A 287,427-nucleotide genomic window follows, 5' to 3' on the forward strand; every position below is an offset into this window, starting at 1 on the left:
TTATTCTTAAAAAGGGAATTTATAAACATTGCTTCTATGCTCCCTACTGACTGAAACAAGAGAGGTGCAAAGGGATAGAATGGTGAGTCATGTTTCCTTCCATTCCCTCCATAAATCAAATGCAGAGATGAAAACACACAAAAGATATTAAGACTAATCTTGAAAGAGTTATTGATGAAAATATCTCCAGAAAACAGAGAGAAAGTGCTCTGCATTATTGTAAATGGACACTAGCAGCAAAAATGGTGAGGAGTATTTTTATATGTGAAATCACACACAGAGTACGTATATAAACTGTACTAAAACTAGATAAAATTTTAAAATGGAATACTAAAAGGAATGGAAAAGATCTACATAAGTATTGTTTTAATTCTTACTATATCCAGTATATAAAATAAATAAATAAATAAATAATAAATAAATAAAAGAACGACACTGAAATGACTTTATATTTTCTTACTTAAGTCTCATTACCAGTTTGGTATGTGATTATTGAAGATTTCTTAATACATGTGTATATTCTGAAGGACAACTTCCTGCAGTGGCCTACATATACTTTAAGGGGGAAGACATTAACCCCTACACAAAGGTCTGGTAACAGCTTTTCCTCCTATTTTGGTCTACCAAGTCAAGCATAAATACAGAACAGACTTCATGCTGACTTGCTGCACAGATATAAATTTCCCCTATAGAATCTATGTCTATGTAGCATTTAGCTGAACACATCTCTTTTTCATTTTTCTTACTCCTACAAATTAGAAGAAATTGCTTTAGAAAAAGCTAAGAAGTGGCCAAAAAAAAAAAAAAAAAAGATACCAGTAAGAGAAAATTCCAGCCTGAATGTGCTGAAATCTAAGAAATCAAGTTCAACTAAATTAGAATGAGCTCTAAGGCATGAGAGGTGAAACAGTTTATTCCACTAAATCCAGGATGACAGGAAAAGAATCATGAGGATAGACAAGATGAGTAGAATCATTTTTCTGTTGGAGTACAGCACAGATGAAATGATTTCTTTAAAGGCCTTTTTTTTCTTTTTTCTTTCTTTTTTTTTTTTTTTTTAACACTGTGCATTTCTTCTTAAATGTGATGGTTTTGCTTGGAAATGTATCCTTTCCTTCACAGTAATCAAGCTCTTCTAAAATAAGTCTTCAATATACTAATGTATTTGGGAAAAAAAGGCTTTTGATGTTCCCTATCAGCAATATTATGAGATGAGCCACAAGATCTCTTGTCTGTGCTAAGTCCTCTCACAATTGTTTTGAATTGCCAAGCTGTTTTCCTTACTTACAAGATGAACATACAAATCCTTGGAGCGTGATGCCTCAGGAATCCAGAACATAGACGTTTTGGCATTTGATTGTGAATGTGTTCTCAGGTAACAAGAATAAAGCTGTCACCACTACACCACATTCACTCATGCTCTTGCTGGCAGGAGGCAAAAGAATAAATCCTTTCTTGCTACACAATATCATGGAAATTTAGAGAGTGGAGGGAAATGTTCTTTTTTGTCCCAATCTGCATAAATCTGGACATTTAAGGGGGAAAAAAAAAAAAAAAAAAAAAAAAAAGAATTGCTTGCTCCCCAAAATTAAATTTAATTTATTTGAGAATGTATGCTATATAAATTAGCTGGAAAATTATTCACATTTCAATACTGATGTAATATAAGAAGGGAACAACACCCCACCTGAAGATCCTATGAAGCCTTATGGAAAAGTTGGACCATTTACAGAAAGCTTTCTCGTAGCATAAATGAACCAGAAAGCCAGGCAAGCAGGCACATGCAGTTTAGAAGCAGTACAGTACTGGGCTTCTACAGCAGTGGAAAATTCATTTCCTTAAAAAAAAAAAAAAAAAAAGAGTTCATAACCGTTCCCTAATACAGGTTCCCTAATATAGTGCTATATTAAGCAATACATATAAGCAATAACAGAGATACCAAATCCAGACTTTTACAGAAACTTGATTTTTTAAATAGAGCTTTATTAAACCCCCTAACAAAAGCAAACATCTTGTGAAATTCAACAATTCCACTTTTTTAGTTACCATGACTGAACTAGGTCCAAATACCCGCAGGTAGGCACATATATGCCTATATGCAAACTTGCCCAGGTATCCCAGGTGCAGGAATTCTTAAGGCCCAGGACTACATCTATCAAAATATATACTAATATTTTTTGTGGCATGTGTTCTGCAGTACTGAAATTCAGGAGAAATATAATTTTAAACAATAACTTCAAAGACTATTTCATTGATGATTTGGAAATTAAATTATTGCTTATAAAGGGAGTTGTTCAATTCTTGCTAAAATCCCTTTCTGGGAGGAGGAAGGGGGAAGACAAAAAAGGTGGAAGACATATATTTTTCACGTAAATTCCTCATTTTTCTTGGATCGTCATATTTCTAGTATTGGGTCACATCAGCAGTCTAGTACTATTTCTACATTAAGAGCGAGCAAGCATCATTTTCTGCTCTTGACAAGCTCCCCCCTTACATGTGCCTCTTAGATGTGATGCCCTGTGTCACCGCCTAGCTCTGTGCAGCCTCTGTTTCCATGGCTGCTTTTAAAGGTTTTAAAGCCTCCTTTTCACCTGGAAATGTAAATTGGGAAACTCTATCAGGAGGATTGCCTAGTAAGTATTTTTAATCAAAAACTAAATTTTAGGGGATACATTTATAGCAAGCTTCCCTTAATACAATCCACAAAAGTTGCAAGCACATCAGTTTTGCACAAATAAAAACTGCATTTATGTGAATAAACAGGGCAATTTGCAAATACTAACTTGACCAGTCATCTGGTTCGCGTGTAGAAATGCATATTTGCTGGGTATATGATGTCTGAGTTAGCAAATTTCCACCCAAAATTATAGAACACCAGCATATTTCTGTAGCTGGATTGATGAGTAAAAGTGAAAACATTTCTAAATTTGTCGGTGACATTACAGAACAAAGAATCCCACAAAAATGACTCAAGATTCAATAGAACTTAGTTCAACAATGTCCCATTATGAACCCATATCTTCCAGAACTCTCAGAAATCAGGTTTTAAAGCAAGACTTGAAACAAACCCACTCAAAACTAGAAAAAATCACAAATAATGTTGGACAAGACTGTCCATCCTGTTGGCTGAACAACATTATTGAACTCTGACAGTTTTAGGAGACAATTGGTTTGTAGTGCAGGCTGCAGCATAAATTTGCAGAGTGTGGTGTGGAACCAGCCCTGAGATAGTCACACCTAGGGAACACCAAAGATAACCAAAACCTGAGTTTGCTTCCAGCCTTGAGCTGAAACAAAGAGGATTTATGATGCAGAAGAGGCATTTTGTGACTGGTTTGCCAGACAGGGCTGGCACAGACCTTAGCAGTGCTGTGTGGCTTGTGACACTGTTTTATCCTGAGTGTCCCAGGCTGAAGCAGCCACAGAGACTGCAGCTGTGCGAACACAGTGCTGAGAGGCAGCTTATCACACCAGCTTCTGCAGTGCTTTCAAGCAGCCGCCCTCTGGCCTGAGCTCCTTTCAACACCTAAACCCACCGCCTGGACGTGAGCTCTCCTGCAGCGCTAGTCCCTGCCTAGCAACATGTGCATCACGTGTGCAGCCAGCACCCATGCGCTGATGCCTGAACAGGCACCCAGCAAAAAAAAAAAACATCACACATAAGAGTGAGGCCCAGCCACATGAGGTTTCTGTAAGCCTCCAGAGTCGCTGAACCATGGACTGACACCAAAATGTATCTTTTGACCCTAATTGTCACAGAGACTATCAAGGAAGCTGTGTGGCCGATGGCAGCAGTTTGGGTTTGTCCCAGGTCAATACGCCATCCACCAGAGGAACTGGTTCCTGAGGAGAGTTACTGCTTAAAAAGCTGCTGGAGCTTTATGTGCACTCATCGAGCATCAACTGTTCAAATGTCCTCGAAGGATTCAATCCTGAGCCTGGTGGCACCTGGCCAAAAGCAGCAGGGTTCTCAATCAGCAGCAATTGGAAAGAGTAAACTTTCCTCCAACATGGGCACTGATGTCAGCCAGTCCTCTAGGATACGACAGATAATTTCAGTGGCATATGTCTTTGGCTAATTCTGATCTTTCCGGCACTGGCTAAAGTTATGGGGCAGTATCTGTGGAAATCTAACCTCTCAAGGACACGTGCATAGGGAAACAGATGGCTTGCAACAGACTGCTTAATCCCAAATCAAATAACAGAATCAGCACTTCAGATCAACTGCTTATATAGACACTTCTGTGAGAGTGTGGCCTACAGACAGAATCCTATGCAGCAAAGCCCCCAGAAAAGCTTATATATAAACAAAATCTAGACTTTAAACCTTTTTAAAAAACAATATACCAAAAGTATGCTATAGTTGTAAGCAAATCATTTGGTCTTTTCAGAGACAAATTACTACGTTTTATATTAACTTTTGTTAGTATAAACAAAATTTTAAAATATGTAAAGAATATGCATTTTTCTTATCCTTGCTCTTCCTTAAAGTGTCATTAAGCCTCAAGCTTCCCACTTTTACTGTCTGCTGAAACCAGTAAAAATCAACTGATGGCAAGTGAACAAAGAAAAACCCAAACAAACAAACAAAAATGTGTTTTCTTAACATTTAAAAGAATTTTGTGTCACAACACTGCACACTAGGAAGCCCAGAAAGTAAAAAGAAAAACATCTCCAGATGTGATAAACATCTGATGTTGAGAAAAACACCAGCTTCACTAATGTATGAAACTCAGCATCCCTGGCGCTACTCAATGTACTCTTAAAAATACACCAAGCTGATTAGCTGCTCGGTCACATGAATATAGACAAGAAAAAAAAAATGTTAATTTTATAACCTAGTATCTGATATTCACATTGAAGTGTTTTAAACTATCTTATTTATTCTACCTCGCTGCAGAAGTACCAGTGGAAGCCTTGGAGGCCCCAGGTCCCTTGCTGGGGTAGAGCAAGCCTAGCTCGCTCTGGGAGGTGCAGGCACATAAATACATAATCTAAATATCTTTAAAGCAATTTAATCCACAATGAATCCTCTGATTGGCAGCCACCTAGTAAATCAAATGGCACATCCTTCCAAGTAAGCACTGAACCAATTTGTCCAGCTGTTGCAGTCATGGAATCACTGCAAACTACTGCTGATGTAAAACATAGAACTGACACCCAACCCTCATTTTTTTTAGATCTATCATCACTGGCAAGAAGAACATTTAATTCCTGAATCCTGGAAACATTTTATTGATCTAAAACTCCCCTTTCAAGGGTTACATTTTCTTTTTCCAGTTCCTTCCTGAAAACTATTGCATGGTGTTACTGAGTCATCTCAAAAGCAGGAACACTTCAGCAGTGAACAAGTCATATATAAATAATGTAGATCAATAATTTTCAACATGTGGTCTGCAGACTCTTTGGGTTCACACAGCCGTACTATGTGAAAAGGAAGCCTACTACAGTAAGTTAACCTTTGCTGCACAGAGATGCATGCCTCCAACGAAAAGTACTTAGGGATCCACAAATCAAGAAGGTTATAAGCCACTGACGTAAGTAATCTGCAAGCAGTTTTAATGCTTTGTAGATTATAAGAGCCATTTCCACTTATTATTTAAACAAAATGTAGAGATATAGTGCCTAGTATTAAAAAACAATAACAATTATTTATACAATGGGAATCTAAAATTCAGAGTGGATACAACTGTAACAAACCAGAAAGTCAGGAAAAACTAAGACGTGATTTAGTGAAATATTATTTCAAAAAGTAAAATACTAGTTTTGCACCTGTTCTAGTTTTGCATAGCCCTTCATAGCTTAGCTCCCTTAAAATATCAGTTTTTCATTCTTGCTATTGACAAACAAAAACAGTAAAGAAAAAAAAAAACTGTACAGTTAGAAAAAGAGATCATCTTTGAAGGAATCAGTAGACTTAAATGCTGACAAAAAGCATACTGAATCAGTGAGCTTGTTAAATACAAACATCACTGACAAATAAACAGTCTATATTTGCTTGAAGAGCTTATAGTTTTTTTTTTCTCCCAGCACTGTTGAAGCAATGTCTGTATCTCAAGTACTTTTCACATATCAGAGAAGTGGTAAATTTCACAAAGCCTGCACTAATGTTTTGCATTTCCATTCCAAGTGAAATGCACTTCAGTAAGTAAACATGGGTATTCAATAAAACTGTTGCTAGAGACAATGGAGAAAAAAAAAAAAGGAAAAAAAATTGTTTCAAAATGCATTGATAAGTAAATCATTTTAAAAGCATTGGATAATACTGTTGAACACTGAAGGGCCAAGTCACTCAAAGCATAGAATAGGGTTAGTATGAGTTTTAGTACTCAGGTCTGTTTTTTTTTTTTTCTAATCTTCATTGTGCTTGACAAACACAAAACAAGATGCATGCATTATAATATTTCATAATTCTCTATGCATTAAGTGCATCCATTGAGAATAATCACATCCCTCTTAAGGGCTGAGAGCACACTAACCAGCATGCACATATTCTTTTTCAAATATTTCACACAGTTGGGGTGCGTGGGGTGGCAGTGGGGAGGGTTGACTTGCTCAAGAAATGTTTTGCATGACTTTGCACGCCCTGAAACCCATAGTGCGTTGGGTCTGATCACCTCAGGATTTCTATTCTCAGAACTTATTAGAAATTCATAGACAAAGTTGCTTCTCCTCTTACTGGAGCACAGCACAGGGGGTCACCATCAAGTACCACAGTCTCTGTATTCCAGTCACTAATTTAAAAATATGTCATGACTTCGCAAATGGTGTATGCACATGCTTAACTTTACATGTTACAGTCTCACTAGATTCAGCAAGGCCATGTACAGTAAGCAAGTTTTTAATGTTCAGTGCTGTAAAGAACTGTTTCTCTAAGATGATGCAAATGAAGAAATAAACAAAGTGAAGAGTGCTAATTTGTTCATTAAATCTTAATTTATCCCCTAACCTATTTCTACCCTTTCTTCACCAACACTGATCTGCCAAATCTGCCTAAAATCTTTTATATAATTAACATTTTTTAATGAAATCAATTGAAAAGCTTTGCATATTTTTTCCATAGAGTGTCCTTTTGAGATAGCAATTGTTTAACATAAGTTTACAAAAATTGAAAGGGCATCTGTGACAGTGGAGGAAGATCTTTTGATGGCAGGGTGTCTGACTATAGACAAAGAAGAACAGGGGCTGATTTGGTGTCAGCCTGTTGCTTTCCAGAACAAGTGTTTAGATCCTGGATTTCCTTTCTAATCCATCCCTCTGAATGGGACTCTTATTCTTGACCTTTTCACTGTAGAATTCCTGATAAATTATATGGGGTGGGTAGGCAGGAAAGAATAGCTCTTAGCATAAGATTAATTTTAAACATATGAAAAAAAAAATAAAAGAGCACAAGCAGATGACACTGCAGCTCACTGAACACAAACTTGTGCTGCTCTCTCAAATCAGGTTGTGCGTCACACCTCTGTGTGCTGCACCAGTTACTGCTTCTGGGACACCATCATGTTCAGCCCTCAGCAAAATGATGCATTGCAGTGGTCTATATTTGTATCTCAGTAGCAAGGTTCTCAACTATAAAAATCCTAGTTAATCAAAGATAATAAAAACATGATGTAATGTGTGTCCTGGAGGTAGAGAGAAGCTGAACAGGACACTGATGTTTCACACTATCTTAAAAACCAGTGTTCATATGCCCTCAATCAAGGAAGAGGTCAGTCTTCCAGCAAGTTTGACTTTTTTCATCTTGTCTCTCAAATTTTTCATTCCTTCTGTCTCCCAGAATTTAAGATTGAGCCAGTTGTGTTTCATCTTTTTACCTATTTCTTCCAGACAATCTAGATTTTCACACTAACTTACTGAGTGCAATCAGTTATATGTTTATCAAACAAAGACTTCTCAATACAAGAGCTAGGAATCAAGACTGGGGCCTGCCAGTCAGATTCAGCCTCAAAAATCACTTCAATCAGATTTTTCCTTTTCTCTTCAGTGCTCCCATCAAATTATGTTTGAATGGACTCTGCAGGTCATACAGATTAAGTTGAGCTGTGAGAAACAAGAAAAAGATGGGTAATTTGTCTAATGTCACTCTAATGTACCCCCTAAAGAAGAGTTAAATTTGAAGATGGACCACCAATCTGTAACAGCTTAAAATGTTCCTACTCTATAAAATGAGTTTGCCAATAACTTAAAAATGTTTGCAAATAACACAAAAAAGTAAATTACTACTCTTATTTTACTTACATCAGTGAGACTCTCACCAACCTAGGCAGATTATAAATGCATCCAAAATTTAGCTTGTCCCCTTTGTTTCTTAGGGTTGAGCCCATAACCATGGGAAATGATTTAGGCAACACCTAATACAAAAACCTATAGACTAAAATATTTTGTCCAAGATTTTTCATATTACAAAAACGTCTGTAAAGTAAGATAGAAGCCTACTTTCTGCAGTATGTTATTTTCAGATCTTTTCTTACATACAACAAAACTTTGGTTCTATTAAAGGGTGGTTGGCAAAACTCTCTACAGCCATATCCTTCGTGCCTGTGGCATAATTTTGATCATCAGCCTATTCTAGTTTGTTTCAATAAGTTTTCTTTCCACACTGACAAGCTCAGGCTTGACTGAAAATGCTTCATTCTTGTTTTCCTTACCTAGATGCCAATCACATGGATCTTTACCTGCTCCTTCCCTTTCCTTTAAAAAAATAAAATAAAATAGAAAGGACAAAGAGGGAGAAATAAGTTGAACAAAGTCTGCAAATTAAATAAAAAAGTGACCTTACTCTGAAAGCACACAAAGATTTAGACTCTCGAAACTGCCTACTGTGTACTCTACGCAGGTGCCTGTAACTGTAGGTGCCGTACTGATCCACAAGATGTTCAGCTTCCTCAGAAATTACACTGCCGTTCTTCAGCCCTTGTCAATAGTAAAATTTTCGCATGCTTTTTAGTGTAAACAGGTGGCTTTTCTTTTTTTTTTTTTGCTTTTTTTTGCTTTTCTTTTTTTTTTTTTTTTACTTTTTTTCTTTTTTTTTTTATTATTTTTCTTTTTTTTTTAATTTCCAAAAATAATAAAAAAAATATCAGAGAGCTAGTTACTGGTATGTCTTAAAATAGAAGAAGAAAAAATGTTTTTTTGGCTCTCTTTATCCCTTTAAATAGCAATATATTTTGCTGGGCAGAAAGAAAATAGGCATAACACAGGAATACTTAGCATTCAGGTTGCTTGTTTTTCTAAAATTGTTTACTTAATGCTTCTCCTCCCTCCACCTTCCCTTGGGTATCGTTCTTGCCAAGACACATAGATTTATATTCACTTTTTTCCAGTGCAACTTTTGGAAAGCTAACACGTACAGCATGCACTAAGAGCAACTTCTAAGCTGCAGGCAGAATAAAACAAATCCAAAAAGTAAATGTACCTTTGCAGAAAATTGTTGAGTGGATTTAAGTTACAACAACAAACAATAAATAATAAAGTCTTTCGAAAGCTAGAGAAGCACATGTGTCCTCTTCATTGATTTTATCACTTCATCACACACAACAAATCTGTGTCAACATGAGTGGCAAGTCTCTGAGGTAAAAAATGTACAAGTCAAGGCCATAAAAGCAGACCACATGCTTAGGAATTTGTCTATTGTAACCATAATGAGGTGGCCTGCTGTCTCTAAGGAGACAATTCATGATACAGCATATGCCCAGGGAGAAGTGAAAGACTATTTTATGAATCCAATACAGTCATCTGTAAGTCAATGAAGATTCAATTTCTTAAAGAGACAGAGAGGAAGAAAGCATTCATGTGAATAGCAGAGTCACAAATAACCTGTTTGTATGTAAGTAGATATTGCCCTGCAACAATACTCTGACCTACTGGAATCAGCATGGCTACTTGCGTGAGCTAAGATTAATCATGGAGTCCTCCAAGAGGAAGCCTTTGATACATAACATGATCTTCCATATTTACATAAATAGCATTTTCAGCACGCTATTAATCTCAACAGTACTTCAGAGGGGCTGCCAGTATTAAAACCCATATTCTGGAACATACTGAGAAATAAAAAAGCAAACCAGTTTCTTCATGTTTATACTGTGTCTTATTACCCTCCTACAACACAATGCTCACTCACTTCAGATGACCAGGCTATGCTATGGCCACTAAATAAAGCCCATACCTGTAAAATGCAGGAGAAATTTACAGCTTCAAAACTACCGGGGTACTAACTTGGAGTATCCGTGGCTGCTGCCAAAAGTGTTGCGTAAAGAAATCTGCTCAGAGAGGGGTAAGTTGTCCCATTTCACCACAACAACTGCTAATAACGAATAAAATTTCTTTATGGAGAATTGCCAGTCATCTGAAATGACATTTCATGTGTTTAATGGGCAGGAGGGGGCAGAGAGCTGAATGCAATGTTTTATCAAATATTTTACTTTGCAGACAGGAGAAAGGGGGGGGTAGAAAGGCTGAATTAAGGAAGTACGAACTGCAGGGTGACAAATAGAAAAGTATGGGGTGTTTGAAGTGAAGGGAATGGGAAGGGAACACATAGCAGAAAGTAAAGTTTCTTATTATCTTCAACAACAACAATAAAAAAAAAAAAAAAAAAAGACTTTATTTTAAAAGTCAGCCAAAGCTAAAGAGTTTTTTTAATCATTTTTCTTACAGAAAGCTACGCAGTAATGAAACATTTTGGAGCTTTAGTTTCAAATCCTGTGAATGAAGTTCAAGTCTATGGAGAGCTCTCCTAGACATTCACATAAGTTTCTAGTATCTGTAGTGAATCCTTCATTTTCTTTTCCCCCCTTATTGCAGTGTTATGTGAAATAACATTTCTGATTCTTCAGTGGTCATTCATGTAAGATCATTTCCAAACACTTTGACTCATGTATGCAGTTAAGGGAAGCAATACGAAAATCAGCTGAGTAGTTGATTATGGATTTATAGCCTATAAATGCGAGGGCATATGGTGAGACTCTAAGATGGATATCAAATGTTCACACAGCTTCACACCGATCATGAAATGAAGTGTAAAATAGGACACAAGTGACTTGGATATCGTCATTTAGCATCTGCTCCAGTTGTATTAATTCAGGTTGGACATTAGACAGTAGCAGTGGCATAACATGATATAGACAGGGCCAAGCAACTGCACACACAAGACAGCTTGATTACGTCCTGCTCAGAAATGAACTGCCATGCAGGACACCTGGGTTACCAGAAAGGCATTCCCCCTCACTGTTATGCTAGTATTAAGAGAACACAAACAATCTTTTCATCCTATCACTCCTGAATATAATCCATAATTCTCCTTACTTCCTTACAGGTGGAAGAAAAACCAGGCACCACGCCTGGTGTAATACATGCCTCAACAGTAACTCAACGTACTTGCTGTCGAAAGATACGGTTGATCATGAAATGCAAATTAAAGCTAAGCCAAGAGGAGATACCTTAAACCTCTGAAGTTTTCTTCACTTTGTCTAGACTCCAAAAGTGTCTTTGACAAGTACGATTTCTTTTTTGGAAAAGGACACGTTAACAGCATATCTAAGTTTAAAGAGTTAGAGTCTTCATGTCAGAAGCAGTCATCACTCAACATATATAGGGGAGGTGAGGGAGAGACTGCTTTCTGATGCAGTTTTACCTCAAGGCTTGTTACAAACTAGTAGCAAAAGGAAGAACTGATTACATGAAGCAAAGGGAGCAGAATCAGAACTGTTTTTGGCAGAGCGTGGACAGTAATCATTAACAGCATTTACATGAACTGTCTGGGGGTAGGTCAGAATTTCTGTAGCTTAGAAAACTGGATGGCATACAATAATGCTAAACAGAAGTGCTCATTCTTGAGGGGTTGTGGAGGAGCATTTATTATGCTGCATGTTTGTTCAGATTAGTCTCTGTAGTCCAAGCAGATGGATGTCAGTCTGTCTCTCTCACACCCCCACATCAGTAAGGCAGAAAAAAGAATATTTTGATTTAGTACTGCAAGTTTACTCTTGCCACCTGCTTTTACCCTTACCAATTAAAGTTGTTTTTACATCACAGGTTAATAATTTGGATATTTTGGAACTAGTTTCTCAAACCATCTAAACTTGGGGACTGAGTTATTCATCAAGTTAAAATAAATGTCAATAAAATGGAGAGCGAGAATTCAGTGGAATCCATAATGCAGGAGCAGTGCTGTTAGGCTGGATGGAAACATTCCTCTTTGCCTTGCAATAGTCATCTTTTTGCTTTTCTTATCCAGAATCTTTTCATCTCCCATTCTTTTGTTTCAGTGGTCTCTAGTTTTCTCCTTAATTCTTTATTTGTGAATAGCTGTGTGTTCTCACTCCTGTTTCTTCATCCAGCACAAGTTAAATAGTTCAATTTTTTAGCAATAAATGAGCTGATACTCAGTTAAGAGTGTTGTCATAATTTAAGAGATTAGTAAAACAAATGAGAGAAATTTGGTCAAGTGTTGCTGCCACCAGAGTCCCATGGATATGTGGCAGCCCCTTGTGAACACTGTCATCAGCTCTAAAACCCAGAGATCCATTATTAACTTGAAAAAGGCACTTTTTTCAGCAGTGAAAATATGTTCATCTTCTTCACCTATTTTTCTCCTATTTATTTCCCATGTTCTCCTGACTAATATTGGCCAGGATACAGCTACACATTTCTGCAGAATCCAAATGTAAGGTAACTGATTCATAACCCCTTAGCTATGACCTAATACATAGAACTCAATTCTCACATGTGTTCAGCCTTTGACAGAGGCTTTCAAAAAGACATCAGAACAGAATAACTGAAGTTTAGGTCTGAAGGACCAATCCAAACATGGTTTTCATTGAATATTAATGAAAACAGTGAATATTTTTCCAAGAAGAATTGGAAATATCAGTGGATTTTCTAGCATCTTAAAGGTTTTTCTTGAATATTTGTGTAGCTGAAGAATAGTAGTGAAAAACTTTGAACTGCTGAAGTTTCATGACTGTTAGCATGAATTAAATTTTATTGTATTGAATGATGTAATTTGCTTCTTACTTGTTATAGGGGTGTTCAAACATTTCAAACTAAGCCATTAGGGAGTAGACGCATCACAGTGACTTCAGTGAACAATCATGCAATATGAAAAACAGCATAAGGCTGATGTGAACACTTTACAAAAAAAGCAGACTGAAATTTGTTCACATAAGTGAACATAAGTACTTTTTTCCCCTATTCTTTATGCCATCTGCAAATTTGACTTATTGTTATTTTTAGAATATTTCTATCATGCTTCTATAAACAATCATCTTGATTAATAGATGATATCCCTCCATAATGAAATTGTATTAAAACACAAGTGAAGTTGGATTGTAGTGGATTTTGTATTACAAAACAATGAGGAAGCTGGAAGCTTCAACGTTGTTTCCTTAGAAGTGCATCTTCATTATCTTGTATCGTTAAAAGCAAGTTCTGCTCTAATTAAACTTCATCCTTGGTTGTTCAGTTGCTTTTGCTCATGGATGCATACCAATTTGTGTATTATAAAGAATCTTCTATTGATTCTATGAAGTTGACAATTTGCCTAATGGAGGGCAAGAATAATTTGTGACTGTGACTTCCCTTCCTTTCCAAAGTGTGCCTCTACAGAATTTGCAGATGACATATGATCAGTGCACATTAGGTTCAGAAGGAAAACATTTGTCAGCCAGATATATAATGGCCCATTTTGCAGTGAATAGATGATGTTCAAAATCTGCCAATTTTCAGGGGTCTTTTAATTACAGCTTTGATGCGTATGGTTTACTTTACCTCATATATTTACCTAACAGGTACAATAGACCTGAAATCTTTTTTTACTCTCATGTTCACCTTGCAAAGCTTAAATTTGTGGAAGCTAATCAAACATATTTCCTTTCCAGTGTGTTCTGAGAACTAGAGGTCAGAGGCAGAACTTCAATACCTAAAACTTGAAATACTAGATTGAATTAAGTACTGAAGACTTAAAGGACTGAATTGAATGCAGAGAAAAGATGGTTTAGCAATTTTTCTTGCACCTGTTTAGAAAGGCAGATTCACTTATCAGTCATGCAATGTAAGTATAAGCCTGTACACATCCTGTTTTCAAGCACTACTGACTACTCTATTAGAAATATGTATATATATATATATATATATATATTCTGTTGATTTTATTTCCAACATATTGTCAAACATAGGAAGATTTAAAATGGATTCAACACTACAATATAATTTCCTGGTTATTTCTTAATATTTGAAAACAGCAAGCTGAAGAAAATTCTTTTTAGAGAGTTAAGAAGGCAATTCACTGCCTTTCTCCCATCCTTTTATTGAGCACAATTAAGCTGCTATGTTGCTTAAGCAATTTTAAAATCTCAGCATTTAAATTGTTTAATTATCTATGAAGTAACCTCACAAAGATTCTAACATTTGTATTTCTCTGCTTTACAGAAAATATTTCAAAAATGGAAAAGCAGAAGCAGAGATTCCGTGTTGTTAGTTGCTGTCAAAGAGCTCTCTCTTTCTCTCCCTTTCTGTTGTTTCCAGCCATCCCTCTCTCCATTCTCCTTTGTTTGCTAAAGTAGCTTACTGACTGTAATAAAGGGAGCCCAAGTGTCAGCTTGAGACTGCCATGAAAACTAACATTCACATAAACCATTTTTTCTACTTTTGTTAAGCTTCTTATCAAAAGAACTCTCTCTCTCTCTCTGTCTCTTTCTCTTTTACTCTCTCTCGTCTTCTGTCCTTTTTAGGATATCTTTCTAATTTTATTGAGACTCCTCTGTTAAGGTACAGCACTATAGTTCAGTAACTATAGGAAAGTGAACCCAAAAGAGCCAGCTTGAGACTACCACAAACCATTTTCACTTCTTATGTTAACATTTCATCTCAAAGGACTCTTTTCTCTCTCTGTCAGTTGCAAGGCATCTCTTTGTCTCTATTGTGCTTACTGCGCTAAGGTGCCTCATTGACTGGAGTGAAGTGAACTCAAGCATGCCAACTTGAGGCTGGCACACATTTTTTAATTTGGTTGAAGTTGACACCCTAAGGGACTTCTAGTGTCTGAGCAGCAACACTCCTCTCCCCCTGCCCCCGCCCCATGCCTACTCCACTGAGATGACTCTAAGATATATTTGCTATAATAATGGTTTATATATTTAATTTGACAATTTAATGGATTGGAACCCCACAGATCATTCAAGGATATTTCTTTTATTCTTCAGCACCTTCTGGAGCACCTGGGATACTGCGATAAAGTGAATACCAAACTACCAAACACACACCTGCCTTCATATCTGCTGAATAGTTTAGGAAAACTTAATAAGAAGGCCTGATTTTAAAAGAATTCTTAAAGAAGTACTTTTGAATGTAAAAGACATTTTTTGTTTTTCTTGGGGGAAGGGGATAATAATAATAATAATAAAAAAAAAAATCACTTCAGCCTGCAAGATTTCACATCAACTAAAATAATCACCCTACATTTCTAAGGTATGTCCTAATCACTTTGGTTTGGCCTTTTTATAGCCGTCTTCATTCCCTTGAGGATTTACCTGTGGTGACAACTTACTGATTAAATAGAAAATAACTAAGATTAAATAAATTATGCCAACCAAACTCTTAGCCCTAAGCGGACAGATACAAGTCTAAAGATGACAAACAAATCAGACTAGACAAATTCCTGATACTTTTTCAGTTAGGTGCTATCAATAGTTTAAACAGCAATCTTTCAATACTCAAGTGCTTGAATTAACTCAAAAACAAGGAGTCCAGTGTGCAATATTTGAAGCCTTCTTTTTGGTTTGTTTTCAGTGATATCCTTAACCTAATTTCTACATCTTTCACAGCTTATGACAACGTTCAATTAGCTTAACTTCACATTTTTCTCACTCTTCTGTCTTGATAAAATAAGTCATTCAGTTTTGAATAGAAAAACAGGAAGGGAAGTATTTGATAACACTGGGTGTATCCTTCAGTTTGTTTTAGCCAAAACCCTAGACATTCCTGGCAAGAAAGAAGTATGTGTCTTAATTCCAAAATGCAGCAAAAAGACGCTTGTTTTTGCACAAATACAAGGCTGATGTTAGCGATGAATTTACTGTATGAGAAAGCTGAGCTGCAAAAATCTACACTACCTATTTTCCTTCTTTTTCTCCACATCCCCCACCCTGACCTCTCTCCAGCCTTTTTTCTGCAGATCACAGAAGAGTTTCAGGAACATGGATAATGTTGACAACAGCCAGGGCACACAATAAATGAACCATAAAAAAGTGCCACTTAAGTGTGAACACAGCAGAGATTTTGCATAGATGTTTTTACAAATTTTCATAGCCAGCTTGTCTACAACCCTTAAAAGAGAAGAAAACTTTCTACTTAAATACAATCTTAACTTTTAGAGAAAATATTGTGATTTCAGGGCATATAAAAGTTAATACCACTTCTTGTCCACTATACCCAAAAGCAGCATTGAGTACAGACACTGTTTCATTTTTAAGTCATTACCAGTAAAACCCTTAATCTTTGTTGCTACACTAGGGGCTTTTTCTTATATCCTGCTCCTGAGCATACAACCATGCAATGGTGCTAGATTCACTCAATATCACCCCAAGAGAGCAGCATTAAAAAGGTAGGCCCTTCCATATCAAAAGGGCTTTGTTTTAGTTTTTTCCATAGCACATATGGGATTCATTGTATTTGTCTTCCGGTTTCTGAAGCTTTAGAGTTTAGTCATTTTTAAGTTTCACTTTCCTACCATTACAAAAAATAGAAAGCTGATGGTTCACATATAATCAGATTCCTCTACCAGTTGAGGCTTTTAGAAAGATCAAAAATCCCACCCCACCCCACCCCCCCCCCAAAAAAAAAAAATAATAATTAAACAAATATTGTGTGAGATCTGTGAAACAGATGATCAGAAGAAAGAATGGAAGCCAGCAACATCTTCTGTGAACAAAAGTAAAGCAGCATGTTTCCACAGCTAAGAGATGAAAGCCTGTAAGTTACCCTAAGGGAAAAGAATCAGGAGAAAGGTGTAAATTTAGAGCACTGAATCTGAAAAGGAGTATAGGAAAAAGGAGTAAACATGTCTTGTAAACTTTCAGAAAGCTTTGATTTTCTCACCATGGTCTAACTGAGAATGGCTCTTGGCTACATTAAAGCTTATTAACAAAACTGAGAACTACAATTTCCAGAATAGTCAAGACCAGGGAAACAAAGAAAAAAAAATGCAAACCACCCACACCCAGCAATGACCAAGAAGTGCATAACAACAGGGGTGATGACAATTTTCTAGAAAACCTAACACGATCCAGGTACATAAAAACAGAGCAGACAGTTTCAAGAACCTAGATAATGTTGCCAACAACCAGTTGCAAATAGTAAATGAGCTGTAAAAAAGCCACATGACTTGATTGTAAACAGAATAGTAATTTTATATAGCTGCTTCATGAATTTTAATAATCAGCTTAAGTCTTTAATTTTCATATGACAAACAAAGTACTCAAAGTCACTAGTCTTCAGGAAATTAAGGAGGAAAAATAAACAAAGTAAAAAACATAATAATTCCTGTCAAGTCCATGGGCATTCTGCCATTGTTCTTAATAGAATTACCTTTCAATTACATTTTTGAAACAACCTTGGAAACAGATAGACAGGGTTTTTCTGCTTTTCACTAAAGGAATCTTAACCTTGTTTTGTGCCAGCAGAAAAGCCAAGTTTCACAAGCTATCACCAAGTGAATTGAGCATGATTATTGTTTGTGATAAAACCAGTTATCCCGGATGAAATGCTTGTGGTGCTCTTCAAGCATTATCATGCATTTACACGACACAAGAACCTTTCTGAGAAGTTTTTGAGGGTCCTCCTACTCCTCCCCCCCAAAAAAAAATATTGAATAATCATTTACTATTTACCTGCAGGAAACTCAATAAAACGTGAAAATGTGCTAAACCTCCAAACCTGTCTCTGGTAAGCAGCAAAAGTACAACTGGCCAATTTCAATCAGATTTATCTGGCGATTTTTCAAGAGAGGAAGAAGCGTGACATGAGCCCTCTGCCAGGCCTCGTGCATCTCTGTGAATATTCTGTAAACAAAAGCACTTCGGCACATCCCCAGTCAAAGTCATACCAGCTGTTGTTCTCACTGCACTTATTCTCTGCAGTGAAAGGGAAGACAAAAATCATACCACCTGGACAAAGGGTGGAAAAAAGGGGGGAGGGGGTGAACAACACACACACACCAGGGAAAGGGGATATTAATGGTTATTTTGAGAAAGAAAAATTTGCCATTCAGCAGACATTTTGATACCCTCATAAAGTACCGTCATGACGATGCCATAAAAAAATAAAACTGTATCAAGCTAGGACTTCATTTCCTTTTGATTCATACAGTTCTACCAGGTTTGTGTAAAGCCTACAGTGCTTCAAGAAACAACAGGAAGACGCATTAACTCTGCAGTAGTTCATAGAAACTTTCTATGAGATAGGAAATGTATTCATGTTGAAAATATTGAGTCACTAAGCCCTCAGACTGCATTCCAAAAGTCTACCAGAAACATTTCAATCAAGAGTGCGAGTATGTGACAGCCAGGCCATTTGGGCTAAAAAGCATTGTGCAGAATTATGTTGGCGAATCTAGCGCCCTCAAAATGACCTCATATTATGGCCATGGTATTAAGTCATGGAGAAACCTGTAAGCAAAATGATTTTTTTTTTCCAGAAAAATAAAAAAATAAATAAAGGGAAAACAAGTTCCTAGTAAGAATGCTAAACTACCCCCCCCTCTCCCAATGGAATGCTTCACTTTCATTTCCAAGTAGCAGTAAGCCTATTGACCCCCATGGTGTTATCCTTTTCACTGCTCTTGCAGTACTTTCTTTAATCTCTTGGATCAAAGATTGGTCAATAAAAATCATCTCTGCTTTTGTGGGGAGCAAACAAACTGCACCAAGTCCTATGATAATCGTAAATCTTCACTAAAATCCTTAAGAGGAAAAAAAAGTGTTGACATTAACTTTGCGCTGAAAATGATTATCTTTTTTTTTCAGAAATGAAATGTTTGGAATTATTTTGTTTTGAATCAGTTCTTATCAGTTTATATTCCTTTACACTCATTGTATTCTTTAATTAAGGAATCTTGAACCTTAAAAAAATGAAGCTAAATTATATTTACACTTTGTTATACAGTATTTCTAATCAATTGGTTTAAGTCTTAATTATAGAAAAACCCCTGGGTCCTCCACAAAGGTTAAAAGATAGGAGAGTATTTTAACAACAGGAATATTTGTTAAGACAGTTTTCAACAGCCTCCAGACTACATGGTATCCAAGGGCTTCGTGTTACACCTAAGGTATCAAATCTAATGACAATATGAGCAGGAAAAAGAATAAAAAGAAAATAAAAGCAAGGACTCCAATCTAATTTTTTTTTTCCAGAAGAAATCATCCAGAGGTATTATTTCCCTTCTACTTTAGCTTATAAACATAACTAATTTGTAATATCTATTTCAACTTTAACCTATGTCTCCAACCTGCAAGATCCATATCCAGCCTCTTATTATTCCACAACATTTCTAATATCCATCAGCTTCCTTGACATCTAAACAGAAAGAAAATGATTCCTGTTTAGCAGAAACTCCTTGAAGTCATTCATAATCACTGATCACTGCATCTTCATCTCCTCTTGGCTCCCCGCTGACCACTTTTCCCCTCTTTCGGAGTCTCATGAAAAGACCAGACAATTGTCCAGGTGATTCTGCTGCCTGGTGACACAAGTACAACTTTGAATGTTTCCATCAGGCTCCACACCCCAAGATACAGTGCCCGAAAGTATTGATATTACCTACGTCATGCACTGTAGATGCTCTCTTGCTACAACATATTTGTTGTCATCCCCAAAGTGCCTACCTACTTTACCCACGACCTGATGAAGCCCACATTACTACCAACAAGGCTGCCGCTAGTACCCGTTCCACACAGTGTTATTTGCTCACCCCTCAGGTTGAAAAGTTTCTAGCAGATTGTCACCCAAGTGCTCTTCACTAGTAATTCACATGAAAAACAATTCATGTACACAACCAGAACATTTTAGTAATAATAATAGAGAAAATTCAGCATGCAGAGATAGATCTTTTCTGAGCAGAGATCCCAGACTTGGACCTTGACTTCAGGGAGACTTAAACCAGGTCTTAAATATGCTATAAATCATGTCCTTGTTCAACAGCAATTTCCTACTTTATTTTTAGAGCTTGACACCATTTTTTGGCTCATGCTGCAAATAGATCTGGAGAGTCAACATTTTCTTTATTTGTTCTATTTGGTGCCTTTTATATACTCTGGAGTAGTATAACATGAGGCTAAATACTGCTCATAAATACTGAACTATAATTACTTTCTCATGCATTTATTGAAAGGTCAAAAGTTATTCTATTAGTGCACTAATTTGAAAAGCAAGACTTGGCTTCCTAATCCAGATCCCTAAATTCCAGAAGCCAAAGCTGAGGGAACAGCTTGTGTCCACACATTGTGCCCCTGCACTGAGGATCACAGAGATGCACTCTGCAAATCAGGTTTGTCTGTTCGATTGTCAGGGAATTCTAAAGGCCTTCTGAGGACAGACAAAGCTTAGATGAACCCAGATTATCCTAAAACAATCTTGCATTTGCTGGGTGAACAAATTCCCGATGATTTATAACTTGGAGCATGCAAGCAATATACATTTTTTGCCCACATCCTTTAAAAGGTTTTCCTCTTATCAAGGTAAAAACATTTTGTTACTTGGAAAACAGATTAAAAAAAAAAAAGTTGTTTATAAGTACCTATGAATTAAGAATTGCTATTCAAGAGACAACCTTTTGTTCTAAGATGTAGAAAGAGAGCCTGCCGGAGGTGTCCACAATAGTGTTGGTGATATTAGTGCACAGAGAAGCTAAGAAAAGGCAGCCATGCTGTCTGCTGCAGCACTGGAAATGGAACAAAATACAGTAAGCTGAAGGAAAAAAAGAGAAGAAGCTAATTCCAAGATCATTTTCAACCAAAAAAAAAAAAAAAATTTGAAAATAAGATTTGATACTTTTGCGAAGGGCAAAGCTGACATTGACTTACTAACACTGTATAGTAACCCCAGAAAAACATCTCTTTGTTTAGAGGGACTTCATCGTGATTCAAAAATAGTACATAATTTATATTTTTGCCAAATCTCAATGCATGTGACACACATACCACATAGCACAGAGCATAGACAAACACATATCTATCTATCCATAATCTTACACCATTTAGATTTCCCATACCTGATAATAGCAACTCATTTAAAATATCATGCTTTGATTTTGTTTTTTAAATAAAGCACTCAGATACTAAAAATGGAATACTTCATATAGAAAATAGGTTGTTATTCTCTAAAATTGCCTCTAATGTTAGCTGAATATTAATAAAATCCATAAACCATTAGTACATTATAGCTGCTTTGTTCTGAATTACATAGACCTTTTATGTTTATTCCTCAGTGAAAATGCATAAAAAAATGAAATCCTCTCTAATTGTGCTCTCTGAAGATAGCTGGTAAAATCATTTCTAGCAGCAATAAATCAATTGTAGTATTAAAATGACCTGCCAGGTGCATCTTCTGGGTATCAGACTAATTAAGGGAATGTATTAATTGCAACTATTCATCAACACCACCAATGTTGTTAAGTAACCCTTACAATGAATCTTTTTACCATATTATCCAGCAATGAAACTGCAGTTTGACCAAATATAAGGGATTGAACAACAATAGCAAAAAATTTAAAGAGTATGCCTAGCTTTCTTCATTATATCACTAGCAAAGAATTGGGATCAAAGTAAATCAATGAAACACAATAGAATGTAATTATATATGCATACGTAATTATATATATACATATCTCTATCTCAGTAAGTAGAGAGTTTTACCAGCTTTCAGAGACTGATGCTCTTATTTTACTGTTGTTCCCCCCCGGACCCTCCCCCCAGCAACACCTATTTTTGATATAAATAGTCATGTGTTTTCTATAGCTACAAGCCAAATGTGACTAAATTTGAATCATACTGGTCGTCACTGCAAAAGGCCATTTATTTCTGAAAGTATGGTTTACTGGCATCTTCATTATTTTTCCACCATGACTCCTTTATTACTTTAATCCATACTTTCTTATAAATGCAGATAACATTATTCCAGTATTCCATTTTGTATGGGTCACTGGTTCCTCCAGTTTCATTTTACCTGATAAATTTGAAGCTGTTCATCAAAGCTTCTGATAAATTTTGGTACTCTTCTACAAACAGAAAATCTGGGTCGCATGGTCACTTCATACATTTTAGACAAAACTTTGAAAGTTGCAGGATGTAATAAAACTACCACACAAATTCCTTTACCATGTTTGTTGTTCAGAAGTTTATAAGAGGGATATGATTATATGCTGATAGAAGGGGGAAAAAAGCATACATGTGTGAGTTCAATTAGTAAAGTACACAGAGAACAGGAAATACAGAATCAAAATCCAAAAGACACAAAGACAAAATTTGACCCTCTTTATCAAAATTTGCATTCCTCTCCCCAGTGTGTTCCAAACGCTCTAGAATAATAACAAAAATACAGAAGAATGGTCTGTATTTGCTTGCTGTATCTACCTCTTAGCTATTTTTAAGTCACCTTAACATTTCAGTTCTGAAAACAGTTATATATGTTAAATAACTAGGGCTCTTTTATTGCCAACCTCATGGCAATGGTCATACTCTGCCCTGGGTAAACCAGAGGTTCAGTAAGATTCATAGACATATACATTCAAAGATGGGCAGATGGTGAAATCAGTCAGACCTGGCACATTTGGTTATTTGACTATAAACCAATGCATGTGCACTTACACTAAAACAATGAAGCCTTATTTTTATTCAGAGAAGGAGGGGCTGAGGGAGACTTCACAGCCCTGACCGTCCTTTTGCAAAACTACTCTGCAGAAAACCCAGAGAACAGTTCTGCGTGCCATGAAGGTCACAGTACTAGGTATTGGTGATCAAAGCTGGTAGGCAAACTCCAGGAATGTCAGTGTTGCAGTGCAGATACCCCAGTAGCAGCTTGCAGCCATGCCAGGCACCCAATGGCCTTCCTTATTGCGGGTTTGAATGGTTCCAGAATTCTCAAACTGAATGAATTTGGAAGAAAATAGATATGTAGTGTAAAACACTTGATTCATTTATTTCTGATTCAAAATAAGAATGTATTTCCTTCTTCTAAAATCTGTCAAATACAGTAATTTTAGTATGATGTTATTTGCAATCAGTGACAAATTTTAAAGCCAGCCACCTGTCTCCAGTTTGTGTCAATATGTCTGAAGAAATGCTCTCAATTGCCTTTGGTATTCAAAGAGTTAGAAATAGAAGTTCACAAGTAAGATATTGTTCCTGTCTTTCCCTTCACTACCCAGACTGCTTTCTGATCTTCCTTTTGTCCTCAATCCGTTCCTTATCCCTTTCACCTCTCTTTCTCACTCTCACTCCGTCCCCTTGATCCATCAGACACAGCCAAGCTATCTGACACCTATGCCTTAAAGTAATTTTGGACAGAAGCAAAATGCCCTAGAATCCTTAGTAATCCTCCTCAGATCCATGTACTGAGCCCCGGTTTGGCTCTTTTATAGCCACAAACAGTCTTTCAGCTAGCTAGCCTGGAAACCAAAAGCTGTCTCTGTAACACAGGAAGGACAACAAGGACTGAAAGAAAATGAACCTGCTCGGGAGGAAAATCATCTTTTTCAGTGTTAACATTAATATACGCTAGAAAGAATGAATCGATCAATAAATAAAAGTTAAGGAACTCACTGGTTGCAGGAGGTAAATGGCTAGACAGTGGGTTCACAGATCAGAATCTGTCCTTTCCTCATAGCTGTGCACAATGCACGTCCTGGCACAAGACAATGGTTTCTGAACACCAGTGGTTTTGTGAATTATTGAAACAACAACAGCGTTCTGTAAGCCCGCAGAAAATGTCTTTCACCCCTTGTCATTCCCTATTGAGTCAAAGTGTAGTTTTTGACATACCAGAGTGGGATTTTTCTTTGTCCTTTTCCAGTAGAACTAAATCGAAAGCCACATGGAATTCAGAGAGGTAAATAAAAAATAAAACACACACAAAAAAAATCAATAGATGACTGCCAAAACCCTGTGGATAGTACTAAAGTCAGAGTTAAATTACCTTTCATGACTAAGCAAGAATCTAGAAAAACTGAAGGGTCTGCTTGTACCACACTTAGACACAGAGGGACTGTGCCTCAGGCTCGGGGTGCTGTAGCACTCATGCCTCGAGCACAAAAGGCAGGTTCCAGTGACAGGCTGAGGGTACTACAGCTATTTCATCTCTAGGAGGAAGAAATATTCAACAAACATATTTCTGTTTGTGGGAACTTAACAGATCCTTCATTTTGCAATCCAATAAGTTTTGGTTTTTTGTTTGTTTGTTTTTTTTGTGTGTTTGTTTTTTTTTTTTTTTTTTAACTCTCCACTTCCTCATTTCTTCACAAACCTTTCATGGCAAAACAAGATCTTTTGATACATACAGGGAACGTAATATTTGATGATCAGAAGTGAAGATCAAGCTATGATTGTACTATGATTGAAAATCACTACAGAAGATCGCCTGGATTTTTTTTGGAGGGAGGGAGGAAGGAGAAAAAAAGAAGGAAGAGAAGGAAATTGAGGAACCAGAAGCTGCCATTTCCTACTTATGCCCATCAGACTTCAGCAAGCAACAGGAGAGTAATTAAAATCACATTTCCCGAAATGTACAGTACTTTCAGTGGGGCTATGGGCCCAGTAGAAAATAAAAGCACTTTCTCCAGTTTACTATTTCACCACTTCTCTGGAAATACTGGGTTGTTAAGGTATCTGAAAACATCCAGAAGAGGGCAACAAAGCTGGTAAATACGCTGGAGGGCACATCCTGTGAGGAGAGGATGAGGACACTTGGGTCTTTCATTGGGGAGGAGAGGAGGTTAAGAGGTGGCCTCGCTGCTCTGCAGCTCCCTGAGGAGGTAAGCTGGTCTCTGCTCCCTGGTCACTGATGGCAGGACGTGTGTGGACAGTACAGAGCTGCACCAGTGGAGGGTCAGAACGGATGTGAGCAAAAATTTCTTCACTGTGAGGGTGGTGAAACACTGAAACAGGCTTCCTGGAGAGGTGGTTGATGCCCCATTCCTGTCAGTGTTCGAGAGGCATTTGGATAATGTCCCCAAAAACATGCTTTAACTTTTAGCTCTGAAGTGGTCAGGCAGTTGGGCTTCCCAGAACAGCTCAGGTTGGAAGGGCCCTTGGAGAACACTCAGTTCCAACCCCCTGCAATGGGCAGGGATGCCACCCACTAGATCAGGTTGCCCAGGGCATCATCCAACCTGGCCTTGAGCATCTCCAGGGATGGAGCATCCACAGATTCTTTGGGCAACCTGTTCCAGGGCCTCACCACCCTCTGAGTGGAGAACTTCCTCCTAAATTGGTCATCTTTGAAGGTCTCTTCCAACTGAATTATTCTATTCTAGTTTGATTGGCCACCCTGCATTTCCGAAATTCAGTTTGGCAGCTGTGTACCTGCACCACTCACAGGCTGTCTCAAGGTATGGGGTAATTATTCCTTCTCAATTATTCCTTGGCATCCCCTTAAACTCCAGGGAGGATGGGTGTCTGAAGAGTCACACCAGACCCATTCTGGTGTGATGGGGAGGAGAAACTGACCTCAGGTCATAGCAAAAGTAGTCAGGTGAACTAATTCCTGACACATCTATCTGCTGACAATGTTGGATTACATTTTTGCAAGATAAAAACAGAAGCTCACCCATTTGTTATAATTTAAGAGATCATCCATTTCTAAACCTACTAATTTGCTTTTTCTCTGTAACAAAAGAGAATTTTTTTCCTCATTTTTTTTCCCCTTCACTGTAGGAAGTGGAACATCCCTGTTACTAAGGTCTACAATACAGACATGGGCAGCCCCTCTCCTTTCCCCAAAGAAGCAATTTACAACAGTGAGAGGACGTAAGTCAGGGGATCAAACACACGAGAAGTTTAAAAGCAGGTTTTGGCTGTAGCAGTGATGCAACCTAATGGGGCCAAGAACAACTTAATGCCACACAAATCCATTTTTCTGGTAGGGCCATAAGGCTCTGAGACAGCCTGACAGCTGATTCCACCTCCCTGGGATGTTAGTAGGCAATGCTCTTTAGAAAAGCACAGCCCAGACTTAAGAAGCTTTACTCACTCTTACTTCCTTGTGATGAGTTGCAGTATGTGCCACATCAAGAGGCGAGGACTTTCAGCATTGCCATGTCCCGTGCTCCTAAGCATTAAGCTTTTGCAATAGACTGCTTTTAATGAAAGTCCTGTTTCTAAATTGAACAACTCCATTTTTACTTAGGAAAAAAAGGGAAAAGGAAAAAGACCAGGTAATATGGGCTTGGCAATTAAAAAAAAAAAAAACAGACTACCAGAAAATGATCATTACAAAAGTCATGAGATTAGACAAGCTCATGATTTTGGAAAGAACTGAATATTGACTGCTTCAGTCTGGCAATAACAGGTATTTGAGAACCTATTGTCAGGTAAGGCAGTAGGAAGCATAATTAGCACTAGATCTTTTTCTGTTTTTAACTGTATCTTCCCACAAAATTCAGTCAAAAAGTTTAGGAAGAAAAGTGTATATATATAAAGTTCTCTTTTGCTTTATTTTGCAACAGCCATTTTCAAGCATGAGCTTGACCTTGGTTTTTTGGATAACTGACTTCAAAACACATTTGCTTAGCCTGATTTACTTGTTTAGCCTGCTAAGTCATTAGCTTATTTCTCCAGTACCATAGTAACAAGGTAAAATTTTTAGTCACAACCACTCTAGACAGCTGCCAATATAGATGGCATGTAAGTACCTCATTTCCAAGGGTCAGTGCTGTGCAACAGGCCAAAAATCATGTTTCCCTGTTTTAGCTCTTTCCTACCATCCAGTCATTCAAGACACATGTACAAAGACATGAAAATATCAATAGTGTTGTGTGCATACTAACACTCTGTTCTCTTAAAAAGACATTTCACCCTAAACACTTTGTCCATAACAGTAGCAAATCCACTACAAAGCAACAACAAAATCTATATCTGTAATCTGCATTTTATCAGATTGTACTGTTACACCAACTATTAGCAATAACTGAGTTTATTAGTTTCTCTTCCTTTATCTTAATTAAAAAATAAATAAATAAAAATAAAATAAAAAGCGGTCTTTTTTTTTTTCTCTGCAATGTATCTATTAACTGTAAAAGTATCTCCTTCTTATTGTATTTGTTCCAATAAATGTTGTTCTCTCTACTTCCCTATTTTTCTTCTGTACTGTTGAGCTCTAAAAGGGGTGGTTGCTTTCTTCTGAATTGTATACAGACTTGTCTTTTACTTATGACAGTGAATTATCCTTAATATAGTTAAAGAATATACTAAATTTTCTCTTATTTTCACATTTTCATTTTGTAGCTACACTTTTTTTTTTGGGAAATTGTCATCCTTCTGATCATTTTCTTTTTCAAAAGTGCATGAAATTTAACAAGGTTTTAATTCATTAATAACTGCAATTGACAGATACACCACATACAATATAGGTATAGACAACTGTCAATCCATATAACAATCCCTTATTAATATTGAACCATTATTTAATGCTATAAAGTATATGAAGTACTCTAAATAAGCATTTTATTTTAAGCATATTTAAGATAGCTGGACTTCATTTAGTAAAACAACCATCTGTCTTCCATGCCATGAGTAGCTACGAAAAACAATTGTTCAGGACTTCAGCGGCCTTGCCCAGTGCACAAGTCAGGCTGATTTTTGCTGAATCAGGGTCTTAGTTCTAAATGATACCAATTTTTCTTTTCACACTTTAGATTTCCTCTCTTTAAAAAAGAAAAAAAAAAAAAAAAAAGGCAAGCTCAGTTTGTTTTGTTTACCTGTTCAGAAACTCTGAACTAGTAATGGAATTTCAGCCACTGAATAAAACAGGGGTTAAATTGACTTTTATCAGAAATTTTCCATAGAGTTACTTTAAGAATCATTATTAGTTCACTGTTTTAAAAATAAAATGGAAATGTATAATTTCCATGACAAAGAATAATATAACACCTATTCCTTAGGTAGTACCGTATTTGTATTTACTACCATATGCTAGAAAATATTTACAGCATCATCCGTATCGCTCATTTTCCCTGATAACAGAAAATTATCTGAGAAAGGTAAGATAATAATTCATTTACATTACTTTTCATACTGCAGAAATGTATATCAGAATAATCATGTCAGACAGCTAAGAACTTCTATAATGAAAAATGTCATTTTGAAATATTCTGGGCCAAACAAGCTAAGAAGATATGGCAATTTTAAGTGGTCTTTATAAATCCTAAAATAGTGTTGGTATTTGCATTTCCCAGTTTATATAATTAAACCTTTTTATCATGCAAAAATATTTTGCAAAAGGAAGTGCTTACAACAAAATGATTTTATTTTAGAAACAGTTAATTTTACTCAGTATGTTTTATTACTTAAGCAAAATATATTAAGTATTGCTGAAGTAAAATGTTACACTCTCGGTCCTTTTTAGTTGACGCTACTCTGACATTAGAAATCTAGCTTACATGCTAATGTCACCAGAGATACAGGTATCTCCTCATGCAAGCTGTATGTACACTTCCACGTATACACTACATTCCAACTACAAGTAAACATAAATACATTTGTATTCTTGCCTTTTGTCCTTTCCACCCTCATTTTCCTTGGTAGTCCAAACAATCAAGAATTGTGCATTTCATCTGTTGCCTGTGCCTCAATAATTATGATGGAGCTGTAAAGGAAATGATATACTCCGCAGGTGATTAAATCAGCCTAAACATTCTCCTCTCATGATTCATTGTGGCATGAATGAAGACACCATATTCTTATCCTTATATCTGTCCTGCTAATTTTCCTTAGCTTCATTATTTTTATTATTTTTATTATTTTTTTTTTGCCTGGTATCTTTGACCCTTCTTTTGCTTCCCCCCATCATCTGTCTCTCTCTTTTTTCTTCTAATTAGGCCACTTCTTTTTTTCTGTCCTTCTTGCTCCAGGTATACTTCTGTCCCTGCTCTCACCTCTTCTCCACATTATCTCTTTCTAAGCACAATACCAATGCCACATTTTTTTTCCCCTTTCTGATTTGTGAAAGTCTTTCTTTCCTCCGTCCCTGCCCAGGCTTCCTACCCCCTGCCTAAGCTTTTCCTTTCTCCTCTATTATGAGGTATGGTCTCTCTAAAGTTCACTGAGCTTTTGGGAAGAGAAAACTACAGCTGTGGTGAAACAACATAGGTTTGTCCAAAACTACTGCTGGCAATTCGATTCAGTTACCATCTTTGTTGTAAAGTAATAGTATGATCACCCTAATTACAGGAAGCATAAAACAAAATGAAATATAAGAAAATTAAACAAAAATGCCAAGACAAATCTGTTGTGGGAAATACAGAAAGCCAGGAGTTTCACAGACTGCCTAGGCTGCAAAGTTGGTTTTTAGAGGATTATAACAGTAAAACTCAATAGGAATTGCCAGACTTAAGTGGTGAGATTGAAGCATCTCTACTGGCAACAAAACTGCACTAACAAAATCCAGGTGAAGAACTACTTCTTGAGGTATATATTTGTATGGTTATAATCCTCGTGTGTAATATACAGAGGACTCTCTACACCTATTCAGTTCAGCACTCATGCTGCCTAATGTTTCAAATCACTGAGAGTTTTGTTATATTATTTTGTTTGCAGTACTACCTAAAGGATAGAATGACCGAGGAAAGCAATGATCAGTTGACAGTCATTTGCAGAGAAGAACTTAGATAAAAGCATACCTAGGAAGAGCACCATAATAGTATATTCAGTCTCATGCTTGTCTCTTGTAATATGCTGCATTAAGGCAGTTATAACATTATCAATACCTAAATTCTTTTGTAAACCAAAACTACACACCTGCACAACCTTCCTTACAAAACACCTTTTTCAAGACAACTCCTGAAAACAGATGTAGGCACTTCTACAAATCTTTCTTGATTCAGATCCTACATTTTAATTTTCATGTAGCTTTCTCATTTATAAAGACATTCCTATTTCTTCTCTCATATTTAGAATATTCTCTCCAATCTATACTGTTCAGCAGGAACACAGATTGCTACAGTACTATGTACTGCCTTATATCTTCCAACAAAACAAAAGGATGGGTAGATTCTTCTGGAAAGTTAAATAACCATAGCTTAATATTGGTTTAATGAATTGTTTTAAATGTTGCCTTTAGCTTACTTTTTGTTTTGTCTCAGAAAAGTGCAAAATAATCAGTAAAGAAGGTGTTTTCATGGATTAATAGCTTCAAAATTTTGTATCTTTTCCTTCTTGTCTTGACTAAAAGCATACAGGTGGGCAATATTTCCAAAGCTAGGTATTCATATATCCAAAAAGAAGTGGCTGGTTCTCAGAACTACTAAACACCTAAGGAAATCTTAATGACCATGTGGAACACTGTGAAAAGAGGCCATTAGTCACTAAGGTACAAAAGGTTTGTTTGGGCATCTCATTTTAGGCATTTAGTATAAGAAATGTGGAGGTGCGGAACTTCCGAGAAAGTTTATAGAGAACAAATATCTATGCATAAACTTATTAACAACTGTCCAGAAATGATTACAGCCGATGTAAGGTCTGCCATTGCTCACATTCAGTAGAAACACACTTGAAAGAAATTCAAAAGAACTAAGCTGAGAGATGTGAAGTATGAAGAATTTAGACTTTATTATTAAAAAAAAAAAAAAAAAAAAAACAAAAAACATAAACCGTCACAGGGCTAATGGAAGAACAAGATCTAACAGAGAAATTCTGGAAAGACTTTCTAAAGACTGAGAAGCAAATATATAGTATCTTGTATTGCTTCTGAATGCTATGCACTGGATAAAATTTTGTATTCACCCATAAATTAGGAGGAAAATTTGAAATCTTACATTCTAGTAGTCTAGTTGAGGCAATTATGCCATCCCACTTCAGGATAACTGTTAGCATAAACTCTTAAATATATATATATTTATATATTTTTATTTATTATTTTTATATATATAATTTATATATAATTAATATATGTTCCATCCTCTGCCCCTGTATATTTTACAGTCACATGAAGATGGTGCTATGGGGGCGGGGGGGGGGGGGGGGGGGGGAAGAGAGGAGAGAGCATTAGCACTAGCATTTCAGCAAAACTACTTTATCCTGAAAAGTTCTGCAGAAATTACACTATTCTGGTTATATTTAATTGTAACATAAAAATTAAACACCATTTACTTGATATAAAATTGTGATAGTATGTAAATTAAGTAAGTTTCAATTCATGTCTTCTTACTCACATCTGTTGGCAGTTTAAATAGTTTTAGTGTCATTAATTGTTATAAAAGTGCAAGATTTGCTGTATGCTTGCCACTTAGGACCAAAGGCACAAAAGTCTAATTGAACTAAGTAATTAGTAATTTGTCATTTCCTATTGTCAGCAATTACTTTCCATTAGAAATCCTCACTGAAAATTCTAATTTGAAGTGAGGTTTGCATTTTATTGCTGTCCATCCAAATTAGTTTAAAATTGACAGCTACATTTTCATTTAAAAATTTAAAGATATTAAATATGCTTGAAGACACTGAGGCATATTCTACCCCTTGCGTGGCAGTGATAATGTATCTGCACTCAAAAGAATGACAAGTAAAATCCAAAATATTTTTTTCTCTCAATTACAAAATATGTACTAATATTACATAGTAGGCCACATCACACTCTTGCTCATGCATGTAGCCCCCCTAATTGGTGATTTAAATGGGTGATACAGACTGTGAAGCACAAAATTACACAAGGATTCACTGGATTTCTTGTTACTTTTATTCAGGGAATCAGCAACATGTACTGAAAGTATAGGTGTAATGGAAAGGGAACTGTATACTTTCATACCTTGTCATAGAGGTTTTAGTTTTGGGTTTGCAGCAAGAGGAATTTTTCTTTTGTTATTTTTCAGACTTGTTAAAGCAAACAGCATTGACCAGTTGCTTGGCATGCAGCGGACGGCAGCACTTAGGAGAGCAGGAGTGCTGCAGGTTCATCAGATATGCACAGGGACGACTAGCCATAAGGAGGGATTTACAATTAAGATGTGTCGAACAGATACATATTGTTTTGGGGTTCACAACATGGAACAGCCAAGCAAGTGGCAACTTGGAGCATGGTGAAATGCTTCTGCTCCCCAGTCTCATCTGGTCCTGAATCTCAGGAAGAGCTAGATGTCCCAAGGGGCTAAGTGGTCCAAATTTACTCAGTTGGCAGAAAAGAAAGAATAATAAAGGTATAGATCTACCTCTGACTGACAGCTCTTTTGAGAGCAAGTTACAAGTGCTACTTCAAAACCCTAAAATAAGATCATGCTTACTGCTGTTTGACAAACTTTTTAACAGAAGTTCATATTAAATATGTTCAAGGGACCAGCTGGATGTCAGTTGCTATCCACATGTAAGCAAGCCTCTTATAAAAACACAGAAAAGATAAAAGGTGTATGATATAGTTCTCATCATGATAAAATTAGGAGAGAGAATCTGATGTGTAAAGAGTTGGCCAAGCATATAGTGATATTTTAATGTATTAATCTACAGAATTAGAAATCTATTAAGACCAGAAGACAACAGAATAGCACAATTACACATGTAATAATGGAACAGTTAAAGGTAGTATCAAGCACACTTAATGCTTCAACTGAAGTTCTATGGTATATTGGCATCTTTCTTTTTTCTTAATTTATGTGATATGATAATTAACCTTTAAATCTAGCAATGGTGATGAATTTCTCTTAGTTATTCTACATTCATATTTCCTGAAAGCACACACCTTTCACTGAAACTCTCTCAGATACTTGTAACATACATATACAGAGATCACAAGCACCCTATATTAAGGGGACATTAATTAATGTTAATTTAGAACTTAATTCGTACCAAAAAAAAAAAATAATAAAAAACCTTACTGTATCCCCATGCTTACAAAAAGTTCATCACAATTTAACACTATGAAAAACAAGAAAACTACTGATTCACCACTGATGAATAACAGATACTGTCCACAATACTTTCATACCTGGAGTACTGCGGAATCTCTCAAGTAGAAAATATCATAAGCCTCTTTCCTTAAACTGATTTAAGCACCACATTCACTTGGAATAAATTTATTCCCTCTTCAGGAGGAAAAAAAAAAAAAAAAAAAAAAAAAGAGGGTACAAAAGAAAACAGAAGGGGAAAAGGTCAACTGGACTTTCAACATAGGTCTACTGGACTGGCAGCAAGCTCACTCCCCACCCCCCTGCCCTACCACCTTCTAATGCAGTCAGTTTTACTTTGCAGTGTATTGGTAGGAGCTGATTATAATTAGGTGTTTGATATGTAGTAAAGGAAAATATGATCTCCAGATGTGTAGACTGCTTCCTAATTATGCATTTCTTAATTCCATGGGGTGTTCATAGCTAAGGTTTGGATGTATCTTTCAGAATAATAAAGACAGTAGGTGTATTACAAACCGTTATTCTGCCATTTCTGCAGCTATGTTTAATTGCCAATAAGGCACTGAACAAAACAGAGAATTAAATTAAAAGTTCAATAAACACTGATCAATATTCTTGTAAATACCAAGTCTATAAAATGATCTTCTCTTTAAATGTAGTTATACTACAGGTACTGTGTAGATGATCCACATTTGAATTTCATGCATTGCTTGAAAGCCTAGTTATGTTTCTTCCCAGTAAAAACGTTTTGAATCTAGGAATGCTGTCAGAAAAGATTATAAACCTGCCTTTATTCTTAAACTGTTGCTGTCTTCTGATTTTGCATTAGCTCACGATCAGCTGAATAAAGAAGTCATCTTCTGTCTAACATGTAAATAAATCATCAGCTCCAGTTACTTTACCGCTAGCTGTTTGTCATTCAGGAAAATAATGGTTAATCAATGACTAATCAATGAAGATGTGTAACGTATTAGTTTGCAGTCCTTCATCATCCTATTTTCCTCAATTGCCTGGGGGTTTGTGTTCAGTACTTACAGAATCGATTACAATTGTGAGTGATCATTCAGCTCATGTTGAGAGCTGTCAGCTGTGCTTTCTGCTAGGAGTTTTTACCCTCCTGTTTAATACGAGATGCTAATATTTAGCTGCATCTGACAAGCTAGATACCGTAGCAGAAAATTTTATAAGAAGTGCTTAAGTAACTAATTGCAACACTACATGTCACTTGATGAAACTAAACTTTTCCTGACTTCACAATAATCATAAGCATTACTGGCTTGCTGTGGAAAATTAAAGGAAAATAGCTGTCTGCTTGAGTCTGATCATGCCTGCAGGGAAGGTCTAAGAAAGGCAACTGACAATGATGCCTTTGTGCATAACTGCAGGGGGAAAACAGATAATTCTTCAATTTTCATATAAACTGACATTCTTCACCATATGACATTCATGTGTGAGCTCAATTTCTTACCAGAGCCACTAGAAAAGTTGGACCCACAGACTTTTGATGCAAAACAATGTAAATGAGTAAAAAAGGTTTTTATAACGAAAGTAATGTTTCACTGCTTGACAAGACTGTTTTCTTTGAAGCAGATTTAAGCTTGTCACCAACATAAGGAGAAAAGATTGGCTGTTGTTCCCACACACACGCCAAATATATTGCCACCAATGTATAGGTTTATTCACTTTAATTATTGTTTTCATACTTCTCTTAGAAAATGCATGTCAGTGGTAGTCATAGGGTGTGATGGTGGAAACTAATAATTGTTAATGTATTTCATTAAATATTTAGAACTAGCAGTATTGATTAAAACAGCGATGTGTAAGCGCACATTTCTTGTAGTTTTAGCTCCAACAGCTCCCTCTTGTGATTGAAGTGGCAAAACTCGCTTGCCTGAATCTAGCCACAGTCATGTCATGCTAAACTTACTGGCACTCTCCGCAGCCAATATTAAGAAGAAAAGAGGGAGAAAAGTTGCCTTACCAGAAAACCACACTAATACATATTTATAACACAAAATTCTCATGTAGTTCAATAATCTATGTTAATATAGAAAATTGTTCTAGAACTGTATTTTTTTTAGAGATTCATTTTAATATTCACTTCTTACAGAGACGTTTCTCCATCAATTTAGAGAATTTAACTCAGTTAAGAATTCTGATTATTTTAGGGTTCTCATAGGTTGCCTTATTTTGAACTGATGTGATAGGAAAGGTAGCAATAGATTTCAGGAAACAAATATTTTCCTACCAAAGAGACTAAGAGCTGAACTAATACCCACAGTACTGAAAATAATCAGCATCTGCTTTACCAATGCATTTTCACAAAAACATTTGAAATAAATCCCTTAATTCAAAACACTAAGCATCCCATGTAAAACAGCTACCAAGTAATGTTACCTTTCTACAGAGAAGAATATTTCCAGTATTAAATTGTATTTCTTTTTTTTTTTTTCTTTTTTTAATCCATCATCTGTATTGGAAATCAAATGACCTTTTGCAACAGATAGATACTCAGAAGTTTTTGTTTACAGAGAGATTGATATAAACTACTTATTTGCAAAAGGATCAGAGAAACTACCAGTGTATTTGGTATTATTGCATACAGCAAACCCCAAACTGATTAGTAATTAGTTACCAGCTAAGTAACAGACAAAAACACAAGGCCTAAAAGTGGCGATGATCTCCCTACAATCAAATAAGAAATAAGTATTGCAAAGGAGCAAAACTTAATGTAGCTATGTTATCATATTACCCACCACAGTTGTAAAAGCATCAAGACCATCGTCATTATATTTAGACTCCATTTTGGAAAAGTTTAGGATTGTTTGGCTAAACTGTCCCCAAGGATATGAATGAAATTCCTACCAATAGCTTGGTTATTTTTCCCTTCCCTCTTCCCTCCCCCCGAGCTTCCTATAACACACAGAAATATTTAGACAGTGGTCAATTCATCTTCAAAACATCATGAACACCAAACCCAGCTCCCAGCCCTTCAAAATTACAACACAAGCGATTCCTCTGAAATCACAAAGTAAAGGAAACAAAACTTTATATCACATATGACATTTTTAGTAGAAACTCCTATTATTTCTCATTTCTTAAGTTCATGCCAAGTACTCAAAGCACACAAATAGGCAAAACAGATCCATTCCTTCTTAGTTATCATTCAGGATCCACAGAATATCCATATTTTGTTGGACCAGTCAAGACAGAAACAAAAAAAGTGTCTGCTTATATCAAGTTCAAATTTTGAATTACCTTGCTTTGTCAGATGACTTTTTTTCCTTTTGGTCTTAAAGCTTCCAGCAACAGTAACACAATTAAGTATAACAACCAGAGTATGGTGACAATGTATGACAAAAATCTTCTCATTTGTATTTTGGCTTGTAAAAGTATATTCTGACATGTCATGAAGGTGCATTTTCTAACACACTTTCCTTGGGAGAAATTGCTAATCTTTGTATTTAAAAGAAAACATTTACTGCCAAACATCTAAACAATTACATTGCATAAGAATGACAAAATCCCTAATTTTATCAAGGCAATTGATAAGTCTTAGAAAACATGATATGATTCCTAATGCAAAGAACATTCCCGCCTGCACCCCCCCCCTCTTTTTTTTTTTAAGATATAATCATCAAAACAATGACAAATGAAAGACTCAGAAAAGGTTACGACTTGACAAAGTAACATTTTTAAAACTTGGACACCAATCAAATTGATATAACTACCAGTGATGCAACACTTTCTGACACTAAAGTCTTTACCACTGTCTAAAATATATAGAATAGCCTATTGTGATTGCTTAATGTCAACTTTTGTTCATAAGCTCTTTCATAAAAGTGAAACAGGGAAAAATGATTTAAAGCAGTTCAATTTGTCTATTTACCTTAATCTTTAACTATTCCCATATGTCTTAGCTACATGATGTATGACTCGCCATAAACCAATTTTTCAAAGATATACAAGACAGAAAGAAAAAAAAAAAAGTCAGGCTCCTAACCTTTTATGCACTGAACTTCCATAGACAGCTGGCAAAACAAAACATTTCTAGGCTTCAGAAAAAGCTGAAAGGTTATTTTGCTCTCTTGCTTTTAGGAAACATTTGCATCAGCTAAATAGGATACAGTTGAAATCTCATGGAAAAAGACTTGGAGAAAGGTCTTTGTTAATATTTGAATCAACCCAATAAATTGATGGTTGCTATTTTAATAAAAACAATTGGACTTCCGCTTGGAAAACAAAGAGTAGATTTGTGCTCTCATTTCTGAAAACCAGCCTGCAACACCATACATATCCTGCCATAAAAATTGCTTGTGGTGTAACCTCGCTTTATGGTCATATGTATAACTCTAGGCACTTAGCTTAATGACTGTTTTGCTAAGTATTTAGTAGTAACACCCTCTTTAATATGCATCAGTCTGAAGCACAGGGTAATGCAACATACTATTTTGCTTTACTTCAACATGAAATTCACTGGCAATTTAGAAAATAAGAACCACACTATAAGAGAAACATGTCTGACTTACCTAGAATGTTTGGTAGACTGGAGGAAGTCAGAAATTCATTAGTCAGCAGAAAATTTTTGTTTTGTCAAACAACTTGCATGCAGCTTTGGACCCATTTGGGCACTGGGAGCAAGCAGGATACCAGGCAGCATTATTCAGATCCTTATTGCTGCCTACTCTTTAAAAAAAAAAAAAAAAAAGCATATTTCTGTTATCGGCTAGAACACATTTTACATTTTTTCATTTGTTTACCAAGTACACAGAATTAAAAGTATAACATAATTTTCAATTTTATTTTTTTTTTATTGCATTCAGACACATATTTAAATATTTTGAATTCAAGCAAACTTCTGTATTATTAATGGACAGAATTGTGAACTTCATAGCTTAAGACACCTCCTCATATCAAAAGGAGTTAAAAGCTTTTCAGTAAATCTAGCAACAGACATATTACTGTTAATTTGGCATCACTGTGCATTTCAAAAACATTTGGTATTGGAGACAGACCAGGTAGAGATATCTCTCAATGGGAGATTAAATGTTCTAAAAGTGTATTTTCAGAAACCTGTCATAAGACCTGCTTGTAGTAAAATAAAATAATATGACGCATGCACAGCAAGAAAGAAAAAAAAAAAAAAAAAAAAAAACAACACTCAAACTGACTGTTTTAGAAAAAGAAAGAGTTTTAATCCAGAATATATATGCTTGTATATATTTTGAAAGATAGAATTAAAATGGTTGTTTTTTAAACTTCAAGTAAGCTTGAGAAACTGACTGCAGATCATGTATACAATGTAGGGTCAATGCTGTATTGAATTTCTAGACCATTTTCAGACTACCTTCTGGCAATGGAAGCATTTTGACCACTGACACTCCCTATGGGTATATCTGACTATCCTGGTACAATGCACCATTCCCCATTATTGAATCTACAACAAACTGCTGTAGGTTATTCATTGATTGAGTGTTTAAGTGTATTCTTTGGGAGCAAATGGAGAACAAAATCTGTAAACAATCACACACACAAAATCAGCAGAATTCTTCACTCTGAGATGGTTTTCAGTTTCAGCACTTAATTATCTGTATTCTTTAATAATAACTCTGTCACTTTAAATAAAGATGCACAGGAATTTTTCTTTTTCTTTTAAAAGATGCACCAAGCTACAGTGTGGAGCTGCACATTTTATCTCAGGGAAAATTAAGCCATCATTGGCCAATATGACTACATAGGGACATAAGGTTTAAGCACATCTGCCATACTTTATGCTAACATCTTTATCTAGATCAATTACAATATGCACTATCACTGTTAAATAACCAATATAGATGCAGACTGCAGCTCTATAATATTCCTAATGGAGGTTAGAACAGATATTAAGAGCTACATTTTCATAAGCTTAAGCAGTAATTGTGTGTGCTTGTACGCCTGTGCATATCTTCAATCAAGCTGTATTTTGATATCAAAGGAAAATGTTCCTTTTTTCACTTTAACCAGTGCAAAAACCTCTTTCTTTCTCACATATATAGCTTTCAGTTCATTTGTACTGCTTGTCTGCCACTATGTATTTATAGCTATTGCCTGAATGAGTGCTTCATACAGTACTAGGGAACTAAAACAAAGACAGTTGAAGCATATTTTGTCATAATTTCCACCTTTGATTTAACAAAAAAATTAAAGAGGCCATCCTGAAAATATATACAAATGACATGATCTTAGCTGATATGATTTCAGCTTGAGAAAACTGTATTTGTATATGTCACTGTAGTGACAAAGTATAATAGAAGGCTTGCATTTCTTATCATTAAGTGCTTAAGATTATGGTTACCGTAAATCTACAATGCAGTTCCTCCCATGCTCATTGCAAATGATACTACAACATTACTTTCTCTATCAAAATAACAACCAAATGCCAGGGAGGCAGAAGCCCTCATCATGTGCAGTCCTTTCTAGACACGTAGCAGAGAATTGACTGTGCTCCAAAGAGCTCAAAAGCGAGCAGTCTGGAGCAAAATACACAGCAATGATACAATGTTGAAAATAATTTTTTGTTCTGTGAACTGAACTTCAGGCTATGTTATAATTCTGTTACACTAAGGTATTGAAGGAAAATCTGCATGGTCTGCACAGAAGTTTTCAACATAAGCTGAACATAGACCAGGTTAGAAAACAAAGTGACTGATCTGTCTACAAGCCACCTACGTAAGCATATTCAATGATGAGAAAATATTAGAATTTAGCAGGACACCACAGGTATCATAATCCAGGCATTTTAGCTGCCCGTGTATTGCCAGTCAACAGTCCCCTGGGTCTTCTGATGCCCAGAAACACACATGGCTGCAATCAGACTGCAGGTTGGATCAAGGTTTTCAGCCAGGTTCCCTGGGAAAGGTCCCCTCAGAGGAAAACTTGCGTTCACAGTCAACCCAGAAGGACCTCAGGTTAGATGATCGGGGAGCAAGACTGCAGGTTGCACCGCAGAGACATCTGCAGTGCAACACAGACACTCCCAGTAGGCGCTTTTGAGTGGATGCTCAAGTGCATTATTAAATTGTGGTAGGGTATCAATTTCCTGTTTTCCTCTGCTGTCTGAAGAGGTTCAAATCCATACCTCCAACTTCCCCAGGGAACAATTCAGCCATCTGCCAGTAATCCTGGCCTACCACTTTTCCTTCCATTAATGTGGAATCACTCACAGAGGGGAAAAGAAAAATAATATATTTTATATATATCTATATATATAGATAAAGGGGACTGGGGAGATTTATGTTCAGAAATCCCAAAATACCAACCTCTAGATGCTTGCCTGCTTGCTTAATTCCATAGATGTCTAAAGATGTTCCCAGGAATGGAATTCGGTAGCATTAGGTACTTCTGCAGGATTCCTGAGCATTTTGTCTTATTCCCAGCTGCAACTTCTATGGTGAAGTCTTCCCATTGTACTACTTCTGGCTACCTGCAGATCTCTCATATACCATAGGCTGTTTGAAACAGCACAAAAGTATCTATATTTTGACACAGCCTACACTTAAGCCAGTAAGTCCATAAGGTTCTCAAGGCATCTCAGATACCAGCAGCAGTCTAACTGTATTAGCTTTCTTGTGATGCAGTGAGCATAGGCACGACATACTGACAATGTGGTTTCGTTTTTTTTAGCCTGTAGTTCAGATACCTCATCACAACAGTCTCTCAGCCACGAAGACTTACTTGTCCTGCTTCTAACTCTGTCCAGAAGCATCTTCTTTATGAACACTTAACAGTTCTAATCATGCAACCCATTGTGAAGCTGTTTTTATGAACTAAATTTGATGTATTCTGTATGAAACAGTTAATGGATGAAATACCTAAATAGTCACTGGATCAGAAAGCAGAGTATAGATTTCCCATTCCTAGAAGAGTGCTCCTGGCAGGAGTCCTGCTTGCTCCCTCCAGGCCAAGACATCTTTCCTGTAAAGGAGAGCAACCCAGATATACTATGGGATAGTGAGGTCTCTCACTGGGGATGGAGACACACATTTGAACTTGACACAGGTTTGGGTCTCTATCAGTGCTCCTCCTGCTGGACCCTCCATACCAGTGGACAAAAATTCCTTTCAGAAAAACGATAACTTCTCTTTTGTAAATAAACAATTCAAGGATCAAACACCAAGAAATAATTTAGGGTTATAAATGCAACATAGAGGTTCAGGCATTGAGAGGTTCAGTGTTTCAGATACTGCTTATAGTCATGGTCTCCTATTGACTGATTTAGATGCTTGCATAATAGGTGTCTTTGCATAAAACAGACAGGTAGATCTCAAGGTTAATGTTATCAGTCAGAGAAGCCTCAGTAGAGGTTTCATGTTGCAAATGAGGCATCTAAACATCAGATTTTGCTACACCCAATTTCATAGAAGCTGTACTGTGACTCCTAAGAGCATGTACACCTCCAAGCCCAAATACAACTGTGTAGACTATACAGAGGATTTGGAAACACCTTAAACCTCACCTTGAATCTCCTGTGGATGACTAACTTCATGTTAATTCTGTTATGTCATAGGGCTTCCTTTCAGAAGCTTTGGAAATGAGAGGTTGTCATGGGAATTTTCAGAATTCTTCAAAGCAAGCCAATAACAAAAACAGACACAGCAACAAGAAAAAGTTGGTTTTGTTTGTTTGTTACAATCAATAAAGTTCTATGGCACTTGTACTATGCTTTCCTTGTAAGCTCATCTCGTAAGGTTGGCTAAAGCTAATAAAAGCAGTGTTTAAAGAAAAACAACAAAACCCACAAACACTACATTCTAGAGTTTTCTTGTATTCTAGCTGGTAGGCGAAAAAAGAGGAACAAATTTCTTCCTCTGCATACTAAATAACTGCAATAAAGGAAAATATGTCTTTGTAAAGAGCTTTTCCTTTGGGACAGTTTTCTCTGCACATACCCATCTTTAAATTACATTAACATTGAAAAACTAGGGCATTGAGCACCCTTCTACACAAAAATCTATTATGCTGTGTTTCTCATCCTAAGACATCATGACCACACGTAATCACCTTGTCACTGTTCCAGTTTAAGCATAGCCAGAAGTTGTGTTGTAAACTATGAGAAGTGGGGCTTAGTCATTTGGCAGCAGACATTTCACTCCCCAAGTCAAATTTGTTGATAGAAATTGGCTCTGCAGCAACATTCATTTTAAAGTTGGTTTGCTATAAACACAGGGATCGTGTGATTTACAAAAAAAAAAAAAATCAAAAAGGACACATGATAAGAGAATACTGAGCCTGTTTGGGTGATCAGTTCGAAATCCAACAGGGATGCAGTGCTTGCCACTGAGGCTGCTGGGAAGAAAACACACGTCAGGAAATGACAAGGCTTAAGGTTGCACACGCTGTTTCCTGATGCATGTGTTCCAAGACAGTCTTGAAACATCCAACGGCTTTAAGTCATAATACATACTTTCTATAGGTAAACACATGTGACATCCTATGCTATGTATTCCACACAGAGACAGGCTTTTGGAGCATCCACAACGTACACATACAATAGGGAATACCAATCTAAAGCACAACAACAAAAATGCTAACAAATGTTTTCATGTTATCATTCTGCTAAATGCCCTGCCTTTACCTTTTTTGTTCCACATGAGGGAGCTTTCCCTGATGGATGAAAAGAAATTTGTACCACAGTTGCTACTTAAATCCATAAGGGAGAAAGGCTTTCCTATCTTTAGGGTGCACCACTGCCACTGCTGAAGTTACATTGCTAAGATTATCATAGACTTTACCAAACTCATGCTAGTGGGCAATGTGTTTAGGAACTGTGGCATAAAGGAAAAACAGATTAAGATTGCTTTTCACAAATAGTGAAATTCAAGAGGGAGAACAAATATTCTTCTCTTTTTCTTTTTTTTTTCTTTTTTTTTTGAGACAAGAAGAATGTGTCACACACAGAAAACTGTCTAAAGCTTGCTTAGGCAGGAGACTGCCTTGGCTCCCTGGTAATGGGAAGTTATCATCCTTCCACCACTACAGCCTATCTTTCTCATTAAGGAAAGCTTCCTCTGTTCTGAGTATGATGTCTCTGAATCTTAGTAGTAGTAAGTAAACTTTCTTCTGTAGCAAGAAAGGCCACAGGAACAAGTTTTTGAATAATGTTGCATTATTGCTACTACTGTGAGATTATGATGAGACAGATTATAAACAGAGATTATTCTCTGCTTGCAAAACTGGTAAATCCTTGTGTTTGGGAGACAAGACCTGAGAATTAAGTAAAGTAAGAATAACTCACAGTCCTACACAACAAATCTGAAAGCAAAACAACTCAGAAACAGCCTTTTGAAAGGACTGAACTTTTTTGAAAAGTCTGATGTGATGCCACCCCACTCCCAGTAAGAATGCTTTCTTTCCCCAGGAGACATTTGAAGAGAAAGAAGTTATGTTTTTGAAATTTTATTACTTGCAATTAGTAGATTTTCTGGGTACAAGATATTTTCTCAATAAATCTCTTAAGACTCTTTTCTATGTTAAAGGTTTGTTGGTCTTGCAGCTTGACAGATTTGAATGGCCCAAAATAGATTTGTTACAAGCATATATCTAATATCTTTAAGTGTTATATGATACTAAAGGAGAAAAGTAATTTTTGAAGCCAGAGCATTAAAACCAAATGCAATAACATGACTTCTATACAAACTACACTTTCTTTTCATAGAGTATAGGTGAGGTGAGAGCATTTTTTTACATTACAGATCAGAAAATAACTGTTGATCTAGAACAGCTGGAAAAAATTAGTTATTGACACATCAGTTTAGAAAAGGCTTAATATAGAATGACAAGGAAAGGGTTGCTTGTTTAACATTAGCATAACGGAGTGACACATATTGCAAATTTAATTACCTAATATGCATATTTGAAAGTTGTCTGAAAACATCCACTGATGACTTTTTGTGGCTACTGAAAAATTAGCAGCTCCAACTGCTAAGGATGCTAGAGGATGGCAGAGGCAATGCCTGCTGCTCCTAGAACAGAGAAACTGGAGGGAACACAGACACATTTTGGGTAACTGAAGTATGAGTATTACCATGGTGTCTGGTGCAGATTGTGGGTAAATAGTTCTGACAGGGGACAAAGCTTGGGAATAGGATTTCACAGACCCTGAAGAATTTTCTCTTCTTCCTTCTCCTAATAATTCTACAATTTCCAAGTGGGGGATGGGGAGGCAAATACATTTAACATTGTGGGAAATCCAGTCAAGAAATATAAGGCCACCTCCTAACTGTAGCTCTCCAAACTGTCCCTGCCTTATCCTAAGAGAAACTGGACAGAATAAACAGAGTTTGACCCTTCATTACCCTAAGAGAAACTACATAAAATAAACAGGCTGCCTGCAGCCACCTGAACACATGAGGTGAGCAGGGATGCCCAAGACTGATAAAATGTACAACACCTGGAAGCCCTGGAGCAGAGATACTAATCCATGAATGCAAACCTGAGAACAGGGCAAGGAAAAGACTCCCAGACCAAACTGCAATCTTCTCCCATGAATGAGAACTGTATATATTTTACCCCCTTACTTGTGATGAGAAATTTCTCTTCTGTTGATGACAGCACATCTACTTTGTTGTCACAGAGATACCTGCCATATGGGCATCACCAGCCACCTAAGTAATTTGGGCAAAGCCAAAGAGCAACATAAAACTCAGCAAGAGCTGTTTCAGTCTCCCCTCAAAATACATAATACTTCTGCATTGATGTCAACTTAAATATAGATAGATAGATAGATAGATAGATAGATAGATATACACACACACATATATATATGTTTGGCTGTTTGCCTCAAATAGTGCTTCCAGACATCAGGCAACACAATTCAGAAATTAGGAAGTCTGCATTGTGAAGCTATTACTCCATTTAAGTAGTTGCAAAGATTTCACTAGGACTGTTTAAATAAAAGAGTAATTGCTATCAGAATAATTCATTCTTTCCTTGTGCTTTCCGCTACCTAAATCTCTGAACGCCAAGGCATAAGATGCCCACAGTCATACAACAGGGTTGTCTCTCCCTCTAGTCTGTTGACTAGGATATTCATTATCCACATCACGATTACAGAAACAAACAAGGATTGCATGGTAGTCTTGCCTTAGTTTTTTCCAACTGTAGCACAGATGAATAAGGTAATCTTCTCTGTAACACAGACCAGAAATGGAGAAATCTCATTTAATCATTTCCCTTAAATTCAGGAAATTAAACTGGGGCCCTTTCTACCCTACCACTGTCCTGCAAAAGGGAGCCCAGAAGAAAACTGCAAATTTACAAAGCAGGCTAAAAGGGTGCTTGATTTCTTATAGATCTGAGCTAGACACTATCACTTAGAAGGAAAAAAAAATAAAAACAAAAAATTGTGTATGAGCGATCTGCTGCACAGCATGAGTTTGGTTGTGGTTACTTACAACCTGCTCCCTGACAGCTACTCATCCATTCTCCGCTCAGCGAGTCTCAGAGCAGAAGGAAACACTGTCCTGTGCTTGCTGTTAAAATTATACTCCCTTTAACAAAAGACTGGACATCAAGCATCCAGGCCTCTTAAAGTGTACATGAGTCACTTGGCTTCTTCAAATGCTCTTTACAGTACACTGAGTTACTGATCAACAGAAGATTGTTTTTCTTCATACAGACACAACTGCAAAGGGAGCATTTGTTTGAAATTGATCTCCCCAGTGCAAGTTTTAATGTGTTGTTAAACTCAGCCATTTAAACCAGAACCAGCAAAATAAAACTCTGATGACTCTTAAAGAATTTAAGATTAATGCAGGAGGAAATTACCTTGCCTAGTCATGCCTACTTTTATTAGTACCCTGCAGTTGTGTTTCATTTTGGATGTGGCAAAAGTATGATTTGAAAGTCAAGAAGGCAACCTCTTGCATTTTGTATTTAATTATTGTACACAGTACAATGCTAAAGCTGCATTTCTAGAGATTGTGGTCACGTGTTTTGCAAGTTTTACTTTAGCAAAACTGCAGTCATGGAAGTGAGAAGTTATATCCTCCCATAGCCATGCTGAAAAGTAGCAAGTGTCTTTTTGAATATGTATGTGCAATAATCAGAATACCAACACCACACAGTTCAACAGGTTTGGTGTGGTTTGCTGTTATTCTGGTTTTAGGTGGTATCTTTTTTTATTTTTTATTTTTAATGGTGAAATAGACGCAGTCTTCAAACATTTCACTAGGTTCCACTGTTTCCATGGATGGGGTACAAACTTTGAGATTATTCCTGGTGTATTACTTTCAGATTTTATTGTACTGTGTGGTTTTAAGGAGAGCGCTAGTTTCAGCTTATGGTGAGGTTGGTTTTATTTATAAGGCTGCAGCGTACAGGGAATTCATTAGCAAAGCGGGAAAACAAACTAGACCAACCGGGTTAGAGAAGTTCTGAAACATTTATCAAGTTCTTCAGATGAACTGTACTCCCCTTGGCATGTCCCAGAACGCCACGCGGACTCTCCCCAACTCTCTGCTCCTGAGAGCTACACAGCTACACTCTTGTGAAAATATTTCAGGGCCTAATCACCAGCCTCACAGCTCAAAATATTCAATGTAGGAATTAATTTTAAATTAAGCTTAAGCTTGCTGTTGTTTAGGTAGGCCCATCTATAAATGCAAAACTGAAGTGAATGAAGCAACACTGTCACTTCCTTTATACTTCATCCTTTCCTCAGTCACAACAAAGCCTCCAGAAAATGTCTAATCAAAAAAAATATATATATATACTCAATTGTAACAGGGTGGTGGAAGGAAATTCAGTGGTGAGAAACACTGAAAAACAACAACTGCTATTTCAGTGAATTCAACAGCCAAGAGAAAATGACATTTATGCTTTATGATTGTATTCAATGATTGTTCACGTGACCAAGAACTGGAAGAAACATACCAAGTAGCAATATTGTAAGCTTAAAAAAATATTTCAAAATAGTCTTTTATTCCCTTTCCAACCACCAAAACGAGAAGGAAGAGAAAGAAAAGAAACATGAGACGAATAGTAAAAAATGCTCTAAAGCGTGAAGTTCTTTCATCATGAAAGAAGCTATTACAAGCTGATATTCAAACTTCAGCTATAAATTACCCAGAACTCCTTGAAGCTATTTGCATGCATGCAAGTGTTCAGCACAAGGGGGTGCACAGGTCACCAGAGAGCCAAGGAAATGATGACTGGTGAGTCTGTGCTGACCCCTGCCTGGACCTGAGCACATGGAAGGGCTTCATAACACTCAGCAGCACCAGGCAGTATTTTTGGAAAGAAAACAAAGAGCAGCTTCTTCACCTGAAAACAGCAAATAGATTTATTTGTTTATTTTTAGGAAGGCAGGAGGTAATTACTGAAGTTGGAGTTTGGCCAGGTCATTGGTGTTAAGGTTCCTCCTCTTCCAAAAAGAGGTAACCAGGACTTTGAATTTGCAACTTGTCTGAAAGACCTGAAGCATGTTAGACAAACACTGACCAGAAGTGTAATTCTAGTTAAATTCAATGTCAAGAATGACTTAAACCTAACATGATCTGGTCCCTGAACACCTAAACTCAATGAGAAGTTCATTAGGACACTGAAAGGGATAAACTTTTGATATTTGTTTCTGTTTTACTTAGATGTCCCAGAAATTTTATGTGCCTTCACAGCAGATTGAACCTTTGTCTGAATAAAGGAAGCAAGAATATTACAAATTTATTAAATCTGGAATATTGGAGAGGGGTGGGGGACAGGAAGAAAAAGAAAAACAGAGGGAGGTAGGTGAAGGAAGGGAGAAAAATATGCAACAGCTAAAGCATACACTATGAGGGCAGAAGAGGAAGGCAGTTTCAATTACTATCAGTACTATCTTTTTATATTCAGAGTCATTCAATTGGGGGGCAGAGGGAAAGAAGAAGCTGTGGGATTTTTCAAGTGCTTTATTTAACAAATCACAAGAACGTGTAAGTGAGCATAACACCTCATTGCACGGAGCCCAAAAAGGCCACTACAGTTGTTAAGACTTCAGCAGGGTGTATGTCACACCAGAACTGCCTGAAAGCATTGCAGGTGTGAAGCAGTTTGCCACCACAAGCAACTCCCCTCTTTTTCATGCTGAATATGACAACAGTCATCAGTTCTAGGTCACTCCATGACCACCATTGCCTCTTGTTCACACCAAGATAGGAGAGTCAGGAGGCAGCTGTTACACAATAAAGCATTTGCTGTCCCAAACTCCGGCAACAGTAGTGACATGAAAACTTTCTGCTCCACTTTGGAATCAGCCTTTCCCCTCCTTGTAAATAAGAGTTCATCTTCTTAGTAGCACAGAAAGACACCAGAGCTCTTGCGTCTGAAGATGAGATAGAAATGGAGGTAAGCAGGTGCCCTGTGAAAAAGTAATTAATACACTTTCTGAGGAAATGATGAGGAATAGATTCAAATGTCCTGGATGAAGGTGAAGAACAAAGAAACCTATATCCCCTGAGTTTTCACCTCAGGACCTCAAGACCAGCCGTTCTCTCCAAGTATTATTCAATCTTGTCCTACCATAGCCAAAATTTTGTTGTGGTACAAGCAGAATTCAAGTACCCTCATGTCAGCTGAGCATCTAGTAGGATCAATGCTCAGCAAGACCTTTAAGTTTGTACAATTAAATGCACGGGCAACTTCAGCTTTGTTGTGGAATTTGAATGTAATGTGATTGAGACCATCCATTCATGCAAGATTTCTGATTTCTCTTTGTTGTGATCTCCATTGACATGTTTATGCTTTTTTTTCCCCTCCACAGAAACAGAAATTGGAGCAAGGCAGACAGGTGTTTTCTCCTTCTACACCAGGCCAGAACAGGAATAAACAGAAAAGCAAAAGAAAACAGCTAGATACATAGGGAAGAAAAAATAATCATTATATGTGACCAAAATTCACAGGCCAGGGGACTGTCCGCAGATGACAGCAACAAGGTGAATAATTCAGTTGGAAGACTCTCAACCTAGGGTACAGGAAAAGGGTGGAGCAGAGGACAGCACAGGTGGGCAACACCTGCACTGCACTGTGAGGGAAAGGCTGCACACTTGTACAAGCCCTTCCTGCATCTCACCAATTTTAAATAACAAGAGTAACTTTAAATAAGACTTAAACCCAACAGGTTGATCCTCTGCAACCTCCATCTCTCTTCTTCCCCTCCAGAGGCCAGCCTTTTTACAGAATCAGATATTAGCAGTGGAACAGATCTAGCTGATTAGCAACCTGCCAACAAAGGACACTGCAGGACCCTCAGGAGTACTTTCAGCACCTTGGTTTTAATTGTTCCATGTTGTGGAGTCCACAGCAGAACACTTATCACTACGTGCTTTCTGAAGCATTTACTTAAATTCTCCTTTTGCTAACATCAGACTGCCCTTCCTTCTTGGTGCTTGCTTGTAAGCTTTTGCCATGTCTAATATTTCATTCACATAGCCAAACTATACACGGTTACAACTGATTTTTAACTCGCCATCAAAAATGGGTTGCTCCCACATGCATATCCCCAACCAGATTTTTTCTTTATCCAAACTCTTGGTTTGTTACTGTGTCTAGGACTGAACGGCAAGAATGGTTAGATTTATCGCTGCTGTGACCTGCACACTTAGATAATTCTTAGCTTCTTGAAGATAACTTTGTATTTTTCTTTCTGCACAACTCTGGTCATATTTTTTCTTTGCAGCTATCAGGTTTTATTACATGGAACATAATCCCATCTCTTGGGACACAGTCGAAGTCAAACAGCAGAGGAAAGTTTATTTCTTCATAGTGGAAGACTTTCTTGTCACCTAGACAAAAAGTCTGTCCCTGTTTATTTGATAGAAGAACCAGAGATACAACAGCACAGCGTTTCTTGCTCCTGCATTTCCACTCCCCTGTATTTAGCTGCAATTAAGCTGAATATGCACTGCTTACCTATGTCATGAGAAAAACCCTCCACAACACATTTCTTCTGCTGTCCCAGACGCCTCATTTGCTTGGCCAAAAGCTACATCTCATTTCAGACATCAATCAACATGCATTTAATCATTCCCTTCCACAGCCTGTCAGAAGGGAGCTTGCACAACCAATAACTCTGGGGAGATGCTGTGACTGTACTGCCAAGGGATGGACAACACATATTGATGTGTAACTGTAATAAACTTGGTGGTGTTTCTGCCTATCCACATGATAGCTAAAGTATTGCTAGGTTTCCTGTCATTGCGACATGTAAGCTCACACTTAAAAGCTTCTCTCTGTACTCGAAAAATTATGATCGCCCTACAACGAGCAGGAAGCAGCCAAAAGCACTGAAAGCACAGCAGGACAGGAGAGGGGACATCAAAAGAGCAACAGTTGTGTCACAAGCCAGGTTAGCAGAGCCAGCAGGGAAACTGCACAGAGGATAGATGACATTAGATGTAATGAATTTTAAACTTTGAGAAGTACTATACAAGTTCAAAATCAGACAGAAATAGTTCAGTAGTCCAGTTTTACTCAAACTGTAAAACCTAAATACACCAAAGAGGAGAAAAATATCTCAGAAAGGAGAAGATGAGAAGAGTTAAACAATGAAGGGTGAGGCAAAGACAGACAGAAACAGGGAATGCCATACAGTATTTCTTCCGGGCACATTAAGGGTATCACAGTGTCACCAGCTAGCCAAGATGTCCAGAAGCAAAATTCCCTGAGCTCGTGCACCACACTAAGCACTCAGGAGAAGATCTGAGTCTCCAAATGCACTCGTGCACCTCCTTTCCCTAACATTGATGTTGTTATGCTTGTGATGCTCTAGTCGCAAGCAGAAGAGATGACCCTTCCTTGAAAACCTCACTTTAATCAAAACACATAAAATTAGGTATTTGACAATGGTGAGAAGTCAGACAAGTTCCAAGAACATAAGGCCTTCTTCAGGTATTTTAATTGTTCCTAACTGAGAGCAATTGCTCTAAGTTTTATTTGATTAATTTCAAAGAGGAGATGATTTAACCCCTCTAGCAGACTATTCCTGTAAGAGTTTCTCTCCAAAAACTGTTCCTCCAGCAAGTGTCTAAAGCAGTCTCCTCACGCTGCAAAACATGAGCAACTGTAGACTGCTCCACAAAAGCCCCAGGCCTCTAAATACAAAAATTGCCAGAGGTTGACACTGAAACACTACCTTGCTCACTCTCAGAGCACCTTTAGCAACCCAAGGGCAATTTGCAGATCCTCCTTTAATGCAGACTCCTTACAGTTCTCCAGCTCCTCTAGGAAGTGTGGCTCTTTCAGAAGCATGCCAAATATGTGTGCATTCTTAAGATTAAGAAGTGCCCAAACATCTGTATCTTAGACTTACCTATCAGCCTTCCTTGAAATCCCACTAAACCATTAAAATTTATACTGGCAGATGACCATATCTCAAAAGAAATTTATTCACAATTGCAGATTCTGCTGATAGCCTTTGAACCCCTTAAGTCTAAATTAAAACCTATAACTGGAAGCAAGCACCTCACAATTTATCCTTTATAAAGTAGAATCAGACTAATGATGGAGCAGTCAAGACAGAAGTTGGCAATTCATTGCCATAACTACACAACACTAAAAGTATTTATGCTTCATACAAAGCTATCCATGGTTTCAGCTATCTAGTTTATAACAAATAGTGTGAACTGCAATATGAATGGACTACTGATAAGAAGGACAGAAATACTAAGTATTGCTGCAGAATTTTTTCACGTAGGAGTCATTCCTTATCTATCATCTCAGCCCTGACATAAGGAAGAACTGAAGAAGCAAATAAGAGATGAGAGACTACCATTCATAGCTCCATGGTGACAACTGTAGTGAGAAAGTGACAATGGTTTTGTGGAACATTACAATTTACTCACCAAACTTCTACCCCCAAATATTGCCTTAATATCCACAAATGATAATTACCTGTCTCTTTCTCTGTGCCACAAGGTTAGTGACCTTGTCACCCCTCTCCTTGTTAATACCTCCCCTCTGCTCCACAGGTCCAATCACCTTTTCTTTCCAATTGCCAGATTGATAGACATAATCAAGTTAAGCTCAGAGCAACTGTTCTCAACCTGTATTTAATTTTTGAAGTTTTTTTCTTCTCTTATTTTGGACAGGAAAAGTGGCTTTGTTTTCCCAAACTTGTTTGTTCCTACCTCCAGCCCTGCAGCTATAAGTTTTCTTATAAGTCTTACCAAAGAGTTTGAGATTGGTTTGAAAAAAAAAAAAAAAAAAATTAAAATAGTCCCTATCAAAAAGCTGAAAACAATATTATAATTGCAGATTATAATAAAAACAGAGAATTTTCCAGATGTCATTGGTACACAACTATGGTTTCAAAAAAAAGAAAATCCGTATTCTACCTTATTTCCAACAAGACTTTGGCTCCTAAGGTATCTTTGCTCCCTTGAAAAGACAGCTAAACTTTCCTCTACTGTCATCAAATCCTGCTTTAAGCCAAACCGTCAGAGAGATGAGCCTTCCCTTCAGAATGCAGGGAACTGATGCCAGCCAATGTTAAGCACCCGTCAGCTGCGTATGGTTCCAGCGCTGGGCCATCAGGCACCTTCGGACAAGGTAATTCAGTGATGGGGTTTCAAGAAATCAAACTGGAATTTGTGTGTGCTGATACACACTGATCTGCTGGAAAGATCTGTGCTCTGTAGCCCCAGTGGCTCCTTGGTAACAAAAACTAACAACAATAAGTATCCTTTTGAAATTAATCATTGTACCTGCTTGTAATTCTAGAGACTTATTTTTATTTTAAACCCATACCAATGGTTCAGGGCCTTTCCCTATATGGAGTGACAAGTTGTACAGTTACTGTACTTTACTTTGTGTGCTTAAATAGTACACATTTTTAAAGTAATTCCAACATTATCAACAATCCACTCCAAATCACTTATTTGGCTTTCAATTTTAAATGCCCTGGAAAGAAAAACAGCTCTCTTGCACCCAAGCTTGTTTCTTATTTAGCCCTCAATACTTTGGGGTTGTTTTACTTCTGCTGGAAGCAACAATCAATGTGTGCTTGCCAACTTGCTTGTCACTGAAAGAAGCATCCTCATGCAAGCACCCCAACCTTTCTCAGAGCTGTAGCCTCCTGCTTTCCAGCTCTCAGCATGCTTATAATTGCAGCTGCCAACCATGCTGCTTGGTGGTGGTATTCAATGGCAGTTATACCAGCAGCAAGAGAAGCCACCAGACTCTGTGCAGCACCTGCGATATCAATAAGATCTGAACTCAGGTCTCCTGAGGTGAAAGGAGAGTGTAGCAAGCCCACCATTGTACCCAGCCCTCAGCATATTAAGATATTAATTAGTCACTTTCCTTATTATTCAGTCAAAATATGCTGGATTGAAACAAATTAGATTCTTAGCACATATTTCACACATTGGATCAAGTCTTGCAAGGGTTTTCTTTCATTATTTATAAGATCATGTGCTGTCTTCCTGCTGAAAATGAGATGGTCTGCATGAGGAAAAAGGTAAAAGAAAAGCAGAGAAATGAAAATCAGATATTCCCTAATGATATTTAAAAATAGAAATTTTGCTACTGTTACATACAGCATGTTCCATCTTTTGAGATTTAATGGCTCTCTTGTGGTTTAATGGAGAATTACTTTCAGTAATTGATTATTAAAATTTAAAATTGCTAACCATCTTCATTATTAGATGAGCGAACATGTTATCCTTGTAATTAAAAAAGCTTGAGATTCACTTTCATCCTGTTGACAGAATAGGCAGATAGGCTCAGCACTCCAGTGTGATGGTTTCAGGGTTCTTGTTTGACAAAAATAGCCAGCAAGTTATTTGATGATGAAAATACAGAACATCCACAGAGACTGAGTAAAAAATAATGAACAAAGATAAAATAATAATAAAAAGCCCTACAAACTAATTAAAGTTTTTAGTTCAAACTATCACAGGCAGAATGTATAAAGTATTTTTCAATGAATTTCACTTGGGCTTAAGAAAATAAAAATATATTATTTGCATTACAAATCCATACCATGTAACGCACTGAATTTTGTTTTGTTGTTTTCCTAGATGCAGAGTTTTTCCAGCTTGTGGTATCCAGTGCTGGACTTCCTACCTGCAGTAATATGGAGAAATGTCTGGGATGAATCTGAATACTACCATCTTCTCCCTTAAGAAAGTCTTAAACTGACTGAAGGGAAGCAGACAGGCCTATCTTGTTATCCTGGAGGGTAGGTAAGAAGTATCAGCTTTAAGACAACATCTCAATTATAATGCAAATGGATGAGAATTTGCACAAGAAAGGTAATTCTTTGGCCTTTCTATTGAAGCTACCAACAACACTTTAGGTCCTAATTTTAATGTCACAAGCAAAACACAAAAGTTGGACAAAGTACTTAATACAGATTTTTTTTTTTTTCAGTTAAAATGTACACCATCTTTCTGGAGCCACATGCCTTACGCTGTCAGTTCTTACACTTCTCAAAATGACACAAAACCATCAAAAGTCCGGGACTGTTACACAGCATCAAAGCATGAAAGTTTTCTTTCCATTCTATATATTTAATTGAAAATTCTTTGCCAGAGACCTCACTTGCATGAATCTCTTGTTATATATTTCTCCAGTTTTTACATCAAGATGAGAAAATTACCACCTACGTTGCTTATCCTGAAAAGCACAGAGAGGTTTCCACAAAATATTGCAAACAATGTTGAAAAGCAGTTTTCCCACTGTAATTAGAGTAGGAAATATGGTCTAAGTAGCATTATATTGTATGGTCTTTTTAACCAAACAGTAATACCAGCATCAAATCTCTGTAAACTATGTCTGGAACACAGTTCACAAGACCCACAGCATTTACAATACGTTCTTGTGGCTAGTTAGCTTCTTTTTTCTTCCACTCAGTTCTTGCTTGGTATGGTTTTCACCTCCTTCCAAAGCCTAGAAATGCTACTTAATGTATGTAGGTAGCACCATCTCAGCACAGCACAATCATAGACTAAGAATAATTAACAGCAGGCATAAAGGCATTGATATGCCATTCACCAGTAACACCCTGGGATGTAATGTTAACAAAACTTTCAACATACGTCATGTAGAGAATTCCCAGATCCTTAGCAGAGTATGCTCCAACATATAATGAATATCAGTTTCACTCCATATAACTAATATAGTAAGTATGTTAATTGTAAAATACATACTGTACTACTTGCTAGTGTTAAATGTGTATTCGCCTTCATTTCTGTATCCTGGAGCAGCTTACCTAGAAGCAGTCTTTAAAAGCACTACTACTGACCTTACATTAGTACTTTAAGGTGCACTACTCTGCATCCCTTGTCTAACACTACAGGAATTACACAAAGGGGGGCAGTAAACTATGGTTTGAATCACAGAGGAGGACCAAATAAACAGATATAACTTGGTGAGAGAGCCTCAGGACCCAAATATCCATGATACAGTCACACAAAGTAGCGCAAATAGCAATACTGTCGTGCAACAACAGATACCACATGTAAATGAAAACCTATGGATGCCTGTGCTTTCCTTTTCCTAAGTAACTCATCAGATTCTCCTGTAGGGAAACACTAAAACCCTTGAAATTCAGCAAAGGAAGTATTTTCATTAAATAGTTCTTAAAAATACAGATTACTCTAATTGATTATGTCATTAACTGATGTTATGGCTGGATTACAAACCTATTGTCACCCCTACATGTGATACACTGGATATCAGTTGGATGTTTGGCTCTGTGCCTGGTTTCAGCATTGGAGACCCAAACCTTCAAAGCTGGCCTTGTGTCCTTCTTCCCTCCTGAGAGTGTTTTTCCTTGTCCTTACAAGGCACTTTTGTGCTCTTATTATAGTAACAGAATACCTAAAACCTAGTGCAAAGACAAATCTGCCAGCAAGGACCAAGTAGAAACAAACTAATCAGGCAACATATCTTTTGAAAAAGTCCATTAATGTTAAACATCTTCCTGTGCTTAAATCATGCAATGTAAATGTATTGCTTACACATGCAGGAAACCTTTTTGCTTCTCTTTGCTTTGGTAACTGTTTGCTCAATCTTAGGACCAACACACATCACCCTGCCTGAGCTGCTTTCCATTCCACTAATATTCTAAATGACTACCTTATAGTAAGCAACTTTTTGGATTTTATGGTTTCACATACAGTGAAAGAGCAAAGAGAACTAATTGTTTTCCTTTTAAGTGAGTCAGCTGAAATTACGTTCAATTTAACATGGAGGTTTCTTTAACCAAGATGTGGGGGGGGGGGGGGGAAAGAAAATATTCTTAAATTTGTTTAGAAGCTGTATCAGGAGCCTATTTGTACTGACTACAAGTAGCTGCTTATATATTTTAAAGCCACCTTTTCTTGGAACAACACACGAGCATTTACAATGGAAAATTCTACATTAAGCTTCATAGAAAATGTATAGAAGGAGGGAATTTACTTTCAATTCTAATTAGAGCCTCAGAGATCTGAGAGAATACAGAAGTAGTATACAGCTTCATTCTTGTTTCTTTTGCATACAGATAAAATCTGAGGCTAGTGAAGCTTTACTACTACTATATATTATTGAAGATTACCATTACGATTTTTCATTTGTATCTACATTAACTCAGGTAATGAAAGAATACATCAGATAGTGATTAACAACTTACTTCATCTACAAGAGGATGCACAAGTCCTTGGGTTCTGCATTTGAAAGGGGTGAATTTCAGAGACTAGCATTTTTTTTTCCAGTAGCTCATCTATCTATAAATATAGACCAGTTTTGCAACTTTACAACTGAAGTGCCAGTTTACATATTGACCCAAAGGGGAAAGGAAGACAGAGTACCTTGTTTTCCAGATAGAGCCAGCAACACAAGCAGATATGATACAGCCTTATCCTACTGACACTTTTCAAATAAGCTTAGCAAATAACCTTTTAATTAAATTGAAATTTTTGTTTGATACAAATGACTTCAGCTAGTAGTTAGAATAAGCTACCACAGAACATTTTTTCTCCAAATCCAGCTATAGCCTATAGATTCTCTAGCTTAGAAGCCTATATCACAACCTGTGCAGGTATAGCAGAGCAGAGTGTCACCAACTGAAAATAAGACTTCATTAAGAGAGGTTTGCTTTAGTTTTATAATAAACTATTAAGTGATTGAAATTTTACACTTATCTTCACCCAGAAGGTTTCTGATAGGCTTTTCATTCTGTTCTTGATGCTGTTATAATTGCTAACTATAACATAGCTATCTGTTTAAAAATATCTTCGTTAAAATAAACTGTCAACTTCAGTCAATTTTGATCTTGCTGCAGGGAGTACAACCTTCAAAGACTGATAACTATCTCAGCTAACCATATTTTCATGCCGTCACAAACCAAACAATTGTTTTACTGATGCATTCAGCAAACAGGATTTGTGAAATTCCCTCAGTCGGGTTTTTCCGTTGCTTTAAATCTATACCTGCTCAACTTGCAGAATCTTCTTTAGCTCACTAAACTCCTGCAAATCCAATTCTATTACAGTGCCAGAGGGATTTATATGTGGTTTTGCTTTTATAAACCACAGGCTGAAGACAAGCAATGTTTGACACCTCTGAGAAAGCGACCCAGTCTGGCACACTGACGGCTGTGAATCAGAAGTGGGCAGATTTACTGACAGACGTGGGGAGACTTCCCGGGGCACACAGAGCTGCCGTCAGTTGCCTGCCCCCACTACCTCCAGGGAACTTAAAACTCCACACCAGTCCTGCGGCACTCATGTGCCATGGGGCAAGGGACAAGTCAAGTCTCTGAAAACAAACAAAAAAACTGCTCTGAAAGCTCCTGACATCCATTGTCTCCCTGACTTCCTGCTATCACTGCACATGGAGCTGTTCTGGACTCACCAAGGACACCTCTAAGGACATCAGGCCCCTCTCCAAATCAATACTGAGCAGCAAAAAGGAGTTTCTGGTGTCTTGGATCAAAGACCATACACATCATCCGCCCTACATACTCCCCTTCCTCTGTTTTTGTTCTCCTTTCCCCACGGTGGAGAGTAGTCAGTGGTCCTCAGCAGGGGTTTGACAGTCAGCTCCCATTTAATGAAGTTGTTTATGAGCCATAAAACTAAGCTACACATGGATTTTGCAGTGTTTTCTTTGTTTGTTTGTTTGGTTTTTTTTGGGGGGGGGATAATTAAGCCCTTTTTCAGAATCAAGGTGATGGACATACAGAACCTGACCAGCAGCACGGTGTAGGTATAGGCTAGCATTGAATGGCATGCACAGTGAAAGCAACGGTTTTTATTTGCTTTCTCTTCCAAAAATATTTTTCCTTTCTGCAATGTTTTATGAGACTTGTCACCATTTTTTGCACACAGGATCAATGAATGAGGGTGGTTTTGTTGTTTTCTTAGAGTAGTCACGCACACACTGGCTTACAGCCTCGGTAGCCACAAAATATTCCCAGGCCAACAGAAGTGCTTGGCAGCCCTCATTCAGAGCCACGGGAAACAGTATTTAAACTATGGTTATATTTTCATTTTCTACTGTTTATAAAATTTATATTTCTCCCATTCCCTACATTCACACAAGTCCTATGACTGCAGCGTCTAAATGATTGTATATGGCTTGGCACTCAAAGCTTGTAGCTCAAGGAGTGCAACAAATCTTAAATAACATACGCAGAATATTGAAAATCATTAACTATTACTACAAAAAGTCAGGCTATAGAAGTATGCTCACCTCTAAAATGCGGATATTGTTTACCCAACAAGCGTTTTGCCAGTGCTTTGTAACATATAAAATAGCTCAGGTTAAAATCGTTTGGTTTCTCAGTACCACCTTTTGCAAGAAGAGTGCTGAAAGCCTGTAGCCAGTCTCAGACTGCAGACCAGCAGCAGAGTATGTTACAGTTCCCTGCTGTGCTCAACACACTGATGTGAGAAGTGTAAGAGAACAAGCGCAAAGCTTTGCCTCTCCAGCTTTAACAGTTCTGGAGTGCCCCGTGTAACAGCCAAGACAGCAAGGTTCTTATTTAGCTAGACCAACCTAGAACCTGAAGTACCTACTGGCCAAAAGAAGGACATTATCTCACCTTAAACTAAGAAAATAAATTGAGTTATCACATTTTGTTTGGAGACAAATCAGTGCAAGATAGCCATTCGGTGGCTGCCAGAAAGAAATGAGTGCCACTTCCAAAACTGATTAGGTAAAGAACTGCAATTTCAGCAGTTGTCTTTTGAGATAGGGGGGACTGAGACACATTTGAGCAATATAAATGTCTTATTACTACACATTTGCTAAAGGCTGCAGCTCAAACAGGATTTTTCCCCTTTATGAAAGATCTTAAAAAAGACACTATTTTGATTAAAACCCAGGGAAAAGTTGATGTCTTAAGAGTAGAGGGAACAACTCCCACTTGGAACAGTAAAAAACAAAGATCCTGTTGTTCATAACTGCTCTGATCCCAGGTCATGTTAGCTTTTTGTGGTATTAGGCAACAGCTGCTTAAAAACTGTCTTTCTGCAGTCCAGGGGACAAAAACACAGCAGTGTAGATCATTACTTTTCTGATACCGTTAAAAAACCTAGGGTACAGTTGAGCTGCTAATAAAGCCTGTAAAAGCCATTTTTTAACACCCCACTTACTCTTCTGGTGTGTCTTCAAGGCACAGTTATTCCTTTTTAATCATACATTACCTGTTAGCAGCTCCTCGTGTAAAGATCCCCAGCCTCTCTGCCTTTGCTGTGTAGGAGGAAGCTATCACCCACTCTTTTAGCTTCCTCCCTCAATTCCTGCAGAAAAATCTCACCCTCCAATCCTCAAGTCACAAGCATCCCTCTCTGCTCAGGGACTGCCACCACCTATCTTCTCTCGTCTGGTTGCCCAGCGCATTTGTTTCACTCTCTCGAGGTAAAGCTGAGCAGTTTTTATGCCTGCCTGGCTGCTCAAGGCTTGCAGCCACAGCTCAGCCACCCTGGCTGCTCTGGGCCTCTTCTGCTCAGTGGAAAGGAGGTTGCTCCCTCACACCTACTTAAGTATTTCTAAAGCTTATGATCCTTTTGAATCTTTGCATCACTTTAACAGATTTTCATCAGTAAATCGAGTACGGATCTGTGACCTTCCTCCAGTCTCTCCTGCACTGGAATTTCAAGAGCAATAATTGCCACATTTTGTTTCAATAGGATTTTTACTGCTATTACATTTAAACCAAGTATGAGTTGCAAATTGCTTCTAGCCTAGGGCAGACACAACTTACTCCAGGGCTTAATACTTTATTTGACCCTAGTTTGACTTCATATCAGGATCCACAAGACTAATCAGACGGGTGGCTTCAAAGAGGCTTCAGGCATTAGCTTTTTAGGCCTTTTCCTCAGAAATTGTTCCTCTTACAACAAAACACATAACAAACAGCAGTCAGTGTAAGAACAACAGGGCAACTCTTTCCACAGGCTTTTCCTTTTTATTTCCCCAAACAAGAACACAAGATGCAAGGACCTGCAAGTCCTTTAAACACAACAGTGACCTTTTCTGAGAAGTGTTGCACATAATGCAGTACCACAGGTGCTACCAGGTGTAACACCAACATGGACAAGCAACTAAGTTACGTTCAATACTCATCAGTCCTCCTCTTCAGGAATTCTGACCACTTACAGAGTCAAGAACAAAGACTGCATCTATATATAGTAAATATGCCTACATGCAGCAAATCATATTTTGCATTTACAATAACTCTTTAATGGATAAAGATACACAGCATTTACAAGGTCTGAAAGCTTGAGTTCCTCTTGTTCAGTTCATTGCTTAGCATCGGAAAGCCTTCCCCCTGCTGCAGTTTTGACCCTTTTGCCAAAATTCATACACTTAGTATCTCATGGAGGGTGATAGATGAAGCTGCTTTTTCACCTCTGTTTGCATGCCATCCCTAAAACTCATGACATTATTAACCTCTGTTTTTCAGCTTCTAATAGATGCCACCAGAAAAACAGTTTTAATAAATGCATCCTGGAACATTTGGTTTGGAGCTAAGGTACCACATGTAAAAAGGAAAAATAATGATAAGTGATAAATGGGATAAAGATTTTAGGGAAATTTTATTGTATTTAATTAATCTACCATTTTTACTAAGTTGCTTTCAAGTGAAATGGCTTTTTACCAACTCCTTTTGAAAAGGTTAGAAGGGTATTCCCTGAGCTACAGTCATTAGCATATAGATGTCTCTAAGTGTTAATTTCTGTTTTCACTGAATGAATGTAATTTAAAATGAGGCCCTTTCAAATCAGTTAAATTTGGCCATTTGAGAAAGATAAGAAAAACGGACTCAAGCATAAACCCCAGCAAAACCTGCTTCTTAAGGATAAATATGTCACTGTTTAAGAGTCTCCCACATGCTGCAAATGATAAATTTCAGGAAAATTATGGGAAATGGCGGGTGCTAGGATTAGAGTCCTACCAGTAGGCAACAGAATCCATTAATAGGGCTAACAATGACAAAATAAAAAAGAGGGTTAATTTTATAGTTTAGTTTTTAAGAGTTGAAAATAAGCCTAGAAATTAGGAGTTGTGGCAGCTAGTTTTATACTTAAAGCAAAACTCATTGAATTTCTTCTTTTTCAGTTTTATGCAACAGAAGAATATTATAGAAACTGATCCATCTCTCAGTGAAATGAATGGTATTCCAACAATCATCTTCAGCTAGATCAGGCTCAGAAGTGTTTTTTAAGTTTTCATTTTAAAATAAGCTATTACAGGTTCAGTACAATGAAGCGTTGACGCAGCTGTCCATACAGGCATGGCATGTTGCCTATAAGAGGGTTTCCAGCACGCATATGCTCCCTTACATAACTGATACAGACAACAAATATTTGTAGTTAGACATCTCTCTCTCTATCATAAAGCCATATTCTCACCATATCATAACTTGGGGCAATTACATTTTTCCAGAGTGATCATTTCTCGCTTAATTGTCTTGTAACACAAGGGACCGGGGGAGACAGGAAACACACTTACCTTAGACAACATTTTTCCTGACAAAAGTCCTTAATGATGTAATTGGAGTGCTCCCATCCTTCTATACTTTGGAAATTAAATATGAAATGGGGGAAAACAAGTCACTCTAACCTACGTGGAGGCCACACCTGCCCTGACAAAACTACAAGGCTTTTGCACATACTTAAGTGACCATTGCCATATCTTGGCAGTCAAAATCCTCAAAATATATTTGGTCTGGATATACCAGGAGCTGAAGCATTCAGACCTGAGACAAACCATTTTCTTGGTAGCATGGAATTCCTAATGTTTGGCAGCACTAGAAAGGAAACTGGAGAGACTGCTGTTTGGTTTGTACCCATCCAAGATATTTTGAAATTACAGGAAACAGTGCAATGATCAGAAAGTCAAGAGCAAAGAGTAAGAGGAGATACTAACACCTTGTCAGCCCTCTTGCCACAAGGAGAGAGCAAGACTAGTTAGAAGACCAAGTCTGATGAAGGGAAAGTAAGTCAGACCATGAATACAAATAGTCCTCATCACACTCACACCAAAAAAATTCCCTGAAACTCAGGTTTTATCTTTTTGTTCACCACCAGAGATTAGCAGCATTCTCTTTCTCATTTTTGTAACTTCTAATATTGGTTTCATTAAGTCAGAGTAAAGATTCATTCTGCAGGATATACTAGATTGATTTGCCAAGACAGAAGTCAACATTATTTCTTAAATAAAAAATTTCTCTTTCTCTATTAAACAAGTACTGACAACTAAACATGTGCTCAACATACTATTTTGATTTCAAGTTAAGTTGTCTTTCTGGAGAAGTGAACGCCAGTGCAAGTTTTCCCCTCTAAAAACTCCAGTCAGCCCATCTCAGTCATGCTCAAGATCAGTTCTCTTGCCTCCCCCCCCCCCCCTTCCCCCCCAGCAGCCAAAAGGCCAGCTGATGTCAGCTGTAGCACAAATACAAGTCAATTTGGACTTGGACTAAGACCAGCAACATGGTATATGAAATAAATTGAACAGATGGTTACAACATTCGGCTTTGATACTCTTTTTTACCCCAGTCACTTTTCTGCATCAGACTTGCTTGAAATATGCTGATTATGCAAACCCTGAATATTAGCTCTATACTCTTTAAATAAAAATACATCCATTGCCCAATTGAATACTAGCAGCATGTAAACAGACCAGCACCCAGCTAGCTTTGCTGTGACTCATTGCTAACAAGGCCAGCTCATGCAAGTTGGTCATGCAGGGGCACTGCAAGCAACCCCAGTCTCCACACTTGGGTACAAAGTGGTCTCAGAGGGAGGAAAGGAAAACAGAAGGGACAAGGGACAGAGGAGAGGGAAGAGAGCAAGAGAAACATTTTCCATCTAAAAAAGACTTCATAAGGCTTCCCAAGTTTACACTATGTATGAACATTATCTGTGCTGTATGTTGGCTTCAGCAGTGCTCCTAGAAACATTTACCTGTAAAAGATTGAGTGGAAGTTATAAAATAATCTTCCACAGTTATAAGCAAGTCTATGCCATCCTTTCTCCAGCACTTTTAAACAAATTCTGATTTAGACTTTTATTTTGGTTTCCTTGGTAAAAGATATTCAGGAAAAGTATACTTTTCTGTGTGTTAAAATCCCTGAAAGTCTATTTGTTCTGCTGTTTCCCCCCCACATAGTTTCCATACAGTTTAAATTAATATATATATATATAAATATATTTCTTCCCATTATCTCTTCTACACCCAAAATGTAAGCATGTTTTAACAGAGTTGTAAACAGAAAAAAAAAAATATTAAGTTTTTGCAAGGCCCTTCATGTAAGCAGAACTCGTGTGCTCTGTTCTTAGTGTGTATGAAATGTGCACAGTCTTTAGAAATGCAGATAATCAAAAAAAGAGCCACTAGGGACACAAAGTAATAACATTAGCTAATGCCACACAGTAATGTTTATTTAACAAATCTGTGTTACATGCCTGACATTTCCCCTGGCATCAATTTATTTTGTTTTGCTTTTCTCTGATAGCAGCACAAATGCATTTGAAATGTAAACTTATTTTACACCTACTAAAGTGTATACACAATATAATAAAAACATATACATCTTTTTTAATATCTTATGGGAATACATACTGGAGATGTGCAGAAAACCCGACAGCCTGAATAAATGATCTAGATTATGGAAAATGTTCATTTTTAGCTTTCCCAATAGCTACTAAAACTGCAATTGTCAATGCACTGTACATCACTGCATTATGTTATTTATAAAGTGCCACAATGTGACAAAATGATGCTATCCATCAGGATCCAATCTTAACTGAAAGTGGCAGGGGAAGTGGAGCGGATGGAAAGATATCTTCGCAGCCCATTCAAACCGGCAGTTTGCAATAGTTAGAAATGGCAATTTTTAGAAGTTTCATTTACAGATCATTTGGAAAAGTGTACACAAATGATTTGATGAACTAAATTAAGAAAAAAAAAAGTTTCTACTTTGAAACTGTGTGGTAACCAAGCCATCTCATGCTCCACCTTCCTTCCAGCCACACAGTTTCATTCATGCCACTCTTGCTTTCTTCATTGATGTCCTAGATTTGTCAGCCATTCTTTTCAGGATCAGTACCTTTCTTTTCAGGATCAGTACCTTTCTTCATTTAGAAAGCCAGCCCAGCCAACTGTCTCCAATAAATCCTCTTTAATTTCCGTTCTCTTTGTTGTCCAGCGGTGTTTTATCTTTACTACCTCACCAGATTTTTTCAGAACAATGAAATCCCAAATTTTGTTTTCTGTTCTAAAACATGTTCTTCAAGTTTCATTGGACAACATTGAGAACAACATCCGATAACACACCAGGAAGGACCACATCAACTCTCTCATATTGCTTCCAGAGTAGATACAAAAAATAGATAGAAAAGTGTCATTAAATTCAACATGATGGAAAAAAAATAACCTGAAACACACACATGCAGTGACAGGCCACCAGTTAGATATTACTGCTCTAGAAAAGTCAGCTCAACACTCTGTAGAGGTCAGAAAAGCAAATAGAGCATTAAGAACCGCAAAGAAGGAAAGGGAGAACAAAAGACAAAATGTTATGTGACTTTGTAAATCCAAACATACACAGATCTTCCACTCTAAGCACAGCTCTGATAACATCATTGAAGGAAAGCAGAGAGTTGGGAAAAGCACAATAACTATGATCAGGTATACAGAAATAATATATAAATAATATATAATCAGGTATATAAAAAATTCCAAAACAAAGAGTCCAATTTGCCTCGTTTCTCTTTCCCAGCAGAGGAGAGTTACGCCCACGTCTGTAATGAAACAGTGAGGTAAAGGTGACCATGCTCACTGCTTGTCACTTACAAACATCTACAGACAGCAACTGGTAAACATATCAGACAGCATGTTTGAAAACAAAAAAAATCCTTCCATATAACAAGAATCAAAACTTTCCCTGAGATGTAGTGGAAGTGTATAAATGGGACCAAATTGGGCTGGAAACAGTTGACGGTCAAGTAACAACTAATTAAGAACTGACCAGACGCAGCCCATGAAGATGAAGTGCTCTGACAGACCAAAAAGAAATGTTGGCCTTCAAATAATGCAAATGGACCCTCCCATGCCTCCTGTTACAGGCCAATGTATTCAGGAATGGAAGAAGGTAAGTACCCTGACAGGAGGAGGAGGTTTAACAAGGAACTGTACTTACAGTGTAGTTTTGACTACACTGTGAAATTAATACTGTGAGTTTTCCTGGGTGATTTTTTTTTAAATCATCATTTAGAAAAATACCTAGATATAGAAGCTAGTTTATAACATGGGAGTCTTACTGTTATTGCTGCCACATCATAATGTGGAAGAATATACTAGGATATGCTGCCATATGGTCATATTTGCTCAGTTGCCCAGCTCTATTTTCTTCTTCAGTGCAAATGCAGCTTGTGTTGCACAAAAACAACATTAAATGAAAAGGTATTCTTCTAGGTATAATGCATAATTTAAAAATCTGCTAGCCCAGGTATAAATCACTGTTTACTTATTTGACTGATATCTCCTTTACCTGGCATAAAAACAGAATGTGGATGCTTACCCAAAGGATAAGATGTTTTGGCATTAAAAAAAAAAAAAAAAGGAAGATATCTATACGTAGGAATAGCCACAACTGACTGCCATTAGAGATACTAGCAGCACGTTGATATATTTGGTGCATTGCTAATGAGTGTTAGGATGTACACGGTACATAGGTTATACTCCAGAACATCGCCTGCGGGACACCAGTAATATTTTGGATACACCACCTTGACACTAGATGATGTTCAATAAAAAGCAGACAACCCAAAACACACCTCCTTCCTTGAACCCTATGTATCACACAAGCACAATTCTTTTCTTTCTGTCTCGGGGGATCAACAGCAAGTAAATTGGCAGATCTCAAGAACTGGAAGACACCTTCAGTAACGGATACCTAGGTTTTTTGGGCTTCCCCACACACACACGGTTCTATGTGCCCTTACCTCTTGCTCTTTGTTACCTCTCTCTGCAGAAAACTTTAATGCCGTTCAGTTAACAGAGGAAAACTGAAATTCTTACACAAGAGAAATTTTTCATCACTGTATTTACTCCATATTCAGCAGCATCATATAACAAGCCTTTATTCTTCCTTCTCCTAAAGATGTTTTTCAATGCACACGCTGGGCAATATACAAGTGTTCATGCCAGAGCAAGGAAACTGCTCTTACAATACTGACTGTAGCCTGTTGTTTTCTCTCTTCCTAGATGTCAGTGTTTTTTAGTCCTCATATAGCATCGCTCTAGTCCTTTCCCTGCCACAAAACATTTTTCCTAAACTGATGGTCACCCTTAATGGGTCTGTTACTGGCTCTATTCCAAGCTCAAAAACCTTGAAAAGTTACAGGCAAGATTCGCTGTTGGAAGTCCATGGTGTAGGTTATTATATGATCTTGGAAGCTGCAGCTGTAGAGAACGTGCCAAAGCCACTACTACTCAAGTCTCACAATTTTCTTGGGTTTCTACTATATAAAGCATCTCCTAGGCATATGTATCTAAACCAAAGGATTCATATAAGTTGTTTTTAATATTATTTGTCACCTAAAAAAGAAATCGTATTTTTATGTACTTCTATTGGGAGTTGTTTCCCTGCCCCTGCTTACGGCAAAGATACCAGAGCAGAATGTGTTACAAAATGTAAAACTGAAGCAGGAATCTAATTCAATACACAGGAAGCATAAATGCCTTGGGACTGACAGAGAACGGCTGCTGACTAGCACACTTGATTTAGATAAGAAATTTATTCTTACTCCTCTTCCTACTACCCTCAAATAACATACACATATTATCAGAGAGGTGAAAATCTGTTTGAGACCACTAATTAGAAATAAAGTAGGACTTTGCACAAACAGATTCTCCTTTACCAGATGGTTCCACTAATATTCACTAATAAAAAGCCTGTTTAAGGAGCTTATGTTCATTTAGATTGAAAGAGGCCAGAAACAGCACAATTATGTCAGCAATTAATCTCATTAGAAAGATTCTTTGTCAGTTTTGTCTGGGAACTCCGTAGCTTTTACAACTTTCCTCTGTGCAGATTTCAATTCAGCAGTGCAAGGTGCCTCACAAGCCTTCAGCAGCAGAGCTGTACTTCTGGCTGTTAAGACAAGGTCTTAAACACAATCTTATCAATATTTGAACACGCACGTATTAATGTGACTCCTTGCGGATTTACCTTATAGTTCTACCTCAGTCTTCCATTTATTACCAAAGCAAACAGTGTCTACCTATCAAAAGTTTTGAACTGCTACACTTGTACAGTTCAGTGAACGTATCAAAATCTTTATCCTAACTTCTGCTCTTACTAGCAAGTTACTGATTCATCTCAAACACAGCTCCCTCCATTAACAATTCTTTCTCTCTCCCATTCTTTACTACATCACCACTCAGTAAGGAAGTCAGAGGAACACATTTTCTATGAAAAATATTTTAATTCAAGGTTATTTTCATAATTGTCTCTTAGTAGGGAAGACAACATGGTATCAGCCATTCATCAGAAGAGCTATGGTAACAAACATTTAAGCATGAAGTACAATCTCTTCTCAAGCAAATGTAAAGTAGGACTGTGGAAAAACCTAGGAGCTCCCTGCTAAGGGACAAGATATGAGTAAGATATGCGTAATGACAAGATATAAGTAAACAGATAGTGTATGTACAATCTGGGTATGAATGGTAAACAAAAAACAATATCTTACTCAAAGAAAACAAAACAAAATCATATTTCATGTTTCATACTGCCAGAGAATTATTCCAACCCAAGGTTTTGCCCCTGCTCAGTTCCTCTCAGTCACCTGAAGACTTTTTGCTATCTTCCCATATTGTTTGTGGTGGGGCTTCTCATTACTGATCTTCATTTAAAATTCTCCTAGCTTCTGAATATCATCTTCTCTCCACCTACACAGAGCGGACCAAGCGAATCTTTCCTCCTCCTTCCTCCCACAGCAATGAAAAAACAAACCTGAGGTCACAACTGGTCGTATCTCATTCCTCCTTGGAGTCTGTCTGCACAAGCAGAGTACTCAGTCTTTCTGTAGCAGCTACACTTCTCCAAACTGTGCTAATGTCAGTCCCTGCTTTGCTGAAGCCAACTTAAATATGCACGCACCTTGAATATACTGACAGAAATATACTGAAAGAAGAGACTGTCTGAGATCTCATGTTCACATTGAAGATTTTGTATGTTCAGGCAGCATTAATAGAACAAGAGAACCTCTTCCCTAAGACTAATGCTGCAGTCAAGATATTTAAACCAACATCTCTACTCCTGGGAAACAGAGGTTCCTTGCAAAAATACAGTACATTCTAAAGACAGGTCATTTTATTTCTTTAAAAAATGAAAGAATGGTTTATTGAGCTTATTTGATACCTCAAATCATTGTGTAATGCATGTATTTTTAAAAATAATCATCTGCATTACGAAGTTTGTGACATCATGAAAGATTCTTTAAAGTATTTTTTAAACTGTCCCAGTTATATATGTGAAGACAAACTATAAAAATCAGAATGAAAGAACAATTCTTAAATTAGTACAAGGGCAGAGCAACAGCTTTTTTCAAAAATGGCTTTTATGCTGAACATGTTTGCAGTTTTCAAATTTATGGGTGTAGCTGTCAACATGTATATTCACTTTTAGAATATCGTCCTGGCTTAATGAGGTCTCCTGGAATGATTTCTTTTTATTAAAAGTTAACATGCTTATGTATCTGGTTTCCACCTTTCTACTTTTTGTTGTATCTTTCTTAAACTGCGCTACTTTTCAGCAGAGAGCTCATAGCACAGTTTAGTTTAAAACTTCATAGTGCATTCAACTACTTCAAAACTTCAAGAAACTTCCAATGAAACTTTCAAGGTACAGTAGATACTTATCTTCAACATAATAAACAACAACCTAGAAAAAACTACAAGACAACAACATTTTAGCTACAACTACATACAATCACCAAACAGTGCTACATTGTGAAAGAGAAATAAGATGTCCTGCTAGTCACCCCATCTTAGGTCACTCCCCATAGTTCTGGCTCATACCATGCCTCTGTCCACTTCTGTCTGCCTCACCATCTCTGCACCTGTCTCCAGCTTATGCTGATGCTTGTTAGGCAAGGCACAAGATTAGAGTCAAACACATACACTTCTTAGAATGAAACTGCCTGCAACGTCAGACTGCTGAGTGATGCATTCAAAGTTACTCAGTAAAAACACAGGTGCTACACAAGCTCGGAATTGTTCCATGAGACTCTGCAGGTGACTGACTCTGACAATTTTCAAATTCATACACATCCCTGCAAGAAAGCCTCATAATCATGGGTCAACCTGATTAAGACTTTTTCCTCAAAACAGCTGGAGTAGTTGTTGCTCTCTTGTCTCTTCACTTCCACTTTATCTTATCATTTATTCTTTTAGTTCTTAGGGGTTTTCAGGGTTGAAGCTGCCATGGTCAACTTGGCTAAACTGCCATAGTTCTCTATGCTCTCTCTTGGGGCTCGCTTCCTCACACCTCTTCATCATCATACCTCTCTTCAGGAGATCTTACTCTCTATTTATTTTTCTTCTATTGAACTACCCACAGGGTCTGATATGCTCTAAAGGCAATCCAATCCTCTGTAAAGGAAATGTTAAAAGGCTTTGTTACCTCAAGCCCAATTTCTTTGTCTGTACAACCTTTTATAGCAGAATTTCTCCACCATCACTTCTCTTTGAAGAGCCTGCATAACATTACATTTTTTTGAGCATAACAACTGTAAAAGCATCCTGAACAGTACATGTTCATTAATCCATATAGTACCAAGTTCTCCAGCACCCAATTCATTAACGACAGTTACAGAACCTATACTGCTTCCAGATTACATCAAAAACTTGCTAAAAAATGCAAACGAACAATGCTTTTCATGTTATAAAATAACACAATTATTTTCCTTTTTTCTTTACAATAAGTTATAGAAAGATGAAATATTTAATTGGTCAATTATTTAAAGAGAAATAGATAAACTTGTAAAAAAAAAAAAAATCTGGGAAAATGCTACATACACAGGGAAAAGATTGAAAATCTAGAAGAATGTTAATTGTTTAAGTTCCTGAAACTCCTTTGATCAACTTAATGACAAAAGCACATTCATTCCTCCCTGTGGTTCTAAGTTCATGCTAAGATGTATTGCTTTATTTCAAAATGGAAGAAGCAGAAAACACATTTCCACAGACAAAGGAGAATTTCACTTCATCATACAACAAAATCTAGAATCCATTTATTGCAGCCACATTACCCTAATCAAAGGGGTAATGCAAGTCAGCTGTACATCTTTACCATGGGGAGGCCCTTTTAAGGGCCACCTGTATGGCAGATACTGTTTGAACTAACAAAATCAGAAACAATTAGCTCACTCAGATAATTCTTTTTAGTGCCCAACTCTACAGTACTATGGAATGAGGAAATATTTTTTCAAATGTATCATGCATTTTACATTTTCACAAGGCCAAGGCCATTTCAAATATAGATTCCTACTGCAAGTCTTTTCTCGTAAAGAAGGCTTTGGGTAGTTTTGTTTTGGGTGGTTGTGTGCATGTTGATTCCCCCCCCCCCCCCCCCCCCCCGCAATACAGAATAAAAAATGCAAATAACAGTATCAATGTACAAGCATTAAATAGGAAAAACACCCCTAATTTTTAGTTCAACTTCATATACTTCTGCTCATTTACCTCAAAAATAGAGATGGGTATTGTTCGGTCACAGTGAACCCCGTGACCACAGCCCATCATTAAATATATTAGCTACAGTTTCCACTTCAGCACCAAGTGAAGTATCACCTTATTACACTTTGTGAATTTCCACAAGCCCTTAAAGTTATTTTTGACATCTTTGACTCTGATCCTGCCAACGCTCACACATATTATCTTGAGCAAACTGAAATGTATAGCATTACGCATGTGTTTGTTTGTGTGCTGTGCATCATATAAGGAATGAGGACTTCATTAATCGTTTGGTACAGAAGTGAACCCCTTTGGATGTTAGGCATATGGGCTAGAAATTCTCTCCAGTGGCTTATTATCCATTGTTGTTCCAAGTGTTAATATCTCTTTTAAAATTCTTTCCTTACCCTTCCACCCTCCTACACACATCACCTCCTTTACATTCTCCTCAAATGTCTAAAAATAACTAACTATGCATATGGTCTGAGCACCACAGCCCTATACCATGTAACTGAGGAGAGAGTATTTTAGTTTGAATAGCTGACCTCACATCCATCATCAGAGATTTTTTTTTTTTCCATGAATTACGTTCCAGAGCTCAAACAATCAACACACACCATGGATTTGGCAATTGCACAGTTCTCTAACAAATTAAGCTTTGGGGGTAAATAAATAAAGTCTGTGAAACCTGTGCATGTATTTTCTCCCACCTGCTTCCTCTTGCATGGTAAAAAGATTTCAAATTAAAAGTTTATTCTCTTTCAAGTTGTTTTTTTGTTGTTGTTGTTGTTTTCACATTAGAAATTTTCTGCTGGCGTTAATAAACAACAACAAAATCCAAACTTCTGATCCCCCTTGGGAACACATCAGCCTACCCTATATTCAGGAACACAAGAATAAGAACTCATTCATTTAGTCAGTTTCAGCGACCAGGAACAGAACTGGTAGCACCTCATTCAACATCCCCTGTTTTTTATACCATCATGCTTGTTGTAAGTAATGCTCTACTGTGCCCCTTCTCTTTCCCCAAGTAGTCAGCTAGTACAATGGAAGGGGAAGCTGAAATATGTTTGTGAAAAGTGATGTTTCAACTTAGCTCAGAGCAAGGAGAAATGCAAGAAAAGAAAGCTGTACACCTGGGTTGATGCATCTCCCACAGGACTAGAGAAATGCCTCCAGGATTACTGCCTGTTAAGGAAGTCACAGTCTATTTTCACACCACCTAAGAGGCATGGTATTTTGGATAAAGAACAATCATTTTTACTTAGACACATCCTCCACTGTGAAATTCTAACTGTGCAAATTCAGTGGCAACAGCAATACAAATACCTTCTGTGGGTCTCATTCTACAAAATGCTCTGCTCCAATTCTGCTACCTACTATAATCAGGTCTAGAAATATAGACTGCAGTTACCATAATTCAAGTTTGAAGATCAGTAAGCACAACTTAGTACTTGAAAATAAAGAGACTCAAATTTATAAAAGACAATAGAAAAAAAGGCCTTTCCACACACACCAAAGCTTATGAACCTAAGCTAAATGCATGTATAAACAATTTCACTTACCATTTGTGACTAATTCACTCTGATGCATATGCCTCCTCCAAACACACCACCAGTCACACCCAGAGCACACAGCTGTAACATGGGCATGCTCACTAGCTCTTATGAGCTCCAGTACCTCAGATCCTGGGGCTTATCAGTAGCAGTTGACGGGTCACTCCAACCTTTTCAGGAGGCAAAGGGTACAGGGGCTGCTCAAAACCTCTTTTGCACAAGGTCTGCTGAAAGAGGGGTCTCCAGGAGATACTGTGGTAGGCCCTCACCTTTTTTCAAGCTTCATCCACAGCAAGCTCCCTCAGCAATGCTGTTTGGTAGGGCTGCACTGGGCAGCACAGAAACAGAGCTGGGAGGAAAGAAGGAGAGAACTGTGAGCCACATGTGGCTTCTGTTCTCCTTCCCCTCAGATAAGGGTCACACTCCACCTCCTGGGGATGGGACTGAACCCTCAGGGCTACTCCTACCTGTCCCTGCTGTTTGGAGGGACTGCAGCTCACCATTCAGCTTCTCTCATGTCCCTGGCCTGTAACCAGCTCTTGTCACCTCCTGTTCCCTCTCACAGGGTCATTACAACCTAATACATTGTTCGTGTCCACACGTGAGAATGTTCTGGAAAGTCTCATAAGGCCTCCAGTGTTGGCTTGAGCCAGCCCTGGGGTTCCCTCAGGGCAGCGGGTGCCCAGCTGCACACCTTCCTTCACCACAGCTTCTCTGTGCCACCATTAGGCATTAGGGCTTGCTTCCCTCAGGAAAGCAAAAAGCCAGGGCCACCTTTCTGCTCCAGCTACTCCCTTAATGGGAAATAAAGTCTTTTTTTTTTTTTTTTTTTTTTTTTGGTGTGGGAGTTGAGCCCAGACCTGTCTCCTCCACAGCTGGCCTTTTGGCCAATTCTCCCTCAGCTGGACTCGGAGGTCCCACCTGCCTCCTATCCCAAGTCTGCCCAATTGCTGCCCTGGGCACAGCTAAGAGGCAGCGGCCTCTTCTCACCGCCAGGCTCAGCCCCTCTCAGGCAAACTTGCCTCTCGGGCCTGCTCCCAGGGCAGCGGCCCTGTGCCTTCAGCCTCACCTTAACGTACCTGAGCGGTTCCCATGGAAACTCTGGGCTCACACGAGTGCCTAAACCAAGCATATGCTTAAATGTTGAGGAAGCTGCAGCTTCACATGGAAACCACAGTTTAGCTTTTTACCATAAAGTTTAAGGGAATAATCTGTATTTTTAGTGTTCATAATAAAATTCTGTTTTGAAAATGCGGCTCACTAGTGGATAGAATTTTCCCAAATTGCTTAAAAGATTAATAAAATAATCATCTTAGCAGAGAGGGAAAAAAAAAACACAAACTATCCCTGTAAGGAAATCACTTTATTGCCTATACATGCGAATGAGCTGGTTTAATACTCAGGTTCACTGCCTCCTCTGCATTTAATCTCTTTCCTTTTATGTCCTACTCTGATTTTTTAAAAGACTTTCAGGCTTTTTTAAAATTAATTATACAAATCATTAGTATTAAAAAGGTAATATAATGGTTTCAAGAACAAGCTTCACAGACTATCTGCATATTTAATCATCTCTGCTAATAAATTTTTAATCACTCATTGAGTTCAGGTTCTTGTCTTGAAGCTTAACTTGATAACAAACCTAGCAACTGGTAGAACTAATTGGTACAGAGCAAGTGAATAATTTATAAGAGGAAAAAGCACTGGGTGTTCTAGAGGTGTGCAGAGACCACAAGTCACAGATATTTCTGGGAGGTAGCAGGAAAACAGTGGCTGGCAACAGGAATTTTGTGATACGCTGCTGACATCCAGAGGCCAACAGTCAATACTGTTCACGTATGTGAACCGGGCTGTAAAGCATGCTGTAAAGTCAGATTCATTAAGTTTTAAATATTCATGCATTTCATTAAAGTTAACATTAATTGCACTACCATACACATTGATTATGCATAGACCATAAGTGTTTAACCTCTGAAAGCTTGCGAGTATGTTCAAGTAATGGGGTATGTCCCATATTCAAGGATTTCAGTGAAATCTATGGCTACAAAGTTTACATTAAAAATTAAATGCATTGCAGTACTAAAGAATAGTAGTTCCAAATATCTAAACAGTAATAATTATTTTTACTAACCAAATAAAAATTGATGTAAACTACATGTTTATTTGTATTATAGGTTGCTTTTTAAAATAAAGTGATAAAGGTAACAAAAACTATATGAGACTTACTAATAAATGCTAGATCGATTTGCAAGCTACATATATTAAACAGTTAAAACTTGGAATTTGTGGCTGAGTAGCTTTAATTTAGGTGAGGATGACTACCTTCTAAACAATATAGCACCAAAAAAAAAAAAAAAAAAAAAAAAAAAAAAAAAAGCTATAAAGCTATTCCCTTAAAATAAGTTGGTTTGTATCTTAAAATTAAATGCCCCAAGTCTATTTACACTGCAGAGTAATTCTACCCCCAGGGTAGCACAAAATGCTACAACTGTGTAACCGGAATGTAACAGACAATATTTGACAGAAATGCAATTATTGAAAGACCCCACTTCTAGTTAGTTACATATGTAATCCTCTTTTATTTAATGGGTTAAAGCTCTCTCAAAACATTTAGTTTGATGAACTGAAGGCTCGCTACATGTCAAAAAATTCATTAAGTGACTTAATAAGATTGTTATGTTAAAACATTCAGAAGTTTAAAAATGTCATTTAATGTAACCTTAATTCTGGCTGTATATGTATATGTATTATGAAACACCAATGAATTAACTTTTAATCTCCTTTGAGCCAAAAAGATTTTGATTGGAAACTAAGGCACAAAGGGCACGGCCAACAAATACAATGGCAAACTTCAGAGCAATCTCTAAACTAGCTCACATCTTGAAGAGCATACCCCTGCAGGGCTAATTACCCCAGATAAAACGACGTGCTTGCAGTTACACTGCTTCTGGTATCTCTGCATGTCAAGCTTATCTCTTCCTGGTACTGCACTACACAGATATACTCACAGAAGCCTAAAATTTTAAATCAGAAGAAAATATGGAGTGTTTTTCAAACTTGGTTGCTTTGACATTGATTTTTCCCCAATTAGTTTAAGGCTATAGATTCTGACCTTCCCAAAAGTAAAAATATATTTCCTTCTTATGTAATAAATAAATAAATAAACCTTTCCAAATATCAATTGCAATTAAAAAAAAAAAAAAAAGTTCTTAAATCCTCTATGAGCTAGATATAAAATTGTCCATATTTTATAGAGAAGCAACTGTTAAGAGACAGATAGACCAGTCTGCCCAAAATAGTACTGATTTTCTCCCTGAGCTGTTAACAACTCCTGATTAGCCAATTTTCCTTGTGAAGGTGGGCTCCAAAGTGTAGTATTACTAATTACAAGCCACAGTAACATACTAAAATTCTGTTTAAACAGCATTGCTTATACCCTTAAAGAACTTTATGTTCAAACATATCTTGTGTAATATAATAAAAAACCTCACCATTTTTCTGACAAGAAAATACTAGTTGCTAGCAAGGATCTTTTAAGTCATATATCAACCACCCGTACCATTTAGCATGTTTTAAAGTAGTATGAAATATCAAAGAGGTTTTTCTGGGGTGTGGTGTATTGTTTTGTTTGCTTGTTTGAAATTAAGACTATTTCCTCCATATTTCTTCCTTCTTTAATACTGAAATGAAGCAGTAGCCTGTTAAGTGATTTACACACCAGATTATATTAGTTTAACTGTTTTGTTTTTCTAGGGCATAGTCATAATCAACCAAACAGTTCAGGAAATGTATGCAGATTTTGAAACCCTTTCAAATGTCCAAAACCCATGCTCATTAAGCAATACTTCATTATACATGTTGTTTTTTGTTTGATGGTGGGGTTTTTTGTTTGTCTGTTTGTTTTTGTGTGTGTGTTGTTTCTTCCTATTTCACTCATGAAAACTGAAAAAACAGGTGAGGATTCTTGATGGCTGATGTCCTTCCAGTACATGACATAATCCTCATATTTACCTTTTCAAAGGTGAAAAGGTACTCACTGAGTGGTTAGCTTCACTACCAATGATAGCGGCAAATACAAGTAGATGGCAAAGTTTTCACATGTCCAAGCAGACTAGAGTATACAACTCAATTCATTTCTTGGAAAATGATCTAAAAAACAGGGATGCAGAGGAGAAAATTCCTCCTTACTCTATACCATCTCTGAAATAATACAAGACCTCAGAAGTAATCCCATTGCTAAACTAAATCTGAAGAGGCTTTAATTAAACTACATTTTTGTAATTACAATTTGAAATTATATTCAAGGTTTAAGAGTTAAATTCATTAGACTGTGAAGAGTTTTACAAGGCATTTCTAATGTAATGAGCTCAGACACCACATATGTTGCATCTTTGGTACACGTTATGAAGAGTTGCTTTTTTAATGAGCTTTAAAAACTGTATTTGCATACCAGAGGAAAAGGTCAGTGATGTGTGGATCAAGTCAGTAAATTAAGTATCACAGCATTACGTTATTATGATTGCCTTCCACAGGCATACAATAACTAAACTATAGGCTGTAGTTACCATACTATTCTAATGCACCCATCTATACAACCTTGTCAGCTTATGTGCACTTGCGATGCTGTGTCTTGGGTCCATCTTACAAAGTCCTTCACCCAGGCTTCTTTCGCCTTCTTTCTCCACCAGTTCCAACAGCAGAACAGCTGGTGTGTCTGACAATCAGAGAATCAAAGCAATCAAAGGACAGAGGGGCCATATTTAGCATGATGAACTATCTCTAACCACTACTTTCCATTACAGCCTTTACCTCAGGGCCAGGTCCTGAACCCTCATAACAAGATCAAACAAAGAGAAACAGCAATCATCAGGACAGGGAAACAACTTTCATTCCGAGCCCCATTTCACTTAAGACTTTGTACAAGAATGCAGCACTATCATCCCTCTTTCAAAACAGATACCAAAAGTATTTTTAATGCCACAGTCCAAAATTTCACTCACTCTACCTTAATAGCTACCTCTTTATAGTTGGAGTGTTAGGTATTTTGTAATCCCTAAAGACTGTTTAACTGGTAGCTATTCTGAAATGTGTCACTCTGTGATAAATAATAAAATAAGCCAAGAACCAACTGCAGATAGGCTCTAGCCAGTTTTTCAGCAAGAGTAAAGTTCATTGGATTCACCTTTATTTGTTCATTTTAAGGGCCACTGAAGTTGACTCCCTTCTCAGCTCTGAAACAATCCACAGCACTTAACAGGTCTGTGTGTGGGCACGTGTTAGAGACTGTAGGTGTATGCTATAGGTGCACATACGTAGGTGTACCATTTTATGCATATTTATACATATCACAGCCAAGTGACACCCCACAGCTCTGTGTAAAGGTGTCAATCTAGTCATTAGATAAGAAAAAAAAAAACTTTTAAAGTATTACAGCAGAAATTGGACAACTCAATACAGTGGATCAGTTACAAGCAGCTTTAATGATTTTTCACTTTTTGTATGATTATCCTCAAAGTAGCATTCAAAAATATAGTGCAAAATATTTATTCATTTTATTTACAAATAAAATGTGCAGTTCAGCCTCTCCTTACCACAGTAAATATAATTCTTCCATGTGATGAACAGAAATTACGAGAAACATTTGAAAGACAAATTTCATTTTAAACCCAAGAACAATCAGTTATATTTTTGTAGAAGTTGCACAATATTTTTTTTAAAAATTGTTTTCAGTTGGGAAAAAAAAGAAGAAGAGTCCAGGCAACACTAAAGAATTACATATGAAATAACGTTTTTTAAAACATAGTTATTTTGCTTTGACAATCACAATGCAAAATTCTTACCTATACAGGTTTTTATTTTTTTTTTAATTTGGTAACTAAAACTTAGAATCTTTACAATGTAATGCTTTTTCACTTCTTACTATAGAAATTGCCTTGAGGGAAAAAAGTATTCTAGTATCTTCCTCTGCCTTTGATGAAAGAACAGATGCTTTGGTTAAAGAGCAATTCGTGCGCAATAGTGTTTTAACTTGCAAGGCAGTACTCCTTTATTAAGTTGGTAGAATTCCACTAGCTGGATGAGATCAGTAAATCTGGTCTGACCATCATCAAGGGTATAAAATAGCTTTCCATCATCTTCCAACTGTAAAAATGGAAAAACAAAATAACATCAAATCCTCTTTTGATATGGTATTTCTTCATGATTAGAATACTTGTTTGAGAAATCTTCATGGAGAACAAGGTATTGATAATCCTATGACTACGGAGAGAAGGGAAAATAAGATCAAACATAAAAAGATCAAAAATAAAGAACAAAAATCATGTATTCTTTATCTTTCTCTCTAAGACAGATACATGCCTAAAAGGAAGTAATAGTTTAGTAAGTAACAGAATACTCCTTTATTTTATGACTTTGCTCTGGAATGATAGCTAGAGTTAATATAAATATGGAGCTTTTACAAAATGACAACAAACAAGCTGCAACTTACTCATAGGTTTCACCTTTTGCTCAATTCACTATTCTGCATAACTTCTACATTTTATATCACTTATTTTTTAAGGTGCAATGTGGCTACACACTAGTGCATTGGTGTACTGGATGAAACTGTCTATCACAAAAGTAACATGCTAGATGTAGTAATATGTTGTGTAGGAGAAGGAACTGCTGCTGCTCCAAATGCACGTGCTAGAATAGATACAGGAGAAAAAGAAGAAATGCCAAAATATACCTTGAAAAACAACCTGTTCTAGATTACTGAACATTAGGTCTTGCACAATCTGTATTGCATTGCTACTACATACTGTTCTCAATGCGTTTCCTCTTCTGTTGAAGAATAAATTTAAGATATCAAGTTCTCTAATTTTCACAGTATGGGATCTCAAGTGTTTCCCAAAGATTTTCTTTCCAGCTTTTAAAACTCAGTTCCCTGCTACCTACCTCCAATACTTGTTGTACGTTACCAGTGTTAACACGACACATGTATTAATGTAGGTGAAACGATCTAGCAGGGTGTACACCCTGCTGGGGACATTTTCAACTTGAAGTAAACTAAATATAAGGGGGAAAAATCATTGAGAGACTGCATTTTTCTACTTGTTAAAAAAATCTGAAGTTCTATTTCTTTATTAACATTGAGAGGGAAAGTTTATCTTTCCTTCCCCATGGAGGGAAAAAGGCAAGGTTTTGGAAGAACAGTAAGATCTCAAGTTCCAGAAGGTAACCTTGATCTCCAACTAATATGCTACAAACTTACTGCAGTAGCACAAAAAAAAAGTCTCAGTTCTTAGAATTCTTCATTTAGAAAATCATCAGCAATTGGAAGCATAACTTTTTTCTCCTCAAAAATATTTTTCTGAACTCCTTAAAGAGTATTGTTTAATTAAAAACCAAGCAAGCAGTAAGTCAGCATACTGGACATGGCATAAGGGGATAAGGAATTGAAGGCTACTGGAAGTTACTTTACAAAAAGGAATTGAAACATGCATATATATGGAGAAATAACAGTTTCCGTACTCACATTCTCTCTCTCTGGATTAAGTTGTACTCGTTGCAGATTTCCGGCCTCCCCCCCGCTATCCCCTACCCCCCCCAATAACTAGCATGGGATAAATTGCTTTACAAGAACAATCAAATTTTCCTTCAAATCAGACAATTTTTACATTAAAGTGATACAGGTCTTTCAGACCTCAGCTCTGAGATACGATCTGTAGACTGTCAAAACAGATTCCCCATTTCTCCACAGGTCCTACATCAGGAGAGCAAAGTTTTAGCAGGCACATGTATAATTAATTCCTCAAATGCACTGCTTGCACCTGCAAAAGAACACTAGAATTGACCAGATCATTTTTTTTTTTTTAAGTGAAGAGAAGAATCATACAGGTCCATAGCAAACTGAAGACAAGTGCAGCTTCCTGCCACATCTGCTCTTAAAGAAAAAAGGGTCTGTTTCCTGATAAGAAAAAGTGGTCTCTTGAATTTGAGACTTACATAACATCCTAATGAAGCAGAGTCATACACTATTTGTACAGAGTTCGGAAAGGTTTCTAAACCATACAACAGCTATCCTAAAGTAAATACAAGAAGCGACCACAGTCAACAGAAACACAGAGATCTTAAACCTGGGATTCTGATCACTGAATATATGCTGACACTCACAAAGGAACTAGGGCATAGCTGTCACTTCTGGATGAAGGGCTCTTGCAATGCTTGTAATTAATGAAGCAAAAATCCTGGACAATTCTTTTACCTGACATTGATTCCCTCATTTTCACATTACAAATAATGCAAAAATGTTTCAGTCTTATTCTACAGGAAAGTTTTGTTTTTGTTTTGTTTGTTTTAAAGCCCTAGATAAGGAATAAAGAAATTCTGTGAATCGACTACATACATTTCTCCTGAGAAACAGCAGAATCTCCCAGATACTTCAGTAGGAATAAACAGAGGCTCAAGTATTATTTGGTTTGGAAGAAAGGTTCTCATCAAGGAAGAAGAAAAAGCTATAGGTATTCTCTACTCTCAAGCATCTGTGGCTAAAACAGATAATGTTAAACCCTTTCTTTCCTCAACAGAAGAAATCTGTAAAGAAAACTGTATAAACCTCCTCTGGAGGGAGTGGAAAGTATTGGGAAAGCCAGCCATTCTGACAGTAGAATTGGATTATATCATCAAGGAAAACTGATGAAAATATGACTTCAATTTAGGAAATTTCAGCTTGCCTGAATGTAACTGAATTAAATAAACATATCAGTTTTTTGTTACAAACATCCCCCTGAAGAAGGCAAGGACATGAATATACCACAACAGCATAAATCATGAAAAGAGGAAAACAGAAGTGTTTGACCCAAAATAAAAGTGAGAAACTTTTAAACAGATGATTCAGCGATACGCACACGCAGAGGTCATGGGCAGTCCACCTAAGCTGATGACTAAAAAGAAAGGACAATATAACTTTCATTAAAACACAATTTTCATGCCATCATGGTTGCTTCTATTCCAGTTCCAACAGATTTGTGCATTTATTCAAGGCGATTTATAGGTAAACAAAAACATAGGATTACATAGTACTAGTCAAGCTTTATAATAAATCAAACAGCAAAGCTCAAAAATGTTCAACTTTAGAATATTTATGATTCATAGCAACATAGCGATACAGGTATCAGGTATTATGTTTATTATCATCTGTATAGCAGGGAAAAAAAAAGAAGAAAAAACAACTACAAACTATAACAATTATTTGACTGTATTGGCTTACAACAGTATATTGAAAATTTTACTTACGGGTACAATTTGAAAATGCTTTATTTTTAATCCATGACTCAATGACAATACAAATGTCTTGGGGTTACTTTGGCTATCACGGACCAAGAATACCCTAAAAGAGATTGAAAATTTTCACGTTAAGGTCACTCTGGAAAGCTTTGGAAATACCCAGTTAAAACTGTTGTACATTTAAAACAGTAAGTATTGTGAGAAGCAGAGATAATCTTAATTACAAAAATTATGCTTTTAATCATTATTTCTTTGAAAATGTGTCACTTGAAATACTTTTCTTAAATTCTTCTTCACCTTGTCTATTATGTGAAAAATATGCATTTTCAGAATGAATGACACTGTAGGCGTTAGTTTTACACTGCATAGAATTACAATACATCTCTTCAGACAGAAAAGCACTCTCAAAGTTTGTGCTTTGAAGAAAATTTTTCCTTGGACTCTGACAGTCACCTAAATCACAAGTTTTATAGGGAAAACTTGAAAGGATGTTCAACAGGAAGTTTACAGAAAAGGTAATGCAAGGCATACCAGAATACTTTCCACATTTGGCCCATATTCGTAAACGTACACTCAAATCTGCACACTGATAAAATTCTCACGGAGACAGAACTACAGTCTATATATTACAGCGTAGTTACTGATAACACTGTCAATGGCCAGCACCGTCACTGCAAGTAGTTCACTGATTCCAACCAGATTATAGACATAGTTTTGCCATAATCCTGGTACGATCATCTGATGCAGATGAAGAATGAATACTATTTCATTGAATCACTGAGTTTGGACTACTGGCAGAGAAGAACAATTTCGAGGACAAAGGGAAGTACCTGATTCACAGCTTTGTAGTGGAGAGACTGAACTGTTTGTACTATGCAGGTCTGGAACAGGTATAGTTAAATGTATCACAAAAGGGAAATGGAGGGACAGTCATTGGCAAGAATTCTCCTCTTTCAGGAGTAAAAACAAATGGGCAAAGTAGACTTGCAGGTGTCAACCAAGTGAGTGCTAGTCTCCTCTTTTGTCCAACCATCTACCAGGAATGAGAGCACAAGAACTCAACAACTGTATGAAAATCAAGGATTTTTTTTTTTTGGGGGGGGGAGAGAAAAAAAAAAAAGAAAAGACAACAAAGTCTTTCAGCGAATTTTCACAAACTAACAACAAAGATCCAAACTACTGGGTATTCATTTCATCCTCAAAATTTTAAGAGTTTTATTTTTACAACAGAAGTAAGAAAATACCTGGAATTAAGAAATTTGGAGTCCATAATCATTCGTATTTCTATCAAAAAAACATTTATGTTAATTCTGAATTCTGATACTAATTCAGTTTTAAAAGATGGATAATTGTCAGCCCCGCATATGGCTAGGAAAATAAGGAAAATAGTTCCCAATACACTCAGACTCTCCTAATCAGCTCTCTCTCACCACCTAGTGGCCTCTCCCCCCTTTCCAGGACTTAATTTTTTCAGAGTAGTCATCCCTTGCATGAACTTAAATCTTTTTTTTAAGTTTGTCATTAAGACCTGGTCTTTTTTTAATTCAGGAAAAAAAAAAAAAAAAAAGACAGTATAAGAATGTGACACTTTCCCAATATACAAAATGAGTTCTCTAAACCCAAATATGGTATGGTGATCCACATTAAGCAATACACAAAGTAATGACATAGCATAGAAAAGAAAATGTATGTCAATTAGGATTTATGTTCCCATTTATCATTTCTTTTGAAGCCTACTTTCCTACTTTTTTATTGTTTGTTTGGCCAGGAGAGATGAGCAACATTTCTTCTCCTTCACATAAAAAAGATCTTTATTTACTCTTTCCTAACTCTATCCTAACAGAACTACTTTAGCCATCGAAGAACCTTTTAAAACATCATTTTATTACAAAGAAAGGACTGTACTTCATAGAATCTTAGGAGTATTGGTTGGAAGAGAGCTTTTTAGACATGCTGGATGATTCAAAAAAACCTGTTCCTTCATAAACATATAAGAAATTCTCTGAACAACCAATTGAATTTTGTCACGACCCTTTTGGTAATGTTATTATCCAATTCATCTGTTGAGTATCAATTAGTTTCCAATCCTGTCAACCACTTATCACTGAAAAGTCTTCAAACATAGGAGGGTGAAGTACGAAATCTGCAATGTTGCTACACAAATGCCTTTAAGCATGTTTCTTCTACATCTGAACAGTAGATCTGAAAATATTATTCCTTCGTAGCACACCCTGAAAGATAGTTGTTGTCTGTAATTCTGTCATTAAGTTATTCTACTACTAGGAATTCTGCAGATTCTTTATTCCTTTATGTAAGTCCCTTCACCTTCCATAAGCCATCAAGAACAGTGCATTTGTTGGTACATATGGTATTACAGAGGCCCTATCACCTGCTGTCATACATACAAGAGATTGCCCTGCTTGGGATCATTTTTCTATCTCTAAAACACCTTAAAAAGCTCAGCCTGTTTTTTTTTTTCCCCAGCAGAAACTAAAATCTTATTACTCCCATGAAAAACTTCTGTATTTATGGTGCTAATTCATTCTTTCAGCCCTTTCTTTTCTTTTAAAGAGCAAAGCATTTGTCACAAGATGTAATGTATTTGTGTCTTCATTGTATCTCAGGAGTATGCCAACATACGATTGCTCATGTTCTAATCAATTCTAAACAATCCACTCAAGAGCATCATCCTCACCAAGATCACCATGTGTATCTGTGAATAGATCCAAGAATATACCATAAACAACACTATATTAAGCAAATATTTCTTAATACCTAGCATGATATTCACTTTCTCATCTCAAATGCTATTGCTGCTTATTCCCCAGGTCTACTTGGCTTCATTTAACAATATCTATGTAGCCACTGACATACACTGAAAGATTCATCAAGTCCAAGAATGACATACTGCTCATACATACATGTAGATCATCCCCATGTCCCATCTCTCTCTTGGAACAAATGCAAAAATGAATGCACAGTACAGAACATTTTCAGGGTGATTGCCCAGGCTTAAAAACAATACCCCTGAAATTTAAAAAATAAAAAAGTCCAAATGTCCGTCCTTGCTGAGTATGGTTATCTTTGTCTTCCCTTCCTTCCCGTCTTTTTTCTTTGTTTTCTAGAACCCTTTCCACAGATGTAGAAAACAGTATTAAAGTACGCTTAATCTAAAACTGAAGGAATTTAACCAGTTACCTGGCTACAGGTACCTAACTGGAAACAGACTGAGAGAAATGCACAAGTTTCATGGAATAAGTCACTGAATAAAAAAGGCCCATGTGTACATTTAATACAGCATTAGGGACAAAAAAACAGAAATGAAAAATAAGATTTGAACATTAAATACATACCTGGTCATTTTTATTTGAATTGATATTTAAATGACAGAAAAATAAACATGAATAGTCTTACCCTAGTATTTATTGTTTACCATTAAGGGATAGTACAATTCTTACTCATTTCACAAGTAAAAGCTTTTTTTTTTCCAATGGTTATCCCTGCATAGTTCATGTTGGAATAAGGTTAGGCAATGTTTTTATGGTTTCCTTCATTCTTTCATCACTAATAAGAGACACAAAAAACACTGGTGCCAAAATTGACAGTTCACAGAGAATATTGTGCAAATACAGAGCTCAAGTGCTTGGCTCTGAGTGGACACAAGTAATCTGTCAGTGACAGAATCAAAGTGTTAGATCACCATTTTATTGCTTCCAGAAGACATAAAATAGAAACCAACTGATCCCCAGATAGCCCTATATAAAAGACATTTTATTTCTATTAGATAAGTGCAAAATCTTTCTTCCTCTGTCTCCCCCCGCAATAAAAAGTACATGAAAATAGCAGTTGTTGACTAGAAATGTGTCTCTGAAGAGTTATGTAAAGAATTAGCTTACCCATCTACAAGTCCGTGCTGCAAAATAAGTCTCTGAGCTTCATCTCTAGAGATTTTATGATGAAACCAAGACTGAGATCTGTGTATAGCTGTAGAAATAAAGATCTTTAAAAAACATATTGAATTTATTGAAACAACCAACTATTGCATTTTTCTGTACTGAATTAACTCACACGTACCCATGTTAGACATGGCAATAGGACTACCATGTGAGTTGAGTCGCAGACACCCTCTCCTCTGTGTGAGAGAAAAGTAAAGATTATTTCAAATCTTTTTTGTTAAAATCAAAAAAAAAAAAATGTACTCTGATAAAATGCTTATACCCGCCATGCTAATCCTTCTTCAACTGCAACTGAAAGGACTTCCATTGGATTTTCTATAATTCTGCTTCTGTGTCCTGAGAAATCCATTGCTACTAAAGAATTTTCTGAAATACTTCTCTGCAACAAAGAAAAATACATTTAGTGGTTGAGTTTTTTGTTTGCTTTTGTTTATTGTTTTGTTTTTAAGATCTGTGTTTTAAGAATGAATTTCTGAGAAAACATTTTAAAAATGGTGTTTCAAATATCTGCAGCATTTCCCATCACAGCCAAACTCATTACACCCTAGGGAACATTTGTAACTCCTGTATTCTACTATAAAACTCAATTTTACAGTTTGGCAGGACAAATCATGTCTTTGCATTACTGTGATGGACAACAAATACATCACTTTATCATAAATTCTATTTATACTTGTAACTATAACTATCCTTTTGCATGTTTAGGATAAGTTAGGACAAGCTAGGATACTTTTAGAAAGTTGTCCAAGTACCAGAAAAAAAGAAAATGCAAAATTATTATGCATAATCATCTTATAAACGAAGATTTGAATTATTTTGCTATGGCATAAATTCATGCATCTTATATATAAAGTTTTGCCCAAAGTTTACCAGATTTAACCACTGGAAAAAAGCCATTTCTATGGAGATTAAGTTTTATCTTACTTTTACTTCCCTTCAAGCTCTTAACTATCACAGAATGAGCACAGACTTAACAGTTATGGAATCTAATACTTTAAAAAAAAAAAAAGTTTGTCTTTTTTCCTCATAGTAAAAATTGACTTTGTAAAAACAAAAGAAAAAGCATTTCAAGCTTGACAAAACAGTCATAAAGCTCAAAACAGTTGCCAGAAACCCAAATTTATAAAACCAAGTTTAATACCAACTGTCATGTCTCAAACGTTCACTGGCACTGGTAGATCAAATAATTAAAAGAACACTCTAGTGTTCTGTAAGTGCAAGTAACATCTAGAACATAGGAGGCACAGAGTTCTGTAGAGTTAACAAAACTACTCAGTCCAAAACCTGTTTAGCTCCTGTTTAGTTACAAGCAGATTCTTCTAGCATGAATATAACTTAAAATGGAATCATAGTGCATTGTAACTGTTGACACTGTAGTCTAAAGTGCACCTGAGTAACTGTAACCTGTAAAGAACTTTGCAAAAGTAACAGAGAAGGGTAAAGAAAGAGAAATGGTGTTTCTCTAGGAGAGTGCAGGAACTCCTTGCAGATGACTTGGTTGTGAATTATTCAGAAATGAAAGTGATTCCTCTAAGAAGTGCATACATTAGCTTAAGCACTTAATTCCTGAGTTTAATTCACCAGTTATACACAAGTACAAAAAATGTACCAGGCTTAATACCAGTTATAGATTCCGCCTGCATTAGAATTTACATGAGCTATATGCATGCAGCAGTGTAAGAGGAGAGAGAATCAATAATAGCTCCCAGACCCATTATAAAGGCAGCAGCTGGCTATCGTTAGCTTCTTATTACAGACAGTAAAAACATGGTCAGTATATTAAGTGCAATTTTGAAAGCATGCTTATTAGCAATATCATAAAACAGCATTTTTGTGAATATCCATAATGACAAATGTATATCTTAGGTGCTTTAACATCAAGAACTACCATAAATGCTCAAACACCATAAAATCATCATCACAAGTTCTGGAAACAAGCAGTTTTCACCCAGTTTAGCCAATGAAAAACACGAAGTGATATAGTAATATAAATCACTCACACACAAAAAAAAGCTGAAATTAAATGATTCAAAGAACTGGGATATATATATGTGTGTGTATATATATATATATATATATATATATGTGTGTATATGTATGTATATATACACATATATATAGATATATGGGATATATAAATATAAGATATATTAAAGAAAAGGACAACCTGATCCCCAACTATCTGACTAAGGAGATGGACACAGCATCCAATATAGGGTGCTGTTCCTCCTAAACCTAAACTTCTGCCAAGTTATGGTGTTCCTCTAAAGTCCATTCAGTACTACATCAGATGAAATCCAAAATAAGTATTAAAACACTTTTGAGGGGAAAAAAAAAAAAAACACTGTATACTGAAAAGGATTTGTTAAAGCTTCTGTATTCATCCTTTACAGCATGTGTGACCTTAAACACTTTTCTTCTTTTTTAATGCATTTATGTCTCCTTCACTTTTTAAATCCTTTTTTACATTCTCTTTGACAGTGATAATAAGCCAGTAAACTCCCAAAATACTGAAGATTTGACAAAGGGGAAAAAGTCTCTTAAATTGGTCTAAACTACTCATTTTGTATTAAGTAAATTAATTAACTAGCTCTCTAGCCTGTCCTGAGGTCCCTAAAGATTTCAGCAAGCATTCACACGTACAAAGATTTGCAGGATCAGGTCAGTAGTGTAACTGACAGAAGTCACTTAAAAATAGCATGATGGCAGAAACAAAGTATTTATTCATGGAGCTACTGTGGGACATACCATGGGTGTTATATTCAAAGGGCTGCAGCCACTTCTACCTTGATATGGTTGCATGTAATTCTGATACAGCTGCATCCCATACTAAAACCAGAAAATAAGATGGTTAGCATTTTAAACTATAGACCTAAGTCAATAAACCTTTCTTACTTGCCTTTGTTTTTATTTTTTTCTTAATCATTAAAAAGCAGGGACAAATGCTGGTAGGATAAGGAAACACACAACAATGTCATTGCTGTTGCCTTCCTAAATGTATACTCTGCATTAAATTCTCACTATTTAATACACTGACTAACATTGTTTTGTCACAGACACTTTTTAAAAATATTTTTAAAGTTCCCATCTTGTGTATTCTTGTAGTTTTGTTCAACATCACCAACAGTCTCACAAAATTCAGCCAGGTTACACATGCTTAATCTTAAATTTAAATGTTTGCAGGACTCCATTGAGACATCATCCCATCCCCTAAAATGATTCCAGCAATTTAGTCTGTCCCTGTTAGGATGGATGTTCAGCTTTCGTTGTACAAAATTGATACTGCTATTTTATGGGAACCTGGAATTATGTTACTTCTCTAAATCAAGAGATCAGAATTTCACATAGTAAACTTAAGCAATAAGTTAACTCCACACAGAAAAATTACCTTAAGCAACCTAATTGCTGTCATCCAACAGGTCCTACTTTGCTCATCATCTGCACAGAGCTGTTTCAGGTCTCTGGTTCCTCCTGATTTGTTAGGCTAGAAGGCCACAGCACATTTTTTTTAGCATTAATGCATATCTTGAAGATAATACCTGTTGAAATAAAAGCCACTAATTCTCCTATTTTATAACAGACAGCTGAACATTGTTTTCAAAAACCTTAAAGAAACTTAAGCTTACCTAAAAACTGTGGCTTGCTTTAATATGTATCAGAATGATAAGCTTGTACCTTAAAGCAGAATCCATAGTTTGTTGGTGCTCCAGAAATCTTTTTGCCTGTCAAAGACATGTACATATCACTATTGCTGAATTCACAGAAAAACTGCAGATGCCTTGGCTCCTAAAAAGAAGAGCAATGTAATACAGTTAGACTATTTTTAGCTAGCCTCTCCAGATAAGAAACTCAGAGTAGCGTACTAGTTATTCTAACCCAAAATACAGTCATATCTCAGTTTTAACTGTGAAATTGTCTCAAGAAATCTAGAAAGAGGCAATGCAAAATTCACTTCCTCATGCAGAGGAAAAACACCTTATAAACTAGGCAGAGTTCACTCTTCCAGAGAGAGGGGGGGGAAAAAAAGTACAAGTGATATGATTTCTGGGAAAACATCCGTTACATTCAAGATACAGTAAAAGTAGTAGTCAGAAATTTTGAGTGCAGTATAGTTTTCAAGCATCAAAATAAAATATACTTTCAGAATTTGAATAAAATAAAATAAAATAAAATAAAATAAAATAAAATAAAATAAAATAAAATAAAATAAAAACACTGTAATAATTACTGTCCAGTAGTATTTCTAACCATTATCTCCATCCTCCGCAATGAATTAGGTCAAGGAAGAAAAATATATATATATGTTGAAGAATGAAAAAGCATCTCAATGAGTACTCTGGCATCTAACAGAAAACTCAAAAGAATGAAAAGCATGTGTTTACGTGGTTTACATAAAAGGTGTCTTATCTCTAATGTACCCTGTTTAACACAGTCAGGTTAAATACTGACAAAAATTTGAACTAGCAAAATGAAAAACAGTGACAGACTTCAAGAACTCTAAAAATCTTCCAATATAATCCTTTTATACATATGCTCTTGTATAATTTACATATTGAAGCATTGTGCCCATCTTTCAGAGCATATATTTCAAAATTTTAACAAATTTTAAAAGATACCCTGTTAACCAATTGAAAAAAAAATGTGAACCAGACTGAAGGAAAAGTTAACAGGCAAAAAAACAGCTAGTTTTTCCACATACAAGGCTTTCCCAATTTTATATCTCTATCTCTCTATATATTTTATCTACTATAAATGGAAATTCTTTTCCCTTGTCACTGTAAGATAAAATTCAAATTTCAGCTAATATTACAGCAAATAATAAATATGTATATATTTGTTCTAACTTTATAATTCTCTCCCTCTTCTTTATTGTTGTTGTTTGTTTGTTTTGCCTTACCTTAGATGTACCTTTAGTGGAAAAATAAAGACCGGATCTTCTCAAAAGAAAGAACAATTTTTTCCATGATTTTTTCCCCTGTTCCTTTGCATGCAAATAACCATGAATCTCAGGATATGTGCTGGAGCTTAGGAACATCTGAAAAAATATATCAGACACGCATTTTTCTTTTTATCTGAAACCACTTTTCTGTTTCATTAAGATATTCAGACAAGACTAAGGGGAATATACCCCTAAATTCACTATATCACAGTAGTTCAGTTATTGCATCTAATCCCATTAGAATACCTCTGTTTTAAGGCATACAGAACATTACATAACTCCAAGGTATGCAAGGCAAGTTACATATTTATATGAAACATATGGTTTGAAATGAGAGCATTAGTTATGCAATATGTTGACTTCAGCAACAAAAACAGTGTAAGAATTTCTGATCCCATGCCTCAGACCCTATTTTTATAAAACTGCAAATCAATGCTACCAACAGAAGGAAAAAATAAAAAATGTCATCTCGCCTTCCTCTGCCCATTACAAACCAGAAAAAGGAACGGATCTGAATTAAAATTCAATCAAACAAATCACAAAATCTAAATCACAAAATCACACAGGTCTGGAGAATATTGCAATTTTCAAAAGAGGAGGGAACAAAGGTCTCAGGACCTAAAGTAGTACTTAAGTGGGTGCTTCAGTTCAGTGGAGCAGAGAGGCTGGGCCAGCCACCAAGTATTTGCTGCCTGTGCTCAAGGTCATAAGGTAGAGCGTGTTTATCTGAATAAAGCTGCATTAGGAGCAAGGAAAAAGGCCTTTAAAGTCTCAGAATGATCAGCCATTTTGCCTCCAGAACCAAAAAAATAAGTTTGCACCCCCTCTACCCCCAAACCATAGGAAAGGCAGAATGATATAGATAGACAATGAAATTAACTGATGCACTGAGAGGAGCTAACTAATGCAATTCTCTTTGCTTTAGCCATTTCAACCAGAATTTATCAGAGTGCAACACAGCTGTTGTCTTGCTAAGACCAAGTACAGTTTTAGAGGACTGCAAAAGTACCTACTAAAATCTGCCAACTGTGTTAACTGCATTCTATGTCTATATAACATATTCATTTCTATTCCTCTTCTTTGAAGAAAACTACCCAGAACTATGACTCATATCTAAACATACTAACCTAGAATTCTTTAATTTCCATGCATGCAAAAGAATCTAAGTTACTACTAACCTCTTCAAAGAACCTTGCCCCAGACTGGCCTGCAGTACCTTAAAAACTATCTAGGCTCATATATGGTAGGGAAGAAGGGGTTTTCTTGCTGATTTCTGCAGTTTTCATTGCTTTGTTTTCCTCCTCTCTGCTGCCACTTCCAGAACATCTGAGCTGAGGACATGAAGCAACAGATTCCCAGGCAAGAGGCAGACTGGCTGGCACCGGACTGCAGCAAAATGATGAAGTGAATGTGATTTTGGAAGTATACCAACGTCTTTAGACACTAAATAATGGAGTCCAACCAAGATAAACAAGGTTACTTTCACTTTTATTGTTTTCCTACCTTGCAGTTGCTGCATGACAGCACCACATGTAGACTGTCCCAGGTTGATTAAATTCAGCTGTTACCAATGCAGTAATGAAGACAGGTTTCATTTGACAGGGGAGCACACAGAAAATCTAGCCCACAACTAAGAATGCATTAAGAGAGCTTTAGTGCTATTTAGTGCTATTACCTGAATAGTAAGTTACAGTAAGACCAGGTATACCATGTACCTGTACACCATTTGTACCACGTACAAATGCAGTTCAAGCTATTTCAGCCACAATGAAGCAGACAGGTCCTGGTAGCTGTTCCTGACGATCTTCCCATTTGCCACATATTAACAGGTTCACTGATGGTGAATATACAGCCTGCACTGAAAAGTACTTTTACAGCAAAACCAAAGTCAAATGGAAATTTGGGATAATCTAAGACAGTTGATGTATGTAAAACCCAAAAAGCATCTCTTTAGGCTGTATTCTCTCTGCCAAAAATGAAATGAGTGCCTGGCTCCTAGCCTGCACAAGCTCTTCCCCAGGACTCCCTAAGACCTTCCAACCAGAAGCACAATCATGAAAAACACATTTCTTTTCTTACTCAGCAGGCCAAAGTGAAGGAACAATACAAAGCTCAGCTTCAACAGCCACTGTTGTATCCACACTATCAATTCAACTAAAGTAGCAATGACTGTAGGAAAAAAAGCAATCCTAGAAAAATCTTTTCCCTTCTAAGACAACTGAGGACTGTGAGAGAAAATACAATATTTTGTATTTGTAAAGTCAAAACTATTAAATATTCCAAAGAATAAGCAGTAAAAAGATCTGCAAAGTGAATGTCTTTAATAAATATATAAAACTAAATAGAGTAGAAAAGTAAATTTTTGATTTTTCTTTTAATGGAAGTATGTGCAAGATTGAAGTTTAGTATGGGGGAAAAAGATCCCTGTTTATGCAGAGAAAAGGCAATCAAAATAGGACAAAAATAAGAAAAGTGCTTCATACAGGTGGAAGAACTGTGGAGAGTTAAATGATGATATGATGCAGACAGTGATTACTGATCACACAGTATGCAGAAATATGTTTGCACCCTCATGCAGTGAAATATACAACTTGATATGTAGGGTCTATCAAATGTCACCATGTCTTTCAGACATTAATATATGACAGCAACAAGAACCAGATTATGATATGATTTTCTGTAAAGTCAACCAACTTAAAACCAACTTGAACAACAACAAAAATTATTTTTTTTTTTGAGGAAGGGGAGTCAACAAGAAAAAAATGGAAGAGAAAGGACATTCCACATTCTCAGATGAATAGTAAAAGATTCAGAAATACTAGATGTCACTTGAACAAAATAAAGATTGAAAGCTACACAACTTATTTGTCTGTTTTCAGGTGCTGAAGGCATTCGTAATGCCTTCAACATTTTAAGTGAAGGAACAGCTATACAGGGGGAAAACGACAACATTTTTTGAGGTGAATGTTTCTTGAGCAGGTACACACAATTTTGAGATTTAAATTAGGGAATCTGTTGTTTTCCTAAGACTTTGTGAATTAAGTTTGAGTTTGATGACTCAGTCTTAAATCTACGAAGACAAGAAATGGGAACAATTAAGAGTATGGAGTAAGGAGGAGAAGATGGCAATGAAGAAAGGAATAAGAGGAAAGGGAAAAAAGGAAAGATTATATCAGTAATCCCATGTTTTCCCAAATTCTGAGCATTTGCCTTCATAATCTTGTTCTGTTTTTACCTTTCCATATACAACATTTATGCTTTATATTTGTTCAGGAAATACTAATGTTAATTTCTCTAATATATTCTACATTAGGTGAAAGGGTGTTTTTTTTTTTTCATTGCTATGGAAGATGGCTTGGACAGGTGCTATCTAAAATTTTCTAATGTACTCAGATTATACTTAAAAAGGTGTTAGAAAGAAGCCAAAGTGGTGAACACAAGATTTGAACTCTGAACTTCAAGTTTACCTACAGAACTGTGTTGATCACGTCTATTGAACAACCAAGATGGCATGGAATTTCTTACAGTAAAACCAGAAAAAAAAAAAGGTATAACAGCCCAAGTAACGTCTATTGTCTAAACTGAGGATGTCATTGTTGCATTTAAAGTGATTGACAACCTGCATAGTGGAAAAAAAAAACTGATCCAAATTAGACATTAAAAAAACTCCAAAATTGAAGAAATGTTATTTTCAGACAAAAAGAAAATGGAAGAAACCTAAGAAAAAAAAATAATCCTTTACAGTAATTGTAGAAGAAATTCTTTGACTCCAGTGAGGAGTTTACCTGCTAACTCAGAATGAGTCAGTCCTGTTAGCACGATGTTTTGCAGTCTATTCATTGGGAATACCATCTTAAATAAGAACATAAAAGGAGCTAAAGCATATATCAATTCATCCAAAATAAAAGTTACTCCAATAAACAGGCCACATTTTAAACAAGTCACAAGCCTCACTTTAAATTACATCCAGCAAGTTTCACATCTCATTAAACTAAGTGAGGAATTTGTTACCCACCTATGAGTTACTTTTTCACAAAAAATATAAATATATTTATAAATAATAGGTCATTTTATTGCTATGAGAAAGACCTCAGATTAAAATCTATATGCTACTGTGTATTTTTTAAGGCATCCAATTTGCAAAAATAACCTAAAGCAAGTTTCAAATGATCCATACTGACTACTACTAGACATGTGCATAGAATGTTGTGTCTCAGAATATTCACACTCCAATCAGCGTAAAAAAAAAAAAAAAAAAAGTATCTTGTTAAGTTAAAGATTGTCATGGCAAAGATTAAATCCCTGTCTTTGGTATACATAAATATTTGGCATATTTCAGACCTTGTAATTTTACTTACACATGCGAAACAGAAAGGACAGATAAACTTTTTGCTTGTTTTTAAGACTACTTAGATGCTCTGATTTAAAGTCATCAGGCAGAAATACTTTTGCACTTTCATTGAAAGTCAAGAAAAGCATACTTGAAAAACATTTTACTTGCTTACAGGTCAATCCACAAAAAGCTATAAAAGTATCAGAAGTGATTTTTTAATCATTTGTAAGCATTGAGTTGTTAAAATTAATGTTTCTCTTGATACCTGACCAAGCACATCACAAATAATAACGCAAGCCCATTAACTTGTCTTAATGAAAGTTTCCAAGGAAACAGCAACACACTGTAAACAATCTACTGAATAGTTTCTGCTGAAACGTGTGTGGCAGCTGCAGAATCCAAGAGGGTATTCCATACTTTGTGTCCACTAAGTTTTATTATACCAAATACAATCAAACAGACAATAGAACATCAAATAGCAACAAAGTAGATTTCATAACATTTTTTCCAAGCTAAGAAAACTGGATTTAACATTATATATTTTGAATTATTCTTAATCTGACCCAGAAGCTTTCCCCGTGTTCCCCGTATCTTATATTCTATTCCCACGACAAAAGGAGAATCTATGCAAGGGTATACATGTATGGCAAACAGTTTCATTAAAAAAAATAAATAAATACTTAAACTATCAGAGTGTTTGCTAGCAAAATAAATTAAGTTTTAACAACAAAGGGGACAACATTTGATGACTAAATTAAATGCTTGCATTAAGCTGCATAATCTCTGCTAAAAGCATGTTTTGAAGCTAGGAAAAAAAATGATTTAGGTTTCTAAAAATGATACATAGAAACCATTATGTGTCAGTTACACTTAATTTGGAACCTTTTTTTTCTTTTTTTTAAACAAACATTTGAGGGTAATCGTAAGATCCTGACTAGCATCCCCTCTTATAATGTATCAATAAGGATATAACTACTTGATATGGAAGAACACTTTGAAATTTAGTTATTTAATGTCTTTCATTTTCTGGTGAATGTTAAGGTAGAATTTATTATATGAATACAGAAAAAAATATATTTTTTAATTTCCATATTACTTTTAGTTCTACCTTAAAATATCTTGTGTTATTATGTTGCCTTCCCAATCATTCTTTATCCCCAAAAACTCACACATCGGGTTGTTGTCTTAAGACCAGTGAAAGTTCTTCTATTAATTAAATTTCCTAGTGACAAGCAAACAAGAGTGATGTGTATGTTTCCACCTTTATTACTCATTTTTCCCCTCTTTGAGAAGTAAGATGATGATCCCTGATATGGTCATTCTGTGAAATTATTCCCACTGTAAATTAAAATCTTGTGTCCACTTAAAAGATGACTAACACTGAGTGACCTACCATTTTTTTTTGGAAGGCTACAGTAGCCTTCATGCTAACAAATCATACTAGTCAGTCTAAATTTTCTACTCATTAAGTTCAACAATTTAACTCTTTTTATATCTATTTCTATCACATTACCAGTTCCTCAGTATTCTACTGTTGTGCTGCTGCTAAGTATGGGCTAATTAATTCAGTGCTGCACTTTTTAAGGAAACAGTTTCACCTGAAATACTTGATACAGGCATTAACCACTTTTACTGCCTTTTTGGCCATTTTTGCACTTTTTGAATGTGCGATTTTCTAACAGTAGTCACGTAGTAACTGACTAGAAGGGATACTCCATATTTCATAAGAAATTAAACATTTTGAGTTACACAAAATCTACCAACAGATGTGACAGTGACAAAGTGCTGTGCTCACACAAATACAGACAATTGGGAATTCCACGCTTTATTGGCTCATCATCTTTCAAAGGTTACATACCTGTAATATCCCAGAGTGACTTATAGCTGCATTGGTCTCATTTGGAAAAGATAACATATGATCTGGGAAAAAGCTCTGCAATGACAATAATTTCTATCAAAGTTCTGTAAAAAGAATTATTAAACAACATATCTCTTTAGGATGTAGAAAAAGGATGTAATATCCTTCCTAAAATTGTAACATCCTATATCTTACTTGAAAAACATCAACAGGATCTGTAAGCATGAGGATTTCATACAGCAGTGCTAGTCATATTGCAACATGCTGAAAAATACATTGTTTTCTATTGTTTTCATTACAAAGGAAACTTGGTAAAATATTTCGTAACTTCCATTAATAGAGAACATGTACTTTCAGGTTTTTTGTTTGTTTTTCTGAATTGTCTATTCTGAATGATATAAATATGAATCAACACTAAAACATGACTACATCAATATCGAGTGGTTAAAAAGTCCACATTTAAAGTGTCAATTTTATTATCATGAAAAGCTCCAGGGGTGATTTATGGCACAGACCTGCAGCTGGTGAGTTCAATATAGTCATGACCGTACATGTATGAACCAACCAAGAGTTAAGTTTCCTCAAGGTCTGGGCAGTTTTGAAGCTAGTATTCCCTTACCACCCAATGTCCAATGACCTTCATTTTTAATAAAATTGTTAATAAAATTAATAAAATGTAAATAAAATTGGTAAGGTTGATTCATATTAACACATTTCTAATAAAGCATTCTTGCTACACCATTACCACAGTACCCAGAAGAATAACTCACCAGGAATGGTAAGGACTTTGATTAGGCACAGCTGTTGGAGCTATTCACAGCTGCATGCCTGCCATGCTCCACAGCTGGTTCCACTCACTAGATAACCAATACACATGCACTTACTTTTTGAAAGCTTCTCAAGCTCAGAATTTTTCACTAGTGCAGTAGTATCTCTAATGACAGGGGAATTTACAATTTGTCCAGAGAAACACATTTGGAACAGGAAAATGCCCTCAAATCTCTTACATCTTGTGATGTCTTAATATTTACCTTTTCATCCTTTTCACAGGTAGATAATTTGAGTTCCCTTCTACTTCTCACCTTTCAAGTCCTCATTCATTTCTGTTTCTCCCTTTGACATCTGAAACAAGCTGGCCTTGTAACAGATAGTATTAGGAGTGATCCAAATACACCATGCATGTGAGTAACCAGATGGTAATTTTCTCCTGCTGAGTCAGTACTGCTTCTATGGTCTTTGCCATTAGAAAAGTTCTGAATCAGCAGCGTTAACCTTTGGCAGCATCCTTGACTTACAAGTTGTCTCTGCTCCCTTTCCATTTCTTACATATGCTAACTTCGACTTCACTTTCACTTACTCCTAATAGGTTATGGCTGCCCATGGCCTTTCGTGTCAGTTGTCATTTAGCTGCAGCTCTGAGAAGCTGCCATTGGTCAGTGCTAGACCATAACATTCAATTTTCACTTTAGCAATAAAATCATCTTTGCTACAGATGCTTCTCCTTGTACTGCTTCATTTTATATTTTGTTGTCACTTAATGGAAACTTAACTTCAAATAATTCTCATTTTGTTATAGGTCAACATGTAAACTTCAAGAAAATTAAATCCATGTCTCTCTCCTATTCCCTCATCCTCACAAAAAAAAAAGGTAAGAACACTGATACTTTAAAATTTCAACAAAGTTACTGGCCACCATATACAAGCACTGTAATATATTTCTTGGTCCCATAAACTTCCTCCCAGTTATTCCTTTTGACTTGCATTACACTAACATCTTTACACTCTGCTTGAGTGTAACAAAAAAAGACTATTTTGCAGCACCAGCAAATGCACCACTTCACAGATATAACGCTATGACTTACCACAGGATTTTTGAAAAATTCATATTTGGCATAATATTTTCTAAAATAGAATTTGTTTTCCTCTTGCATTCCCCAGTTTGACTGAACTTCCATCACTAACTCATGGTCTTCTATAGCTCTTCCTGTAAAAACAACAAAAAACAGCACATAATCTGCACCTAAGAACATAAACAGTAAAACACGAAGATGTAGAGGTCAAATAATTAAAATTACTTATGTTACAAAACATTAAACAAGCAATCTGAGCACAGCCCATTAATCAGGTGCATGTTACACCAAGTTACTGTTCCACCCCAGTTGAAATGGGCTCAACTTTAATGTCTGAGGTAGTTCATGTAGCTTTGGTTTTTTTGTTTGGTTGCTTTTTTTAAACAGAGGCAGCTCTGTTACATGACCAAATCCATAGGCTCCATGCAACAGAAGCCACAGGCAGTTCCTGCCTTGTGATGCATGGCGCAGCAGGAAGCAGACCACCTCAACAACTCATCTCTACTCACCTTGCCTGGGGTGTCTGGAATGTCTTCCTGACACCCCCTTCTCTAATGAAGCATTCATAAATTGTAAGCCGTCCACAACATGGGAAAGCTGCCTTCTCCCCTGGACCCTGCTGTCTTTTGAAGCATTTCTCAAACTGCAGATGAACATAGGGCATTTCAGCGTTTTAACGCTTTTGCACAAGCCAGAGATACTGAGAACGTTAGCAGCTGTAGCACTAACATATGCAAAAGGAACAGTAAAAGCCATGAAAAACTAAAAACAAAACAAACCCAAAGCCTACAAAGTGAGTCCTAATGTGCAGATTGGTTTTGAAATAGGTAAAGGGGAAGGGAAGAAAAGACAAAGAACTCAATTATGGGGAATACAGCAGTGGAGGTCAGAATCTGTATTCTTACTACTTTATATTGCTTCTGCAGAATAGATTCTTGAAAGAACTTTTCAATTGCCAAGCAATATTAAATGCATTTATGGGAAAGAATTTAAGAATTTTCCTGTAGATGTGTTGTGCATGCTTAAGAAATGCATACTCTGAGTAATGCAGTAGGACTACTCATATGGCTGGTTTAAGATCCAAATATATGTCTCCCTGCCAATTATAGGGTTTTAACATCCAATCTTTATCATGCTGTCAAAGGGAAAATGCAATTAAAATATAATATAAAAAACATGTAACTCACACAATTTTCTGATCACATTTCCCAGACTTCACTGCATTATCATAAGGAATTTATGAAAAGAATATAAAGAATATAAGAATCTCTCAAACTTGAGACAATAAAAACCTCTTTAGAACAACAAAATCCTGATACGAATCTTCTTTTGACACCTCTTTCACCAGTCACTGCTTCATACTTCCACACTGAGAAGTCTGGTGGACAACAGCCTTATTGTAGCCTGCAAGTCTACAAGCTTCTTCAAGAAATTTCCAGCTAGCAAGTTTAGAAACAATACACTCATACAGCTAAATTTCATCCCAATATGAAAATATCAAGCTCATGACTAGCAGAAGACAAAGTGCTCATATGATCTACAGACCAGGTATTGGAATGTTAAACTTCTATTGGGTTTAACTGAGTTTTAAGCCCAAAAAGACAGAATGTAAAGATGCTTCATGAAATTTACATTTTGTTGTAAACAGATCAAATAATGCAAATAAAAAACAGAGTAATTCAGGAAACAGAAAATACCCCCAAAATACTGAAATAAAACCAGGTATTTTAGAGGTTTGGACAGATTGTTCTACTCCAAAATATACATTTGTCAGTTGCAGGGGGAGAGACACTAAAGAACTGAAGCTCTTACTCAAAAACAGCATTTTTTCTTCCTTTCAGAGAAAGCTCTCCTCTGGGATGACATTTAAACCTCTTGCAAGCTTGGCATTGTGACATTTAGGAAAATACCATTTCCTCAAGAGTTACTTCTTGGTACAAAGATAAGGTATTCTGCATCACCCCAATGGACGGGTAAGGATGTTGATACTTTATTTTTAAGGTGTCATATTAGAGAATCTTTTACAATTGATGCAACTTATTTTCTTGACGTAACTGAAGCACTCAGTTAGTATACCCCAGAACACAGTCCTGGAATCAAATTGTCGTGTGTTGCCATAAGAAAGCTGCACCTTGGTTTATTTAGAAAATTTTTTTTGTCTTCCAGCTAGACTCGAGAGTTCCCTCCTGCCTCTCTACACTCTCTTTATTACCGCTTTCTCTAAAATGCAGACCACCTGCTACAGCCCAAAACAAAATCTTCTTAACTATGGGAAGTACTTAGAGCACACGGAAAAAGATTTAATATTGGAAAGCATGACAGGCCACATTTTAAATAGCTTCCTCTCTAGCCACCCAGTGGGGAAAAATAAATAAATAAATAAATAAATAAAATAAAAAGCAGAAAGGCCCTTGCCTAACCCTGCTGCACAGATAGTGAGTGCTTTGTGTGATTACTCAGGCCAGGGCCACAAGCAGCCTTCCGACAGGCTGCCTGGAGGAATGCTGGCAGCGAACACAGGATGGGAGACTGAAACACAGCGAGGTGCCTGGCCCAGGGCCTCTCAAAGAGGAACCTCGGAAAATAAGCCTGTTGAGCTGAGGCGGCACACGGCACCTGAGAACAGCCGCGGATTTCTGTGGATTCAGCAGCTCGGGACTAAAGGACACCTGCGGGAGGCGCGCTGCCCCTCCCAGCACCGCTGCTGCTCCAAGCCAGGCCCCGATGCGGGGCAGGCCGGCGGTGCGCGGAGCGCGGGTGCCCCCCGGCGGCACAGCGGGGCCCGGCAGCGGCCGGGGGACAGCGCCCGGGGCCGGGGGACAGCGGGCAGCCCCTCACACTGCCGCTCGGGTCCGGGCAGCGCCGGCCCAGGCTCGGGAACGGGACGCGAACAGGCCTAGCGCCCGCCGGGCAGGGCAGTTAAGGCGGGTACAGGGCTGTGGGAAGGCCGGCCGTGGATACACGGACAGCGCGGCTCCGGGGTGCCTTTTGTTTCTTCTGTCTTTTTTAACCTTGGCAGGCAGACACACCTCGCACGGCAAGGAGGGCACGCTCCAATGATGTAATTAATGTCTGTCTTGATTAAAAGCAGAACGCTGTGCTCAGCTCACTGAGATTCATGCAATCATATGTAACTCAGTAGTATTCAGACAGCTGTTAGATATTAAAGAAAATGTTCACTAATTGATGAATGAATTATTAATCACCATCATACTGGAATTTACACAGACACGCGCTCACAGTGTTTCTCCTCTTGATACCCATTCATTTAGCTTGGAAGCAGAAAAAGACTGTCCAAATTTCCACAGATATGACATATGACAGTAACAGCAAACAGTCCAAAACAAAGTCAGCATTTGAAAAATGTTTGTTCATGCTATTCATCTAGTGCTTAAGAATATACTAAATGGAAGTCGAGATCAACCTTTCAATATCAAACCTTTCAAACAAAAAACTATCAAACAGTACCATAAAAAAAAAAAAATCAGTACTATAAAAAAGAAACAAAGATATCTCAAGTTACTCCTTTCTTTGACTATTTGACTAGTAACATTGAATTCCCATCCTCACGATCTAGGAAATAATTTTTGGAGATCAGCAATTCATTTTTTTCTAAAATTATACCCAAAGCAGCTGGACCACTCAGAAGACTGCATGGTGAATGCATGTCTTCTGACCAGCACACCAACCATTTCGAGAAATTCACAGTCATAGGAAAAGCAACTTCACTGATGATTTGATATGGAAATCTTCCACTAAACCCTTCAGACAGAAGCAAACACGCTATTTGATAAATAAACCAGGAGAAACACCACCACTATGATTCTGGCATAGTTTGTCAAAAGAGAATTCTTCAGTACTTATTACACTACTTAAACACCAGCCACACTATAAATTACAGAAAACACTTCTACTATTTATACAGTAGTCTTGTCTAAAGCCATTTTTATACCTCCTCTTCTGTAGCAGTCAGTCATTTACAGTCTCGACCCAGATTTAACTGTGACCTTACTCTGAGCTGGAAGCATCTTACAACTGATACATTCAGTGCAAAAGGTTATAAATACCTTTGAAATGTTACAAAGCAAGAAAACAACAAAAAAAAAAACTGAAAAACGTTTGTGGTTGTCTTCATAGGATAAAGGAGCAGAAAAGGGCAAAAAACAGTTCCAGCTTTTGTAGTTCATCCTGTATATATGGCTGTTAAACATAATACAGGTTGAGATTCACAGTCAAGTTCATTTTACATAAATGCACAAGTTTAGATCCCCTAGATACATAGTTAGAGATTTTTTTTTAATATCTTTTAAGCATATTTTTAACATTTATTTATGCATTTTTATTTTGAATAGTAAATACTGCAGTTACCAGGTAGCAGTACAATCTTCTTTGAAAATTAGGGCATCCAAGGAATTTTCTTTATATTTTAAAATGCAGGAAGCTCCCCATAAACTTCTGTCTCAAACAACACCTTGCACAAGTTAAAACTGACCTTGAGGTTGCAGAAGAGCTGTGGTAACTCCAGCGCAGTTGCAAAGTTTAAGAATAATATGGAAATTTTGAGTGATATGAAATTCAAAACATGTATTTTTATGTCATTAGTCTTGTTAGATTTTTTTGATGTAATTCCAAATCAAAAATAAACAAAATACTGAAAAGTAGTGCTGTAAAAGCAAGCATGGTTGTCTGATTAGAGTACCAATTTAATACTACACCCTCACCCAGGCTCACCCAAGCTTCTGAATGCATCTTTTGCTGAATGCAGGCTTTCCTGTGTTCCTTTGCAAACATCCCCCTTCTCCATGTATTTAACTTGTCTTAATGTGCTGCAAAATCATGTCTATACATTACAAAAAGGTATAGAGACCATAACTTAAAATTATAGTCATAATCTGAGACCACAAATCAGTTCTTTAAACTGCATAACTGTATAATACACATAGAGGTCTTATTTGCTTGCTTTTTGTTCTTTTTTTTTTCTTAGGGAAATGCTGATGGTGTGGAAGGAGTTTAAAGAGTTCTAGCCACTTAAAATACTAAGCATAAAAGCACTTCAATGCAAGTTCTTTGATTCATACCTGGAAGTTGAAAAGAGTAGGTTTGTTTCACTTTTTAATTGGTCTTGTCCCAACAACACACTAAATCTAGTCAAATTGATTGTATTGAAGGAAAATACTGATAGCCTACTCTGATGTTGTTTCTGAAGACTGAGTTCTGTTGTCCAGAAAGGACAGCACTGTGTAACCACTTTCTGTCCTTGATGTCAGAAATTTCACTCAGATGTGTTGGGGATAACAATGATTTTATTTGCAATGAAAATATCCCAATACTTGCTAGAGGTAAGCAAGAAATACCAATGGAAGAGGAAGAACTACCAAAGAAAAGCAAGGAAAAGAAAGGAAGAATTTGCAGAGAGAACCTTAATGGTCAGTGTCTTCCAAATCACTCTTCCAGGTACAGATGAAGCAGAACAAGACAAATGTATTGTGACAAAGTTTACTTTACTGGCATGCTAACAAAGAAATAAAAAATAAATACATAAAAAAGGAAAGGAAAGAAACAGAAACGATCCCTCCGAACAAATTCACACACACTCCCATCACTCCCATTACTTTATTTCTAAGTGTATTAGAGCTATACCTTTAAATGACAAAAATGAAAATACACCTTCTTTAATGCCATACTGTTGTATAGAATGTCTTACCTAAACCTGTGTGAGTAAGGTGCTCAAACAGAGTCCAGTTGTGGTCATCAATATAGTGGTTCTTCAATATCAACAGCTGACATACATCCCTGGCTGTTATATCAGTTGGGACTTCCAAAGCTTTGCTAGTATCATCTTCACTATAAACTTTAATTACCTGCAAGAAATAAAAGTGCTGAAATATCCATGAACTTAATATTCAGTTAATCCAAGTATGTTCTTTTCTCAGTGTCATTCACAACAGACCAGAACCTATAAACATAAGATGCAGTACTAAAGACATCTGATTCTCTCTAGTGCAGTTGAGTATGTAATTGTTATTGAGAACAAAACAGTTGAACAAAGTGTATTCACTACTAAATTTGATGACTGGACATCCCTTATCACAAGACACAATATAGACTGGTCTGTCTGCTTTAAAAAAAAAAAATATTGTAATGGATAAGTAAATAAACTGCACATTCTTATATAAGCTAAAGAAGAAATCACAGAGGATAAATGGTGAAACTAAAAGATTCTGTGAATGCAGAGCTGTAGAAAGAAGTCAGAGCTAGTTGAAGGAACAGCACTTGGATTCAAGATCATCACAATTCTGTAGGTAATACAAATAAGGGATGCTACAGAGCTACTTCAAGTTTTCACTGGCAAGAATTGGAGCTATGAGTTCTATTTATTTATTTATTTTAAAAAACACATATATACACATATACAGAAACAAAACCATCAATACAGGAAAGAGTTATCATCATATTAAGACCAGGAAAACAAAAAGTCCTGAAAGACCTACATGCAAAAAACAGAGCAAAGTAGACAATTTTTATTGTTTTATCTTGGTAGTTTTTCCAAGTTTTTATTCTCTTAAGGGTGTTTGGTGGGGTATTTGGAAGGAGGCAATACAAACTTTCATGACATGTCTTTGTCCTTTTAACTTTTAAATTTCATTAAAAATTCATATTTTTCAATATTGGTACACATTTTAGAGTCCTGAAGAATTGGGTACCCACTAAGTTCTTGAAGAGGTGCACCTTTGGCTACACCTGCTCATGCTTAGTTTCAAACCAAAAGAACAAGTCTTATTGCATACAGACTGCTGGAAAGAAGATGTCAATTTAGATATTTGTTTTATTTCTCTGCAGGAGAGTGAATCAGATTAATCAGCAAGTTGGATGGAATAGACACAATTCACTAGTGTCCTATTGTCAGAAACTTTGCACAGGAACTAATCCCATTTAAGTCACCAAAAAGGGTCATTTAAGTCACCAAAAAGGGTGTGGTTTTTTGTTGTTGTTGTTTTGTTTTTAAACAAAATGATTTTAAATTCTTCACAACAGTCCAGAAACTCAGTATTAGGTTGCGTTTTTTCCTTTTATTTCTGTTTAAAGAGTATTTTTTAAAAAATAAAGTAGACAAAACTCAAAAAATGAAAAATATTGAGGCTTCTGATATCAGGATCAACTCTTATTTGTTGTCATGTATATTGGAATAGTGACATAGTCCCTAAAACAATACAGATGTTCAAGATTTAATTATAAACACAAACATTCAGGTAAATATGTGAATTAAGAATAGAAGACTTGATATAACATTAAACATACCATTACCATTAATTACCACTGTAAATCCTTGATTAAACATCAAGACACAAGTTCTTTAAAGATGAACATGCGTGTGTATTCTGCTCTAGTGAGGCCACACCTCAAGTAACGTGTTTAGTTTTAGGCCCCTCACTACAAAAATGTCACCAAGGCCCTGGAACATGTACAGAGAAGGGCTATGAAGCTGGTGAAGGGCCAGGAACACAAGTCCTGTGAGGAGCAGCTGAGGGAACTGTCTGGAGAAGAGGAGGCTCAGGGGAGACCTTAGTGCTCTCTACAACTACCAGAAAGGAAGCTGTTGGGAGCTGGGAGTAGGCTTCTTCTCACACATAACTAGTGAGAGGACTAGAGGGAATGGCTTCAAGTTGTGCCAGGGGAGGTTTAGGTTGGAAATCAGGAGACATTTCTTCTCAGAAAGAGTAGTCAGGCATTGGAACAGGTTGTCAAGGGAAGTGGTGGAGTCACCATTCCCGGGGCTGTTTAAGGAAAGGTTGGACCTGATGCTGAAGGACACGGTTTAGTGGGTGACATTGGTAGTAGGTCTATGGTTGGACCACATAATCTTGAAAGTCTTTTCCAACCTTAATGATTCTATGATTATTTTAAGTCAGGCCTCTATTACTACCTTACTAAACTAATGCTCGTTTCAAGCATCTAAGGAACAATCAGCCACAGATTGTTGTCTCAACTTGTTACAGCGGCTCCTTCTCTGTTTTGTGCCAAAGTTGGTAGGCAAGTCAGCTGCGAGTTCCAACTGTACATCCTGGCACCTGCTTCCCTCCAACTAATGGCAGAAATCCAAAAATAAATTTAAAAATAATTTTAAAAGATCAGGCCATCTCACCCATGCTATCCTAACATCTGAACAAGAAGAGCAGACTCCATTTGAAAACCACTTACATATTAGAACACGCTGATGACCATACTCCTCTCAAAAAATAAATAAATAAATTTGCTTTTCTTTATGTAACTACAACAGTTCTGTTTCAAACTTTGTCCCAGCATATCAAATCAGCATGAAGTCCATGATGATTTGCTTTAATATTTCAGCTCATCATCTCTGCTCATCAATCAACATCCTCAAAGCAGCCTTCTAGAGAAAATAGGCAGGCCTCAGAGAAAGTTAATCCATGGTCTCCACGGGCCTAGCTACAGCAAAGTACTTACATGTAATAGAAAAGGCAAAAAGACTACATCAATATTAAATTAAGGATCAATACTGGCAAAACAACAATGGCAGATAGCTCTTGTTGGTTTTACAAGATTTATATGCTTTAGCAGCATTCCCACTGTTAAACAAGTTAGACTGGTAACAACAGTCTGCTGGCAGCATGGTCTTGTTCCATACACAACTTAAACCCTTACTCCAGTCACACACAAATGATGGTTTGCAGTTCAAGATAAACTGGCATGAAGTATTTAAATCCATTAAGTGTTTACAAGGATTCAAAGACAAAAATAAGAGCTGTCTGGCAGGGTACACTGTGAATGGGGTGGTGGGCTGTACAGTTGAGTAGACCTTACGACCTTAAGACATGTCCTATTCTGGGCAGTACTAAAGGGCAGACAGCTTCATTAGCCTCTGTGTCAGGCTATTCTAAAAAATTTTACAGTCTTAAGTGCCAGGAGAGTGACATTATGGGAGAGGGAAAGATACAGAGAAGATTAAAGTGACTTTCCTAACAATTCTCCACATGCTTCCAATAAAGCCAGGACAAGGATCCACATCAGCTAGGGACACTGTGAGCACAAACTAGTGCTAGTGACTACGGTTTTCTTCAGGTGCTCATCAAGTGAGGTGTTGTGCTTGTTTTACAGCAAGATCACGTACAGCCCATGTTGAGGCCCTTGATGGATGATTTTTAGAGAAACTCTTTTTAAAAGGGTTAAGAGTCGCAGTGCAGATGACTAGACTCTTATTGCTGAAGAAATAGGAAAAAGACATTTTAAAATGCTGAAGACAGCAACACAAGTCATGATAATGAGCTGCATGCAGCCATTCAACTTGGGGAGACGGAAGCCTTGGAGGTGGCCTTGGACTACAGCAGCACGACTAAAACAAAACAACACTACAACAACAGGAGAAAAAAAAAAAGTGTTTGTATTCTTAGAGTTCTCTCACCTGGCTTTCTCAGCATAGGGAAATAAATCCTGTGCAAGTCTAGGACAACTGATCACCCCAGCTCATAGCTATGACACGCTACTTTATAAAATACAAATGCTGTGCCCTTTCCTATTCCTTCCAAGAGATTCAAATACAGCAGGAGACAGCAGACAGGCAGTCACCTAACAGACCCTTCTGAACTTCTGTTACAGTCTTAGTTTAATGAATTGAATGTGATGGTGTAAATCTCATCAGTTAGTGTGACCTTTGAGGGGATTTTAATTAGAAAAAGTTGCTCTGTCCACACTTTCTGCTGTATGTTTGAAGCAACATCTAGCATAGGATTTGCTCTAAATGTATTTTTTTTCCATGGGGAGTGAAACAAAAAAAATCAAATCAGCTTTCCATTGTTTCATTGCAAATATGATGCAATAGATACCTTTCTTGCCAGAACTATAGGATGCTCTAAGACTTAAAGGGTGGCAGGATTATGCTAAAGAGCCAATTTTGTTGACCTCTTATAGGGATGAGAATGCTTGAGTAACCACTTCTTTACTTTTATTAGCAGTTACCGCTGTGCATTAGTCTGATCAGTCATCCTCTCTCTCATTTTTTCCCCTAAACTTTTTTCTCAAAAGTATCACACAGGAAAAGAGATGCTAGTTGAGAACAAGCTATCATTCATTTTCATTACCATATAGTCTCAAGCTTTGTCCTATAGCCAGCCATGTAATTTGCCTTGACTATATTTATTAGAAGACTGTTAGGAGAAAAAAAAAAAAAAAGAGTTGCCTCTGTTGTGCTCAAATCTTCTTTCCTGTCTAGTTCATGAATACACAGATTTTAGCTATTCCCAAGGCCAGAAGAAACATCTCAATAGCTTCCATTTAAGCCATCAGAAGTAAGAAATTAGCAGCTCCAAGATCTTCTTAAAAGAGGAAAGCACGAGACTAAGCAGGACAAGTATCAATCATTTTCATTGTCTATGGGACCTGGCAAGGAGGTACAGCTTACCTACCCATCCGCTTTCCTTTTCAATAGATTATAAAAATCAACCAAGATCCCACTTCACATTTATTCCTCCAAAAATTCTATTGCTAAGAAATGTTTCAAAATAAAATACATTATTGTTTCTATTTCACTCATCATCTTAACTCAGAATCAGTGTTGAAAAATGTAACAGGATTTAACAAAGAATAGAGAAAGGAGACACTATCAGAGTAGGAAATAATGAGAAGGAGAAAAAAAATTAGAAACTGCTTAAATAAAAGGGGTATAAGTAAAAGAGCATATAAGGTAATCAGTGTGGGAAGAGCAAGAGAAAGCTGGACTCGACTCTCTCAAGTCTCCTTCCACACTCAAACATCATCTACGCTACAATAATTAAATAATGTGTTCCATAGATTTTTAAGAGAGGGTGTCCAAGTCTCTGATTCTTCAGAATTTTCAAGCCATCTGTTCTGGAAGTTTCAATCTGCAGAAATGACACAAACATATGGAAAGACCATACCCTGCACTGAGCAGTTTTAAATTTCAAACTAAGTCCTGACTTGTGAAAAAATCCAGGTAGATCCAACAGAAAAAGAAGCACAGAGAACATGGAGTCCATATTTAGGTGCCTACATCAAATAACCTGAGTTACAAGATTTTGGTTGCAACTGTATGGCCATGAAATCAATGGATGACCAGCATCTTTAAATATGTATCAGGCCACTTCTATTTATAAAGATACAGGTATCTAATTTTAGCTCATCCATTCCTCTCTTTTTCTCCATTAATAGAAAATTACATTTAACATAAATGGGACTGAAATTGTAATGTAAGTAAAAAACATGCAGAATTATTGTATGCAAAATCAGCCTTTAAAGAGTCTTATAGTCCAGGGTGCCAGATGTCCCTAGAGATCTGCTTGATAAAATGCTAACCTTCGTCATTAGTATTAACTAACAGGCTATTTCTCTGTTCTCAAATTTCCGATCTTACTCCCTGGTAGACAAAGCTTTTGTTGTTTTTGTTTTCTTTTTATTCTTTTAACTTACTGGTATTAGCAGAGGACAGGGGAATTTGAGGTGTATTTGAAATTGGAAATTGAATTGCATTCAACTTGGAAATTTCTGGCATTCCGAACTATTTTACAACTTCTAGTCTGACTACTTTTTAGAGAGCCTTTTTATAAGAGTGAGCAAAAATTTGGATTCATAAAACTATTCAAGGACAGATTAAGTCAATTATTTTTTTAAAAAAAATAGCATGCTGTTGATTTTGTGAATGCAAGACTTTCCCTTCAAATACCCTAGACTACAGGTAGAAGGCCAGCTTCCAATATTCTTCCAAAAAGGAAAATTCAAGGCTGAAAGGTTTCTTACAGTTTGTAGATGTCTATAGTTTTGTTTTTTTTTTTTTTTTAAATGATACAATGATTAACTGTAGCTGCTCATTGCAAAGCAACTATTTACTCCATTGCCACATCATGAGCTTTCAAAAAATTTGTCCTGTAGATGTCCCTGTGATGTCCCCTCTCTTCTGAAGGATGGTTCACAAGGCACTCCATGATTTCTGCTCAGATTTGTCAATGTGTACAATTGGACAGGCAAGAATTGTCATCCATTGATTAGGGACAATTACCTGAAAGCATGTACATGGGGGAAGAAGGCAAGTCTGGAACAAACCTATGTGAAATCCTGGTTACAGTGAATCCTGACTTCTTACCTAAAACAGTATAGCTTCAAGAGAACTTCAAGACTTGAAGTGAAATGAAACCATCATCTTTTATAGCAGGACCATCAACCCCTTTAAAGGGGAAGTTGAGCACCTTGTACTTAAAGAAACTGAACGTAAGTTAAGACTCCACTCACAGACAATGACAGAAAATAACAAAGAAGGAAGTAACTTCCTGAAGGAGGAATAACTGCTCTCCCAAGTGACCAAAAGTAAACTTTGTACACATTTAGCTGTTATTGACAGATGGAGTTAAGGTCCCACAAAAAGCACCAAAGATTTAAATGTACCAATAATTAATTAAGTCTCTGTCTTGCAATGAAAACATGGTGCCAAGAAAGGAAGTACAAAGTCTAGGAAAAATGCCTATTTTTCCTACCATGACCTAAAACACATTGAATTTTTCCAAGATCTACCAAACAAACATTCTGTTAGGATATTATGTTAGAAGGTACTCAAAAATGTTTAAATTCATGGTAATAGGCACATTATCAACTAAAACAATTTTTGTTCACTTTCTATGAAAGCCCTCTGACAAATTACTATGGCAATTTGGCAATTATCTGTATCATTGAGCCCATACAATCACCCCCCTTTGCTTGACTCTTAGCATTATCTTGTCCAATCCAGCATGAGACTGACCATTCTATGAATGGAAAAAATCACACATGCACACAAAAATCTGAACAGCAATATGGAGAAGTAACAAAAATATTTGAGGTTTCCTGTACACAAAAAAGGTCCTATTCTGAGTTTCAAAATAGGCATTTTTCATCTGAATTTGGGCAAGTGATTATTAGTCCCTCAGTTTCCTTTTTGTAAAATGGGGCAAGGGAAATGAAATCTGTTTCTATACAGCAGGGTAACAGATTGAACTCATTAAGATTTGTAAAGCACTTAGACTTCCTCTTATGACTACTGCTCTAGATGTGTAAATATGTTGTATTATAAAGAGGGAGGTTAAATTATGCAGATCTCCAAATTATAATAAACTATGTGCAAAAATATAGCAGCAAAGTTCTTTCAAACGAAGGTTATGACAATCACATTATGATGTTAAAAAAAATGGCAGAATGAGGACAATGCTGACATGCAATCATCTCAAAGACAATGTCAGTAAAACTGAAGAGAAACAAGGTTTGAAAGACAGCGAGAGTGTTAAAATATAAATACCATTATTTAATCCTGAAGTTTATACATACACTTTTACAATATTGGTCAACAGAAGCAAAAAAAAAAAAGTAATACAAGTTATAAAATATTTCAGAATTTCATATAAAACTGAACAAAAGGCAAGGTCTAGAGAAAGCAACTTCCATGCTTCAGACAATTAACTCATAGTGCAACTATTTTTAGAGAAAAAAAGTGAGATTATTTTTAACTATTAGCTATAGTTATATGACACTTCGCTCAAAAAGTTACTATAATTAGACCACTAGATACCAACAATTACACTGTGAAGTTCAGTATACTGTAAGTAGGAATTGCAATAATAAACAACATACAGATTAAACATTGCAAGTGAAAGATTCATCACCATCACCAGCCTTCACCACAAAGAAGCAAATCAAGAGTAAAAAATGCAAAGTGATGGAAAAAAAAACACAATAAAGCCCTTAAAAAATGCACAGATTTATAAATAAAGTGGAGGGGGAGTACGGGACAATTTATTGAAATACAGAGTCTCAAAATATTCTGCCTCTCTTGGTTGTGGGTTGTTTTTGGGGGGGGGTTGTTTTCTTTTTTTTTCTTCTTCAGATGATGGAGATTCCAAACAAGAGCAGCTAAAGAGGCGTTTTAAGTACAACTTGTAATATGTGTATGAGTAACTAGGAAGCTGTGAGGGAATTTAAACATCATTGACAAAAAAAAAAAAAATCAAATAATATAATTCCATGGAATAGCAGAAATCGGAGAAAATTAGCAGGTTTGCTAGATGATTCAGCAGCCAAAGGATCACTTATACAAGATAAACACACTGCAGAGTAGCTGAATGATTTATTTGCATTAATTATTCACAATGACTTTGGAGTATTATATTCCCAGATCTACTCTTTACATGTGAAATCAAACTGCTGCTTTAAAAAGAAGGGAAACTGGAAATGAAAAAGCAAACAACAGTTAAAATACGGTTATACACTCTAAAACATAAAGAAACTTAAATGGCAAACCTCAGTCTATCCTAACATAAATGGAGGCTGAGACTCCATCTCTTCCTTATCTGATGAAGATGGCATATAAACTTCTGTTGAGTCCTCGGAAAGAGGAAAAAACCATCTGCTACACAAGGAACATTGCAGCAGATTAATTTTGGGGTGTTGCATTGTGAATTTGTGACACACTGTTGTCAGGCAGATAGGTAAGGATCATACCTACTTTGTCTCTTCCTAGAGAAAAAATCCATTCTATTAAAGTTTTCTTCATTTTGTTCACAGCAGTTATTAGAAGGGTTTACAGTAATTACCATACTTCTGAAAAATCTTGGTGATTTAATGCAATTCACACTGATTGGCATCCATAACTTTTCCAAAGTCCTTGAAAAGAATACCTATCATGAAGATTGAACACTCATGGAGTTAAAGACTGCAGGATAAAGGTACATTGAAAGTGAATTGTTTGTTTTTAGAATGGCTGTTTTTAAATTCAGACTCACGTTAACCTCTGAATCAGAGTGGAGAACCCATTTCTTACAAGCCATGATAAAAATGAGTCTTGGTTATTTTTCATTACATGACTGAGCAATGCTAAATGCATGTATTAACATCTCACAAAGAGGTATCTAAAAATCACCTTGGTCCTGAGAAAGGCAGAAGTCTCCCAATTTCTGTCTTCTATGTACCTCTTACTTACAGCCAACTAGTCAAACATAGATCACTTCTCAATCTCAGTGCATGGTACATATGGACCCCTGGTTAATATAAACCCAGTACATAGACATGTAGATCTCAATTACAGTTTTACATCTTCCTATACACTAAAAATAAGTTAAGAAAAAAAAAAAAAAGAAAAGAAAAGAATCCAGTGAAGCTTTAGTAGAATTCTCTAACCAAGGAAAAGTAATTTTAAAATTCATTAGAGAACATAACATAATCCAACTTTAGAACAAGTACATTCATATGCAGGCTATTCTCTTCTCTACCACTATGTCTTAGTGTCAAAATCCTCATGCTCTTGGTCAGTATGTTCAGCCAATACAGTTCACAGTACAAAACTTAAGTTATTGCCCCAAACTAGAAATATGGTAGAAATTATCGACATGCTACCGTACCTTCCAAAGAAGTCATATACAAAATTCAGGGGAGAAATGATTTTTTTTATTTAAAGCCACTAAAGTACACCTGTATTTTTTATTTTCTGTGTACAATAAAGTTAAGGGCAGAATGTTATCGGTCTTATGTTTGACTAGCTTGTCCCTATTTGTGTCAAAGCGTTAACATTATTTAAATGAGGCTTTCTGTATTTAATAGTTCAGTTTGTCCAACATATCCTTCGCTTGTCAGAGATAAATAGAATGCTGTGTTCCAGCACAAGAGAAAGCAAATCTGTTACTGCCACATTCTGGCTGCACTCTATGTTTCTGAAGAGATACCAGCTATAAAAAGAAGTACCTATTGTTTCTACCAGGGTTTTCACACTATGTTGCTGGTTTCTCAGCAGAGCATATCTCTTGCTGAAGCAGAGAAAGACTAAGTCTCTAAATAATTTGTTTTATATAAAAGTTCTGGCTTGAACTACAATACAGTTTTAAATCTAAGAATACCTTTGTCATTGCCTTTATTACTTAAGTATTCTCCTGGAGGTCACTAGAGGAAAAAAGGCTGTAGACTCAGTAAGACTGAGTTTTAGATTTTCAGCTTAATAAAATTCAGTTTGTAAATTTTCACATAATTTCTAGAGTGGTACAAGGAATTTTGAGAGCAAATATAACAAAGGCTACGTAGGTTAACCCATCATACTGAACAGTTGGTTTAAAATCATAGAATCACAGTATCATTAATGTTGGAAAAGACCTCCAAGATCATCTGGTCCAACCATCCACCCTACCACCAATATCACTCAATAAACCACATCCTTAAGTACCACAACCAACCTTTCTTTAAACACCCCCAGCTACAGTAACTCCACAACTTCCTTGTGCAACCTGTTCCAAGTACTTTGCCATTTGGTATAAAATGATGAAAACTGCTCTGCTGGGTCAAACTACAGCAATCTTGCAGCCCAATACTGTCTTTGGGTATCTGTTTCTAGTCACTGGTGCTATACAATGGCAAGGTATGACTGCTATAGAATAGTTATTCTGACAGAATGTTTTATCCTTCAGCACTTTCCAACATCTTTCATTTCATTTGCATAGTATTGCTCTCTGAAGCCAAGGCATAAAATCCAAATAAAGTGTAAATCCTGTAATAAAGCTAGCAAGCCTACTCAGACCATGTAAAACCTTCAACTAGACACTCACATTAACACAGATTTGTCAGCAAATTTTGCTGACAAATCCAAGTCGCTACAGGGAGCACCTGGGCTTTTCCTATATTAAAGGCCAAAACTTGATAGTCATCTAATGCAAAACAGTCATGAAAACTAGTGGAACAAAAAGAATATTTTAAAAGGATGATGTTGTAATAGAAACTAATCATAGAAACTAATCATTTCAGTAATTTAATATATTTTGACAATATTTACCTATAACCATGTGTTCTAAAAGGACAAGTCCAGACCAGACAAGACAAGTCCAGACCAGACAAGTCCAGATCAGACCAGACAAGACAAGTTCAGAAAGGACAAGTCAAGTCCAGACCAGACAAGTCCAGACCAGACACGTCCAGACAAGTCTGTACTGGGTCTGGCTGGAATGTTAACTTTCCCGGCAGCAGCCCATACAGTGCCGTACTCTGCACTTGTAGCTGGAACAGCAGTGTTATCACACCAGTGTTGTGTCTACTGCTGAGCAGCAGTGGCACAGCATCGGGCCTTTCTCTAACCCTCCTAGGGGGTGGGCAAAAAGTGAGGAGAGAAACATCACTAGGGCAGCTGACCTAAACCAATCAAAGGGATATTCCATACCATGTGATGTCACACTCAGCAATAAAAGGTGGAAACAGGAAGAAGAGGGGAGGGGTGGGCTCTTGTTAGGAAAACGTCGGTCCTCCTCTCGAACACCGGCTGCGTGTGTTGAGGCCTTGCTTCAAGGACATGGTCAATCATCACTCATTTGTGGGAAGTAGAGAGTCATTTCTTTCCTCTGCACTTCCATATAGCCTTCATTTATTTTGTTTGTTTTCCTCCCTTCTTTTTATTTTTCCTTTTCCCCTCCCTTTTCCCCTTTCCATTTTTTTTCCCCTTAGTTAAATTGTTTAGTTCATGGTAGTCTTTCTTTAATTATTATAATTATTTCCCTTTAATTAAATTATCCTTATCTCAACCCGTGAGTTGTTCGTTGCTTTACTTCTCCCCCTCCTCATCTAAAGGAGGGGGAGTGAGAGAGCAGTTGTGGGGTTTAGCTGCCCAGCACGGTAAAACCACCACAAAGACAAGTCCAGTCCAGACAAGTCCCGACCAGACCAGACAAGGCCAGACAAGTCTCGACTCGACAAGTCAAGGCAAGTTCTAGAGCTAGAAAATGGCCAAGTACTTTCATCAATTGATGAAAAAGCTGTTTTATTGTTTTTTTTGTTTTGTTTTGTTTTCTTCCTCCAAAGTATTTTCTTCCTCCAAAGGATTTTCTGCCAACAGAAAAGGCTTATGAGCAGAGTAGGGCACTAAACACAGCCAATTTCCTTGGTTACTGTATGAAGGATGTTAGATGTTCAAAGAAAGCATGAAGAAACTGAAAAATGTATCAAAGGTATGTTCAAGAACTGAAGGCAGAGTGCAACGTTAATTGTGCCTCTAAACCTTGTCATACTATACAAGGGACAAGTAATGACCAAGTGTATTAAACCACTAAGGTTTCTAAGAGACATCCTAAAAGCTCTGCACACTCATTATTCACTCTCTTATACATACACACACATACATCCCCACCTACCTTTCATGGCAATATGCAATATAGTGGTATACATTTTAATTTCCAAGATCATTGATGGTTTTGTATAAAAAATATATATATAAAATATGATTGCTCATAGGCACTGGAATATCACAGGGTAGGGTTCCCCTATCCTTCCTCACCCCTTCGTACTCCACCCCCCTCAGTAAAGTTAGTCCCATTTTGGTTTCATTTATAAATTTTGGGATCAATTTGACACAGAACAAAAACTTTACTGCTTCTAAAAACATGAAACCAGTAAGTATGACTGATCAAGTGGTGTGTGACTGTTTGAGAATAAAGAATGCATTCTCAAAGCAAAAATCGGTCCCAGAACCTTCCTAAAGTATAGTATCAGATCTGTATTTGCTTGGCCAAAACCTTCCTCAGAGAAAGTGCTGCGATACTTCCCCTAAGGAGGCCCTGTCAGTAGGTCTCTCCTTCACAGTTCCTGGGCTTAACGAGGCGTAACCAGACCTCTTCCACAAAGAGAAAATGCTACTGTGCCTCCCTCCTCCTTCTTTATCATCCACAATCTGAACTTCCAAAATCACGTCAGTCTCTGTCATGAACCGATAACTTAATATCTGCAACTGAAGTATGACAGATGACTGAATCTGAGGCAGATCATCCTTTCATAGCTTACATGAAATCTGTATGCTCCCTCAGACAAACATCTAAGACAACAGGTAAGCACCTATAGAAATAGTTCCATGCAATTTTTATGTATTATCAAGAGGAAATGAGTGCAGCTATCTTAGTACATGTTACTTGCCACAAAGGTGGCAAGACCTTCCCTTGAAACTATGTACTAGCTTCCCCTACTAGCTTCCCCTTCTGGCTATTTTAAACAAACTTATTTCAAAAGCAAACTATCCATCTCCAGCATTGAGTTTGTGTCTCTGCCCATTCCTATACATATACATGTGTGTGTGTATATATATATATATATATATATATATATATATATATATATATATATATGCACACGCACGTGCATTTCTGCTCCTAACCCTTCTTCAGGCTTAACATTTTACTATTTGTATCAAACTCTGCACATCCAGTATCAGTACATCCAGAATACACCCAGTAATTTAAATAAGATCATTAAATCTATACTGAATTTCCAGTCAGGCCCATTGTATTACTTTACCTAGTGGTTATTCCCAATATTTTCTCTCACACCCCCCAGCAAGTCATGAAGAAAAACATTCCACTAAAAATAAGATATAACAGCAATTCAAAATGCTTCACCTCAACCATCAGGTCTCCTGACCACTGTTCCCAAAGTCTTTAAAGCACAATCAAACCCATCTCTTACTTTTCTCATGTGTTTTCAAATCTTTGTATGATGTTACTCTTTTATTACACTGTACAAAAGAGAAAGAGGGTATGAGTGGTGTTTATGCATCTTTGAATGACTATTTTTTCCAAACTGTCCTTATGAGGAGATGCTGCATACATGAATGCTTTGTCTGTCTCCAGATATTTCTATTTAATGGCACCATTACCATATCACTTAAAGTGCATTTATGTAAAATTCCTGGATTAACACATTGGCCTTTCATCTCAGGGAACCCAAACGCAAAACTGAGAAATTACTTTCACACTCCTAGCCTTGCAGACAGACATTGGTAATTCTCAATACAATTTGGCTTAAGTGACCATTTCTGCTTGGCAGGAGGGGTGGGTGTTCATTAAAGCAGTGTGTTATTTCAGGCCAGAAAAAATGGATGGAAGAAAGATCCAAGAGAATCTTGAAAACTGCTAAAATCCAGGATTGTCATAAGCATGCAATCTAAACCACATGCTCATTTTCTAATCATTCTTCTCATATTCAATTTATTCTTCTAACTATTCAATACAATATTTCTTCCATTAAAAAGAAACTATGCAATCTCTTCAAGAATCACTAGAAATTGTTCAGCTGCAATACATACTACCTGTGTACATAAGGCCTTCCAACATTGTGTGACCTAGTGTTCTAGGAAGTTCCCAACTGCTGTAAAAAAAAAAAGCAATTCTGTTTATAAACCTTTCATCCAACATCAGCTGCTTAAGTACTCTTCTACTTATCACACAACAAGTCTAGCAGACCTGCAGATTTTTATCTTGAATAAATGACTGGTTTGTAACTGACTGTAAAACATTGTTTTGAACGCATTATGACCTTTTAAATCTAATTTCTTAAAAACATTTTTGTAAGAGTAAGGAGTTATTCAAACAAAAGATTAAAAAAGGACATTTACTCTAACTGTGGTGGATTAATTATATGTCTAGTCTATATACACACTATAAATCTGGTTTTAATAATATTCGATATGCATAATTCCCCATGCTTATTAAGCAACTCATTTTTCTGCCCGTGCGAAAAGACCCATTGGAATCTAAATGAGGCCCTGTAGCTTTAGTTAAAAATATATTACTTAAGAATAAAACAGATCAACTATGATACGTACTTCTTTTCTGATTTTAAAATAAAAAAGTATGAAAAAAATGGACAAAACATAATAGTTACTTAGAATGAAAATGAAAAAAACATTCAAGAAACTGGTAAAACAGCCAGGCTATAACAATAAAAAATGTCACTTTTTGTGAGGGAGGAAAAAAAGATTCTTTCAGTACCATAACTAAACTAAACTTCTTACATAAACACTGATGCTTATGTTAAAGAAATAATTATTGGGGATGATCAATAGCATAAAATATTACCTTATGAATTACTGCTCAATTTTCTCTTGACAATGCAATGCTAACATAACATATTTATATTGCCAATGTCCAGGTTCTTCTTACATTATAGAAAATAGAATTGAAGATCACTTTTTACATAGAGCACTGCAATTTCAATGTCTAACAGAAATACTACTTAAAAGCAGTATCCCAAGCAATTGATTTCAAGGCACTACATACCAGAATAATAGATTATGACTGAATTGCATTTCTATGTTTCTAATGTCCACAAAAAACAAATTCACACATGTGCATGCATGCATGCACGCACACATATTATCCCTTGCAAGCTAGCCTCTTTCTTGCCTGCTTCCTGCCTGCCTTCCTTCCCTGTAGTATTCCAGTTCCAGGAATTAGGGTAGTGCTACAGAAGTAACAAAAAAAGCGCCTTGTGAATGGAGAGAGGAGATATATTTGCAGGGAATTCTACTGGCATAAATATAACCATCATGAGCAAAAACAGGACACAAATTTGGCATACAGTAAGCCCTCAGGGAGGATACACACCTCTGAGAACTTCTGCAACTGTGTGCAATCCGATACCTACCTACCTAATTCAATATCCTGTGCTGCTTCCTCCTCCCACATCCCATATTTTTATTTTGGGCTTGCAAAGCGCACAGATAAAAAGAAGTAAAGCCAATAGGTCATTTGATAGTAGTGTGAAAATATTTGTGTTTTAAAATAGGAGAGAATGCACAGAAATCTATCTCACTCACCATGCCTTAGGAGAGAACAGCAAAACTTTAAGTTTGCTCAGAGAATGATGCTCATCTCTCAACAGCAAAAAATGAAACACAATCCATTAAAATATACAGTACAGTTAAAACTGAGTTTCCTAGCCTTCAGAATGTTAGATTGAGTGAAGTTATGCATCTCTCTCCTCCCACATAGCACCATGCACTGCTCTGTGCATACCAGAGGAGTCCAATACAACTACACACTGCAAGAACAAAGACCTTCATCTTCCTAACATAGAGATAACCAAATAACAGCTGAAAATAAAACAACTATGACAACTGAAGATTTGAGGACTGGGAGGCAGGGAACCACAGGTTTGGAAGAATGTGAGCTGAGAAGCTAAACTTCAAATTTTTTTTTGAAAGATCATTTCTGTAGAGTGCTCTTACACAGTATCTCTCTCGTACACATCTTGCACATATCTGAATCTGAAAGGAAAGTTACTATACCAGAAAAGTTATATATGACCATGTAATTAAGATAACACTAAAACTGCATGTTCACGGGCTTCCTCTGCAACTCAAGTGATAAATTAATCTGAAAGAACTCAAAATACTAAATCAATAACAGCTATGCATTCATATACTATTTTAGACTCACTGCACCTACGCCATAAGTATATGCTGTGTTCTATGTAAAGTAATAGTGAGAACCATTTAATAGCATAATAGAGATTAATATTGCCATACATCATACATCCACAGAGTTACACTAAGCAACCCTAATTTACATAGGCATAATGATTTTGTATTACTTCCACACTTTAGTGAGATTAAAGGGAAAAAGGAAAAAAAAAAAAAGAAAACTGCTACATTGGCACTGTAGCCCGCTACAGTGGCTAGAGCAAAGCACTGTACAGTGTTACCCTGATTCCCAAAGTACATGATGAACCATCCACTACTAAGATGCTAGCCAGACAGTGTGAGGAAGAAGTATGTTCTGTTTAAAGCTGGTCAAAAATTTTTGTCAGTGGACTCCAGTTATCTTTCATTAAGATCAGTACCTTATCCTTTTGCAGAGGTCTATTTCAATATTCTGAAATGCAATCATGATACTCTGTATTTAAGTACTACATTAATCTATAATCAAATTTCTTCCATAAATAATTACAGAATTGTGACAGAGAAAAAAACACAGTAACAAAAAAAATATATAAATATAAATGAGTATTATGTTCACATATATATCAGGGAAAAAAATATTACACAAAAAAATAGAATGTAAATATAGCTATGTTTATTTAAAACAGTTTATTTACACTAAGCAAATGCATTATCAACTCAAAATAAAGTTAGTTACAAGATCGATTTAAATGCCATACCCGTTTCTGCAGAGTTATTGGCATAACTGCAGGCAATGTCACTCTTCTTGAAGACAAACTCATGTCTGCTTTTCTTAGAACTTGACAACCTTCACTCAGGTGGTAACATGAAACAGAACTAAGTACTTTGCAATATTTCTTGAAGCCTAACTTCTCATAACCCAAATCCTGTAGAGTCAGTGCAAAGAAAAGAGCAAGAACGCAGTTAATGTCACTCTGTTTATCTGAATCCAGTCCTACTCAAAGGCAATTACATAAGGCCCTGGGGTAGGACTAACCAGGAATCAACCAACCAAAGAGCTTAAAAACTTGTCTTCTGTCCTTGGGAAGGCCCACACTGATATCTCTGTCTATAAAAACAAGCACAACAGCATGCATTTCTATCACTCAGAATCCTGTCTTCAATATCAAAAAAAAAAAAAAATGTTGAAGATTGTATTCTAGCAATTTTATAACCACCTCTAACGGTTACAGCAGTAATGTTTTTTTCCTGGTCTCTTTCACCAAATAAAATAAGCTTCTTTATCAGTGCTCCTGATAGGAGTTCCTGATAGTTTCAGGAGGGTAACTGAGCATAAGAATAGGTGCACTAAATCCATTCCATGTTTCTTTATCAAAGAACCACCTTTATTCAAAGCAGAGGCAAAAATCCCCTTTTACTTAATGTAATGCAATTTCTACCTTTGCAACACGAAGGCTTAGAAAAGTGGTAGGTAAAATGTTACAGGACTGAGTATTTTATCAATTCAAGTTGTTGATCACCCCCACTCACATATTTACTTTATGCATTAAATATCTCACTAAAAAGCCTGGTTTCATTAATCTGCTTAATCTTAACCAATAAAGTCTGAGTTTTTTCTTTTATGTCAAAAAAATTACTTCATTGCTCACGTGAGGTAATCTATAATCTTTTCTAAGGGTCATACTTAATAGCAGAAATGTTTTCTATTCTGTTTTCATGCAGCATGAGTAAGCAAAATTCTGTTGTAAAAAAAAAAAAAAGTTAGAACTGTGATATCAGATACTTGTCTTACAATTCTTGATCAAGCAGTTCATATTGAAAACTTTGCTCACCACAGGTGAAGGCTGCAGTCGTTCTGCAAAATGATTCATATCAAGTATTTGTAGCATTTCAAAAAAAACGATACCAGTTATGCAGACTACTATAGTTTCATACAAAGTTACTCCAGAGAAACTATTTAGTACACATCTCATTAATTAGACATCCTAGAGGTGTTGAGAACTGACCTGGAAAATATTAAAAACAACCCATGCCACAACTCACCTTAACACACTGATAGTGTTTTTCCCTAATTGGAGGCAAACACACCCTTTAGTGTTTGTCTCAAAATGTGTCTTGGCTCCCGGACGTAAGAAATTATGTACCAGCAATTTAAAGATTAACAATGTGATTTAATGTAATTTGCTGTTGTGAGAGTTTTGTAAGTGGAAAAATTACATAATAAATTACTGATACCAGTCAGATACTTTAGATTTCATAGATTCAAAACATTTATTCTTGTGCTCGATTACCTTCCTGAATCCAAAAATCAGTAGATTTCTGGTATATTTTGTTGATGGACAAGATAAACAAACTCTGTAAACACAAGAAAAAACAAGAGCAACAACAAAACACTCCCTCCCCCAAAACACAACTATTTTTACCTGCAGTTCAAATAATAATAAATCACTAGCAAAGAATAGGAAGACAAATATTTTCCTAAATTTTCAAACTTTTTTTTCAAAAAATTTTTTTCAAAATTTTCCTTGACTGTGACATACAGGGTGGAAAAAAAAAAAAAAAAAAAAGACAAGAAACTCATGCCAATAATAAAGAGGTTTTGTTTGGAGACAAACATTTAATCCTTGTTCAGTTAGCTTTATGTGAAGAGCTTTTAATAAAGCCATCAAAACAGTGAAAAATACAGGAGGTATTCGTCATTTTCATGTTTCAATAATAAGCATTCAGTTTTAAATTTGACTCATTTTACATTGAGTCTACAGCAGCAGCAAATTCATAGTAATTGATCTTCTAGATATTACATACTACACACTTACTGCTATTTTTCTCTCTGAAGTCCAAAACTCTCAAGATTGTTTTGAGAAATTTGAAGAATAAACATGATCTCCAGCATAATTGTTTGTTAATTCTGTAACATTCTTTTCCACTAGAGATAGCTATGATAAATGATTGCAGTTAGGTTTTTACCTTTCAGGCACACAGCTTTTATTTCCTATGAGCACATATTCCCAAGATTTTATAACATGACTTCAAAATTTTGCTGTAAGATTCAGAAAACAATTTGCAGTACCAGAGCCTGTTCCTGTAGGAATTCTACTCCCAGGAACATTATACATGTACATATTTGCAGCACCAGACTAAAAAATACTCCCCTTACAATCTTTTTTCCCTGGATCTTATGGGAGGAAAAAAAAAAAAAAAAAAAAAGTTTGGGAAACAGTAATTGTAAACCTTGGTGCACTGCATTAACGGCTTCATTGGGAAAGAAACAAAACTAGCCCAAGCCTTTTTTTCTTACCGCTGAGTATTGAAGGTCCTTGTCTCTTCAAAAGCACATGCAGCTTTATGTTCTATGAATAATACTGACCTATTTGTCTGCAAGGTGAAGCAGGGAATTATTTTCCTCAGTGAGACTATCTATATTTTATCTTCTCCAGCCAGATATACAAGTCAGACCTATTTGGAAAGTAAGCAAACACCTAAGTGTTGTCTGACTTTTGTTTCAAAAAGCCAATATTGAGATCTGATTTTATTTTAAACAACAAAAAAAATTCTACAGTCATTTACTAGTGACAGTACACATCAGATGCACCAAAGATACTAAAAGGAACATCAAGAAATACTTTCAACTCTTAAATTTCCAAACACAAACACTGAGTTAATAAATGTTTTGTGTTTTTTTTAAATGACATTTCAACTTCTGAGGGCAAGCCTTGCAGAGTCAGTTCACCATATGAGAGCCAAGATGAATTCTGTTGATAAACGTGAGATACAAGACAGCTCTGAAAGCAAATTATGCCTTCAGGCAAACATACATAATCACTTTCTTTTCTAGAGGTAAAAGATTTGGCTTGTCCATGCCAGGTATGCAAACAATTCTGATTTCCTTCTTGTCCACCAGATCCAGCTCACTTGCTTGAGAGCTCTGTAAAAATGGATTTGTTTATGCAGCTTTTCACTCCTATTTTTGTCACTCAGTTACCAGATACAGTTCTAAAAACACTCTTCAGATACTTTTTAGATACTTCAAAATACAAGCAACGGCTACTTCTTGCCACTAAAGAAAGCATGACTAAATTGAGCGGATAAGAACTGAACAGCTCTTAGTAAGAGTTAGCAGCTCCAAATACATACTTTATATCAACATATGCAACACAGATATCCTGCTAGCAGAGGAAGGTCAGTGTTGTACTTCAGGCACTGGATAGGGAGTCACAACAGCTGATTTTATTCCTGGCTCTGGCAGACATAACAGGAATGTGGGCATTTATAAGCAACAAGCAAAGCAGAGACAGGTTTTGCCTCTGTAGATGAAAAAATAAAATCCAGACAACATAAATTCATTAAGGTTTAAAAAACTAACCAAACAAAAAAAAACTTTGACACTGCTTTTTTTATATTCATTTTACCTTTAAGCTAAATCAGAAGGTTATTACACAAGACCAATGTGAAGCCAGGTAGGTTATTTTTCATACAGTCTGCATTTGTGTTCATGTCTGCTCAGCACAAATGGTGACTTGTGTCTCTCTACTAAAGCAAGAATCAGTTATACCATCAATATGACCGTGGAAACATATATAGAGTATTTCTTGCATAGGTTTGTCAAATAGCTGGTTTTTTTTGGTTGGTTGGTTGTTTTTTTTTACAACTGAAATAGGATTATCCCACAGGGGGAAAAAAAAAAAAAAAAAAAAAGGCTTCAAATTGATGTGAGCCTTTCTATTCCTGTAGTCCCTTAAACAAAGAAACTTAACAAGGTCTTATGCCTCAAAACAGAATATACAGCGCACCCTCCTAGAGGGTTGGTAATAACTGATTCTATGCAGAAATGATTGCATTAACACAGAATATATTGCCTGTAAAGCAACATACGTATAACTTATCTAGGGATTTCACAGTCAAGTTTGCACCATCATCTTTTTTCCTGTCTCTTCATACAATTATCCACCTATTTTATACTTCTATTTTAAGAATATAATAATGCACTTTAAAATAAAAAGAATATTTAAAAAAAAAAAAAAGAAACAAAACTAGCACAATTCATAGATTTAGTTCTTCCTCTTTCAGACTTTCCATGTATGAGGTAGGCATTACAAAGAACACATCACGATGGAGCAGTTTAATGGCAAAGCAAGATAACTGCAGATCCTAAACCCTACACTGAAAAGCCATCTCCAAATTTGTTATTTCATAGTTCTCAGTAGATTGCTGTTCTTTTGCTGGCAAAGCAGTATATACTGCACAAACTCTGAACTCCTTTTTAATGCTGTCCCTAAATTACTAACCCATTCATCAGCTTCCTTCTTCCTCCTGGTTATAGTTATGGGTCAAATTGACCCTTACACATACACAAAACCAGATTCTCGGATAAAAATTCTCAGAGACTATTGACACTCAAGACTACAAGCTGGTTGTATTAGAAAACAGTTTTCTTATCACGTCTTAGTTTTACAAAGGAAATTGCATTTAGCAACCAGAACATGTTGCAGGAAGAAAGTGAGCGGACAAAGATACGTAAGGCAGCTTCTTGTGCTACAACTGAATCACTGGCTTCAGTTTTACTCTCTCCATATGTTCCTGTTCTGAAGGAGTTAGTTTCATTTGAAAAGCAGATGCCTTGTTAGTATCTGCTACACAGAAATCAACCAATGACAGCAGTCAGTCATGCAAGCGAGGAAGCTCCTCAAGCAATGTATTTTCTTCACTGTATGTTCAGACTGCTTAGACTGAATTGGAAATGTGTTTTTTCTCAGAGTCACAACTTTAAATACTCTCTTAAATCTTATTTAGGGGAGTCAATATGAGTAACTTCCCACATGGCTATTTTTATATTTAGGTAAATACGATTCCTAATTCAATACTGTAATGCTCCTGGAAGAGTTTTAAAAGTGGGTAACAATCATATAAGGTTTGTACCAATGCATAAGCCCCAAATGCAGACTGGGAGTAATTTTTCCATCACTTCTCCACAGTAGCTCTCTAGAAAAAGCCTAGATCTATTCATTCCTTTCCTCTCCAGCAACTTACGTATTGTTTTTTTTGCAGTTATCCTACAAATTGCCCTTCCTTGGGCCTGAAAAGCTGAGTAATTGCTGTTTATAAATTCATTCCGGATTTGGGAAAAGGAACACCCAACTATTATTAGTTCATCCTTCAGCAGTTCTGCTGACCTATTGCTTCAGAGTATCTTACATCTTCTATACAGCTTGATTGACCCAGTAAGTAGTTATAAATTCCAGTTTTCCATAAATTCTATTCTTGCCATCCACTTTTGCCAGTTACTGCCCAAGCATAAGACAAATGTTACAAAACTGGCATTATCTTTCATACTTATAGATCTTCTATCTCTTTGCCAAATGCCTGGTAAAAAAGAACAAAGTTATGATACTTGACTTGTATTAATGTTTAATCTTCAATGTTATTTAATAAGGTCATTGTCTCATGGGCAGAAGTACAAAGGATAAAGTACAAATTTTTATAAGAAGTAACTGAAAAGCAGCACTTTTCCAAAATCCTTTCAACTCCTTTTTGATCTTATAAAAAAAAAAAAAAAAAAAAAAAACACACACAGAAAAAAACACACACAGAACGTACCTTTTTCTTGGTTGCTCCTAATTTCCATGAATGAGAAGTATCCTATCTGAAGATCATACCAATGAGTAGTTTTGTGGACACTTGGGTAAAAGTGAATCTCATCACCCAGTGAGTTGCCCAGAGGTGACAATACACAAACTTCCTTTGAAAGTCCCATGTTCTCTAGTTACCTGAATACAATAAGCTCAAACAGATTTATCATTACAAAAGTGACTAATCACATACTACCACCTTTCAGAATACTACAAATTATTTTTTAAAACTGTGAAATCTTTTTTTTCTTTTTTTTTTTTTCCAAAATTATTGGTTATCAAAACGCCAGAGAAGACAGATTTGCTCTACTTAGAGCAAGGCCTTCCTATCCAGATCACTTCAAACTGATGAAAGGATTTAAACCTTCATCTTCAGCATCACAAGCAAGACCCTTAATCTTCAGCTCTATAAAGCATTGCTTTTTCCCTGTCTGAGAAGTCCAAATTACCTTGCTTTCTCCCAGGTCGACCCTAACTGATAGATTCAGTTTCTACCTAGAAAATGAACATCTCACAAGTCTTAACACATCCCTAAAGAAGAAGTAAAACAGCTTACCAGCATAACCTGAAACTAGACAACAGTTACTTCCTGTCACTCACATACAAACACAAAAACCCCATACTTTGAAAAAACTCCAAATTAAAAAAAAAACTTCAGAAATATAGCTTAATGAGAACAATCAGACATAAATATTACGTACAAACAGTCAAAAATTAAAGATATGTAAACAAAGTTAAAGTTCAAAAATCAGAATACATACAGTTTTCCTTTAGACCTAACAAGTAATAATTGTACTAGAGAGAAATAACCTAAGTATCCATCCTGTTTGTCTAACAAAATGGAGCAGCATACTCCCGTATCATAATGCTACAGCACCCAACTCAGAGTGGGGCTCAATTATCTTGGAGAAAGCCTAATAATAATGATCATACGAGCTTGGAAAAAAATAAAAATCTCCTCTTACTGCATTATTTAGCTTCATAGTTTGTGATTATGGAAATGTTCACATTTTAAGAACAATGGCAAAAAGCTGAACACTATTCATTAATGCAGCTAAATTTCACATTATCAAAGAGCATAATGCAATTTTCCGTCCTCATAAATTCTTACAAACTTGTGAAATCCTTGTTACACAAACAGTTCTTGCAAAGCTTTTCAGCTACCTATTTCTGCAATCAATAGGTTCAAAACAAATTGAAACACATACTGATAACAAAGTTCTGTCAACTAAGTCATAAGAAAACCCACACACTGTACAAGCTTCCCTTCACTATATAGCACTGAATTCTAGTGAACAAACTTCCAGCCTGTTTTCTCAACATTTGATACCATTTCTGTGTCATTATCAAGTGCCTGCAGCTGCTCACAAACACGAGGCCTTAATGTAATCAGTAACAGGAGTTATCATAACAGAAGTAATAAAAACGCTATTTATAGCCCAAGAATGCACTTGTTGAAAAATCCATTTCTGATCACAAGGCAATCTACCATATCTTGTTTTTCTGTGGATGTATTAAGTTAAGAAGCAAACAGAGAGACATAATAGTGTGCAGCATATGCATACCTACCAGAATAGGCAGGAACGATCCATCAGTACGCTAATTAGAAGCACAGGCACACCTCTAAGATAACCGATATACATTTCTCTCTTGAGATTTAAGTATTAAACACCATGAATGCTATTGGGCTAAAATATGAGCTGATTAGCTGCAAATGAATGTTCTGCAACTGAACCAGGAGAAAAGAAAGTTCATGCTGTTATTGGAGCAGAGGTCTAATTTCTTCTCCCTTTTAATTCCTCCTCCTGCAACTGCCCTTCTTGAAAAATTTTCTTTGGCCTGATTAGCATTTTTTTTAATCTTCCCATTTGAGGTGACTCCCATCAGGACTCTAACATGAGAGGCATACTTAAGTATGCTGTCTTGAAGATTTCCCTTTATCTTCATTCCCAAACTGAAGGCAGTCATAAAGGAATTAATTCCCTCAGAAGTAACAGCTTTAAACAAGTTCAAGACAAACAAGGAGAATATGGCCAGTGGTCAACTGTCATCTCCCACTTATCATTACAGGATTTTACCTGATTTTTTTTTTTTTTGTGGCATAGCATACATAAAAATTACTACTGCAAAGAGTAAGAAAATCATAAAGCAAAAATTTGGAAAAACAACACAAAATACTGTATTAGTGGCTCTAGAGTTATTGTGTCACAGAACAAGCAAGGCTTCAGCGATCTGTTGAAAATAACTAACAGGAAGATACACATGTATAATGAATAGAAAATCATTTTACTGACCACAAATATTTAAGACTATTTAATATGCATTACTAAGTTAATTCCACCTGGTGAAAACTAACCAGGTTTAACATTGATGTTTATGTGAAGGTACATTTTGTGTACACAAAATTTAAACTATTTGTATTGTAGCAACATTTACACACGGAATTGTGAAATGATGATATTCCTCACTTTGTTCTCCATAGTTTTCAAGTTCTAATTTGAACAAATAACTCTCAGAACATCTTAACTGCAACAATCCAAAGTTATGTTAAGTACCATACTAAAACTCCTAACAGAAATTAATCTGAGTTTGAGCTCTACTCTTCAGTTAATATCCCAACACTGGGGGATGACAAGGTTTTAGTATGTTTAAATACAAGTATTTTTTATCATCTTACATTAGTTTCTGTAGAGTAAAATTTATGGTAAACTACTTAGTGCTTTCTCCATCTGTTGCAAAGCTTCTAATTCAAAGGAGGTGAAAGGCATAAACCTGACAGTAATCACATGATTACTCAATAAGAAACATCTGAGCTGCCAGCTTCACCAAACCTCTTGCATTTCAGGTAATTTAACCATTCATCACTGACTACTCTCATCTCATTCAATACTATATAACTGTTAAACTGTTTTCATTATAAAATTAGCAGAATATGAAATCACAGAATCATTTAAGTTGGAGAAGACCTCCAAAATCATCAAGTCCACCATTAAACTAGCACTGTCAAATCTACCACTAAACCATGTCCCTAAGCACCACATCTACATCTTTTGAATACCTTCAGGGATGGTGACTCAATCCAGTTCCCTGGGCAGCTTGTTCCAATGCTGCATAACTCTTTCAATGAAGAATTTTTTTCCAATATCCAACCTAAGCCTACTCTATGTGAGGCCACTTCCTCTTGTTTTATTGCTTGTTGCTTGAGAGAAGAGATGGATACCCATCTAGACACAGCCTCCTTTCAGGTAGTTTTATGATAGGGTCTCCCCAAGCCTCCTCTTTTCTAGGCTAAACAATCCCTGTTCCCTCAGCTGCTCCCTGTAAGATTTGTTCTCTAGACCCTTCACTAGCCTTCATTTGGACACAAAATCCAGCAGGTGTTTATGATACTAGTCAATGAGATGACGAATGCAGATCAGAACAGGACCACGGTAGGTTTTATAAGGCAAGATGACAAAACCGAAGGGAAAAAAAATGAAGGGAAAAAAAATGAAGGAAAAATAAAAGAAATACAAAAGCACATGAGACAGTCTTATTTGCATCTGATTGAATATGGAAACTGCTGTGGCAATAAAAAGAGAAAATGATATATGGAGCTCTCACACAAATGCAGACATAAGCATGCATGTTTAGAATTTCAGTTTAAAAACATTGGTGTTTAAGTCTTTTAAGATTTTAAAAACAATCTTTTGGGGAATAGAAAAATTCTCAATACTTTGGGAATAGCATTGCTTCAAAAAGCAATAGAAGTCAGTCCTTTAAACAGAAAAGCACACAATTTTTCTATGTTCATCTTAATCATAATCTAGAATAGATAATACGAAATTACAAATGTTATTTAACACTGTTCTAATTAACCCAAACTGTGTGTCTTGAAGTCAGATGGGAATGTTTTTCTGTTTGGATTAAAAGACAGCTCAGACAGTGCTCCATAAAGGGAAGAGGTCATTAGCTTTCTGTTGTTATAACTGAAGTCTTGCATCCCCCCCAATGGTATCACTCACTGACAATGCCACCAATGAGAAGCCACTGGAAAAAACACCTGCCTAGAAAATACGTATTTCATCATGTATCTGTATCCATGAAAGGTATAGAGCTGATACAGAATGACCTAACCATCTCAGTTCTCCAGTCTAACTTCTCATAAATGTACCCATTCCTGGAATGCTTATGAGAAAGAACAGTCCTAGCATCTACCACATCTCCTTCCCTCCTGAAAATTATGAGGGTTCAGGCTGCTGAACAGTCAGTCTTTTAAAGCCAAAGTCAATAAAACTGAGTTAGAAGTAATTCAGAAATGTTAAAGCAGAAGTTCCCTGCAGTTTCAGCGGGCCTTAACTGGCAAGTCTCTTATATATTCAAAGAAATAGAGACTGTTTTTAACATTGCCTGCTTCAGTGACCTTGTGATTACATGGTTCTTTAGAGAGATCATGGGACCACAATATCAGGTAGTGAACACAGAATTCAGGAGATGAATACCAAAGCATAGATTTTTGGAGAAACAGCATTTACAAATTTGCAGAGGTTTTCTACATAACAAATTAGATCTATTGCAATCTACCAGAAGTTTCTTATTCCAAATACAACTTCCTGAATGGGACAGAAGAGGCAGCTTCTTGTACTGAGAAAACAGTCCTACCAGAAAAGATAAGAAATTTCAGTTTTGACTTTCAGGCAGATGAAGCCCAAAATAATCAAAATCAAAAGAATGATCAAAATCATTCCAATCTGACAAACACTGGAAGAAAACCAAAACCTCTGACAATGCTGATGATTTTTTTGTTTTATCAAGCTACAAATTAGGGAAAATTTAAGCCTGACATAAGTGAATTAAAGGGGTAGGAGCAATATCCTAGTAACCAGCGAAGTTAGAATGACCTTGTTTGCTTGTTCATTGGGGGGGGGGGGGGAAGGCTAAGACATGCTATTTTTGTAAAGTTAGAATGTTTGGAGTCTTTGCTTGGGTTGTTTTTGGACAGTAACAAAGTACAAGGTTAATTTGTAATAACATTGAGGGTTGATATGAAGTCTGACAGAAAGCAATTTCTTTTCTCCATAAGAAAGATACAATAATGAATGAACCAACAGAAAGATAAAATAAAATACAAAAAGAAAAAGACAAGACTTAAACATGGGATTATTCTGAAGTTTTGCCAAGGTTATGTTTCAGACAGCTTATGCTATGCCACCTGAATATAAACCAGACAACATTCTTTATTGCTAAAATAAGAAATTTTTCAACTCTGCCTCCTGATTCTTGTTTATATAAACCTGTGACTTTCTGCCACCGTTTTGAGATGACTGGTCAAAGCATATAGGTGTGTGCATTAAAACAGCAAGTTGTAATAAGGCTCTAAGAAATTTTAACCCAGTGTAATAGCAATAAATCCTTCTTTGGTGAGAGGGCACAGCCATTTAAACAAAGAACAGAGTATGGAAACTAGAGCAAAAACCTCCAGCTGAGTCACTGCAAAAAAAAAAAAAAAAAAAAAAAAGTCCAACTGAATCAAGTCTCCTATTAGAGACTTCAAATAAAAACCTTGAGTTCTTTATGTTGGTTCTGTGTCGGATGTTTTTTCTGTTAATCTGTAAATTGCTAGAAAGACTTTTTCTGTTCCCTTGTGCCTCTCAAACTGAAAGTCTTTTGTGTAATTTAAGGGGAAGACATAGCAGGAACAGATATATGTTTAGGAGCTGGAAGGAAAAAAGATTAAGATTAAGAACTGGTAACAGTGGATATGTGCAATGATCTCCAGCCTGGAAAGAAGTCCAGCAAGAAAGAGACAGGCTAGAATTATAGAATAAATTTAACTAATTAATCTTTGGTGGGAAAAGATATTTCATTTCTAAAGCATTTAAAAATAGTGCAAATCCTGGAGTAATGCTATTCAAACCAAGGTTTCCAGACCTCCTTACATCTAATACAAGCATTTGAAACCAAATATATAAAAGTAATGACAGGTACCTAAATCATGATCTTCTAGAACTAAAAAATATAGGGTGTTCAGATACAGTACCGTGCACAGAGAAGGTACTGTATTATACAGAGAATTGACTAAGAGATGCAAATGGCTCATCACTTTGTCTCCCCATCCTAACAGGATTTTTTTTTCCTTCAACTGCCCAAAACACACATTAGATGTTAAAGCATACTTTGCATTGTTAGAACAAACAAAAGAATTATTGATTTGACAGCTCTAAGAGTATGGAAAACAAACATGAGAAAGCTCCTGTCCTTCAAAATTTGAATATGGAAGTAAAAAATGACTACTGTGAGGAAACACAAGCACAAATTAAACCTTGCCCACACAGTTTGTACATACCAACATAATTATACTAGTAAGCACTCATTTATTTACCAGAATAAATCTTACCATAGTATAAAAAAAATAAAATAAAATAAAATTTATTCTGATTTCCACAGTAAGTTCTAAAAGCATTAAATGAACACCAAAGTTAGCCAATATTATAAATGATATACTCCAGATTAACTTACCAGCAAGTACTTGCTTGTACATTCATGAATTAATACATATCAATGAAATTGTTTGTGTGTCTATATTGTTCAAAAGTCAAGGGGAAACAGGTATTTTAGCCAAAACAACCCTGTCATTAAAAAGTTTAAGTACCAGATACTTAGCAATTTACTTCTGTTAACAGAATTATCTGTAACATTTTCAAGGATAAGGTTTCAAGAGGGTATATTAAAAGACCCTAAATTACAACTATAAAAAAATGGTACTCTGATTGCAACAGTCAAAGCTCAATATAAATCATAAACTTAGAATAGCACATATTTAAAGAAACATATTTTCCTTGCCATAAAGTTCCCCTCAGTTCTTCTTTTCCAAAGAGCCTCACATGAAAATCTTTGTAATGCAAAAAGGGAAGTGACGTTTCACTACAATCAAATATGTATTTGAGTTTCTTTATACAACTATTTTCCAAGAAGGAACATTGTGGGAGTATATTTAGATTCTAAATTATTAAAATATCTACTTGTTTAGAACATCAAGAAAGACAAAAGAGGCAAGATATTATACCAAAAAATTGAGTGTTCTTCACCTTGAGATTCACTTGAGTTTTATTTTTGCACTCCTAATTGAATTTAAAGAAACAAGGCACTAATTACCTTGAACTACTTTTTTGATGAAACACTTTTTGGCTTATCCTTGAGCAGGGCAAGAACTGTCAATCCAGTGCAAATGATTCAGGCTTTGTTTCGGAAAGACTTAAAAAGAAAGCTTTCATAACTATAGTAACATGGTTTTTGGTCATTTGACAGAAGAAAGCTGAAAGTACACCAATGAACAGAATTTTTTTTTTTTTTACAAGTAACATTTTTCCCTAGTAATATCCAATTGATCTTAATTAGAGACAAAAGTATGAGTTATTTATTTTGAAAATTAAGAAGCTAATGTACGTATTTTATATGTTCAGCTCCTTGCCAGTTCTTAAAGAACAGACTGCCAAACACTACTAGATTTCCATATGTGCGCTCACATACTCCACTTAATAACAGCAAACACCTAAACCAGTGTCATGAAAAGCAATATTTACCACTATGTACAGAGTTGACTATGTTGCATTGGGCATAAGGGGAAAGCCAGGTGGGGTTTTTTTTGCCTTTTCAAATAAAAGTCTTCCACCCTGAACATAAAATTTAGTTTATGTGGACATCTATGACACTATTCAAATCAAAAGCACCCAATCCCCTCCTACATTTCTTGCAGGGACACCAAACTTGATGGTTTCATACAGAGTAGATTTCAAAATCCACAAAGTGGTCTTGCTAACCTTGCCAATTCAGCTGTTGATTTCATCTCCAGATTACTCCCTTAAGGATGAAGATATTAATCACACAATCCCACTCCCATTCACACTACATCTCAAAGTTCCCCTTCCCAAACACGGGTTTGATCAGCTCCATGGGACCACCTCCATGAAATGCTCCACTGAGAACAGGTCAGCTGAGGAACAAGTCTGCCTGTCTCAGCATGGTCTATACAGACTTTCTTTCCATCCTCCCAGCTCCCATTTCTCTCTCTAGGAGAATAAAATTTGTCACTATACTGACTCTGTACTATTACTGCTTATTTTTGAATCCTGTCATTCCCCTCTCCATTCTTTTTTAAATTAAAAAAAAATATATAAGTAAAAATTCATGGTTGCCTCTTGAAGTAAGCTTGTTCTAACTACTGCTAACATGTTAGAATTATGAGTCTGTGAGAATATAACACACAATTATTCCAAACAGCAGGAAGAAGAATTAGACCAACAGCTGTGTTTTTGAGGCAGACCAAGTAACGTTCAGACACAAAGATTTCCTACTACCCAAGCACAAAGACAATTCACCATTCTGCTATGTGCTTTTTTACCAATTTGCTGTTTGCTCCACAAACAGATGTGTTGTTCAAGTAGCATGTTCAATGATTTAAGAGTATTTATGATAAAAGACAGTAAGAACATCAGTTTAGAAAAACAAGAGTTCTAAATAATGTTAATAATCTACTCAGAAAAAGAAAGATATTTAAGAACTTCAACCTTTCAGATGTCACGAGTGTTATGAATACGAGAGTGGTAATGTCACAGATAGATATTTCTGACAACTTCTTTTTTCCCTGGAAATAGAAAATCTTTTCTGGAGATAAAAATAAGACAAAAGAGGCATGAATTATTTTTTTCTTTTTGAAACACATATTTTGATAATAGTTACTTATTAGACATAAGTAGAAACTCACTCTGTAATTTTTATTTATTATACCTGAAATTAAAAACACAGAAGACGAAGAAACTAAATCAGAAATAAAGCAATCTAAAAGAATCATTGAAAACATATGTAGATCATCACAGAGTGAGCAGAAATTATTCTGGCAGCTGTCAACACTGTATACAAAAAAAAAAAAAAAAGGAGAAGAAGAAAAAAAAGAGTGCTTAAGTGTACCTGGTTCCTCTTGTTTCTCTTAAGAGTTAGGAAATTATCACACTGCAATAGTAATATCCATGCTCTTCAGGGCTATATTCAATTAGGGGTTTGTATAGTGATTAGGTATATGCAGAAGGAGCTGTGTAGGCAAACCCAGAACATGGTGTGGAAATACCACATTTCCAAGCACAGCCCCCACAGTTAACTATGGGAAGTCAAAGCCACAGCTTGCTCCTCCTTTTTGCACACCTGCTTAGCATTCACTCCCTCTCCTTTTCATATCTAAGTAATTTCACAAAGATATTAGAAGACTTCAACCTGAATTTCAGATTTATAAGTTTAACTCAATACTTCCCATTTGGTCATAACCTTTGATAGCTTCAGATTAATAACAAAAGAATAGTTGTGCCATGTCTGACAAAAGGTCGGCGTAGCCCAGTACCATTTCTCCAGTAGTGGCCATACACAGATACCTAAGTAAAAGGCTTTGTGATGAAAACTGTGGTCTTGTTAAAATGCCTCCAGCAAATACAAAGACTCCTCTCTATTTTTCTGCACTCTGGAAAATGGATTAGGCCCTCTGTAGACACTACTATTATTTTAACTTTCTTTGGCAAGTAAACCAATGTTTCTTGATCCTGCTTTTACCAGAGGGTACTACATTCTTCAATGGTAAAATGGGGGAAATGAAAGGACTGCAAGAAGAAACTGTCACAAAAGGTGTAACAAGAGCCCATCTAAAAAAAACATAAGTGAAATCAGTGAAGCCATGAACTTCAGTTTCTCAGAGATTGAAGCTTACATTTAACTGGCTTAACTGATCGTGACAGTCAGTAATTTTAAACATGACAGGCCCCAAATGCAGACAGTTGACCTTTCTGTGTTAAATCATGCTTGGGAAATCTACTTTCCAGTTGCAAGCATGAAGACTACCACAATGAGTGCAATTTAAGCCAGCAACAAGAGTTATTTGAACTAATTTTTAAAATGTGACTCCCAGTCCTTATGTTCTGAAAGATAATGTTATCAGTTTGGTGGTTTTCCTGCCTCTGCAGAACGACTGTCAGTGCACAGGCATGAAACTAACATGATTTTACCCCATTATATTTGCAGTGCTTACATATAAACTGACCAGAAATACTCCAAATTAGCATTGCTATTGTAGTAAAGAATTAAAAGTGATACAAATAGTCAGACACCACAGCTATTTTTAGAGAACATACAATATATGACAAGATTGAATCAGTAGAGTTTCCCAGACACATGCATGATTTTCACAAGAGACAGGAGGGAAAATTTTCACAAGAGACAGGAGGGAAAAATAAGAAAATGTTTCCCATTAAGGTGTCCACCCAGAAATTTCCTAGTAAAGTCTCTGGCATCTATTCTTTCCAGCAGGTGCACAGAAACAGACATGGCTGGTCAGCTTCAGGAAGGTTAATACAATTACACAAAGCTTCAACTTCCAGACCATTTCTTTATGCAAATTTAAAAACTGAATTAGCAACATCAGTAAAAGTTCTTACACCTCCAATATCGCTCCTAAAGCTGTTAAGACGGAGATCTTTCAGACCACCAAAAAAAAAGAGAATGTGAAGGAAGCAGCACCCTTAATCTCACAAGTGTTCCTTGTCAGACTTCTCTAGTCTCAAAAAAAAGGAAAAAAAGGAACAGGTAAGCTTCTAAGGAGCGAAACAGATCTTCAACACCAGTAATCTCCATTAATTGGAAACTCTATCCCCTATCTCTGCTCAGGAAAACAAATACACTGCTTGTGAACAGAACCAAGAGCACCACCAGATGTGTCTGCCCACTCAGAACTTCCCTTGGCTGACACTTTAAGATATTTATAGAAATATAGTAACATCATCAAGACATATATATACAGATGTATAACATCAACTACACACACACACACAATATACACACACATATAGAGAGACACACATATAACAGCAACTATGCACATAGATACAAAATATAGCCACGTACACAGCATTTGTTCCTTTCCCTTCAGTTTCTTTTGTATTCCATTATCCTTGCAAAATTAGACATCCAGAAAAAAAGGAGCTGATCAGTGATTGTTAAAGCCCTCCATGCCATAGAACTGATGACAATACTTGGAGGTAGAGAAGAGGAAAGAAATTAACTTCATATTTAAGGATGTAAAGTATTGCCTGCCCATGGTTCGGCTTCATGTAAAAAATCCGTACAGTCCAATTTAGACTCTGTGTAAGAACAGTCATATCTTAAGTCACAGATTCTGAAACCTCATTGCCTACAAGCACTGATGATCTACAGGGAAAATTTCACCAAATTACAGAAATATGGAACACCCTTATTAGAAAAATATTTAATAGGTAACTTGGGTTTTCTTCAAGCCTTCATGAAACCAATTTAGTATTTGTCAAATAATAATTTAAAAATCTTACCTGTTTTTTTCTTGAAGTTGCCTTGGGCAACAGACTGACTGACAAAACGGATGCGAATGGAGAGCAACACAGCTCAGGAAAAGGATTTGGAATTGATGGGATCTCCAAAACACTGTCATCTTTCTTTGTTCTCCTATTTCAACAGAATACATAATAAAGAGAGATAATTACAAAAAAATGTTGTTAAAATTGCAGTAACCAACTACAGTGCATGCCATACTAAGGCACTAATACCACGATATTTTCTGGTTGCAGTAATTAGCTTTTTTGTGCAGTTATTTTTTAATCAGTAGGCTGAATCTATTAACATATAGTGCTTAACTCTACTTGAAAGCAATCCAAGCACTCAGCTCTGAATATAAAGTTGTTTTAATATGTGTAAGTCTTTGCAGACTAAGAGCATGGATATATTTATATTGGCTCCTCAGGACATTAGTAAATATTTTGTTGTCCCTGTGTTCATGCCATTCCCTATGTACAAATATTACAACAGCAGATACATGTAACATCTCAGCAATACTTCCCAAGTACATCACAACTATATATTGAACAAATGGAAACTCTTTTTTTCCCCAGAATCAGGAGTCAAAGTGATTGACAAGACAAAATAGTGCAAAGCAAATGAGCATACACTCATTTCCATCTTCAATTACTTTTGTATCTGAATCTCCATAGCTCCATCACAAAATAAATGTCTCAGTAGTTTCTGGTGACTTAAATATATCTGTGTTGTAAATATCACCAAGCAGCACTTGCAAGAGTTTGGAAGCTAATCGCTGCTGTACTTGCTGAAGAGCTCCGTTATACACTGCCTTAAAGTGCCGCATTAATAACACGGTTGGCTAAAATGCTGGGCACATTACCCTGCATGGTTTTCTCACACGGCAAATATCAAAGAGTACTTCTTCTACTTGATTTCATTTGGGGAGCAGCACCCAAAGCACCCCAGGTATTTGACTCTGCCAGCGCATAATGAGATTTCTCTACATGTGTGAGTTGATGACTCCAAGCTTAATGTTTAACTTTATTACATTCATTATTGTCGTTTGAGATTTCACATACTAATTGGTATAAAAGTGTGGAAAGCCATCAAGGTAAGGTAAGAACGCGGACTGACGACGGTTTTCTTTCTGGAAACCCACACAGCACATTCCTTTAACGTGACACTCAGCATTAAGGAGGAATGAAAAATAGCATATGCAGCATTTCAATATTTCCTAAACTTGAACGGATCGGATGCTCCATTAAAAGAAAAAAAAAAAAAAAAGAAAAAAAAAAAAAAGCTCGTAGTTTCCTGGACTAAAAATAAAGATCAATGCCTTTCAGACTAGCCTCAGGGGTACCAGACACAGCGCGCACATCCCCAGCAGCAGCAGTGACAGCAGCAGCATCGCTGCGGTGAGGCAGCTCTGCCAAGCGCCAGGGGAAGCCGCTCTGACAGTGAAGTAGCGGCTCGGGTGGGCTTGGCGAAGCGGGATCGGCAGCGGCGTCCCTCTTCGCCTCAAACTGGGAAACCTCTTAGAAATAAAAAAAAAGGGGAAGAGACGGGGGAGGACGCACCCACGGCAGCAGACGCGCCGCACGAACCCCTCCCGGGGCACCACCAGCCCACCCAGCAACTTTTCAGAGCACGTTTCGGGGCCGGCAGCCCGGCGCAGAGCCCCGCTGCCCCGCCGTTAACTTTCCCCTCGCCGCGTGTCCCAGCGCCGGCCCCTCGGGCAGCCCCGCTCAGCGCCGCCCAGCAACTCCCCGCGCCCCGGGCAAGGCCGGGCCGGGGTCGCCCCGCCGCCGCTTCGCCCCCTTCCCCGCCCCGCCCGGTGCAGGCACCCCCAGCCCCCGGACGGCAGCGGGCGGGGGCCGGGGCCGGGCTGGCGGCGCCCTCGGGACCCCGGCCTTACCTGTCGGGGGGCGGCGGCGGCGGCGGGTGCCGGCCGGGGGAGCGCACCTCGCCGCGGGGGCCGGGCGGCACGGCGGGCAGCGGGGCGGCCATCGGCGGCGGCGCCGTCCCGGCAGCGCGGCAGGCACGTCGGCGAGCGGCCCCGGCGCTGCCGGGCGGAGGCTGCTCTCGGCTGCGGAGGAGGGGGGACGCGGCGGGGAGGGGGGGGTGGAAGCGCCGCCCGGGCGGCGAGCGGCATCGAGCGCCTTCCCCGGCACACGCCCGCGGGCGGCGGCGGGGGCGGGCGGCGGGGAGCGGGGGGGGACCGACCCACGGCGTCCCGCCTGCCTCGCCTCGACACCTGCCCCGGCTCGGGGCGGCGGGACGGGGCTGACAGCGGGGCGGGGAGGCTGCGGGGATGGGGAGACCCCGCTCCTGAGGAGGCCGCCCCGGCGGGCAGCCCCCAACGGTCATAACGGCCCCCAACGGCCGTAACGGCCCCCAGAGCGCCGCGGGGCTCGGCCCGAGGCTTCCCTGCCCCGCTGCCCGCGCGGTGACCGCCGCCCGACGGGCCCGGGCCGTCTTGTCAGCGCCACACCAATCATGAACTGAGCCGCCCGGCGCCTCTGCGAGGTGGGGAGTTGGTGACGGAGCCTTGCAGAAATAAGGGGTGCACAGAGCTGGGAAGTAAAGGCGTTACCTTCGTACCAGGCAAGCAGCTGGTGGGAAAGCTGGGTGCCCGGCTCGGCCAGGGACGTGCGTTGAGCCGCAGCTCCTGCGAGCAAAGCATGGGCAGCTTGGGCCTCGGCCTGCTCCGCTGCAGCCTGTGCTGCTGAGGAACACGGCCCCTGCCCTGGTTTGTGTTCACACAGCCCTCTGTGGCGCTTCCACGGCTGTTAGTACTAATGTCGTCCCGTTACCGAATAAAAATCCCTCCTCGCTGTCTGAGGAGCTGTCACACGGCACCAAGCAGAATGGGTAGAAGTGTGGAAGTCACTGGACCTGGTTGAGAGGTGAATAACTTGAGTCTAGCCCAATGCCAGGCAGAAACAGCTGTATGTACAAACATGATTTTATTCGGCTTCCTCAGAGGCAGTAACTGAGAACACAGAATGTCTGGGGACAAATGTGTTTTTCTGTTTTCCTGAGCCCACTGAAGAAATCCTCACACACACGCCAAAATTTTCAGAGAAAGATTTTTTTTTTTTTTTTTTTTCCAAAACAGAAGCAATACTCACAGTTTTCATTTTAGCTGAGTTGCAGATGATTTTGCAGGACATTTGTTTTCAATGAAACTAAGGATTCCTTGTCTTCTAAACAGTTTATTCTCTGTTATGCTGACAGTCAAAGTGTGTGTGCGAGTTGATTAAGAATTCTTATATACAGGGACTGGCGAACATATCTGGAATTTTACACTGTCAGATGATTGATTTGATTTGTTTGTTCCTTGCGAACAGCTATCTTTTTATACAGGCCAGACTAATTTTGTCTAACTGATTCACTGGTGTATATATACATGGCATGTTAAACTTCACTTTCTTCAAAAGAATAGAAGAAAGGACAACTGGTGTGTGTGTTATAGGTAGAAAACTGGGCTCAGGAAGAGATAAAAACCTTTGGGTGGCAATTCCATGCTGATACAAATCAGCATTTTAAAAGTTTGACCACAAAAAGAAAATATGTGTTGACTTTTCACGCAGTCTGTGCAACTTGTTTCATAGCTACAACCTGACATACATGGTAGGTTTTTGCGTCTTTGGCTTAGTCATGTAATTGGTTTAGAATGGCAGGCAAATAAAAAAAAAATCACAATTAGAATATTAACAAATAAATTAAATACTTCTGCATTTCCAAATAACTTTTCTATGATTCCAATGAGTCATGACAGCAGAAAAGGAAAGATCAACAAAGATGTAATGCTATTATAATTTCACTTGAATGTAGTAATTTAAAAAAAAAAAAGACTAAAATTTTCAATTTTTCTATTTCTCATAGTCTGTCCTGATGCTTGCTGCTTCCAGTGCTTTCTGAGTAGTGCAGCACAAGAAAATACAGTTATCAAAACACTGAGGCACAGAAAGATCTGATTGCTCCAGCATAGAACAGCAAACATTGCATAGGCGAGAATGTGAAAGTTTCTTCTGACTTACTGTTCCTCTCCTTTCAAACAATTGTAAGAATAAGAAACAGTGCCTGAACTTGACAAGTTTTCTGAGAGCATTTGACCTAAACTCTGTTCAAGAGTAACCTTTTTTTAACTTTTACTTTGAACAAATTCAAACCCAGTCACCTTTGATGACAATTAATAATGCTGGTATTAAAAGGCTCACAGATTTTTGCTATGCCCCAACACCAAAATACTTGTTTATAATACAGTTGAACTGTGTATCTTGGCTTCATTTTTATTATAAATGCACCTAAGCTGCCTACTCTTTCATACTTTGCTTCTGCAGTGCAATAGTCCTCATTCTAAGACAACTTTCCATAAAACTAAATTTCTGGGCATTCTTCAGTCTTCAACTCAATAGATTTTTTTTCTCTTAAAAAAAAAAAAAATCTTATGTTAGCCCTAGTCATATCCAGATGTCTATCAAGTAAAATTAAATCTACATATCAAAAAAAAAAAAAAAAAGCACAACAGATTCAAGCTATTCAGTATGCACCCCACTTTCAGAAAATCAGGCTCTCCATTTCTTAAAAGCCTGTGTGCTATTTAGAACTACAGCACTTGATTAATGTGATAAAATTATGCCTTTAATTAGAATAAACTTTCACAGTTATTACTAACAAAGTGAAATTTTAAAAAATCCAAATTATCTGTGATTATCTCTAAAAAACATGGATTTTTTATTTCACCCTTCCACACGTTCCCCTTGTTTTAATCAAGGTATTTTGAATTTGTTTTTGTGGCCTGATCCTAAAAAGTTTCACTATAATTTCTTAAAGATGGTTACACTAAGAGAAATAATACCATACTTTTACACCATCTTCTGTCATAGTAACAGTAGCAGAGAAAAGGATTCTCTCTACTGAACTGCTAGGTTGAAGCCACAGAGGTAGTTAATTCTTCCAGTGCAAGGCTATAACCAGGCCCAAGTCTTGTTTCCCAATGTAAAGTTTCCTCTACAAGTACCCTAATGTAAATTGCATCAAATGTAATATAGAGGGTCATCTTAATAATAATAATAATACCTTGTCCAGTAAAAAATGGCATTCCCCAAGACGTAAATCTGAATTTGTAATTTATGTGTCTGTTATATTGATGCACATAGAATATGCTGAACACAAACTAACTTTTCTTCTTTGTGGTCCTGACACTATGAACTGTGCATTGTTCCTCATTCCTGAACATTTTGAAAGCTCATTTTTAACTTTGAAAACTGGCCCATCTGTTTGGGCAGTACTTCAAGAGAGCCAAATTTATCCTATGAACACTCAGAGGTATCAGTATCTAACTTCTTGGCAGTAGTGCATAACTCCTTGAAAGTTATCTGTGGTTGAATGTTTTGTAGGAGTTTTGCCTATTATTACAGTGCGCATTGAATGTTAAGTTTAGCATTATTGTTGAAATGTGTATCTTCAACTGCAGATAGGGGAAAGGTTCCAAGGGATTAAATCAGCACCACCAGTCTCAGTAGGCTCCAGAAGCTGCTCTTCACCCTAATCTGAAACTCCCTCTGCGTGTACTTACACAAACCACAGCACAGTAATGCTGTGGTGCTTCCCCCAACTTAATTTTCTTCTTCTGCACTTACTGTTGAGAAGCAGATTTGTGCTCTATTTTGTTGTTTGCTTTGGGCTTGGGATTTTTTCCCCACTGAAAAGCAGGAACACTTAAGTGTACTTTCATAAGGAACATGAGTACAGGAATGGATTTTATTGCTATCTTTGACAGGAGTGTTTGCTATTTCAATAGCAAGTTCTGTGATTCCTTGTGACAGCTTTGTCCTCAGACCAGAACATCTCCCTGCTGGAATTTTCCCTTGAACTGTAACACAAGAACAGAATTAAATTCAGTGCAGGGTTTTGAGAGTGATACCCTTCAAGTCAATCAAACCAAAACAAGAGCTTATGATTTCTGAAAGAGGTCTTTGTAGCTAAAACCAAATAATTAGGTTCAGTATAGGGTTGACTGGGTGTCATGTAGGTCCTGTGAGATGCAGGTCAGACAACATGACATACTGGCTTCTGCTCCCTCAGCCTGAAGTTGTATGATATCGATCATTCAGCAGCATCTACAATAAAATGGGTATTAGGTGATGTGATCTGCACTGGCCAACCTTGAATTTTTTTAGGGCATAAAGTTCCTTTCTAAATAGAGAGAACTCTAATAGTACAGGGTGAACATTACATATATATGGATTACATTGGCTAGGTTTTCATCTAAAGGGTCTAACTACCAGACTAGATGTAGTCTGGGTAGTTGTGGATGGATGAACCACATAATATACTGCTATGGTTATTTCTGGAAGTGAATAGTCAAGTCTCAGGAAACCAATGTAGCCATGCCAAATGTTTGTGTTGATAGCTTTGTAATGGAAGAAACATTTTACTTTGAATAAATTTCTCTGTTCTTAATTATCCATTGTAAACATTTGATAATTAATGTTTCATTAGCACCTCTGGAATAACTACTGTGAAGGGTGGACAACTTTAAACATCACAAACAGAATATTTAGTAAAATTTAAAAAGTGATATTTCACAACAGCAGAGTATTGCTGATACTGTTTACAGTCCTTTTTCTAGAATTTTGCCTTATACAGAAAACAATTTCTGACCTTATATACCTTCAGAATATTTTACACAACCATATAATTACTATGAAGTGAAGGGTGCATGTGGCTTAGCTATCTTATACTCTTTGTGTTTATCCAGAATGTAGAAATTCAGTGTCTGTAATGTCAGTTGTTGGAAATCAAATTCAAGGTCTTTTAACAGTAGTCATTTCGTAGAAGGAGAAATAAAATGCAAGCATAAAAAAAAAAAAAAAAAAAAAAGGAATGTAGAGCTAAAATGAGACTTTTTACAAACAGTCACACTACTCCTAAATCGCAGCCATTTCTGAGCTGCTGCCAAGGACACTGAAGCATTAGTACCAGACAAAGCATATCTCCTGATATGCACAAAGAGGAGAGGAGACGTGGAGTTATTTGGGGCAAGAAGGAACAACCTATCTGGTCAGACTCAAGTAAGATAGCATTTCACTTTTGTTCTCATAATAACAAGGTTGATATAAGAAATTTAAAGACAAACTTAATTCTGTATTTTGAAAAAAAAAATATATGTACAGTGATTCACTTACCTAAATGCAGGGATCTAGTACCAATTTAGATATCTATTCTACCTTACCCTAGGAAGATATGGGTTTCCTGTTCATCCTCTGTCATATATGACAGCCCAGTGTGTATGTTTTAGAAATTCTTGGACGTTAAATATTGCACCAGATATTTGTATTTAAGTGCCTGAATTTTACTCACATTGTTTCTTCTCTGCTTCTGTAACATGCAGCTCACAATAGACCATGCATGACTTTATGAAACTAAATGAAAGTCTAGTAACTTCAGACATGCTGCATTATAAAATTGGATTTTGGTAGCTTTCATTAGATCTAAGGAGGTTTTTCTCTCATTCAGGCAATAGTAAGAAAATTAAATGTGATTGTGTACATATCTTGTGATGTGGGGAGGAATCTCTTCCAAAATCACTGAATAACTTTGCACCTTCAAATTTGTGCCAGCCCTGATGCAGCAAAGCAATTTCTAAATCAACCTACCTGTGCTTGTGCAATTTAAAATGTCTTGAAAATGGGCTCTGAAATGGAAAGCTTTGCTGAATCTTAATGATGGAGTAATTACATTGTTCCCAAATGACAGAAAGTAAAACAAACAAATGCTTATCTGGCCAGCTGGAATTCCTATGGTACTGCATCTGTAGGATAACGTATCTGCCACTATTTTAATACATCACCTGGTAGGGCATTTAGTACTCTTTGGAATAAATTAATCCCACAGGATTTACACAAAAAGTATTTCTCAAAACGTGTACTTCCTCAAGTATCTCAAGAGTTTTTTCCAAGAAATCTATATTCAAGGAATGCAGTATTCAATAAACCTTTGAAAAAATCAACCTACTGTTCATGTTTTAAAAGCATTGTGCTGACTACTTGGAAGTTATTATATTAATAGGTTATTAATGCAAATGTCTGTAATTCAGGAATCCTATCTAACTATGACAATCTCAGCACTTATTATGAACCTAATTATCACAACATCAGTACACCTAACATTTTAATGTATTTATTCCCTTCATACGGATGAGTAAATGTTTGCATCTTTATGCGCCTGAATGTCTTTAAAAATTAACCCTAAGTGGGTGTTTAGAGCATCTGACTTTAGACACTGTAGCAGGGCAGCTTGGCCATTTAACACAGATGCATAGAACTTCCATGGAGAGAGACAGAAGACTCCAGAGATCAACTGAAAGCACCTAAGGCACCTAAGTGCTGACAGCCATCCCGGAAGGCCTTTTGGTTTCCTGTGACTACACTGGAAACTTAGGGTGAACTGTCTTCTGACTTAAGTATCTCAGGTAGCTGTTAAAAATTAGACAATGCAATTAATTTGCTCCGTGACTTTCTCATGATCTAATGAAATTTGTGGCTGAGCAAGGAATGCAAACTCTGAGTCCAAAATTAGTTTTCTAGCAATCAGGCCATCCTTCTGTGTAACTATAATGAAGCTTTCTTGTTTCTAAAAATAAAAGGTAAAATATATTAATACTTCAGTACTCCTGACAATAAGCTTTAAATCTGGTCTAAAAGGTGATCCTCCATTGGGCTGTGGAAAAAAGTACATTTTTCTTTGCTTTCAAGTTTATTGAAGCTGTGCTCTGTAGCTGTTCAGTAGCCACTCTTCTTTCATTTTAAAAGCAATTTTTTCCTAATAGTCCTAATTTTACCATTGCTAATAGCACAATTTCAAAACACTGAGTATAGGCATCCTACTAGTCCACTTTTGTGTATTTATGAAGGAAACATTACGCAAGACATGAATAATATCGTACCAAATAATCCCAGAGAATACTGTTTCACTCAGTGGTCCTCTAAATTCTGGTAAGTCAAAGAATCTTACAGAATTTTCCCTTGGAGTGGAAAGGGAAATGAGAAAACTGGCTACTGAACATGTTCATAAATAACTTGCACCTGACTTCAAAGAAAATTAACATCTGGTTTATCTGAAGCATTTGGGCAACAGGTGTACAAACTGAGATCACATCTGAAATTAGGAAAATTATTAGAGCCACTCAACATTTTTAAATTCAACCTTCAGCGTCTTCAGTCAGTTTCATGAACTTAGCTCAGTCCATTGTTTGAGAATTCAAAGATGATAAGCTAAATCATGTTTTTGTTTGTTTGTTTATAATGTTCTTTGGACTTACTTTATAAAACGATAGAAACGTAGTTTTCAGACTTCTAAGCCTCTTGAAATTTCATTGTATCATCCAAGAAGAACTATTGAACTGATGTGTTCCCTTTTCATAAGTCATGGCTTTAAAAAGCCATGTTAGACACATAAATTGGTATTCTGTCTTACTGCTGGATTTCTGTGCTACTGGATCACTCAAGATTACCTACCCATTCCTCATAAGGAACAAGCACACAGTCACGTTTCTGTCAAATTAGCCACAGTGCATGATAAAGAATCTGTAGTGGCTTTATGTTTCTATGTTGACTTTATGCAAGCTGTGGGAGGACAGACAGTATCTGATCTGGCATAAAGCCTACTGGTAAAAATTCTACCCACCAAAACTCTTAATGAATTTAAACCAACAAAGTGCATTTGTGGATGTTTCAGTCCCATGGCTATGGCAGCTCTGATCAAGGCCGTGAGTCAATTTTAGCCTGTTGTCAAGCCATGTCAGAGCCAATACTAAGCCTCTGACCAAGAAATCAGACTAAAGCCAGATTGTGTCACTGAAGGTGACACATGAAATTCCCTGAATGTTAAAGCATACTTTGTGCATGTTAGATGGTGCCTTAACTGAATTCCAATTTACATTCTGCAAACCTGCGTGGTTTTAGTGGGAGAAGTTTTGCACTGTAGCTGGAAGTAGTCCATTGCATACTGCATTCAGCACAAATGTAATTGCAGTTCAGCAGTTGTTGAATTATGCATTTATTTTTTTTTACTTATTTTTTTTGCATGGGCTGAGTTGCTTCATTGCAGCTTAGATTGAGGCAAAAATGGATGTACAGTTTTCACAATATTTTGATTTTCCATGTGGAGTAAGAAGCCATCACCTATACACGAGGCTCCCAAACATTCTACTTTCAAAGCAGCTTTAAAAGGTGTATTCCCATCTCTTTTACTAGCACAGTCTCTTCAGAACATTTCTCTTTTTGTTTATTTGAAAGGAAAATCTACCATTAAGTGATTTGTTAAGACATTTAAAACCCATTTTCTACAGATAGTTTGTCTGGCTCTTGCAAGAACGTAGGCTTCTATTATAACATATTGGGAGCTTTTAAAACCAAAGCAATTCATAATAAATTTATTCAAATTGACACATTTCTGGTTACAGTCTCTTCATTATTTCTTCAGAGTTATGAAACATGAATTATATCACTGTAACCACACCACCAGTCAAGAAAATCTAATTTGCCATGAAGTATGTTTGTGTAGTCATTGTGTAGCTCAAGGCATACATCAGATTATTTTCTTGTATTGTTTTGTATACTAATGTTATTCCAGAGGCTAGAGTGGTATTATAATCTCATCACATCTAGTTTTAAAAAATATTCTTACACAGCAGGCTCTAAAAATACGTAGCTACATAATAAATTAGAAAATATTACATCACTAAAATCTATTAGACATATACATTGAAGTGTATTTCAGATTGTTTTATATATTTCAAACACTTTGTTTAAGCAGTAGACGTATTTTATCATTGTAGCTAACCAACTAGCCAGTATTATATTCAATTCAAATTAAAGCTGAATTAAATTAACACAGCATAGAAATCCTGAATCATGAGAACAGAATCATTAAAATGATCAACATAAATGAAAAAAGGACTTTTTAAAGCAAAATGAAAACGTTCTCCATAAGTTTTTCCTCTCTTATACTTCATTTATTAAATTCTTCTAACAAGAATGAAGTGAATTATACGTATATATATATTAAAGAAGCTGATAGCCTCTTTTACAGCTTCTTAGGATGGAAAGATTTTTTTTTCGCTCTCACTTTGCTGTCAGAAATGAAAGCCTGAGCTGCAATTATTAAAGGTCTGAATTTGCATTTTTTAGCAATCCAGAGAAATGAGAGCAGTTATTGTTATGATCATTATCATTATAAAGTTCTTTGTCAATACATCTTCTAACAAAGTTGTTGGTCAGCTGTTTGTTAGATGCCCTTCCAGTTATCAGATAATCTCATAGTAGATCAAAAAGAACAGCAGATTAAAATGATAGCTTTGTATACGCACAGATGGTAAATCCTCTATAAACTAAAGCAACTGGATGCAGTGCCTAGCGCTAACAGCTAGCGCAGGAAATTTGCAGAAGCTAAAAATACAGTGATGGATTTATTTGTTGATAGCTGATAGGACTATGTCTCCAAATCTTGTTCTTGTTGAGACAAGAAGGCAAGGCAACCTCTTAGTACTAAAAAGTCCCCTAAGCCAAGACCTCTGAAGCTTATTGTACCTTGAAGAGCTAGTTGAGGGAGAACATTAAAGACACAAAGGCTCTCGATAAGACCTTACTGGCCTGACCTGCTAGTGAGAGGGAATAGAGCTCAGATTCTTTCTGGAGTAGTGGGAGAGGCTATCTTCTCTGCCAAAAATCAGTCACCTTCAGATCACCATTTAACTGAGATGATTGAGTAAAGCAGGCCACCTTTCTCTGTGAATGATTCCATGCAGACCTGCCTTGGACCATATCCAAAGCCAGCTCATGCGTACACCTTCTGAAATGGTGTCTCAGGAGCATATTTGCTATAAGCACTTGACAGAAAAAAGTGAAAGCCAAACAGAGGTTTACTGTACCTAGGGAGACTTGAAGTATGAGTATTTTATTTGCAGTTTCACCTGACAAAGTAGATTTACTTGTTTTGTTTTTCTGTTGTCAGATACATGCTTATCCCTAGTCTTAATGTGGAAACAGTCTGGAAAGATGGAGTCTCACATAGTATCCTCTGGTAGGTAAGTCTCTGCACTGTCTCACTGCAAAATCTGTTGTGGCAACAGTTACTGTGAAAGACACTTCACAAGCTTTTGGTCCACCTTGTTGTGCTCTACATGTGCTACAAGTGAGTCATGGATGTGCTGGAAGGGCCTCCCCTATACACAAGAGGTGGTATGGCACCCTGGTGAGACAGGCATACACAACTCTTCTGTCTGCTGCAGGGATGCAGACGAGGCATTCTGACCTGGAAGGCCTTCAGAACTGCTTGGCAGCAGTCATATAGAGCAGCTGAGGTATTGCCATGCTTTCCAGAGTTCAGGGAATTAATGCTTTTCCAGTGTCCGTCTGCTGCATAACTAAGGGAACAGAAATAATTTAACAGGTACTGTAACTTGTTTTCATATTAGGATTCAATTTTTCAGAGAGTAATAGTGAGAATATATCAAATTGTTGACCCTTTCCAGGCAGGCTTCAACATAAATTAATTGTTGTGTAAAAAACTGAATTTAATGTTTACGATGCAATTTGTCACTGTAATGGAGGCTCAATTAGAATCTCAGTGATTTACTAAAGACATTTTAAACATAACGTCCAAACAATGCTACATAAATTAAACATGATGTAATTGAGTGCAACACTAAGTGGCTCATCACTGTTGATTCATGTGGAAATCACAGAAATTTTACTGATCATTATGCATTCATTCAGTATTAATGTAGATACCATATGTGCTTCCATAGGGATTCTACTGTTACTCAGCATTCATTAAATTTTAATGTACCATTAAGAAGGCATCAAAAGACTCATTTAAAATACCACCACAAAGGTAGTTCATTTAAAGAGAGTTAAAGAAACATATTTCACTTTAACATTGAAATAGAAAGTAAGTTAATAATGAATCAGCAAAAATATTTCAGGGAAAAAAAAAATGTTTAATTGCAAACCAGACTGGAAAGAATATTTGAACAAATTCATTCTCCCTGTTCCAGATTTCTGGAGAGCTGGCTGTATTTCTAGGCAAAAGTGCTTGTGCAACTACATGGTCTTCACTCACCTGATGCTTTACCGAAACCTTCAGTAAAGTGATTTGGTACAGTGAGAATATTATTTTAGAAAAGGGAAGAGGGAGTACAAATTATGGCCAGACTGCCTTTCACATTCATTTGGTGGATGGGAGCGAAGGGGGATGAGAAAACCACAGCAATGTTAGTAACGTGCCCACAGCTCCCTCTTTTTTTTTTTTTTTTTTTTTTTTTTGCATACTAGGCATGGTGTGCATCTGCTAGCAGTTTTTTTTAATTTTTTTTTCCAGAAATGAGCTCTAACATATCTCAAGTACCACATTGATCTGGCTAGTTCTCCTTCCACTCAGTCGCATTTTCATTAGAGCCAGGTATAGAGGCCCTGAGCACTTCCTCCCTGTCCCTGTCCTCCTGTTGCAGCTAGTGACCTTCGAATGAGCTCTTCAGAGAGCTTGGTGGGGAGGCTGTGGTAAGGGCTGTTCCTTCCTGGGGAGCTGATTTTAAGCTGAGGCTCTAGTACTTTGTCTCCACTTGAGCAATGCATAGGTCTTGCTGTTTAACAGCTGTGCCTTTGTCTGGTCCTGGTGACCCAGACCTAGAACCACAGACTTTTCTCCCTCACCACGGACCTGTCTGGTAATCTGGACTCTTAGCTGAACCTGGCTACAGTCTCCAGGCCTGCCCTGCTCCCCCCCTGAGAGATAGTGGGACAGGATCCTAATCAAAAATAGTATGGTGGTAGTTGATTTCAAAAGGTGAATAATTGCTGTTAGTGCATGAAATAAAGCCAATAGAAATTCCCATCAGAAAAATGGATTGAAATTTCATATATAAAGGTGGTAAACTTTAGGCGCTAAAGAAATATTATTGTAAATTGAAACTAATGAACAACTATTACCACAAGCTGAGCTATGAATACATCATATCAAGTTTTTAAACTTCTTGTTCACTGGCTAGTTGAAAAGATCATCTGTGAATCAGATGACTGCATCTGTGATTAAATACAACTTAGCAAGGTCCTGTTCAGTTGGATGTGTAGAACTATGACACACAATCATCTCATAAACTGCTGATCTTGTATAGAAGATAGGTGTATACTGCAGGTGATTCACTACAGAAAATAGCCTTCTTTCATTATTTGCCATGGAAAACTACAGCTGTTAGACCACATCAAAGAAAGAAAAGCCTCATGTAAAACCTGTGCTGCATGCCCGTTCCAAAGCAGAAACCATGAAAGGACATGCCAAAACTCTGGAGAAATCATGCTGGTGACTTCCTTGAGGGAAGGTATGGGAAAGGCTGCAAGCAAAAGGAGGCAAATTTGAAAAAGAAATGCAATGAGAAAATACCATCTGCCCACAATGTTGAAAGAAACAAACATAGGGCATGCTCAGACCTGTGTTTTGGCCAAACATCAATTACATCTTAGATAAAGTAAGTGACTAAAGTGTGTAAGTTATGTCATCCTAATCATACTTTTTTTTTTTTTTTTTTTTTTTAATTAAACCAACTCCATTCCTTTAGTCTTCCTTGATATCTTTTCTAAAGGTCTTATAACTCATCTTAGTCTCTTACTCACCCAAACTGCCTTTCACCTTTAGGTTATTAATCTAAAATACCTGCTTCTTTTTTTTAAAAAAAAAAAAATATATATATCTTCTGAGACAGTGTTGTTCCAGTTACATTCCAGCTTGATTTGTGCTGTTAGTTTTCATAGAATCATAGAATATCCTGAGTTGGAAGGGACCCATAAGGATTATCAAATCCAACTCCTGGCACCTCACGGGTCTGCCCAAAAGTTTAGACCACGTGACTAAGTGCACAGTACAATCACTTTTTAAATTCAGACAGGCTTGGTGCAGTGACCCCTGGGGAGTCTGTTCCAGTGTGCAACCACCCTCTCGGTGAAGAGCCTCTTCCTGATGTCCAGCCTAAACTTCCCCTGCCTTAGCTTAACACTGTTCCCACGGGTCCTATCAGTGATGATTACAGAGAATAGGTCACCTGCCTCTCTGCTCCCCCTCATGATGAAGTTGCAGACCGCGATGAAGTCCTCCCTCAGCCTCCTCTTCTCCAGGCTGAACAGGCCCAGTGACTTCAGCCGCTCCTCATATGTCTTCCCCTCTAGGCCCTTCACCATCTTTGTCACCCTCCCCTGGACGCTCTCCAACAGTTTAACATCCTTTTTGTGCTGTGGTGCCCAGTACTGCACACAGTACTCGAGGTAAGGTCGCACCAGCGCAAAGTAGAGTGGGACAATCACTTCTCTCGACCGACTGGCAATGCCGTGCTTGATGCACCCCAGGACACGGTTGGCCCTCCTGGCTGCCAGGGCACACTGCTGGCTCATATTGAACTTGCTGTCAACCACAACCCCCAGATCCCTCTCTGTGGGGCTGCCCTTCAGTAGCTGGAGAGAAATGATTAAATTGCATCCAACAGTAATTCATTATTTTTGCAAGTAGAAATATATTAACCATTGGTAAGTATGCTAATGGTTAATACATACTGGCACTAGTACACGAAGTACACTAGCACTTGGCAAATAGCCGCTGCTAGACAGATTTTTCTTCAACAATTTCTACAACTGCAGCTTCTGCGGGCATAGGTCTCCCCCTGTCCTGAGATTATCATACATATAAACTCTTTACCCCTGTGGATGTTCAGGATCACATATGCAGGCCCACTATTCAACACTGCCATTCTTTTAATTATTTTGTCACTTGTGAAAATTTATTTCTACATACTGTACTTTATTGTATTCTTGTTGCTCTGGCTATGATGATACCAAATATTACAGGCTAAGCAAGGTCAGTCCTGCTTAGTATTAACTTGGAGAAAAGACTTTACACAAGCGTCTTTACACTGTGTGGTACAAGAGAGGCCACTGCACTATTTGTAGCTGGCATTTTACTTTTTGACTTGATGCATTAGAGACTGGTAAACAGTACAAGAAAATCTTTTTTTTTTTTTTAAGACAAATTTTAATGAAGCAAAAGAAACTGAACGAAAAAGGACATCAGTTGCCAGATGTGAGAAGTTAGCTCTACAGAGGTGAAAGCCTCAACTCTCCAGCCATGTTATATTTTAATTATATTCTCTATAGTCAACTTTCCTTTGATATTTGCAAAAGACTAATTCTACACCACTTTAGCAATACAGTCTACACCTGAGTGATATCTACAAAGCAACTGTCCATAAGCACATTTCAGTTTCAGTATTTTAAGCCAGTAGAATCCTTATCCAAATTAAAGTTTATCAACCAGTGGACTACTTTAGCATTTTTAGTTAAACCTTACCATTTATAATGCATCCCCCTGTTTTTTCTCATTTGGGCTTCTGTTTCAACTTACTGCACAAATAACATTTTCTGATGTGTACATTGGTGTGGAGAGTACACACTTTTTATCCATTATTACCGTAAGAATTTAGGTACCTGAATACTACATGAAAGTAAGATATCACTGTGAAAATAAGATACCACTGTGAACATCCAACCCTATGCAGTGATAATAATATAACCTCATACTGTAATCTCTGCATCAAACCTATGATTTGTGATGAAGTTGAATTTCATTTTAGGTATCAAATGCAAATAATGACTCATCTGACGTTTCTGTAGGAAGTTGCTTTAAATGGTTAAATTTCTCTTTCGTATTAGTAACACTGACTTCCTTACAGAAGTTACAGAGCGCCACTGACTCCCATTGGTGTCAGCAGCACACTATGTTCATAAATCAGAACAGGCTTAAATTTACATCTTATAAATGACCATAGACAGCTGTAAAGGAGCAATGACACTAGTAAAAGAGAAACAGCTTCATATTTCAAGAATCACTAGCACAGTATAGATACCCTTAGGTGCTGACCTAGTCCATTTAGCAAAGGAATGCATCTAATCAAAGCCACAGTATACCTTAAGTGAAGGGATTTCATTAATGAATAAACTGGTTAGGACCACCTAATTACATACTATTAAACATCTGGGGATCCTTCACACTTAATGTTCAAACAACAATTGAACATTTGTTCAACATTTAAGTTCAAAATGGAATTCAGATTTAAAAAGAAAAATCCACAGAGATTTAAGAACTGTAAAAAAGCAGCACACCAGTGCTTTGACATTATCTGAACATGGCAACAGTAGAAGCAGAACCCCTACACTGACAATTGCTCTATTTTTAAAGTTTACCTTGAAACTTTTCGTCTTTGAAGACTAAGAGAATATTTAACGAGCATTTCTTGACACACTACAAATTTTCGTCTTCACAATAAACTGAGTTTTAGGAGACTTCTAGATTTACAGTATATATAACCTTATGCAACTACATACCACAGCTGCATAAAGATCCAGATAAATCATAAGGTTAAATCAGTGAGCATTTGATAGCTATATAAAGGCATTTGAATATTCCAGCTGGTGGTGATTTTTTTTTTTGATTAAATAACTAAGGGCATATAATATTTAATTCATATACACACATGGTTAGGTATGTTATGAAGTAACATGCCAATCCAAAAAATTAAAATAAAGATTAGTGCTTTGAATTTTAAATATTTTAGTTTATTCTCTTCAAAGGAAGGGACAAGGGAACGGTTCCCTCAGCAAATTGTGTTCTTCTGGATGATTTCAAACTAATCTTAAAGCTTCTGCTCTCTCACCAAACTCTCCCCCACCCCTTGATGGACACCTTTTACTGAGATACAGTTGAGTCAATATTACTGGCAAATGTAAGAGACAGCTTTGTTAAGATAAATTTAGAGTGCATTCTTCAGAAACACATAGCTTTTCACTCTTACTCAAATAGGTTTATATCGATCTTTTCATTTCTTTTATCAGTTGCATTAAGAAATATTCATATGACTAAGGAGGAAAATAAGAATTAGCTTCCTATCATAGCCCCAAACTCCTGTTTTAAGCATTGTTTGGGAATGTCCATGCACTGATGGAAAGCACCAAACAGGTAATTTGTTTAAATAGAAGACAGTGATTCTTCACATGCAGCAGCTGATATCAAAGACCTACTAAAAATACATTCATTATGCAATCAAGCTAAGAGCTAGTTACTGTCACTGGCATATGTGTATAATCACACTAGCCATAGTCCTATGCTATTACCACAGGACCATTCTCAGAATATAAATTCACAAAAGAAATTAGCAACTTATGTCCAAATCCAACTCTGATAACAAGAAAGGATGGCTCTTTTCAGCTTTGGAGTTGTATGTATTTGTGGTAGAGATAGCATAGCTCTTATTTCCAGGCCTTACATTACAAATGCAGAGTTGGTCCAAAATAATTACCAACAGATGCAGTTAAAATTTCCTGATAGTTTTGGTTTCTTTTTCAGATTGAGTTTCATCTCTCACCCTATAGTAAGATATTTTCTTTCATTGTTATAATATTACCAAATGTGGAGCAATGGCTGTCCTGCACAGGATTACATTCATTACTGTGGTGGTTACACAAATAGGGATTGAAACTTATCAGGCTTTCAGTTAGGCTTTTTGTTTCTGGCTTGTACCCAGACATTCAGAAGTGGTACAATATTTGTAGAACCATGAAGCCAAAACAGAAAACAAAAAATGAAAGGGGAGAGAAATGATGGTCCTCCTTCCTCTTATATATCTTCATGTTGTGTGCTACAATATGGTAGGGCACAAATCACAAGTAGCTGGCAAAAACTAGGGCACTGATCACTAAATATACTTCCTAAAATGGTGACACCCAGTGGTTTAGCATCTTTCAGCTGCAAGTATGTGAGCTCTTGCCTTGGTCACAAAAACCTCTAGTCACAACTGATGATTACCAAATGTTATCTGGTGACGAATTAAGCTCTCCCAGCACAACTGTTTCCCTTTTCCAGGTATATCTGTATTCTTAGTTTTATTCTTCTGCAGAACAAATAAAAATATCTTCTTTAATAACTAGAGTTCTGTAGTTATTCAATTAGAATACAATCTTTTGTAGAGAATACAATCTTTTGTGTCTTTGAGAAAGATCCTTTACTTACAAAGCCTTGGAGTCAGAATTAGAGCAAGGTCCCACCATGCTACACCACTATCTGCTGCTTCATGATGGTAAGTCATAGCACACTTTTAATGGGGTCTGTTATTTGGTTTACACAATTGCACTGACATTTCTGCTACTGCAGAGTCTTGAGGTTCCTTCCCCAGACATTTTGCCTGCCATTCAAAAGCAGCAGGAGGATTTTAAGTACTATGACAAAAATAGTTGTCTTCTGTTGGAAGGCATCTCTAGTACAGGTTCCCCAAACTAAATATGCTTGGATCCAAACAAAAAAACACAGGTATTTTCCATGCAAGTAAGGCATCCACAACAAAGATCTACTGCTACCTAACTGGGACTTGCAGCTGCTAGAAAAAAAATCCTTATTGCTTCAGCAGATGTTTTCTTGTTTGAATATTTAATAAACACAAGTTTGTCATCAAGAGTTTTTCTGGTAGATTTTAATACAAGAATATTACAGAAGAAATGAGTCTCTCTATATATATAATAGCAAGATTTTAAAATGTTTTACATATATGTTGGAAGAAAGAGGAAAAAATTTGCTAAACAATACTGCCAACTAGTAACAGAAAATCTCATTGAACAATTTCACAGTACTGTTGTGTGTAGTCATTTAAGTTAATTATCAAGCAAGTTCAGTTGCACAGACAAGAAACCTTAAAATTCAAGAAAGTTGTTTTTAGTTTTAATCTCTAGTACATGAGATTATATTTGCCTTCAGGAGTTCACATCAAAGGCCAATATACTTTTAACATGAGACTAAGGAATATACAGTATAGTGTTGTAGTCAAAACCAAAGAAAACAACAACAAAGCAAGGTTATTTGATCTTTTCCCAAACCAGAATAATTGGACTCCACGCATTTGATTGAAATTATGAAATTATATAGTCTGCAGATGAAATTACAGTTGTATGAAATAACTTTTAGTCACCTCCAGCTGAGAACACAAAAGTTTGAAAGCCAATGTAACCCTCTCACCCGAAGTATAAACAAGGAGACTCCTTTGCAGTGCAACCTCTGTGCCAGTTACAGATTAGCATGTTTTTGCTTGAAAAAACAAATTCAAATAGCACAATGAACACAGACACTTAGTAGATTCCTTGGAGAGAGTTACAATTTTCCAGGCTGTCCCTCAAGACAAAATCTAGAAAGCAAGCCCCAGTTAGGAAAAAAAAAAAAAAAAAAAAAGCACAATAAAAAACCTACCTCTCCATTATCTCCACTATCTCACCATTTTCAAGTGAAGAATGAAGCGTTCTTTTGCAATCAGACCCTGAAACACATATTTTGAACTACCATGTGGGTTCCCGCTTCCACCTTATAATCAGCCCTTGACTGGAGGCAAGAACTAGAAGGCAGTGGCAGCACACCTTGACAAGGGACTAAGTTATAAGAGAGAAAACATGAGAGAACAGCAGCAAATAAGTGCTCCTCAGTTCTCTTTATGAATTTTATTTACTAAAATGTTCTCTGAAGGGTTTCAGCATTAAGTTAGCAGTTTTATTAGCAACCAATAATTGAGCCTGTACTAGAAAAGTAATGAGACCTCTCTGAGATTATTGCACAAAAAACTGGCAGCAAACCATTAATAACCCTTTGAAATGCACATTTAGATCACTTTCAGAAAATGAGTTAACAATGACTTTAAAGTACAAAATAAATACATTGTTAAAGAATAGAAACTAAATATAATTATTTTTATTTAAATCAAGTCCAGCAAGAAAATATTTTAATATGGCAAATACCCCAGCACTTGCTGCATACATCCATAATCTAGCTATTTCATCATGAGTGTGATCACATTTCTGCCCTCTCCCCAAAATGTATCATCTTGACAAGAAATGCAAAATAGATAAAATATAACATGAAGCATTTTCTTTTTATATATATATATAGATATATTCATTCCCATTTTGGTATTTAATATGTAGTCTATAAATAGAGGCTCTGAGACACAAGAATGTTTTATAAGTGTATTATTGTGCTGTTCTAAGATTAAAATATTTTACACAAACAAGTCTAAAGCAGTTCATTCTTTAGCCATACTTCCAGTGATTTATTTTTTTTTAAACTTCATTAATTATCAAAACTGGAATTTGCATTTTATCCCTAAGTGACTATATGCTGATGTCTATTTAAAAGTATATCTAGTTCACAAAATGTTTTGTTCATCTGAGTGCTAGGTAAATACTATATACAGTTGCTCAAAGAGTAGATGAGAAACATCATGTAGTGTTACTCTTAAGAAAACTTTAAGTAGTACAAAATTCTTTTTTTTTTTTTAAATACTACCAGGAAAAAATTGAAGGAGATTTAAAATTAAAATACTTATCCCAACTACATCAGCTCAAGAAACAAAAACTTTTTTTTTTTTAAAGAGAAACAAAAGTATTGCATGTAATTTTCTACTAATTACAAAATTAATTTAATGAACTAATATGGAGGCAGCATGTGGTAGATTTAAATTCTTACAATCTGTTAAAGTAATACACAATTCAAAATTAATTATCTAAAATTCTTAGATTTTTTTAAATCTGTAATTTCAGCATACTGCTACATATTGTTCAGTCTTGAAGGCTGAAGTCAACAATTTTTGACACTCACTCCAAAAGAAGCAAAGCTCATCTGCACCTTCTCTTAAAAGTTTTTAGCAGCATAATCAGCTTTATAAAGAGAAAATTATTACCGTAATTTACATATTCTAATAAACATTTCCAAGGCATCAAAGGACCCAGTGTGAAATTCCTATACCAATTGACAAAAAAATATTAACATATACTTGCATTTACACTTTCAAAAATTTATAGTTAGTATTAAGCCGGCCTATGAAGCAGTAGTGAAGTGCAAAATATTTGTTATAATAACTAGTGATTAGCTTTTGCTTCTGTGGAATACAAATAAGTAAGCTTGGCTCTTCCGTTGACCGCTATAGTGTTTGATGGAGGACCAACCTGGAGGCAGGGGGAAAAAAAGGGAAAAAGAATATTAACCTAAGTTTTTTAAATACATTTGGCTGTAGTATGTTTCACAGCATCATTAAAATATATATATATATATTGTTATTCAGTTTTTCTTGTCTTCAGTCTTTTCTATGTTTTTCTTATTCCAATGAAAGATCTCCTACACAATTTCTGAACAAAGCACATATATGCTACAGAAGCAGGATAAAATGTTTTTAAGTAATTGCATACATTTCTATCAAGAAATTCAGGGAATATCTATTCAAAACATACAGATTTTTTAGTCCATCTCTGGACTTGGCTGAAAAGGAATACATGAAAAACTATCACTCAAAACTAACATTTTAAAATTAAATATTGAATGGAATTGATTCCTAATAAAAACTGACATTCATTTATGCCATGCTCTTGTATCAAGAGCAAACTATAATTTTTAGGATAGATAGCAAAGACCTAATTTTCAGGAGAGCTACATAAACCAGTTACTCCAGTTGGAGTTAAAGAGAGCCATGGGAGCTGTATACCACAGCACATAGCTTACTAAACAAAATGAAAATATTATTAAAAGAAAACGGTTAAAAAGAAACCTCATTCGACCCATTTTAGGTTAGTAATTACTGAGGACCAACAGAATTCAACAGAAAAAGCCAGCAACACAAAAGACCACAGATCTTGGCATTGTATACTGACAACTTAATAAATAAAACAGAGTAAAAATAAAGGATTGGGCTAGTGGTGCCAGCATTTTATTTTTTGAACAATTCCCTCTGAGACCCTAAGAAACGGATAGTACGGTGAGAGGTAAATGAGAAGAAGGCACCTGACAACCCTCTTTCACAATTCCAATGGATTGCATTATTACCCCTTTTACTGAGAGCAGCACAATAGTGGAAGCTGAGGTGAATGCAAGCAAAAAGTCCTTTCAATACTGGAAATCACTTTTGGGTGCAAACTTACTGATGCAAAATGTTTCACATCTCTATTTGTCCTAGTACAGCCAAGTTCTCCATGTTAAACACAAAACAGGAATGTTGTTATTAAATTTGCCATAGGCCAAAAAAAATTCTCTCTCTGCAGTCAGACACACCTGTACCACAGCACATGCACTCTGGTTAAAAGAGCATTGTGTGTACAATCGTTTGGCAGAATTTCAGCTGGTTCTTCATCGCAATTTTAGGAGGGGTGTGGAATGGATGTTGAAGCCAGTTTCAGGTTTCAATGTTGCAGAATGCTTTTCCTCATGCTTATGGAATCTTCTAATCATTTTTCCTTAAAAAAAGCCCCTCATCACCCACAGCCTCTACAGATACTATACTGTAGAAGGACATCTCCTGCCCACAGCAGAGTTTGCAAGGGAAAGGTGGAAAAAAGGATCTGAGTCATCACCTCTCTTTTCTTCACAGTACCATTCCTGTACCTTGACTGCTAAGACTATACGGGTCATCATCTTTATTAGAAAATGATAAATAACCACAGAAGTTTTGTCTGTGGTTTTTCAAGTAGCTATAGACTTCTTGAATTCTGAAAAGAACTTTATGAATTATATTTTTTAAAAACACTTGCAAGCTACTGTGTCAGTCGCCAATGCCTATAGGTATTTCCCACAGAATCGTAAAACAAATTTCACACACTATGCAAAATAAATGAAATTCAATATTATTCACAATTGTGCATTGGAAAAAACACCTTAGTAAAAATACATGCATATATATGCAAGCAAACAAGCAAGAAACAAACAAGACAAACTCAGGTAGAATAGATCAAGTTAACATCAAAGTGACTGAAAAATATGATATTTGCTTAATCTTAACTTGTTTTTAAAATGGCTTGTAGTTAGTGACAAACCGAAGAAATACTACAGTGCCTTATGTACTGCTCTTACTGTCTGAAGGCAACAACTAGTTAAGCATGGTTATACCCTTTCTGGAAAATGAATCTTCCTATCCACGGTAGAAATAATGGGAGGCCTGCAGGCCTCACACAGGCTGTTGCAGTGCTAAACTGAAATAAAACCTCACATATTTGAAGCAGAGTATTCTAATATTTGACCAGCAACTGAGAGATTTTGATCCTATAGAATCAAAACTTTTCACTAAAAAACAAAAAAGCCCTCACAGCCACCCACCACACATCATTTGCTTTTATTCAAGTTTAAAGTGCAAAAAGAAAGACAAAAAAAACTCATGAGTTCCTTAAATTTCTGCAATGAGAAATTATTCTGCAGTACAGAATACAAAATACTAATGCTACATCAAGAAAGCTTTTACATCAAGAAATCTTTTTATAAGACTATCATTAAATTGTATGGTTACAAATTTAAAACAATAGATTTTTAAAGCCTGCGATACCCAGTGAAGGAAGTACAGGTGCATTTTAGGAGACGGAAAAGAAAAATTAAGCAGCACTTTTTACCTGAGGGAGTGGGGGAAGACAGGGAAGACAGACTTATTAGGACTGTTAACAAGACATTGAGAAATATCTTACTAATAATAGCAAACAGCAGCAGGAGGCTTTAAGAATTAAGGACCTAACAGAGTTTAATACCTGGAAAAATCAAATCTTTACAACTTCTATTTATCTGCCTGCAAAGGACTGCAGCTAATTCAGGTCTAGGATGAAGCTGCTTAGCATGCATCCAAAACCACAGTACTTCAAAACATATAAACACAAATAATTTAATAGGTTCCTGCGGTTTTGAAAGAGACAGTAATTGGCAACTTAAAGATATCTAACTCATTTCAGGAAGATTTCCGATTGCATGTGCACTCTTTGAAAGAAGTGCATATAAAGCTTTCTATGTGCGTGCACCAATTTATTCTGCAAAGCCAAACTCTCTTCCCCACCTCCATTTCCATTGTTACATGTAAGAGACCTCACAGCACTTCATGTCAAAGCTTACTACTTCAGTCTCAGACATTCTCAGACATTAATATGGCAATTTTGAAGGAAACACTATGAGTTTATTGTTACGGATGCAGTGATGAAAACTCACCCTTTTCAGTTTGGCAGCAGCTTCTCCAGAGCGAATTGCAGCCAGCAAGCTCTGGTGGATCTGTTCTGGGTCAGAGCGCTGGACGGTCATCGCAGTTTGTCTCGTAGTGACAGGGGGTGGTTGGTCAGCTGAAGCACCTGACTGTGCCTGACTTTTTTGCTCACTATTCACATTGCTGCTTCTCTGTAAAGAGAGGAAGCGAGAGGAAAAACATAACAAAGACCTTTAATGTTAATAAGTCACAACTAAGTCAACTCACAAGAGGCTGCATCTCAACCTGGGCCGCCACTGCAGCATTTGCTTTGTTCAAGATTTCAGAGAGCAGCCATGTTTCCACTATGGCTTTTGGAAACTAATCTTCAATTTATCAGCAACAAAAAAGTTCTAAGATTCATAATTTTTTTTGACTTACTAAAATGTTGAAGAAATTCCTCCAAGATCAGAGAGAGTTTGAGACTCCACAAAGTGATAAGATATGGAAATAATATATTCCAAAAGGAAAAGAAGGAAAAATACTACAATTTTATCATCTGAATTTCTATATTAACTAAACTAGATGAAATTTGAGCATTACAACTCGTTGAGATCTGGTTTTGTTTTGCTTTGTTTTATTTCCCTGATGACTTGACAAGCTATTACTCCAAAATGTCACCACCTCAAATGTAGGCACATTAGACAACACATTGTAGCATATTTAAATATTCTTTAAGCATTGAAGTATCTAACAAAGATCAGTTCCAAAGTATTTACATATAAAACCATTCATCACCATCACATATGCTAGAATGAGCATTTCTTTTACTAATGTTTTCCTCTGAGAATCTAAATTTAACATATAATTCTTATCCAGAAGCTATCCTGAGAAGTTCAACAATGCACTTTGAACCAAAAGCATGGGTGGTGGCAAGCACTGCTGTATTTTGAAGCTACTGAGCAGAGATTAGCATTTAACTACCATACCCAAAGAACGGTTATAAAAACAGTAAGGCTGGAAGAGTATAGCCTCTTGCCTGCTAAGCCCAGAATCCTATAATACTGCAGATTTGTACAGAACATGCAAGGCAGCCAGCAGTCTTTAGGCACATGTACACATCTCAGGATTTGTGGATACATCAAGCTGCCATTGTGCAGATGGAACTTATAGGAGACAGAAAGTACCTTTGCTAGAGCAGCTTAAAACAGTTCTCTGAATGATGCCTTATCTATGCACTCACATCATTATCACATCTGTGCGCTCACAACATTAATATATTGCTGATTAATACACTAGCTGATTTTTATTTTTGTTAAAGTTTCTTACTTAAGGTAAGTAGTTATGTCAGCAAAATTTTACACCCTTGGTTCAAGTATGTTTCTGACATGATCACTTGAAGCTAAACTCATACTACCCAAAATTAAAGAAACCAACACGCAGAACCATAAGGAACACATCCTAAGTGCTCTGAACATAAAAATAGGTATACACAGTATAAGTAATTCTGTTTAATTTACTGTTTTTCTTCAAAGTACATGGAGTGATAATTATGGCAAGAAATAATTATTTCCACTATTCTGAATGAGACTGCTTTCACTTTAGCATTCCTTTTTCCTTATAATTCATTATGATGCTGTGCTACTCCTATGTACCACAAGATGTTTACACTGTTTCAATGCAGAACTTTTTGATAAGCCAGTAGTTCAGTGATTAGGCAGAATAAGTCTCTGCTCTGCTGTAAATGACATTGCAGAAATTCACCAGTCAAGAAATATTAGAAATAAAGTTTACCTTATCCATTAGATTATTTTGTGACCCTCCAGTTATGCTGTGTAAGGAAGGGTTTTTCACTTGAGGGAGGGAGGTAGCTGAGGAGAATTCAGCTGCAGAAGTGGCAGATGAGAGTTCAACAGGAAATTCCTCTCTAGGTGCCTGGCTAGTGATTGTACGTGTCTTGTTGAATGACTGTGACCTTTTGACTGCTGATGAGACAGCAAGAGCAAAAGGGGATGGCCTTGAACTGGAATATGGCTTCGGAACTGCAAAAGTTCTTAGAGTTCTTAGGTTCAACGGTGCTGGCTGACAGGGGGGAAAACTTGACGGTTTATTGCTTTTAACAGGAGAAGTGGAGGATTCAATTTTTTTCCCATCATCTTTTTCTTCATCTGCTGGAGGAGAGGAACTACTTGTTTTATGTAAAGAAAGAGAGGTTTCATCAGGTGATGATATTCTTTTTTCAATCTCTGTATTTTTAACTTCATTTGGAGTGGAATTAGGAGCACTAACAGTACTTCTGGCAATTGCCGATGTCACATAATGACTTGAAACTCTCCGTTGCATCTGAAGAAAAAAAGAATTAGGCTTTGCTGTAGGACTTAATGCATTTGACTTGTCCTGAGTCCCAGAAGCAGCATTTGTATTATCCATGTTGAGCATCAGTGGGATAGGCTGCTTGGAAGGCTCTGTTTCTGTTTGATTGCTCTCAGTAGCAATCTCGGCTCCAGATGTCCCCCCATGTTCAGACATGCTGTTCACTCTGTGCAGCAGATCGTTTGCTGCTGCAGGTTTATTTTGTGAACAAGCCTGTAAATGACCCACACTTTTTGAAATATGAGAAATTTCAGCTTGCATTGTGAATTCTTTGGGGTCTTCATGCTTTGGAGAGTTGTCAGAAGTAGATACATCTTGATCTTTACAGTCTGATGCAACTTCTGACTCCCAGCTCTTCATTATTTCTAAGGATTTTGGAGGCACTATTTTATAAGTAGTCATTCCAATTTTTGGTATGTAATCTCTTGTAATTTCATTAGCAGGCTTAGGTTTAGGTTTCATGTCCTGTCTATAAAGAGGGTAACCTTTTATAGGAGAGCCATCTGGAATTTTTGCAACTGTTTCTGGTGAAGCAATGTTACTGCCATTTGTACAAATGTGAATTTCATCTTTTATGGGAATTACTTTTTCATGTGTAACTTCTTGTCTCTGAAGATTTTGTTCCATTATAATTTCTTCATCTGTTTGCATTCCTTGCATCACTCGAAGAAGGGGGCTGTTTATACCTGTATTTTGTTGAGGGACCAGTCCTCTGAATGAGGATGATTCACAATCTTTCATTTCTTTTTGTGTAGTCCTTCCCAAATCACAAACTGTTGGACCTGTCTGAATTGCAACATCCTGAGTTTTTACTGTGTCCAGGCTGGTTTGATTTGTTTTCTGATCTTGTTTTTCTGGAATCAGTTGAGTGTAATTCTTCTGACTTACGGAGATGTCATTTTTAGATGCTTGGCAGTTTGATAGTCTGTCAACTTCAAGCTTGCTATTTTCTCTAAAATCTACTGCTTTAATTTCTGCTGTCTGATGTTCTCTCCCATCTTCGTTTGTTGGAAGGAGTTTTGTGTCACTGTAATCTTTAAGTTAGAGAGATTCCGTAAATTAATATAGATGCAGTTATACAGACTAATATTAATAATTTCCTTAATACTTTTAAAAGCTGGTTAAAGAAATACTTATACTTGACTGATATTGCCAAATAATTATATTCGTACTCAGGTGTTCTTCTTTACTTAACATGTAACTAAGTAAGGAAGTTAACAGGCTTCTGTTCATACTGTCATGCATGACCTTTAAAAATATATTCTAGAGTCACTTTAGACACGCTAACAACTTTCAGTTGACTATACAGGTATCAGTGACCTAAGCTCAAAGTCTACGCAGTATTAAGTGAGATCCGATTTTTATTTAGTTCCATCTTTGTAGTGTCTGTTCTATGGTTTTAACATTAAAAATGTTACTTGTTAACTCTACCTTGTGCATTTGTAAAAGGGGACAATTGGAAAACACTAAAACCTCCTTCCCTCTCCTAAGCAATGCTCCACCCACACTGCCCTACAACAGTACAGTTTTGACTACTGCTGGAGGAATAAAAAATAAAAAAACAACCCGCAGCCCATTTTCATAACCTCATCTCAAAGAGGATATGCCAGAGCTAGAGGAAGTATAAAGAAAATAATCCGATGATAGCAATTCAAATGTGATGGTATTATGAGCGTTTTCAAAGGAAATGAAGAGTTTTCTTCAAACTTGTTTTAAGTATTAAAAATGAGTGGGAACTACTCACCATGATTTTTATTTTGATCCAAAATTTTAAGCTTCCTATCTTTCTCGAATGCAGCTTGCTCAATGCTTATCTTAGTCTGTAGTTCTCTGCAAAGCACAACAGTATATTAAATATGCTGGTATCATTCATTTCAGTAAACAGAAGAAAAGATGCAAGAGAACTGGCAATATTCTCCAAACACAGATGGACAAAATAGAATCACTCTGCCAAACATTGGAGTACCCAACAGAATCGTTTATTTATTTATTTTAAATGAGAGGAAATGCTGCTATGATATTTCACCAAAATGACATGCAGCTTCACTCTCTTCTGTGTAACATGATCAGTTTTCCTTTCCCTTCTTCCTCGCCTCTTGTTTACTCATTCACTTTTAACAAGGCTCTTTCCAGTAACAACTCAAGTTTAGTGAAGCCACTACGGTAATGCTTTATCTTTCATTTAATGATGTTCTTAGCACGAAGTCTTATGACACCCCCAACATTTAGAATCTGTCTTTAGTTTTGTTTCCGACAGAATATGAAGGAAGTCACATGAGATGCTGACTGCATAGGAACTGTGCAGTATAGACTTTTCAAGATAGTAACGAAAAACTTTCTGTTCCTTACAAGAAATGTCTTGAGAACAACAAATAAATATGCATAAAACATGTTACTTGCATACTAAACATTTTGCCAATGCATACAATGTCTGCCTCTGATCAGAGGGGACAAAAGAACTCCACAAATGCTGAAAAAAAAAAAATCATTTGTTTTCAGGAAATATTAAATATCTGACTTCAAAAGGCAAATGAAAAAGGCCAAAATAGTGTAAATTTCTCTTTTAAAATACTTCATTTTCTTTTTTAAAAATATTAGAACTTCAAACTTCTGTATATTTGAGATACTTTTATTTTCTGTAGTACTAATACTGGCATTATGAAGATTCCATTTCATTTGCCACATCAAATGCATTAGTTATCAGGAACTACTGCTGTGAGCTGAAACATCTGTTTTGAGTATTTAAAAAAAATAAATTCCTCAATAAGCATCCATCCTCATGTTGCCTGTACAGTCCAAAACATGCTTTAAGTGTTCAATAACCACTAAACAGAAGCATACACGCTCAAAATTTTTGTTGGAAGAACATTAAAGCTCAGTCCTGCCCTCTGTACTCTTGCTTATCTCCATTCCCTTGAACATAGCTGAGGGACTGAATGACAAGTACTTGCAACAGGCTGAACTGTTTAAAAACAAAGAAAATTGCCAAATGTCATAGAGCATTACAGGAATCAGACCTTTTGACTGAAATACTATACATACCCCAGGTTTGATTAAAAAACATCTTCAAAGTCACTATATCTAATGTTAAGTTTGAATTACCAGATTTCCAGAAACAATGTCAGAGAAACCCTACTCCTCATTTTCAACACTTTAGTATTTCACGAAGAAAAGGATTTCCAAACTCTGAAGTTACAGCACAGTGCATAGCTAGGTGATGTTCAACAGTATTATAGACCACAAAAGGCCTATACAAGTTAGTTGTGGGGTGGGAGTGATGAAATATCCCCTGGACAACTGGCCAAATAGGCACAATAATTCAGGTCTCGATAATCTGCAAGAATTTAAGAATAACATTTGGTGGATCCACCAGCTCAGTTCCTCAAAGAGCAAGCACACCCAAGCAATTTGTGCAGTATTTCTCAGGACAGAACATCAAAGATTTTTGCAAAGCCCCACCTGGCACCGAACTGACAAAAAGACCCTAGAAATACAAGTCAAAGCTCTCTGCGTTACCTTCAAAGTTCTTGGCTACTATAGCATTCACACATTTTGGCCTCGGTACAGTAATTGAAACAGTTCTTTCAGTTTAAATTGGGAACAGTAGCCAGCTGAGTTGCCCCAGGGAACAACAGAAATAGTGAATTACATTAATGCAATAGGACTTCTCTGGACAATCAACATTCATTTCAAGCAGGCACTAACTCATGTTGGGAACCTGCTGAGTCAGGTAGTTTAACAAACATGCTGAAGGGCAAAGTTACAACATCACCAGAAGGGAAAATGAGTGGTTAAGGAAAGTAATATGTTAATTCTTGTTTGTCCTGAGAGAAGACAGATCAAGACAGGTCAAGACAACTGGCTAATATATTAAGAAAACAAAACAAATTGTAGAGAAATAGGTAACAGATAAACAATAGAAGCATGCCTAGAACTGAAATGGCCAATATACCTGTTTTCCCCCCACCTCTAAGAATGATCTCGCAAATTCTCTTTAAATGAATCAAATCACATTTCCTGCCCTGCTTCTCACCTCCTTCCCCCCAGCACACTGCACTGCTCTAGTAATTATGTTTAAAACTTTGGAGATGGGTTCAGCTTTTCTGGGATCTGGATGTTTTAGTAGTAAGGAAAGGAAGGCTTAAACAGAACACCCAGCACAACAGTCATTTTTGTTGAAAGGCTTCATGAATTACTGTGTCCAGAAGAGTGCTACAATGAAAGCTAAGCATATTAAGCTCATTCCTCTCTCACAATTCTCTATTCTGTGCTCCACAATGAAACAGCACTCTACATTTTTTTTTTGCCTCCCCCATTCCCTCCCCAGTGCTCCTTTCTTTGTCACAAAGCGTACTTACTTGCCATCTGTGCTCATATTTTCTTGTTTTTCTTCCTTGAAGCTTTGCGAGTTGTCTACAGAAACAGTGCCAGGAACAAGAGCTGATGAAGCAGGATCATTTTTTTCAGTTTCCAGTTGTACCTCAGTAAAGCTGAAGGCTGTAGTAATCTCTCCTGTTCTGAGAGAGGTATCCGTACTTTCACTTTCCTCTCCCTGTTGCACGCTCATCTCTTCCTTTTCATCAATTTCTTCCAGGCTGTATTCTGTGGTCCTTACACCTACACTCACAGAAAGAAAGGAAAGAAAAAAAAAAAAAAAAAAAACCACACCAACCCACAAATATCAGTTCAGGGTGTAGATACAAAAGAGACCGTGAAGTAAGCCTAAGTAGTTTGAAGAAGGAAAATTGAGACTTCTCTTAATTCAGGGGGTGGGGTGGTAAGGACTCATTCAGATTTAATTTCATAGTATTTTCTAGTTCTTTCCAATTTTCTTTTTACATGAAAATATACTTACCACCATGCTACTGTTCATCTGTTTCTGCATCTGTAACTACTGCATAATGTTGTCTTTTGTTTAAGCCAAGCATTGAATTAGTATAGATCAAAATATATTTAACAATGTCATAAGCACAAATTTCATGGAGGTAGAGAGTTTATTTTTCCCAGAGTTCTTACAATTTCCATTACCTCTCTAATGAGGCTTAGGATAAATGATTCCATTAGATCAGAGTAAGTATGTTAGAGACCAAATCTCAGCTTAGTCCACGTTTTGAACAAGATTGCTCACCACTATCAAAATTTTCCCATAATCATCCCAAGGGTAATAAAACACAGCTAGATGTGTCTTGTGCACTGCCCTGTGTTACAGTAGAAGTACATGAAAAATAATATTAAAAAAGTACATGTTGGTCTATTAAAATAAAATTTTCAGCCAAAGCATAGTTAAAAAGGTTTAGTTACTGGTTTAGGACACGTATAAGCCAGCATACCTACAGTCAGACTAATAAACCCACTTATTTTTCCAGAGGAACTAACTGTCTCTGGCTTTACTTTCATGTCAAGAATCTTCCTATAACAAGATGTTGATTGACATATTTCAAATATTAGTAAGTGCACCATACAATTTACCTCTCGGCTTTGCAACTTGCATTCTAAAACACCAAGAAAATAATAATTCCATCTATATAGTAAAATATGGTGCCATGGCAAGTTACTGGAAACAGAGCCATATAAGCAGAGGACTCTGCCTGACCTGAAGAAGGTATTCCCGTTAGCTTTGCATGCGCCAATACCTATTAGGTACAGGCCTTGCAATTGGCCTTTTAGACTTCAGTAAAAGTTGTATCAGTAAATTTCAAAGTGTAAAACAACCCTACAGAAAGGCAAAGAATTGAAACAAAATACCACCTTGAAGTAAACAGAAGTCTACAGATGTACTATTATAGAAACATAGCAGAGGACTCTGAGACCTGGAGAAATTCTCAATTCAGAATAGAAATTTTGCTTTTTCCAGTAGGGTCATTGGTACAGAGTTCAGTACTACAGTTGCAGAACAAATACAAAAGCTAAACATTTTACTATTTAATTCTAGTTAGTTTTTTATATTGCTCTCTAGTACTAATGCTTGGCAGCTGCAGATTCAGCAACATGATCAACATGTGTCACATTGCTGAATGCAGAGGTGATCTAGATGCCCATAGAAAAACAAGCAAGACTGCAAAATGGTGCAGATGAACTCTTTCCATGTCACTTAAACACATGAAGACAAATATGCCATGCTTTTATCAAAGAGATTCCTCAAGACTTTACAAATAAGACTAAACTCCTTCTCTTCCTCCTCCCCCCCCCGCCCCGTCTCCATTTGGGGCAAAATCATACAAGATGCCTAATACTTTGGAAAGGATTTTAGTGATCAAATGCTGGCAGACATCAAATCTGCTGAGACTATTGCACGATCTGTAACCAACTCTCAAGATCACATCATTTACACAGATGAGAACTTTCTTGAAAATGAGTGAACACTATCACAGTTAACAAGTGGCCTCCATCCCACAAATGCCATGAACCTGAGTCACCAACAGCCAGAGGAACAAAGACTAAGACCTTCAGTCTAATACTCTGTGGAAACCTGAATTATACAACAAAGCACAGCCATGCCTTCTGACAAGACAAACGGAAACATTGCTATGGCTTTGTGCCCAGTCACTGCAGTCATCTCTGTCACTTTTCCTCTGGAGAAATATAATAGCTAAGTTGTATTCTAAGTTTCCAGTACTGTACTGATGGGATGGAAAGTTAGCTTGGGTTGGTAGGAGACATTGCTGGCTTTCCTCCTACACAGAAGTTCATCCTTTCTGTGCTAGAAACACTTCCAAGCTTGGACTGGACTAACCTGAACTACAAATGTATAATTCCAAACAAACAATTCTCACACTTCATACTCAGTGCTCTACTGTATTATCAGCAGAACACCAAGCTTGCTTAAGGTTAGTTTCAACTAGTGGTTTGTAATCTGTGACTGTTACTACGAGACCTGGGCCACCAGTGCTACTACAGAAAAACGGTATGAAAGACTCATAAACAATGTGTAACAGCCATTCTTCATTTACATTACCCAGAGGAACAGTTCAGATCTTTTGACTTGTTTCTAAACCCTCCATGTAGAGTTTTTATATGCAACATATCACTAGGAATTACTTAGGGCAACACCAGCTACATATTGCACCCTAATTGCCTATATACTCTATATGTAAATACATATAGAATATAAACTACATTTTTGTCTGCAAGTAATTTATCCTCCATGAACATTAGTCACTGAGTTTCAAATAGTCCTAAAAGAACGTTGTTAAAACCTACAGGGCTACACTGTGAAGAAATACCTTATGACTGATAAACCAACTGCAAGTGTCCTTTGAGTCAGTAAGAATACTCTCTGAACAACGGACAATAGGCTGACGCTGCTTTCTGAGCCTTTATGCTTGTAAATACCAAAGCCAAAAAGCCTGACTACATCATGTAAATCTGTCAGTAATTTTACTCAGCCCTATACTCCTTAAAGTTTTAAGAGATTCTGTAACCAAGATGATGATATCAAGGGATTCATTTAATGGGAAGTTATTGAAAAGAAAAAAGCTACAGATTTTTAATCCATTTCACCCTTTCCTCTAGGAAAAAAAAAAAAAAAGACTGATCATTAATTAAGCTTTGGGAAGGGGAACAAAAATCATAACTGAGGGTAAATTGTTGTTTATAATCCCAAATGTTCAAATTAATTCTCTCAATGTTTATTCTAGTTGATGTATGCCTTCAAATCACTTTTGTCAAGGTACAGTCTGTTTTCACAATAGAAATGTTGCCTATTCAAAAGCTTATAGCATAGTTCCAATTAACGTACGTGGCTCTACTAGCTATGAACTACTAAGACAACAAATATTTATTGAATGCTTGTAATGGTTCATTATAGGGCAGAAGGTAGCACTATATTCACAGCTTAAAAAATTATTTACTTATTTGCTAAAGAAGCAATGCATAACAGAACTGCTTTGGGAATGCCAATCACAGATGATCAAAAACTCCATGCTTCTAGAAGCCTGACACTCAAAGCAGTATTAATCCAAATGGAAGGAACTACATTAACATGTAATGTTAAAATTATGTCCAATTTAACAATTACATACATACTGAAATATTTTACCTTATCTACATAAAACTGTGCCCAAGTTTGATGCATAATTTTCAGACTAGGAATAAGACAAGTACAGTGAAATTGATTTTGCTGCCAGTGAACACCGGCTCTCGAAGCATGATAGACTAAGAGGACTCTTTACAAACAGGCCTCTGGACAGTTTCAGAGATGCCACCAGAGAGCAGCAGCATCCCGGGGGTGGGGGAGGCAGAACTGGACAGGATGATGAGTCTGTGTTATGTGACATTTTAAAAAAACACACTGCATGACATGGTCAACAAAGGACATTGCAAGAATGCAAGACATCACAAGCAGAACTACAGAATGAAAGCTGTTACTAACTATGGAGGTAAATCCCAGGGCTCAACACAGACCGTTCTAAACCCAGTGAGAATATTTTTTTTCTATTTCTTTCCATTACAAATTAAAGTATTTAATTACAAAAAATAAATACCTCAAGCAGAGGTTACTAAATCTACAGAAAAGTGAATGAGGTATTTCTATGAAGCGCAGAGCTGCTATCTATGCAATACTTAAGACATTACAGTCATGGGAAATGCAGAAATTCAATCTACATTCTTAAGATAGAAACAAGCTCAAGAAAACAAAAAACTTGATATTAAATCATAGCATGGTAACTTTGCTTTTTATCTTAGAACCATCACGTGGAAAAGAACACAGTTTTCAACACAGGAAATTAAGCACTAATAAATATCATTATCACTTAGAATTGGAAGTGACTATCCTTCATCTGCTACAATAACTAGAAAAAGTTAACAACTTCATCGTATCTTGAACATCAGGCTACACAATGTGGGTTAATACTTCCTATTAAGAATATTTTATTCTTCCAAAGACTTTTCTCACTATTTTTTCTATTAAATGCCTTTTCTGGCAATTTACATAAGTTGCCCTACACACTAATTGAGACCAAATCTACTTACTACAGATCTTACCATTTGTTTTTTTTTTTTACCCCTTTGCCAGAGATCTAAGGTAGCAGATGACATTTTCTATTCTTGTGGTGCATTTGCTTGTTTGCTTTTATCATTCCAACCAATTTGACTGGCACCTACAATTAACTACCTGGAAAACTAATGCTTAGAGTTTCTGTCAACTAGCAGAGTAACTGTGTGTTTAGCCTCATACACTGCTCATGACATTCCATGTGCTTAGTGTTTACATTTCTCATTCTTAGTAAAATACACTGATGAGTGATTTTTCCATACTACACTGGTATTGATTATTCTAAAAACTTTTGCAAATTTTAAGACTCCTAGGTGTTGTATATTGTATTTGAACCCTACAGTCAGACACTTACCAAAAGCAGTGCTTAACAGTGCAAACAGGAGAACTTTAAGACTTTAAATTAATAAGTAGTGTTCTGCAGGTATAGAACTGTATTTTACTGTAAACAACTACAAATTTCTGTATCATATTTTTTCCACAGCACCCAATAAATCACTTAAATTACAATCAATATCCATGCATACAACTTATGTTTATGTTTACAACTTATGTTCTAAAGGCTGTTTAGATGCAACCAGGCACAGATTTGCTGCTACCCCTTAGGTTATGCAGGTCAAGGGCAGCACAGCAGTGGGTTCTGAAAACAAGACTGGGCTTTGGATTTTGAAAGGACTGTTATAAGACATACAAAAATCACTTAAGTTCTAGCTTGTTCTTGCCTTGTCTCATTGGGGCTTAAGAGGGAAAATAAGGATATTGTTTAGTTTCTTTAAATGTGAAGCACAGAAACCAATAGAAAACATATCGTATATGTTTCTGTAGACAGTGAAGATAAAACACCTGTATTTTAGAAAGCGTTATTTGTACTTCAATGGAAAAGGTAATTGATTTGAGTCACTAAAATCAGTCCTATACTCAAGACATATCCACAGTAAAATAATTTATTACTATGAATTTATGGCAGTTTACTATGAAGCAGATTTTACCAATTTATTTGGAAAAAAAACCAACCTGTTTCAGACAGCATTTCAGTGGTTCTTTCTTCCGCTTTAGTGGGGCTTGATTCTCTTGACTCTGTTACTGCAAAAAGTCAAGTAATAAGCTTTTTTTGTGAGAAGTATTACCTCTCAATTTCTACACCAGTGAAAGATCCAGATAAAATGTTGTGATCTGCCTGACTGGTGAGTTCCTCAAGAAATATACCTTCTCTTAAGCAACCACTGCTTGACACATTTCTCAGATATTTTTAATATCAACTGTTAGGTATTTTTCAACCTGAGAGAACTTAGTTTTTGATCAGAGGAATTATAATTATATAAAACCCTTCCTCTAAATTATTTTTCTCATTATGTAGTCTATTAATCTCCCTCTAACTATAACTAGCTTTATATTATTTCTTATTTCCTGATCTTTATGACCTAAAACTTGCCTTTCTTTGAGGGGCCAATCTCAAAGTAGCATTACCAATCCCTATAATCTGAAGATGTTTGGCAAACAGAACCTTTACTTTAAGTCCTTATCTCATAGGGTGGTATTTCTTTCATGTTTAGCCAAATTGCCATATTTTCTGTTGCCTCCCAATTAAAGAGTATAAAAAGATTACCAGTCTCATTACTGCTTTCACTTTGATCTTCTGGTGTTCTAGAGGGTGGTGAGGGTGCTTTGCGCTTCATCCTCCGTAAAGAGTTCACAGAAGCAGTGTCACTGAGTGGCAGAGAACCTTTTCTTACTAATCCTGGAGGGGCCTAAGAAGGGAGACAGGGCAGGAAAAAGATTATTAGCAATTAAAGCCAACAAAATAGCTCTAGTAATTATTCTCCGTAAGTATTTATAATATATATTCATGCAGGAGAGAGTGTCTACCTATTACCAGATATATTATGTTTCTCATCTTAATTCTTACAATTAAAAACTATATAGAGTTTCTAGAGTAATTGAATATATTCACAGAGGTCCAAGACACAGCAGTAAATTGGTTGTTATATGTAGTAACAGAATTCATATTCTTGATGCCCTAAGGCCATTCTACAAAACCCAAATAAATCTTCTCTAAAAGTAGCTAAAATCACTGTGGAAAAAAGCTTCAGCTACAGGCAACTGAAATGACATGACACGTTTCCTTCAACAACATTCCTAATTGGATTGCATATATAATGATTAGGATTTTGCTTCTCTACTTGAAGTACTTGGATTTTTATAGAAATTCTTCTAATGCCATCCTTGAAAATTTACATTGGAAAGGACAACTGTCTTACAATAGCTATTCATATTTAATTGTAATAAAGTGTAACAACAATAATTCTAATGCCCACTGATGCTAAATTGCAATAATGCTCTCATATTATTGTAGCAGAAGACAAGAGCTTAATTCACAAATAATCAAAAGCATTTAAAAAATGGACACAGGTTACCTTATAAAATACCGGATGAATACAGTTCATATGATATAACAGCCCAATTGCATTTTAAATTAATATGTATACATACATATATATATATGTGTACACACATATATATACACACATGTATATATATGTATATATGTATAATATGTATACATACATATATATATCTTTTGGAGTTGGAATATAGCAACTGTAAAATTGCCTGCTGCTCTGAACTGCAGTTTGCCTTATGCTGAAGAAACTTTGAATTTCAAAATCTATTTGAATGATGACATTCAGCACCCTAGCAGTAAAGAGTATTTTGGCACTGGACACAGATACCTATTTCTGTAGTAATTATGATCTAGTCTACTCAACAATATAATAGAATCCAGCGACAATGTTCATTGTTTGCTAAAGGGATCCACACAGGAAATAGATGTGGGGATCATCTTCAGAGATTTTTTTGTGCTTTAATTAACTAGACCACTTCACAAAGCAGACCATCAGGTAACAGAGGTGATGTAAATACACCTACAATTCTCTGTTTCACTGATGAAACTTTCAAAAACATCACTGAGAACAAAACTGTTGATCGTGCTAATATCCAGGGAATAAAATACTTCTCTGTCAGGCTACCACTGAAAAAGAAATATACATCTTACAGCAAGAAGGATATTAAAGACAAAAAGCTAGAGTATTTGGTTTTACATAATTAAAACTATCAAGAAAATTACAAGAGAAAAGATATTAGCACAAGTTGTCTGTGAAGCAGTGCTTGGCAGCACCTGTTAGTTCTCAGCAGAATACCTTAATAAATGATGGGGGATAGTGAAAAGCATCCCGAGCTACCCTGGGGATACTCGGTCATCTGTTATGTTGCGTCCCACCTCAGTGTCAGGTGCGACAGATCCCTTAGATACTCTTCTTGCACTGCAAGGAGCACCAATGTCCAAAATGTTCACACAATTCTTCTACCAGTGATTTTAATGCCAAAGCAAGTAACTAACACCTCTTAGAGGAAAGGGAGGCTCTGTGTTTTAAGGAGAAAAACAAAGCACAAGGTGAAATGTTCTTACAACCAGTAGAAGATATGGACATACCACTCCACTCCTAATTAAAAATACTTGCATGCTTGAATACTTTTTGACAACTCAGATCCTGGATTAAAACTTAACACAACAAAATCACTTTACACATTAATAGTTTCTCATTCACAGTTCCCAAACAGTTTTAAAAGAAAGTGAATTAATAGTATTCAGCATCTGAATTTTTGCAGGATGGAATGTCAAATAAAATATTACTTCCACAGATGAGGTTGATTTTTTTTTTTTTTAAATCATTAAATCGTCTTCCTTGTCGCTGCTGGGCAGTTCCATTTTTCTCCTTTCCATTCTGCACAGAGACACTGCTTCTCTGTTCAAAGGTCTGCACCCTCATCTGCTTTGCACAGACTCCCTCAGCTGACTTGGCTGGCACGGAGTTCTGCGCATACTTGCTCAGCTAAACAGATGTCACCAGAGTTCCCCCCTGCACAGAAAGAGAGTGTGTGTAGGGGGGGGAATAATGTTCTCAGAGTAAGAGCACAAATGCTACTAGAAGATTTTTATAAGCCTTTCTACCGCCCTTTGCATCCAAAGAAACAAACGATTTGCAAAGAGATTTTGAGAAAGTACTAAATGTTCCAGTTAAGGTTCAAGTGTTGAACAGATTTTCTCAGGAATTATTCAACATATGAATATTAAGAGCTTTCAAATCCTAACAAAGGCTGTAATGTGAAAATAGTACTTTAAACAGATGGAAAAAAAATAATGTTATTAAGACATATCTGACAAAGTTTTGGAATATACATCTGGGTGTTCATGTGTCATACCAACTGCCAATAATAACCAGTGCTTTACCAGTTGCACTTAAATTAAAATTCATGTTAGAATCCCTGAAATAATTAACTGTGGTTGTTCAGAAACAAGAGCAAACACTTTTGCTGTAACTTCCACAACATATGCAGAAGTTCCACTTTTCACACTGTAATCCTTCCCCATCCTGGAACAAACAAGTGGGAACACAAAGCTTTTTAGCCTCAGATGCCTACAGACAGATATGTACAGCACCAAATCCCACACCAGCCCAAGCTGACAGTTACAGGGACTAGTGATTCCCAAGTTCCAGCCTCTGTAAGCTATAGCAGATGTGGTGCTGGACCCTTCTAAGCATTTCAAAACAGCAAAAAGGTTGTTAATTAAGCCACAGCAATTTTACAGCTGGAATGGAAGAAAAAACACTGGTATTTGGGAAAGAATGTAGTGGAGCATTTCAGTGTGCGTACTTCACAAAGAGGGTCACTATATACATATTTTCATATCACCAGTACCTCTTTTAGTCCACAGATAACTAAGTGTAACAGAGGCTCTGCAGTAGAACAGGATAGCAAAGCACACTGCTAACCATGCTGTTAGTATTTCTTTTTTTCCCCTTTATGCAAGCATACAATTTTAATAGGGGAAAACAAACAAACCCACACACCCAGAAAAGCATTGTATTTGCTCTTACAACGCCTAATCCACTCAATTTCTGTTACATGACTTAAGCTCCTGAAAATACCTCAATTTAGCCGAAGTACTATGGAGAAAACAATGTACCTCTGGCCATTTGGAAAGAAAGGACATAAAATATTGAGAAAAAATCAGCTGATAGTATTCTGTCTCCAAACACAATACTACTATTCTCTTCTACAATTTTTTCTAAATCATGTACAACTTTTCTAAATTGTTTCCTTGCTAGTACAAAAAAGGAAAAAAAAAGTGAAGAAGGTTATACACCTGGTATATTGGAAAATACGATGCACGTAGTGTCCGCCATCAATTCTGAATTATATCAGAATGGTATCAAATAATCTTCACGCAAACTTCAGTGAGAGCCACCAGGCAGTGCTGAACATTTCATCTCACAGGTAACGCAGGCTCTATTCAAGAGCCCCCCAGGTTCACCATGGTGCTCACTGTACCATTGCCCGACTTCTCCTTCAAAGAGCTCAGGCAACTGAGCCTCTGGTGTAACTTCTGAAGTATGGAACTCATCCTTCTCAGCAATCTTCCAAGTTGATCCATGACAGTGACTAATACATCTTTTTCAGAAACACTTTATGGTTTAGTTGCTTCCTAACCCCCCTCTTTTCCTCCATCTTCTCTTGCTTTTCTAAGGGGTAGACCAGAAATTTCAATTTCTTTGGGAGTTACGGTTGAGTAAATAAAAGCAAGCTGTATTTCTACACTTGAGAAGTTCAATCCATCATTTTAAACTGTAGGTGTTTTGACTAAAAATCTCTATTTAATTGTTCCGACCAAAGCACAGTTTATGTACACTTCTTTACAAAAACTGAAAACAACGTATGGAGACAAACATTCATGAAGAAAAGATATGAAGGTATCATAGTCTAGTTTTTATAAATAAAGCATTCAGAATAACAATGGCAGTGGCATTCTGGATATAATCAAATGCTTTTCTTTTAAAGAAACATCAGAACTGGAAAACTGCATCTACTTCTACAAAAACTAAGGATATATACATAAGGATATATACATATACATGCATACGTGTGTGTGTATATATATATATATACACACACACACATACATATATATATATATATATGTATGTATATGTATGTAAGTGGCATTATACATTACCACTTTCCGAAAACCCTTGAGAGTCCTCTCCACTTTCAAGTGTTTTTAAACTTACTAGCTCTAAATGCACTTCTGGCAAGAGCCATCTTGCCCAAAATTAGAACTAACAAATAAGTGAGGAATTTTCCATCTGATTTAATGTAGAAATTTACTGGACAAACGCGATATTTAAACTGTACAAGTCATCTTCTGCATCTTTCAAAGAATAAACAAATCATGCTAAAAATAAACTTGTAAAAGCCACACCCTCACAGCCATCATACTAATTTCTCACCTAATAATAGGAACTATCTATCTTCAAAACCTAATTCCATCATCATTCTGAAATTAAGACAAAAAACAATCCAACCAGAATGTAACTGCTCATACAAAGAGAAAGCAGTTTCTTTCTTAAGGGAAGGGATGAAGCTGTAGGAGGTAAATGTTAAACCCTTTTTCATATTGTGAGAAATTGGACTACAATACACTATGAATTTGAAGAAAGACAACAGTGAGAACACTGTTCCCTTAAAGTTGGCTCGTTTCACTGTTGTCTGATGTTACTACTTTGGCATGTTTGTGTCAAAACCAGCCAAACAGTTTATCCAGGCAAAATTGACATTTCACTTTGTCTTCCTTGTGGACGTTACAAAGGAGTTTTGTCCATAATAAGGCACACGCGGAAGGTCATCCTGGTCCAGAAAAGAGCTGAGGTATGTATCCAGTTTGCCAAATAAACTGAAGGCTTCGGAACTAAGGCATTCTTAAAAGCAATACGATTTGCAATTAAATGCTTTGAATAATATAGAAGCAGATAAAAAGTAACCCCTTAAAAAATTACATTTTAAGTTTTGTAAATTCATATAACAGGACACTGTAAAACTCCCATGAAAAGTAACAATAAAACCCCCAGACACACTAAAGAGCCTAGCAAACACACCAGTCAGTCTAAAGAGCAACCACTTTAAATTACAGCAGCAGGATGCACATTTTCAACAATGGGGAATACAAGAGCAAATTTCTATATTATTTACAATGAAATAATTGTAGTCTAGTGTGACCATTGTACTTGCTGCATTACTGACAAATGAGTTGGACTAAAATGGTATTATCTGGCCACTTAAGCTTAATAAACTATCGGTGCACATGCTACAGCTGAAAAATGCTGTGCAACTATCAAAACTGACTTTATTCTCCAAAGCTTACGCTTCATTTCAAATTCTGTATTTAGGATATAAATTCATGGACTACAGACTAATTCTTACCGTGCAGTTAAATAGTGCCCAATTTCATTTATAAAGCTGCAAATCCTACAGATGACATTTTATTTAAATAAAACAATTTTACATTGTCTCTCACCTAACACTTTATATTTTTAAGGGAACTGTCCTTTATTTTACAGTTAAATGAAACCAGAAGCCAGAGGTTCCTTTTTGTTTGTTTTAGAAACTTCAGTGGAAGCTCTAAGAAAAACAAGCTTCCAAACCTTCCCCTTGCCAACATTACTCAGGTAGCTCTCAATCTCACAGCCAAACAAGTATCTTTTGGTGGGTTTATGTTAGTCAAGTAGGCCTATCAGATTTTTTCTGTCCTCCCAATTATGCCCACATGGTTTCGAAAATCAAGACTCTCATTCACCCATGTGAAACAGAAAAGTCTAGGTGGGATAGGACCTCTGGACATCATTCAGTCCAACCCTCTGTTGAAAGCAGGATCTTAGATTAGAGTATTGCAGGAACCTGCCAAGGCACATCTTCATTATTTCCAGTAAGGGACCTTTTATCACTTCTCTGAAAAACCTATTCCAACATTAAATTGTTTTCACAATGGAGAATTTTCTTCTTATACCTGAATGGAACTTTCTCTGAAGCAACTAATGCCTGTAGGCCCTCATCCTGCCACCTAAGCAACAGAATATCTCCTACATTCCTTATAATACCTTCTGAGCATCAGAACAGCGTGATTAGATCCTATCTGAGACTTAATTCCAGATGGTTGTGATCTCCCTGAATGGTGGTTCTTCTGGCATACCTATCTCTCTCCTCCCAGTTTGGTGTCAGCTACAAGTTTGTTGAGAGTGCATTCAACTGCATTATCTGGGTTGTTTATAATGATATTTAACAGTATTAGACATACTATGAGCTCCTCAGGAGCTGCACCACACCAATCTGGCTGAACCATTAACCATTTGAGGTGTTTAGCAGGTTTTCATCCTATCTTGAGTTTCTTCTGTCTAATCCATACCTTACCAACTTGTTAAAAAAAAAAAAAAAAGAAAAAAAAACATCAGCCATCAGCATTGCTGACAACCGTGTCAAAGTGGAGATAAGTGATCCTGTCCCTCGGCCTTGTACTTGTGCTTTCTACTAACATACAAGCCTTCATATTATTCTTGAAACCTCTTGTCATTCCAAGCTTCAGGCTTGCCTTTACATTCCTGTCTACATCTAGGTACATCCAATAAGCCTTTCTGGCCTAAGCTCTTTAGGAATTGTTCTGTCCCCTTTCCATCCATCGCATTTTTGCACTTGAGCTCTACCAGCAGCTCTCTGTTTAAACAGGATGGTTTATTTTTATGCGTTCTCCATTTCCCACATAGGAGAATGGTCCACTTTTGTGCTGCAGGGAGGCTGTCTCTTGAAAAGCTCTCAGCACTGCTCCAGAGCAGCTTTGTCCTCCAAGGAAGTCTCCCATTAGGTACTTCCTAAGTGGTCCCTGATCAGGTTAAGCAATATGTACTATTGCAGTCCAAATTAATTCACTAGATGATATTTAATGGAAAACAGATATTAAAAAGGACAAAATATTTTACACAAATTAATCCAATTCAAATTGTGCAGCAAATGCTAACTCACATTTAGGTCCCAAGCTCTGTATTATCTGACAAACTACTGTGCAATCAAATCAGAATTAAACAGGAATAATCTCAAAAGAAAAACAAAAACAAAAAAACACAAGCCAAAAGCTTCACAGTTATAGAAAAAATAGTATAACATTGATTAAAGTTAAATTTTTGTGTATATTTTCTATATGGACTTCTGTCCTTTTTTTTTTTTTTTTAAAGAGTTATTCAACTTCAGTCAAATCACTTTAGATGAATAAGAAATGTCAGTATAAAATAATAAAACTAAGCAATTTTGTTGAGTGACAGATCCTGTCATAGATTACTGTTAGACATAATAGGATATTAATCATTTAAAGTATGTTGACATTAATAACTTATTTTCAAAAAGTTTGAATTCAATTAAAAGACAAACATGATGAAGTAAAAAAAAAGAATCATGTTTTTGTTTTTTTTTTTTTTTCTCCAAAGTTCCTTTTATTAAAATACAGAAAGAAATCTTTGTCTCCTAATAAGAAAGCTTTTCAGCAGGACACAATATACAAATTCAGAACTTCTGTTAAACAGTGCTCTCTTGTGGTTCTGTGCATCAATGAAAGAGCAAATCAACATATAAAGATATAGACAGTCACAGTTTGAAATTTCTCATCTAAATCTAACACAAAATTAATCCCTCAGCCTGGAATTTCATTTAGTTCTGCATTTTATCTTTTTAGCACACCAATAACCTCATTTATTAAAGACCACCTTTAGAGTCTGGATTCAAATCAAAATATGAAATTTTTTAAAAGTTTCAATTTGTAATGACAATTTTAACCTTGATCTTTATTTGGAATTCACAATTGACAATATTGGAAATACCTTGCACAATGCATCAACTGTTTTCCCAACTTCTGTTGGCAGAATCTCTGCAGTGCTGTGTATATGTGCAGTTCTGTGTATATGGGTAACTTAAATATATATCCAGCACCTCAAAGCTTCAATCAAGTACATCCCTGTTTCATTAAAATAAAACTTTGCTTTAACTTGCTGGAAGCACAAGAATCTTAAGATTCGTTTCCAGGATTTCCTCTTTTTCTATTAATGTAATAAACTACTCTTTATCATATATAACTGAAACATTAAAAGTGACACGTTAAACTAAAACATCAATTACAAGACACAGCAAAGTAAGGCAATGTTCCAATATTTAAATATGTAAAGGCTATTCATCCAAAAGACCAAAAAGATCCTCACAACTTACATAAGAAGTTGGTTTTCCATTTCCAAAATACAGCAACTACTTCGCATATGTGACAAAGACTAGAAGAAATGCATCTTCCAAGTTATTTTCAAACTCAATTTTTTAAAAGCACTTCACTTTTATTTACCATTCATGTATCAGCTGAGGCCTAAAGTAACAAGGCTATCAAGGTTAGTCTCTCAAAACTTCTCGCTTTAAAAGAAGTGAAGCAAATGTAACTAACCTGTTCATTCCTGTCAAGGCTGTTAGATTTCACAGTATCAGATGCTGGTCTGGCTTGGGCTTGTGCAAGTTCCTGGGGGACACTCTGAGAATTTGGCATAGGTGGTAAAGGAGCTCTCCGCTTCTTTGGCATTTCAGACGGCAAAGTGTTTGAGTCATACTGCTTGCTAACAGTGTTGGATCTTGTGATAAATGTTGGCCTTGGCTTGCTCATTAATGGAGTTGCTGGGGCACTGGCAGCCTTGGGATTTATGGGAAAGACAAAAAATAAGTTACTTTCCAGAAAACAATCAACAGTAATGACAGCTCAATGTAAATAAGTTTATAGAAGTTTTGCTTATACCAAGTTACATCTTACTTGTTCTCTTTTTTTCTTGCTTCGCTGAAAAAAGCTGAAAAAACCTTTGTTTTCTTTCTCTTTTAGAGCTTCTGAGTTTTCAGACATTTGGTAGGCATCTAAAATAGGAAACAATAGTTCTAGATGTTATTTATTGCACAGATTATTTCTCCCGTATTCTTACTTTTTCCACTGTCTGTCATAAGCCTTCTGGAAGGATATACAAAGCACACCATAAATCACTTACATTAATAGGTTTTCTAAAAGCTGTAAAATGAACAGGTTTCCTACCATCAGTGTTCACCCCTCTTTCTCTGAGCTCAGAATAGCTGAGTTTCAGCTGCTATTAATACCCCCAGCACTTAACCCAACCCATCCCACTTGTCATGTGTTATGGTTCATATGACAAAGGCCATAGGAGAGAAAAGAGCATCAGTCTGAAGAGACTTCTTCAGTTCACAATTCACAACAGCTTAAATACATAGCAAAGTGTGAAGTGGGGCAGGTCAGGTACAAGCATGCACATGGTATGACTATGGAGAAACATCACTGAAAGACCTGATAGGTGCTGCATGCACAACTGGCATGCAGTCATGGTAAAGATAACTGTATCTTGCAGAAGTTATCTTCCTTACATGGTCTTAACTCATGCAGACAATTTGTAAATATAGATGTTGTGTCTCTAATTTTCACTAGATTTAATTTTCTTAAAGAAATCTCATTGAATGCAAATGCAATAACCAACAGAAAGCAGCAGCAAGACCACTGTGGGACTAGGATCAATATAAGCATGACTATAAATTTAATTAATCAAAGTAAAACCATACAGAAATACTTTATATACAGCTAGGTATATCAATTTGTGTATTAACTTTTCTTAATATGCATTTATGATAGTACAGAGATAATTGCTCCTGTTACAGTTAAGCAGATGTTATAATAGAAGAGGATGGTAATATCATGTAAGTTTCACTGCAGATTTCAGTAAAGCCTACCTTGCAAAGATGGTAAGTTTAAATTGACTGGTGATGTGGCTACAGAAAGACAAAAAAGACAGACAAAGTCTCAGTCTGAATCAAGGATGTAGTTAGAAGTTACAAACACAGAAAGCCAAGCTGAAACATCAACGTTAGGAAAAACAACTGAAGAAAAAGAATATGTACCTTTACCACCCAATGCTAAAATACCATGTAAGAGTGAGCCTGAAGACATGCAATCACAGACTGGAATCTCAGATAGAGGTTCCATTTACACTTCTAAAGACAAAGAGACTAGAATATAAAATAGTTTGCTCTATAAATTTTGGATTGTCCATAACTTGGAAAATGGAAAAAGAATGTATAATGAAAATATAATCTGAGTAAAATACAATCTAAATTTATAGTCTGTTATATGGCACATCTCACTATTTACTTTCATGAAGAAAGCTGAAAATTCAGAGCTTAGAAGTTGTCTACAAAATGGAAACTGTGAACTAGTTTGCATTGAATGAACTGTAGCACATCTAGAGTTCCTAGTTGGGCATAGTCTTGCAGAAAGTGTGTATTCCCTTGTATTCTCTCCTATAGATTTTTGGCTGTTACTTGATTCAAATGACAAATGGTTCACTCTGTGCAAAAGGCAGCTCTGCCAGTCTGTGGAGGACAGCAGTAGCCAGATAATAAATGATAATTCACTATGGTTGCATGCAGTCCAAATAACATGTTTAGGCAACAAAAAAAAAATCAGTGATAAAAAATATTTCATTTTTGTTTTCTCCATGGGAAAAGAGCATATTTTCCAAACCTGACATTCTTTGATTGTTCAAGATAATTGCCCTTTGTGAAGCAGTTGAGAGAACTTTTGAAACCAAAGGATAAGGTTATCATATCTAAGGGCGCACAGTTAGAGCAGAAAAGAAAACAAAGGACAAAAATAGAACAGTGGTCCAGAATAGCAATGAGTCTGTTATTAGTACATTCAATACTGGGGCAAAAATTTCCTGTGAAAAATGTCTGAAATTAAACAAAACACATTGTATAGAATTTTTAATCACAGTGTATTAAGCCTTTCATTATAGAGATAGGCTTACAGCTAAAGTTAAAACCATGATAGGATGTCTGCACAAATATAGGCAAGTTAGCTAACAGCACCCCTGCTTGACCATAGTTACAAAGATAATTATTACTCCTTCTCAATCTACATATGAAATTAACAAATACAAATATTACACAGGAAAGCATTATCACAATAGTCTAATATTTCAGAATTTTAAAGCAAAACCATGTATCTATGGTGTTTCTATTCTTCTCAGCTCATCATGATCCTATGCGGCTTCTATGAGCTATGGGAAGTACAGAATTATTGGTCTTTTTGAGAAGGGGCAGGAGTAGGAAAGCAATTGTTTTTAAATGTTGCTTTGTACTGACCCACCTTTGCTGTTACCCAACACTTTGTTAAAAAATAGAACCTTCATATAACATTTCTTAATAGAGTTATAGCTACACTTTAAGTTTGAATTTTGTGGAAGATCAGTGAAATACATACCAAATTGCTTGAAATTAATTTTTTCACATGTTAAAAACAAAAACACCACTACCAAAAAACTACTCACACCAAAGCAAAAAGTATACTTTACTGAAATACTGAGTAGCTATCTTTTTTATGAGATCAATTTACAAAAGTTATCTTACCTCGACTGATATCCATGGCATATAATTCCCTTAGTCCAAGGTCATTAAGAGATTTTGTCACATCAAGAGCTTCTTGAGACTGGTAATTCTTCAGCAACACAGTTTGCAAAGGATCAAACTCACATTTACTACAGATAATTGGTATGAGTTCTTGAAGGGGTGAATGCGGACTAACTCTTACTACTGTCTTCTGTGTCTTCTTGTAGTTTATCACTACCCTTACTGTTTGCTAAAGAGAAGAGAATTTCAAATAAATATCCTGCACAAATTCTGAAACAACTGGCATTTTCATAACAGCCTTACAGTAATCACAGGAATTCCCATTAGTGTCAGCTTTAATGTTACACATTTAGCAAGATTACAAGAGAAACTAAGAATTCATTTGCAATTCCCTTCTACCTAAGGAGAGGACCCATGAAATAGCCTGCTCCACCCTTAGCATCTGTCAGTTGTCTGTCCAGCAGGGTACACACTTGGACTAGGATGCCCTACTAGGTTACATTAGGTAGCTAGAGAAGACAACAAATGAGCCATAGGTGTCTATGTGTGGGCATAGGACAAAGGTAAAAGGGCAGCTGAAGGGCTCCCCCAGCCTTGTTTAAGTGCTTTAGATAAATTAAAAAACAACAAAACAGACACAGCATTCTTTTATACAGCAGGTTTACAATGGAAGAAGGAAAGATTTAGGCAACTCCCAAAAATGGCTTTAGTATTTCTAAAAGCCCTTACCTTCTTAAGGGTATGTGTTAAAAAGAAAAAGAGCAGAGTAACAAAAAAGTACAGTATGCATATGCACAAACCACACACAGCAAGACAGATATTATGAGTTGATTTTCAATTTGCAGAAGGCTATATTCAGCCACACTTCACCTTCAGAATTCATCAGGACACTAAGGCCATAGGATTTCAAATGATACTGTAATGTTTCTTTCTTTTGGTAGCAAAGATGCTTGATGCAGCAAATTAATATATATTTTTACTCTCAAGAAGAGGCTATCTGGAACATAGAGCCAAGCTTTTCACAGGGGTGCATGCTAAGAGGATGAGATACAACAGGGAAAGCTGAAATGAGGCTGAGCTGCCAACTCAACTCGTTAAATACAACGATTATAATTTGTCAATACATTATTATTTTAGTTCTTACCTCTGGTATAACAGGAACAGGTTTCTTCTTATCCATTTGTTTTGGCTTTAAAATCACCTTTTCCACTTCAAGCATCCCCACTGGTGTATTAGGTTTGAATTTTATCTGGCTATTTTCTGCCGATACCAACTCTATGGTATAACTTGAGGGATTTAAATGATACTGTGCACAGAGAAAGATCAGCAAGTCCATCATTGGCTTCCTGTAAAACAGCCATAGTAGCAATTAAATAAGCTGTAAAACAAAGCATGATACTAAACATTTAACACTAAAAAACAACCACCACCACTAAAGAAAATGAACCAGCTTGCACAGAAGTATACCGAACGCTAGAATAGAGCAGGACGTTTTCGCTTGGGTGATGTGTTTCCTGAGGCCACTAGGGAGGTGTGGACAAGCAACCTCATTGGATATTTAATGGAAACTCTATCAGTGGTGACAAATGCCCTGCTATTCATTAAGAACAGTCTCTTTCCCAAGATTTTGGTATCTACTTTGAGGTTACAAGAAACTTTATTCTCAGAAATTCTGAGTGAGCATAAGCAATTTGGAGGAAGCAGATGAAATGAAGTTTGAGGAAGTCACCTTTTACAGATTTAGGGATCAAACAAGAGCCAGGTGTTTAGCACAGTTGAAGGGGAAGAAACTAAATCACAGTGCAGTAGCTGAATGCCATTTCTTGAGAAGCTCTATGTAATGCAACAGATGTCCTTTTCACAATGAAGCAAGTCAAACTGAATTTTTCATTTATGATCACTAACTGTATGTCCTTTTGTCTCACAATGCAATGAAAAATACACAAAACAGCATATTAAGACAGTAAATAAATTCCAGAAGCAATTGGGAATATTCAGCCTAAACCTGCATTTAAACAGAAGTATCATAGAAGTGTTACACAGACTGGAGGTAAGGAGAATACAGTAACTTTGTATATTACAGCAATTAAACAGGTTACAAGATTGTGATATCAGTGGAACTGGTCATTCCTATTTATTTATTTATTCTAAGAACAGGACAATAATCTGTAAGGACCATTTCATTTTGACATCCTCCGCAACTTGCAGTTACAGCTACAAATATGGAAATCTATCATCTACTGTGTTTCACAAGGATATTACAAAAATAATTTAAAAGTCTGTGAAGCAGTCAAATGCTGTGTTGAAAAGAATACTGAAGTGCCTAAGTGAAAATTAATACAGGGTTTGGCTAGTATGGCTTTATCAGAAATCTTAAATTCTAGATGTAATCACATAACAGATGGAAGTATTCTGGTAGCATAACAAAATGTGGAGATAGCATCTACAAAGCATCAAGCTAAGCAGAATCCTAGATGATATAAAGATTGTGAATACATTTATACATTAAGTAGGAAGTTAAAACAGACTTTTCATATGATACAGATCTGTAAAAAGAATTAAGAATGACTGAAGCTTGGAAATTATTGTGGGCCCTTTAATTAACCCTAGAACATAATCCATTTACACTTGTACTTAAAGAACAGGCCATGCATCCCATAAGCAAACTGTCTCCTAATTTGTGGCAACTGGGCTGGACTCCCTGGTGCACATGCTGACCTTCCAGTTACTTTTTTTTTTCCTTCCCCTGGGGAAAGTTTCTGCTTGGTTAAATGGCAGAAGAGAACACTTGCCTCAGGAGACTAAAGCAGGAAGAAAAATAAAACCAAAAACCATGCAGAAATGATGCTCTAGAAGGTGTCAAAAAACAGCTACCAAATACTCTGAAGAATTATAGAAGAATGTAATGAACTCCCATGCCCTCATCTAGGAGACAGATATCACCCTGAGGAATACCATGAGAAATACACTAAGCACTGGAAAAACAAAACAAAAGAACACCTGTTCTTTCATCTACACACTGCTAAAGGACAGAATTTATTTCAGATCTCTCATATATCACAGCCTGCTCTGATTAGAAGGAAGAACTACTCTGTTTCCCTTCCTTCTAACCCATAATAAAGCAACTGCCTCCATCTCACCCTAATAAGAAAGGAAAAGGAGCTGTAAATGTGAATTATCCTGTTTCTGCATTTCACTGGAGGCAGGACAGCATGGCAAGAGGGAGCCAGAGAAGACAGCAGCCAGTACTTCTTGAATATGCTATTAGCCAGAGAGGTTGCTACTGGAAGTTATTCATTACCACTTTTCAGGTGTTTTTTGTTGGTTTTGATTTTTTTTTAAATAACCCAAATATCCTTAAAAGATGCCCTTCCTCTGGCCTTTGGTTGTAGGAGAAAGGTACAAATGCTGAGGATGATCAGGACAAGAATTCACAAGCAAAGATCACAGAAAGCTGTCCTGTGGAAATGCAGCCCAGTGACAAGCGCAAGCCCTCACCTTAACCAGTCACAAAAAGCAACAGACAGGTAAATGAGAAATGTAGCTGTTCATAAACAGCAAATGCAAATTAGTACACGAAAACAGCTATTCTCTGCAAATTTGCTTTCTATTGGTACTTCCTAAAACGTCCTGCTCAACTGGAAGATGCTAGATCACATTCTCCAGAACATGTAAAATTTCTTTTACTAAGAAAATTATAAAAAATACTGGATCAAGTGTTTAAAAGAAAAAAATGCAACAAGTTTCTACATGCTGCTCCAAAAATGAGGGACAAAATTTAGCTACATTAAGAAAGTTATCATTCTTACATGATCAAATGTTAGAGGTGAGGTCTTACCATCATGAGACTGATGGTAAACACAACTGAACAGACAAAATCCTGTTATCAGCCACAGGTGAAAGATAATAAGAAAAAAATTACAGGCAGTTTGGTTTTCTATAAATCTCTGATTACTTAAATCTATAGATCTCTGGCCTTCCTTGCAAAAGTGTTTATTAAAGCCGTTCTCTAAAAAAGACACTTGTTTTGATTAAGAACAAATAAACAAATAAAAAAAACAACCAGGAAAACCCCTGAATTTGTTACCAACAAATATAAGTACAATAGATTTTGAAAAGTAGGGCAACACTACAAAGCTGGCTATTCATTGGCTACACGGAGTAAACCAACAGTTTGCTAAGAATACCCTAATGACTGAAAATACTCGAGAACGGATCAAATGGAAACTCAAAGGGCTCTAAGGAAATTCAGCAAAGCTAAAGTCTGTCTGAAACGTGTCTGAAACTGTAAAGCCATGCTACCCTGCAAAAATTATTTGATGCACCATTTCCAAATAAAATACATGTCACTATTATACTGGCTGTTGAAAACTAAATTAATCTACTGACAAGTATAATTGAAACTATTTACTGCATTCAGAGAAATCTTTCTCAAACTGCATTTCTTTCTTGTGGGAAAACACACTTAAAACAACCAAGCTGCTAGATAAAAAAGTTTGTCAAGTTATTTTTGATTCTCTTTGGCTGCAGAAAAATCTAAGTCCTGTGTTGTATTTAAAACCAAGGAGAAGATTCAAAAATCTCATACAGAAAATATAATGACACACAAGGTAATTTGTCTGAGTGAGGATATATGCAACATTGCTTTGTGGCACTTTGTTCTGAGCAAAGCAAGATACAGAGTACATGGTACTCACAAGCATGGACAAAAGGACTGAAAAAAAAAAAAAAGGAGAAACCTGTCGGAATGCACAATTCTTACAGCCAGAAATACTCCTTGCTGTAAACATGCTAGCAAGAACACTTTATGAAGCATCATAGTAGTAACCAATTATTTCAGAACATTTGTTTTAAGAAATATGACCTCAGATTTAATTTATCCTGAAAAATGAGATGCAGTCTGGAAGAAAAAAAAATAAAATAATAATAATAATAATAATAATAATAATGCAACCTCCACCACAAGCCGGCATTTTATATCTAGAAAGTGACCTCATCAACTCTAACAAATGACAAAGCATGCAAATGGACTTGAGCTACAAAACCCGTTATCTCTCATTAAGATGTGAGGCGGATGTAGCTACGTTTACTTTACCCAGTGCAAAAAAAAAAAGTCTGTACAAACTGGCATCCTAACTGTTCTGAACCATTGCTGTGTTTGAATAGTACTTCCTTAGTAAACCCACTGTGATAATTTATACACTATTGTAAGTCCCAGGATTTATGATTTCAGTCGATTTCTAAGTCTTTCTGAACTAAAGGACACTCACAATCTATATTGCCAATTACCAGACTGAAGTATGCATTTCAAATTAAAACTAGCTTCAGCAAAACATATTTGATTAAAAAAATGCAAAGCTGTAGCTAAAAGCTTTCTTAGAATTATAGATTTTGTCTGAAATGATAATACCTTTTTTTAAGACTCATGGTAGTCTATAGGTAGTAGTACTGAGCAAATGCTTGACTTTGTAGCTGAGTAGGAAGCAGAACTCATCTTTAAGGTCTAACACAGACACTTTCACAGTATCTGAAAACTCCATGTATCACACAAACCAGTATTCTTCCTAGAGATCTGCAGTGACTAGAAAGAATTCACAACTTGTGTATTTTACTGAGTGGTTTAAAAGTGGATGAAGGTCAAAGTAAACTTGAGTAGGAAGGAAAATTTAAACCAAAGTATCATACTGCGTATCATACCTCCCGTTAACTGTAGTATATTTGATCACATCTCCTGGCAGGACCACTGACAGTTCAATGTCTTTATCGATTACATTCTCTTTCTGTTCCATGATGAGGTTGACTGATTCTGTGTCATCAAATGGACAAACAGCAATGGGTTTGGGTTCAGATGGAGGAGGAGGTGCTTTAGCTTTTCTTCTGAAATAGATATATAAAAATTAAGAGTCAAGTTAATTGAATGACTTTTTCCTCTCCTTTATAGTACACAAAGGCAAGACTTTTCTTGAGCATTCTCCAAACAGATTTACTGGATTAGTCTAAACAAAAACACTGTACTACACAGTATGCAGCCAAATTGCACTGGCTATATGTCTAATCTATAGGACAGACAGAGGAATAATCACACTTTTCTTCCCCAATTTTTTCTTTTGATTATTCAAATCCTTTAAACAAATCCTACTAGCTCTAGGTCTATTTATTTCTATACAGTAATAAAATACCAGTATTACCAATCCTACCGTGTTGTAATACTTCTTGACATTTCAGTCACAATATGCTTTCACATTTTCCTCTCACCAAAAGAGGAAGATAGATTTTCTATCTTTATTTTCTTACTATTCTTTCCTGTCTTATTTCACACACACACAATCCTTTGCAAACCTGAAAAAAAAAAAAAAAAACAACACCACCAAAAACACACCTAATGGTCTGAAAGCAACACGTTGTTCTGCACCTCTTAATCTGTTTATGTTACAGCAAATTCTGAATACAGGACTTATTTCTACAACATGCCTTTCTATTCAAATCAGTTTTTACATTTCATGTATATAATTACAATGAAAAGATACTACAATCAAGACTTGCATCATTAGATGAGAAAACATCCAATACAGTGGACATGCATTACCTCATGAAAACTTTTTCATTTCTTATAAACATTTTTTATTTTAAAGACTAGAATGAAGTCAAACACACTAAAAGCTAAAATACACATGTATATTGTATATATGTACTGTATATGGATATTTAAAAACATAATATAGTAAGTTTCCAAAAATATGCTTGCAATTTAGATCCTTGGAGTTGTACCAAAGTTTGTTTACTTTAAAAACAACCAAATGCGTTAACTTCTGGAGTTATCCTACAGAATTAACCCAAAAGATTGAGAATACAACAGTTAGAAACATACATCTTCCTTGACAAAATGAAGTTTAAAGTCACTTACAACAAAGAACAAACAAGGTCCAGAACAGCATTGCAACAGACGACTGTGTAATGAAACTTCACATGACTGAGCTGTTTCTGAAAGAACTTGGAGTTTTGAACTTCAGAACTCCGAGCTGAATAATTAACTATTCACAGCCTCTCCAGGCTCCTCAGGAGTACTCCCAAACATCCAAACACACAGAATGAAGATTCATCATCAACTTCTACGCCTCCTCTCTGCTCATGTTCCAAATTAGTTTTGGTGTACACCTCCCTCTGCACACAGGGTGTGAGCTGCACACTTAACATTGATTTCTACAGCAACATGCCTGCGTTGTTTCTGGGTTATGTGAGTGTTGCAAAAAGTATGAATCAAACTGCTTTTTACTCCTCCCCCACTTAGGTTTTTTTGTTTTGTTGTATGAGTTTAGCTTCCATATAACTACCAAAAAGAACATCAATACCAATACAACTATAAAAAGCTATATAAATATAAAAACCACTAACACATTAGTAGTAAGAAATAAAGTAAAAATCCATACCCAAAGCAAAGCAAAGCACTGCTTCTCACCCTACATATTCATCCTTACATCTTTAGGTGACTTCAGATATTTACTACAACTGAACTTAGAATTTAATCCCTGAAGACTACACAATACAGTAAGATTTATCTGCAAATGCTAGTGGACTCTGTTTTCCATTAAGCAGACAAATGCTATTTCATTGCTGAAACTCCACTATCACTACAGAGAGTGCTTAATCCAAAATGAACACATCAGTAAATGCGTGGTCTGAATCAGTAAAACGCAGCCTTATTTACAATGTCCAGCTTGCACTGCAGAGAGCTAGAGCTGGAAAAATAGTAGACAGAATTCGGGTGTGATAGCTGGGCAGATGACACTACACATAGCAGTGTGCACACACGTGGGTTTAGGCAGCCTGGCGAGGCTGACTCTCCCCTTACACCAACGAAGGGTGGCATATGTACCCTACCCATCCCTAAGAGACCTTCAGTTTCTTTATGGTGAGTTACGCTTGCATTTCTTGCCCCACTCAGAGGAGGAAAAACCTCCAAGTATGCCAAAAAGTCAGTGTAATGTCTGTGGACAAACTCTTATTAAGTGAGAGGTATTCCCATTCTCAAGTTTTCTGTTTCTTTATTTTTCACCCATTCTCTCATCTCTCTCTCTCATTCTCACCCCAAGCAAGTCACATTTGGCCTTACAGATATTTTTTCTTCTTCTCTGGTGTCCGGTGTCTCTGCCTTCTCAGAAGAAAGGCTGCCTGACTGGTGGTGGATGAAGTCCTGCACCCCCATGGTCCCAGAGCTGGTACTGAGCAGTTAGGGGAATTAACATGAATGTTATTATGTATGTAGGTGTAAATCAAAAGCAGCAAGTGACAGGCTGCAGGAAGTCCACTTGCAGCAGCACTTGCAGCCTGCAATCCCTCCCCTCCTCTTTTGCACTCTGCAGCCTGCAAGAAGCTGCTGCAGCTGCTTCCTCTCAGAGGCATCCTCCACACACAGTTTTATTCAAATGCCAAGCATCATAAAACCAGCATTATCCAAGTAACTCCAACTCTATGGCATCATTTCAAACTCTTCTCCATCATAAAGATTCATCAACAAACAGCAGCCCAGTTCTCTCTTGCCTCTTCACCTCTACCAGGTTCTGGGAAAGCAATTAGGCTTTCTTTTAATGATTTTGTTAATAAAAAGAGAGTGAATTGTTAAGCTAATTTTTCCTCCTGAGAAGAAGAGAACTCTTAAAATTAAGAAAGACAAAATGCAACCATAATGAAGAGAATAAATTCTAATCAAACTAACAGTTCAGAGGTCAGAAAAAAGGTGCTCAGTAAATGGCCTCATTCAGTGTCTTTCATTTTCTTATGGCTTCCAGATGTGCTAGGAGCTAAGCAGACTTATTCTAATCTAATTTTCAAAGTAAATATCAGAAGGAGCTAGAACAACCAAAACATACTCTTTATTTTCTTGGCTACTACAGAAGTAAAGGAAAGCTGCAGGAAGAATCAGCATACAGCTTATTTAGCTACAACATCCAGAAAGGGAGTTAAAATAGAAATTGACTCCAAATAAGGACACAGGTCAACAAAACTCCTCTGGAAACTGTGTGGCAGCATCCCATACAGGGCAGGTACTCGCTGCTTCCCCTGTTTCCCCAGGTCTCAGCCCCACCAGCTGACAGACTTCTCTCTGCACCGGCCACTGCAAACCTGCTGACCCCCCTGACGGGCCATGCTTCCCCCGCTGTTTCTCACCAGCTAAACTCACCAGCTACCTGCTAATCTCCAACAGCTCGAATGTCAGATCTGTCTAATCAACTGCTCAAAACAAAGTAGAAAAAAATAAACCTTTGTCTGCTGATCCTTCCTAGCCCTGGAAAAAGGCAGCCAGAGGGATGTTCAAGCTCTTTCAGCAAAAATGCAGACATAAGATTTCATCATTTTGTTAAGAAAAAGCAGTGTGTCCTTTTAAATCAAAAGCAAGGCCATAAAGTCAACATTTTATGTGCTTCACAACCCACTTCTACATACCAAAGTTTCGTTGCTGTATCTCAACATATTTCCTGCTTGCAAAAAAAACAATAGTGTCAATGATCTGAATGTGTGGAAGCCCATTTTAAAATAAAGATCTGGGTACAGTAAATAAATAAAGCACATCTATTTGATGTTATATTTAAAAATAATAATGAAAGCCAGTTAAAAAAAAAAAAAAAGCCTGTCAGAAAACTACAAGCAGTGTATTTTTAACTATGAGCAACTAGAAAAGAGCATATTATAATAATGAGAAATACTTGAACTTACAGTGACCTGGATATTCCAGTTATTGCCAGCACGTCATCTCAATAATGAACACTTTCCCCAAAAACTGGAGAAAGAGAGGAAATTATCTGCTACATAACCAAAGGCTACAGTACAAACAACCGCCTCTTCAAGTCCTGTTTTCAAAGAGTATTAATGTTTACAGTACTTAACTTCCATCCTTCAAAACAATTACATGAGACAGTACACAAAGACAGCTTGATAGTCCTTTCAGTGACATTATTTTGGCTCTAACCTCATCAGGACCATCTCTCAGGTTTTCCATGGCAATCACATAAGACGCAAAGGCCAGAAGGGGACTCACCTGCAACTGCTCAGCTCTCAGGTACTGAAAAATTTCATTCAATGTAGCAGAATAAAAACTTTCTACTGCACAACAGATAGATTTAAGTTTACTAAGCAAACTTTAAGTTTGTTCTGGCATCACTAAGAACGCGTGTTTCTATGAAGGGCAGAGATTTTATTTTTTGATACCAAACTTCACAAAATGATATGCCACAACTACAAGCAGCACTTTTTAAATTTTTCACTCAAAGTCAGTAAAGCAACTAGCTCTGTTGAGATCACCTTATGAGAGGAAAAAAGGCCACTTCAATAAAGCTTCTTCTAGAACTTTTCTTGCTTTTGATTTTGCACTCAAAGCAGTTGTTATAACATTTTCTTGATTATTACAATAATGCTGCGCCACTGCTATGCAGCAGTAGCGGACAGCTGCAACACCTTGCACATCATCTGCTCTGTGTGTTCATATGTTCCGTTCAGAATGATACATCAGCAACACAGACAACATATTTAAGCCACTAATTTCTTCTGCAAGCTTCCCAGTTCAGTACTACTCATCTTTAATACTCACAGAATAAATTTGTCTTGTACAATAAGCAGAGAAAAACACCATCTTTCCTGCTGTTTATTCATTTCTGTCTTTGGGGTTACAGTTTCACAGCATCACTACTGCATATCCTCAAGATCAAGCACTACTTGCTAGGAAAATGCTCGATGACAACTGCAGCATCATTGATTCTTGCTGTAGTCCATGAAATGATGCAAGTTATCAAGGTAAGTCACTAAAAAGAAAGGTTTTACCTTTTATAAAAATCAAAGCTATATATTTCAGGGCATATGCATACACATTCCCCTTTAAAAAAAAAAAAAAAGGGTATTTTGTAAGACATAGGTATTCAGTAATCCACATTTTAAATTAGTTTGCAAGATGGAGCTCCCAATTTGGGATTTGATAGTTACACAATCAAAGACATGAAAAATTGAGTAATTTACAATAGTGTCACTTTCATCTGCATTTTATGGATGATATTTCTCTTTCCTTTACTTAGAAGTAGCTCGATTTTCATTTATATTGTTCTTAATCTGAATACTAACGATAGCATTGACATACCCATGTGGCATATTTTTCCCTTAGCCTGGGAACTCTGGAATACATGGCTTCTTGCATTATAGTAGTTACAAAGCTGCTGTCAAGCCTGCATAACTCTGCTTAACCTTGTGATAGACCAAAATGAAAAAGCTCAAGCAGGAGTGCTCTTCCCACCCATACTACCACCAGTACAGCAGAGCTGGTGAGCTCAGGATTTACATTTTGTGCATATGAAGCACAAAGCTTTATTCTGTCTACAATCTGATATTTGGCATCTGTTCACTCACAATAAAAAAAAAGTTCTTCCAGACATCCTACTGTATGTGGTATGTGAGTCCTGATGTCCTGGGTGTTATTAACAAAGGACAGAACTCCTGTGTTTTGAAGCTATCTGTTCATCATTATGAGGAAACATCGCATGATATCCATTACAGTCAGTCGAATGATACTTACACACATACAACAGCATATGTACATGGGTTACTGGAAGAAAACATCTCAGTATTTTGCAGTACTTCATGGTAAGTCCACCTGCCAACATATCTTTAAAATTATATTTATTTCATACCACAACACAGTCATCAGTCATCTATTTTTCTAATTTTCAGAGAGACTTATCTTTCTCATCTTGGATTCACTCATTCTCATCCTGTCTTCAACTCTGAAGTTGACAGAAAAGAAAGGACTGAAAGTCCTTTGCTTCAGACTGCCCAATGAATTGGAGCTCTTCCCAAAGAGGGAAAAAAAAATTCTCAAAAGCAGAAAAACCTAATTGATTTATAAGCTTCTAGAGTTCCCCCCCCCAAACACTACTGCACTCAGCAAACAGAAGTGAAATCATCACCTGTAACTATCTACATTACTTCTTAATCACCTTTCATTGCTGTTTGCTGCATCCCAGCTCTCTATATACACATTTCTAACAAGTTACTTTAAAAATATATAGATTTTTTTTCCAGTCACTTAAAGTTCCAGTTCAAGAAATTTAAAGTTATGCTACTCATGTGGCAGAACACCCTCTGCACTGCTTTGTTCTTGTGATTCAGATGTCTACACAAAATTTGGGTTAGAAGTAGCGCTGCTGAAGAGGTTACTTTTGATGTACTCTAGTATTCTTATCTATCCTTAAAATATTTTAAGGATATTTATCCTTAAAATTAAGCAGCTCAAGTACTTGCTATACAAGCCTCATGGCATCTATACAATGTGCCTATCAGCCTTGATACTAGGCTTTCATCTCTAGATCAATATCACTGTTTGATACACAGTCTCTATCATTATTTCTACTATAAAAGCACCAGCTGGATATTAAGATCAAGGTATGGATCAATGAGAGGCAAGCACTATCCATTCTTGGAAGGTTATCCCTTCAAGCCGGGCTTATGATACCTGTAGGACAAAATGAAGGAAAAAATATTTGCTGCATCTGCTCTGCAGATAAATGTGAGCTTTCAGGTTTCACACTCATCCACTTAGCTATCCAGGGAAGCTTCAGCGTTTATATTGTACAGATATATCTAGCAGCAAGTTCAATAGTTACAAAAGAATAAATGTACAGAAGTACATTTCAACTTCAATTTCCAGGTGGAGGAACAACCAAGAAAATCTTTGAAATCTTTTGTGATAATGAGATATTTCACTGTGTACTTTCTATACAAATTCTCAAGCCTGAAAGGAGATCAACACTGCAAATTATTTCTGGTATTTTTAAAATGTTACATAAGAGATGGTACTAGAAATGAAGAATTAAGAAAAGGGTTCTCGTAAAAACAAAAAGACCTTGTACAACTGATATACCCACCGACTGATACGCCAGTAGTGATGCTACAGGTGATATGATTAATAAACTGAATTTTGAAGATCATCTCTATGACTTCACTCAGTGAGGATCCAACAAGCAACAAATTCTCTGCAGACGTTTTCTTATTTGTGCCCACATTTAGATAATTGCTACAGTGAAAGAGAAAAAAAAAAAACATAGAATACCTGTTTTTCCATCCCCTTCCGTAAGGGAATTGGACCACAAATATGAGGCATCCCAGGAATCAAGGTATGTTTTCAAAGCTCTTGCTAGAAAAAAAGTTTTTCCTAATCAATGGGACGTGTTGAATCCCTCCCTAATAGCCTCAGAGTTCTAAAGAAAAGAATTTTTAAAAAGAGTCTTATCCTAGAGAGAAATAAATCACAGGACTGGGACTGTAACCATGACAGTAAGGTGAAAGCTAAATGGAATCTTCGGACGTCTGGTACACACTGAATGCAAGAAAGCAGCAAATGAATCCTTCAGTTCCCTGCAGACCATTTGGAACAGACACTTGCCCGTCTGATTGTCTGTCCCCATGGCACTGGCAGTCTTGAAAACAGAAGAGACTGTATTCAAGCCATAATTTACGCAATGTTTTCTCCTATTAGAAGGAAAAAGGGGGGATTCAGAGGCAACAAACACAAATCTGTATGGCACAGGCATGTTTTTAATTGTGGCCCTCCCTATATTAAAGGGGCACCAACTTCAGGATAGATTTCTGTAGCATAAGTTTCAAATTTATAATTAATTTTCTAAAAAAGCAAAAATTTGTTCATTGCCCTTAAAAGCCAAACCATAACTACCATTACAATGACCTTTTCAAGGTCACTTAACACACATGAAATACTAACCCTTGAGCACAGATCACCACTGACTCCATGTCACTTTATGCCATCCAGCAAAACCAGTTAGCTCCTCTCTAGGCGTAAGATTTGCCCCACTGCTAGGAAAACAGCCTAGAGCTTAGAATCCTAGCAGACAACAGAGGATAAAAAATACATTATGCCATAAATTTGCATAAAGGTTATTATTATTAAGGAATTATCAAAATGTATTCTTACACAAATGATCTTTTATACCACATTATGCTGTGCCAAAAGTACTATATCTTCTTAAAAACGGGAAGCAGGGGGGGAAGGAAGTGGAGGAAAATCACTTCCAACAGCATTACTTCTAAGGAGGTTAAGAACTTGGACTTGTGAAATAAATAGTGTTAACACTAAATTCAAATTTGGCATGTCATGTGCAACATGCCTCTGTAATAAGCAGATACTTTGTGGAAAGGTTGCTATTAGATAAAAGTATCAAATGAGAAAAACAGGTTTGCTACCAAAAGAAAAATCAAAAAACTTAAATGATATTCAGAACTATTAAAACTGCATATGACTCATTTAGCCTTTATTATATTTACTGTTATGCAAACAGCCTGACAGAAAAGAAAGAGAGCAGGGAAGAGAAAACGGTAAATCTGTAACGGCGATTGAGTAATATATAACTGGCTGAATAAACAGGAAAAGAAACGAAGAGCAGCTTGAGCTCAAATGGGGAGCTTAACCTTTGATACACTAATAAATCTAACAAATATTTAAAACTCGAGCAAACATATGTTACCTCCACTAGGAACAAACTCTCAAATCTTTTTTCAAGTATTTCTATAAAAGCGGGCTCACAAAGATATTCTTCTCCTATGACCAGCAAGAAAAGTTCAATTAAGGGCTTGCAAAACCTAAATTTGCCCTTCTGGCCGTTATCTTCTAGTCATGAAAGCAGGTATAGCGCCAGTCTTTTCAAAGCCTGGAGATGAAACACCTAGCTGTGCTCGTGGGTTTTTCTGCCACTATTCCGAACATCAATAGAGTAAAGAATTGCCAATTTATCTGAGCTTTTCTTCTGTTCCTTTTTCTCTGCCATTCAAAATCACGTTTTAAAAGTAACACTGGAGGCAGGCACTAGATGGATTTAGAGGCTGTGAAGAGGCAAGGAAAAGAAAAGCAGAACCACTCAGTAGCACAGCAGCCAGGAAAGAGTAGCACAAACCCTTCCCTTTTTCCACATCCCTCAAATACAGGTAACATGGCATAGGTGCAGGTGGGCAACACAGGTAAAACAATGCAGGCCAGTACCTGTGAAGCACTGCAGCACCAACAAGGAAAACAAACTTTACCTCTCTTCTCTTTAGCTGCTACAAAAGGTTGGGTGCAGCTGCAATTCTCCAGTCTCCCAGGTGAAGAATCACCGAGCTTGGCTCTGAGAAGAACTGCAGCTCATTCTGTGTTTTCCAGCAGGTATTTGGAACAGACCAACCTTTATCCCTGGCTGAAAGCTCTACAGCCACTGGCAGCCTTCTTCTGGCAGCTGGGTCCTTTAGCTCTCTATAGTTTGGTAAAACTTCAAAAATGTTTTGTACATTCACATAAACAAGAAATAGGAGGGTTTAGTAAATCGGAGAATAGACGCTATATGAAGCACTGGAATGGACTGGAAAGCAGAAGAAGTTTTTTATCCTGAGGAAGAAGATTTTGAAGTTACCGAAATTAAACAGATGGTATGTGACACATGAAAAACTGACAGAAGAGGAGCAAGAGGGAGTTACTACACAGAATCATGTCAGAAAATGAGTTAATTACAAGAAAGAAAAAACAAGAAGAAAAAGCTCAGGCTAGGAAATTGTACCAAAGCAAGCATTACCTTCACTAAATTGCAAGAGAAGCATCTCAGCACTTTCATTTTTCAACTTAGTTGCTAACCTGAGAGCTAAGATGTAATAAAGAGGTTTCCCTATCCCCCACATGTAGTTTTATTTCCACAAACATCTCAGGCAAATGCTCCATGCAAAACCTCAAACAAACACAGTAAGTGTCCATCTACCACCAGATTCTCCTGCTCATCTCTCACAGCATCCCTGTAGCACCCACACCCTCAGAAAGCAGTGGCAAAGCCCTTTAGGAGCAGGGTGGCACTTACCACCTCCTCAAAAGTCAATGCTGCTGCTGGAGCTCAAGCCCGATCTCTTGTGCATTCTGTGGGGCGATGGGTGATAGGAAGCACAGCCCAAAGTCCTAGCCCAGCTCTTTGTAGCATCTGCCTGACCAGCAGTTTTCATACCCACTCTTGCTGCCACTGGCAGCAGGAGCCTCCCTCCCCTTTGTCCCCCTTTAACTTCAACTCCCTCATTGGTTGGCAATTCAGGGCCCACAGAAATGTTACAACATCCTCCCCCAGACTCATCCCCATCTACATACAAGAGCTGTTGTTAGCTCCCTCCTCCACTGTCTTCTGAACACTCAAAATGCCCCAGAACTGTTTCTTACTGCATTCCTGCAACAGGCCTGAAAGACGATGTTTCTTCAAAGAAAACTGTCTCCTTGCACCATGTTTGGTAACACCAAAGCTATTTTGGATGCCCCATTACTCCATTAGAAAGTCTCTGCACTTTCTGAAAAAGGCTACGGGCTTCAAGCCTTAACTTTACTGTAGGAAAAAAAGAGTCTTTAGGAAGGGGAGAAACCTATATCTTACTAACCTTAACAACTATTAGCAGCAGTAGTAGCCTGCTCTGTGGAAAGTAGGGAACTTTGCTATACATTAAGCTGATGAGTAAGTGACTTGCTCTAACTACTGTGCTACAACACTGTATTCACCTCCTGAATGAGCACACAGCATGGACTCCACTGTATTAAACACCAAAGGCACTGACTTCGACAAGTTTATTAAAAAGAACTTTTCCAAAGTTTTAGATAAAAATTAGATGAAAGATAAGCAAAATCAGAAAAGCCTTACTGTCTCCATGAAATAGAACATTCCTCAATTAAAATAATTTTATTTGAACTTTCAGACAGCAATCTGTAACTTAAAATAACAGATGGAACAGCTTCTGTACCCAGAAGCACACCACTGAAATTCTAGCAATCCATCTACATGGATAAACTTACAAGTCTTTATTCACCCTGGTCTTTGAGCCAGTAAGGGGATAAAAAGGCTTTTGTACCTTGGACTGCAAGAATTACATACTTTCTCTGAAAACAGCACTACAGACACCAATTCTTTCCTTTTACTGGTCTATGTTTGGATTCTGACTACTTATGTACTGCCCTATACTTGAATCTGCCTTTCTTACAAGAGCAAAGACTTCGACGCTGCTACAGGGACATAATTACAGTAAATATTTTTCCTCACAACAGGAGTTCAAATGAGTTCAACCAAACAATCAAGGAAATGCTGTGTAAATACCAACACTTTCATCCTTAGTCTTGCAAAATATTTGTCACCTTACATCAAACATTTCCAGAATTCCCATTCACACCAACCAGAACAACTCTGCAGGTCAAAGTTTTACCTGTGCATATCAAACAAAAGAACTGCTAGTAGGATGCTGGCCAGTAAGATAATGTATGTATTACCTGGAAGCCTGCTGATCACCTAAACAAGGAGAGGGAGGAAGTACAGCTAAAAATAGTTAAACTACTTTTCTGCTTACCTCCGAGATAACACAGGTCTCTCTTCATTAAAATTGAGTGAATTTCTTTCAACAGCATATGTAGGTAGAAGGTCTGGAAGTGTGTGTGGAAGAAGTGTGTGCATGGCAAGCACTCTGTCATTTCTTTCCTTTACTGGTGACATCAGTAAGCCTACCTATTTATAATCCCACCACCTGACCAAACAGCCTATATAGTACATCTAGAGATTTGTATAGTCATTAATCCTAACACGTCTACTTCAGCCAATTCAAAAGAGTATTAAGTAGCTTTGTTGTATCTTCCGTGGCTTCATACCATAAAAAGAATCCAATCCCATCACCCATACTCCTTTTCTTTCTGCAAGACAACTTCAGTGGGAAGTTTTAGAACTCTTCCTTTCTCTGTGCTTTTTATCCTTCCCCATTTCTCCATCTGTAAGACACCCAACTAAACAGTTCAGGTGAGCAAATGTTAGTGGTTGGTGGAATACTTTGGTAGCAGAGGCACATAACTGCAAATCCAGTTGATTTGATCATCAGTACTGCCTACAAAATTATTGAAGCTTAAGTAAGACCTTGAGTAATCAGCATCACAAAAGATCGACATTTACACTACCTGGGAAGAAAATGACTTTGCAGTCTCTGAAGTAGGGTAATAACAGAAGCTTCACACCATTATCAAGAAAAACACAAGCTGCTTGAAAAACAATTCTCAACCTGTTGTCAAAGTCAAACCTCACATATACAGCAAGATAAAAACTGCTTACAATTAAATCTTCTCAGGTAATGGGAAGGAATGCAGTCAAACTCTTTTGGGCAAGTGCATCCTGCAGGTTCCTATCATTAGCAAATACTGCTTCTTGATCTGTATCAGGCCACAGAGTGTTTTGAAGCTGTTTGTGTACCACTTTGGGAGAGGATAACATCTGTGCGTGGTGACTAACATCACTGACAACTCCTTAGCTGGCCTTTCTTACCCAAGATGTCCTGTCAAAAGCATCCACTCATCCCTGTATCAGACAAAATCAGTTTTACCCAGCACATGTAAGGTTAAATGAAACAAACCATCAGATCAAAGCTCGGTGGCATTCCAAGTAAAGGGCAATCTAGAGCTAACCTTCAAGAGTTAATAATGTTTAGAACTGAAGACCTCACAACTATTTTAATTGCTTGAAAAGCTGGGGTCAGCAGCAATACAGACCCAGCTGGACTTGCAGGACTTGGATCACCAATAGTAAAAGTTTCAGGGCAAACAGGGTATCAATGTAATCTAAGATACCAACATATTCCCTGTAGCAAACTTGTCCTACACAGTATAAAACATTTGGAAATCCCACTCAGAAACATTACCTAGTCTAAGGGCTGTAGCTAGACATATTCAGTTAATGTTCATAATGTCTGGTTTTCTTTGTTCCTTGGTATCTTGTGGTACTAAGTCTTATATACTGTTTATTTACTTAGCAATTTCCTTCTCAGGGATTTCACATATAAAGCTGTACATTTATTGCTGTTGATTTTTTGTTGATTTGCACAAAACTTTTATATGACAAACTGATATAAAAATGCTCCTTAAAAGACCTGTTAAAAGGAGTTTAGACAGCGTATTAGAAAATACGATCTATGGGAGAGGAATTAAGATGTTTTCTTATAATTTCTTCAGAATTCGTTTTTAAATGCTTCTCATTTTTCCCATAAAACATACTACTACTCATCTTGGCATTGCTGTACTGGCAAGCATTCCCTAAAAAGGAAAAATCAACTGACTACCCTCAGCAGCAAAAGGGAATGTATGCGAACAGTTCATAAACATAGAATTTTATTTCTTGTGCATGCATGCTTTAAGAGAAATAAATGATCTAATTTTGCTAAATATGACACTACAGTGCTAGACACAAAACACTTTCTAAGGAGATCCCTGTATAGGTCACTTCTTTAGAGTATGTGAAACATCTGTACTAATCCACAGAGTTGTTTCTGAGAGCAAAAGGATATGAAGATTTGCATATCAAGCAAGAACAGAAAAAACAGCTACAACTTCCCAATATTCATTTTTAGATCTCTAGATATCTTCAGATTCAGTTGTCTGTGATTAACCAGAGTATTGAGAATTTCCATAATAAGTAAAAAGAGAAAAATCAAACAACCCTCCCACCTCAAAGCCTAATAGGCTGTTAAACATAATGGATGTGTACCAGTTATCTACATATGGAAAAGTTGGTCAGAATTTTTTTTTTTTTTAATAAAAAAAATCAATGGGACAGATCTGTGCAGTTGGAAGCTCTTTGAACCTATTGTCTCTATCTTACAAACAAAAAACTTATTTATAAACTATCTGATATTCCATCTAACCCTGAAATAGTTGATTATTATTTTTTAAATAATATCCATGAGAAACTGAAGTCTGAAAGTAGCAAGAATAGCAGGAAACCTGGATTACTAGCTAAGAATAGGCAATCTTCCAGATTAAATTCCTGCTTTATTAAATACTGTTTCTTCTTGCTTTGTACCTACTGAGATGACATCTCATCTGTGACGGATCAGCACAGCCAAGTCTCCAGGGAAAGGCAAATAGTTCTGTTCTATCAAAAAGAACTGGAGAAGAGAGCATAGACAGAGGATTCCAAATGGCTTGGAAGCAGACCAAGAATTTGTTTTTCTTAGGCAAGTCACACATCAACAAGGAAAGCTGGTTACAATTTGTATAGTCATTCAACATGAAGGGGAACTTAATTATTCTTCCATTATTTAACATTTGGTTTAAGGATTTTATGCAGTATCATTAGATGATTCTATTGCATGTTCTCTTTTCACTTACTTGGAATACTTACAACACATCACTGCATGTACGTACAACAGTAAATATACTGACATGAGACCAGAGAGACCACGTCATGATGTCTCATATGAAAACCGTATTACACCTTTGACCATCCCTATTCATCTTCCCAGAACCTACTCCTCCAGTTCCATTATAACCTTTTGGAGAAGCCAGAACTCTGCACTAGATTGTCGTTATACAGCGGCACAATCTCGTCATCTCTTTTCTTCTCTATTCCTTTACTAATACAAATAAAGCAATTCCTATTGAATTTATCTAAAGTGAATTTCATCATCCAGTCACTTTGCTATGAAAACTTACAGAAGGATTTTACAAAGCCATGTCTCCTCTAGTGACCATGAATGACAACTTTTGATTGTCACCTCACATTTTTCCAGGTTATTATTATGGTGAACCAAAAGTTCCAGCAGGAACTATGGAACTCCACAGTGGCCTCCTTTCAGAGATTCCTTATACTTTGTACTTATTTTTACATAAATTTAGCTAAGCAAAGTCTAGCATAATATGCCACACTTCTCTAGTTTTCTCGAAAGTCCTTCCAGACATACAGAAGATTTTTGCTAGTCTATAACCTAGAGACTATCAGCTAGTTTCCCTTCATCCTTTTGGTTACCACAGAACATAAGCTCTTTCTATGTTCCTGTAGCATTAAATAAGACATTTACATTGTAGATATACTGCTATATTGAAGAATTCCTCATTATATTCAAACCACACTTGTTGCATTATAGTCTGTAGAGAAACAGAATTTTGTTCATTTAACTTGAATACAAAGTTAGTACTAAAGAGCTCTCACCAAAGCTGTGCAAATCAAGGACAAAATGAGTGCCTACTCAAAAAAAAAACAAACTACTGGGGACAACAAGATAAGTCCATATTTGGGCTACCTGTCCACAGGGTGACTTCCCTTAAACTGCTGTGTGACTCTTCCAACTCTCTATCTCAATTACAACCTTTTATCCTATTTTTCACATCAAAGATCACTCTTCTCCCTACTCAGCACAAAAGGTAACATGCAATCATTAGCTGCATTTTACACTTTGCTGAGTCACATTTCATCTCTATTGCTAAGGATCTGCCTCACTATCCCACAGCTGTCTTCTTCTGTGGGAGTTTTCTTCCCAAATAAGAATTATTAAAAAAAATAAAATACTGCCGAAAAGAACCCACATAAAACAGCAAACAAGGCTTAAAAGGCACAGCAAAAACCCGCAGATGACAGTGAAATGCTTCAATTCGTGCTCACTGTTCAGAGAAAGAGAGCTCACTCAGACATTATCCAGAAAAATTTATTTACCTAAGAACAAAATAGAACTGCAAATTGCAAGGCAATGCTTACCTTCTTGGTTTAGGGGATTCAAACATATTTGAGAGAATACAGAACTGAAGTTGAGGAGTCATTAACTGCCCAGAAATTATCACTTCAAGAAGCTCTTCCTCCCAGAATACTTAAGTTATACCACAGAAGTTGTAAACAAAACAAAGCAAACAGAATAGTGTCATTACCATGATTACTATGGTGGTGGTAGTGCCGCAGCACTAGCAGTTGTTACAAATAAAATACAAGAAATAAAGTGATAACTAGGGTTGTAAATAAGGGGAACTTCTTTTCTATTTTTTTTTTTTTTTTGTGGCGACTTGATTTATGCAGCATGTTACTATAGCTAGGTAACAGATGGTATATTCTGTTTCTCCTGCTTTGACACAATTCAAAAACATGATACAGATGGCTATAATGTAATTCTCATTAACACACATATATTCACAGTTTAGTATAGCAATAATGAAATTTTCAGGTCTGGAATTTCCTGTTGGTTAATTAGTGGTTAGGTTAATAGCCTGAGGAAGTGCACAACCCAAAAAGTTTCCTTATTGTTTAATCATATAATTACTATATTCTTTTTATCTGGGAAAGCTCTCACGACAGATGCAATGTCACAGCGAAGCTACCTTTATAACCCTCCCTGTTTGTGCAACAACTGTATTATTTCATTTAGCACTGCGTGTAGGCAGGAAAGCCACAAACAGGCCAAATTCAGCTGCCTCTGGGAAGTTTCAGCAAGACTTGTTTTTATTTTACAGATGCCAACATACACTTAAAGAATTGCTTGCATACATATTAAACCAAACACCAAGAAAAGCCAGGATCAACATTTCTTGGTCTGTTGTGACAATGTTGCAATAAGATCACCGATTAATGATCAAGTAATGCCTTTTTATTTTAATCCCAGTTTATAATCCTCCACAAGAGCTTGGAGCACAGCCTATTCGTAGCAGTACACCTAAATCTCACTACACCTGGGAGATAGAAAAAGGAATGAAACAAATAACTATGTCTGGTACTCTGGTTATTTCCATAAAAGAAACTGTTGCTGTGGCACACACAGGTGTAACACTCACTACTGCTCCAACCCTATGGTTAAAACAGCAGTGAACTATTCACAGCTGAAAGCCAACCAGAATTTAGTAATCCATAGGCCAGTGTGCCTTCATCATCATGATCCTCACTCATGTTACAAGATGAAAGCTGGAGGGACAGCCAGCCCCACGCCCCAACCACTCCTCCTCTTGGTGGCACAGGCGTAGCCCCAGAAGGTAACCGATACTGCGCTGGGGCTGTGGCACAGAGAAACCGGTCCCTCGGCAGAACTAGCTCCCAAAACATTGCTGAATGATGCAATTTAAAAATGAAAGAAAAAGAATAATCACCCAAAAGTCCACACTGAAAAAAATGCGGCAGTCTTGTACCAACTGAGTAACCAGGCAGAGAGCAATGGAAACTGTTCTACCTTTTAAAGTGCTTAAGATCCAGAAGAGGTTAGCTGCTACTGAGCCATTGTCAGAGGACACAGAGGGAAAAATGTGACTTGTGCCTGGAGCTGCATAATTAAAGGAAGTCTCTATCCATCAATTTAAAACTCATAATGAAAAAAAATAAAAAAGGACCAACCAAGTGGACCAACCCAACTCACTTATGGCAGAGAACTGCAGGGAAAAAGAATTTGGATTTTCTAACAGACACCTTATTATTTAAAGGTCAGTACAAGACATTTTGTCAGATTCTGGAGACCTCGCATCTCTTCACAATTTACTTAGACAACACCAAGGAGAACTGAAGCAATATTATTTTCCTCAAGCAGCAGAAGCAGGAGCCACACATAGCAAAGACTTTTTGGCACACTAAACGTCACTATGGGATTCACCAGTCAAATGCACCCAAACAACTAACAAAAAAAAAAAAAAAAAAAAAAAAAAGAGAGAGAGAGACCTCAATGGTTTTGGAGATCTGAGAAATACAGCTCCAAACAGAGTCACTGTGCTTCCTTAAATCACTGCCAGGGGTCTAGGAAGTTAATGAAAAACTGACAGACGGAATAAAGCTCCCACAGTGATTTTTGTTTTGGAAAATCCCCTCCTTTAATTCAGAAATTTTCAGATTGAAGTTCCCCATACAAGTTTTCATAATCACATCTATCTCTTGACAGAATAGTCTGCAGTTTGCCAGATATTTTTATGGCACCATTGCTATAGGGAATTTAGATGTAGCTTTAATAGGAGGTTTAACAAATTTCTTGTTCTGAATGTTTACATATGATGCACTGTTGCTTTAAGAAAAAAAAAAAAAGAAAAAAAAAAAACACCCAGCAATAACTCCCTCAGTTCCTCAGAACATTCAGAGCAGCTTATCTTGTGGTGTTCTCTTAATCTTTTGAGTTTGTGTGCTTATCAGATGATAAATGACAAGGTTTATAACTGTAGATACGTATGTAGTCATGCAAGTTCCAGGTACTTCCTTAAAGTGAAGTAAGCACAAGACGATGCAAAAATAATACGTAACTGCACTGGGATCAATATTAAATTTTGTACTGAAAAGCCCTCCCCATGTAATGATGTCAGCATGTAATTCAGATAAGAGTTTGTTTTACAGGAGTTTAAACTGGTTTACAGGAGGACGCCCATTCTGAAGGGATGCCTGGGGAGCAAAAGACCACAGATGCGCAGACGGCACATGGGAAGGACCATGCCCCAGGTTCACTGCTACTTGAAGGACGGGAATGAGGAAGAAAAACACTCTTACTTAATATGCATGCACATCAACTATTTAATCCAGATAACACATCTTCAGTATCAGTATCATTGCCAACTAAACTGGCAGTGTATCATACCAATTTCTGTAATGGGCATATCATGTTAGGGGATTCACTCTAGCATTTAAAAGAAGAAAGTTCAAAATCAACAAAGAGTTGAAAAAATACTTCCAAAATACAGAGCTAATTCTAGACATAGCAGAGATAATATGGTAGCCTCAACAAAGTAGTTGAAAATTGAAGGTAACAGGGTAGGATCCTTAAAGTGCTATTTGCACAATTACAGTTTAAAAAATATACATATCCTAGAGACCTGCCAAGCGTGACCATGTGGAAAAGCAAAAATAAAAAACAAAACAAAAAAACAAAGAGCAATGTATTCTGCAAGCTAAAGAGACAAAGGCAAAAATTGGCAAAGCTCATGTTTCACTGCCCCCCATTCTAGCAAGTTACTGGAACATTCACTTATCAAAACTCTTTGTGCTACCTCAACAGTAGGTCAGTGAGACTGTGACTAGATAAACCAGGTATTCTAGAAAACAGGTACAACATGCTGCATTGCATGGGCATGCAGCTCATCACAGTGCTATACCGCTTGTGCAGCCCATCTCACCTGTGCAACTGTACGAAACAGACACAATTCTGTATGTTAAAACATACCAGGTTCTCTATAAGCTCTTTACAGGGCAGGGCTGTCAGTTCAATTTTCTACCTACTCAGAGGCAATATAAGTATTCAAACACTTCCCTTTGTGTGGAGTACAAATACTGACATGCTATCGAATGAAAAAGCTTACGAAGAACAACACTGAGCGAAAGCAGAAATAAAGAAGAAAAGTGAACAGAGCAGTTTAATGAAGCTGAGTTCTGCTGGACCAAAAGTGGATGGTGGGGAGCAAACAGAGAGAGAAGTGAATATATTTACTTGTCCAGTAGCATCTCATGCTATAGCAAGATCACAAATCTTTTTAGGTGTCTTGTTTTCATATGGAAAAAAAAAAATCACATTATGGTAGTGACATACCAGCCACTGAACCAGGTCTGCTCACCTGGTATTTTCCACTCTTAGACATATTAGACATAGGCATAACACTCATTGAGTGCTTATGATTCAGTGTTTTACTTTAGCCCTATAAACTCTGCAACCCTTCAGCAGAAGGGCAAACAGATACGGTAGGTGACTATTTCTGGCAATTTTCTATCAAAATCTGAATTAGGCACGACATATCACAGAACTGAAGGAAAAGGATGCGTGAACAATGTTTTATATGGAATTTTTTGGATTGTTTCTAAAACTAAAAAGTTTTTTCATAAAAGTTGATAAAGTTTTAGAGGTGAGCTCATGACAACTCTTTATATTTTTAAAGAAAGACATTAACAAAAGTATGTATTAAAAATATATGAAAGGGCATTTAGCATAGTCATAAATGCCAACTTCACAACAGCTAGCACAGATCTTCCTTCCCAATGAAATCAAGTGCCATCACAGACACAAACAGGCTGTTCTTCACATGGCTGAAGTCTTACCACAACTTGAATCACACTGTATAAAAGTTTTTATATGTATTTTCTTAAATTAAAACTGCAACCTTTTTCTGATCCACAGAATGAAGTGAGACATTTTGCTAGCCAAAACTTCTCATACAGAAGGGACTCAAGTTGAGACCTGTGATACACAAGAAGGTGCAAGCATGTGTACATTTCAGTTTTCTGGGTTACATTTTAAGAAAGAGTAATCAGAATTGTCCATGACTTATATTTGAGTCATTCAAAAAACATCCACTGAACAAAGAACAAGATTCAACGTACAATGAAGTTGTTCTTGTATCTTACTGTGGCCTAAACGAGTTCTGCAATAACTGCTTTAAAGCACGGACTCTAGTTTACAGTGCTGCAGTAGTGGGGATGCGTTAAGCCTGGTAGAAAGAGCTAACAAGCTTCCTAAATAAAGGTAAGTAATCAAAAACGTCTCAATTACTCTCCCTCACATCCTCTTCTAACTTTGGCTGTTGCTACCCAGAAAGCCAGGCTTCCAAAGAGATGTATTTAATTGGAAGTAGTTCTAAGAAAATAAAGTAGGACAATAGTAGGAAAATAAAGTACTAACTGCTTTTTAAACCTTTTGTTTCACTGAATTAACAGCAAATAGTGAGGAATTCAGCATTTTGCTTATATACACAGTGCATTTCTATTTATTTTATTTTTTAAAAAAAAGGTTCCTGTCACACAAGGGAAATCCTGCCAATGCTGGAAAGAAAACTTTGAATATTTAGTTCTGCCTCTTTCTGACTCCACACTGCCACACAGCAAGCAGTGCAACTTGCTGCAGTACCAGCCCTTTCCACTGCTGACTTTCAGACTACAACTCAGGTCCCCCATGAACAAGGAAGATATGGTAATTTGGAATAAACGTTAGCTTTCAAGAAGAGACCAGCTTTCATAACTGAGATGCATCTCAACACAAGTACCTGTGTACCACAGAAAGCACATACACATTAAACATGCAGCCTGGTACATTCTATGCTCTGCTATTTAGATTTTGGTTAAGGAAGAGGACCTGATTGCAGCTGGAGACAGCAAGGTTGTGCCAGCCCAAGCTCACTTTGTGCACTGCTCATGTGCCCCAGCCAGACGCAGGCAGCAATTGCTCTGTAAAGATGAGGAAACTGAGGCAGGCAGCTCAGGCTGACAGCCAGGTGATGCAAGCGTCAAAGGTTCTGAAGAATTAAAGGGCAGGAAAATACAAGCTGCAAAAAGTATCCCAGCATATGTTATGATAGCTCATTCTATTAAAATAACTACTTCTGTAGCAAGAAAATACTGAAGGTGCATTCAATGCACTGCAAATAGCAACTCTTACAATATCAAGGGCAATAATTTTAATACTCAAAACTTTAGGCAAACAGGTCTGTTTGGACAACTGAGTGGAAGGGCAGCTTCCAATAATAAATTCTGGAAGCAGGTGGTGGGATGTGATAGCATGCCTAGAGAAGTGCTGCTGCAGCGTCTGCCTGGGATGGTGATGTTGGCACTACCACCTAGAGAAGAGAGACAAACCGGTCTGCTCTCTTCCCTGCCTAAGAGGAAGAGTGAAGATACAGAGAGGGAAAAACATTGCCTTTCAACCAGGGATTTTGGCAAGACAAAGCTGGCTACAAGGAAGAAAACTGGTTCTGCTCTCTAAGGCAGGCAAAGTGCTGAGAAGTTCCTCCTTAATTGCTTGACTGGTATGAAATATCCTCAACCTTGTATTATTTACCTTCTATGTGAAAAATCAGTCTTAAACCTGCAGGTACTTCTCCTGCTAAGATTTAGACCCTTTAAAATGCTGTAAGGCAAAGCACAACATATTGCTCAAAGCACAACTGCTTTTAAGAACGTCCTCTGACATCCTTCAGTTAAAGTCAACAAAAATGCAGATGTCTTCAATGAAAAAGAGCATCAACTATCTACATAAGAAATCTACCTAGAGAATCTAATACTTAAAAAATTGTCCTCCTACACAACTGACTACAATACCTAAGGCATACTCATACACAGCACGAGCTGGACCAGCTGGACCAGTTAACACGCTCCTCCAAGTTATTGCTGTCAAAGGGTACATTCTTTGCTCTCCTGCTCTGATGTGATCTTTCCATTTCAGTGACCAAAATAGCCATTGCTTAGAGATCTGATGCAGAAGATGACTGAAAGGCTCAGAAATCCTCTTTCTATTCCTCCCTCTGAGCAGGTTTCTGAAAGGCCACGATGTGCTGCCTCCCCCAAGTGAGGCAAGAAAATCTACTGCGTGTTCCTTGCTAAACAGGTCTGCAGCCAGGAGCACAGGAGTTTTAGCAGTTCATATCATCTTCCTCGTGGAGGACTAGCAGAAATTGGCTATTTTAAAAGAAGCCACGGAAAACAAAAAAAAGCCACAGGGTGGCACTGCAGGTAGGCTTTATTTTGAAACTGTTTATAGTTTCTTGTTCTGATTAAATCTGATCATATCTAATCCCATCAGTACAAGACAGGAAACTGGCTCATCAGTTTTTTCCTTCATATTGTTCAGCAAAAAATATCCCTAGAATATAAACCACATCTTGAGAGATACGTTAGTGCAAAGACATCAGCATATTTCATTAATGCATTATGTGGTTTTTAAGAGCATAAATCAAAAATAATGAAATTCTGAAGATACTCTACGAATTGTCATGTATTTTTGATTCACTGTTTTGTTTTGAAATAATTTAACAAATTGTCACAGTGCATGTACATTTTCAAACAGAAGTTATATCACTTTCTTCATATTGTGTCTTTTTATCAATACTAAGATTGGAAAAATCTCTCAAGTGTTCTCTCTGAAACATTAGGTAGGACAATATTAACTTCTGAGAAAGTGAATAAACATCTGTGAAAATGGTCTTCATACTGCATTCAGTACTACCACACCCTTCTAAAACACTTCTCAGGTATAAAAGAATCATTCACCATTTGATGCAAAATAGAAGACCTAAGAGAACAATACTTCAAAGTTGGACTTAAAAGTCTATTTTCTGCTTTATTGCCCAAACTCCTGGTGTTTCAGTTAAAAGCCAAAAAGGGTTACAAGAAAAGCTATTCCTGTTCATTTAGTGAATAAACTGATACTGAAAGGAGATTTGGAGGTCAGCCAGGATTGCAACAGCTACTTTCCACTTTCAAACTAAAGGTTTCTTTAAGATATAAATCTGGTATTTCTGTAGTTTCTAAGCTAACAGATAACATAAGACCATGTACATATTAATCGCTTGAAGTCCCAGATAATTTTAAATGTTCAGTTTTGAAGTATGATCAGCAACAATTCGCTTTCCTTGTCAATGCTTATAGTAACAAATGAGAACAAAAAGCAATATTTTAGATCACTTGCATCATTTCATGAACTAGAATGACAATTCCTCTGCTGTCATTTTTTCTTATCCCTGAGGGCAAAACTCTGAAACAAAAAAACGAATATTTTATTCCCTGGAGGCCTGACGGAAATTCAAGATGGGGCCGGTAATTGTTTCAACTGCCAAATAGCTATAAGCCATTCTTTCTGCCATGAGATCATTCCTCTTATTTCTTAAACTGTTTGTATATGGAGATTCTATTGCCATTAGACAGCACGACATGAACATATGGACAAAAAAATGTTAACATAGCAGTGACTTCAGTGGGCCCTAAATCAAAATAATGCGTCGGATAAGGTAAGTGATTACGTAGTAGTATTGATTTGCACAGCAATACAAATTTCATTTGAGCATATTGTTTACCTATTTTACTGTTACTCTATAGCACTCTACATTATAAAATATACATATATTAATGATTTGAAGACATGTCTGACAAATAGTAACTATATTAACAAGTTAGTGATAGTGACCACAGTAAAATACATTCATTTTAGTATCAAAAACTCAGTGCTGTCGGCACTTATTAAAATCATGTGTTTAACAGAAAAGCATTGAAGACAAAATACACACTCAAAGGAAAATACTTCTTCCTGAACAGACAGCTATTGTTATTTTGTCTGCTTGGATTTAGAAGGCTTCTGCTCAAGTGTCTTCCTGTAGACACAGGACAACTGTGCTTACAGCATTGTGACACTGTACTTACACACAGTGACATTCCAGTTCCCCGGTTACATACACAACACAGTTTACCCATAACACAGTAAGGTCAGGTGCAACTAATTGCAGTTAAGTCCATTAATTCTAAATAAAATAAGCTATTTAAGTTAGCCTATCTAAAGAGCTATTAGATTTTTTTCTGTCCACTTCTGTGTCCACCTACGCTGTCATGGACAGACAACTAAATGGAATGGTACAAAATTGGGGAGCAGGTACTTTGCTTAACAAGGAACAGGCTCACCTTCAAACGTACAACCTCTGAGAAAGCTGTGTATAGTGAGGTGCATGGAGAAAGTAACTAACATGCACCTGTTGGAGTTGTGATTGTTTTTTTTGGTTTGTTTTTTTGTTTGCTTGTTTTGTTGTTTCTCTCTCTCTGCTTTTTAACTTTCTTACAGGGAAACGTTCACAGTTAATTTGTACATACTGTGCATTTTGAGGTTTGGAATAATGCCTCAGGATGGCACTAAAAAGCCTATGCCATCAAATTAGTAACTATAATTTCAAAGCTAGCCAGTGCTTTACACTTCCATAGTTGGTCACTAGTGACTTGAACAGCACTTGGGCTGTGATGTGGCTTTACAGAACTTCGATTCTAGATGAGAGATTAAACACACACACACACACACCAAGAAAAGAAAAAAAAAAGGCAAATTTTATCTCACAAAAATCAAATATCAAAGACTGGATTCTGCCAGTCCTAGTTTTGTCTCACCAGCACTAGAAAAAAGTCTGTTTTTTGTATTTCAGATTTCTACTTATTTATGTAGATGCCTAAGAAGTTCCTTTTGTTTTAAAATATTCTAGAATAGAAGCATTTGTTCAAGAATGAAAAGAACAAAAATTAAATGGCTGCATAGCTTTTGGCACTGCAACACAAAACATTTATGTCCACCCCCTAACAAAGAACCGCAGTATCACACACAACTTTACACTCTATTCCTCAAAACACAATCAGTATGTAGCCCAAATTTGTATACAACCCTCAGGAATTTAGATACAAGAAAACACATCTTACTAAGCAAAACAAAAACCCCCATGCAACTGTTCCTATCCAGCACTGAAGCACATTCTTGCATTTCTATGGAAAATAACAGTGAAAGAGGCATAGCCACATATTCTCTTGAGGCCACGCGTTACTGAGCCACTGGACAAAGGACAAGTTCTGGTCCCCCATCACTTGTACAGACACATAGATCATGGGAACTTATTTTCTCTTGGTCACTTGGCTACACAGCTGTGTGTGTGTCATTTGTTTGTAGAACAGAAACGTCTTCCTTTAGAAGAACAACAGATTACTGCAATATTAAAAAAAAGGACAAAAATATCTGTATTGCTATGTATGGTATGTCTGACAGCATAAGCTGAAAAACATATGTAAAGCCACTATTTCACTGAACAGTGCAAAAGTACAAATTCTACAAAATTAAAAACTTTAACAGTTTAGTCGGGTGACTACTATCATCAGATCACTCTCAGGAAGAGTCCAAAAGCTATGGCTGCAGAAGCCCCATCACATTATGATAACTTTGTCTCTGTCTCTTGCTGATGAATGATTTAAATTTGTGAAAACTTTCCTTTTTTCCAGGGGAAATAAATTTATTCTGTCATCTAATCACAAGAGAGATGAATAACAGCTATCAAGATTATCTAATGGATCAAGAAGTTATTTCCACTCCTGGATTTTTACCCTTGCCAGTTTTAAAATGTAGCCTGCACGCATGAAACTTTCTTTATCAACTTCAGTAGAACTAGGGACGGAACATGCATGGATAACCACAGATTACATAACCATGTAATCACGTAACTACAACTACCGTAACAGGAAAATAGTTTTGTGCTGAAAGTGCAGGGACAGCCGCAAGTTTTGTTTGTTAGACAAAGATGGTCTACTATTGATTCAGATATACTGACAGGGATCAGAAAAAATACTTTTTTGTTTTGTATTGTCACTTCAGATATGTACAGAGGACAAAACAAGTTGTGACTGACTGCTCGGAGATACCAAAATTCACCTGTGAAATTAGGCATTATGATAAAAACAGAGGAAACAGACTGTGATTCTGGATTCCTCTTCTGCCAACCTCCTCTACCAACCTTTCACCACCACCTGTATCTAAGGATCAGCAATTGTCTACAAAACCTCACTGGATCCAACTGTTAATCATGGTATGAACTAATGCCTACTATGCCTCCTAACTACTCAATGCACACCAACAGCCTGGCTAAAACTGTTCTCCAAACAACTTTCACAAATTAACATGGGTAACTAATGGCAGTTCATAACACACTGCACCAGTGCTCTATTTCTGTGTACACTCATAGTTTCTCAAGCTCACCATCACATTTTAGCTCATAATTCTATTTTCTGCATGTTTGGGGATATATCTTTGTTCAATTCTGTTGTTCCACATCTGTCACAATGACGCAGCAGACTATGTCAAAAATTTTTTAGATCATAAGTTTAAGTACAATCTAACAGCCTTTAAAAATACACCATTATCTTTCTGTGGTCACGCGTAGCTAACAAGGCTACCAGGTGGCTGTCAAAGGCAAAGGATCATAACAATGACATAAGGTTCTGAGAAAATTACAAGAGAAGCTGGGCCTACCTATAATTTCTCTGTCTTTTCATTGTTCTTTTTCAAGCCCAAATTAAATGGCAGAATATTATTAGCACAACTGATGCTAAGCGATGCAACTAAATGGCTGGTTAAGGAAAAGATGCCCTTACTTTCTTTATCAGAGGGATGAAGTTTCTTCTTCAGGTAACCTGCTCCAGGTCACATTCTTTTATATATTTTAAAATAACAAAAAGAAGAAAGAAAATTGTCCGTACATGCTCACAGTGGGCAAAATTGTAACACCCTGCTGTATAACACTGGATGGAAGTCCCAACCTCCCACACTTCTTACACATGGGATCTGGATGCGACCAAGAACACAAACTGACACTAGAAAGAATAATCTTTCTGCTTGTCTTGAGCTTATGTGAAACGCCAAGCTATGGCCAGCAAAGAAATTCCTGAGGAAAAGTATGACAATTGAGCAGTGTTTGGGTGTTTGGATTTCAATTCAAAACACATAGCTATGTTAAGTACATATTCAGGTTTAATGTAACACTGGAGATTATTTCTGCTGTTGGCAACTACTATCAGTGACAATGTATACAATGTTGCTACCTGAAAATACACAGAACTTGTAGGATTAAGCTCTGAGAAAGCTTGAACTTAAATTTTCAGTGAGAATATGTATAAGAGCATGCATAGGTATATGTAAATCAACAGAACAATTTAAATGAGCAAATATCAACTCCAGTAGTATTTAGAATTGGATCCTTTTATCTGCAAAACTTATGATCACATGTATGCATGCCACAAACAAATAGAATGGATTAACGGGTAGATAAATTTTTATCCGCACAATGCAATATTCACATAAGGCTTGTTATTGTTATGTCTAGTTCTCTCTCCTATTTTTAAAGCATTTAAGATGTAATACTTGAGACAGTAGAAACTGAAAGAGGCTGGCTGCTTGCCAAGTCCTTTTTCCATACTCTAGAAAAGTACATGCAGGCTCTGTTGCCAAAGTATCCAGCTACAGGCCTTGGTATCCCATCGTGTTTCACAATGTAGCTCTCTCTGAAGAATCTCAGTATTTTGTAGCATAACAAAACTCTCTTAAGCTTCCAAAACTCACAGTTTTGGAAGCTTAAGAGATGTAAATCATCTTCCTTTTTTGGCTTCCTGCACTTTCAAACAGAACACTTATGTATGAATCAGACCACATTACCAAGCCTGGATATTTACAGTGATGTTAAACAGACAACATTACATTCAACCCCATCAATTTTTGACATGGCAGTTTCATCTCTTACCAGTCTTTTTTATTTCCAACAAAACTACAAAAATATAATACTAGATGAACAGATAATATAGATCTGAATTGTTACTCATTTCACTCTACGCCATTAAGAGATTACTTGGTGGCTGTGCCAGTAGAATACAAGATAAAAGTTTAAGATCAGTCATATATAAGGGGCAAACACCTGTCCAGCATCCATTATCCTGCTACTACTGCATGCTTTCGGAATGGGGATTTGCACTGCAGAAGTCACAAACTATTACTTAATGCCAGAGCATACCACCAGACAAAACAGTTTACAAAAATGAATTAAGAAAATGATTGAGAAAAAGAAAAATCTAGACTCCTTTAATGCTATACTCTAAAAGAGAAACATTTTGGGATAACATGCTGTTGAAATAGTGCAGTAATGGCTGCCATATTCAAAGCTAAAAGGCATCAACAAAATAAAATATTATGAACAAAGAGTCAGGATAGAAATTTGAGATGTACCAAACAAGGTAAATCAAAGAGAACAGGTACTAGAGACCAGAAATTAAAATACAAAAGCTCCTTTATCCCACCAGCAACCAAGACCTCTCACAGAAAAATTCACAGTGCACTTCTTTTACAAAACAGCCTGTGACACCACAAGCACATCTCAGCATCAGTACATGGGTGTATGCAAGACCAACTGTGATTCATAATTAGATACAAAATGAAATGTTCATGCACAGTTTACCGAGTTTAGCAACCCTGCGGGACCATGACATAACTTTTGCAAGTTTGTCCAGTCTTCACTGCCTAGCACATGATGCCCATAGTCTGTGAAATTCCTATCCTAGGAGACTTTCAAAACCTGGCTGCATAACGTCCTGAACATTTATTCTGTGACATTAGCTCTTCTTTGAGCCACAGCTGACACAAGGTGACCTCCCACAGTTCCCCCTAACCTAAATCACAGTGATTCAGTAACCCTGCCCTCAAAGAAATCCACAGAGACAGACTGTAACAGGGGCCTTCTGCTATCCACAGATCAGCTATCTGCCAATTAATTTGTTCCAAATAAAGGAGAAAACGACTTGCACTTGCTCTGTGTAGAAAAAGACATTGCAACTAAATTCTTGAATCCTGAGCAAGTCCACTAATCTAGATCAGTGGTTGTAGCTTTTTTTTCTCCTCCAATTTTCAGATTCCTAAAAAGGGTTTTCAATTAGCAGTGCAAATGCCTGCTTTGCAGCCAACACAAGCCAGTTGGAATAGGCTTGTTCTCTAGCTGTTTTGTAGAAACCCAGTGTACACGGGCCACATGCTCTTTTAGAAACTGGTGACATATCCTTATGGCACAGTAAAGAAGCTGATAACAAAACCACCCATTTTATTTTCAGCCTCTTTAGAAACACAGCAATGTCTGCTTATGATGGGGTTGGGCCAGTTTTATGAATTCTGGTCCTTAGTTTATTGCCTGAGATCCATGCTCACAAGCCTAACCTTCCACCTTTCATACTTACAGGTTTTTGCCTAAATAGTGGAAGACTTTCACTCTGCAACTAAACTCAAATTAATAACCAGAAGCTTGGTTTTTAGTCAAAAGCAAACAACTTTCAAAGTTACCGAAAGAGCTACCCAGAATTTATAATACTTACTGCCACTCTTCACTCAGTCTAGCAAGGTCAAATACACTGTTTATGAAGCAAAAGCCTAAAAGTAAGTTGAGCAGTCTCTTGCACTTCCTACTGTTCCAGTATTGCACAAATTGCAGCAAGCATCCTTACACCAACAGACCAATTGGAAATGGAAGTTACGGTATATCAGTTGGGACTATGAACTGCAAACATACAATGCAAATATTGCACCTGAAAGGCAATTAGCCAAAACAGATCAGGTAAAAATGGCTCAGGCTAGATTAGCATACCTTCCATTAAATAAACTTGAACTTTTTCTTAGGACAAACCCAACATTTAGAAGGAGGAACTGGCCACTGTAATTGAAAACCCTCCACAAAGCACCAGAGATGCTATGAAAAACATATTTCTTGTGTTTGTTTTTTTTTTTAAATCTTATTTATTTTTATCATTGTTACAAAGGCTCTTTGCAAGTGAAAATGGAAGCCTGATTAGAAAGAACTCATCAGAATTTATCAGCTCCCAGTATTTAATTCCTGCTTGATTTAATTCACAGGATATCAGTCATTTTTCTGTTAATTGTAAGGTCAAAGAGAATCCCGTGTAAGCAATAAGCAGCAGGAACTAACCAAACAGAACACCGGATCTTTAATGCGAATGTGTTTCCTGGAGGAAAGGAGTAAATCAGTACAGATAATGTAGTACAGAAGCAGAAAAAGTTCTTGTGTTTTTTTTTTTTTTTTTTTTTTTTAATATACAAAGTCTTATGTTCCAGTGAGAAATTTTTTGAACAGATTTGTTTTGGAACATAAGTAGCTCCACAAAACACGAGCCCTTCTGAGGAATTTACATACTTACCAAGGTTTAAGTTACTAATCAAAAGCAACAGCTATTTGCTTTGTGGAAGAAGAGGTATGATACTTGCTTGAAATTTTAAGGAAAAGAAAAAAAAAAAAAAAAACCACAACAAAAAGTACAAAACAACCTGCACAGCAAGATATGTCTGTGTGAGTGCATACCTGAGACAACAACTCCAGAAAATATCCCTCATTCCTTAGATAGTTTAAGAAAAATAATACTGGCACTAAAATTAAGAGGCCTTCAGAGTACTGGAGCAGTTCAAATAATGCTTAATGCTTTTCAAATCCACCAGTTACAAGGTCACATCAACAGAATTCCACAGCACGTCTCCTGGCCTGTTAAAGAACAGCATGCATTTATATTAACAGCTGGAATTTGAAAGTTACCTTTAATGACCATAAGGTATGACTACTAAGAAGTTGTATGCATTTTCCAAAAATCACTGGTCTAACCTAAATCATTACCTACCCTTATTTGATGAACCCCTGCTAAAGACACTATGACATCTGATAACCAACTGACTGAAACAAATCATTTAGTTTCTAAAAAACTAATAAATTAGTTTTTAGGCCTAGAAAAGGTTGCCCCTCCATAAATTAGTCACAAGTAACTGTACAGAAAAGTCTCTACAGGAAACATGGTCTTCTCCCAAGTACATCCAATATAACTTGATCTCCACCTCAGAACTTTATGCCCTTTCATCAAAAGGACTTAATTCCTGATCAACTCCTACAATTGTTTTGTACATACAAGAAACAAATTCAATATTTGAAAGCTCCTTCCTCCAATCCTACTCCTATGAAAAGGCAGAAAGAAACAGATTAGTGAGGCCATACTTCTTCAGAAATACATATGTTACTGGATACTGGCATATGGTCATATCTCAGTTTTAATATGACCATTTTATCAGTGCTCCAAGAGGCAACCCCTGAGAACATCTCATCTCCAGTAATTTCGGACAAACGGTGTTCTAGTATACACAAATAACGTGGCAATATAAGTGTGATTTAGAAAATAATTCAAACACCAGGAGGATAGCTTGTTTCACCCAATACAAGTTCTCTCAACTATGAAAATTTAGATGAGTAATGAATAATGTTCCAAAGGAACAGTCCTATTTAGACCTTTAAAGAAGTTATTTCAATTGTGCTACAGTCTAAACAATGAAATTGTAATGTCTCTTGGAACATCATTATTATTATAAATACATTTTTCCTTAGGTATTTATGAAGGCTTGTTACACAAGTCTAAACAGCTCCCACTACATCCTTCTCTCACCAAACTCCAGGTAAATGTAGATATGCTTTGGTAAATAATAGAAAAGTCATTCTGAACTTCATGGAAACCACATACTTGACAGATAAATTTATAATTCACTATAAAGCAAATGTAATATTCTTTTAGTATTGTTTTCATGCAATAAAGCCCTCAAGATGCTTTCAAGAGCAAGGCATATCTGTTTTCCAAGACAGTCCTGCACAGTTGGCTCACAACTCCACTCTTTACACTTCCTTACCAGATGCTGTTCCCCTGCCACACAGGCATCAGCAGTGCTTTCGAACCCGACGCCCAGGCATGAACCTCACTGCAGGGCCAGCTCTGCACTTGAGTACAAATACCTAGAGGTCAACAACTCTGTTAGCCAGCGCAAACCGCTACACTACAATCACGCTACCAAAACAGTTCTGTTCTTAAGGACATGCACCCTTTTTTTTTTTTCCCCTCTATAAAAATGCCTGTAATGTTATGGAAACATCAACTTTTATTCATATACTTGCTGTTGTCCCAGATTCAGCTACTTCCATTTAAGAGAAACTCACGTCTTAAATAACCATCTAAGTTATCCTACTTTGTACACAAAGAGAAAAATAAACCTGTGGGAAACAAACCGGAACAGTAATTTGACATACTTTCTTCCTGAAGAGAAGAAGTGCGTTTGGATATAGTGCTTGGAAGCCTAAAAGTGTTACTTTTAAAAATCAAAGTTAAAGGCAACGCCATTCTAGTCAGTGTTGAGGAACACTAGAACAGAACGTTCACTGAAACAGGGGAAGGGAAACACTTTTATAAAGTTAAGAGAAAAACAAAGCACAGTTCAGGCTACTGAACAAAGAGAATAGAGGGGAAAAACATCACGAGGTGGCAAGCTCAGACATCTGCAAGGGGAGAAAGCCACCTGGCCATTTCCAGATGACACAGCTGAGTGACACAACTGGAGCCAGCAGGCTTTAACAGGCACCAGGGACACAACCCACAGCTCCCCTTAATAAGCCACCCTTGGCCTGAATATAGGAAAGGGGGGTTCTATTTGTATAATCTAAGGAACTATAAAGAGGTAAAAATAACCACTTTGTTTGTCTCATTGAATAGGGGATTAAAATAACTGGCAACGTTTTAAGTCATGCACCAGAGGTAGATTCACCAGGTCACAATTGGAAAAGGAGAACTGCCAGGCCTTGATAAGCATGGCAATTACCATTCTTTTATATACAGAACCACTCCAAGGGAGTAGAGTTTCCTTACACAGCAATAACAGCATATCCTTTGATTTATACAGTAGTCCTCCAGCAATACAACTAACATCCTGTTTTCATCTTAAACTACAGCTGGGTAGTTTGCCTACAGGCTTTATTTATCAGAGCTCCTATAACTAAGTCCTTTCTCATTATGAGAAACAGCGCTCTCAATTAGCAAGCATTTCATCTTCCTGACCTCCTTAGTTCTGAAAATTCTAATATCTAATCTATACTGTGTTCAGATGTATGCTGAACACATCGAAACAATGTGACTCAAGTTTATAAATATTGTCTAAAAACAGTGAAACACTATTCCAACCTTGGAAATCATGTAAAAACACCCAAGAAAATTCAGAGGAAAAGGACTTCCTTGCTTTCAGAGGAAAGAACAGACATACTGATTGAATGATCTAAGCTGTAAGGCCTCATAAAGCCCTTAAAGCACAAGTTCTTGTGACTCGAAACCACTTCTGAATTCTCCCTCAATTTAGAATTTTTCTCAAAATAACAAAATCTCAGTAAAATATACCTAAAAGAAAATAACATTTTTATTAGATACCTCTCCAATTACTTTAAACATCTATTAATTTTGTAGTCTGTGTTACCACAACAGTCAAAATCCTGTCAGAATTGCAGTCATTTTCACATTCCTACCCATGAAGGAACTAGCCAAGTAGCATTTTGTATATGATTTACACACTCATGCTCTGTGCCCATGCAGTAACTCATGAACATTCCACTTGCATGCTGTCACCCTGCAGAGACAGAAGTACCACACATGCTTAGCTGTTAACCACACTTGTTCAAAACAGTTTTAGAAGTTTTTGCTTGTTAAATGTAATTAATTAAAAACTAATACAATGAGAATGTATTGCTAGTTACAGCTCCAAAATATCTACTTTTTTTCTTCAATACTAATTTACAGTCAAGCAAGGGGTAAACAGCATGCCAGCAGAATGACAGTGGAAGCAGAAATGTAATTACCAATACCAACATAGGGCAAGCTTGTGAATTAGAAACTAAAGACCCTGATTCAAGAGCACTACAGAACTTTGAGTTTGTCTACACTGGCCAAAATAAATAAATAAATAAATAAATAAAGACCTGGGGTGGGGGTGAAAACAGAAGGATAGGCAAAATTACCCCCAACACAGCTACAGCAATAGAAGCTTCAGTGACAAGAATGACATGAAGGTGTGGAGATCAGAACATCACCTACACCAGAGCCTCTACTCTTGCCCGTAGTGAGTAGTGATAGGAGCTAGGTCAGAGACCAGCTGCAGGTATTTCCTTTGCCAAAATCTCTCTAAGACTTGTCCCAGTTCCCCCAGGCTACCCATAGTAAATCAGTGCTTCACAGAATCTGATCAAAAGCAGCATGAATATTATTTTAAGACTAAAGTTTGATACTGCAGATTTTCAGCATGCTATCTGGAAAAAAAAATGTTGTCGGGCAGCTAGCTACACAGTTTATAAAAGCAGAAAGACACAAGAAAGACACAAACAAAAGACAGCTAAAATTCAACTGAAAACACCATTCACCCTCACACTACCAAGTAAACAGCTATGGACCAGTAGCCTAAAACCCAACAACCTCTCTGCCACACTTGTTCTCTTCCAGTAGAACATTTTGGGTTTCACACACTGCCCAAAGGCATCTGTGGAAAGAACTCCACCTTCCTATCAGGGAAGAGATTCAAACTGTGGCTAATGACCCTTTGTTCTTTTGACACACCTAAAACAAAAATGACCACAATTTTTGGCATTTTTATTACAAGGACATGAAGTCACTGCCATAGTGCAGCTAATATAAAGAAGAAAGCCTCTCTTTGGAGACAGAACCTTCAAACTATTATTTCAAAAATATCACCAAATTAAAAGAGTATCTTCAGGTAAATACAGGCAAGGGAAAAGGTCCAAAGGCAACAAAAACCTTCACTGACTTCTAGCTGAAGAAAAGGACAAAAAGAAACTACAACTAACCTACTCCAGCAGCTGAAGAGCAGGAGTAAATCTATTCTGCTCAGAACAAGACACAGAAATCTTCCCTCCACTCAGACCATCCGTATGAGAGAGCCAAGTATGCCACCCCTGGCAGTTATCCAACTATCAAAATGAAAAGCAAGAAGAATGAAACTCCATAGCCTGTGTCACATCTGCAAATCAGTCCTCCTCATAAATAGCCACCAAACCATTTCTTGCCTGCTGGCCATTTAACTGAAACTGTTTGTTAATCAAGCCACAGAAAACCACAGGGAAGACTAATTGGTGTAACCCCAACAGTTTAAGGATGTGATTCGCATCTGCTGACAGATCTGACGGTACTGTCAGAAGCTGAGTTTTTAAAAGGGTGGAGCTTAAGGACTTAAGTTTTACAATTTCAGCTAAAGTTTTGACATGTTTCAGCTCTCCCTTCCTATCTTTGATAAAGTATCATATGCTCTTTTGCAAGCATACTGGAGATCTTTCTACCACATTGGGCTTTTACTCACATGACCCCACAAAGTGACTGAAGGAAACACTTCTCAGCGTATGACTGAGATGCAAAGCTTGATCTGACAGGATGTGGGAAAGGCCAGAAACTGTAGAGCTGTCATGATCTCACTGGGTTTTATTGAATCTTCAAGTGAATGTTAAAAACTCATAATCGTTTCTAATCTTGGACCTCCTGTTTACATGTAAGAGAAGAATTCTTTAGGTATTTGACCAGTTTTCCTTTCCGAGAACATGCTGTTGGCACCTAACTGTACAATTCTCAGTTAATTAGGGTAGGATTTTTCAAGGCTATTTCCATCTGAAGATCTTCCAAGAAGCTCTGACAATCTTTCGTTTAAAACGAACAATTCACTGGGCACTTAATTTCCTACCACAGATCTGTGCACCATGAGCAGGCAGAGGCCACGTCAGCTGGTAAGAGAGCAGACAGATCACACTCAGGGAGAGTGAAGGAAAATCCCCACACAGCAGGAAAAGGGCTCTGTACCTGCGATTTGAGGCCCGCTAGGCCAGCCTGCATGTGTCCGTCGGGTACGGCCCAGTATAGCCAGTAATAGCCAATAACCTACAAGGGCTCGGTACAGCTGAACTCAGAGCACGGCAGCAGCCATGTGTACACAGCATGCTGTACTTTCTTTCTCTCAAAGAGACCACTCATAAGTGATTTCAAGCTTGAGCCCTAAACGTGTTAAATTAATCACTAACATCTAAACCCCATACGCAATCAACATTAACATATTTTTCCAGTGAAAGCAAATATTGTTTATTTTTCTTGCCCTAACTCTTCCCTTTATTCATCCAGAAATTATAGACAGTTTATGATCACCATCAACTGGGGCCAGAATTATACTTGTACCCTAATTCTCTCAAATAAAGCTGAGACCTAAAGAGATGACCTGTTGAAGGTCACAAAAATGTCATATTACAATATCTGTCTCTTCTGAAGAGGGGCAGAGTTTTCACTGACACCACATGAATCTTTCCATGAGGCCATTCATGGTACCAAGCAGTTTTTTCAATCTCTATCTACAGTCAATACATGTATATAATACTGGTTGGCACTGCATAGGTTGAAATTTCAGCATTTACATTGTGTGTCATTATTTCCAAACATTCTCAATTCTACCATAAAAACTTGTTCTGGATTGAAGTCCTGGCAGGCAGTCTTTAAAAAGAAAAAAATAAGATCTCATAAACCCACTGGCTCGCAAGTTTTACATACTGAAGCTACAGAATCCAGGAAACTTTTGGTGAGTAAAAGCAGGGGGAGGAAAAAAAAAAAAAAAAAAAAAAAAAAAAGGAAAGAACTATAAGCAGTGTCTTAAAGAACACCACCAGGAGCGGGGGAAAAGAAAAAAGAAAAAAAAAAGATTAGTTTGAATACTTCTATAACTATCATGATAGTCTCACCCGCCTTTTTTTTTTTCTCCTCTATATTAAGTCATTTTATACTTTGAAGCTTTCATATAGCATTTACAATTCATAGCATTTCCCTCCTCTCCCTGTATTAATTTTAGATTTATGGATGAAAAAGCATTGCAGTGGTGTATTTTGGGAGAAAGACTGGAAAGTTTGTAAGTGTTTGGGCAGTGGAAATATGAAAACAGTCAAAGAAAGATGCTTAGAAACAAGACAGAGATTCCAACAGTTCAGACAGTGATGTCAGATCCTTATTAGTTTTCCAAAATAAGCTGCTTCAGATTTTCTTCCATCCCACTCACTATTAACAATAAGCTCTGAAGGAGCGCTCATAAACTGCTGTAGTTTCCCACACGTGCATTTTCACCTTGCTTTTCTAAAGCATTGAAAAAGCATTACCTACTGCCACTATAGCTGAGGGCAGGGGGGAGATGTGCCCTACACTGCAGGAGAACAATCAAAAAACAAACAAACAAACAAACAAACTGAGTTAGTTTAATTTCAAAATCTTCTGAACACTGTACATATCACCTGGGATTAAAACACACACCCCCCACCACTGAAGAACAGCCACTAAACAAAGATACAGAAATGTTAAGGAGTTGAAGGAAAAAAGATTAATCAGGTCCAGTTCCATCAGTTTCTTTTCTAAAACAAGTGTCCTGAGAGCCTGCCATGTACACATCAAATTACATATATCTGATTTTGAGGAATGACAAAACATGATACATTAAGAAAATCACTGGTATTGGTTCAGCAATGTCCTCAGTTGTCCTGGTATTGGCTCAGCAAAGTATAAACTCTGATTTCCTTGAATGGAAAAAAAATATATAGAATAAATCCCATGTCTCTGGCTATCAGTGCTGCCTTAAGATCTCAGTTCCAAATTCTGTCAGATGGGAAAGCACCATTTATCTTCCAAACATCTAAAGGCACCTGAACAGTTGTGGTTTTGGAATTGTTACAATTCTTCTAAGTTCCTATGCATAACCAGCAATAAAAGCTTTCAGAAGAGAAGCAGCACATTTAAGATCCAACAAAATGGGACTTTCCCTGTGAAGCGAGTACTTTAAAAACTGAATGAGGTAAAAATAGCTGAGGGATGTCACCAAGGATGGAATTAGTGAGGCTACTTTGTAATGTGGGTGGAAGGAGAGGATTAAAATTGCAGGCAAGGGGAAGTGAGATACCATGAGTCAGAGATCAGCAGGGGATACAAGAAAGTTTGTCTGGAGATTTCATAGAGTAGATGAAGAAAGCAATGACTGCTAAAGAATGAAAGCATGGGAACCAAGGGACAACTTTCAACACATAGTTTTTCTTGATTTTGGAGATTTTTTTTTTTTTTATTAGAAATAAAAGAGTCAAAGCCCGGATTTCTGCCATAGTATGGATTTCTGAATTGACACAAACTTCTGAAAATCATCAGACATTTCACCCCTGGAAACCTGCCTACTACTCTGTGGTCATCAGCTAGCTAATCTCTTGTCCATCTTACAAGCTGAAGAGCCATGAAAACACTGCAAAACATTGCAAATAATTTCTCCGCATCATCATTGCAAATCACAGAATCACAGAATTGTAGGGGTTGGAAGGGACCTCAAGAGATCATCGGGTCCAAAGCCAGAACAATTTCACAATTAATTGTGAACAGGATGCCTTTTTTTTTAATGAAAAGAACAAGAGTTTCTGCAGTAGTAGTGAAGATGTATTTATTTTTGCTTGAAGGGGTTACATCCCAGAATGACAGGTTGTAAACATTTTTCCAAACTACCTTTCTAACAGACACTTTGGTGCCTTTTTTTATTTTTAACAAAAGCAGAGACAAAAATATTGTTCCTCCCAAGTAAAAAATGCTTTCAACATCGTAGTCTGAAGAATTTTTAAATAGATAACTCAGTAGATTACCTTCTACCTGCACTGCAATGTCCAGCTGTCTTCTCAGTCATGTTTGGCACTAAACAAGAACTGTACTGGGTTCTACAAAGGTCAACAGCAATGCAATGATGCATAAACACTTGGTAAAATACCAAATGACGAGAAACAAACTCGCCACACTGTATTTTTCCCTACTACCCTTCTAACAACCTTGTTAGCTGCACATTAAAAGTGTCTGGGCAGTAATAAGATACAAGCATGTGCAACTCTTCGGGTACAAGTCCTCTGATGCTGAATGAGAGAGAGCAGGTATTAGTGCTGGAGACTGTACAACATCCGAGCATGGCTCAAACACTCGGGAAGCTGCATATCATCCTAGGACAGTGAAGAACAGCACGGTGCCATGCTTAGAGAGGTCTGCAGAAAGGACACCACAATGCCAGTAAGAACCCAGTGACATTGTACTTTGAAGTATAGGTATTTAACTTCAGAGCAAGACACAGTACTGCACATCATATAAAGGGTTTTGTACTGTACCTTAATACCTAAGGAATCTGCCAAACTGCTTACGCAGTTCGCAGTTAAAACTGAGTGGGGAAAAGACACGAAATTACATCATCCACCAATACAAAGACCCTATTTTTAATGGCTTTGTCAATAAACTGCTTGTGTTGAAGGGACAGCTGAAAGAGGTACTTCAGCCTCCCCATAGCAAAATGTGTAAAAGCTGCTATACTTGCACATACAGAGCCCTAGTCTTTGGAAGAAAATGTATCAGAAAGTCTGAAATGAAAGCCAGGTAACACATCAGAAGAAAGTCAATTTTCTGAACAGAATTTTTTTGTTTTAGTTTTAAAAATCCCATTTTTTCATTTGGGTCGGTTTCTTGTCAGAAACTGAAGTGAAAATAGACTTGATTCTAAAGACAAATACACAAGTTTATAATCCTGTTCTTTTGAGATAGAGTGGGTTTTGGAATTAAAACAGCATTACTTTATAAGAGAGATGCAGGGCAAGTAACAGAAACTGTATGATCACTGGTACTTGAGAAAAATTCTAGCTCACAATTCTAGCTCTACTTGGCATAGAGTAATTGATTACACTGTTCAGAAAGGAGGAGAGGTTCATTTTTTTATATATGGTATTTAAATAAGAGTAACATTTTCCAAGCCATACAGGTATATTTCTAGAACAGAAATGAACAATAAAAAACAAAATTTGCAGAAAGTATTTTTAAAGTACAGCTAAAAAAGTACGACTAGCAACCTATTTCTTCAATTGAAGCCTTTGTTGAATTAATGCTCCCAGCAACAAAACCAATGCTTTCTCACAGAAGAAAGCTCATGCCTAGCCAAAAATATTCATGTGTTCTATTTTCTTTAACTGAAAATAGCAATCCTGACAATCCTAGTCTTGCAGAACAGTCGACATACACACAAACTCCCCAGGGAGACATTTCACAGACAGATTAGGGATCCATCCTTCAACCACCCACATGTCTTTGATCATTTACAACCACCAAAAGATACACACAAATGTATGTGCCCCTTTTGAACTAGATAAACTCCAAGCAAATAAAAAACAAGTCCAGGAACTCCTAGTTCAGTAAATATTCCCATGGTATTGCAGAAAAAAAAAAGTTTCTAAAAAAAAAAAAAAATGAAAAAATGCGTATTTCTCTATTTGTCCGTCAACATGCAGATTTTAAGTCAGAAGGCATCTATTTGAATCCTAGTTAGTAAAAAGTTTGCTTTGATACAAAGAGTTACATTTCTAATTGTGAGACCTTACTTTAGGAGAGAATTCAGGTGAAACCTCAAGTTTTTAATTGCCTGTTACAGCTCAAAACAGGGTTGTTGTTGTTGGTTTTTTTCCCCCTCTTGAGCTCCCCATTGTCGCATGCTGCACAGCCAGAGTTTCCTCTTCATTGTGCTAATGCTGGGCATGGCCACAGAACTCTACAGGAGTCTAGGAGCCAACATCTCGGCCTCCTGTCATCCTCTACTGCCTTGACGTCAACTTGTTGAATTTTAGAGCAGCATACAGTGACAGCAAATACTCACAGTAAAGAACAGCCCTTTCTCAAACAGCAGGCAGCTGAGTGAGCTTAAGTGAGAGCAGCAGGTCAGCCCCTGGGGAAGCTGGTGAGAGCCAGGTGAAAAGGAAGGGAAGTGCACTGTCAGATTTGTTTTAACTTGCAAGCAGTCATAAAAAAAAAAAAAAAAAAAAAAAGAACACCCAGCATTCCTCATATTCAGTTATTTAACAGAGCAACTCATCATACCAACTTGTTAATTTCTTGAAAAAATATTTAGTTGAGCAGGTGCTAACATTGTTACACCTCTAATAGCAGTAGGGGTAATTTGGGATCCTCAGCTCCCCAGCAGCACAAAATTACAGCAGTGGCAGCCAGAAACAGCAGCAGCCAAGCTAGAGAAATTTGCACACTTAAAAACTTTCTTCCAAGCTACAGTCAAGGAAGCCAGAAGTAGTATTGGACTTCACGAAGGAAGGTCTACAAAGATGCTAGATTACAGCAGAAACCATTGGTTTCTAAACTAAAAATATTCCTACTGAGTTATTTTACCTATCAGATCATAGTAATCACGTGAAGCTCTGTGGTTTCCTCTGGGATCTAAGCTTCTGGCCCCTACAATGGGCTCTTTTCTTCTTTCACCCAACACAGATACTACTACCCAACATAAATAGTGATCTTCAGGTTTACGTAAACACTGTAGTCTCTCTTAAAGTTAACAAAAACATCCAGTAACAATACAAAAAAAAAAAAAAAGAACTAAGCGTAAGATGACACTGAAACCCACCTTCCAGTCCAAAGCACTTTTTTCTCACATGCTGTTTAAATCTCACTAATGACTAGCTCTCACTTTTCCTTTTCACAGGATACCATCACACTTGGACAAAGGTTTGAAATAACTGCTCATTTCTCTATTTGTGCATTACCCTCCCACGCATTTTTTCACTCTAGTATCCACATTCCTTAGCCCCCTAATGCTTCCTTGATCTCATTCCCACAGCAACACACTCCAACAGGGAATATTACCACTGAGTACTCAGCTATGATTTCAGACTTGACAAGGTTTGAGTAACCAAACCGGCCATTAAATGCAACAACATTTGATTCATGGCACCACTATGTCATGTAACTATTTGATGCTGCCTTGATTAAGGCAGATTTGTTAAAAAGAACAACATAATCACCTCAAGAAGTATTACGTATATATTCAGAATTCAGATGGTAAACTACACCCTGGAATGAAGAACATTCAAGTGACTCCTGGGGATCCACCCACAAAGTGGTTAACTCCCTGTTTCAAACACCCAGCAAGCAAGATCTCAAACTTCTTTCCATTTTGTTGTATCTCAATTAGTTCTTCACCAGGGTCATGGAAGTGAGAAAAAAATCTTTATCTTGAACTCCTCAGTATAAGAGATAGAGCACACCTAAGACTGAACTGCCTTGCCTGTTAGACCCATGTCAGCCTAAATTCTGAGTCTCGATAGTACTACCATTTAGTACCACAAGCACAAAGGTCTTGCTTTTATCCATGAACATCTATATAAAGTACTATACAGGCAATAGCAACAGCTAATTCATTGAAAATGTAGTAGTTTCAGGCTGGACCTGAACTCCACCAAACTGTACAAGCTTCAGGCGCTCCACCACCACCCTCCAACCCATTGCTGTGGCTTGGCAACAGAACGCTTGAAGTTATTGCTGCACCTCCTGCCCCATTCATCCCACGCTCCACACCACAGAAGACCTTCATTTATGCCCCAACAAACCTATGGCCATGTTGTGAACTAGCTCAGCTGACAAAGAAGAGATGAGGAGAGCTCAAACCAGTATTTTAAGCTTGATGCCAGACACTTTTCAACACTGCACCACAGCTGACATGCCTAGAGATCCGTAAACCAATTGAAATTATTTGCTAAAAGAACTCAACAGTTGTACTCAAGTAAAGGCACACAACAGAGTGCCTTTTTTTTTTTCCTGAAAACATTCAGACCTCTCTCCTTCAAAGGCAGCCCTAACCACATAAAAAGATTTCTCTCCTGTTCTTATTAAAAACTTCAGTACCTTCACGGGGCTAAACAGCCAGGGAAAGGGAGCATGAAGACACGCCTGAGGAGAGTTTCTGGCAGTACCCTAAGCACAGCTCAACTTAGGCCTGCCCCTACCCCTGCTACAGCCATCTCTGTCTTCAGCCCCTGGAGAACAGCTGTAGCTCCTAAGCATGTTTTCTTTAGGCAATCAAAAAGAAAAAAAAATGTTTTGTCACTTTCTTTAAGTAAATATATAGCTCTGAATACAAATGAGATCACATGAAGTTATCATAAATTGATTAGAGCTGAATTAAAAGGCACACCTAAATGGGCATTATAATATTTCAAAGGAAATAAATCTGTAGTTTATCAAGAAACAATTTTGCTCCAATAGTTTAACAGCATATTTGCTGGCACCACTTCACAGTAAAAGTCTGAATCAACTAGCGAAATCTACTTGACAATGTAAAAATTGATTTTCACCAGGGGTACAGCTAGCTTGCAACAGCAGGAAAAAATGGGGTCAAGATGCTGGATACCACGTAGGTTTGGTTTGGTTTTGTTAAAAAAAAAAAAGTATTTAAAAAAACACACATCTTCCTATCATCCTGTAACACAGTCAATACACAAAACCAATTCACCTCTGTGCTGAACAGGAGCACACTGTGTCAGCTGGCCTGGCAGGAACATACTTCCAGGAGTGCTCCTCAGACTTGAGTCAAGATGGATGAGCTATAAAATTATTAAGGGTAGGTCCAGCCAAGTTTCGTCTCCTACCAGAGGAAACTATGTGGCACGTCCAGCCAGTTACTGGGCATGCCTTCTATTCACCATATTCAAAAAAAAAAAATCCAGCTGAGTATTTAAAACAAAACAGACCTTTATGAATTTACCTTGGTTGTACTTTGAGAATAACATAGTCGTGTACCCCTGCATCTTTTTCTCCCAATCCACAAACTTTTTTTAAAGAACACTTTTTCAACAGGAAAGTATAATCCTGTATACCAAAAAAAAAAAAAAAAAGTCCTCCAGGATATAGTTATGAGATACTTTCCAAATCTTGTCCCAGTAGAACAAGATAAAAAAATTCCATATTGAAGAGCCATGACGTATCACAGAGGATTAAGCTATACAGAAGTTCCAAGGCTAAATAAACACTGACACTTGAAAATCCACAAAAAAAAACTTTAACACATCTACCCTTCTTGGCAGTTAGCATAATTCGAGTTTTTAAACTGTGAAGAATTATCCATAATTACACCATGTAACTTTAAACAGTGATTTAAGAACACACTTGCTGCTAAACAGTTTTCAGATGTGTTTCAACATTTCCCACCTGGCCAGGCAGATTAGAAGATACAATGCAAACCAAAGAACATTACTATTTCTAACACAATTTGTCCCATAATCTCATTTGGTGAAGAGAACCACAGCACTGCTAACCATTCAAAAAAGAATCTGTGGATCCTACTCAGTAAAGTGGGAGGGAGTTGCTGGGTTTGCTGGTATATCCAGGTTTTTTTTTTCCTCAAATCTAGTATGAACAAATCACCTTCAGGACATATTTCAGACTGCCAATAAGAAACTCTTGTAACAAGAGAGGAAGAGTAAGCTGATTTTTCAAAGAACTAAATTATATGGGAACAGCTGATAAAAGGCCTGAAAATATATCTGCAGGGCTAATGAAAATAAGCCTTGTTGCTAGCTACATGTTTTTTCAGAAATGAGATGTGAACGCTGACAGATGCTTGAAGTCACATTAAGGGAACCTTAAAGGAGCCAGGCTGCAGACAAAATTGCGTACAATCGACAGCTTTATGGCAGGCTGCAGGCCTGGGGAAGCTGTTAGCACACTCAACCCAACGTTGCAGTTGTGCCTTTTTGCTCGTTTTCACACTCCTGCCTGCAAGCACAACTGAGGGCTTTCCAGACATACCACTGCAGCCGCTTCCTAACCTGCAATCATGCTCCATTATCATACGCTTGGTCCTTTCGGCTGAGCATACATACCCTACGTTGCAGAAATGTACTAATTATCTATACTGTAATTGTACCTTCTACAGTGGCTAACAAGATAAACTTCACTTCTCTGTGGCTGTGCATAAGCATGGAGCTGCCACAAGGCCCTAGGCAAACAAGTGCCCCTTCTCTACCAATCCTCGTATTCGCTTCATCCATCGCTTCAAACTGATCTGATTACTGCGGCTGCTACAGCAAATCACCAACTCCACCTGCTTACCACGTATTCACTTGGTCAGAAATGCAATTACTCAGCTTTTGCAGATAATACACAAGCTTCGGGAACATCCTGGTGTTAAAATACACACTCACCAATTATTTTGTCCCCGCTATTTAAAGGTCGGGCTCGCAACCTCGCCGGGGACCTGCGGGGTCGAGCACACAGCTGCGGAGGGCACCCACCACCCGCAGGCACACCGCGGTGCCTGCGGCAGCCCCCACTGCCTGCAGCCGGGACCCCGAGTCACGTCCTAAAAGTTACATCTCCTGACGGGCTACGGGCGGCTCGCCGCCCCTCGGGCAGGAGTAGCGCTGAGGCGCAGACACGCTGAGCTTCACCTGCCCGCTCACCTCAGCCGGCTCCCGAGGCGCCCCCAAAACACCGCTCCCAAAACTCGAAGCCAGCCCGCGGGCGCCGTCCGGGAGGGGAACGCGCCGAGCCCCGCCGCGAAGCGCCGCCGGCCGGCACCTCGCCTCGCCTCACCTCACCTCACCTCACTTCGCCTCACCGAGGGGCAAGCGCTGGCCCCGCCGGGAGCCCGCTTTCGGTGGCGGCGAGCGGTCGGGTGCCGTCGAGGAAGGCAGGGCCGCGCTCTCCGCCCTCCCCTTCCCGCCGCGCCGGCGGCCGTTTAACGGTCGCTGGGCGGCCGCGAGCACGGCGCTGCCGACGCCCGGTCCAGGGGCAGAACCCGCGACCCCCCCGTCCCGTCCCGTCCCGTCCCGTCCCGTCCCCTCCTCTCCTTCCGCGGGGCGCCCGCAGCCGGCTCCGGCGCTTACCCTGAGGGCGGCGGGGCAGCCATGCCTGCGGCGGGGTGAGCGGCCGCCGGGCCCCGCCTCACCTGCTCGGGGAGGGCCGGGGAAGGCGGCCCCGCTCTGCCGCCCGCGGCGCCGCCTCGCCCCCGAGCCCAGGCATTCCCCGGCTGCTTCCACAGCGCGCCCGTGGGGCGGCGGCGGCCACGCACACGCGGCTCCGGCTCCGCCGGGGCGGCCGCTCGCTGAACCACACCTTGGGCGGAGAACGGGGCGGGAGGGGGGGGTGTAATAAAACCTTTAAAAAAAAACTTCTCGGTGAGCAACTTGAAACGCGGAACCTTTCCCGCTCCGGCAGCCGGCGGGGAAACAGAGACTCCCTGTTCCCGGCCCGGCTCCTCCCTCCGCCCGCCCGCACCCACCCGGCCCCGGCGGGCTGACAGCGGCCGCTGTCCAGGGCTGGAATTTTCCTCTCCCCGGGCCCGGCCCTCGGGCTCGTCCCGCGGAGGTTTCCCTGCGGCTGCCCCCGCTCCCCCCGCCGAGCTCTGGCGCTGCCGGGCTGGGGCAGGAGCACGGCGCCGCCTGCCCCCGTCGCGGCCAACAGCTGGCGCTGGGAGCGCTGTGTGCCGGAGCGGCAGCTCGCCCCGTGCAGAGCCGGCTTTCCTGCGGGACGGCTCCGCTGCGGCCGGGCAGTGAGCGCGGGGCAGGACGTGCTGCTCCGCCGGGTCACCTCCCCGCCGTGCCGCTGTCACACCGTGTGGCCGGGGGATGCACAGCAAAACGCAGCTCCGCAGTCGGGAAGTGTTTTGGCCAGCGCTTAGCACAACAACAAAGCAATCTTTTTTTTTTTTTTTAATCATTATTATTTTCTTTCCCGTGAGGAAAAACCAGAACGTGGCATTGAAGTATAATTTCCCTTTTTCTCACTAGTTCTAGGATTAAATATCTAGGAAAAGTATTATAACTGGCCATTCTATGCTAATACACGAGCTATCTAGTATATAGCTCATCTAGTAGATACACTGCATCTAGTACGATAGTGTATAGTATACTATGTTGTACTTTAATAATGTTTTGCTTCTCGCCGTGTGCTGCTCTCACTTGTACCTTGCTTCTTCAATAAAGCTTTTATTCTGCTTGTTTTCTGCTTCTTCAATAAAGATTAAATGACCTGAAACTGCCTGTTTTGACAGATTATCGAGGTTGTTCGCAGCCTGAATAACCACATGCCATTATCAGGCACGCCCCATTAATCTGGGTAAATTTCAAAACCCAAAAAAGCCCCGATGAGTCAGGTGGACTTTCCATGGCTCAATTTTCAAAGAGTTCAACAAACTGATCAGGCAGAAGAATCTCAAGAGCAATCCCAGGGAAGACCTTAACGTAAGTCTGTGATCTTTTTTCTCCTCTGACCGTCCATCCTTTCTTTTCTGATGCTCCTCAAATTGTTTGGGCACTGTCTAGGTTAGCATGAAGGCTGAGAAGTATTTCCTTTGTCTGTTCCTGCAGCAAGGGCAGGGTAGCTGTATTCAGAGCATAGCCTTCCTGTAAGTATAAAAGAACTTCGCGTTTCTAACCCACTACTTTTCAGGCAAAATCATTAGGTGACTCCATCTTCTAAATGCTAACCAAACTGCCATGTTGCAAAGGTGAGATGATTCAACGCTGCAGCGCTGTTTGAACTGAAGACCATCACAGCTGATCATACTTTAGTTAAAAATGATCACATAGATTTGTGTGATGTTGTTCTAATACACTTTGCTGGACGGGTAAGAAACTGTTGTAACATTCTCTTTAAAATCTCATTTGAAAACCACTATATGCTATAGTCTAATTCTTTGGGCAAGCACTAATCCAGAATGAAGATTGCAAACTATTGAGTAGCTCACGTGGGCTAACAGCAGAAACTCGGCAATGCCAGGAAGGAACGTGATAATCAACACAAGGGAAAATATCTAAAGAGAGACAGACAGACAGACAGCAATGGCAATTTCCAATGGAGGAATGAATTATCTAAAAAAGCAGTTCAGTCAGTGATGCTAATCTCACTTAAGAAGGGAGAGGTTATGCTTATCTTTTTATTCTACCACTTTTCTTAATCAAACCTCAGTTGTCAACTGAGCATGCATGAAATGCTGATCACTAGAAACACTGCAGGCTCTAAACTTGAGCACCTGAAGGCCATGTTCTGCAGTGACAATTTTATGATGACTAAACTTTAGATAGTTGGTTTTCTGAGATACTGGAGATACCATATTTCCTAGGGATCTGAGATTTTAAAAACAAAATCTGCACTCCAATGGCACTTCTGTTTTTTACCAATAGAAAATCAGTTCTGTGTTTGTGTTTCAAAAGTCATTGATAGAGTCAAACTATTTTTATTTTCCTGTTTTTGTAAAGTTTACAGCTTTGTCCTGAACTTAAAACATGGCTCATATAAAGCAAATGTAACTCTCATACACTATAAACAGAAGACTAAAACAGGGAGCTATATAATGGAGCTATTAATACGCTCTACATGTCCTCTGTTGAATAACTTAGAGGGAAAAAAAAATAAAGAGCATTTGAAGAAAAAATCTGTAGCTTTTTCAAGCTAATCTGAGGAGATAACATTGTAGAAGTTAACAAAGAGGCAGGTTATTAATTGTACAGTTGCTATAATGTCATCCTTTGTTTATGGATTGAGGTAAAACAATCATTTAGCTAGAAGCATTAATCCACGTGACAAGTTGCCACCTACCGTACGCAGTAAATGTACTTGGTGCCATTGTATACTTGAGCATAAATGTTTGCAGATTAATACCCATTTCTGATTACTGTTAGCATAACCTTCAGCTAGACAGAACTGTTAATTCCAATGGCTATTTGAAGGAGAACCTCTGCCTTAGGTAAGGATGTGAGTTCCAGGCAGCTTACTAAGTACATGTTTTTCATAAAAGTTAAATTACTAAAAACAAAGTCCTGTCTGTTCTGAAAAAAGCAGTAATATCCCATGGCATTTTTTGTAACAGGCAGTGGTTGTCCTAGATGTCTCCGGGAAAATCTCCACGCCTCCACCCACACAGCAGGATAGTACTGGTGGTTGCTCTCCTCTGTTCAAGAGGTTGCCAGAAATGTGGAGTGCAAACATTTTGGGATAAAAGGTGCAACAGAAATGTAATAGACCATGTAATTTCTCAAACAGGTATGCCCTTTATTGCGTGTAGTGAAAGGTATTAGAGGCATTAAATAGACCACAGGAGTCCTACAAAATTTTCTCTGTTGTAAAGCTCTGCTTACAAGGTCTTTCTGATTCAATTTATTCACATATATCAGAATATTAGCGGCATTTTGTGGTTTAAGGATAAAACCTGAATGCCTGCTTGTTGTAGTTGCGTATATAGAAAATCATGCTGTATCACAGTCATTTTGCATAATATTGTGCAACAAAGGTGTGGAATAGAATATGGAATTGAAGGGTGTTTTCCTTGTTAAACTAATTTTATGATGCATCATTAAAATAAGTTAGAGAGCTGAGCTGTTTTATTCTGCTGCTAACCAGATATGATAAAAATCTTTTTTTTTTCTTCCATTACAGCATAGTGATAAAACAAGGAATTGTTATATGACTCTTGCTTTTGTTTAAATGAAACGGAATCTGTTTTTTTTTTTTTCCTACAGAGCAGGCAATCAGCTAGCATCGCATCCTGTTGAACAGTTGCCTTTTCTGTGTTTGCATTCCAGCATGTGGGCGCGGTTTGGGGAAGCATGCACACACATGCATACAGACACTGAAAGTATTGCTGTAGGCACAGGGACAGGTTTTTGTGCCCATCAAAACTGTGTGCTTAATTAAGGAACACTACACACATATAACCTATAAATATACAAGAGTATAGTAAGCATTTTGGTAATATCTTTTTTCTAAGGAGCTCTGAAAGCATTTCTAAATATTATGCTACCCCCATAAAGAAGTTAAAACCATTATATCTAATCCTTATATTAAGCAACCTTGGTGCCCAGAGATTAAACAATTTGCTAAAATTCAGCTAGTTGGCAGAACCACTGTGAATAACATGATTTTGTATCACTACTAGTTGTATTCTCTACTTTCAATAGCAGATAACCTTAAAAAAATGGATGATAATAATCAAAGGCAGCTGCCTGGGTAGATCTTAAGTTTGTAAGTACATAGAAAATTAGAGAACTGATTTTAAAATGAGTAGCCTTCAAATTTTGCATCAGAGATTTACCAAGTAGTTCACTGATATGTGGATTTCATAAATATGTAAACATAAAGGCATCCTATGCCTCTATTGATGGATTGATATCCAGTTTATGATATGGCTACTAATATTTTTAAAGTGCATAGAATATATAAAAGAATGATGTATTTCCACCTAAACAATAAAAAAAAAGTTTTAAATATTTCAAGTTAGAACCGTCCTATCTACATGACCAAAGGTAACGTTAAAATTATCCCATGGCTGGGTTTGTATGGGTTCACTGCTTTCCAGTGGAGCCCAATTACAGTAACTGAAGCGTGACAGCCTCTACTAACCTCAACAAGATTACACAAGTAGTATAATTTAGTCTTCATGTTTAATATTATATTTTAGTAATTTATATTTGTCATGTCTGTGCTGGCCATCTACACGTAGACAGATTTCACCCTGAGAAGGAAACAAATCACTGTATTCTATCTACGTTGTAAGCAATGCATTGTCTGTTTAACACTTTGGCTTGATAGATGAACTTGTCAAAAACTAAGACTGCAAAAAGGTACCCCATATACTCTCAAGTACATGTCTATAGGTCTAAGTCATTTTTGCTTTTTTATGGAGAGTTTTCACAATATTTGTCTCTATATATAACTGTAAATGCAGATCCAAGAAAATTTCTTCTTTTATTAATACATTCCAAAATATATTTTGCTCCTAAGTCTTCATTACAGGTATTTACTTTCTTAGAGATGCATTGTCCTTTTGGCGCATATTTATGGTTAACATGATTCCATGATGCATTCCCATTGCTACCATTATGGTTTTACTCTGCAAGTGTTTTATTTTTGCTTTTGGATCAAGGTGAGTATTTTACCATATTACATGTCGTGATTTATAAGTTATTTTGTTGACCGGTATTTCTGAAAATAACTTATTGAAGTGGAGAAAATTTACACCTGAGTAATATCAGAAAGCTTCAGATGATGTGAAGTATTGAATGATGTAAGTATCACACATGCACTGTCGTATCCTGTTGCAATGTTAATTATTTTTTAAAACAGCTTTGTTTAATATTTTCAAATCACATTAACCAAAAAAGTTGCAATTCACAGATGAGAGTGAATTTAAATGTTACGCTTACCTAGAGTTTAGAAGAAACTACAAGTTCTCTGAATTTGCTTCATACAATAAAATTACAAATTATGGATGTTCATATATAACTACGAAAGTATGCCATGCAAAAATCCTCAACATTGAAGTCTGTAGAGTCTAAACACTAAGACATATTTACAAAGAAAAACACCTTTGGAAAAAAATACATTCATAATATTTGTTCAAGTAATTAGTAATGCATTAGCTTAAGTCTTATTATATCATAAAATAAAACTACAAGAAACAATATTTTCCTATGAGAAAAATACACTCAGATTCAAAAAAAGATTTGGGAATTCCTTCAATGGAGATTCAGAAAAGACATATGGCATAAATAAGCTGTAAGTAGAGGAGTTATCTTAGGTCCTGAAAGCAAGATACGTTAGCACAGGAGGAGTAGCATGCTGCACAAACTTGTAACCCTCAGTGTTCTAGCCAGCTCCCTCAGAACCAACCTGGTAACTCTACAGGTCTCATGCTTTCTGTCCATCCTCCAACATATTGCATACATTTTGGCAGAATCCAGTGCCTATGTTTAGACACCTTTCAAGCATGTAGAGGGAGTTAAATACACAGCTCTCTAGTCATAGTTATGAAATGTATGCTATGACTAGACAAATTAATAAATCAGGAGGAGAGAGGGGAGAGGCCCTCCTCCCCTGAAATGCTAATAGCAGAAGTCCCTCTGCTCTGTGTACATCAGGACACGCTGCCGGCACGGACCCCCCAGCAGGGCTCCAAAGGACAATCCCTACCATATCTGTTTTAAATACATGATGGTACTGAGATGTTCAGCACAAAGCCAAGACAACTTCAGTTGAACATTGAATTCAGTTTCTATTGAATTCTAGGGACCTGGAAAACTGGAAAACTCTTATTTGTCAAAAGAAAAAAAAAATGCTCACCCCTCCTTCAGATGGTTGCAGTTTCGAGAACACCATGCTGCATTAAGTTCTACTGAAGTCATGCTGTAGGCACATACACCAATTTTGATCCAACCATTATTAGTGTTCTAAACTTTCAGAAAGCTATTTGTTTGTTTTTCCAATAAATGTTTGAATAAAAGTCAAGAGCAAAAACTTATACAAAGGTTTTAGTTAGAGTACCTGGCAGAGTTTACCAAGTGTGAAAATTCCCATAGCCCTTTCAAAGACATTTTGCAGGCATATCACTTATCACTATGATTATAAAAAGCAAGAATGAACACGGACAGGAACTCAAGGCTGAGTACTGCTAAATTTGGCTTAATGTTTAGCATTTACCTCATAAGAGGGAGCTGAAACATTGTCTACAGAAATTCTTTGAGGTTTTCAGCTGAAAAATATCACTGATCCAAGACCAAGAATTTGCATAAATAATTTCAAGTCATTTCAGCTTCCAAGCTATTTTGACTCTTTCTTTTCTGCTGCTTGCCAGTGTCTTCTTACAGAAGTACCTTATTAGTGAGCATCCACGTATAGTCAGTGCAGCTTGAGCAGGCATGTTGAGGACAGTTTGAAACCAGCAGCTGTGTGAAGCTCAGCAGGGGCTAAGAACTCATTTTCGGACCCAGGTTTCCTGGAGAATATTGATGCAAAATCCTGTATCTCTTTGGCTACCTTAGCAGTAGTGCACAGGACAGGAGAGTTCAAGGGTAGCTCAAGTATATTATCTAGTATGTATGCACCAGTATGTATGCCAAATAAACACCATAAAGATGGTAATTAAACAGCCAAGTACTCTCACATAAAAACAGTAAGTCCGTGGTGATGTGCACTGAGCTATCTAACTTTTGTGTATGTTGCATAAAAATATAACTTGAATGCATACATATTTGCTGTTGGTTCATTAAAGTGCAGCACTTGATAAAATTTAGCATTTTGAAATGCTTCTAATGTGAGCAGTCAAGTTGTAGTTAAGTTTAATCCATATAAGAAATGTATGGAGAATTTACTAGCACTAGTTTTCCTATTTTTTTTTTATTTGTTACATCCATACACCATGGAAATCCAAGTCACCATTAATTCATTCTTCTCTCCTTCCAAATTGCTATCATGTAGTTACTGCTTTCTACCCACTCAATATGGCACAGCCTGGAAAGTTCTGTTCATACCTTGAAACAGTCAAGAGTTAAAAAAGACTAAACAATGTTTGGTTTTGTTCTGCATACTGTGGCATAAAAACAAATCTAAAAAGGCACAGAATTCTCACATGCTAATTGCTATGTTCACCTGTAGCAGTTTATATTGCCTTTTACTGTACATTAACATCTATTAAGTCATCCTAGTTAAGTACTGTGTACTCATCAGAGATAAACATTATTTTTAATGAAAATATCTGGACAATTTCTTGTAAAGTAAAATTTTGAAAAGGGAACAAGCTAGGCTAGAGCTTGGAATGCTACACACAGAACCAACAAACAGAAATGCCCTTAGCTCAGCTGATTTGACTTGGGCATTAGACCAGATTTAGAAGGCTGTGCAATGTTTTTTGCATAGCAGTACAATTGCACAATTAAAAGATCTGAAGATTCAGCTTTTAAATAGCTCATTAAAGGTAGAATTATTTTTAACCTTTTCCTTTAGAATAAACAAACAAACAAAAAACAGAACAAAGATTTTGAATGCATCAGTCAGCCCCAGTCCATGACAAATGGGCAGCTCCCATGTGTCACTTGTTTCTGTCAGGAGATGTGAAATTCCCACCGTCATTGTATACCGAAGCCTCAGGCCACTCAGTTGCTGTAATAGTATAATAGCTATTTCTGACTTTGTGGAATAGGGCCAATGTTTTTCCCAGGAAAGAGGGATAGAAACTGAAAAGAGTACCATTTTTTATCTTCCCTATCTCTTCTTGGAGAAGACTGGACAAGTTGATGGACGAGAAATCCATTAAGAGTTATTAAACACAAAGCTCCCTCCCTGGCTTAGGAAGTTCCTGAACTACAGATCGCTGTATGATAGGAGTTAAATATGCTTTCCTTCATTTACAGTATTTCCTCAACATCCATTTTTGGACATTGCTTGAGACAGGATACCAGGCTAGATAAGACCTTTGGTCTGACAGAGCAAGACCATTCTTAGATTCTGAGGTTCTTTAGTTATATTTGGATGTCTGACTTTAAAAGAGAAAGGACTCATTTTTAATAAAAGTAAAGGCGTATTATACATGTCTGTGGTTTCTTTGAACCTGCTATAATTATTATTTCAAGATTTTGCCTTCAGTCTTATTTTTTCATTGTAACGCACCACACCTTTCATGCATCAGGCATTCAGTGAGCTGGCAAAGGCAGTTTGGTGGTGTTACAAGGCAAATTACAGCTCTGCTGAATGGCTTGCTTGAGTACTGACTTTAGAAGCTCAATGTAAAGTGGCCATGCCAAACGGCTTTATTAACAGCTCTAAGGCTGTTGATGGTGTGTGAAACTGTTGGCATAGGTAAAAGTGTTTTTACCTATGAAAAAGAGAAAAGCATGTTTTCTCTCTCCCTAGCAGGAATAGTAAATGCTTACTCACCTGGCTGGACCTTAAAATCCAGGCCATTACAGTCAGGTACAAGTTCTTTGGCTTCCTTCCAGGCTAAGATTCACAAAGATACACACGCATGCACTAATTAAAAGCATCAAGAGTCTATTTAGGCCAAGCAGTTAAAGAGAAATATTGAAACAGCATGGAGCTGCCCAGATGCGGAAGCAGGAGGAAATTGGAAAATACAGTTACCCTAAACGTTTTGTACTTTTTTTGATTTTGGTGCTTCTGAAACTGCATTTGAGAAATGAGCAGCTGTAGACTCTGGTCAGCCTGGTATCAATTTGGGTTAAGGTACACAAACATTTTTCAAGTGAACTAACTCTTCTCTCTTGACTTTACAGACAGAAACCTGCAGCATAATCTGTTTTAAGAAATTCAAGATGCACTTTAGAAAATCATTGGCTGAAGGTCAGAAAAATTTAGAAACATTTAAAGTGAATGGAAAAGGACAGGGAGATAAAGCTGCACAGGAGCTAAGGAGATAGAATCCTGTGAATGCAGAAGGAAATTGTTTTAAAATGTAGATTGTGATTATCACCATTGAAAGGAAACGTTATATTTTTTAGTATAAAATATGAAGACTGAGATGAGAGGGAGAGATCCAAGAGATAAAAGTGTCCAGCAAGGCTAGATGACATGGTTAACTCCTTCTGAATGTGCAGGAAGTTTCATGGCAAGTTGAAATAATGGTTTGGGGCTGGAAAGATGGTTAACCTTGCATAGTGAGGGTTTAAGCCCCAAATTGCTCAGTTCTCTCTAGATCAGATTGACTATTAAACTAGATCTATTTGTCATCATTTCTAGCAAATAAACTATTTATAAAAAAAACAAAAACTTTTTCAAGTCACCTTTTTCAATTCACATGCCTCTGATTAAAAACATGCAGAATGCACTAAAAAATGCAATGTGAATTTTGCAACTATTTCATTCTTAGTCAAGAGTCAGAGAGTTTAATGTGCATGCTGATACTTTTCAAGGTGTGCACACCCACGACTTTGATCAACTGTCTGAGTCAGGAGATCAGATTTGTTAGTGTCTTACTGTATGGAGAGAACAGAAGCAAAGTGATATTGCTTCATCAAGCAGCTATCATTCTGATGTAAACCTGAGGTAGTGAATCTGAATTTAGGTCCTTTGAACTGAAATAGCAGAGGCAGCTAAATTTCTAATTACCGAGACTACTTTATTTTTTGGTTGGAGTTACTGAATGTATAATTAAATTATTTTTGTCCATGTCTTTCAATAAAATATGTTTAGCCCTTCATTATGAAAATTATATCTGTTACAGAATACATTTGTAGCTGACAAAAAGTAAATGGTAGTTTAAAGACTTAAACCACTGATAATTAACCTGAATAACTGAATGTTTATTCAGTTAATATGATGCTTACGAATTGCAAATGAGACTTAACAATATGTTCTGTTGAAAATGAAGCAAACAATAAAAGTGAATGTGATGTATTCTAAGAGTCAAGGAGTCACAAAAACTTGTGTTGTTTCTCAAGTAAAACTTAAAAGAATTTACAGAGGAAAGTGGAATAATAGTTCTTAAATTCTTCAGTGCAACACAGGTTACTCCTTGTGTTTATCCTGCAAACCTGCCTTTCCAGAGATCTCTCCAGGTTGCACCAGGTACCAGAGTATCACACATTGCAAAATGCCATAGTAGACAGCAATCTGATTAGAACTGTAGCATTTCATTTGGAAACAGCCTACTTCAGTTACAGATTAACAGACAGGATTTAATTTATTGAAGGAGAAAATTAGTATTTGGCAAAAGCAAGGTATGAAAAAAAGGCATGCTTTAAATTACAGTAAAATCTTAGAACCTTATTGTAGTTTATGTTCTAGTTTTTGCATACAGTTTATTTTTACATGAGAAGTCTCATCAAGACCAAAAACAAACAAACAAACAAACAACTTTCCACCATTTCACCTTGTCCAAAGAAAAAACACAGTGATTTGTAAAAGTCATTTCAACATCTGTTCAGCCCAGCCTCAATATAACATATCAAGCGTGACAAAAAAAAAAAAAAAAAAAAAAAAAGGACCTATTGGGAACAGTGGAATTATAATCTAACCTATTAAATTTAATAAAATTAATTGTCACCATGTAACTGGGGGTAAAAGAAGGGGGTGGTAATGTCTTTTCCCACTTGTTAGAAATTAGACTCCTTGTCTGCTTCAGGATCTACCTCAACAGCTTGAATAGTACTTGTGTTTAATCTGAAGTACGTGAAACAGAAAAGAGGAATAATAAGATGGTTTGAATCCCCTGCCAAATCTAAAACAAGCAGCAAGTTCCAACACCTCCTATCCACCCTATCTCTATCCAGGGGCATACAAAAGTCAGGTAACTGTTGCAACTTATCTCTGTAGCAACATCTAACCTGGCAGATTTATGCCAAATTTTTTTTTGCATTCCCATGCACAGATACATGTAATAATCATCATGAGCCTAATTACTGCAATAGTGTAGAGCCCATTGTAAGGCAGGGGGAAGCTACAGAAAGATCTCTGTCAGCCAGTATGAAAACTTTTCTGAATTTCTTGCACCTGGCAATCATTGTAACCCTACTCACTTTTCAAATTGTTAAGGCTCAAACTATTTTACTGTAAGTGTGAATAAGCAGAAAGGCCTCTGTATATAAAATATGATTGAGAGCAGCAAGTCTTAGCACACCATCTGCAGTGATTGCACTCAAATATTTATTATGTAAGTTCCACTAAGGAATAATCAATAAGCTTTGTCAGAAAGCTGATGAGAGTTCAGAGGAGAAAGCTGTGTGTCAAGCAGCTCGTGACAGTATAAAGAGACTACAGAAATATATGCATCCAAGGGGAGAGCTGTCAGGCACTTAGAAGTTGGAACACAGCATTCAGTCACTCTCGGTTTCATGAATATGTGCTGGATTATTACATGAAAGGAAACTGAGCCTTTAGGAGAGGAATTATTCAGAGCTATAACCTCACTTTGCAGTTCTGGTGATAGCATGTTCTGCAATGCAGGTGCAGCTGCTGCCAAGGATGACTTTCTTGACAAGCACCTTATCTTCATCCTCGTACCCTGGATTCTCACTGATATACTTCACAGTCACTTTAACTTAATGAAAAGCAACTTCCTTAGAACACTGTTTTATGGCTTGTAATACGGGTGAATGCCCAAAGGTATTTGGATTAAAAAACAAAACAAAACAAAAAAACAAACCTTCTCTTTCCTGTTTCTAAAGTTCCATTTTCAACTATTCTAGACTGCTAATTTTCTAACACTGATCTCTACCCCTGGCACCTCACAAAGAGAATCTTAAGTGTTCTGTGATTCAGCTGTCTCTTGTGCAGACTAACACTGCACTGCCAGTGTTTGTTCAACAGTTGCCATTGTGTGCTACAATAGGACTGGATTACCATTTATCAGACCCGTTCTTCCAGCTAGCCTACATTCCTTGCCTTCTCCATTTCCAGGATGGGGAGATCCTTCCTGATCCTCCTAAAAGGACATGCTCTTTCTTCAAGAAAACAAAAATAATCACTTTGACAAATCCAAAACAAATGTTTTGAAGAATATTTAGATTAACAGTCCTGATACATTGATCTATTTCCTCTAAAGCTTCTTGGTTCCTAGAAGATAAAACGTATTTCTACACTCCAGCTTAATTCATGATGTCAATTCCAAAGTTTTCCTATTTGCAACTTTTGTTCTCTGCATGTTCAGTGCAAGCTCTGTACAGTAGTTTTATCAAAAAGGAGTTTAATAATTTAGCACTGTGCACTATCTAAATTAATGGAAAAATATTAAAGGGCAAAGGGTTTGAAATTAATAACAACAATACTATCTTTCTAAAACTTTCCAACTAAAATGGCAAATTAGTTGAACAAGCTAAATGACATTTTTGCTTTGAAAAAATTTCTGACCATCTCTTGCAACTCCTCATAAGCACATTTTTCAGCCATTCATATGCAACCATCTATGGGTTCTCAGAGCCTTTATGGAAGGCAGGTAAACTCGGTTAACTCAGAACTATCACAAAGCTCCTGAATACGTTCACCTTTAACTGAGATAACCATAAATAATGCTTTGAATTTACTGTCATCTGGAGAGGAATCATGTATTGAACAGTATGAATGCCCTCTACAGGCAGAACAAAAAACCTCTATAATTCTGGGATTTATTTCAGTTTGTCTATTTATTAAGTAGGAACCAAATAAATAAATCTATATTGGTCCTTATTAGTTTATACTAGCGTTGTCTGAAAATTGTAAATGATACAGTGGCATCTACTATTATTGTTGATACAAATTTCATTATCTATCACAGACTCTTCCAGTCATAAGGCAGGCTGTATCTATACTGCTGAATTACATAGAAATGTGGAGCAAGACTGAATCCTTCACCTTTGTTCATCAACACTGCTTAATGCTCCTGGCATGGTTTGACTGTGTTAATCTGCATGTTTTCACATATGATGAGTGTCTACCAGTCCTATGGGCTGCTGCACAGCCTTCATATCATTTTAAATATTTTGAGATGAAAATCTCAAACACACAAATTATACCTAGAACCATGACAGTACCATATTTTGTCCAGGGGACATAAAGAGCCAAAAGGTACATATTGTGGATGTAACCAGTCCTGTGCTGTTTGGCCTCTGATCCAAGGTCCGGATCCTGCTCTCTGAAGTCCCAGTAACCCAACACAAGAGGCAGTTTTTGTGGATAGTTAATACTGCAATTTCCTGAAGGGACAATTTAGTGTAGGGGATGCTGTATATTATGTTGCCCATGACCATCAGGTGAAAATAGCTTCCTGTTGAAGAAGCATCCTATCAAAACAGATGCTAAGCCATCTTAGGATACAGGCTTATATAGGCCTGCACCGAACCTGCTGCTGTCTCTGTCCACCATACATGACCAAAGGTTTCAGAGTCTGCCAGAGTGGTCTCTTACTGTCCGCAGAAAAATAGCAGTCAGCAATACAGTGTTCCTGAACTCTGCGACATTTAGCCCCATGAGCTCCAACTCAGCATATCCATGCTGGTTTTCCAGCTGGCCCAGTCTACTGCGGATGAGATCAACAAAAACAAATATATGCACACAGTTTCAGGGAAGAATGATCTCACCCCTAGCCAAAGCTGTATGCAGATAAAGCTGTTTGATGGCTCTTATGCATTCAAAGCAGGAAACAAGACTTTTAAACAGTCTTTACTGGAACAAGACAACTGACAGATACTGTATGGCGTACGGTAAACATCATATGCAACAAGAGTAACAAGGCAACAAAAGTTCAAAAATCAGTAACAAGAAAGTGTGGCAGCATGACAAAGAAAAATCTATGGCCTTGCTTAACTTTAACAGTCACCATCATCCTTGTTATTTCCATAGGAGCTTCTGAACTTTTCCCTAAAAACATGCCCAGAACATCTTCCATGGGAGTAGACACACTCTAACAAATGGCCTTGACTTCAAGCTGCAGATAAGCTACAGTTCTAATGTCATATGCAGTACAGAAAGTAGCTATTGCTGCATTCACAGAACCTAGTTTTGTAGATAGATAACTTGCTTTATTTTCCCTTAACTCTACCATGGAGCTCCAGGTAATGCATGCAGCCCACAAAATCAATACACCCTATTACAATGCTTGCCTGCTCACTAAAACATGAACACACAGCTTCATTCCTATACTTCAGATGTGTTCTACATTTAGGAGCCGAAACTGCCAGCAGAATAAGAACTGAGGAGCAGAAAATCGTTTGATCAGTTTTGAGTTCAAAGAGATGTCACAGCATACACAGCTTCCAAACTGGATTACTGTGACACTGACAGTTTCAGAAATACCCTTCTTTTTCTGTTCACATGTACAGCATAACTGGAAGTCAGTCAGTTTCTATATATGTGATTTTGGACTCGCCTGACATTCTCAGTCTATCAAAGATCTTATGCCATATTTAAGTTCCCTTAAAAATCACACTGTATGTGTGCTAAAGCAGTTTTGAATTGAATCCCAGTGTATATTTTGTAAACTGTTTGATTGTTTTCTGGAAATGCAGCAACCTCAGCAATGAATGCTGCCGGTGTGCCAAGTACTGAGAGTTACAGAGCAATTACAAGAGCTATGAAAATTTTAAAATGCTTTTTTGAAGTTCCTATACTAATACCTCTCCTTTTACATGCAACCTAAAAGAGGGCAGATAAATCTTTAGTATTTTCCCTTCTGCATCTGTTGAAAAACAAATATAAAGTTCACTTTTAACAACAAGTCTACTACAATGGGCTTAGCAGCAGGAGATGAAGACTGGTAGCTGTTTTATTTATATGCTGTGTAAATTAAAATAAAATAAAAACTATTTTACAAGTTTTTCCTGTTTCTAAATTGCTGTTCCTACTTTCCAAAGAATATCTGTGTGCAAACACATACCACTTTTGCTTCCTAAACTCCTCTGTAGTGCATATTCTACTTCTGTTTTCCTGTCATTTATACAAACCAGAAGGTGTTTCTTGACATATAATTCACAAGTAATGTAAATTGTGAATTCTGCATTTATCTCCATTGATATGCAAGCTAGCACTGTATACATCCCTATTCTACCAAAGGCCAGGTAAATTCATCCTTCCTTCACAAAATGCCAGCACTAGTATACCATTTGTCACATTTTTGATTCCTTGTCAAATATCTCTTCTTTCCAGTACAGCTACCTAAAAGCAGTTACTACCAATGTTAAACTTTTACAAGACAGCTTCATTAATGTGCCAATACATTTAATTAAAAACAGACTAAACAGCCTGGGTGGGGTTTAACAAAACTCCCAAGCTAGGTTCCTTTTCACACCCTGTAGCATAAACTGAAGTGGATATTTATCACGGTGTCTGTGAGTGAAATATGCAAGAAAGCAGGGACTGCAAAGCTGCCAACTTTCAAAGTACCTGGCCATATCATTCACAGCACCTTGAATATAGCACATCAACAGGTTGTCACAGCCTTAGACTGGGAGTTAACAGGATGGCTGAGAGTGTTAAGTTTGCTGTAACGCTATTTTAGCACAGGCCGATGCTTTGTTTGTGAATATGAAATAAGCACTGATTTTTCTGATTTGGAGAATGTTTTATGGTTAATATTTTGTGTATAGTACTCCCAAAGCTCCTGAAATTAATGATATTTCTTTGCATCTTAACTGCCCATCTTCCCCCTCCCCCCCACCCCTCCCCCCCCCCCAAAAAAAAATATTCTGCAGGCTTCCAAAATACACCAAAAATCATTATAGTTATTTTACAGTCTACAAGGTAAACCATCATAGTTTTATTAGAAAGACAAGATTCTTAGGATAAAATTGTTAATATGTGAACTAAAATTAAGTGATCTAAATAATTAAATTAAAACCAATAATTATTGTTAGAAGTAAAACCAGAAAGAATTCAGAAAGTGTTTTCTGGGAAGGGTTGGATATTCTGTTCACATCTCTATTCACTTTCCCATTTAATTAAGTTCTGTAAAGAACAAAAAAGAATAATAAATTGAAACTGTCATCACAACTCTGTTATGCTGTGATTAATTTTTGAGCACCATCTGCTGGTCTGTTTCTGAAACAACTACTAGATTTCCCAGCTGCTAGTAGCACCTAGGTAAATATCCAGTGTGTATTATTTCATCATTTATTTTGTTAAATTTATTGGAAGTTCCTATGAGTAATGCATTATGATTATATCGGAGAAAACAACAGAATAGTGGAAGGTTTCAGAGGAGATGTGTCGGAAAGGTTAAAACAGCTGCTTCCCACACAGACTAAGACTGTCACAATGATGTTTTAAGCTGAAAAGGTTTCCTAAACACATCGAAAATGAAAGCAATTTGGCCAGTATTTTCATCTTCATGTACCATATGTCAGCCCTACTACAACTCTTGTCAGCAAGGAAAGACGTATCACTGCCATCTTTTATTTCTTGCAGATTCTCAGATATTGCCAGAAAGAGTTGCAGAGAAATCTACAAAGACAGAACTTCAGCCCCAAATGTATCATTACGACTTCCTACTCACCCCTTGCTCCTATCAAGGAAAGGATACAGTACAATCTGCTTTACTTGTCTTTCTCCCAGCTTAATTCCTTAAGAAGAAAGCCTGATATTTCCTCCAGGACCAGATGAAGTCACATGTTAGGAGCCTAGATTCTGACAGGGTTAGCAAGCCTTCTCTTCTCCATCTCCTCAGATGACTACATATTTTCTTAATTTTACACTTTAAATGTTTTGTAAAAGCTGCACTCACTGTCTGGTAAAGATTATAAGTTACGTGCAGCTTGAGTCATCCTGTAAGAAGTCAACTTTAGAAGACAGAATTTGAACCTTACCGCTTCTTTCCCACTCTTCTAACAAACATAATAAATATCTCATGTGTATAATGAGCCAAAATATTTTAAAAGTATCAATTTAAATAAACATTAATTTAACTACCAAACTGAAGGTACAGCCTTCAAGGCATACATAAAAAATGGTCTATTAACATGCTTAGAATGACTGAATTGTCACAAATACCAATTGAATTATTTATTCATATACCAAAATTGCTTTGTCTACTGTCCACAATATTGTATTCAATGAGGGTATACTCCACGTATGTTTTAATATTTTACAGTAAATTTGTCGGAATAAAATCTTGATTCCTACACTATTCCTACACTTCAACATGTGCTTACTTTGTTCATGTAAATTGGACTGCTTCTGCATTTTTAGTTGACTATGTATGCTCAGGATTGAGCTATGTATACTCTGGAGCTCTGCAGAGGCTCACAAAAATTTAAGTCTAAGTAAAAGAGCACACAGAAGGCTACTGTTCATGAATATTTCAGAACTGAAACATGCTTAATACTTCAACAAACATTAACACTTCATAGAGGAGAAAAAAATTCAAGTTGCTAGTCTGGATCAAAATGAATCCTTAATACTTATCAGTAATTTGTGGGAATCCCAAGAGCATTGATACAGAGTTTCATTTATAAGATTACTAATAGTAGAGTTAGTCCAGAAGTGAAGATCCTGGAATAACATAAACAGAACTGCTTCTGCAATTCCTTTAACATTCCACTGAAGATATTTTTGCATCAACAAAACAGCAGTTTAAAAGGTTTATTTTATGTTCTTTTTTTCCTAAAGGGGGTAGGTATACTACAAGGAAAAATATGTAAATAGAATTTTATTTATCATCATTGGGAAGTTGTTATTACTTTCTAACACAACTTTGTTTAGTTGCCTGGTTGTACTTAGTTTTCTTCATTTTTTCCACACTAGTAACTTCTTTCTCTAGGGTCATACTGGTATTCCTCATTAGCTCGTACCACTCCTATGATACCCTGCCTAGTGCCTACTGACACTAGCCATGGGCTTTGATGTTTTGTAATTCTACACTGGCATGATCACAAAATATCTCACTTATTACAGGAAATGGCTGCAAGCTGTTGCACAAATTCCTAAATATAATCAAAAGCAAAAATTTATAAAACATTCTAATCTCAGCAATTTAAAATATAGTCTAGTGAAATGCAGTTAATGCAGTTTACATTGTTAAATACTGAGTGCCAAGAGCGTTCCCAGCTTACATCTAACCATAGAATAACAAGCAACTATAATAAATATATCCTTTTTTTTTTTTTTTTTTTTTTTTTAAGTTTTGATTTTTGGCTCTAGCTTGGAAGCATTAACCATCAGTCGGGAGTATTTGCACATTTTCAATGAAGTTCCTTCCTCAGTTCCAGAAAGCTCCTCTTCTGATGTCCTACTAATGTTTCAGGATGTTTTTCTTTTTGCATCCTGCTTTAGTTCCAATGTGTAAGGCCTCTCAGAAGGCCCTACAAGTGTCACAGTCTTCCAAGAAAATAATTCACAAGTGAATGTCCATATAAAGAAGAACTGCATCCTAATAAAAGCGGTGGGAAAAGATTAAAAGCAATATTAAATAATAGAATGTAGCATGAAACAGAATTCAGGGAACCTTTTACAGTGAACTGTCCAGTTCTTCACAATTATAAATCAAGTTGTGTGCATTAGGGGATACATTATTCCTATCTATTAAAGAAGACTTGTATTTTAAATGCTTATATCAATTTCTGCATTCAGCTGAGGTTTAATAACATAGGAGATGCCAAAGTCAAAGATTAGTTTCAAGTTTCCTTGCTTTCTGCTTTTCCCTGACTTTTTCCATCAATAGCTGCAGTGAACTTCAGAGTAGATAGAGGTGACTAAATCAATTCCAAAAGCTTGAATTTGTTTACAGCAAGCAGACTTGTTTCTTTATAAGTCTTAGACTTGTATTTTTAGGCAATACAAGATTAGATATTTCCAAAAAGCAGATAGCAGTATCACTTCTGAATTTAAAAATATTTTTTTTTCTCTATTTTGCAATTGCAAAAGTAATGAAAGAGTCTCTTGTCCAGTTTCAAAATGAGTAATTACCCTTTGAAGTATAATGGCATAGGTCTTAAATGCATCTGCAGGATCAGCAGCTATATCTTGCCCCAATTAAAACTTCCCACATTGTCACGTCTCTAACTGAAAAGTCAGAACACCAATCCAACTCAATGTCTCCTATGGTCTTTTCCTATTACAGTGCCCTATAAACCACCAAATGCAAACAACCAGGAAAACAGGGCTGAGGAGAGGAATTATGAGGAAGAAATGTGTATCATGCCATTGACTTCCACCGCTTTTGTAGCTGAACCTAAATTAAAAAAAAATTATCAGTGGCAAGTTCAGATGGAGAAATGACTGAGAGGGGATGCTGTGCACGTAAACAGCTGCAGCCCCTGCTCTACTCCATCATCAGTTCAAACTACATAGCTGGCAAAGAAGTTCAATTCACTTGTTTTCACTGCAGAACCTAACTTCCAAACAGGTGACTTTAAGCAACTAACCCATCAAGACCTGGGGTGTACCTTATTTTAGCAAGGTTAGTAGGACACTACTACCTGTGCCCTCAAGTCAAGAAATAGCCCTTCTAGGATTTTGTCTATTTACCTTACTTACTGAAGACCTTGCATGCCTTATTTTATTTGTCACATCTTCCCTGCAACAAGAGGCCTGCTTCACTTGCCCTCGTTCTAGCACTTGCAAGGAACATTAGGTACATCAAAGTCAAGATGTGTACAGGATATCAATATACAACTGTGGGTAACTACTAAATGAGCAAAAACTTTCAGCACTGATCTGTCTTCTACGTGCAATAATGTTCCCATTACTTATACCATCCTATAGATGATTTTCAATTCTGCCTCTATCATTCAAAAAAAAAAAAAAGTATTGTTTTTTTTTTCTTTGTACCTTGCTGAACTGCTCTAGAACACTTAACAGAAAAATTAGATGTTCAGAAAACAAAAAAGTTACTCATGATATCTGTGGTAACAGTTGACAGAACAGTACCCAGAAGACAACATTAATTATTTTGAAGTGAAAAGATAGGGTAGGTTATCTGAAGTTATTACAGAAGTTCAGCTTTGCAAATGGAAGACATGGAGCCATTTTCAGCTGTTCTACCTCAGATTAAATACAACTTCAACAAACTACATTAAATTTTGGTGCATTTCACGTTCTCTGCTAATACACTGTACAGATTTGAAATACAGCAGAATTTGGTAAACAGTCTGATGCTGAAAAAACCTCTTCCATTACCACCACCACACATGAACACAATATTTATAAAAAAAATTGAGCACATATGTCCATAGAGGCCTCCATAATGACCAAAATAGACTGTGCCTAAAGCATTTCACCTAGCAGTGAAGACAAGAGCTATGCCCTTCTTCTACCTAGTCAATGGGAACTTCCAATCCAGCCATTTAGCAATCACATTTATTTTCAAAGCCATTCCATAGTGCTTAAGGTCATTAGCTGAATGTAAATTATAAATACAACAAAGCATTGAATGATAAACTGAAAAACATGTTTCCTTTACTGACCTAAATTCAAATCCTTGTTAGAAGAATTTAGAATTTTAGAATTGTTAGCCAATTCTAAAAAAAAATAAATCCAAACAAATGTTGCTACAGACCAGAACTCATGTGTTTTTTTTGTTTGTTTGTTTTAATTAGAAGTCCTTGTAATAGATCTACTATAAAAATAAGCCTTCTGTGCATTGTGCTTGTTTTACTCCACAATAAAGGACTTCTTCCTCCTTCCTGCTATGGGAATGTGTTTAGTCTCATGTTTTGTACTTACATTTGTTCAGTCTATCACTTTTGCATCTTTCTCTCTACCTTCTATTCAGCGTTCACACCAGAAACAGAGTCCAATTACAAACTCATACGACATTTTTGTTCACTTGTCACAAATACTAACTAGTTAAATCCTTTGCCTATCAGATCCAGTTAATGTGTGTGATGAGATAAAAACTGAAAGAAATACATAGTGTCCATTTAGCAAACCTACTCCATTTTGCCCCCTCCACAGAAAAACTTGTGGTGGAAGGAAAATTCCATCTCTAGAGGGTCCCTGGTAATATACAAGGTTTGCCCATCTGCCAAAATTTCAGTAGAAAATATTTTTGAAATGTCTGTAATTAATAAGAAGCAGACTGTTATAGAAAGTAAGAAACTGTCTGTGCAGCCCCTGTAGGAATGGCAATAGTACATCTGGTGTCCTGAAATGCCTTCTCAGCTGGAAGGAAGGAATTCAGAAGAAATAGTGAGTCATACTATCAGCTTTTGATGTGAAAACCCTGCCAGTGCATGCTTGTGGAACTTTGCTGTTCTTCCTCTGCCTGGACTCCACGAAGACCTGTCACTGCAGTATGTTTGGATTTGAGGATATTGCCAGCACTCCTTTAGCTTCTGTGCACAGTGAATTTCTGGATGTTTGAAGTGCTATGATAGTGGTGAGATCCCAATGAATATGACAAAACTAAAACAAATAGATTGTACTATTAATAAGCCAAAAATAAAACATTAAAAAAATACACTGAGCCAATCAAGAGGTTGTGATTTATTTGGTAAATAAACTATGCTAAAAGCCTCTAGCTTACCAATGAACCACTGTTGTAACTACAAAGCTGAAGCATACTCTTCAGTGCAAAAACCTGTCCAATAGTACAACACAAGCTGTAACTAGTTTTTGTAACTAGCTTTCATTCACTCTTGGTGAGCTCCATTAAAGCTGACAGCTTGTAAATTGCTGCTTTTGCCTGATTTGTTTAGTCAAAGAAAGGCGATATTTTGGAAGCTAAAATTAAATACATTCAACTAGCAATTCTTTAAGGTAGTTGAACTTTCTTTGGCATCGTGCTTCCTTTAAGGTTAAAATGTTCTTTACTACTGCATTGGGATATCAGTGCTGTCATATTTAAGACTTAATTTTTTTAAATATGTATATCCTTAAATGCTTTATGTACTTCCTTTGATGATAGCTACAACTCTGTCTTTGGGAGTTTTGTTTCCAAAAAACATTATGACTATTACAAGCTTTATTGTGACAATAAAAAGGTGCTTATTTCTTTATTCAGACCTCCTAGGTCATAAGAAAGTATATAGGAGGTTATTATTTGCAGTTTCAATAAAGACAAGTTACACTAATAATAGTAAGGAACCATAGTTTCTATAAAGCCATTAGCCAAACTGCAGTTAAGTAACTTTTTCCATAATGTCTGACTTCTCTTCTTACAGTATACTTATATCTGGGAGAGCCTCACCTTCATCTGGCAAGTTTATGATCGAAAATCAGTGAGCCATCTATGATTATATGGTGAAATGAATACAATTAGTTTTGGCAAAAGAAATTTAAGAGCAAAAGAAGCTTTACCAGCAACACAAACTTTTAACTGACCATTACTACCTTAGTCTTTGTATGTTCAGGTTACAAAGCATCACAATTTCTTTAAATCTTCACATTTAAATCATCACATTTCTTTAAATCTTCATTTCTAAGTTAGTAAGGCATAGAAAGTCTCAACCATCATAAAAAAGAGGTAAACATGAATTAATATCAAGATAAGACTCAGTAGAATCTGAAGTTGAAGAGGCAATACTACAACGCATCCTACAGATTATTCCATTGACTCATACTTAAAAACAAAGATTACAATTAATACTTTAAACAAGGTAACATACTTCAAGCAAAAGAAATTAAAATTAAAATAATTGGAATAACAGAAAAGCTCAAAAGTCTTTTCTGATTTGTCAGAAACATCTTCAGCAGCTATCATGAGGAAGTATTAACTAAGTTTAACTCCATTTCATGTGGAAAGAAGGGAATATACTCACACATCTAAGACCAAATAAGCTATTTTGTTCCATCTAAACTGGTGGAAAATATTCCAGTAACAGTAGCAGGTGCCTGGGCAGCAGATGAAGCACCACCCTCAAAGCTGACTCTAGCTAGGGAAATCAAAGAATTGCACTACCAATCTATCTCTAACAGATTTACAACACAGGGGGAAGGAGGGAAAAAAAAAATCCACCCTCACAAAAAAACCCTCAGCCTCCCAAATAAGTTCAAGCTACACATGCCTGGTATGTATCAGTGCTACAGTATAGTTTCAGAACTAAGTAAGGTTATGAATGTAAAAGTCAAGCTGTGATTGTTACAAATATCATTTTCTTCTCTATCAATCTTAGAATTTGTACAGAGAATATTTATCTCAATCTTTTAAAATTCACCTATATGGACAGATTCATGCAAGATGTTTTAATAAGAAAACCAATAATTTTAACAATTACAGTTGAATTATATCAGTTACAGTTCAATTATAACATAAAATTGCCCTTAACTGGAAAGCCAGTAAAAGGGATGCTTTCAGCACTAGAGAACAGTTACTGCAAAATCAAATACAGAATTAATATTTTTTTCTTTTTTTTTTTTTTTTTTTCCAATTTAACCACATGAGTTTAAGACACAGAGAGACCCAGACATACGCTTTTTCATGACTTAAAAAAAAAATAAAATACTATGGTATGCTAATAAATAGACGTTTAATCATTACAAAATTAATTAATAAAAATTAATAAAAATTAATAAAAGCAATTAAACATGGGAAATGTTTACATTCCTACACATTTCACCTATAATTTTTAAGCTGCATTGGTGACTCACTACCATAAATTAAGCTTTTTGGGAAGGTTTGCAAGTTAAGCAAGTAATGTCTACTGCAAGACACCTCTGAAAATTTGTTTCAACGGTTAAAAACTAAGTTTTTCTCAGAAAAAATGATGGCAACATAAAATATATACAGTTGAACAGATTAAAATTATTAGTGCATAGGAAAACATGAAATCTTTGTTCCAGGCACCTTTAAACTGGAATACATGTATATGGCTTGCTGGAAGACACACCTGATCTCATTCAGATTGGTGTGTTACCTAAGGGGGAAGTGTACTGTTGTGAAAAGAAACATTACTAGAGAAGCAGTAGAACATTTCTTTTCCATGGCTACATTCCTGGGGATGCAAGAGAGTCAAAACAAACCCAACTGTCATCACTAGCACACCAATAACAAGAATCAGGCAGGATATGAGGTTATCCGAATGGTTCCACCGCTCTTTGGACAGCTTTAGATAACATGCTGTTGGGATGATAAAAACAAGTGGGGTAGCACTCAGAACTCCCTGTGTGTGGGAAACAACAAGAAAACCCTCATAAGCATGTAGATTTAGACCTGAAAAAAAATCTGAATTTGTAAACAGCTATGAAAAGACTGACGCAACAGTAAAACTGGATAATAAAGGCCTTTTCTAGTATTACTAAATAGAAAATGTTCTTTTCCAAGTCACATATAGACACATATGTGCACACATAGTTAAATAGATTCATTATACCAACATTTAGATATTTGGCCCAAATAGGCACATATGGATGCACAAATGTACATAATTTTATTGGTGTATATACACAGGCAAGTTTTCTGCACTTGTGGAAAAAAAAAAAAGAAAGAAAAATGATGGAAAAGAAATTACCAACACTTGCCATGAATAAGAAACCAAACCAAGTGGACCACTGTTTATTTTGAGACAGTGATAATTTGCAAATAATTAACTCAGAGGAAACTATGTAGGTAATTATTTCAGATAGAGGGTAATTGGATAGCTTATCTGAATATTCAGACTGGTTCTATAATATTAGTCCAAGCATGTTCTGCTAAATCATTGCTACAGAATCACTTATTACTGCTCAGTTGGCAGATAAACTGCATTGTGGATCAGAGCAATGTACACGTACTGACATGTATCATGTAGTGTAAAGAACAAGTTGCTCACTTCTGTTCCATCAGTTTCAGGTAAGTGTGCAATAGATGACTTGAAATTGTCATTGAATGTATGGACAGGAATGTAAGAAGACAATTCTAAAATAATTCCATAACGAAACAAAGGCTGCCCTTAAAGTTTTCTTCATCTTCTATCTATATTTCCACATCTGATTTATTAAAAATAGCTGACATGAAATTGAGGGTAAAATATTACAAATGATGCTTAGCATAAATGTAGATTGGATTTTGAATTATTTCCTTGGTTAAAAGAACTTTTCTTCCTGAACTTTCTTCTTCAGTTACACTATTTACAACCACTGAACAATTCTTTTTTTTCCTACTAACACTTCTATCTGAGTACTATGCTGAATTGCGTAAGATTTTTAGGAGAGCTACAGATTTTTCTGAGTTCTTTTATAAAAAAAAAAAAAAAAAGTGATTTATTAAATAGAAGAGTATGCAGGTTCACTTACATTCAGCTCTAAAACTATTCCAAGGCAATCATACACCAACGATACACCAGTTGCCACAGCAATGATAATTACTGTCACAACAATATGGAAAACCGTTGAGAGGTTCCCATGGAAAAACACATTGGCAATCACCTGGAACAGAACCACAGTTTTAAACTTTGATTTTGCTCTTTATTTTAACAACCAGTTTATAACAAATCTCCTAACCTTAGGAAGCTAAAAGAATGAGTGAGAATATACCCACTGACCTTTGAAGCTTGCTTCAAGAAAACATCTTCATCTGCTTCCAAAACTAACTCATAGAAAGCGTTACTGAAATTGCAGAACACTTTCAATACTGGCTTAATTATATCTGCAGGATTTATTTTCCTCTCATTTTCCTGCTACAGAACAAAACCAATTGCAACCACTGATTGAACAGGTGGATTTCCTAGATAGAGACACTTTCACCCAGCAAAGCTAGTAAGCATGGTTAATGTGTTATTTTTAGCTATTCAACATAATGATGAGAGTAACATTTATAACAAAAATGGAATTCTATGCAGACTTTATAGCTGTTATTATAATGTTACTTTATATATTAACAAGTATAACGTAATATTACCAGAATCTCAACACTACAGATACTACCCTCATATTCACTGCATCAGCAGAATAGTTATCTGTTGATATTTATTACAGACCAGCCATTGACTTCAGCCACAATATGTATTAATAATGTTATCATGTTATTAATAATATCAACATTGTTAAAGGGAGAACGTAATAAATGCTTACCTCTCTGGTAACAAAACATTCAAGGGGGAAGGTCAGAATTACAGTAACTCCATAACAAAACCTCCCAAATGTAGCAAGGTTGTCATCTCTACAGTAGTTTTCAAATATATCTCCTGAAGCACAGCAAAACATCGATTAGTTTGAACTCACGTCATTTTCTTATTTGCAAACTGGAGTGTAAGTTAATGGAGTCACTAGAGTAATCGAGACTTCCTGTTCCCCTTTCCTGATACATCAAGAAACTCCAGTTACAGTCAAGTTACATTCAGGAGGAATCTTAACTTGCTATTAGCAGTGTTTTTATTTGAAGTAGTATTTACATGTATCTTTCAAAAATATTTTAATATATTTTAATATATATGCTGTCCTCCCCTTAGCATCTATTTTATATGAAATGCTGTTATTTAACTCAGTACAGGACAGAGACAGCTTGTATATAAAATATTTAATTTTAAAATGTAAGTCATCTAACAAGAACAGTTAATACCAGGAAGGCCAGGGAGTTACCTCTGCATAACTGCATCTCCCTGATACTATCTAACCATAGCTGGTAAGCTACAATGAAGAATTTCAAATATTCTGAGCCTGAAAGCCCATTATAAATATATGGATTATTAAGCAGTAAATCTTTTTATATCTAGCAACTAAAGCATTGCAAGAGAATTTAGATCATCTTGCTTAGTGGTTACAGCAAAGAATCTGGAATCATGATCCATCAGGCACAAGAAAAACTGCAAGACAGTAATCAGATGATGTACCACATCTTTTCTACCTGTTTATTATACTGTCTTATGATTTACCACTTTCAGGATCACAACGGCACTGAAGAAGGAATAGGATGTGCTTCAGAGAAGATATCTGGAAGATTTTGATAGGAGAGACAGAAGGTAAGATGGAACCTGTCTACAGTAGAATCATATGCTGAGGGATTGCTGCAGTCAGAGCTCTCTATATATGAAATACCTCAAGCCAGTTTGCACTTAGTCTGCCTACAGTTGTGTCTAGGCCAGCAACTTATGTTGTACAAGCAGTACTGGAAGGAGGAAAAAAGGAGAACAGATCAACTAGTAACCCTCACCCCACAATTCCTCGGTTCTCAGCTAAATGCTGCATTTCTTTACAAAAGGAAAAAAGCTCAGAAGCATTCTCCCACAATTTGGAACAGCACTATAACAGAAAAGCTGATTGTTTATGCAATGTGTATTTTTTCCTTGAGGAACTAATGCACTGAACAATATAATACTTTTTTCTTTCAAAAGCACTTTTTTCCATTTCTTTTTAAACAAAATCACATAAAATAGTATAATTATCAATACATGTTATATATTATATTCATATATATACACGCATACACAAAGACCTGACAATAGCATTACACTACAATGGCTGTTGTAATGATAGGAAATATCTAAGTCAGAGCTAGGATGCTATATTTGCACAGACAAGAGAAGATACAGAAGAACATACAGAAATATGTATCCAGGCACCCTAAAAAAAAATAAAAAATCAAAGTTTTTCTTCTTCCTGCTCTCTTTGTTATAGGACCATGTGGCTAAGTTACAGATGTTTAGTCCTCGTAAGTATTTGGATGTGGAAGTATTCAAAGGGGATTTTCACTGGTTAGGCTTCCACTTGGGAATCTGACACCTATTAGCATATAGCTGACATATTTGTATCCCATTTTGGTTGATAGGTAACTATAAGGAATGTCTGTCCTAGCTGTTTCTGTCCATGGTAGATATAAAAATGTCAAGATCTTACTAAGGTATTAAAAACAGAACTCAGAAATTAAGTGTAATGACTATAGAAAGCACCAAAATTGAGGGACTGAGCAGTTTACCTTCTGTGTATCCTGTAAAAGTCATGTACCCACATGCAGCAAATAGTACACTGATAACAACAGCAAGGGAAACAGACACATGTGTGATTCGGGACCAGTTGTTTAATGTGGGTTCTTCCAGAGAGCCATATATTAAAAAGCTGTTATGGTGGCAGATGAATGCTGAAACACACATGACATTTAAAGCATATATATGAATTCATGCACACATGCATATAAAATAAATTAATGGAGTATATATTCCAAGGTAGGGGAGACAGTGCAGTTTGATACCATTTATTATTAAATACAAATATTAAATCTGCACTGAATAGCAAAGATAAATGGCTTGAACTTTTACTTAATTGATTTGATGCAGGTTCATATTCATCCTGGGATATAATAATGCTGATTACATTACCTTAAAATGCCACGTTGTTTCTTCCCACTCCCCTATAAGAAGTGGAATCTGCATTCCACTTACAGTTTTCTGCTCTTTTGCATGAGAACACAACAGCACTTCAGAGATTCTTTCAAACCCACAGAACCATTTGCTACTTTCAGACATCCTATGACATCCATTTTAGACAGCAGCAAATATAGGGAGGCCTCATATTGTCACAGCATTAACAAGAGGTGAGATACAATGTCCCCCAAGCAGAATGGGTTTTACAATGACAATAACGGAGGTGAGTCGAGACTCATCTGAATGGTTCATTGTTGAAATGGGAGGTGACAGGCACTCTATAATGTCTCACTCTATAGTGAATGTATACATCTCAGTCCAATACCTTTCTGTTACAGTTTACCCAAGAAAATACAGACTGTTCAGAGCCTCCCCAATTTAGGAACTAGACTAGCACTACCAATACAGGTGCTTTAAAATATGAAATATAAACTGGATTCACATGTGCCATGCGCAATCTCTGCTACAACAGCAATAGCTTCTATGGCAGGATGGACAACAGACTGTGATAATGCCTTAAATTGTAACAATTAAGTTCACCTATGGATAATACAAAAATCAACTCCAGCTTTCCATAAACCATCTTAATATGAATATATGTATGTACATATAATAAAAAAGTAGTTAAAACCACACAATTTCTAGGTTTAAAAAAAAATAAACACACAACACTTTTTTTTCCCCGTTGAAGACTGAAAATACAAAAAAAAATAAAAGACTTACCAAATGACATCACCCCAACGGCTTGTACTGCATTTGATTTTGCAAATATCCATGCATTTTCTGATTTGGGTCTAAAACAGAATTTAATAGATTACACTCTTTTCAACCATCAATTATTAAAAATAATTTTAAATACTATGCTGTGATACAGAATTAGTAATCAGAACTCCAGAGCTATCTGAATTAGGCCAGTATTCATCAACAATAAGCTGAAACCAGGGAGATGCCCTTCTCACCTTTCTTGTTTTGATTAAAGTATTCCTGGAACCTGTTTTTTTTTTTTGCAGCCCAAACTGTCAGCCTGTTTCAGCAGCCAGTTCTGTAAATAAACTCTTCAAGTCACCATTCATCAAGAAACAGTAACTAGGAAGGTAAAAGCTGTTACTGATTCCGACTGAGGTTATCTCAACCCAAAATCTAACACTATTCAGAGGCAATTTTTTCCTTTGAATTTGCACACGTAATTCATGGAGTCCAGAGATACTTTTTTCCCCAAGGTCACAAATCAAGTGAGGCAGTTTGTCTTTATTTACACCAGTTTCAGCTACTCCTCATCTTAAAGGAACTGTGCTAGTTCCCAAAGGAGTGACAAAATACATTTTAAGAAAGTGGATGGAGACTCTTATACTCAGGCAAGAATGTAATATCCTCTATATCTGCTCCTCTAAGATATGCCCACAATTTTGGACTTTGTTAATAGTAAGCCTTAGAGGAGGGCCACAGAAAACTGTCAGCAATCTTCATTAAAACCCACTTGAAATACAAATTATCTGCATAAAGAGCCAAAAGGAATGAAAGAGAACGGCAGGAAATATTCCTTCCCAGACCTGCAGTTTGCCAATAATATCAAATGAAATTCGGTATCAAATGAAGCCTTATATTTGTAATATTGAAGCAAAAAGCATGGGTGCAGAGAAATTTGCTTTTAAAAAGCATGCTGCTACTACGATTGCTCCATTTTTACTTAGAGGCAAAGCAGCTGCCACCTGAGGCCTTATCTGCTGTCTTCCTTCAAAGCAGTATGACAATCAGTTCTGTGAAGGTAACATTGGAAGCTTTGTCTCTCCCTCTGGTACCTAGGTGGTTTTGACAGCCATAGTGGCACATACTATACTAGATTTCATTGCTGCCAAATTTTTAAACATAATTAGAAAACAAGTAGTTGTTTTTTGTTAGTTTCCTGTTTGAGAACTCATATCTCACTATATCTTGAGAACTCGAGTAGTCATGGCTTCCTTCTCCATATTAAAAACCTGATTTCTGGCATCCAATGTGCATTCAGCTTAGACTTAAAACAACTTTTAGGCTTTTAAGCTATAACCTTAATTTCAAAGTCGAACAGGACCTGAGCATCAAAATAAAGCTTAGTTTTTTTTTCAGCTTGGATGCAGTATACATTTTTGACTACTCTAACATACAGCTTCTAGTCTTAAGCACCTGAATATGGCCCTCCTAAAATATTCTCAGATTCAGAAGCAACGTAGATGCTGTAAAACACTGTGAATGAAATAGGTATCGTGCATTTGTTTTATGAAATAGGAGATCTGACCAGCTACAGCTGTTGTAGTTCATTATACAGAGTAGCTTCCTTTACTCATATGAAATCAGAGGCATCAAGTTAGAGATGGTTGTGGATAATTCATATTCATAATTTTGAATGGCTTTTTCAGGAAACTATTCACATCTCAAAGACAGTAATATCACAAAAAACAGACTATAGGAAACAAATCTTACAATTGTTCTGTTCTATAACCACTAGAAGTCAGCTTTGAAATCAAACACAGAAAATGAAAATTTGTCCTAATGCCCTGTACAAAGAATAGTTCTAAAATGCATAGAAATAAAGAATGCTTTTATCTGAAACACCTCTTGATCAGGTAACCACAACAGTTTCAAACATTTTTTCTGTGAAAATAGCACAACCCACGCAACAATATAGCCATGTTATAAGTTCCCTATAAATGGGATTTAAACATCAGAATGGAAAAAGCATGTAGATTTCAGTTGAAACATCTTGGAAAGTGACCAGATATTTTAGGAAAACATCAGGAGCTAGTTTTCCACCTGCACAGCAATAACATATGCACTGGCAATACACAGACTGAAATAACGCTTTGTGGCTGAACAGCAAACCAGATTAGGAGTACTATCTTGGAGGGAGCTGAGCAGCAAAAGAAAAAATCCTGCTTATTTATCAGTGTAAGAAGGTAAACTCCTTCCCTTTCCAGATCCGTGATTTGAACATTGCCAGGGAATTGCCATGTCTTAGAACACACACTGGTATGGACAATAAATGCAACAGAGCATGACTCAGTATTTCTTACAATGTTATATACTCCTGCAGGTTTTTTGAAAAGCATTTCCAGACTTTGGGAATACAGACCTCCCACAGATATGCTACATAACTAACAAGTGAAAGTAACATGCTAATGGGAATCTGTTTGAAATAACAAATATCAAACTTCAAGCAACATATTTGCATAACAGACTTTCATACAATATATGCTTTTAGGTCAAATACAAATGTGTTCACAAAGACTTGAGAAATTCACAAAGAAAAGATCCATTAGTGAATATCATGGTCTAGATATAAGAACACTAGTCACATACATAAAATTTATATAAATGTTTGTCTGTGTAGACAGACATACACAGGCTGACTGAGTGTATCAAAAGAAAACCAGGTAACTCTATACCTGTTCAAATCTTTCAATCCTGGTGCTGCTGTTAAAGACAGGTCCTTGTCAAAAAGAAGACGAACAAACAAAACATTGTTCTGACCCAGTTTGACCTACTTTCTTGCTAGGAATTGTTAGGGGATGATTTCAGCTGCTGCTCACAAGAATAGCAGTAGCTATGAATATCCATGAATGATAAAAAATAGCTTACTGCTCCACGCTCAGTGTATAAAAACCACAGGCTATGCCTGCACAATTTTTTTTTTTCATGCCGGAGAAGCAGCAGGAGGATGAAACAAACATTTGTGATGCTAAATGCTCTTGGTTAAAGCTGTGCTATCTGTAGTATAAAGTAGTTGAAATACAACACAAAAGTTGAGAGTACGTAACTCTGATTCTTGGAACATAAATAATAAAATATTGAACAAAAAAAGACTTTCCAAGGGAGATACTGGCCAAGAAAATCTCTCAGCTGGAAGTAAGACAACAGCAAGACAGGCTGACAATTAGAATCATCAGTGGGAAGGTAGTGAAACCTAGTGGTGAAGAAAGCCTAGTGGTTAATAAAATAAGGCTCTACTCAGTTCTCAGTATACTTAAGGAAAAGTATAGCATAATAAGCATGCTAGTGAGTTTAAAAATGTTAGAAGTGTTTTAAAGAGATTGGTGTTCACCAATGCAAGAAGAGGTAGGAGAATACGAAAAGAACAAACAAGCCAGGCAAAATCTAAGAGTTCCTAAAGGAGTAAAGGCATTTAATATCCAGATCCTGAGTAAGAGTCAGGCAAAATTGTTTGGCAGCCTACAACAGCAAGTCTTCTATCTTGTGTAAAACATTTACAGTAGACTAGTTCACATCACAAGGTCTACGCTATGCAGAAATTTTCTGTCATTTATGTAGAAATGCTGCGAAATGTAGTACAGCAGAATGCATCAGAAGCAAAATATCTTAAAAGAGAGTAAGAGAAACCTACATCCCTGATCTCAACCCCACCAACAGGCACAAAGCACTGACAGAAATAAAATACAGTTTCTAGACAGGAAATAAAACTATGCATTTGAGAGGGTAGCTACATGTTGGAATGAGCAAAACACTTCAGTTGTTTTGGACTGAAGAACAGTGACAGACTACAAGTTTATTTTAACTGCTGGTTTGCACCTCATCAAGGAATACGTGGGAAATAAATTCATGTTTAATTCAATGACATAGACACAAAAATGTAAAATTTCATTTTATTCTATTATAAGGTAAAATATTTTTTGTTTCAATTTATACTTTTAGATTTAGAGATACTGAATATAACTTCAATCAATATAATGGGACATAACACATCAACTTTGAATCTCATATTAGATAAAGTCACCTTGTTTTTTAAAGGACATAGACAAGGTTAAGCAATACATCAGCCCCTCCTAGTTACAGCTGCTTTAGTCCCCTTTTTTCCTTAATGAACTGACAGGTCTGTAAGTGTATGGTAGCTTAGGTTTTAATTATTTTTATTATTTTTTTTTTTTTTTAATTTCACCAAATTAAAGTTTAGTTTTGCTCACTGTTGGCTTATATATATGAAGGAAAGAATCAACTTTCTACTTTCAAGTTATTTTACTGAACACTTGGTGTTTCATCCCTGTGATCAGCTGCCATTTAAATAATTCTCATGTCCTATTTATGCGTAGCAGATGCTCTTGAAGTTTTTCCTGTAGCTTTATGTATAATGCAGACACTGACATCGTGACATTCTTCCCAAAAGATGATCAAATTTATCTATCTTTATAGGATATATAAAGTATTTCTTTTTACGGCAAGGAATGTTAGTTTCATTTCTGAATCATGAAGTTACTTTACGCAGTATTAAGAAGTATCCACATACATCTACAGTTAGAGTTATTTCTAATACATTGGTTTTGATCATAGTAGAAAAACACGCAGCTACCAGCAGGGGGAAATAAAGCTAGGAATAGATCATCTGAATGTATTTTTATCTAACATCTTAAACTATTTGGAGTACACTTTGGGTCCAGAACACTGAATTTTATTTGCAGACATATTATGTCCTTCAGACAACAATCACAAGAATTATATTAATCACAAGCAAAACAAGAAAAGAGTAGCTTAGCTTCATTTGTTATAAGAGAAAGTAAAATAAACCAAGTAATACTTCAACAGAAATTAGTTATTGTTTTCCCCTGAGAGCTAACAAGGAAGTAACACTCCCAAAATGTCCCTGAACAACTCCCTCAACTCCCACAGCAACTATAAAATAAAACAAAAATGCAACACTCCAAAGACTCATAATTGCTGCCTACAGTTTCAAACACATCAAATCATTACAAACAATAGTATTGTTGCTTTGCTGATGGTCTAACAGAGTAGAAGATTTCTGGAAGGGAAATATTCTGTCATCTTAATATTACTTTCCATTAGAATCTGAATGGCACTTAAACAAAATTACAGTTTATCATTCCTGCACCCCTTAACACAAAGTAACCTTCACTTTCAAAAATCTGAAGTAAAAGGTAAGTGAAAAGTGCTCAGAGTAATTATCACAGTGGCAAGACTTTTGAATGGGATTCCACTAGACACTGATCTGAATCCAATACTTCTGAATGTATTCAATACTAACTCAGAAGATGGATCGAAAGCATCCTTTGTAGAAAGCATGAAACATGCAGTTAGCACAAGCATGCCAGATAACAGGCTGAAAAAAAAAAAGAAAGAAAGAAAAAAGAAATCAGAAATATGTTGACAAACGGAAAAATCAGCTGATAAAGTAGGATTCCGTACTTTAACAACAAATTCTACAGTTATGCAGTTACAGATTTCAAGAGAATGAGATGGGAAGGGACGGGGAGAGGGACATGACTATACCACAACCCAAACTTCACAAGAACAGAGTAAAAGAAAGGAAAGACTGCTATCTCACTGTTCTGCAGAGAAGAGGGCTCAGTTTCTATTCAGTTACAGACTTGAGGCATGTCCACAACACCATGTCATTTTGCAAAAAAAAGCAAACATCAAACCAGACTATATAAACAGGAACACGACAATCCCCAAGAGATAGTGAAAGGAACCTCGAGACACTTTGCATGTAAGATACATTAGACAATGCAGTAAAGACACCACAATCTCGTTGCTGTTTACAGAGAAGTTAAGGCAGCCATTTAGAATGATTAGAGGTATAAGAAATGACAAGATAAGACACTAATGGAAATGTTTGTTTAGTCTATAGAAAGGAATACCAAAGAGGGACAAATTACAGCTTTTTACAGGTTTTTAAGAATTGGAAGAGGAAGGAATAATTTGCTTTCCATATTCACTGTGATTAGGCCACAAAGCAATGAACATGAAATGCAGCAGGAGAGACACCATATGCAATTCAGAAAACTTCCTAAGGAAAGGCTAGTTAAGAACTGGAATGGAAAATTATGGAGTTGCCAAGAACAAACTGGACAATTACCTGTATGCAGCAACAGATCTACAGTCAATTCTGTCATGTTACACCAGTAAAAATTAGATATTCTCTCTTGACCCCATCAAGAATCCCTATGGCCATACAATTATTTTATTTTATTTTTTTCTGCATGACAGATCTGAGATTTTCTAATCAAGATTGAAATATATATTTATATATTATTTCATTATTCTCATTACAAAAAAAATGGCATAACTGAACAAAATATTATAAGAGGACTTATTAAAACTTAAAGTTTACATCTGTTTCAAACTGTAATATACAGTAAAAATAGACATTGATAGAATTATTGTGAGTTGAGAAATTGATAAGTTTATCAACCTAGCTTAATTTATGACAAGTATAAACGCAAAAACGGAAAAATCTCTAGAATTAAACAGTAAGACTTGAATTTCTAAGAAAGCATCATTACTTATTGTAAGAAAAAAAACAAAGACATGCACTACTTATATTTCCATGCAACACCACTGTTAAAAGGATTGTTACCATAGTAACAGGGTCAGGAGTAGCCACTATATACAGCTTCCTCTTTTGACATGGAATTTTGAGATTTTGCTTCCAAATACACCGTTAACATGGTAAGACAAACATGTTACTTAAGAATAACAGGGGTAGGCTGAAATTCCACACTATTCTGAGTGGATCATTTCTACAGGCGATGGCACTTCTCTAGCACAACTTTAGAGACTGCTATTAACTACACTACTTTAAGAGTACAAGTGATGCAAAACAGTTCTGCATGTTCATATTGTTTTCTCAAATGACAGAATACAGTTTTTGTTATTGTGTGGTTCACTTGTTTTCCTTATTTGTATTCAATTTTAATTATGAAATCATTGTATCAACAGAAGAAGAAATTCTGCTAAGATACTATCTATTTTAAGATTACAGATATAGGTCATCTGACAGTAATGGACAAAACTGAAGACTTCTCAAGTTATAGGCAACCTCACATGCCCTTTCAGGAACCAGCTGCTATTAGAGATAGCACATGTACTTTCCAATTCATCTCTAGTGTTGGTTTTTGTTTGTCTTTTGAGACTTTTGGTGACTTTGCTTATGTGAAATGGAAGAAAAAAGATAGGTAAGTTTTAGCAGTTCATTTTGTATTGCTATTAGTACAGATATATTTCTTTAAACAACTGTCTTTATCAAAACACCCATGCTCCAAAACTATGCAGATAGAATGCAAGACTGATATAACTGGTTATGTATGAACAAAAATTAACTTTATGGCAAGTATAAGAATACTTACACCTGTGGTCCCAATGTTACTGTCCTCACCATCACAATAACCAGGATGACAATGGTTAAAATCAGAGAAATAAGAGATACCTGTAAAACAGACAACACACAACTTCAGTCAGTAAGCTGCTGAAAGGTTCTCCTCTTAGCAGCCCAATTTATTTTTGAAAAAAGAATTGGTAAACAACTATATTTCTAAATATCATGTCAAATATTTATAATTATGAGGCTTGTCCTATACCATCACCTTTTTATTTGTTATTCTTGTTGAATAACTAGCCAATTGCAACTATTTGTCTAACTGTAAGAGATGGTTTCCATTTAAACATCTGTAATCAATGGTGCTCAGCATTTCAAGATCAGGCCTACATCACTCACTGCTTAAAAAAAAAAAAAAGATTTCTACTAACAGTAGATGGAAAAAATCTAGTGATTCATGTAGGAACCAAAGTTTTGCTTAAACTATTCGAAGTTCTCTGATATTTCTTGGGACAGAAGACAGTCTGAAATTGTAAAATATTTAATATGCTCTAGAGCTGGATGGAATTCAAATACATTAGGTCATGACTGGCACTTGTTTTCTAATGGCACAGAGAAAAGTGAACTAAATCAGCTGCTATTATGATTTACCTTTCCCAATTTTGCTATGTCACGATATAAAGATAAAGGCAAGGTAAAGATGATGGTGGTAAGAAGAATTATGAAGTGACGATCTGTAAGTATATTATCCGGACCAACTAAAATAAAAAGAGAAAGAAAATTATTCCACTAAGAGACTGATATAAGGAATAGATTAGTTGCATTCAAAGGACTAGCAATAACAAACTTTAATGTTGACCAAGCTTTTATCTCCTTTATTCAAAATAAGAAAGTGAAATGAAGACTAGGCATTAACGAACATAGGGGAAGCCATACACAGCACGCACATAATCACCAGAATTCTGCGATTTTAACCTACAATGCATAACACGAGTGATATATCAAACTTTGGAAGTACGACATTTGAACATATAGATGAACATGAATTTCTTTCATCATGCCTGGGTCAATGTTGCCAGACTGCAAGTCTAATGAAAGAAACATCTAATGCTTCTTTCTGCTATTTACTGCTGAGGATTTTTTGACAGCGTTGAGATAGTCACTGTTCTGTTGAAGATACAGAGATTCTTAAAGAATGATCCTAAAGTTCAATCTGAGTGGTTCATTTGAGCACCTCTTTTCTTGTTGTCACCTGCCCTCCAATTGAAAATTACAGATTACTACATGAAGGCAACAACATCATAACAACCTCTGCAATCAATTGAATTATTCTGCATAACTGGTGTTTTTTTTCCAAGCCTACTTAACATGAAATATCTCACTTTTAGTCAAATTAGAATGAATGATGTATCAAATTCTAGACAAATTAGAATGAATCAGCTTGCTGAATGATTTTGGCTGGAAAGGGAGTGGCAGTTGATATGAAAAGATAGTGTACAGTTCCTTTATCCTTTGGAACATCATAATGCCTTTCCTCCAGTCTTCCCAGGCAGGTGAAAAGATGTGACATACTGTTGATTCCTCCCATTAAAGAAGTCATATGATTATTAGATATTATTAGGTATTCACTTTCACTATCAACCTGAACAGAGTGTGAGAATTCAAACTGAATTCCACATGTTGCAGGTTTCGCCATCTGAAAATAATAATCTCACCTAAGGAAATCAAACAGTTCATAGAAAAACTAATTTCCAGTTCACTCCAGACATGCTCTTTTCAGTTTAATTTGCCAGAGAAAAGTGTTTAAGTTTAGCTGGCTTTGTGATGAAAAAGATGACAAACATGCACACCAATGGACTCCACTGATTATGCTGTGAAAATTTACAGCGGCAGAAGGGTAAGAAGCACCTGAATTAAGATCTTTAAAAGTTCTTACAGAATACTAGAAGTTATATATGCAGTTTATGACCAACTATATAGATATAGTTAAGTAAGAATTAAATCCGTTATATTATTTGCAAGTTATCCAGAATTGTTCACTGAAGTGCAGTTTTAGTATTCAAGTGTAGCACATTCAACAATATGACAAAATACAACCTTACAGTCATATCACTGTGAGACTTCTATGTGCTTAGTGCATTGATGCACTTAATCTTTACTGACAGAGTCCAACGACCTAAGGACTTATAGTCCTTAGGATTTACAGTTTTGAGTTTCTTTTTTGTTTAAAAAGCACTCATACAAACATGATTTAAATTCTTAACTTAATATTTAAGAGTAATTCAGACCCAAAGTAATAGGTAGATATTACTTCAGTCTGACACCGTATAAGCCCCAAAGACGCTACATTTGTACCTAATAATTCTTTCCCATTCTGAAATTTTTAAATGCATCTTACCTCCAGGAATTCTCAAAAAAACTTTAGTTAAAGTGTCTCCTGTTATTATGTTGTAACTAATCATAGCTTAAAGAAAATAAAAAATTGTTAGTACAAATAAAATAGAGAACATTTGATAAATATTTAAATACATGTAGTACAATACTCTGTAGACCTTAGGATTATGCTACTATCACTCTTGTATGAATTCTAGCTAGCACCTAACAACTTTTAAGATTCAGGCTTAAAACGAATGTTTTAACAGTCTCCTTTATTTATTTTTAAAATATACTGCCTGAGAAAGAATCCAATCTGACAAGCAAGGCCACTGTGCTGTTTTCCCATATAAACTTAATTCAGAAGGGACTAAAAAAGGATTTTAGAATTGCCTTGTTCATTTCCAACTTCAGTTTTTGGTCAGTTTATCTCCAAATTCCTGTTTCAATTAAGTTATGTTCCTGTGTTAATAGAATCAGTCCTGGAATCAAATGCACAGGACTTCCTAGCTCATGTAAAAGTTTGAAATCTTTCCACCAGAAGAAAGGAGAAAAGATGAAGATAGCAAATAGGGACTTCCATTCCTTCCTCTCATTAATAAGAGCTGTGACTTTAATACTCATATTTCATTTGTATCTTATTTTACACTGGAAGTACCTGTGCTACATAAGGAAACAAATTCAAGCACATACATTTGCATAACTAGTTCCAAGGTAGAAATTGAGAACTTTACAATTCTTTTTTACGTTCTCTATGAAATAATAATCACACTCTCTTAAGTCAACACTAATGGATCAATATATTCATAGGTAATTCACACTTTCAGTTCATGGGATGAAGCTTGATGAAGTAATTCATAGGAAGGCGCAATGCTGTTGCCCACAGTAACACTAACCTGACTTGCTGAAAAATCTTGTCTACCTAAAATGACATTAAAATGACTTCCGATTGACTAATCCCAAAGGGAAAATTTTGCTCCGGGACTCTGCAGGCACCAAATCCAGTCTCTTGGTGTCTATAATCCTTACCTCCTGTAGTCCTGTATGAAACGGTGCATATCAGATTCCTCATTCTAGAAGAGTCTCCCCTCTTTTTATTTCTCATAGCTACTTTTGTCGTTAACTTTTAACTGTGTGATCCCAGATTTCTGTGTTGTTACATTTCACTTAATTTCTATTATTCTGGTCCTAAGATTCATTGAATTCTTTCCATTATTCACTACTCAACAACTATTTATTTAAGGAAAGAGGCATATACAGTATATTCTTTACAGAGTTCTTAATATTTAAGAAGTGAAAGAATAAGGTAACATGGAAAGTCTTATTATTTATAAAACATTAAAATGTATATTTTATGTGATCTTACCAATAAATGGATATAAAAATTGAAGAGTTGAAAGAATTAGATAACCTATAAAACCGTATGTTTTTCTGACCAGCTCTTGATAGCTGTTGGTACTAGAGAGATTTCCTCCTTTGATCAGTAATATAATGGAATAATCTGTTAAAAAAATAAAATTGTTAAAGACAGCACGAACCATCTAGCAGGTACTGTTCTTTTCTACTCCTTAAAAAAAAGTCTGTAAGGGAAAACAACAGCATTGGGAAGAACAGTGAGGAAAAATCTTTTCAGAAAGAATTTAAATCCACCAAGATCTGGAGCTGTAGGCTCATATGGTAAGGGAATTCTGCTTTTCCCACTAAGGGAAAGCAGAAACAGCCTCATTTTAATTAGTATCCAGTGTAGTTCAATGGAAAACTGTTAAAAGCACCAAAAACCAGAAAATTAAATTAACACAGAGGTATATAAACTAAATATAATGTTTGGGTATATCCTCTTAGTGGCTAAAACATGAAGAATGTCAGTGTCAATTTATCTTGAAAACCACAGATAGAACCATTCTCTTCTATGAAGCAATCTGCCTTGAGACAGAGCTGATGTCACAGATGGAATTACTCTGAGACAGTATCTCAACCTTTTATGAAGAATAGTATAAAATGCTGCTGTTATTTGAAACTATGCTTTAGTGATCATTTGAGCACCATGGGATTTTCCAGTCTGGATTAGTTATAGCGCAGAATTTATTACCTTAGAGTAGATGTCTTGACAGACAGTAGCTAGACCTCGTCTATTCCTCATCTGGCTTTCACTTAGCTTGTAATCTATGCTGCGATAGGAACAGTTCCTTTCTGTGAACAGTATCAGTGTTTATTATCTTCTAGGAATGACTAAAATTATGAAACTTTCAGACTTTACAATTTATTTTTGAAGGTAAATCAATGAATTTTTGATGAATGATATTAAAATATTCAAAATCATAGAACACCCAGAGATTTTAATTCTGTGGTACATTTGAGTAATACAATCCACTCAAGGTTCAGTGTCTTAGATGAAAAACAGCAGACTAAAATAGGTGATTATGAGACACAAATAAGAGCTATTCTTCCAAATGTCACCATGACCTAGTCGAAGAAACTAGGCTTCACCAAATAAAAGGCACACAAAAAGCAGCTTTATATGTTGTACAGTATAATTCTCTACTTTTACTAATCTGCTCAGGGGATTAGTGAGGTGAGAAAAAAATTCCTCATTTTTATTAAGTCACAAACATGATTAAGTTATCATGAAGCTCAAAATCATCTAAACTTTGCAAGACTGATTTTCACTTTACAACAAACTGCTTTTACAGTACCTGTGATATAGGCAACTCCAAACAGAAGCAGTACACCTAAGGGAAAACCAGCTTCTTTCATTGAATACGGCAACCCTGTAAGCAAGAAAGCATTTTTGAACATTTACAAATATTTATTTGTGATGACCAAAATAATGAAATATTCAGATTAAAATAAATTCTTTCAATCTTCCAAATTGGACCATCATGCTTAATCAATGTGATTATTTTTAGTAGACCAAGGGCTGCTTAGCCACAAACCTGAGTCAGCACCTGCTCAAACAGTACTCCAGTCATTATGGCAGAAAAGGCTGAAGGGTACTTACTACAGTGAGACCTGATCTCAGATGACAACGCTGGATTTTCACATAATAAAAGAACAGACAAAAATCTTCAGCAACAGCATCAGAAAAATAAGAGGACAGCTTTTCTCAACACTGTAGTCATGCATGTATAAACAAGGATGAATAATGAAGAAAATACACTTACCTATAATGCCTGATCCTATAATGGAGTTGATAATGTTAAATCCAGCTGATGCCAGATTACTCTTTCCTCCTTTATTCCTCAGCTTACTAACCAGAGCTGTTTGGTCATCTGTTTCTATCTGTTTCAGAAAGACAATGATAGAATTAAATATGAGAACAAGGATTATACATTTAATATAGCTGATTCAGGAGAAAACAAACAAAAAAAAAAAGCTTTCATAGGTTCAGATTTGTAGAGGTATTTTGATAATTAAATCCTTTTTTTTTTTTCTTTTCTTTTTTTCCTTCCCCAGTGAGAAATCAAAGGAGTGTTAGGCATCTAATTCCTTTATAAGCCCGGCCGATAATCTTCTGTACTTAATTCTTCTCTGAAAAAAAATATAAATGGAAGAACAGAAATCTATATAAACTGAGAGGTAGGCTGTTAAAGAGCTTTTTAGTCATAATTAATATTTCTGCCTTTGGAACAAGCAGTTTTGAAAATAGTTTGGCTAATCTGACTGGTCAATAAAAACACGCCCCTAAGCTAAGGGGAACAAAATCAATTTCAAGTCACTAGTAATGTATGCCAACACCTGGTGATGTTCGAATTGGCTAACCTCACAAGGTTTCTATGGAAAAGTCTGGTACAAAGTAGAGTTTGAGGCACACATTTGTAGTTAGTGATTTCTCCCCTTCTGGCAGTAACCAATGGAAGGTGCCCAGAAATAGTATCTTGACCCAGCTTTCAACATTTTGTGTATCCTGGTCTTCCTGAGGCAGGCATGTCCTTGTTGTGTTACATTCCTCAATGGATTGCTCTTTCAGTTTGCCCTTTTTTTAAAATTGTAAATGTAAATGTAAATTTTTTTAGCAGTCCTGTGGCCACAAGCTCCATGTCTTAAGTATGCATCGTATGAAGAGACAGGTACTCTTCTTTGTTCTGAATTTGCCACTAAATATTTCCACTTGGTGCTACAAAAATATTTACATCATCACAGAAAGACCAACCATCACTTCCTAGTTATCCTCTCCATACCATAGCTAGTTTTACAGTTAACATCCTTCCCCTGCTCTTTCTGTTGCAGAATTATGAGTGGCCCATTTTAGTTCACTACTCATTCGTGCAGCAGGAGCATCACTGTTATTCTCTCATGAAACTTTAATACCTTCTGTACAGCACATGTGGAATTGTACTGAATAGAAGAGTCCAGTTCCCTCATTTCAGTCATTACTAGAAAACGCATACAACATGAATACAACATTTGCTGTACAGCTCATAGACTCCTTCATGAGTCTTGCCCCCACCAGACAGATGGGCTCTTGGTGGGGCTTCCGCAGGGACCAGCAGAAGGAGCAGTAGACACAGCACAGCTAGGGTCACACCCATGGCAATGGGCCACCAGGACACCAGGTGCTTGAGCTCTGGAGAGAAGCACAATTACAGCTGTGTCAAGAGGCCACGGTTCTGCTATCTTACATGAGTAAGACCCATCCGCTAGCTTTCTTTTTTTCTTAATTCCACTTCGTATTTAGGACTCATTTCTTCCTCACATGAGGTAGAGCAAAAATCAACCGAGGTGAGAAATCCACAGCCACTGTCAGTGCCCTCCAGGGAGGCATATAACGCTATAAAGCAGCCGCGGCGCCCCTCAGGCTCCCTACGACGAGGGGCTGCGGGAGACGAGAGGAGAACCGCCGCCTCCCCCCGCACCTCACCTCACCTCACCGTCCCCAGTGCCGCTGGGCTCACCTGCGGAGCAGCGGCCGCCGGCAGCTCCGGCCCGCCGCGCTCCATCGCCGGGGGGACGCGGTGCTTCCCTCACGGTGCCACCGAGCTGCTGCAGTTCGCCGCTGCTCCCTGAGCCCTCCCAGAGCCCGGAGAGTCAGAGGCGGGCGAGTCCTCCCGCTCCACCCGGGGCCGCGGGGCAGCCTGCGGGGGGGCGGCGCGGGCTCCCCTCAGGCGGCCGCCTCCCGCCACTTGGAGCGGCGCAGAGCCCCTCAGCCTGGGTCCTGCCCGCAGCCCCGGCGAGGGGGCTCTCCTTCAACTCCTCCTCAGTTTGAAACGCGGCCCAGAAAGTAAGCTCCTCTACCTTGAACTTAGGACACCCCAAGTTCACAATTTCTTACTTATTTTTTAACCCTGAATGCACATATAGAGCTTTCTGTGTAGGGTGCATAGGTGCATAGCTGAAAGCAGCTCCGCTGTCAAAGCTGTTTTTTTTTTTTTTTTTTTTTTTTTTTTTTGTATGTAGTTTTCAACATAGGGGTTCTTTACTAGGTCCTGCTGCTGTATTCATTATTTTTTCTCCTCAGGTGAGGTAAGTTTCTTGAAAGAATGCTAAATCAGCAGAAGGAGGGTAAGCCAGGTACAGAATGTGCTGGGGTCACAGGCTGACCCCTAATTAAAAGAGGTAAAATTACAGGGCCGAAAACTCAGAATCTCTAATTACCTCACTTATTGTGAGTTGAGACCAGGCAGCCTCCAGCTGAAACATATTCTGTCAGCATTCAGGAAAAAAAAAAAAAAAAAAGACACACAAATGTGTATCTTAAGCAAAACCATATATGAAGTAGTAAACAACAGAAGTAATTACAGATATTCATGTGAAGAATTACTGGAGGCAAAATATAGCTTATGAGGGTCAAAAAAATAAATTTGTGAATTTAAGGCAATGACTGCAGGGCCCCATCAACAGAATTTGAATGCAAGATTTTAAACTATTAAATCATTAAGGTAAAAAACACTGAGAACAACTATAAAACATAGCAGCAGAAAACAGAGCATGCTAATTTGCTTTATACAGTCTTAAGAACACATATTTAATAATGTTTTGCTAGGGCAAGTTGCAGTGGTTAAAGGAGTGCATCTGCTGTGCATCAGTCATTTTGTCCTTAAAGGTTCTATGATGCATGTGATTTAATGTGAAAAACAAAATGAACATAAAGAACGTATATGACATTTTTGTTCAATAGCTTAAGCACATTAGCTTCAGTTCCTTCAAAAGAAATCTCTAATCAACTCCATGACAAGTTACAATCTGACATGTATTCTTGTGTGACCAGTCAGATGACATGACTCAGCAGAGAAAATTTTGGAGGCCTAAGGTACAAAGAAAGTTCCTGTGATTTAGTAGCAATGCTTTTTTTTTTTTTTTTTTCCTCCCTTGGTTTCTACAAAGAATGCTGTGTTTAAACAAGGAACGAAGCTGATGCTGTTTTAAGGCAGAGTGTAAAGCTGATGTTGTTTTAAGGCAGAGTGTAATAAAGCCTTATAAATATGGTAAAGTATGGTAGGTTTTTATGATGCTGTTCAGACAGATTCTGTATGTTTGTTAAGTAATGTAGCAACTTCCATACAAAGCCTTTTTATCCAACACCCACATGCTGTACAATAGTCCTTCTGAGTTCTGTGATTTTATTTTAATTCCAGTTTGGAGTATGCATTTATTACCTCAGAAAATAACTTCTGTTTTGTGCAAATGCTTTCTCCTGTTTTTCCCTGTTGTTAATCAGATACATTCCTCAGGCATTTATTTGGTGCCAATTAAGTCAAGCTCCTACCACACAGCTCTTAATGTGTGAGGGGACCAGTGCCCAAGTGTGACACCCACTTAATTAAGAGTCTCAGAGTTTCAGTTATATCAGTCATATTGGCATGATTTAGAGAAACATTTGTAAACTTACAAGCTTTCATTCAGCATATTAGCGAAAGGAATTGTTTTTTCCCCAGTAATGGTGTAGAGGGTTTTTTTTCTGCACTATGAGACTAGTCTCTGGTCACTTGGATTGCTCTGTGCTTTGGGATGTGGTTATTGTATTAAAAGCTTAATACTAGCTTTTCTCTTCACAATGAGAGTAATAGTTCACTGTGAAAAATTACCGGATTCACCAGAAGTCCATAATCCAATGTTTGCATTATGTTCTTTAGGACCTTGCTGCAGGACAGCAATTGTTTGCACAATTGTTTACCCCTGTGGTTGTGGAGGGCCGTGCTATGAAGGATGCCAGCATAGATAAACCATAGGGGAAGGACAGTTATCTAAAAAAGAAGGCATCTTCCAAGCAGGAGCACACAAGGAAGTTGTGTCCAAAGGGATGGGATCATACACCTTCAAGACAAATGTGAAAACGCATAAAGGTGGGCTAAAAATGAGACAGAGGAGCAACCAGCAAAAAGGAATATTAATTACGCTAATGTTTATAAGCAGAAATCCTGCAAGAGAATCCTTAAGACCCACATAGAATTAAGGTTTGGGATGGGGAGAGAGAGGGGAGAAAGAACAATTGTGATAAAGCCAGAACAGGAAAAGGATTTTTTTATTTTTTATTTTTCCCCTGGGGAGTATTTTTGGGAAGATTTCCATGGCAGAGCTCTTTCCATATGGAAGACAAGGCAGAGAATATGCCTCAAACTGAATTATCATAGAGTGAATGGAAAAGACAAGCAATAATGATTTGAAATGATGAAATGTAGTCATCTTGGAATCCTAAATTTATTTGTACCCTAGGGACAGCAAGTGGTGAGCTTCTGCTTAATAAGAGTTGTGCTCAGTGGTATTGGAAAATGGCCAAGGTGGCTGCCTAAAAAGACTCCAGGAATGATGCAGGAAACTACATACCAGT

The 287,427-nt window shown here is 36.9% G+C and overlaps 3 protein-coding genes and 2 long non-coding RNA genes across 30 annotated transcripts; 1 reads left to right on the top strand and 4 right to left on the bottom strand.

Annotated features, from left to right (window-relative positions):
* Nucleotides 1-22,000: 22,000 nt before the first annotated feature.
* LOC106016918 (uncharacterized) lies at nt 22,001-72,974 on the bottom strand. The gene is made up of 3 exons (XR_002401873.4): nt 72,844-72,974; nt 37,621-37,777; nt 22,001-23,134 (listed from the first exon to the last, which is right to left on the bottom strand). It is a non-coding gene; the product is annotated as an uncharacterized lncRNA (long non-coding RNA).
* A 5,318-nt stretch (nt 72,975-78,292) lies between these two features.
* On the bottom strand, nt 78,293-141,325 carry GRB14 (growth factor receptor bound protein 14). 7 transcript variants are annotated; one of them, XM_072040901.1, is made up of 17 exons: nt 141,105-141,325; nt 139,207-139,339; nt 125,044-125,098; nt 122,257-122,328; nt 121,979-122,067; nt 104,739-104,895; nt 99,047-99,168; nt 97,185-97,259; nt 90,952-91,089; nt 89,730-89,840; nt 89,443-89,538; nt 88,803-88,883; nt 86,317-86,433; nt 86,173-86,230; nt 85,995-86,082; nt 82,108-82,201; nt 78,293-78,972 (listed from the first exon to the last, which is right to left on the bottom strand). In XM_072040901.1, the coding sequence occupies exons 1-17, from the start codon at nt 141,194-141,196 to the stop codon at nt 78,826-78,828; spliced, it is 1,725 nt and encodes a 574-aa protein (XP_071897002.1). In that variant the 5' UTR covers nt 141,197-141,325; the 3' UTR covers nt 78,293-78,825. The 7 variants fall into 7 exon arrangements, with proteins under 7 accessions (XP_071897002.1, XP_038038304.1, XP_038038302.1 ...); XM_038182376.2 differs by lacking the exons at nt 122,257-122,328; nt 125,044-125,098; nt 139,207-139,339; nt 141,105-141,325 and adding exons at nt 124,519-124,676; nt 127,815-128,019 and having other exon boundaries at nt 121,979-122,146; XM_038182374.2 differs by lacking the exons at nt 121,979-122,067; nt 122,257-122,328; nt 125,044-125,098 and having other exon boundaries at nt 141,105-141,317.
* Nucleotides 141,326-141,515: 190 nt separating this feature from the next.
* Nucleotides 141,516-155,561, top strand: LOC140002929 (uncharacterized). 2 transcript variants are annotated; one of them, XR_011810609.1, is made up of 3 exons: nt 141,516-141,793; nt 151,214-151,286; nt 155,269-155,561. It is a non-coding gene; the product is annotated as an uncharacterized lncRNA (long non-coding RNA). The 2 variants fall into 2 exon arrangements; XR_011810610.1 differs by lacking the exon at nt 155,269-155,561 and adding an exon at nt 152,259-155,259.
* A 3,929-nt stretch (nt 155,562-159,490) lies between these two features.
* Nucleotides 159,491-241,139, bottom strand: COBLL1 (cordon-bleu WH2 repeat protein like 1). Of its 17 annotated transcripts, none has more exons than XM_072040881.1 (14): nt 241,009-241,139; nt 194,680-194,859; nt 190,127-190,328; nt 188,983-189,211; nt 187,306-187,344; nt 186,332-186,429; nt 185,975-186,214; nt 177,221-177,362; nt 176,629-176,697; nt 170,978-171,236; nt 168,364-168,449; nt 166,041-167,653; nt 164,276-164,458; nt 159,491-161,274 (listed from the first exon to the last, which is right to left on the bottom strand). In XM_072040881.1, the coding sequence occupies exons 2-14, from the start codon at nt 194,769-194,771 to the stop codon at nt 161,188-161,190; spliced, it is 3,339 nt and encodes a 1,112-aa protein (XP_071896982.1). In that variant the 5' UTR covers nt 194,772-194,859; nt 241,009-241,139; the 3' UTR covers nt 159,491-161,187. The 17 variants fall into 17 exon arrangements, with proteins under 17 accessions (XP_071896982.1, XP_038037960.1, XP_071896985.1 ...); XM_038182032.2 differs by lacking the exon at nt 241,009-241,139 and adding an exon at nt 240,614-240,839; XM_072040884.1 differs by lacking the exon at nt 241,009-241,139 and adding an exon at nt 240,346-240,471.
* Nucleotides 241,140-256,658: 15,519 nt separating this feature from the next.
* On the bottom strand, nt 256,659-284,693 carry SLC38A11 (solute carrier family 38 member 11). Of its 3 annotated transcripts, none has more exons than XM_072040902.1 (12): nt 284,555-284,693; nt 282,824-282,941; nt 282,356-282,430; nt 281,029-281,163; nt 279,688-279,753; nt 277,941-278,047; nt 277,321-277,400; nt 269,915-269,985; nt 268,747-268,908; nt 266,907-267,019; nt 266,130-266,261; nt 256,659-259,347 (listed from the first exon to the last, which is right to left on the bottom strand). In XM_072040902.1, the coding sequence occupies exons 1-12, from the start codon at nt 284,597-284,599 to the stop codon at nt 259,312-259,314; spliced, it is 1,140 nt and encodes a 379-aa protein (XP_071897003.1). In that variant the 5' UTR covers nt 284,600-284,693; the 3' UTR covers nt 256,659-259,311. The 3 variants fall into 3 exon arrangements, with proteins under 3 accessions (XP_071897003.1, XP_021127749.3, XP_012954425.2); XM_021272074.4 differs by lacking the exon at nt 256,659-259,347 and adding an exon at nt 262,389-265,018; XM_013098971.5 differs by lacking the exons at nt 256,659-259,347; nt 284,555-284,693 and adding exons at nt 262,389-265,018; nt 281,752-281,852 and having other exon boundaries at nt 282,824-282,888.
* Nucleotides 284,694-287,427: the final 2,734 nt, after the last annotated feature.

The sequence above is a fragment of the Anas platyrhynchos genome, chromosome 7 (assembly GCF_047663525.1).
Source record: "Anas platyrhynchos isolate ZD024472 breed Pekin duck chromosome 7, IASCAAS_PekinDuck_T2T, whole genome shotgun sequence".
Classification (NCBI taxonomy): domain Eukaryota; kingdom Metazoa; phylum Chordata; class Aves; order Anseriformes; family Anatidae; genus Anas; species Anas platyrhynchos.

Coding starts and splice junctions, on each gene's coding strand:
- GRB14 (XM_072040901.1), bottom strand. CDS start 141,196: ATGGCCGCCCCGCTGCCCGCCGTGCCGCCCGGCCCCCGCGGCGAGGTG. Junction 89,841..90,951: donor CCACTAAAGGTACATCTAAG/GTAAGGCAAAAC, acceptor TCTTCTTTTTAG/GAGCCAAGGCATCTGCAGTT. Junction 82,202..85,994: donor CAGCACGGACTTGTAGATGG/GTAAGCTAATTC, acceptor AATCTCTTTTAG/GGTATTCTTGGTCCGTGATA.
- COBLL1 (XM_072040874.1), bottom strand. CDS start 206,507: ATGTCACCAGTAAAGGAAAGAAATGACAGAGTGCTTGCCATGCACACA. Junction 171,237..176,628: donor TGAAATGCTGTCTGAAACAG/GTTGGTTTTTTT, acceptor CTGTGAGTGTAG/GTGTAAGGACCACAGAATAC. Junction 164,459..166,040: donor AAAATAATCTAATGGATAAG/GTAAACTTTATT, acceptor CTCTCTTTACAG/AGAAGCAGCAATGTGAATAG.
- SLC38A11 (XM_021272074.4), bottom strand. CDS start 284,599: ATGGAGCGCGGCGGGCCGGAGCTGCCGGCGGCCGCTGCTCCGCAG. Junction 277,401..277,940: donor ACATAGCAAAATTGGGAAAG/GTAAATCATAAT, acceptor TCTGTTTTACAG/GTATCTCTTATTTCTCTGAT. Junction 265,019..266,129: donor GAATAGTTTTAGAGCTGAAT/GTAAGTGAACCT, acceptor TCCCACACACAG/GGAGTTCTGAGTGCTACCCC.